Genomic DNA, 288358 nt, shown 5'->3' with positions numbered 1-288358 from the left:
CTGCCTGACCTGCTGAGTTCCTCCAGCAGTTTTTGTGTATTGCTCCAGATTTGCATCTGCAGAATTCCTTGTGTCTCTGTGGTGCTACATTTGGGACAGCTTCTGTGTTACGATTTATATTGTAGTCTGATACAGCTATTGTTTGTATAAGTTTGAGTAAAAAAATGTGAAATAATCTCCAGGAATTTGACAGTATCTGATGGTACCACTAGGTGGGGCTAATGCAAACCAGATCAATGGATGGAGACACATGAGACGCCAGATGCTGGAATCTGGAGCAACACACAAAACGCTGGAGGAACTCAGTGGGTCAGGCAGCATCAATGGAGGGAAGTGTACAGCTGAAGCGTCGACTGTCCATTTCTCTCTACGGATGCTGCCTGACCCGCTGAGTTCCTTCAGCATCTTGTTCAGCTGGGAGGATATTTTGTCTACCTGAGCTGATTCACCCAGAGCCTCTACAGCTCATTCCCTCAGACCATCAGTTTCTTACATTTGCGTATTCCGAACTCCACCTCACACACTTTTTAGGAAAAAATTACTCTCACTGGTAGTAAATTTGCATTTTCCTCATTCGAAGCTGCACCCATTTCTTCCATTATCATTATTTATTATCATGGATGCTACAATGCCCGTTATCAAGACCAAGCAGTCCATTATCAGAATCTTTCTCTATAACTCAGCTTTCCTCTGTATCATTAACCCAACTTAAACCTCTTCTTTGTATCTCAGTGACCACCATTAGCAACAGTGCAGACTGACCTCTGACCAAAGTATTGCAACATTCCGTACCCTGCAACAGTCACAGAAGAGTGAGAGGTGATCCCATATGCAAAACAGCGCAGTGCTCGACAGATTGGGTGCAGAGATTTCATTGCCTTCCTCCTTGACAGAGAGCACCAGGGAGCAAGAGCATGTGGATTTTTGAGGAATACAGGTTTTCTGATGAAGCAGGTGTCAGATCCAGTTATTTTCAAATCTTCAGGTTCTTTCAGGAGTCCAAGAATGAGTTGAAAACAATCTGGTGCTTCACAAAGTTTTACTGGAAAAGTTTATAACAAAGAAACAGTCACAGAGCACATGGCACTAGCTTTACTACTAGGAGATGAGCCGAGACAAAAGGAACTAAAGATGATCTAGGGTTGGGGGTGGGGCGGGGGGTTGGGGGGAGAGCAAGAGAGAGATAGAGGGAAGATAAGCAAGAGAGAGATAGAGGCAAGAGAGCGATTAACAAAAAACAACACCTTTTATACCTGAGATAAGAGATACTCCTTAGCTAACAATAGTTCAATCAGGAAACCTATTAGATACCTGTGGCCAAACCAACCAATGAGAACATTGGTTGGACAAACCAACAAGCTAGGGAGCGGCCATTCCTTGTACAGCCACTTGAGGTGTATTAAACACTATACGTGTTAAAAAAACTAATTAAACCAGTCGAATCCAACACAGGGTGCTACTGACTGCACCTGTATTGCTTTGAGAGCACCGTATCTGAAACCTAAGACATTCAATTACCACATGTGAATTCACTCTATGAATGTGCAGTTAGGTTTGCAATAGCTACTGCCCAATATAAGAGCATTAGAATTAGGAACAGGAATAGGCCATTCAGCCCTTGAGTTTTCTCCACCATTCATCAAAATCATGGCTGATCTGCAACCTCAAAGCTATTTTCCCTCCTTTCCCTTAATATCCAGAATGTCTTCTCTTATGCATGCTTTGTGGTTGATGTCAAAGGCATCACAAACTTTCACTGAAGAATAAAAGAGGATTGACACTCAACAACTGCAAGACAGAGGTCCTCCACCAAACTGTCCCCACCACACCACACAGCAAGACCTTGGAAAATGTGTACCAATCCCCTTGCCTTTGCAGCCACCTCTCCACAATGATGAAATTCACCACCACCTTCAATGCAGCAGCACACTCTTTTGTGGATTGATGAAAAGGGTATTTGAAGATCAAGACTTCTGACCTGGCACAAAAGTTATAGTCAGCGGTATCCCTAACCCTCCTATTTGCTTCTAACACCCGGGGTATTTACAGCAGGCACCTCAAACTGCTGAAAAGATACCACTGACACTGCCTCTACAACATCCTTCAAATTCACTGTAAGGATAGGCAAACCAATGTTAGTGGCCTCTTTCAGTACTGAGGCCCTTCTTATGCTCAGTCACCTATATTGGGCAGACGACAATGTTTGCATACTCAAAATCCGACTCCCTAAACAGACACTCTATTCCACGCTCTGCCTGGGAAGAGATTACCAGGTGGACAGAGAAAAGGATTCAAGAATGTGCTCGAAGCCTCCTTGAAGAAATGCAACATCCCCACAGGCACCTGACTGTTCAAAGGGAAGAAGGAACATTCAGCATGTTATTGAGAAACTCAAAGTCATGCATCAGGAACACACAGAAAACCCATACAAATGTGGAAGGGGTACATCAGTTCACAAACTACCCACCTGAACACCTCATCAGGTACCTCCCAAACAATCTCATTAGCCATCTCGGATACAAAAGCAGAGTGAAAGGAAGTTATCCTTGATCCTGTGGAGCTACTTAAGAAGAAGAATGAAGATGCCATGACAGCAAACCCAGGAGCCCACTCTTGCCCATAACTATCTCTGGCTTACAGCAGAACACAAAGGTGTAAGGAGAGGCTTCCAGCACCAGTGTCACCTACAAAATACCTCCACTTTAGAGGTGTATGCTGGCTTTATTCGGCACTAGCTTGAATTGGTGCCAGCCACTTGAGAGGCTAGACTCCGTCTAATGCTGGACCCTGATCATTCCCATCCCCACTCTTGGCTGAAGCTCTGACCATCCTTATTTCTGTTTACTTGAATCGCAACACCCGCACCTTGACTCACAACTAACATGTGTTCCTTCTCTGGCACCACAATGATGGAAGAAAGGCCCATTTGCATGCTTAGTTGTGCAATGGGATATTGCTGGTAACGAGAGATGGATTAAGCTTTAATCCTGAATTGGTTCACTGGTTGAACCCAAGGATGTATTGTAGTTTAAATGGTTAGTGTAAATTACCCCTAAAATGGGTGACAGAAAAATCAGGAGGGTGTTGATGGGCATGTGAGAGAGACAAGGAAATCAGAAGGGAATTGATGGTTTTGCTCTGTTGGAGGCCAGTATGTACACAGTGGGCTGAATAACCTCCTTTTGTATCGTACTAAATAAGTCACCTGCCTTTTGAGAGACAGAAGGCCCTTGGATCTCAGGCAAGTAAATTCTGCTCTTGTTTTGTGTATCTTCTCAAATACACCTAAATCAAAGAGATCCTGCTCCAAAGGAAACATGCTGTAAAAGAGGCATACCGTAAAAGAAACAAGTGATGCAAGTCTCATGTCGCATATGCAATATGCTGAGATTAATGTCGTTTAGTGGTTGCACATTGCACTTTCCATACCCAGTATCTACTCCATAAATTCCTCTGCTACATTCAGTAGCTTTCAGGAGGGGCTACGACCAGATGTTCACCCAGATGCTTACCCAAGAGCATGTATGGTACCGTGGTCTCAGAAAATATTTGTGTAAATGTGGCCTTAGTCACACAGAGGCTTTACAGATATGTCCCAATGTGTATGTTTGACAGCTTTGTAAAATATATGAGTAGATATACACCAAAAAGCCTTAAACCTTAGAAATTGCTCCATGCATATAAACAAGGGACCCATAAGCTTTGTTTGAAACTGCAGGGAAACAAAATTCCGATGCATCTGACATGCATTAGAATCAAATAATGGAATTTCTGTACAAACTGCGCATTAGTCACAAACTCGTTTGAGAAGCAGAAACTTTGTCATTTGATTTTCTACCATGGATGAGAGCTGTTAAAATGATGTGTTCCAGTGGGCACTGTCCATTGAGATACAGGGCCCTTCTTGGAGCAAATTTGTCCTCAAGTGGCAGCTGGGTTATAGGGATGTGCACCATGGGGTTTCCACCATCCATCATCCAATTGGAGGTAAGGATCCAGGGTAGGGATCATCATCATTGGACTCTCCATCCAGAAGGACTTGGACAGATGGTCAACTTCAGGAACACCCATCAAGGTTGCAGGTTTCACCCCACTGCCAGACTCACTGACAATGACCCACATAGAAGCCACGGCCAAGAAAGCTCACCAGCGCCTCTACTTCCTCAGGAGACTAAAGAAATTTGGTTTGTCCCCTTTGACTCTCACCAACTTTTACCGATGCACCATAGAAAGCATCCTATCTGGATGTATCACGGCTTGGTATGGCAACTGCTCTGCCCAGGACCGCAAGAAACTGCAGAAACAGCCCAGCACATTACGGACACCAGCCTCCCCTCCTTGGATTCTGTCTTTACCTCTCGCTGTCTTGGTGAAGCAGCCAGCATAATCAAAGACCCCAGCCACCCGGGTCATCCTCTCTTCTCTCCTCTTCCATCAGGTAGAAGATACAGGAGTCTGAGGGCGCGTACCACCAGACTTAAGGACAGCTTCTACCCCACTGTGATAAGACTATTGAACAGTTCGCTTATACAATGAGATGGACTATGACCTCACGATCTACCTTGTTGTGACCTTGCACCTTATTGCACTGCACTTTCTCTGTAGCTGTGACACTTTACTCTGTACTGTTATTGTTTTTACCTGTACTACATCAATGCACTCTCTACTGACTCAATGCAACTGCACTGTGTAATGAATTGACCTGTACGTTTGTAAGACAAGCTTTTCACTGTACCTCGGTACAAGTGACAATAATAAACCAATACCAATACCAATACCAATACCAGTACCAGAGAGAATGATGCTTTTGGTTAAGGCCCATTCCATGTTGTGGGCCATGCTGTTCACAACGCACACATTCATTTTACAACATTCCAACAGCAATGCTTGTTCTGTGTTATATACAAATGGACGTCACTTTTATGGGTTCTATGCGCAGGGCCCGACTGTACTTCAGTTTCCTGGGAAACGGCAAGCACGCACAGAGTTGCTGATCACATTTAGAGTTCAGCTTTCTAATCAAAAACTGTTGCTGACCACATAAAAGTATTGCATTACTGATAGGATTTCTAGCTTAGCTACTTCATAAAATCTATATGTATATACATTCCATAATGAATAATGAAATCCACATGTGAACATACATGAACTTCAGAGGGCAATAAAAACATGAAGGAAATATTGCATTTCAAATATAAATTATTTCAATTTGTGGTAAATGTCCTTCACCTGAAACTAAAGTACAATGAAGTGTGGTTAGCGAGAACAAATTCTGGATGTATATAGGTGTTCTCAGGTGGATCTGACCAATCTGGATTTGCAATGCTATGGTTCTGCTCAGATATCTTGTGTTCAGCATTTTAATACAGATAACATGCTTGTGCCCAAAACAAAGCTATTTTGTCTCCATTGCACCTTGTTTTTGGTCATTGGTTCCTTAAAGCTACATAAGAGTTAAAAAAGTTAGTTCATGGAAATCATTTTCTGCTTCAGCACTAGTACAGTTGATCTCTAGACAGTTTGCTTCAGAGAGGAGCCAATCCGTTCAGTTCAAAGACAGCCGGACTATCTGCCTATTGGCAACCGTTTTTATTTCTAAGTTCTTTTCTTTTTAGTTCCTGAAGCTTCAGTTATTTTTTCAATTTTTTTCAGCCTGTGCTTTTCAAATCAGAAGACTTAATGTGGAACCTCCCCAGATTGCAAGTCCTGATAACAACTGGCTGAGGCAGGTAACTTCCACAGTTGGTAATATGATGACTACACGACTTTTTGCATTAGAATTTGTCATTGCCATCCAGGGCCATGTTCACTTCTACTCCCTTACTCTGGCAATCTGTCTGCTTCCATTGATCACAAGCCAAGTCACCTCCATACCTTCACCAGTATCCATTGTCATTTACGTTTCCTAACCTCTTCCAGGTCCTCTTCATACTGCACTTGTTCTAAAACACTTTCATGAATCTCTTAGATCTGGACCTTTAACCTCCTGGCTCTCCGGTCTTTGACCTTTCATTCACGAAGATACTTTTTCTGCTGCCAAACCACTTCCTCTGCTGATGATGTTGTCTGTAGTTAGTCAAAGTGGTTGGATCCTAATTGCTTTCTGAAGTAGCCTAGTGCTTCAGCTGCAAAAAAAGCATTCTCTTCACCACTAATGAGTTCAGTACTTCCACAACTTTCTCAGGAAACTTAAGGATGGGCAATGACACATCTCAAAGATAGAGCCATGGAGTCATAGGGAGATACAGCAAAGATACAGGCCCTTTGATCCATTGAGTCGGCACCGACCATCAACCACCCACTTACACTAATCCTACATCAATCTCATCCTTTTTTTGTCCTCCGCACATTTTCATCAACTCCCCCTAGATTCTGCCATTTGCCTACACACTAGGGGCAATCTCCACTGGCCATTTAATCTACCCACTCACACGTCTTTGGGGTGTGGGAGAATTCAGAGCACCTGAGAGGAAACTCATGCAGTCACAGTGAGAATGTGCGAACTCCATACAGACAAAACCTGAGGTCAGGATTGAACCTGGGTCCCTGGCACGGTGAGGCAGTGGCTCTACTAGCTCTGCCACCATGCCACCCTAATTTTTACAAATTGTCAAGATTTAAGTCTTTGGCTTCAGGCCCTGCCACAAATGCATCACATTCCCCATTGATGCTTTCCTTCTCCAGGGGTTTATCACAGTTTAAACCAGACTGCCGCAACTTCAGCAGAACCTTTTGTTTGTTCATTATGGGAGTTAGGTTTATTGTCCATCCCAAATAGCCCATGAGGAGGTGATGGTGAGTCGCTGCCTTGAACTGCTGCAGTCCTTTTGGTGAAGGTATTGCCATACTGCCATTGTTCCAGGATTTAGACCCAGAGATCATCAAGGACTGGTGATATGTTTCCAAGTCTGGATGGAGTGTGACTTGGAAAGGAACCTGCAAGTGGAGGTGTTCCCAGCCTTTCATCAGCCTTCCTTTCTTTCTTTAGGTGTCTGTAAAATCACTCTCTATCACCAAGATTTTGGTCGTTATTTTTTATATCTCCTTCTTTGACATACCATCCATTTTTGGCCTTACACTTCATGTTGTGAAAGGGATGATCTTTCAAATTATAGTGAAAGTTGTTGCTGTTTTGCTTTGGAATTATGTATTTCTCACAATCGACCACTTATCAATATAAATCAATTCTTAAATACAGTTGTTCATAAAATGTATTTAATAATGCAGATTTTTAAATGACATTGAATACTTGTGTTCTTTTCACAATGATTTTAGATGGTAATTAAAAAATCTCGCAAGCTTATCAAAACAGACAGCTTCAACTGATCAGGCAACAGTTCAGCAAACTCCAAGATGCAGAACAAGCAGAAAAAGCCCAGATCAGTTCATGTTTGTAGTCTTCAACCACATCTATGTAAATAATTTTTCACTTAGATCATTTCAAAAGCTACTCCTTTCATTCCAAGCTCTGGCGTCATCTGCCGAGCTAAGGCCAGTACAATGCATATGTTTGAGGTGCAGTTTCTTATGAATGAACATATTTTAAAATTATTTTTTTTCTCTTCCATTAAATTTGTTTGCTCTCCTCACTGAGTTCTTGCTGAGGTGTAATCCTGTGGCCTCTCTTTGGTACTATGGCACTTGCTCAATTACCCATTTTTCTTGTGTACAAGTAGGCAGTTAATGTCTGCAATATTTCATTACACAAGGACTCACTGCCAATTCCAATTGCTTTTCTCATCCAATATACACAGAGGCATTCATCCAGTAAAGTCCACTGGAATCAGTGGAAAACAGGCAGAGATACGAACAGGACTAGAGTCATTTATTTTTGGCCATTCCTACCCAGGCCACCTATCGTCCTCTGGCTAGATCAAATAACTCAGCACTGATAAAGGTCAAACTTGGGGCATACAAAGTTCAGCTGTTGAATTCACATCCACTGGATTGGCCTCACATTTTGTTTTGAACTTCTGGTGGCTAGTTAGTTAAATAAAAAACTGGGGTTAATTAACTCTGGCATCTCACCCATGGTAGCTAACCCACTACCCTTAACCTCTCCAACCACTTCTACAACCATACTTCACTGCATGTATTCTCTGAGGCAATGCTATTAACTACATTCACACTTTGTTCCTGCTCACTCTGCACTGCCGTAAACAATTGCACCTTCCGCCACTTTCCCAGACTCTAGGACTATCTCCCCCAGCACTACTACCTGGTTACCTACCCTTCTGGCTCTAACACTCTTCCTTAGACTGCTTTCAATGTGCTTTTGTGCATCTTTCACCCCATACACAGATGTGTAATGCAGACAGACACAAACTACACTCTTACCCTTTTCCTCCTTATGCTGTTGCTTGAATATTCACTCAGATATCTCTCCATACATGAAGGAAATTATAACTATTAAGGTTGATGTTTAGCCATTTGGCTTGCAGGAATTGAACACTGCCTTACTTTTTGTTTAGAAATTGGATATCTTCAAATTTCCAGTTTCTAATCGTTGCTCTTCCATATCCAATTTCACTTTGTTTGAAAGGACAGTTGAGGTGTATTTGAGAAGGTACACAGTTTTCCAGGATACATGGAAATTGCTAATGGTACGTTCAAGCCCTGATTTCCCAAGGTTCCACAGAGGGGCACTGCTGCACTGTGGACCAAGACAAATCATAAATTTGGATAAGGAAGCCCACACATTGGGAGCAAAGACACAAAGCATTTTGTAACAAAGTGGTTTAAATAAGTTTTAATCCACAGAGGGTCTATACTGGGAGACCGGCCTGAAGATGATTGAAATAGTCTAACTTGGGGTAACAAAATGAGGGTTTCAGCAGCAGCTGAGCTGAGGCAGAGGTGGAAAGAGGCACTGTTATGATGTTGAAAGCCACTGGAGAGGATATGGGCTCAGATGCTTAGCGCAGGATCAAATATTAAGATCAAGGCCACAAAGGTCTTGATCAGGCTCAGAGCCCAGGGAGAAGGCTGGAGTTTGTGGCACAATGATCCAAGAAAAGGGTTTGGGCTTCTCACTATTTATTTGGAGTCAGTTTTTATGCATCCAATGTTGGATGTCTTGTAAGTCGTTTCACCAAGGGGGGAATGCAAAGGCTAAGCAAGGTGGTGTCGAGATAAAGCTGAGTGGCACCACCATGGACGGGAAACCTGAAGAGCTTTCAGATGATATCACCCAGAGGCAGTGAGAAACTGAAGTAGGTTCTAGATGTAGAGAAACAAAGGACTGTAGAAAGCCTAGATTAAAAAGCAGTATGATGCTGGAGGAACTCAGCAGGCCAGGCAGCGTCTGTGGAGAAAAGCAGGCGGTCAACGTTTCGGGTCAGGACCCTTCTTCAGGACTGAAGATAGGAAAAGGGGAAGCCCAATATATAGGAGGGAAAAGCAGAGCAGTGACAGGTGGACAAAAGAGGGGAGGTGGGTTGGGCACTTCAACTTCCCCTCCCACACTATCACTAATAGGACAGTCCTCAGTCTCCCCCATAGCCAGGAGAATTCCAAGCGCAAACTGGAGGAACAGCACCTCATTTTCTGTATTGGAACCTTTCAGACTAATGACATGAATATTGAATTCTCCCACTTTAAGCAATCCCCACAACCCCCCCCCCCCCCCACCATGCCTCTTCTCTTCTTCCCTTTCCTAGCCTCTTTTTTCCTCTCTCTCCTTACCTTTGACCCATCCCCCTGTGGATCTGCTCTTCCCTCCCCCCCACACCTGCCTATCACTATCTCTTACCTGCATCTACCCATCACCTCCCTGAGCCCAACCTGCCTCCTCTCTTTTGTCCACCTATCACTGCTCTGCTTTTCCCTCCTATTATTGGGCTTCCCCTTTCCCTATCTTCAGTCCTGAGGAAGGGTCCTGACTCGAAACGTTGACCGCCTGCTTTTCTCCACAGATGCTGCCTGGCCTGCTGAGTTCCTCCAGCATCATCGTGATTTTCATCTAGGTTCTAGATGTAGGTTCTTTATTTCTTGGAATGCAGGAGACTGAGGGGTTAACATATAGAGATATATAAAATCATGAGGGACATAGATAGGGTGAATTCACACAGTCTTTTTCCCAGGGAAAGGGAACCAGAAACGAGAAGGCATAGGTTTAAGGTGAGAGGGGAAAGATATAAAAGGGACCTGAGGGGCAACTTCTTCACGCAGACGGTGGTGCATATATGGAATAAGCTGCTAGAGAAAGTGCTTGAGGCAGGTACAATAACAACATTTAAAAGTACATGGATAGGAAAGGTTTAGAGGGATATGAACCAAACATAGGCAAATGGAACTAGCTTAGGTGGGCAACTTGGTCAGCATGGACGAATTGGGCAGAAGGGCCTGTTTCATGTTGTATTAAGCTATGATGTAAGAATGCAGATGGGAAAATGAGCACTTCCAGATATTTCTCTGCCTATATTTGGCTGGAGGTGAATTATTAAACTACTTTCTTTTATAATGTAGACCAACGTTACTGGATTCACTTATCTTAAAACTCAGATAATCCAGCATTCTTGGGACTTTGGTAGTGCCAGGCAAGCAGACTTTCCACACTATTGGATGTTATTCCTATTAATACCCAAACAAACCTTTATTTCACTTTTTCTTTTATGTTACACAGTAATAAATTTTCCAGTGAACCTGGTGAGTTTAAAGGGAGAGGGAAACATACGAGCACCCTGGACCCAGGTTGTGGCCACATACCTGGCCCACAATCCAGACCCCAGCCTTGGCCGCAATCTCCACTTTCACTCTGAAGCCTTGGCTTACATTCCGGACTATTGAGTGAGCCAGATACCAAACTATCAGCATTTCCAAACAATCAGATATCACATTATTGAAGTTTTACAGTAATATCAATTTTTCAATATTATATTTTTCCACATTTCTATGTCAGAAGACCTGACTCAGAAAAACCTCTGACTACTCTCTATTGCATTTGAGCCTTCTAACCTGGATGCCTAATGGTTGATTCTATGTGCTGGATGGTTAAGGGCATGTGAAGCTATATTTAATTCCATTTCAGTTCATAAATTGCTCAAATGATCAGCTACTCAAAGTATTCTCACATATTTGCCTGGCTGCTGGTGCTTCCTGCATCTGTCTTGGTATTTCCAGTGCTATCAGAGGATAGCCATTCACTGCAGGCTGTAAAATATACATTGTGTTTTCTATATTTGTGTCATTGTTGTTGTAAGGCAATAAAACATAGAACAGGAACAGGCCCTTCAGCCCACCATGTCTGCACTGACCACGATGCCAATATAACTAATCCCAACTGTCTGCACATGGTCTGTATCTCTATACTCCTGTTCATGTGTCTGTCTAAATGCCTCATAAATGTTGCGATCATGTCTGCTTTTACCACCTATCCTGGCAATGCGTTCCAGGCACCCATCACTCTCTCTGTAAAAGACTTGCCTCACAAATCTCCTTTCAACTTATGCTCTCTCACCTTAAGCCTATGCCCTCTAGTATTTGATATTTCCACCCTGGGAGAAAGTCTCTGACAATCTACACTTTCCATGCCTCTCATAATTGTATATATTTCTATCAGGTTGCCCCTCAGCTTCCAGTGCTCCAGAGAAAACAATCCAAGTTAGTCCAACCTCACCTTATAGCCAATTATCTCCAATCAAGGCAACATCCTGGTAAACCTCTTCTGAACCCTCTCCAAAGCCACCACATCCTTCCTATGGTGGTGCAACCAGAAATGAACACAATACTCCAAAAAAATGTGACATCAGCAAAGTTTTATACAGCTGTAACATGACTTCCCAACTTTACACTCATGACCCAACCAATGAAGGCAAGCATGCCATACATCTTCTTTACTACCCCATCCACCTATGTTGCCACTTTCAGGGAGCTATGGACATGCACCCCAAGATCCCCCTGCACATCAATTTTCCTATGGGTCCTACCACTTACTGTATACTTCCCTCTTGCATTTGACCTCCAAAACTGCATCACCTCACACTCGTCAGGATTAAACTCCATTTGCCATTTTACCTCCCAAATTTCCAATAGATCTATATCCTGCTGTATCCTTTGACAACCTTCCTCACTATCCACAATTCCATCAATTTTCATGTTATCTGTAAACTTACTAATCAGGCCACCGACATTTTTATCCAAATCATTTATATATATATCTCACAAACAACAGAGGTGCCAGCACTGATCTTTGCGGAACACCACTGGTCACAGACCTGCAGTCAGAGAAACATCCCTCCATCACTACCCTTGTCTTCTTTGACCAAGCCAATTTTGTATCCAATTTACCAACTCACTGTGGATCCTATGTGACTTAATACTGTCAAATGCTATACTGAAGTCCATGTTTACAACATCCACTGCCCTACCCTCATCAATCATTTTCATCACCTCCTCAAAAATCTGATCAAATTTGTGAAATAGGACCTCCCCAACACAAAGCCATGCTGACTACCCCTATTAGGTCCATGTTTTTCCAAATGTGGGTAATTTCTCCAATAATTTCCCTACCATTGATGAAAATTTCAGTGGCCTATAATTTTCTGGATTATCCCTGTTGCCCTTCTTAAACTAAGGAACATCATTGGCTTGAGAAGACACCTGCTGTGGTGTTTGTTTGGATCTTGATATTCAATGTCATATCATATTGGGATGGAATTCAGCCCATCCGTGTATTCTCAAGGCCATGTTTGTGGGATTTGTGCACTTGGATTCAGGAGTGGCTGACAAAGGTCTGCGTTTGGTGACTAAAGTGGATTGAACTGCTGGAAATTTGTGATCCTAAAATGTTTGCCAATATCTTTTTTCAATGCACCTTTATCTTTTGAGCCAGTCTTTTCCCAATATTGTCAATCTGTTTGCATTGTCAGGTACAGTGACTTTTTGACCATTATGAGAAACTATACCTCACATATGCCCTGGGGTTTTCAGTGGCATATTGGAATGTGTCTTCAAATTTGCATGCTTTTGCTAATGGCACTTTGTTGAACATTATGATGTTCATATTCCTGCTCAGTCCCAGGCTATATTGATAATGAAATGTAAACTGTTTAAGATTTGCCCCTCAGGCTGCTCAGCCAGTCTAAGTGTTGTACATATCTCTAGAAATTTCCTGCAGTCAGTGTTTTCCTTGCTTTGAGAACTTGCAACTGACATCCCTATGGCTTGCTATCCTGGATCTAACTTTGCAAACTGAAACTACGTGCCCTTTGTTCTTACAATTAAAACACTTCACTACTCTAAACTGGCAACCATGATGGGAAATCTTCAATACATTAATGGCACCTTTGGCCATAATGTTGGAGGTCTTGATTTTGTTATAGCTGCATACCCACTCACTTCATGAAAACTTAAGTTATGCACCAACTGAAATTCTTCAGCAATTTTAGAAACCATCTCCATCAATGTGTGCTCAATGTTAGATCTTGTGTATTCAATAACTTGGATTGAATCTGCTTATCTGTTAAGCAGTACACAAACATGTCCCAGGGTTGATGATTCAGGAAGGTACCTCAGTTACAATGTTGCTACAGGTTCTTCATAGCCATTTTGTCACTAATAATCTTTCATGACGTTTCTGGTCCCAAATTTTTAACTTTCCACTGTTTCTGAGGGCACTGGGTTAAAGTGATTTGGCAACGTCTTCATCCTCCCCATCAAACAAAATGTGTTTTGTTTTGTGCAGCATCAAAACCTTTGCTTTGGTGGCGTACTTATCTGAGCCATTCCTATCAGTAAGATTGCTTTCAAATATTTTCATCAGGCTTCATTTAAACCAGCACCGGTTTGCCTTTGACTTCAACAATATTATGCGCCTTAAAAAGCATCCCAATCAATTCTACATAAGAACTGAAGGGTTAGTGCACTTTATTTTGTAGTCCAAGGCTCCTGATATAGTCAAATTGGACCTCAGCTGCCATCTTGCACTTTTCCCATTTTAAAGTTAAAACATTTAATTTGGCAGTCCTACAAAATAGCCTTTAATGCATCTATGCTCATCTAAAGCCTGATACTATGTTTACTCTCTTTATTTTTGTGTAGTAACTTGTAAAGAATGCAGGTTAATATACAGGAAACCTGGAGAGCCTTAAAAGATGTGCCAGGTTTGTTCAAGGTTCTGACACTGAGAACATGTGCACAATGATACAAACATGGTCAAATACCCCACAAATGGCGTCACAATATTTACATTTACCATAACTGAGGTCCCAATACCTTTAGACACATTCCACCAACCGTAAGACCTGTAACCTCTAGATTTTTGTTTTCTGTCTGTCTTGAATTGTTTTGAATTGGCAGAATAGAAGTGGCCACAAAAGAACAGCTGGCAGCCCCACCCACAGAGTTCTTCTGCTCTTCAAGTTGTTTCTGTGTCAGACCCAAAGCGATAGTTACAGGGAATGGTCCCAGATTTTGTCCTCCTTTATGCACTACAGTTACTGTAGACTGCCACATGTGAAGGTGGTGTGGGAGTTTCCATCTGTGCCATTATGTGAAGCCAAAACACATGGGCCTAATTTTGTAATTATTGTGAAACTATTGCAGAGTGTTTTTTTATTGAATAATTCCATATATGTTTTGTTCTTAACTTGGCAATATTTTCTCCATTTCCCTCAGTATCAAGGATGGAAATTTTTTTGGTGACTGCAACAGAGGAGAACAGGAAGATGACAGTACTTTGTGTACATCACCAGTATGTCAGGATCCACATTTATATCCATGAGCCTGGACGAGTTGTCTCTGGATCAGAAGAGAGCCCGTCATGATTCGTGTCATTTGCACCTGCATCATGTTAGCTGTCTCTTCCTATTGAGCATTTCCTTCCAAGTGACTATTAGCAAACATCTGTGGGATTTGTTCATCAGGAAGGCACATCTAAATCAAGTAAATAACAAATGCTTTGTTTGTAAGCAGAAGTATCAACTGCAGAAACTTATACCAGATGACTGGTTCTCTAGAGCGCAGAGCAGAGCGGATGATTCCCAGGGACAACTCATGATTCTCAATACAGAAGATAGAACAGTACAGCATAGAAACAGGCCCTTCGGCCCATGACGTTGTGCCGAACTAATTAAGCTAGTGACACCTAATCCCTTCTGTCTACACATGGTCCATATCCCTCCATTCTCTGCATATGTCTCACTGAAACGTGGCTCACACCTGCCTCACCTGACTCTGCTATTCAACCTGAGGGCTTTTCAGTTCATCGAATGGACCGTACAGAGTCCTCAGGCAAAGTTAAAGGCGGAGGGGTCTGCTTCTTAATTAATAACTTGTGGTGCTCGGATGTGACAGTCCTGATGAGCTCCTGCTCACCCAGCCTGGAATATCTAACGGTGAAGTGTCGACCATTCTATCTGCCAAGGGAGTTCGCTTCAGCTATCCTGATGGCAGTCTACATCCCACCACAGACGGAAATGAAGCCTGCACTCAATAAGCTATACTCTGTGGTTAACAACCTTGAGACAGGATACCCTAAGGCCCTCTTCATCATCACAGGGGACTTCAATCAGGCCAACCTCAAGAGTGTGTTACCAAAATACTATCAGCACACCTCCTGCTCCACCAGGGGCGCCAACATCCTCGACCACTGCTATACAGCCATCAAAGATGCCTTCCGAGCCACCCCTCGTCCTCACTTTGGGAAATCAGACCACCAGGCTGTGCTCCTTCTCCCTGCATACAAACAGAAACTGAAACGGGAGGATCCGGTACAGAGAGTCATGCAGTGCTGGTCTGAGGAAGCAGATGAGCTCCTACATGACTGCTTTGAGACAGTGGACTGGTCTATGTTCAAAGACTCAGCTGCCAGCCTTGATGAGTATGCCACCACCATCAGACTTTATCAGCAAGTGTGTGGAGGACTGTGTACCAAAGAAGACAATACAGGTGTTCCCAAACAGGAAACCATGGATGAACCAGGAGATCCACTCCCTACTGAAGGAGAGGACCGCTGCACACAAATCTGGTGATCCTGATCTGTACAAGAAATCGAGGTACGACCTTTGAAAAGCTATCAGGGATGCCAAGAGGCAATACCGACTCAAAATAGAGTCCCTGACCAGCCGCCAGTTATGGCAGGGCTTACATGCCATAACAGGCTACAAGACGAAGTCGGGCTGCATAGCTAACAACAGCGCATCCCTTCCTGATGAACTTATTGCATTCTATGCGCATTTTGAACAAAAGGGAAGTGGAGTGTCACCATCCACCCTGACAGCCACTAACACAGCTGAACCTGTGATCACAGTGGAGGACATAAGATCAGTCTTCCGGAGAGTGAACACGAGGAAAGCACCTGGCCCAGATGGTGTCCCGGGCCGTGTGCTCAAATCTTGTGCTGATCAGCTGGCAGAAGTATTTGCGGACATATTCAACCTCTCCCTGCTTCAATCTCAGGTTCCCTCCTGTTTTAAGAAGGCCACTATCATCCCGGTACCAAAGAAAAGCAAGGTAACATGCCTCAATGACTACCGACCAGTGGCTCTGAATCCACTATCATGAAGTGCTTTGAGAGATTGGTCATGGCACACATCAACTCCAGCCTCCCAGACAACCTGGACCCATTGCAATTTGCCTATCGGTGAAACAGATCTACAGCAAATGCCATGTCCCTGGCCCTACACTCAGCTCTGGAGCATCTGGACAGTAAAGACACATATGTTAGACTATTGTTTATTGACTACAGCTCTTCTTCAATGCAATAACTCCAAGCAACCTTGTCACCAAACTCCAAGACCGAGGACTCAACACCTCCCTCTGTAACTGGATGCTTGACCTTCTAAACAAACAGACTGCAATCAGTGAGGATAGGCAGCAATACCTCCGGCACGATTATTCTCAACACTGGTGCCCCACAAGGCTGCGTCCTCAGTCCTCTACTGTACTCCCTATACACTCATGACTGTGTGGCCAGATTCTGCTCTAACTCCACCTACAAGTTTGCAGATGATACCACCGTTGTAGGCCATATCTCAAACAGCGATGAGTCGGAGTACAGAAAGGAGATAGAGAGCTTCGTGGAATGGTGTCATGACAACAACCTTTCCCTCGATGTCAACAAAACAAAAGAGCTGGTCATTGACTTCAGAAAAGGGGGCAGTGTACATGCACCTGTCTACATCAATGGTGCTGAGGTCGAGAGGGTTGAGAGCTTCAAGTTCCTGGGAGTGAACATCACCAACAGCCTGTCCTGGTCAAATCACGTAGAGGCCACGGCCAAGAAAGCTCACCAGCACCTCTACTTCCTCAGGAGGCTAAAGAAATTTGGTTTGTCCCCTTTGACTCTCACTAACTTTTACCGATGCACCATAGAAAGCATCCTATCTGGATGTATCACGGCTTGGTAGGGCAACTGCTCTGCCCAGGACCGCAAGAAGCTGCAGAGAGTTGTGGACACAGCCCAGCGCATCACCGACACCAGCCTCCCCTCCTTGGACTCTGTCTTTACCTCTCGTTGTCTTTCTTTTTCAATCTTTTTATTAGTTTCAAATTAATACAGATTTATATATAGCATCAATGTTTGTACATGTAATACAAAGAGATCAGGATAACAATCATGGCATAAATAATCATAAAGAACAATAAAATATAAAAAAATCTGTAGATCCAACGATCTCTTAGTAAATGAATATAATATAAAAGAAAGGAAAGAAAAAGATTTATTATATAAATTAAAAAAAGAAAGAAAAAAACAAATCAATAAGAAAAATTATAAACAATATAAACTAAACAGAAGAATTGCAAAAAAAAAACAAACAACAAAAAAAAGAAAAAAAAACTGGGCTAAAATTTCTCAGTAGAAACAGAGCAATATTATGTCATCAGCTCCATTCCTCCAAGTTAGAAAGTTATTGAAAGGGGATCTACATCATGTGAAAATATTGAATAAATGGACTCCAAATATCTTCAAATTTAAGCAAAGGATCGACAGTACCACTCCTAATTTTTTCCAAGTTTAAACATGATATAGTTTGAGAAAACCATTGAAAAGTAGTAGGGGGTATTGGATCCTTCCATTTAAGCAAAATGGATCGTTTGGCCATTAACATAACGAAAGCAATCATACGGATAGCAGAAGCAGATAAATGGCCAGACTCGATCCTTGGTAGTCCAAAAATTGCAGTAACGGGGTGAGATTGTAAATCAATCTTCAATACGTTTCAAATAATGTTAAAAATGTCTTTCCAATACTTTTCCAAAAGAGGACAGGACCAAAACATATGTGTCAAAGAAGCCACATTTGATTTGCATCTATCACATATAGGATTTATATGGTTATAAAAACGAGCTAGCTTATCTTTGGACACATGGGTCCTGTGAACTACCTTAAACTGTATCAACGAGTGTCTGGCACACATTGAAGATGTATTAACTAAATGAAGAATTTTCTTCCAAGTCTCTGTAGGTAAAGATGTCTGGAGTTCGTTTTCCCATTCATTCTTAAATTTGTCCAATGATTCTGGATGTATTTTCATAATTAAATCATAGATTATTGCTATCAAGCCCTTTTGATGAGGATTAAAACCTAAAATTTTTTCCGTAGTTTCAATTTTGTAAGGTGTCGGAAAAGAGGGTATAGTAGCTTTTAAAACATTTCTAATCTGCAAATATCGAAAAAAGTGTCATCTGGGCAAATTGTATTTGTTAGACAATTGTTCAAAAGATGAAAAACAGTTATCAATGAATAGATCGCGAAAACATACTATTCCCTTCCTTTTTCATATGGAAAGAGCTGAGTCAACTCTGGATGGATGAAAGAAAAAATTAGATTGAATGGGACTTGACAAGTTAATTTCATTCGATCCAAAAAATTTACGAAATTGAAACCATATTCGTATTGTACGTTTAACAACTGGGTTAGTCATATGTTTACTTAATTTGGTAAGTGCAAAAGGGAGTGAAGCTCCTAAAATAGAAACTAATGAAAATTCAAGGACTGATTGGTGCTCAAGGCGTACCCATTTGGGGCATTGAATTACATCTAAATCTTGTAACCAAAAAATTAAATATCTGATATTAATTGCCCAATAATATAATCTAAAGTTAGGCAAGGCCATACCACCATCCTTTTTTAGTTTTTGTAAATATTTCTTACTTAACCTTGGGTTTTTATTCTGCCAAATATATAAAAGAATTTTAGAATCAATAGTGTCAAAAAAAGATTTTGGGACAAAAGTTGGAATCGCTTGAAATAAATATAAAAATTTTGGTTAAATATTCATCTTAATTGCATTAATTCGGCCTACCAATGATAAAGACAGTGGAGACCACTTAGTAAATAATTGTTTAACATGGTCAATTAAAGGCAATAGATTAGCTTTAAATAAGTCTTTATGTCTCTTGGTAATTTTAACACCTAAATACATAAAGTAGTCAGTTACCAATCTAAAAGGTAATTGGCTATAAATTGGGGTTTGCATATTCAATGGAAATAGTTCGCTCTTAATAAGATTTAATCTATAGCCAGAAAAAACACTAAACTGATCTAGTAGTGATAGTATTGCGGGAATACATTCGTCCAGATTAGAAATATAAAGTAACAGGTCATCTGCGTAGAGAGACATCTTATGAATCTTCTGTCCGCGAGTAATGCCACATACATTTGAAGAGTCCCGGAGTGCAACAGCCAAGGGTTCTAAAGCAATATCAAATAATAAAGGGCTTAATGGGCTACCTTGTCTAGTACCTCAAAAAAAGGCGAAACAAAGGAGATCTTTGATTATTAGTAAGTATTGAAGCCATAGGTGTATAATAAATCATTTTAATCGCAGATATAAATTTAGGGCTAAAATTAAATTTTTGAAGTGTAGTGAATAGATATTCCCATTCGACTGTCAAACGCCTTTTCAGCATCTAGTGAAACAACACATTCTGGGATTTGGGATGAAGGAGTATATATAATATTCATTAATCTTCTAATATTAAAATGTAAATAACAGTTCTGAATAAATCCTGTCTGGTCTTCAGAGATAATTTGTGGGAGAACCTTTTCCAGTTTAAAGGCCAATATTTTGGAAAATATTTTTGAATCTACATTTAATAAAGAAATAGGTCTATAAGATGCACAATCAGTGGGATCTTTATCCTTTTTAAGAATTAAAGAAATAGTTGCTTCATAGAAAGATTTGTGGTAGTTTACCCACTGATAGGGCACCTTTAAAAATTTTGGCTAACCAGGGAACAAGAATATCAGAAAAGGATTTTAAAAATTCAGCTGTATATCCGTCAGAGCCAGGTGCTTTACCCGAGTTTATTGAAAATATTACTTTCTTTATTTCTTCCTCCAAAATGGGAGCATCTAATGTAGAACATTCATTTAAAGATAGTTGGGGAATCTTCAGATCTCTTAAAAATTCATACATTAATGTAGGATGCTCAAAGGATTCTGATTGGTATAAAGAAGAATAAAATTCTTGAAAGGATTTGTTGGTTTGAACATGATCTATCGTGTAGGTACCATCTGGTTTACGAATTTTGTTAATCTGACGTTTAGATAAAGTAGCTTTCGACTGGTTGGCCAATAATTTACCGGGTTTGTCACCATGTATATAAAATTGAGTTTTGTTTTTAAGTAGTGGATTTTCAATTGAAGATGTTAATAATAAACTATGTTGTAATTGGAGTTCTGTTCTCTTTTTAAAAAGCTCCAGATTCGGAGTATCAGAATATTTTTTATCAATTTCTTTAATCTTGTCAGCTAATATATGTATTTCATTATTAGTTTGTTTTTTCAAACCAGTGGAATATGAAATAATTTGACCACGGATATATGCTGTAAAAGCATCCCATATTATCCCACTGGAAATTTCTTCAGTAAAATTAGTTAAAAAGAAAAACGAAATCTGTTCTTTAATAAATTGGACGAAATCTGAGTCTTGTAATAGAGAAGGATTATATCGCCATTGTCTGACATCAAAGGATACATCTGGTACATTGATAAAGTCAATGGTGCATGATCAGAAATGGCAATTGCATCGTATTTACAGTCCATAGTAAGTGGAGCTAATCTAGCATCAATAAAAAAATAGTCAATCCTCGAGTAGTTATGGTAAACATGAGAAAAGAATGAAAATTCTTTATCATATGGGTGTAGAAATCTCCAAACATCTAAAATTCCGGATTAAACTAAAAAGGAATTAATAAAGACAGCAGATTTGTTTGGAAGTGCAGGATTTGACACTGATCTATCCATCAAAGGGTTTAGACAGCAGTTAAAATCTCTACCCATAATCACAGTGTATTCATTCAAATTAGGAAAAAATGCGAACAGGTGTTTAAAAAATTCAGGGTGATCTACACTGGCTGCATAAAGATTAACCATAAAAACTTTTTACTATGAAGCAGACCAGTAATTAATAAAAATCTACCATTTGGGTCTGATATTGTCTCATGATGGACAAACAAAATTGAGGAGTCTATAAAAATAGAAACTCCTTTCACCTTTGCTTGTGAATTTGAATGGAACTGTTGACCCCTCCAAAATCTAAAAAAACGTTGATTATCTTTCTTCCTGATGTGAGTCTCTTGAACGGAAATAATCTGAGCATTTAATCTATGAAAAACTTTTAAAATCTTCTTGCGTTTAAGCAGATTGTTTAAGCCGTTAACATTCCATGAAATAAAATTAATAGTCTTATCCATTTTAACAGATTAGAAAACATATGGTATGTAAAGGGTTAATCTTGGTACTTCCGAGTCTTACCAACAGGAAGAAGTAAAAAAAATATTCAAAGAGGAAACGGATGTGACAACAATTTAGAAAAATTTGTAGTTTAGCCCAGAAGAAAAAAAACATAAAAACAACCCCACCCCACCTCCCCCAACAGCCCAAAAACTGGCCAATAGGCAGCCAGAAAGCTACCTTCTAATTGAACTAACCCCAGTTCTATTGGTGACAGTAGTCCTAATTGAAAAAATATATAAACCACCCATGTTTTGTCTAAAAATGAACAACATAATACAAACAGAGATATTGAACTCATAACATAGTTGTGAGATTGAAACAGAGCCAAAGGGCGTTAACAGCCCACAATTAAAAAATATGGTTTAATAATTATTTCGAAAAGAAAGCAAACAATCAGTCATTTTGTTAAATTCTTAGTTGTTATTAAAACAAAACATTAAAAATATTAAAATAAGAAAAAAGAAAGGTTTAAATCTAAAAAATAATTAGATAATAAAACAGTAAATCAAAGGAAAAACTGTGTCTCTTCCACATTTCTTAGCCTCTAAAATTAAAAGCTAATTTAAAAGAAAATTCTCGGCTTCTTGAATGGATTTAAACCATTTGCGAGATTTATCAGGTAATGAAATTCTCAAACTTGCTGGGAATAATAATGCAGGATGATAGTTGCTTTGATAGAGACGAGCCATAATTGGTTTGTAGGTCAGCCTTTCTTTCATAACTTCTGGGGTGTAATCTTCAACTATTTGAAACTTCCATTGTTTAAATTGAATCATTCCACGTCTACGAGTGGTACGAATCAGGAGTTCCTTGACGCTGACATAATGGAATCTCAGTATTACTGGCCGAGGTTTTTGATCCGGAGCAGGTTTAGATCTTAATGCTCTGTGAGCCCTATCCAGAATGGGCTGAACAGGGAACATTTCAGGACCAAAAACATTGACCAAAAGATTAGAAAATAATTCCGTAGGGTTACCAGTCTCGGTGTTCTCTGGAAAATTGATGATCCTTAAATTTTTCCTTCTGCTGCGTCCTTCCAGGTCGATGATCCTCTGTTGTTGCTTTTCCAGATTTTGCTTGGTCGTAATTAAGACTTTTTCAAGTGAATGGAGTTTGGCATCTCTCTCTTTACCAGCTTGGTCGAGTTCAGCAATTAATTGCATTTGTTTGGCATTCTCCTGGATAAGAGTATTTTGGTTGTCTTCAAAGTCTTTTAAAATAGACTTCAATTTGGCAAAGCGCCGATCGAACTTTCTATCCAGATTAGAAATAGCTTCCAAGGTAGGTTGGTCTCCAATACCTTTACCATTAGCAGAGGCTTTAGATCTGGTGGTCATTTTAACAGTTAAAAATCAAGATTAAACTTGCGCCAATATTGTAAAAGACATTAAAAGGTGGTAAATAATAGATTGAAAAGTGCCTGGACCAAAGCCAAGTTATGACTTAGTCCATCAAGCGCCACCAACAGACTCCCCACCTCTCGTTGTCTTGGTGAAGCAGCCAGCATAATCAAAGACCCCACCCACCCGGGACATTCTCTCTTCTCTCCTCTTCCATTAGGTAGAAGATACAGGAGCCTGAGGGCACGTACCACCAGACTTAAGGACAGCTTCTACCTCACTGTGATAAGACTATTGAACAGTTCCCTTATACAACGAGATGGACTATGACCTCACGATCTACCTTGTTGTGACCTCGCACCTTATTGCACTGCACTTTCTCTGTAGCTGTGACACTTTACTCTGTACTGTTATTGTTTTTACCTGTACTACATCAATGCACTCTGTACTAACTCAATGTAACTGCACTGTGTAATGAATTGACCTGTACGATTGGTTTGTAAGACAAGCTTTTCACTGTACCTGGTAAAAGTGACAATAATAAACCAATACCAATACTCAGGTGCCTATTTAAGAGGCTCTTAAATGCCTCTATCGTATTTGCCTCCACCAACACCACTGGCAGTGCATTCCAGGCACCCACCTCTCTCTATGTAAAAAACTTCCCCTGCATATCTCCTTTGAACTTCTCTCCTCTCAAATGCATGCTCTCTTGTATCAGATATTTTGACCCTGGGAAGAGGATACCAGCTGTCTACTCTATCTATGCCTCTCATAATTTTATGATCTTCTATCAGGTCTTCCCTTAGCTGCTTCCATTTACATCATAGTTTAGTCACCAATATGAATCCAGTGGAGGAGGGTGGTTGAGTGAGGTGAGGGGGGGGAATGCACTGAACCATGGCCATTGTTAGAAGCTCCCACACCACCTTCATTAGTGGCAGTCTACAGTAACTGTAGTGCATAAAGGAGGACAAAAACTGGGACCATTCCCTCCAAGTTGTTGCATTGTACTGCTGCTGCAAAACAACAAATTTCACATCACTTAAGTCAGTGGTAATAAACCAGATTCTAATTCTCATTCTGAACTGTTGCTGTGGGTCTGAGAAACAAGCAACTTGAAGAGCAGAAGTGCTCCGTGGGTGGCTGCTAGCTGTCCTTTTGCAGCCTCTACTATTCTGCCAATTCAAGACAGACAGAAAACAAGTTATAGAAGTTTACAGGTCTTATGTTGGTGGAATGTTTCTAGAGGGGTGCATTGTATTGGGACCTCAGTTATGGTAAATGTAAATATTGTGACATAATTTGTGGGGTATTTGACCATGTTTATATCATTGTGCACATGTTCTCAGTGTCAGAACCTTGAACAAACCTGGCACATCTTTTAAGGCTCTCCAGGTTTCCTGCAATCCAAAGAGCAGAAGAGCTCCTTGGGTGGCTGCAAGCTGTTCTTTTGCATTCTCTTCCATTCTTCTGCCAATTCAAAACACCAGGAAAAGTTAAAGGAGGCAAAGATTTGAAATATTTTTTTATAATTCTGAGGACATATAAAAGAACTTGTGGAGTTTTAAAGACTCTGCCATGCAAATGTGGATTATCAACATGGATTTGTCAAGGATGAAGCGACAGAAAGGGTTGATGAGGGAAATACAATTGATATTGTAAATATGAATTCCCAAAAGGGATTTGATAAATTACCAAATAATTGGCTTAACATCAAGAATAAAGCCCTTATAGCAGCATGGATTTTAAAAAAATGGATAAATAGCAGTAAACAGAGGGTGGTAGTGATTTTTGTTTTGGATTTGAGAGAAGTGTTTAACAGTGTTCCCCTGGGTTTGGTACTAAGACTGATGTTTTCCTTAATGTACATTAATGTACGTTAGTGATTGGGCTGCGGGGGACACAATTTCTAGATTTGCAGACAACAGAAAACTTGGAGGTGAAGTAAACTGTGAGGAGGATAGTAAAAGACTTCAAAGATAATTGCTAATGAAATTTAATGCTGAGAAATGCAACGTGCTACATTTTAGTAGGAAGAATGAGAAGAGGCATTATAAACTGGAGGGCACAATTCTAAAAGGGGCACAAGAACAAAGTGATCTGGGAATATATGTGCATAGTTCATTGAAGATGGTAGGGCAAGTTGATAAAGTAGTTAAAAAAATCATACATGATCCAGTGTTTTATAAATAGAGGCACAGACTGCAAGAGCAAAAGGTCACGATGAACCTTTATAAAACGTTATTTCAGTGACAATTGGAGCATTTTGTCCAACTCTAGGCACCACACTTTAGACTTCAGAGAGGGAGATATACTAAAACAATTGCATGGCTGAACGATTTTAGTTGTGTGGACAGATAGAACATGGGTTGTTCAACTTGAAACAGAGAAAATAGTAAGAAGGTATGGTAGAAGATCATGAAAGTTGTAGACAGACTGTTCCCATTGGTGGAAGGGTCACGCTGCAGGTCACATAGAACAAAGGCAATTGGGAGAAAAGAAAACAGACAGGAGGAAAACCCTTTTTATGTGGTAGGGTTAGGTCTGGGACTAGGAATAGTAGTGGGGGCAGAATTATTTCTATTTATCAAAAGATAACTGCAGAAGTATCTGAAGGAAAAGAATTTGCAGGGATATGGGAAGGTGACAGGGGAATGGGACTTGCTGGATTCCTCTTGCATAGAGCTGGTAAATAGGGCCAAATGACTTCTTTCTATGCTGTAACCATTATGTAACTCTGATTCTGAGGTTCAAGAAAATAAGAGAACAATATGTTGGAGGATACTGAGAAGTATAGAGGAACTGAGGAACATTGGGATGTATGCCCACAGATCCTTGAATCACAGAACCATAGAATGGTTACAGCACAGAAGTAGGGCATTTGACTGTACTGCCTGCACTGGCTTTCTATCAGAGCAACTTACTAGGTCTACCCCAGGCGCCTCCTCTATGATTAGTAAGACAGGTAGATATGCTGGTTAAAAAGGTATTCATCAAACTTTTCTTTATTAGCCATGGCACAGAATTTAAGAGAAGGGAGAATATGCAAGCACTGTATACAACACTTGTTAGGCCACAGCTTGAATACTGTGTACAGTTCTGCTCACAATGATGTGATTGCACTGGAAACGGAATAGGGGAGATTTATGAGGATGTTACCGGGATGAGAATGATTGTGACATGACGAAAGATTGAAATGACTGGGGTTGTTCTCTCTGGAACAGAGAAGACTCAGGGCAGACTCAGTTGTGTATAAACTATGGGTCTGGATAGGGTAAATAGGAAGGAAAAACAACCCTTATGGAGGGGTCAAAAGTCAGGGAACATCAATTTAAATTATTGGTAGAAGAATTAAAGAGATGATGAGAAAACAATTTTTCTTCAGAGGATGGGAGAAGTCTGGAACTCACTGCCTGAAATTGTGCTTAAGAAACCCTTAGCACATTTTAAAAGTGCCTGGATGGATACTTAAAAGACTTGTGAACTGCAAGGACTGCAGACTACATGCTGATATCTGGGAGTAGGTCAGGGAGTTCTTTGTCAACCGGTTCAGATACAAAAGGACAAACAGTTCCTTGTAACTTTTCTGGGCTTCCATGACTGTGGAAAATGACAGAGAAATGGCACATTCTTGGTTCAATGCACCTGGGAGTGCCCAGTGATTGGAACTTGCAAACACTTCAAAACATGCATTAAACAGTTTTTATGCATGGTTTACTCATTAAAAAAAACCTGTCCAATTTCTAAGCATATTTCTATACCACTGTAAATGAGAAATTCCATGCCTTTTTCTCTGAAATTAAATTGAGGCACAGTTGTCTGGGTTTGAAGCCATTTCCATAAACTTTCTGCTGAAAGGGAAAAAAATTTTAAAAAGGAAGAAAAAAAGCAATTCCCACAGGATTTCTAAGCATGATTTGGTCCTAATTAAAACATATGTAGATCAGCACCTCGTATTCCTTTGCATTTTTCTAATAAGTATCCCTAAAGGGGAATTAAAAGAAGTACATAGGGGAGGCATAAATGCCGTGAATCAAGGATCTAAAGACCAGGAAAATACATAAGCACATTGGGATTTGGATTTTTTTTTAATTTTTAAAGCCTCTGAACCATCGCTCCGCATACTGGGAATACCAAAGCTGAAATCTGTTCCCATCATTAATCATAATTCCACCTGATTCAGATAATTAAATCAGATAAAGCAACTTGTTATCTGAGCCAGAAGTAACTGGCTTACTGGGCAAAATGTTTTGCATCTACTTTTGATATAGTGGGTAAGTTCAGATAGCCTCTGAGAAAAAGCATGGGGGTTACTGGCATCCCTTGCTCCTGATGCAGGCCGCTAACCATCTTCACACTGTCTGTTCCTATGTATAACAACCAGTAAGCAGCCAGTGTTAGCTTCACTATTGAGTGGCTGCATGCCTCAGTAGGGGTGTGAGCAATATTGTAAATGACCTATGCTGCCTAAAGTTTCCAAAACATTAACTTTTCTTCTTTCTCCACAGGTGCTCCCTAACCTGCTGAATATTTCTGGCACTTCTTGTTTTTGTTTTAAATTTCCAGCATCTGTAAGATTTTGCATTTGGACCACCTACAGTTAGCCTGTATCACTTCAAAGCAGTCTACACTCTTTGAAAGGGAGGTGCATTGTGACTGTAGCAAGTTGTGGAAGTCGACGTAGAAGTTATTCAGTAACCTGGAAAATGTGGCATAACACAAGAGAGAGTGGGCTTCAAGATTTTCCAACATAGCATCAGAGGCTCAGGTGGAGGCATGGTGAAGCTTTGCAGGGAATTCCCTTGAAAACTGATGTGAAGCAGTAGAACCTATAAAAACAAGAGACTAAAAAAGAATGTACTGAATGAAGAGTCATTTTAATGAAAGATTTTAACATACATATTTAGATGTAGATTAGGATGTGTCAGGAAAGCAATGATTTTCATGAGTGCATTTCAGTTAGTTTCTTTTTACGACAGCATGACCCAGGCCAACAAGGGCCCATGCCTTAGTAAACAGTGAATAATGAGCCGGATTTACTTAGGACCTAACTGACCCAGTCAGTGACTTCTGTGTTCCATGAACAAATAAACAGAAAATCTTACAGGGAGTTGAATTGAGTTGTTTAATCTTGAGTCAGTCTTGAGTTGGGAACCATTTGTTTGGATAGAGAGGTGAAAACCAAGGAATTGTAGAGTGGCTAACGTAACAGAGTGGTAAGGACATTACTGAAGTCTACCATTAAGGATAGAGTGACTGAGCAGCTTGTAAATTTTTCACTGGTCAGAGAAAGCAAGCTTGGATTTAGAAGGGGTGCATCATGCTTGACAAACATTCATAAATTCTTTGAAGTAGCAATAACATCAAGGACAGATGAATATGCAAAGTTGTGACAAATATAATTTAAGATATGCAACCTGGCCTAAATATTAAGCCAGGTCTTAAACAACACAGAAAATGCTGGAGTGAAGTTTGGAAGTGATTCTAGAATCATAGGGAGGTAAATCTGTAAAGCCCTTCTGCAAATAACAAGGAATCTAAGGCCATATGTTAACTTTCAATCTGTATCTACAGTCAGTGACGAGATCCTCAGCATTCCATGTATAAATTTCATCAGGAGGGACTTGACCTAAAAATGTTACTTTGCAGATGCCACATATCAGCTCTGAGATGTAGCACAACCAACACTGATTCCATAGAAATGGCAAATGATCATATGTTTAACTTTACTAGTTCACTGTTCCGTAGCTGGCTGAGGCAGGCCAAACCCCAGTCACAAAACTAGTGAACAGCTAAATCATGGCCCCTGGCTTGATCAGCTGACAAAATACTTGGATATTTCTGAAAAGCAAAAACACTCCATAATCATTGAAAATTAGTCAAACTACTCAAATAGATAAATTAAAATGTTTTAATAAAACTAAAACACAAAACATTTAAATATATGTAAATAACTCAAAATATTTAATTTAAATGAAATCAAGTAATTAAAAAGTATCTGATTTTCTAATCCCTCACAACTATTCCGTGGCTTTGAAGTCAATGCAGAAGAACTTCTTGAGTCAGATCTAACCTGATGCAGGTCTTCAGAAGAATATCTTGGAATAATGGCAGAGAATTGCTGCAGATCCAATCTTTACCACAGAACTCCATGAGGAGTAATAGCAACAAACTCACTTGGGAAGATGTCAGCCAAACAACAGTCAGTAAGTTTGAGACTTCTGCATTTGCATACACATACACAGAAAACCTGAAATTGCTAGTGCTTATCGAGGAAAATATTGGCAGTTACACTTGGAACTGCCATCATTCCCCACAAAGTCAGGCTCACTAAGTGATTTGTAGCATTGGATATGGAGCTAGTTCACAGATTGGCCATGATTTGATTAAGTGCTAGAACTTTGTCAAAGGGCTGGATGGGCAACTCATATCATGATATTCCTTTGTGTCTCAGTTGTGTATCTAGGCCATAATACAGTGTCTGATGACCAATTTCTCTTAACTACCTGCTATGCAAGCTCAGGCTGCTGCCATTGTGACTCTACCTAAAAGTACTCAAAGGGTTTGTTATGTTACAACAGTAGACCACAAATCTGTCCTTCAGCGCATTCTTGGAGTGGGTGAAACATTGGCAGGAAGTGGCTCCGTGGAGCTTGAATCTGTTGTATTTTTTCAGGATGGCAGCATTCCTGATGAAACTCCTGCACATCTAATGTTGCCTGTAAGGCCAACAGCTAGTTTACTGTTACCCACGCTGAAATGCTGCAGTGTAGAGCTAAGTCTTTGTGGCCCAGAGCTGTTCAAAGCTGCCCTTCAAGATATCAACAGTCTCCCCCACTGAAGGCAAACAGCCTCTACCAAATCTACTGTTGCCATTGGAGTGCACTGTGTAGCAGCAACCAGAGAGATAAAAGCAAATGGGTGAAGGGCAGAGCAAAGTTAAACATATGATCAGTTGATATTTCTGTAGAATCAATGTTGGTTATGCTTTCTTTCAGAGCTGGTGCTTGGCATCTGCAAAGCAACATGGAGGTTGAGTACCTTTTGCATCATAGGCAACCAAGCAAACTTTGCAAAGCCACTTGCTTGCTCCACCTCCACCATCTAGCAAGCAAGATCCCCCAGATCCTCTCTGGGGATCTTGACAGGGTGTATGTGGAGAAGACATTTTGTTCCTTTGGGAGAATTTAAACTAAGAGTCACTGATTAAAAGGAAGAGGTTGCCTATTTAAGACACCAAAGGGTCATGAGTCTTTGGAATTCTCATCCTCAAAGAGTAGAAGAAGCAGAATTTTTGTATATTTTGTGGTATCTAGGGCCAGCAGGTAATCTGTCTGGTGATTATCACATCCCACTAATAAATGGAATAATAGCTACTGTAAGAATGGTCAATGTTATTACCTTCACTTATATTATTTATCCAATTGAGAGAAATTTTTCAGTTGTTTTTTTTAATTTCTCCCAGTAGTTTCTCAGTAGTTTATTAGCTTGTATGGGGCTATATGGGGTTTATTGGCCTGTATGGGGCGTTATTAGCTATATCACTCTGAACCACACCATCAGTTGTCAGACATTCAGAGGTTGTGTGCATCCTTTGCACTGTGGACTCTCTGAATTTTCATACTGGAACTAATTCTTAATGCTTTCGCATTAGATGGTCCCAATGAAACAGGGCTCAAAGAGAAACCAATAACAAAATCAACATCAAAGTCAAGGTTAATATTATTTATTCAAGTACATGTAGCAAATGTTATTGGTTCTCTCAATTTTATGCTAAACATGTTGAGATGAATGTATGCTACTATTACCCAGTTACAGTTAACTGCAGACAAAAGGAAGTGCACAACTTTATCCAGATTTGTATGGGGAATACATCTTCATTAATCCAGCTTTCCTGATAATATGAAGAAAAGCAAATATCAGTTCTAAGTTGTGATTGTTTTCAGTAACCTAACTGTAAATTTTGAGATCAGCAAATAAGTTGTAAGAGCTTCTTGAAGGCACCAAGGTGTCTTGACTGGGTTTAACCCGAGTTAACAAGAGACTCACCTTGGCTGTTCCTGACCTGAATGTTTCATTCTTGTTACTGAATGAGATCAATGAATGCACATCTTAGTACATTCTGTTTACCATATAAAAATAATGGGCTGGACTTTGCTGATGCTGGCCTGCCATCTGCCCAGTCTCACCCCACACCCAACCTACCCAAGCTAGATGCAAATGACTAATATTAATAGCCCAAGGGCCTGTCAGTTCAATATTGACTTTCCTGTCTTTTAAAGCTGCCATGGCTTTTTAATGTTTATGAATGTCTCTAACTTTTAAATATTTAAACGTTAAAGAATATTTAAAACATTAAGTAAAAACAAATAATTTAGGAGATAGTTCCTTCCTTTCTTTCTTTCTCACAGTCTTAAGTCCCCATTGATAGCAACGATACTACCATTTATGCACCAGGATGAACCAATATAAATACTAGGAATCTCAGCAAATGCAGATCTGCTGCTAGGCTCCATGAGTAGCCAAGTGGTAGACCACACTGTAACATATGTCTCCAACTAACAGTGAGTATGTTTGACAATAAATGCTAGGAAGTTCTGAACATTTGCATTTACTAGTAAAGTCCAGGTTAATAATTCTAACCTTGTTATTTTATAGCCTATGGTGCAGCTAGCAGAGCTGCTGCAGCCCAGCTCCAGTGACCTGGGTTCATATCCTGACCTCCAATGCTGTCTGTGTGGAGTTTGCGTGTTCTATCTCTGACTGTGTGGTTTTCCTTCAGGTGGTCCAATACTCTTCCATATCCCAAAGGCATTCAGGTAGGTAGATTAACTGGCTGCTGTAAATTCCCCCTCATGTGCAGGGGACTGGCAGAATCAGGGGGAATGGATAGGGAAAATAAGATGGGAATAGTACAATATTACTGTCCATGATGTGTGGTGGGCAGCATGGATGTTTGGCAGAAGGGCCTGTTCTGTGCTTTATAACTCTATGACTCTAATTTCATTAAAAAAAAACTAGCATTTTCTCTAAATGTGAAATGTGTAAAGTGTTAACATTATCAACAAATGAAGTTTTGCATTTTCATGACAAAGATTGCCACTTGAACTTCTCTTTCTACTAACACGCACTACACAAATCTCATCTTAACTGGTATGTCAAGCATCCAGTTTATAAAATACTAAATTTTGGCAAGTTGCTAAAAATAGGGCAACATGCTAGCTTCGTTGTTTCCATCTCCTTTTCTATTTTCACAGGGAAAGTAAAGTGATCATCAGGAATAAAAACTGTGGACAACTTCTCCCTTCATATTAAATGAGGAGTGAAACAATCCGTAGCATCTCTCAAAATTTTCATCGCTGGTATTTTATAAAATCATTTTGGGAAGTGGATGTCACTGGTAAGACCAGTTGCTCATCCCTAGTTGCCACAGAGGTGATAGTTGTAAACCTTCTTCTTAAACCACTGTACATTGTGTGATGAAGGTACTCCTAATGCACTGTAAGGGAGACGGTTCCAGAATTTTTGACAGTATCCAAGGAAGAGAACTTGGAAATGATGATGTTCCTATAGCATCTGTGGCACTTCTACAGGATGGAAGGTGTGCTTAAAGAAGTCTTGACTCTTTATTACACAAGGTTTGAAGAAACAGATATTTAGATAGCCTATGGTTTCAGATTTCCATGGACTTTGTACTTTGTTTTGATCATTTTTTCCAAGAGTGCATATACCACGTATTGTTACACACATACAAAAATATAGACACAAAATAATAACTGATTCAGGTTCAGAAAAGAAATCTGCAAACACCAGTGTACTTAACATCAGCACGTTTCCCTTACTGATAATTCAGATCAACGTTCATCAATATCCTTTATAGCATCACTTCAGTGGTCAACACAACTTCATACGGTTGTATCTAAGTCAGTGTATTTTTTTCGTCTGTCTTCCCTTCAATGGGAGAGTGACAATTTTGCTTTGTTCCTTTGCAGCCCAGTGAGAAAAAAGACTGCCTGATGCAAAACCATACAGACCACAAGATTCAAACATTATCAGCACTACAATTGATATCAGCAACAATGTACTAAAGAGAAGAAAGGTCGAACTTGGTTCCCACCATAGTCTGTTCTGTTACCCATGGACCCATAAGCAAAGGAGATCTTTCATGCCTAAAGGTCTCAGGGTAAGAGACTGGCAGCGAAAATCTTGTTTTTGACATTTATTTTGTTTCTTTTGCAAGCATGACCAGTTTCTCCCCATCTTTATTTCCCTCACTGTTTATACAGCTATTTTTTAAACACACTTAGCTTTTTGGTTCTTTTTGCATGCATAACCAATGACATTTTAGACTGAGTTTTGCATAATCTCATCACCTTTTCATCAATATTGTGTTCTCTTTTCAACACTGTTAGTAAAGTAAGCCATGGGGTTTGATGTTTACCTAAACATTCAAAAGTACATTTATCACTCGTCAAATTATACATATCTTTTTGTAATTGTCAAAGGGAAAGAACTGATAGTTCTAAGAAACTGTCAGGTTTAAGAGACACGTGCAATTTCCCATACTACGGAAACTACAGTTGGACAAAGCATCAAAATATTCTGAATTTCATTTCAGAATCTCAGATAACAATGGCAAAAACTTCAACCTCTCATGGATAATTTGGAAGTTACTCATGTATGATCTTAAGAACAAAACTTCTGTACTTACGCCTCTGATTTGAATACTGCCAGGTGGATTTTATTGTCATGGGCACCTGCTGGCATCTTTGCAAAATCCTCTACTCCGAGAGTTTTCAAAGCTGAAATGATTCCAAGCAAAGAGTTAGGGCTGAGCTTCAAAGTTTTACAACAGTACAAATCATAGACAATGGGACATGGAAGCCATACCTTCTGTGTACTGCTTCAAAGTTATATATCCTTGTTTTGTAGTATCCAAAATCCCAAATACAGCATCCAAATTTGACTCATCAAACAAACAAGGGTAATTTGTTCGAGTCTTTTTGGCAGTCTTCAATTGCTCCAGTTGTTCAATTAAAAACTCCAAAGGCTTAGCTGCAAATATAAAAGCATATTTAACTAAACAATATGAATTGCAGTCCAACAACTGTTATTCATTTTCTTCAAATTGATAAAAATAAAAAAATATGAAAATAGGTTTATGAGAACTAGATCACAAATTTAATGGAAAAGAGAGAGTATATATTACAATACAATCCTAACTACTTTCTGTTGGTCAGCTGTATTTCTGCCTCCCTATTCAATCACAGAGTAGCATCACACTAATCAAACCTCATTTGATGAGGTTAATCCTTATTTGGTGAGGTTGGTGCATTTTGTTTTAAAGATGTAAACCATTTGTTTCATAAATTTTTTGAGAGCATTTTCCATACTCTTCCTCACTGTGAGAAGTTGCAGATTCTCCTCCAGAATTTGAAGGGCTCTACTTATTTGTAGCTGCTGATCTTTGGCTGTCTACTGTGGAGGTGCATGGGTGGGTCTAAGATCTTCCTGTCCTTCTACAGTGCTGGGTGCAGCCTGTCAGACTGATTGCTTTGGCAGCCTGCTTGTCTTCCATGTTAGTTATGAACAAGCAAATGATTTCCACCAGTACGTTTGTGTCCTGTCATAAGCTATGAGCACCAAGTGGACTGCACACCAGCAACATTAAAATTTGCTTATGATTTTGTTTCTAAAATGGGAGACTTTTGCTTAGTTTTGACTGCATACAAGTTTACCGAGAAAAAAGACATTTTTAATCTTTTCCAATTCTGACTGATCTGTGGGGATTTGTGGCCCACGTACCTATCCTCATTCACCATAAGGATTTTCCAGTTGTGGCGAAGAGGTTGCGCTCTGTGCTGGCTTTCATTAAACCTGGTCAAATGGGTTCAGTAAGCTCTGCAACATGGATTTTCCCTTTTCCAATGTGACTTGCTGTCTGGCATCTTCCGCTGGGGATCTGTGATGTTCAGTGATTCTGATGCCATCAAGTTGACTGAGCAGCTCGTCAGACAGAAGAAACCTCCCAGACAGCAAGCAGGGAAGTAAAAAAGCACTTACTTCACTTAAATGTTTAATTATCTTTCAGAAGGCAAGATAAAGTTTGAGATGTGTTAATGGGATTCGGCAAGAGCCTGAAATACACACAACCTTTCAAAAGAATTGTTTTTAAGACTATGAAACATTCAAATGTTACTCTAAGAGAATGGCAAACCTCAAGTATAATTTATCAGAGTGAGACAGATTGTTTAATAGCAAATATTGTGCTGGGATAGGTTGGATGTGGAAGGTGAGATGGGGTTTTAGGTTGCAGTGTTGAGGGCTTGATGCTAGGTTCTGGTGGGCAAAATGGAGTGTGGTGTTGAGTGGCTGATGCTGGGTGAGGTGGGTGAAATGGATGTTAGAGTGTGATGTTGACGGGATGAAGGTGAATTGGAAATTGGTAAGTTAGGTTAGGAGTGATGTTTAGGGTCTTACAGAGTGTGGTATTAAAGGGCTGATGTTGGAGTGGACTAGGTGAGGTGGGTGAGATGGGGTATGGCAGAGAGGGATTGATGCTGTGGTATGGGGGTAAAAGGAGATTTTAGCATGTGACATTGACAGGTTGGTGCTGGGGTAGGTGATATGGTGTTTTGTTGAGGGGTCCATGCTAAGACGTGGTGAGTGAGGTGGGCAAGACAGGGTTTGTTGAGGGGCCGCTGCTGGGCTGTGGTGGGTGACAGGGTGTGGAGTTGTTGATTCTGGTACAAGGTGGTTGAGATGATGTGTTATGGATTGGTTCTGGGTGTGGTGGGTGAGGTGAGTCAGAGAGGGTGTTCGGGTATGGGCTTGAGGGTTGATGCTTGGGTGGGATAGGTGCAGTGAATGAGATGGGGTGTTAGAGTGCTGTATTGGGAGATTGATGGTGGGATGAAGTGAGTTGGGACTGAGATAGGATGTGGTTTTAGAAGTTAATATTGGGTGTGGTGGATGAGGTGGATGAAATAAATTTTAGAGTGTGGCATTGAGAGATTACTGGGGTGAGATGGGTGTGGTGAGTGAGTTTGAAGTGGGATGGGTGCAGGAGGTGGGAATGAAATGGGGTGAGGTGGGGTGTTGAGACATGATGCTGGGGTGAGGTGGAGTGCGGTGGGATGATGAGGGTGAGGACGGATGTGGTGGGTGAGGAGGAGGAGGTGGGGTGATGTAGGGCGAGGTAGGATGGGGAGGGATGTGGAGAGATGGGGAGGGATGACGTAGGGTGAGAAGGATGAGGTGGGGAGGTGGGATGGGGTGAGGGGGATGAGGAGGGTGAGAAGGGATGAGGAAGGGAGGGGGTGAGGAGGGGATGAGGGGGGATGAGGGGGGATGAGGGGGTGAGAGGAGGGAGCAGAGGGTTGGGGAGGGATGAGGGGATGAGGGTGAGGGAGTAAGGAGGATGTGTTGGGATGAGGAGGGTGAGGGGGTAAGGATGATGCAGAGGGATTAGGAGGGTGAGGAGGGTGAGGGGGATGAGGGGATGGGGTGGGATGCGGGGATGAGGATGATGGGGGTGAGGATGAGGGGGTGAGGATAGTGGGGGAGGGGGAGGAGAGTGAGGGGGTAAGGAGGATGAGGTGGATAAGGAGGGATGAGGAGGGTGAGGGGGATGAGGGGATGGGGTAGGATGAGGGGATGAGGATGAGGAGGGTGATGGGGATGAGGGGGTGAGAAGGGATGAGGGGGTAAGGAGGATGCAGAGGGATGAGGGTGAGGGGGATGAGGGGGTGAGGAAGGTGAGGGGGATGAGGTGAGGAGGGTGTGAGGGGGATGGGGTAGGGTGAGGACGGATGAGGGGGTGAGGAGGATGTGGAGGGATGAGGAGGGATGAGGAGTGAGGAGGGTGGGGTAGGATGAGGAGGGTGAGGGGGGTGAGGCGGGATGAGGAGGGATGAGGGGGGTGAGGGTGAGGAGGGATGAGGGTGAGCTAGTCATTGCTGAGACCGCTCGTTTCCTCAGCCGAGCCCGCGAGTCGACGTGTCCCGACGCCCGAGGCCTCGGCCACGAGTGCCCACCTACCCGGCCGGCGGTACAGCAACATGCTGGTCAGGCCGTCGATCAGCTGCAGGATCTGGTGCTCCGCCAGGTACTCGAAGGCCTCCTGCTCCCGGGGAGACGCCATGCCGCCGTTGCTGGGTAACGGGTGCGAAGCTGAAGGGTGACGTAACTTCCGCTCACTGCCCTCCCCCTCGGTGAAGACCGGCCGCTTCCCTCACACCCGGCGGCTGGTCACTGCCCCATGGAGGTACCTCGGGGGCCGGCGCAGGTTGATCTTCTGAGGAGTGCGCTCTGAACGACCTGGGAGTCGATGCGAAGTCCCCGGGGGTAGCGGGCCGGCCGCCCGGCCTGGTTGTCGGAGCTCGTCACCGAGAGCTCTTCGGTCAGCCGAATGCAGCAGGCCTGGGGTTTGGAAAGCGAGGAAGGAGGCCACGGTGCAGCCAGTGGTCGAATGTTTGCCTGGTGCTCATGACCAAGGATGCATTTCTACCCCGCCAACTTCACTGGAAATGCTGCCTGTGATCGGAGGATGATGCCATACCGCCTGTTGCAGACCACCGCTCGGGAAGGGTTTTAATCCCGGTGGATTAAGGTGACCAGGACCACCGTGGCATCCAGTCACTCGTTTTAAGATCCAGCTTTCAATGGGTAAAGGATTACAGCGAGTGCATTGGAGACAGGTTTACCGACTGTACAAGGACAGGTGGCAAAGCAGGTTGCGAGGAGGAGAAAAATGTAGACTGGGCGAGTGGACAATAAAAATGACATGGAGTAGGATGTGGGGAAGGTGAGGTACGAAGTTAATGTATAGACAAATAATTGGGAACATAAATGGACATGTTGGCTTTTATTGCAAAGGGGATGGAGTATGAAATGTTGAAAGTCTTGCTACACCTGTATACAGCCTACAGTTTTGGTGTCTTTAATAAAAGGGACAAACTTGCATTGGAGGCAGTTCAGCGCAGTTTCGCTAGCTTGATGAATGGTCTGTAACCAAAATATTAACTCTGCTACTCTTTTGTATAGATGCTGCCTGACCTGCTGAATATTTCCAGCATTTCCATCTTTCTTTTATTATGTTGATTCCTGAGATGAAGGGGTTGACTTGTGAAGAAACATTGAGCACATTAGGCTTCTGCTCAGGGTTTAGTAGAAACAAAAGATTCCATGAGTGTTTGACGATACAGATCTTGAAATAATTGCCCTGATAGGGTATCTGAAACTAGGGGCTTATTTTCAGAATAAAAGAGGTCACCCATCTAATATGCAATGTAATAGGAGAAGGAATGTCTTTTCTGAAGGTCATAAATCTTTGGAATTCCCTACCTCAGGGAAATGTGGAGGCAAAATAAATGAAAGCTGAAGTTTTGCTCCACAGGTGTGAAAAGGGTTAAGGGAAACAGGAAAGTGGAACTGAAGCTAAGATTAGAGCAGTTATGATTTTATAGAATGCAGAGTAGGTTTGAGCAGAAGTGTGGCCTACTCTTGCTTATTATATTCTTGCCTCTTACCTTCCTGCCTTTGTTTTTAAAAAAAAGTTGTATCCTTGTTCACTGTTCCCTGATCTGCAGCTATTAAATGATGCAGAGTGATGGCAGAGGGCAATAGCCTTTATTATTAAGTGAGCTTTACTTCAGTGGCCTATCACTTTATACAAAGCCATAAGCAGTTATCTTACCCTAATTCTGGACCTGTTAATCATGAAGATTGCATTTATCCTTGATGTGATGCCAGATTTTGTTGTTGTTAAAATTAGATTAATCTTTTAGTATGGTTAAGTCTAGGAATTTTGACTCTTTTGGACTTTTTCTTCCTAGCCAGCTCTCAGGTATTGGTTTATTATTGTCACTTGTACCAAGGTACAGTGAAGAAGTTGTCTTGCAAACCAATCGTACAGGTCAATTCATTACACAGTGCAGTTACATTGAGTCAGTACAGAGTGCATAGATGTAGTACAGGTAATAACAGTACAGAGTAAAGTGTCACAGCTACAGAGTGCAGTGCAATAAGGTGCAAGGTCATGACGAGGTAGATCGTGAGGTCATAGTCGATCCCTTGTATAAGGGAACCGTTCAATAGTCTTATCACAGTGGGGTAGAAGCTGTCCTCAAGTCTGGTGGTACGTGCCCTCAGGCTCCTGTATCTTCTACCCAATGGAAGAGGAGAGAATGTCCCGGGTGGGTGGGGTCTTTGATTATGCTGGCTGCTTCACCAAGACAACGAGAGGTAAAGACAGAGGCCAAGGAGGGGAGGCTGGTGTCTGTGATGCACTGGGCTATGTCCACAACTCTCTGCAGTTTCTTGTAGTCCTGGGCAGAGCAGTTGCTGTACCAAGCCGTGATACATCCCGATGGGATGCTTTCTATGGTGCATCGGTAAAAGTTGGTGAGAATCAAAGGGGACAAACCAAATTTCTTTAGCCTCCTGAGGAAGTAGAGGCACTGGTGAGCTTTCTTGGCTGGTGCTGCAGAATGCCTGTCCATTTGGCTGCCCTCAAGCTGTATGTACTCTTGGGTCAATTCGTGGGATTCTAGCTCTGCTCTTCACCCGTTTTCAACATCTTATCTCTTTTTTTGCTATCATTTTGCTCTCTGTGACTCTGCTGTATCTACTCACTTGGTACCGTTTCCCCAGAAGCAGTTCTGGTATATTTCCCTCTGCTTTGTTTCCCTGCCATTTCTCCCACACATTCTTGCAATGTACTTCTGAATACCATCTTGCTCTTAAGGCATTCACTCAACTTTCATTCTTGCCTTTTTTGTATCTTATGTATTCAGCTTTATTATTATTGACTTTCCCACTCTGAGCCTTTTCTTGTGCTGCTTTTTCTTGCATATTACTGCATTCTACTGTCCTAACTTCCTGCATATCTCCTATTCCTGTGCTGTCTAAAGCTGCAGACCATCTGGCTCTCCCTCCCCCAACTTGCTGACTTAATTGATTCCTGAGAAGTCTTTCCATCCATGCTATGAGATGCATGTATCCTGCTAGCAGCTCAGAATCAACATCACATTGTGGCCTTGGAGGTGATCCATTGAGCTTTCACATACAAATCTGTTAACATCAAGTAAATGTAAAAGATAAAGTGCCTTTCAAAACTGTAAAATGTGCAATCATTTTAATTTATTTGAAAACAAAAAACTAAGTTATTTAGATGATATTTAAAATTGAGAAACTGTAGCCAACCATACAGATATTTCACCAGCTGCTCCCTAATCTTTCCTCTTTACATATCAGTCACCGTTTTCTGTTAACCTTGGCTTTGTAACAGGATAATTTGAATTTCCAATTTCTCTAAATTGGCAGTGATGCCATATACCAAATCAGATTAACATGTGGCATTCCCACATGGTAGTAGAAATAGAGGGTTTGGGAGGTGGTGACAAAGACAACTTCATGAGTTGTTGTAGTGCATTTTATAGAAGGGACATAGAGCAGCCACAGTGTGCTGGTAATGGAGGGAGTGAATGTATAACTAGACCTATCAGGGAAGGAAGTTGATACCACACCACTTAAGTAGGACACTGTAACTGCAGAGCCATATGTGGTTTGTAAAGTGCTCAGGAATTTCCTGACCATTTAAAATACTTCTACCTGTGATTGTTTCATTTTAAAGACTGGGAATGGAGATCTGCATATTACTGAAGCACTCCTGGATCTGAGTTCCAATCACAGCCAGGTGGATTAAATAAAGGACAGTCAGTTGCAAATTAATAGTCTGGCAATTTGTGAGCAGTATTCACAGTGCAAATATAGCCTTAAGCATCACATTTTTTGGAATGATTGTAAATGGTTTTTTCCCCTCTACATAAAAATATTTATCATCAGTTTAGGACTTTTGTTTTGTGTTAATGCAGAAAAGTCTGCTGGGAATATTTCAGGGAAAAATGAGCTGGTGAGCAGAGTGCTCCATCCAGTGGCATAACAGAAGAGAGTTTGCAAATTGCTCAAAGGTCAGTGATGGCTGATGGTAGTATAAACATTTTAGAGGACTTTGACACTTGATTTTAATAAAATGGCAGGGAGTGTGAAGAACAAAGTCTTTAGCAGAAAGCAATAATTAACAAGTAGTGAAGAAATCAGAATAACAAGCTTGTCTTTCATTTTCTTACTTTACAATTTGACACTTAAGAGCTTTAGAGCCATAGTTGTACAGCATAGAACCAGGCCTTTTGCCCACTACGTCTATGCTAACTGTATGCCCATCTGTATTAATCCCACTTGCTGTATTAATTCCACAATGCTGTGAAGATGCCTCTTAAATATTGTTACTGTTCCTTCCTGTACCCCCTCTGGTAGCTAATTCTGGATACCAATAACTCTGTGAGAAGTGCCTGTTTTTCTGTGGATAAAGGATTGTATCTCAAAGAAATTTCAGAATTACATTTGTAAAAAAAGCTTAAGTTACAATTTTAACATTTCTTTAAGTGAAAAACAGTGTTGTTCTGGAAAGTCTGACAAGATTGACACTTGATCAGAAATGGCAGCCTGAGAATTCAGAAGCTATACCAGTCCGATTAATTTACTCGTTCATAACCTTGCTTTGATAAATGTACTATATTGCAATATGCTATAAGCAACTAAGTGGCTTGTTAAAATCTCTTACTTTCAGGATGTTGATTGATGCTCAAGCGGTGATATGGAAACACTAATGAAAATTAACAAAAAATAAACTGAAACTGGTGTCAAAATGCTGGAATATAAACACAGTTGGTTTGTAGATAATTCAAAATCCTGGAATTGCCAACTTGTCAGCACTATTGGAGTGCCTTCCCTGCACATATGGATAATCATGAATGCCACATTCCATGAATAAAAGAATGATGTAAAAATAAGCCTCTGGGGGAAAAACAGAAAAAATAAATGATTTGAAATACACCACACTGGATCTCTATTAGTATCTGTGAAGGAAAAAAGATGGGTTAATGTTTTGGTACGTGGCCATCTTTATAATTTAATCTTGAATTTGTACTGTCTTTAATAGAACAGAACAAAATAAGTGGGTAACTGAAATGAAGTAATCAATCTGAACGTTCAATACTTGAAAATATAACCCTGTTTCTTTTTCTCACTTTTTTTAGTTCCATTAAACACCTCGCATCTTTTGGCAACAATAGTCAATAGCCACAACGTTTATGTGTTTTTCCTCTTTGCAGATTCCAATGAATTTGATCAGAATATCCAGCAATTTATAATTTTGTTTATAGTGAATAAAGTCAACCTGTGGGTCTTTTGTGTGTATCAGCAAGTGGGCAGCTTGCCAAAGGACACACAACATTGAAGGATCATTGCAGATGGAAAATTATTTCCATGACCTGCATCATGCTTTGTGGCAATAATTTGATTGGCTAAGCTGCCTTGTTCAACCTCTTTGCAAAAGGAAGCAGTTGCCAAGTGGAGTTCCTTTAAGGCTTTTCCTCCATCTCAGGAAATGTTTCCAGTGGTATGTCAAACTTGAGTTCAATGACAGTTTTACTGCCTTCATTCTCTTTATTCTCTAGCTTTTGTTGAAAATTTGTATGGTCCTTTCTGAGATGCTCATTAATATTCATTAAGCATACCATGTGTTGAAAGGTGTTTCTAATTAAATACTGTACTAGAATTCTCAGCTCAAATCTAAATGTTCCCAACCCAACAGTTGATGGTGAGAACGTTTAGTAAACATTTAAAGGGTGTCCTGGTAATTTATAACTATCATTAAATAAGCCTGTTCTTTATAAATTCCTTCACTTTTTTTAATGGCAAAAAGCAATCTTCACTCCTGCTCACAATCATTTTGTCTCCAGACCACCTGTTGACTGCTATTCTTCCATGGCCTTGCCCTTTTTGACTTTCCACAGCTGTTTTCCAATTGCATAGGAAACCTCAATCTGATTTTTAAAATCAAACTCCTAATTAGTGAATTGCTTAATGTTGCCAGTCTTCATTCTGTTTTGAACTGTGAAAATCTTGGGGATGTAGCGGCTGCTGACGAGCTCCCCATAATTTTAAAAAAAAGTCTGTGGTTAGGATTAGGACTGCAGTGGTGATTTAATACCTAGTTCTGTTGTGAAAAAGCTTCTGTTTGAAGTAACTCTACATCACACCAGATTTGCTGTAGCTGGAGTAAAGGTTCTATTTTAATGACAGGTGGGTTATAGCATTGATACCAATAAATAAATATTTACCAAGGCCTGTACATCTTGATTTCTGACTTCCATTAGCCAGAAACCTCAATACAGCCAAAGACTGCCAATGAAAAAGAAATCTGTGCATTGACAGTATAATCTTGATGAGTTTCTGAACCTGTCAATTTGACTGCAGAGCTGCTGAACAGAAACAAGAGCAGCAGCTTGGAACACTAAAGTGGTAGTGTGAGCAATTGGGGCAGGGGTTGGGAACCTGTAAATCCCACACCTAGCCCACTTATTCACACTGACAGTGGGGAAACAAATCATTCAGCCTGTTCACTGAGTGTTGGAAGGCAAACTTTATCACTACCCCCCAAGGCAAAATGGACTGTTAACACCATAGAGGTTCACCTGTGAATAATAAGTACTTCATTGATGGGTCTTTGCAAACACAATTTTGAGCAAGTGATTTATATTGGCTAGCTAAGCTGTTGGAGACATTACTTAACTCTAAGGTTAACCAAGAATAAAATATCAGGAATTCTAATAGATGAAATTTCCTGATTCGTAGCTGAACAGATGTTTGCTTTGGTATACCTATTGGGAAAACTGCTACTAAAATATTTCACCAAGATTGCCATGGTCTTTCATGAGACTGCCAGGTTAACTCCATTCAATCAGACTGTTAAGGCAGTGGAATACTAATTGCCATCGTGATTCTGATTTTAATTGAGTTAAAACAATAGAACAGCACTTTACCAATGGTCAAGCAAAATCAACAATAAAAATAGTATACAGTGGCATTCAAAAGTTTGGGCACCCCTGGTCAAAATTTCTGGTATTGTGAATAGCTAAGTGAGTAAAAGATAAGCTGATTTCCAAAAGGTATAAAGTTAAAGATGACACCTTTCTTTAATAAATTAAGCAAGATTAATTTTACAGTTTCAAAATAACAAAAAAGGAAAAGGGCCCGAAGCACAAGTTTGGGCACCCTGCATGGTCAGTACTTAGTAACACCCCCTCTGGCAAGTATCACAGCTTGTAAACGCTTTCTTTTTTCAATCTTTTTATTAGTTTTCAAATTAATACAGATTGATATATAGCATCAGTATTTATAAATGTAATACAAAGAGATCAGGATAACAATCATAGCATAGATAATCATAAAGAAGAATAAATATTAAAAAAATCTGTAGATCCAATGATCTCTTAGTAAATTAATATAATATAAAAGAAAGGAAAGAAAAAGTTATTATATAAATTAAAAAACCCAAATCAATAAGAAAAATTGTAAACAATATAAACTAAACAACAAAAAACTGGTCTAAAATTTCTCAGTAGAAACAGAGCAATATTATGTCGTCGGCTCCGTTCCTCCAAGTTAGAAAGTTATTGAAAGGGGATCTACATCATGTGAAAATATTGAATAAATGGACTCCAAATATCTTCAAATTTAAGCAAAGGATCGACAGTACCACTCCTAATTTTTTCCAAGTTTAAACGTGATATAGTTTGAGAGAACCATTGAAAAGTAGTAGGGGGTATTGGATCCTTCCATTTAAGCAAAATGGATTGTTTGGCCATTAATGTAACGAAAGCAATCATACGGTCAGCGGAAGCAGATAGATGGCCAGACTCGATCCTTGGTAATCCAAAAATTGCAGTAATGGGGTGAGGTTGTAAATCAATCTTCAATACGTTTGAAATAATGTTAAAAATGTCTTTCCAATATTTTTCCAGAAGAGGACAGGACCAAAACATGTGTCAAAGAAGCCACATTCGATTTACATCTATCACATATAGGATTTGTATGGTTATAAAAACAAGCTAACTTATCTTTGGACACATGGGTCCTGTGAACTACCTTAAACTGTATCAACGAGTGTCTGGCACACATTGAAGATGTATTAACTAAATGAAGAATTTTCTTCCAAGTCTCTGTAGGTAAAGATGTCTGGAGTTCGTTTTCCCATTCATTCTTAATTTTGTCCAATGATTCTGGATGTATTTTCATAATTAAATCATAGATTATCGCTATCAAGCCCTTCTGATAAGGATTAAGACCTAAAATTTTTTCCCTAGTTTCAATTTTGTAAGGTGTCGGAAAAGAGGGTATAGTAGTTTTTAAAAAATTTCTAATCTGCAAATATCGAAAAAAGTGTGATCTAGGCAAATTATATTTATTAGACAATCGTTCAAAAGATGAAAAACAGTTATCAATGAATAGATCACGAAAACATACTATTCCCTTCCTTTTCCATATGGAAAAAGCTGAGTCAACTCTGGATGGATGAAAGAAAAAATTAGACTGAATGGGACTTGACAAGTTAAATTCATTCAATCCAAAAAATTTACAAAACTGAAACCATATTCGTATTGTACGTTTAACAACTGGGTTAGTCATATGTTTACTTAATTTGGTAAGTGCAAAAGGGAGTGAAGCACCTAAAATAGAAACTAATGAAAATTCAAGAACTGATTGGTGCTCAAGACGTATCCATTTGGGGCATTGAATTACATCTAAATCTTGTATCCAAAAAATTAAATATCTGATATTAATTGCCCAATGATATAATCTAAAGTTAGGCAAGGCCATACCACCATCCTCTTTTAGTTTTTGTAAATATTTCTTACTTAACCTTGGGTTTTTATTCTGCCAAATATATGAAAGAATTTTAGAATCAAAAGTGTCAAAGAAAAAAGATTTTGGGACAAAAGTTGGAATCGCTTGAAATATAAAAATGTTGGTAAAATATTCATCTTAATCACATTAATTCGGCCTACCAATGATAAAGACAGTGGAGACCACTTAGTAAATAATTGTTTAACATGGTCAATTAAAGGCAATAGATTAGCTTTAAATAAGTCTTTATGTTTCTTGGTAATTTTAACACCTAAATACATAAAATAGTCAGTTACCAATCTGAAAGGTAATTGGCTATAAATTGGGGTTTGCATATTCAGTGGAAAAAGTTCGCTCTTATTAAGATTTAATCTGTAGCCAGAAAAAAACACTAATCTGATCTAGTAGTGATAGTACTGCAGGGATAGGTTCATCCAGATTAGAAATATAAAGTAACAGGTCATCTGTGTAGAGAGAGATTTTATGAATCATCTCTCTGCGAGTAATGCCGCATACATTTGAAGAGTCCCGAATGTAAATGCTTTCTGTAGCCAGCTAAGAGTCTCTCAATTCTTCTTTGGGGGATTTTCGCCCATTCTTCCTTGCAAAAAGCTTCTAGTTCTGTGAGATTCTTGGGCCGTCTTGCATGCACTGCTCTTTTGAGGTCTATCCACAGATTTTCAATGATGTTTAGGTCGGGGGACTGAGGGCCATGGCAAAACCTTCAGCTTGTGCCTCTTGAGGTAGTCCATTGTGGATTTTGAGGTGTGTTTAGGATTGTTATCCTGTTGTAGAAGCCATCCTCTTCATCTTCAGCTTTTTTTTTTACAGACAGTGTGATGTTTGCTTCCCTGTGCCACTGGCTGCAACACAAGCCCAAAGCATGATCGATCCACCCCCGTGCTTAACAGTTGGAGAGGTGCTCTTTTCATGAAATTCTGCACCCTTTTTTCTCCAAACATACCTTTGCTCATTGCAGCCAAAAAGTTCTATTTTAAATTCATCAGTCCACAGGACTTGTTTCCAAAATGAATCAGACTTGTTTAGATGTTCCTATGCAAACTTTTGACGCTGAATTTTGTTGTGAGGATGCAGGAAAGGTTTTCTTCTGATGACTCTTCCATGAAGGTCATATTTGTGCAGGTGTCGCTGCACAGTAGAGCAGTGCACCACCACTCCAGAGTCTGCTAAATCTTCCTGAAGGTCTTTTGCAGTCAAACGGGGGTTTTGATTTGCCTTTCTAGCAATCCTATGAGCAGTTCTCTCGGAAAGTTTTCTTGGTCTTCCAGACCTCAACTTGACCTCCACCGTTCCTGTTAACTGCCATTTCTTAATTATGAACTGAGGAAATGGCCACCTGAAAACGCTTTGCTATCTTATAGCCTTCTCCTGCTTTGTGGGCATCATTTATTTAAATTTTCAGAGTGCTAGGCAGCTGCTTAGAGGAGCCCATGGCTGCTGATTGTTGGGACAAGGTTTGAGGAGTCGGTATTTATAAAGCTTTGAAATTTGCATTACCTGGCCTTTCCTAACAATGAGTGTGAACAAGCCATAGTCCTAACAAGCTAATGAAGGTCTGAGACCTTGGTCAAAGTTATCGGAGAGCTCAAATCTCTTGGGGTGCCCAAACTTTTGCATGCCACTTAATCAGACTGTTAAGGCAGTGGAATACAAATTGCCATCGAGATTCTGATTTTAATTGAGTTAAAACAATAGAACAGCACTTTACCAATGGTCAAGCAAAATCAACAATAAAAACAGTATAGGTACACGGGCATAACTACAGGCCATGCCCTGCAAATCCATTATGTAGCACAATAAAAAGTTAATGTACTTTTAGTCGTATTATCTGTTATTCCAGATAAGAGGAAGCATCAATTTCCCCTCTTTAATAATGCACTTAAGTGTAATATTTGGACATGAAAAGATACAGTATGTTTGACCTATCCTAACTCTTGTGGTAAAGTTAACTGGTTAGTCTCGCTTTCCTGCATTGTTGCCCCCTTTTCAATTTTCTTCAAGTTACAATTGACCCTGGTTCGAGTCTTTTCAGGCAGTGCATTCTAGATCACTAACTTGCTGCAGAATGTTTGCTTCTATGCATCATCTGTGGTTCCTATGTCAAACAGTTTAAACCTGTACCAGCTGTTCACCAACCAATATAACTTTCATGATATGGGGCCATAGAGCTTTTTTAAAAAAAAACTAATTTTTTAAAAAAGAAATGCATGCAGCTGTGTAATAACATGCACTGTGGTGTCTGGCACTAAGATGTGGAAACCAGAATCCCAGAATGAGTCATTTGTTTGTGTCGAGTTGGTGCTACAGAAATGCTATAATTGGTCTTGATGGCCTTAGAAAGAGATAGAAAGGCAAGAGAAATTGCTAGGTAGTTGTTAGAAATGCATTTTCATAAATCAAGATCAACTGGTATCTCTTCCTAAGTGTGAGTATAGAGTAACTAGCAAAGATCTCAATTGAATAAATGGAGATTATTTGAAATTCTTCAAGTTAGCGAGCATCTGAGGAGCTGTACTTGTGCTGGAGCCGTGGAAGGAGAATATGACTAACAAAAGAAACTCCTTGGACTAATGTCAAAACAGTAACTTATTTTGATGTTCAGAAGTTTTAAGAGCTTGTTTTATTTCATCATCTAGCATTGACGTGGGATTAGAAGTAAATGCTGCACAGTGGGGCAGCAGTTTGTGCTGCATTTCATGGCTCCAGTTTCAGTCCAGACCTCAGGTGCTGTGTCGAGTTCACACTTCCCATCTGACCACATGGGTTTCCTCCCACACTATCAAAGATGAGCTGGTCGGTTAATTTGCTGCTGTAAATTACCCTTTAATGTACATTAATGGAAAAAACATCAGAGGGGATTTAATGGGCATGTGTGAGAAAGAACAAGTGCAGTGTGCAAGGAAATAGAGGGGAATGGGACTGATGAGATTGCTCCCCTGGGAGCCAGCATGGACTGATGGCTTCTGTGTCCTAAGGTGCAATGCTACATTCACACACCCCAACCAATTTTACAGTCCATTGAAATCGGAAACCAGGAAATGGTCAAAAATAATCCACAGGACATGTAGTGTCTAATGGAGAGAGGAATAGAGTTACTATTTAAGATCAAACAAGGCTTTGTCTTTTTTTAATGTGAGCATACTGGAATCTGCAATCACAATGGATTCAAAACAAATTTCTTCCAGGTTTCACATATCCAAGCTGCACAGTGCTCATGATGCACACCTGCAAGACAATCTCAGCTGCAGTTAAAGGGAACGTACAAATGGAAACTTAATGAGTTAGTGTCCCACTTATCCATCAACCTTCTACCAGTCTTGACTGGCTTCCTTTTTGCTTAGGCATCAATTACAAAATATTTGCACTTGTTCCCTCTAACCTCAAACCTCTACCTTTGATCTATATTCCTATCAATGCCCTTAATAGGAATATGACTCTTCTCTCCTTTGCACCTCTTCCTCATTTGTGTCCTCTTTGGCCCCTTGTTTGAACATTCACAACTACCTGCCTTGCAATAAACTTTATGGTTTAGGCACTACCCCAACTCTGGAATTTTTTTTAACCTTTTTCAAACACTCCACAAAATCTGTTTTGGGTATACTGAATAATTTGAGTATTCAACAAAAGGGAAGTAGTCATTATAGTTTGGGACTATGGATCACAATATTGCACGGCAAATTCTTCATATAACATGAAATAACTTCAATAAGGGCTTTGATTTCGATAAAACTTTTGACGGGAGCCTAAGATACAAAGCCTACTAAAATGTATTTCTTTGGTGTGGAATTGACACTTGAATTTGCATGTCTGTATATTGGTTTACTTTGAAAAAAGGTACTAATAAACTGTAGAAAACAGGTTCTATAAAGATCTTAACTTGTGGTTTGATTCATTCTTAAGAATTGTAAGAATTATTTTTTTTCTTTAAAACTTTGCATTGCAGTCTCTCTTTTTCACAGATACACACAATAGTATTGTTGTAGCTGAATGTAGGTTTTTTAGGTGGTGTGCTTTGCAGTGTTGATAAGAGCATGTGGCAAGTTTCCCATGTGATTCTCGGGGCAACTATCAAAATTAAGGTAATTACTATTCATCAAGGCGTATTATTCAGTCTTGGCCTTCATAGTGATGCAGGGGAACTTTAGTACATGTAAAGAAACTTATTTTTGCATATAATGTAAAAGTTTCCTATGCCAGTCATTTGTAGATTATATCCACTCAGGTTATAGGAAGATAATCAAAGTACAACTAATTTCTGGACTTCATTCTTCTAAATTTACCTGGGGAAAGTGTTCAAAGTTAAATTGATGCAGTTAATTGATTAATATTACTATGCCTAAAACATAAAAAAATACAGATCTGAAAACAGTATCAAATACTAAATAAGCTACTTGGAAAAAAAGTGGTTGTTGTATGAATATTGGTTCCAAAAATTATACTTGAACTTAAATCTGCCAAAGAGTTCCATCTATTAGTTGGAAACATTACAGTGCTCACTCACCTGGATTATCTTCATCATCAGCCTGTGTCCTATTCCCACTTGGTTAGCAAATTGATAATATAGATTTCCTTACACAATTCTGGTCTATTGAGAGTAGAACAACCTACAGGAATCAATATGATGGCATAACATGCTATTTACAAGGGGTGTGTAATTTCTTCTGCAAATTGAAACATTGATGCTACATTGAGCAGCACCTCAGGAACTGGTCCAATCACTAAAGCTCATTGTGCATTGACATCCATATAACATTCATGAATGAAGAATGAACACCAGTAACCTTTTCAGCTTCATCAAAGTCCAGGAGTAAGGTGAATTGAATAGTCCCAAAATTGAGATGCAAGTCACGCAAGTTGGAAAGAAAGTAGGTCACATCTATAACGTGGTTCCACGTAAATTTGTATATAACTTACACCTATATATATATATATATATATATATATATATATATATATATAGGGAGAAATGCTGGAAGTTGTTTTACACTCGACCTAGAATAGCTTTTATTTTTTCTTAGCTGGAAATGATTTATCATGCAAGAATTTCCCTGACCATAACAGTTCACAAAAGGTTCTAATTTGTAAAATGACCATGAATACACTTCATATGTAACTTAAATCTAAAGAAAAATTTTGCATCCATTTGCCATTTTCTGCTTTAAAATCCATGATTGTGAAAAACAGAATCTTAAAACTATTAACTAAGCATAGCTACAGATTAAAAATATCATGCAGTAATGACCATTAGAATAATATACTGCCAGAGAGTGAGAGAATTTCCCTCCAGTGTAATACAATAAAATGGACTGGTTTATCACAGTGAAATGCAGCTGAGGGTTTTGGAGCTGACTCGATGTCAGTGAATTAACTACTGAACTATATATTAAACTATAAAAGGCCTGCCCTGAAAGCTTTCAAAGTGGAAAACAATATTATGTCTAATGAATGTCACCGGATATTATCATCAGGATTGTTTTCCAAACCCTGGTCATTTCAGTTCAGAAATCTAAGTTTAGCATACTTATCAACAGGTTTAGTTGTTACAGAGTATAAGATATCAGGATGGAGACTTATTACAATGATCTGGAGTTTCCTCTTGCTAAAGATAGATTGCAGAATGGCCCAGATGTCAATGCGCAATGAGCTTCAGATTATTACCTGCTTATTGTTGTGGAGCTGACAGACACACACTGCGCTATCAACTTTGTTTGCTTTATGGTTAGATCAAAATTAGTTCTACTCAAGACTAGCTCTGAACTCTATTCAATAACATCTGTAGCCATTTAAGTTTTAATGTTGAAACATTGACCACTAACACACCTATTAACATTCAGAAAGAACCACTGGGGAAAATGTGGGAGCACAAGCTTGCCTTTGCACCTTCTTTAGACATCTTGTGAATGAAGTGGAACTGAAACCATACGAGGTCACTTCCTGGAAATGGCATTACGACAGGTGTGTAAATTTGATTTTCACATCCAAATTCCACAACAATGAACTGATGCAAAACTAAAACCACATTTCACTAGCCTCAGTTGCTGACTTGATCTTCACTTAAATGGCCGAGGAAACATTTTGTCACCCGGTTTCAAAAATAAATTCACTAACAACTGAAGGAAGTCTATAAATTGTAGTAAAGATGCAACAGGAAAGTGTACTTCTTAGAAACATATAAATTATTTTTTTTATTTACAAAGCCTGTTACAAAACAAAACAAAAAAACATCCCTCACTAGAGAATCTCTCCAAGCTGGGTGTTGAACCATGGCAGTGTCAATCAGAAACAAAGTTTGTTCAATTTATACGCCATTGAATTAACTATTTACAGCTATTCTAGACACCATTCTGTTAACAATACCACAAAGATGAAGGTCGGCATGGAATGAACACAATCGTACTGCTGGAGGGTAGGTGGTGGGTGGAAAAGATGGAAAGGTGCACAAAGCAAATTGAAAATATGTAGTGTATAAAATTCATTTACAGAAAAGGAACAGTTACAGTATGGCACAGATGATTTTTACATGCTTTTGATATCTTTGAATGGGAAAGGGGTAGAATTTAAATCTGCAGTAGGAAAGCACAATGAGGCAGGTGCAAATTCTTATCTGTGCAACAGCAGTATTAACACACCCATGACTGACCAGCAATGCAAAACCCACAGAGTTTTGTCAAAATGCCATGGGTCAACAGTGTAACAAAAAAATAAGGTGTAAATAGAAAAACTTCTTTTCCCCAAGAATTCACTGAGATTCAGCAATAATATAATAATGCTGTATAAACTATTTTCTACAAATTTTTGATCAGCTTTATATACAATTGTTACATCAATACAAAAGAAGGCATACAGTAATCTGCTGTCTCTTTATGGCTGACAGGTTTATGCATTGTGTCCATGATTTGTACTGGTACAATATACAATACCAAGGCCCACAACGTGGGCAACTACTGACACTTGTTATAATTACCAAGCTGTCCCCTTCAGTCATGGACTTGTCTTGCATCTCACTACCCAGTAGCAGTTCCTGACAAACACAGTTAGTTTTAAAAGGAAAGTTTGTAATTGTGACAGACTTCAGCATTATTTTTGATATACATGTGTATGTGTGTGTATATATATATATATATTTATATATGTAACACACACACACACACACACACACACACACACACATATACACACACACACACACACACACACACACACACACACATAAATTATTCTAATTACTGGGAATTCATTTCCCACCCCCTGTAGTTTTATAACAACCCACAATAAATTAGAAAAATTAAAATACTTAAAAGCTCCTAAGCTAATCATGACAAACATTTGTGCAAAAATAACAACAGATATGTACACAATTTTCAGTCTAACAAAATGTACATAGGAAAAAATTCAATCCAAATTTATTTAAAAAATATATAAACACACAACTTTTGACATTCCTAAATTCTATTTCTGAACCTATCCTGGCCAGTTAGAGCATTAATAAAATGATAAATCATAAATTAATGAAAATTAACACTAACAATTAAAGGAACAACCTCTTTAACTGTGTGGATGGTGATTAGCTTAAGAAAAAATAGTTCTCTGTGCTGCAACTTCATTTTAACAGTCTCTGCACACCAGCTTTAGTTTATTACACAGAACAGCCTTCGCTTTTAATATACCACTATTAAAACCATAAAAATCCATTCTTATTACAGGAAAATCCTTGTTTACTATAATCCCTGCCTGTTCTTTTCTAATTGGGAAGATTCCGTCACAAAATAAGTGCACTTTTAACACTGAAATATAAGACATCATTAACACTTCCTATGCTTTTGTTCTCCACTATCTCTCAATAGTCCCTCTGCAACTTCACTCATTACATTATCATGCTGGAAAACTCCACCATTTTATAACACCTTCTGATACAAAGCTGGTGACAATCCAGTTTCTGTCACTTGCTTAAAAAGATACTCTCTCAAATTTCCACCTCCACCAATTAATGAAACAAATTTTGCCATTAGGAAAGAAAAATTGCATTTGAAAAGTTTTTTTTGTATTCTGGTAGCTAATGTCTCTATACAGACATGGAATTATAAATGGAACAGTAAAGCATGAGAGCCAGTAGAACCAAGATGAGATTATTTTTTTCAACACCCCACACTGCGAAAATCTACCATGTCGCAAAACAACATTTTGATGAAAGCATATATCATTTATATAAAAACTATAGGGATACAAATCAGTGTAATCATGTGGGATTCCATAAATCCTGCCAATTGTCAAGAATTTAAAAAATTCCAGGTAAAAATATGCTTTGATACGTTTAATCTTTGTGTACATGTCAAGTCAATTTAGATCATGATTAACATTAATTATCTTTTGTGGAAGGGGAGGGGGTAATCATGATTATCCTGGCTTTTATAGAATCTGGTGTATTGCATTACTGGACAGCCCTAAACCACCACCAAAAGGACAAGTGATACTGGGCTTTCTCTAATTCGAAACTCATCACATGCTCATTCAGCCAGCATTGCCAGAAGAATGGGGGTAAAGGCCGCTCAGAGGTATTGGCTAAGATGGAGGCTTCTTCACATCTTCAGAGCAGAGGTTCTTGTCTTATCGGTGCAGTCCATTATGCAGTCGAAGGTGAGTACCAGAGCCACTTTCAACTATTGAATCTTTTCAAAACTACTATCCCATGAAAATAGTTTTCACTGCTGGATTTTTGGCTGCAAAAAGAAGAAAAATAGAATTAAGCTATATAAAACTAAATGAAAAAACACCGCACTAATAGCCTATAGCAGGAGCAGCCTTAAAAGGAAATATTAACAAAAAGGGGCTTTAGCTATAATGCGTTTCACTTTAGTCATCAGTAGTTAACAAGATATTCCTGACTGCTCTAACACGAAGATGAAATTTAAGGATGTTTTTTCAGAAACTGTAAAACAAAATAAAAATAAAATTTTAGCATTTTAAATGTATTTTTTCAATGAGAACACAGATTATCATTCTCTTTCTTCAAAACAAAAGGAAAATTTGGTCAGAAGAAGAGAGGGCAGCAAGATTAAGATGAAATAACAATTGATCAGGTCTCAAAAATTAACGAGCTACATCCTTAACAGAAAACAATCTGAACTGCAGCACATCCAGTCTGTGGCTCCCCTCACATGAAGCAACATATACAGCACTTTGCAGTCAAATTACAAGAATTTGCAATAATTTTTGAAGAGAGTGGGTTGAACAACGTTCCAGTTGTTCATCAATATGTTCATTATTATCACTGGTACCTTTTAAGTTCTTGTGCTGTACTGTTCTAAGTAAATAGTACAATAAATATGACCCATGTCTCTTCTTCATACCCCACTTCTCTCATTGCACCTGAAGTCCAACTCTTTCAAATGGATATGTCTGCAACTCATGTAACCATTTTTATTCTGTTACTGCTTCATTATACTTCTAGGAAATGTGCTTCATCAATAGCTACTCCAACTTGCTCATGCTATGCTTTGCAACTTTAATACTGAGAATGAATCGGGGTAGAGAAATCATGCCCTCCCTAAATCTATAGAAACCCATTGTTCTGGGGCAAGATGGAATACTGGTGATTAACTAAATGGAAATTCAAACGTGAGCTTGGAGTTGAGCAGATTCCCAATTACAGTAGATCAGATAAAATTCAACAGGTTTTTTTTGTCCAGGATTAATTCATCACAAATAGGTCAACAATTCCAGTCCCATGGTTAGTTTCATAACCTCTAACCTTCTGATCATCGCTATGGCTTTCTGCTGAAATGCACGACTGAGACACTTTGCAGCTGTGCTCCAGAAGACCAGGAGAGATCATTCACCTTGGGGTAACACACAGATCTTGTCAAGAGCATAAAATTATTTCCCCCAAATTCTGAAGCTTTGGTTGCATTAAGATTCCTTGAACTTGATTACAGAAAGTTACAAAAAAAATTTCAAATGAATATTCTAGAATGTTTTTTGCTGAAGTTTTCAACGAGATATATCTCAAAGGAAGTGATAAAGATCACTGAGGCTAAGTTCAAATTGAATGAATTATCTAACTAAAATTCAATGTTCACTTTTGTGGAATTCAAACCACAGACAGCAGGGACAGCTTGGTGTTTGATGTCTTTGATTCAGTGATTGATTTGCTTGAACATGTTCTATCTCCCAGAAACAGCAGCAGTGGACTCTCAAACTGGTTTCCTCATCTAACAATCTCTATTAATCACAACGCCTACTTTGCATCTGCATCATCACTTTGACAGACTTGCAACGACTTCAACACTCAAATCCACATTCATAGTTTGCATACACTGTCTGTTATTCAAACTTCAGTAGGCACATCATGCTGATACACTGCTGCACACTCACTAATACACATCACTCTTGTGCGACAAGCTGCCACAGAATTGCCACCAGCTACAGCAGCCTGGTGGCACTCTCCTTTGAGGATGACTTCTACTCCAGTGCATTGGGTTCTGAGAAGGCTGATGAGGCCAACGTGGGAACCACAGACCGTCACAGGATGGGCAGATAGGTAGATTGGGAGGTTGGCACTCCATCCACTATTTATGCTGGGCTTCTTTCTGCTTCTAATGCATGGACTTAAAGTTGTCAATGTCATCCCAAACACTCCTCCTCTATTTTGACTAGTCATGGGTGTCTATTTGAGGAGTCTGGTGTTGGACATGCCAACAATATGGCCTGTCCACTAGAGCAGACTTGGTGTGATCAGGGCCAATGCTGGATATTCTGGCCTGGGAAAGGCCTGGCACTCAATACCATGTCCATCAGCTCAGCATCCTGGGGAGGGGAGAGAGTACTGGCTGTTACCACCGAGTCCTTGGGCAGTGGTAAAAAGATTGTAAAATATGACGGAATGCTCATATCAAATTTTCCTACTCTCATTTCCCCTCATCCCACAACCTTCTTATTTACACCTCATTCTTGCCTTGTCCCCTTTCCTTCTGCCTCTCCTTTACAGACAGCCAAAGATCCTCACTTACTCAGGCCCAGCTGCTGAGAAAACGCCACCCCTTCATTCCATCTGAGACCTGCAAACTCTGTGTATGACACAGGTTAGTTTCGAGCAGAGTCTTCACAAAGTATGTCCTGGGCGTGAGAGACCAGCAACAGGGGTGAAAGGCTGCACAGGTGCCAGGTCCCCAAAGGACAAAGTAGCAGACAAGTCCAACTTTACAGGACTCTGGATTCTGAGAGGCAACCTACAGAAGACTGATAGCCATGCACATCGAGATGGCTTGGGGACACTGACAAGGGCTGCTTGAGTGAAGTGCATTGGAAAACAGGGGAATCCAGATCCACCTTGCAAACAGAGCTGGAGCTCTCCTTTCCCCACAGAAGTGGTGGCTAGTTGCATTTCAACACTTGAAGCCTCCGATAGCAGAGATCTCAGCTTTACTGCAGTACCCCAGAATCCAATCCATATAAGTGGAATACAATGAAAGTGCAGATTTCCATCATGAGAATTATTGTCATTGTGGTTCTGTATTACAATGTTTAAAGGGGCTTTCAGATAGTCTTCGCACTGCAGCTAACTATCATCTAGCAGGTTACCAGAACTGGCGAAGCCCTCACCCTGGGCTGTGACAGCAGCTCCATACAGCATAAATTCTCAGAATGACAGTATTCAAAATCCCACCACTGCCAATCCACTACTGCCCCGACAGCTACCTGTGGGAAAACTATCAGTATACAATCTAGTTTTTTAGGCCACTGTCTTTTCCTTTTTAGAATTACAGACTTGCTTAAAAGTTGTAAATTCAGATATCTGTGTAAGTGTATGTTCATATAGTTCTGCAATCAATACAACATTCTCACTATTACTGTTAACAGATCACTTGTAGACTCCAGATCAGCTAGGACGCAATCTGCACTTTAAGCTTTGAGGCAGTTGTAATGTATATGATTTTTAAAATTTATTTTGTCATAAAACAGCATTTTCCACACAAATGAGTTTTTGTACCACAGTGGTTTTCATAAGAACTGTCTATCCTTCACAAGTATATATAACAAGATGAGGAATGTCAGCTTTGCACTTAACTGGACTAAGCTCTTTGATTCCACTGTTATCTTTATAATCCTCCTTTCCTGGAAGCCAAAGTTTTAAGGAGATTAAGCTCTTTAAAGTTTGAGGAAATTTCTATCATCTACCAGCTTCCTAATTTTTGAAAGCAAGATACTTGGCTGAATAAGAATTTCAACCACTTTCTTTTATCTGGTTTCTATTTCTCTTCTGGTACAGTTTGAACTGGGTGAAAACACAATTGTTTAAGAAGTACCAATATGGTCTTTGTTAATTTGTTAAGAACTAATAGAGTCCATATGTCAATTGTGCATGTTCAAAAAACACAAAATAGACTTGACGTGAGTTAAAACTGCTTTCACTTTGCTGGTGAACAGGATTTGGATTGAAAATAAAACTGCTTGCTCCCAGCGACTACACTCAGAGTCAATTACAAAACAATCCTGCCATCAAAAGGTCACTCAAATGAACTGCAACTCTGCAGGAGTCATTGAAAGTGATACAGATAGTCTGTTACCTACTTGTCTGTTACCATGTGCAGGGCTTGTTGTGGTTGAAGGACTGGATTGTGATAAAGATATACTGCTGCTTTTCCCTATCTGTATGAAAGAAACAATAAAGGTTAAAAGAAAATTAGAATCACACAACATGAACATTTCAACAGTAAGTTACTCGGTGGCAGGATGATATCCATCATTCTGAAAATATAAACTTCTAGTAACAAATCATTCTGATCGTGGGAACACTTATCTTTCCAAAATAATTATCCAAATGACAATGATAGTTTCTGTAAGCATCATCACAATAACATCATACACTTTAAATGTCAGACTTTATTACATTTTGGGGTCAAATCCATTTTCAACAATGCCTTAGAAGGAGGCACACTGCTAATGACCAAGCTAAGTAAACAAGTAGTTGTCAAATTACTGCCTTCATTGCAACATTTTGACCTAGAAACCCATACATTGTACAGTGATTTTTGAGAAACAATTGCTTTTCTGCTTAAATACAATTTTAATCTATTTACTATTTAAGGTTCAGTGAAAAGGATTGTAAATACTGTCACACCTCCACAGATATGGACAGAGAAAAATGCTGCAGTTGGTTCATCTTGCACAGACAGGCAAAACGTTAAAAACTAAAACAGAACACTAGAAGAACTCAGAGGGTCCAGCAGCATCTATGGATCGAAAAGGCATACGTTGACATTTCGGGTTGAAATCCTGATGGCTGAGGGTAGGCTGACTTGGGGATGGAAATTAATTAGATTTGTCCTGCTCTTTACGAACTTGGCATATCCTGGTTATTTTCTACTTGAATGAATGCTGGTGTTGCAGCTGTACTAGAGCAACTTGGCTGGAGGTTCAGCTAATTCTGGAGTGCTAATAACTGAAATACTGTTTGGTCCAAAAGTTTTTGCTTTATCCAATTCTTTCAGCAGCTTCTTGAAATCGTATGGAGTGAACTGATTTGTCTGCAGTCTGGTCTCTAATAGTGGGGACCTAAGGCAAAGGCCAATACTGATGTTTGGACATAAATATCAAAAGTCATGCTTCACAAACTATCCGCAATTCTCCAGAGATGAAAATAAAACTAGAGGTTAGAACCAGCACAGAAAACAGGCCATTCGGCCCTTCTAGTCTGTGCCAAAACGGTATTCCGCTAGTCTCATTTACCTGCACCCAGTCCATAACCCTCCAGACCTCTCCCGTCAATGTATCTATCCAAGTTATTCTTAAAACTCAAGAGTGAGCCCACATTTACTACATCAGATGGCAGCCCGTTCCACACTCCCACCACTCTTTGAGTGAAAAAGTTCCCCCTAATGTTCCCCCTAAACTTTTCCCCTTCCACCCTAATCTAGGTGGAAAGAGCCTACTCGCATTAACTCTGTCTATACCCCTCATAATTTTGTAAACCTTTATCAAATCTCTCCTCATTCTTCTGCGCTCCAAGGAATAAAGTCCTAACCTGTTCAATCTTTCCCTGTAACTCAACTCCTGAAGACTCGGCAACATTCTAGTAAATTTTTGTTATTTTGTTAAGATTTCTGCTTGTGGAAGTCTTAAAGAACATGGAAATAACAGCACACCGGGCCAATTCCAAATCTGCTTGGCACGGAAAAGCAGCAGATAACAATTTCTTGCTTTAGAAATGGACTTGTGGAGTTCTTTAGTGATCTGTTTGTGGAATTGTACTGTGCAGCCAGGGGACTTCTCTGAACTCATAAAATATAAAACTTATAGTAAAATAAACATGCAGGAATATCATGAAGTCTTGAAAGACCCTCCACAAATCTATGATTTTTCTTTCCAAAATTTGTATCTTCAGAAAAGCACAGGGTCCAAAAAGGAGCAATGAATGTTGCACTTGAGTGACCAAAAGCTATTTATACAATTTATTTTCACTGAAGAGGGGACTGAAGGGGGAGATGGTCAGATAGTGACAATACCTTTCGAGTATCCTCGAATGGATCAGACAATCAATTTGGTGCAATGTTGCACAATAAATCCTGTGAATTTCTTGATACATGAGAGAAGAATTCATGCAGATGTTGTGTGGATTCATTCATTGTGGTAAAGTGATCAAGGACTGAGGGGTTTAGGACTACTAATGAACCAAATGGAACACAATGGCTCTTTGTGCTACAACAACTTGCATTTATTTAGCAATCATTTAAGTATCACCTGTGGATTGTGATTGTAAATCATTAGATTAAAATATTGCCATTTTGCTAATTACCTTGAAGAATCAAAGAAATATTTTATTGACCCTCATCTTCTTATAGCTTTTATGCGTGTTTGGCACCTCCCTAGGAGATTAAATAAACTGGATTGTACTCTTGGTCAGGGTCAGACACTTTTACATGATCTCTGAAAAGAACAAACTTAAAGAGCTATATGATCTTTCCTCGATCCACTCATTTAAAAAAAATTCTCTGAATTTTAGGTGCAAGAGAAAAAAACGTCCATGTAAGCATGAAATACGTTAACACCTTCATATCATGATAAGAAGAAATGAGTTTCAGTGCTGTTCCTGTTTACTCTAACTCTTGCCCAGCTCAAACCTCTGCATTCTTGCATGGCACCAGCCCACGGCACCAAAACCGATCTGATCCAAAATATCACAACATTCTTTTAGATGGTGACCATGCCTATGCTACAGTGTTCAACACCACCTTTCCCTGTGGTTCACTTGCTTCCAATCATACAGGTTCCGCCAAAGCCAGTTCATCTCAAGCCATGCACTTTTTCTTCTGCACCCCAGCATTCGACTTTGGAAGACACACTATTCCATTCCCGATTAAACGATGTTTATGCTTTCTTCTCACTAACGTCATCCATAGGTATGAGTCCAGCTGATAGCATCAATCAATACCTTTTTGCCACCAGATTGACTCGCAAACCAATGTTGTTCTTCTTAGGTTGTTGTCAATGGCAGATTATGAATTGGATAAAATATTTCCCAATATTAAATGGCAAGAAATCCAATTTCAGACCAACCAAAATTTGTTTCCTGAGCTCACTGAACCATTTTAACTTCTATTTCTTCATCACGTGAGGTACTTTTACCTCATCCCCACTTTCCCCCTTGATCTCTACTTCTGTTATCTCCATACTGGCCTTCCCAGTATCCTGCTACCTTAACTATAACTTGTTAAAAACTCTTCTAGCTGCGTATCATCCCTTTATTGCTCACTAAGTTACCGCACCATTGGCTCTTTGTCGCCAAATGCACTGAATTCAAGACCCTCACTTACAAGTGTTTTATATTCTTTCCACATTCTTTGCCCTCCCTCTAAATTTTAAACTTTGATCTTTTTTAACCCTCTCTGTCAAAAACTTGAATCGCCAAGACATTGTTGGCTCCAAAGTATGTGCTGGTTTACAGAAATAGTACAGAGATATTTGACAGTTGGACAAAGGACCTGTATCTGTGTTGTTTGACTCTATGAATTTCCTCAGAACCTATTTCATCGGCTATGCTTTTGGCCAGTTCCCTGACTTTAATGCTTGCTATTTCTCCTCTGTTAAATGACTTGTGGTCTTAACAGTTTTAGAACGTCTCAGTTGAACAGCTTGCGATTTTGGCAAAAAAAATAATCACAGCCACAAATTCACATAATGTCTCAAATGTACCACATATTTGTGGCTGGGGCAATCACGTTACATCCATTCTAGTTATTGTTCTATATTGAAAGGCTATTTTAAAAATTAAGACTCTTCATTCACAGCTCAGTATAGTGACAGGACAGGATACTTCACTGTCTGTATTTAGTTGTCCTACACAGTGCCTGGTGTTATAGGCCTACTGTTACAGGCCAGGCATAATTTAGATAGCTCCAAAATGAGGCAGCATATCATTGTTCCCTGCAAAGCATATTAATCATGTTTCTGGAAATGAAATTCATGTAGAGCCAGCTAAACTATTGCTCATTTCTTGTCAACATACTGATCTGACTCTTGGAAAGGGTGAGAGAGAGCAAGGGAGGGGGAGAGCGAGGGCAGGGGGAAGATAGAGAGGGCAGGACAGTGAGCGAGAATGGGACAGCGAGGGCGCAAGGGTGCGGGCGAGGGGGAGAGATGAAGTATGAAACAAAAGAATGAGCATGTATCGCCCACTTTCCCAAGAGGGCCTCATTAGAGCCATGGTAAAGCAGATGGCAGCACGATTGAACCTCAGTCCCAACTATGCAACAGGTGGAATGTGATAATCAAGAGAAGATAAGAAAATAGGTACAGGAAGTAGCCCATTCTGGCCCAAGAGCCTGCTCCACCATTCAGTATGATCATGGCAAGATTTGCCCCAGGCCTCATCTCCTCTTCTGTGCCAGTTCCCCATACTCCATGGGTGCTCCTCGATGGAGATGCATGCTGGCAACAGAAGGATGACACTGAAAGTATTGGGGCATTAAGTACAGTGTTCTGCAAGAAGGATTAACTATTACAGCTGTTATTATCCTTTCAGATTTTAACATTTAAAACATATATCCTTACTCATAGTGAGAAACCACAGGAAACGACAGTAGAAAGGTTACAGAGTATTTTTTTTAAGCTAAGAAACATTGTTTGCCAGCCCACAGAGATGTGCCTCTGTTGCTAAGTCAGGCAGCCAGCCCAGTTGAGAACCTTTCTTCATGGTCCCCCATGAGCAATGCACAGAAGTGCTGGACTACCCTGGACCTTACTTCATCGTCTTTCCAATCAGTGTCGCCCTAGTTCAGAACTAAGCACAGCTGAAGATATTTCCATAACTTCTGATGGCATAGGAGACAGCCACTTGGCCCATCGAGTCTAGGCTGGCTCACAGAGCCATCCCATTCCCCACTAATTTTCCGTTACCTATTCTCCCCACATTCCCATCAATTTTACCACTCACTTACACTAGTGGCAATCAAAAGTAGCCAACTAACCTACCAACCTTCACACCTTTGCGAGGTGGGAGGAAACCGGAGCATCCAGAGGAAACCCACATGGTCACTGAGCAAATGTGCAAACCCCGCACACTACCGAAGTCAGGGTTGAACCTGAGTCACTGGAACTATGAGGAAGCAGTTCTCAAGATCAAAATCTCATCATTCACCTTGCATCAATGCAACTAAAATTTGATATTAATATTCTGACAAGACCTCTGTTAAAATACAATCACTTATTGCAGAAGAGAATTAAGGCTTCCCTTGTATATGGAAATATATCAGAACTTTCTTTATCCAAGAAGACTCAAGTAGGCATGAATTTAAATAAATGGAAACATACTCCCCTTTACTGTAATTATCAAGTGAGAGACAAGACTCAAGCTGTTTTCAAAAGGCAGTGATCTAATATAGTGGAAAACTTAACTGCTTTATCCACTTAAGAGATTCAGAATAATGAAGTGGTTTGAGCTTATTTAAAGTTGCCACATACATGCTTGACCAGTTAAGGACTTTTATTACTGTCACATTATACCCTTATATTCTCTATAGTATTTTGTGCAGCAAAATAACTGAAAAAGGAATCAAAATAAAGAATTAAAGTCTTGGTAAATTACAGTTCAAAAAAAAACTACTCAAGTCTCTCTAGAGCAACATGCAGTCAATAAAAAAAAACTTCCAAGTATTCATGGGGTTTGATTTATGCAACATTATAAATAACAGCATTGATTATTTTTTTCCAAGATCACTTTGCATTTAAATAGTTTTGTACAGAAGAACTAACCATTATGTGGAAAGACTGGAGAAGCTGGGGACAGCAGAAAAGGTCAAGAAGAAATTTGATGAAGGTGTTCAAAAATAATGAATGGCTTTAATAGAATATTGAGCAATTTTTTTCAAATGGCAAAAGATCAGTAAACAAAGGACACTGAGTTAAAAACAGAAAATACTGGAATTACTCAGCAAGTCAGGCAGTATCCATGGAGAGAGAACTGCAGAGCCCTGATCTGCTGAGTATTTGTGTTTATTTCAGATTTCCCTGAAGATTATTGGTTTAAAGTTTACAGATATAAAGTGACTGGCTAAAAGAACCAAAAGCAATGCAGGGGAATAAACACTTAGACAGCAAATTGTTGTAATCTGGTACTCACAGCTTGAAAAAGTACTAGAAGCAAATTCAATAATAATTTTCAAATGGAGATTGAACACGAAGGGAAATAAATGTGATAGGACCAGTACTCACAGGTGCAAATATCAAGATAATATGCACAAAAAATAATTTAAATAACTCAAAGCTAGGACTAGATGGTCTCTTCACACATACCCACACACACAATGAAACAACTGTGTCAGGGATTGGTATCTTGTAAAAGAAAAAACAAAACAGCAGAATTACTGAACATTGAAGAGGTGAACATTGAGAGCAATGACACAGTGCTAAACAAAAACAAGAAAGATGGAAACTCAATATGCATGTTTTCAAATTAAATCACAGACAATAATTTCAATACAAATTTAAATAAGTAACTATTTTCAAAGTCTTGTTCTGCTTTTGCCATGTACAGAATGGTAAAAGCTTTCTGTTACATTTGAACACTTCATTGACATCACAAAGTGAAGATGAGAGAACCATTCAATAGCAATACCATTGCTGGTTTGCTTACAGGTTGTGCCAAGTTCTTCAGTAAAGTGCACAATAAAGCAATGCTCGGCAAGAATTGCCATTATGGTAAATGGAGTCAAAGGACCCAAATCAAACTCAAGTCAACAAGTCCACAAACAATGACCTCACCACTCCACCTTCCCACCAATGGGAGCCTGTGTGGAAAGGAAACAATCAATCTGAACTCTCAAATGTCTTTCAATAGGTTCCTCTTCAACCTGTAACCTGCACCACCTATACGAACATCGGCACCACATGGCTGGAAACTCCTCTTCCTACTTCCATTCACCTTCAAACCACACACAATCCTGACTTGCAGATACATTGCCATGGGCTCAAATTTATGGCCCTCCATACCGAAAAGCAATTGTGGAGACTACCTTGAACACACAGAGTTCAGGGAGTAAATTTTGTTACCTGTCCTCTGTTGCCCTTGCATCTGCCCTAGAAGTTGGTTTAAGACTTTCTATGACTGATTTTATAGCAGGATTCTTCCAGCTATTCTATCAAAGAACATGCAAGGACTTGGAGAAAGTAGGAGATATGGTGTATTATCTCAGTTCATCTTAATTCTGTTATTTTTATATTTTAATGGGGTCAAGTAAAGGTTCTGAAAAAGAGTGCATCAGAAGATGTTGGCTTGGAAGACAGAATTGGCTTAAATCAAACACTTACATGTTGAGCTATTCATTTCCTGCCAATCACATCCCACATTGAAATTACTTCCTCCGTCACTGTTTTTTGCTAAAATTATGCATATTAATCTTACCCATGCACCACACCATCTCAACAACGCAAAACGACAAATTGCTGAATTATAAAGGAACAGAATGTCATAAATTGGGTATCAAAACCGTCACCTGCAGTCTGTTCCATAAATTCCAGACAACCTGTGCAGTTGCATGTATACTACTTAGAAATTTAAGTAGTGCTAAATTGGAACATCAAGATTTGCCAGTATTAGCATTTGAGAGAGGTACAAAATCGCACAAACTAGCAAGAACATTGATTAAATTTCACATATGGATAAGGCCCTACTTTATTTCTGGTTTTGTGGCAATTGTGGATCCATAAAATTAGATCTCTGCTGCAATTTTTTAAAACCACAGGCCAAGTGCTGAGTACTGCCCTGCTCACTCCCTGACACATCAACTCCCTCCCAATCGACTCTCTCTGTTCTGATGCTCCACCCAGAAAGTAATGAGAAGGTGGAGAGAGTGCAGCAATGGCACGAGAGGGGAGAACATGGGTCTGCATCAGCAACTGTCAGATAGCGGGAAATTCCATGGGTCTGGAAGACTGCAGAGATTTTGAGGAGGGAACTCATCCCACTAGTGAGCAGACCAGTGGGACCTAATCCTGGGGCAGGATTAGGCACAGTATTGGGGCCACATTCTCCACTAGCCCCCGTGTGATGCAGCCCTTCCAATCCAAGCCAGCAGTGCCAAAGACCACCCTGCTCACTTCCCAATCCTTGCTAAAGAATAATGCCTAATGAAGTAAGACAGTGGCTGGTTCTCAGCAGGAGTCACAAAACATCATTATTGCAGATATGAAATATTTTTTAAAAATATAAAAAGCCTTCAGGCAATTAATCCCATTTTGCTCCCCAGAAACAAATGCGTCTACTGCCTTTTCAAATTGAGAATGTAATGAATATAAAGTCAATACTACATTCCTGCAATTTTGTCTCTCCCCTCCACAACTCAGTTCCAAATTTTTGAAGCTCTTCCGATAGTTGGGGGTTTACATATGCCCTCTAATCTCCACTGAATATAAAGAGACTTTCACTTCTATAATGCCTTCCGTGGTCTCAGCACGTCCGAAGCGGTTAACCAATTAAATGCATCCTGTGTTGTCAATGCTCCAATGCAGAAATCATTTAGTGTACAGGATGATCCCATAAAGACCACTGAGATAAATGATGCAATAATCTGTTTTTTTTCAGTAATACATTCAAATAGTGTAAAGAAAAAAAAGTCTGGCATTCCCAGAATAGAGTAAGTTTTCTGAAAGAAGGAATCAGAAGTCCTTACCTGGCGGGAGACAGAACTGTTTGAAGCTTCCGAGACTGAAGATATGACATTGGCAGCACTTCGTTTGTGAACACTGTTCATACCAGGCATTTTGGTTATTTTACTGGATTTACTGCTGGAACTAGAGCTTTTACGCTTTTTGCCTTCTGACTTGTCAAAAGGAAGGGGCAGCGAAGACATAGCATTATGTGCTACTAGTGCATGGTCCCCTGGGTGATGCACCAGGGAGGAAACAGAGAGAGTGGGGTCAATACTGCTTACCACCATGCTCATGTGTTTAATAGAGTCAGTCGAGCTGCCAGGCAAAGTAGTCCGTCCTGAGGGGTCTATTTTGGCACTGAGTGCGTTGGTTCCATTGTTCGTATTGTGCACAGACATTGCGCTGTAGGAAGATGTGGCTGGAAATGAGTTCAATGCAGTGCCAGGGTTCAGTATGCAGTTCCTTTTGTGCGACCCTGAAAATGATGAAGTTGAAGCTGAGCTCTGTAACGTTGAAGGAAATGGGGAGGAGACAGGAGGTGGAGGTTTCTTCCTCTTATTACACGAGCCCCTATCGCTGCGGGAAGGAAGGTCCTTAACTTTGGACGATCTGCTGGTTTTCGTTTTCGGCGGTTTACTGAGTGACGGGGAAGGTACGACAGCAGGTACTGGCGACAATAATGATGGGGCCTTGAACGCAGAATCCATCAAACTAAATGCAGTGGCTGCATGTGGAAAGGCAGCATTGTACGACATGATGGGATTGGTGTCTGTTGTGGTCACAAACCCCGCTGATGACAACATGGGGGCTGTCATTACGTAAGAAGGAGTCATTGCTGAGCTTGAAGATAGATAAACTGCAGAAGGGCTGCTCAGAGGCTGCAGCACTGATGTGGAAAAGGTTGTGGGCGATGGCATAGGGCTGTCTGCTGCAGGAGGAATTTTCCTAGAATTGTTTGGGTAAGAGACAAAGAGAAATATGTTAGAATCAATATTTCAGTGTAAGACCCATACTTATAAAAATGACATTAAAGACAGAGGAAAGCCATTCTAATTTCACTTTCCTCATGAAACAGGACAGGTCTGAGGGAAGATTCTTTCTGTAATGTGCCGCAAAATCACGAACATCTTATTTTAAATTTTGCAGCAAATTACATATTGAAGTCTTTTCCTCTGGCTCAATGCAGCCCTGTGGCAAACCTATTTCTGAAGTTCCTTTGATGATAAAGGAAGGGAAGACTTTCTGAGGAGAATAACACTAAATATGAGCGTGGACTTCAATCAAGCACTGATGAAAACACGAAGAGGAAAGGATAAGCATCCAGGTTACTTGCTGCTCAACTGGCCTTGAAGTGTATGTCCAAAAGTTTAGTAACCATAGATTATGTATTTAACTTTTATTGTTTTTTTTCCTGTTTGCTCAACTGACGCAGGGATAGAGAGAAAATCTCACATGAGAATTCCAGAATCAGCTTACTGATACCAACATTCACACGTGAGATTTTCACAGCAGCATAGCTGTGATGTGCTTATCAATGGGGGCTAAGATGAACCCACAGATTCACTTGATGGTGCAAGGTCATATGATGTTCACAACATGTAGAAACAAAACAGCCTTTTGCTATCATATTAGCGTCATGGTTAAATCTTAACAACATCCATGCTACTGTCCTCTTTTGATTCCTCATGATCTCCAAAAATGCATCAATTGCACCTTGAATATACTCAAAGACTGAGTATCCCCAGCCCTCTGCTGGAGAATTCAAAAGATTCACAGCTCTCTATGAAGAAACTTCTCCTAATCTCGACCATAAATGACTAATGCTCTAACCTGAGACTATGGTACCTAATTCTAGCTTTTGCAGCTGGAGGAAACAGCCTCTGAAGATCTACCTTCCCTCTGAAAATCTCAAAAGTTTCAGTCAGTAAATTTCAAGGAAGCATCAGCCTGTCCTACTCAATCTCTTATCAAAGGGCACTGGCCTCATTCCAGGGATCACTGCACCTTGTCAAAGTACTTCTTCTGTAAGCAGTCCAAATTGTACATGGTACTCCAGATGTTGTTTCAATTTTTCAGCTGCAGCAAACCTCTTTATTCTTGTACTTCAAATTCTGAGCAATAAAAACCATAAACTACTGCATTCTTATTCAATCTAATTATTATATCAGCACTGAACTTCCCAGATCTCACGCACCAGAAATCCCAGATCCCTTTGTACATTAATGTTTACTAGTTTCTCACATTTGAAATATATTGTTTTACTCATCTTCTTAACAAAATAAATAACCTCATTTTCCCATATTTTGCACCATCTGATATCTTATTGCCCACTCATTCAACGTCCTCTATTCCTCTGTACACTTTGTTCCTCCTAGCTTTGTATGGTCAGCAACTTAGAATTTTTACATCTGTTGTAGTCATGGGGTCACACAGCAGGGAAACAGGCCATTCCACCCACCACATCCACGCCGACCAGTGGCAACCCATCCGTAATTAATCCCATCTTCCTGCACCCTGCCCGTAGCTTCCTGTGCCTAGGCGATTCAAGTGCTCGTCTAGACACTGATTAAATGCTGTCAGTGATTCTGCTTCCATCACTTCCTCCGGCAGTGCATTCCAGATAATCACCACTCCCAGGGTGAAAAATGTCCTCCTCAGATCCCCTGTAAATCATTTCCCCCCCCCATTACCCTAAAACTACATCCTCTCGTTTTATTCTCCTCTGACATGGGGAATAGTTTCCTGCAGTCAACCCTATTTATACCTCTTATAATTTTATAGACCTCAATCATGTCCTCTCTTACCCTCCTCTGCTCTGGGGAGAACAAACCTAGTCTCTCCAGTCTCTCCTCACAACTGAAACACTCCATCCCAAGCAACATCCTGGTGAATCTCCTGTGCATCCTCTCCAGCGCTATCACATCTCACCTATAGCGTGGTGACCAGAAGTGCATGCAATCCTCCAGCTGAGGTCTGAATAATGTTTTATAAAGTTGGGGCATAACCTCCCTGCTCTTATATTCAACGCCCTGACTAATGCAGGCCAGCATCCCATATGCCTTCTTAATCACATTATCTACTTGCATTGCCACCTTCAAGGACCTTTGGACTCGCACACCAAGGTTCCCAATTCTCGAGGACATTACCTCTGTTCTCAGTACTCCCCAGGACATTATCATTCATGGTGCATATCCTGGCCTCATTCATACTCCCAAGATGCAGCACTTCACATTTATGAGGATTAAACTCCATCTGCCATTTCCAGCCCATTTCACCACATCATTATCACCCTGTAATCTAAGACTATCCTCCAGACCGTCTACACGAATCTTAGTGTCATTAGCAAACCTACTGATCATGCCACCTACATCCTCATCCAAATTACTCACATATATTACAGAGAGTAAGGGTCCCAGCACCAATCTTTGTGGCACGCCACTAGTCACAGGCATCCAATCAAAAAACCAACCCTCTACCATCACTCTCTGACTTCTACTGGCAAGCCAATTTTTGAATCCAATTTACCAACTTGCCCTGGATCCCATGGGCTCTAGCTTTTTGGACCAGTCTCCCATGTGGGACCTTGTTGAAGGCCTTACCTTACTGAAGTCCATGTAAACCACATCTACTGCACTCTGATTCTCTGCTACCTCAAAAAATTCAATCAGATTGGTCAGACAAGATTTGCTCTTAACAAAGCCATGCCGACTGTCTTTGCCTAGTCTCTGCCTTTCCAATGAATCATTATTCCTGTCCTTCAGAATTATTTCCAATAATTTCCCTGTGACTGATGTTATGTTCACAGGTTTGTGATTGCCAGGCTTCCATGGTAGCGTAGCGGTTAGCATAACGCTATTACAGCACCAGCGACCCGGGTTCAATTCTGGCCGATGTCTGTAAGGAGTTTGTACGTTCTCCCCGTGTCTGCGTGGGTTTCCTCCGGGTGCTCTGGTTTCCTCCCACATTCCAAAGACGTATGGGTTAGGAAGTTGTGGGCATGTTATGTTGGCGCCGGAAGCGTGACGACATTTGTGGGCTGCTCCAGAACACTCCACGCAAAAGATGCATTTCACTGTGTGTTTCGATGTACAGGTGACTAATAAAGATATCTTGTCTCCCTGCTGCCCCTCTTGAAAGGAGGTCCACATTTGCCAACCTCCAGTCATCTGTTCTTTTATCCAAATCTTTTATTAAAAGTTATATATAGCTTTGGGCCTAGAACCGATCCTTGTAGCTCCCCGCTAATTATTAGTGAACAGTAAAGTCAAAACAAGCAAACCTCTATTCTTCAATAACTTGCACAGTTCCTCGTTACTGAATACAGCAATGAGCAGATTCAAATTGTTTTACTTAAAAATTATAAGAGAATTTTATTGTCCATGTATTTTTCATTAACATTTAAGTATTTGTTGACCATAAGATTTTTTAAAAATTGGTTGTCACTCCTCCATTTCCCCCATTCTTGCAATTCGCTGATCAAAAAGTCTTGTGGACAACCTGGCTCGTAAGAACACAAGAGCACACCTTATGTCCACTTTGTAGATATCACTATAAACCTTAATTCCCTTAGTCCAAAATCCTATTGATCTTGGCCTTAAATGTACTCAACAACCGAGTATCCACAGATATCTGAGGTAGAGAATTCTGAAGACTTACTACCACCTGTGAAAATAAATTTCTCTTTCTCCCAGTTCTAAGCATCTAAATCTTATTCCTGAGACGGCACTCATTCACTTAATACACACCCAGTCATCCCCTCATTGCATCCATTATTTTTAGAATGACCGCAAGACTATTTTTCTCTACCACACCATCAAGATCTCCATTCCACCAGTTGATCATTCTTGAGCAAGGAGCTTCTTGACATTAATTTTAAATTTGTTTTCAATTATAGTATGAACCAGTATTTTTTTAAATCTGTATGTCACCTCAGTCATTTCCTCTTAAACCAGATTAATGTAGATTAGAGGTCAGCTTTATGGGAGGCAGGGCAATCAGCTTTCTTGCCATCTCTTGAGCTTCCTTGTTACACTGGTAGTTGACACTTTTGCTCTAATCACATTTTCCATTAGTTTTTGTCCAAATTTTTCCCACCATTATCCATCTCCAATTAGCTTTACACTGAGAACCAGGATTCAAGGCAAATGTCAGATTCCCAAAGAGGGCACGTGTAGTTGAAAGGCAAGTGTGCTTAAAGAAATGATGAAGAATAATGTAGGTTTGGGTTGTCTTTATTACTCTGTCCTGTGAGAGGAGGGATGAGGCTCTCAGCTCAACTGCTTCTGGTTACCATTAACTAGATGAGTAGTGAAGTCCAGTATCTGAACTCCAGCTCCACTGCAACACCTCAGATCGACAACAGTAATGCAACATTATGCATGCCATAATTTGCAGCAAGAGTTTCTCCCTCTGCTGCAAATGAAAATAACCAAGAATAGACAAAGTGCATCCCAATTCAAGGGGACTGATTCAGCAATAAGGAAAACAATTTCCAGCAGACCAAAAAGGTGCCTCATTACCATTATTATTCTGCCATCCATCTCACAAGTTTGATAAAACTTACACTCTTGTCAGGCTGAAGTGGAAACACACCTGTTATAAAAGTGCTTTTCAAAACACTCAGCAGGTGTTTATTAGGGGCTGAAATATAACCTTCATGTTCAAACTGTTCTCATGTTAATCTCATAAACTAGGGTGGGCAATGGACTCACTTCCACATCTGTGAATTTAGGTGCTTTTCTACCATTGAATTAAGTGCCAGTCGAAAACGGTTCCATCTTCTGTCAAAGACATAGAAACCTCTGCCCATCAGGCGACTTCCAAAAGTGCAATACTATAAAACAATGCAAAGTGATTATTTCAAACCACATATATTGAGGTTAAAAAAAAATCCACAAATCTCAAGTGTTGAAAGGAAACAAAAGAGCCACAAGTAAAATAAACCGCATACTCCTAGTGGCTTTGGGTGGTGCCCAGAATAATGACAGTCCAGTTTTTCAGTTTCCTCTGAGCCATCCACTTCTCCTTCATCACTGGACATTCGGCTTGCTAAGTCTCCAATTATGGACAATGGCAATTCCAATACTGTTGCACTGTTAGATGCAGTAGCCGTGTTATTTATGCTGTTGGTGGCTGAAACCCTGCTGAAAGCAAAACATAAATACTCAATTAACATCAAGTGTTAAATACTGAACTTCTGGGGGAGGACGAAAGGCTCAAGGAACATTGTATGAATATTACAATAAAAACAGATAATGCAACCCGACCCATCCACTGTCATTTTTATCGCAGATGTGATGTGCAAATTCCATGTCGCTGTATTGTTTTCAAATGTCTTTCTTCTTCTTTCCTTCAGCAAGCCATCTAAACTGCTCTTAAAAGTCTCTGGTTCAATCACTAGCTCTGGTAGTCTATACCACAATCTCATAACGCTGCGTAAAAGGTTTCTCCTGTCCCATGCCCTAAATTTCTCACACTTGCCCCTTCATTCAAGAGTCAGTTCTTGCTTTCAGTCCGTTTCTATCTGTTCTGTTCCATCACATCTTTCAACACATCAAATCAATCCAATCCTTTATTCAAACATCAGTACCTCTAAGTTTTCAATTTTTCACCATATTTGTATTTTCTTATACTCCCAGCACACCAGTGAATCTGTGCTGATCTTCTCTATTTCTTTCTTTTGCTACCTAGAATGTTGAGTCCAAAACAGCACAAAATACTCCAAAACGTTGTCTTAAACTTCTTTAAACATAAATTCTATATTCTATATTTCCTGTTATTGAACAATTTGTCCAGTAGATATTCAGCCTTAAGTTTGCACACACATCCAATGTAAACAAGTACCACACCACTTCACAAGAGAGATAACCTAAATAACATAAATACTGAATACTGAAGTTGCAAGAAATCTGAAATAGAAACAGAAAATGTTGGAACTCAGCAGGTCAGACAGCAGCTGTGGAATGAGAAATGAGCTTTCTTTTACTTTACAAAGTTTATATTCTGCGAGAGCCGGTGCTATTTTCTCTCATGTGAACCGCAGGACCAAATGTCAACAGGCCATTTGACCACAAGCTGATGCATGTTCAACTTTAATTTTACCCTCAGCCGAGGTCTGTACTTGAATACTTCAACAAGAGTTTTTTTTGTTTTGGGGGCAGGGGAAGGAGAGGTTTAAATGGTCGATTATGCTCTCTCTGGAGAGCTTGTAATGATAAGACAAAAATACACAGCACGACTATGGTGCAGATGCGGGTTTTTGTGTACGTGATAAGCCAATGTGCACAAACACGCTGATAGGACAGTCATTTCAACAAGGTGATTGTGAGGGGGCAGCCAAGAGTTTGCAGACCAGGGAGATTCAGGCCTTCCTCAGCTATGCCTGCTGCTTGGGCAAGGCTGCCCGAATGCCCAGAAGAAGAATCTTCTCCTGTTGACTTCCTGGACATTATGTTGCATCTCCATCCCCTCCCACCCTGAGCTCACCTGTTGGCTGCACAGTGCAGGAAGCAGCAGACAACAAAAGTACGAGACACAAGAGATGTGGAAATCTGGATCAACACACAAAGGAGCCAGAGGAACTCAGCGGGTCAGGTAGCATCTATGGAGGGAAATGGACAGTCGATGTTTCAGGTCGACACCCTTCATCTGCACACTCCAGCTCCTTTGTGCGTTGATCAAAAAGTATGAGACAATCCATTAAGTGCTGGGTGGTGTCTCCGGAGTGCTGTTGCTGCCAGAAACTGATGCCATATTTCATCTTTCCCCTGCTGGCCCTATGGCTTTTATTAAAATGTAGATGGAAGAGGGACAGAAGCCAGGACCCAAATGCTGAGCTCTGGGTCCTGAATTCTACCTAAACCTGGAGGAAGTCTGCAGTGCTGGCAAATCTTTGTGCCTTCTGCAGAAGAAAAATCACAGCAGAGAGAATCATTGAACAGCAAATCGAAAGGGACGGCATAGATCAGCTGCTGCTGCTTGGGATGGTGTGGAGGATAAAAACTTAGGGTGACGGAATTTGACCTCCATCTGCAGAGCAGTTTAGGGACAGCTCAACCAAAGTTTATAAAAGATCAGAGATCTTTCTCTCAGCTAACTTCACAAACAGCCTCTGAAAACATTACTCCTCAGAGAAACCGGCGTGTGGGTCCCAGCAGAGAGTGGATAGCACCTGCACTCCTCCTCCTGGGCTCCTGCTAGCCCTAGCATCTGACCTACAGCTTCAGCTCGAGCAATAAACCGGTGGGACTTCCACAGAAGCATCAGTGGTAAAAGAGGAGATAGCAGTGAACCTCACCCAAAGTCTCAATGGTCAACATGAGTGCATTTCAGAATCAGCAGCCAACTTCCAGACTGTTCTGTGGTGGAGTGCATAAATTTGCACAGAACATATGAGCAGCACTTTAAAATCAAGCTGCTGTTTCGGAAATAAGCGTCGTAATTGAGCAACAATTTGGAACAATGCGATTTAATTTATCCTGGAATTGCTTTAAACTTCTGACAAATGCTTCCTGAGGAAAACAGGTCTTTGTGCAAGCATGAATTGCAGTGTAATATGGTTGGTCGAATGGCTAGAGTGATGTGATTCAGATAAGAAAAATGCATTATTGCCTTCTGTTCTCTAAAGTATTCACCTTCCAATAGACATTGCTAGAAAAGTCAGGATTATGCTGAAAAACTTTTCAGCACCTTTATCAACCAGTTAATGAAGGTAGATTTGTCTTAAAAATGATTTGGCTTTTAATGAATTATAATTTAAACAAGACATCTACTAATTTAGTTTTGTAAACACTAATTCCTCCAATCATTATTCAAAATGAAACTTAATTTGAAAGAAGACTTCTTCACCTTTAGCGCAGAAGTATTTCACATCTTTCTTCCTCCTCCATTATGATAATTTTCACCACAGAAAATGACAAAACATTGTTTGCAATCATTTCTTTGGAGCATCAGTGTGGCACCCAATATGAACAGAATACACATCAGAATGTACTCTTTCACTATAAAGTACTACAATCTAAGTTCTCAACCTCAGGTGTACAACAGACGTTTGCTCCTTTACAGAAGAAAATTATATCAAGGATGTTGTCATCTTTGCCATCAACAGCACAAGGTAAATTTCAGTTTTTGGTTAGGATGGGATCCTTTTCAAGATTTCCCTTTGGTTGATGATCAGTAGCCAAAAGTCAAATATTTATGAAAATAAAGGCAGTGCCACTCTCCACAACAATATTTATAATAAGTGTTCTTGGTTAGAATACATCTCCAAAAAAAAAACGCCTATTCTGAGTAAATGGAACTCCATAAAGTGGACACATTAGCATGCATTAAAAGGACAGGTGGATAGGATAACAATTCCATGATAGAACTGTCATGAAAAGATCCCATGATGGAATACAATTACAATCAAAATATCAATTACAATTTCCACCAGCCACCAGGAAACATCCTTCTGTAATTTACACCAAATCCATAAACTAAAGAAGTGAACATATTGCATCTACTTTTAAATCCCCTGATGGTGCAATAAAATGACAGCATATTATGCGGAAAACCTCTGCTATATTCATGAATAGAGAACTGAAGAAAGAGGCTTGAGGCTAATATATAGACAGCAAGAGCACAGTGGTATGGATGTGGATCATAAGTCACCATCTAAGATGAAGGAGAATTCACATAGCCTCCCACCTGAGTTTTGCAATTTAACAATTATTTCCCATTGTATGCTCAAAACAATTAACGAAAATAGCTTGTTCAGGTACAATTAACTCTTGAACAAAGCCAAAACAGAATTCTTTAGAATGTTTTAAAATTATTGTTGTAAAGGATTACTGCAAAATTTACAAAAGCGTTCCACAAATAAGATATCCATTTAATTTTATTACTACAATAGTGCAACTGGCAAGATTCTCCCAGCATTGCTAACCAGGATTCAGAGCAGGAAAGCAGTAATGTATTGACGTCTTATACGATAAAGATGAACTCTGGATCTACCTCGTCATGGACTTTGCACCATAATTATCTACCTGCACTGCACCTTCTCTGTAACTGTGACACTATACTCTGTATTCTGTTGTCTTTTTTTGTACTACCTCGAATGTATTTATGTTTGGAATGATCTTTTTAGATGATATGCAAACCAAAGCTTTTTACTGTATCTCAATACACATGACAATAATAAAGCAATTCTCAAAATTCTCTCAATTCCCATTTTCATTATATGGTGATGATTTCATAAATTACTTTTGTTTGTATCCGTCTTACACTACCCTCACTGTACAGGCCACAATTTTCATTGTTTATTATGTTTTTTTTCATGAAGAAACTAAGTATTTTGAATGATGTGGTGCATGCAGGATAAGGCAGCATCTGTGGAAAGAGAAACAGAATTAACTTTCCAAATCAAAGACCTTACATCAGAACCGAAGAAGAAATGAAATGTTACTTATAGTGCAGAGAGAATGGTGAAGGGATGAATAGGACACGAGGAATATTTCTGATAGGGAAAGGTTGCAGAGTTCATCATGGGTTAATGAGGGCAGTTAGAGAGAGAGAAAATGAACAAAAGCTATGAAAAATAGAGCAGTTGAAGAGTGAGAGGACAAAGGAACATAAAGATTACGAAATGCAGGGCTGTGGGACATGCCCAGCAGGCCTAGTTGTACTAATGGAAAGAAAAATGGAGTCAATGTCATAGATGGATCATTTGCAGAAAAACTGGCTAGTTCTGATACAGACAGAGAAAGCAAGTTAACTGAAGTTGTAGAATTTGATATTGAGTCTGGAAGGCTGTTACCTGCCTGGATGAAAGACAAGATTCTATTTCTCAAGCTTACATTGGGCTTCTATTCAAGAAAAAAGTACAAGGGCCTGAGACTAGCTTGATATGAGATGGATGTGTAGACAGCTTGTATGTCCATGGTAATGTGCGCCAGTTGGGACTAGGGAATTGGAAAGTTACAAAGTAGCCCTCTGGATCCCTGTTGCATGCCATTTTATCTCCATCCCAATCTGACCTATCTTGTCTGTGACCTTCTGCACTGATGTAACAAGGCTCAAAGTAAGCTTGAGGAACAGTGCCTTATCTTCTGTCTAATGCACAAAATCCACAATAGTGTACAGAAGACATACAGTGATTAGGAATTTGAAGTACGTGGTTCCAGGCTTGAATAATGTTGCATCAGATCCAGTATAATAGCTGGTGCCAACAGAGTGTAAAACACTAATGTCACGTACTGAAACTGCTCCATCCATTTGGCAGCGCGAGTTTACTTATGTTGTACCTAGGCCAACAGACTCACGCTGATGGATGAATAGACCCTATAATTTCCTTGGCAATTCAGAATGCTGCTTTAAGCAGCATGAACATATTCATGATGCAGCTTGAAATCACTTGATAAGGTTCTTAAACTGGTCCATTAATTTTCAGAACAGTGTTGACAACTACATACAAAAGAAAAATCAGTGTGTAACTCACCTAGCAAGAACAGTGTTCAATGGTCTAGATTTTGCTGGCGATGTAACTTTAGTCTCCAAACCAGTGTTTGTTAAAGATCCTGTAACCTGCTCTTGTGTAGGCATTGACTGGCTCTGAAGAGTTTCCTTTGACATCTGAGGGTGTTCCTTGTCTTTCACAGTTTCTTTCTCCCTTGAGCGAGCTTTGTGTTCAGCAAGAAGAATGTCAAACTGTTTCCTTCGACCTGGCACAGCTCTCCGATGGTTAAGTGAATGGGTCTGTGGAGAGGCCAGAAGAAAAATTATGGAAGGAATACCACATACTAAATCTTAGGTGAAATGATGCTTGCAATCATAAGGTAATTTTAAAAAGATTACCCAAGTTATAAATAGTAAGCCTTACTGCATTGTTGATATGATTCAAATAATTTTGATACAAGATAGCTGCCATTCATTTTATAATACATTTAAGATTAAATTCTCAAGTAAATGCTTTAACATAAATGTGTTACTTTATGCATGTACGATGACTGGCTGCAAATTAAACTCCCTTCTCAAAATTCCAACACGGGTATTACAAAATAAGTCAACCAATCATTCTGAGCAAAAGGAATACCTTGCAGGTAAGTGACCTTGTACATGGCTTCTTTGTCTCAGGATCCATAACACCACAATGTCTGTTGGGATCAAATTCCCTCTCTGTTGAAATGAAAATAAGCACTTCAATATGCTAACCATCTACCAAGATCAGACATATTAAGATTTTCCTGTGATAGCTATGGCTTGTAAAACAAACAGAATTCCAAAACTGCGTTATGAGTCAGCTGAGGCAAATTTTGGGAAATTGCAGGCCTGCACCTCTCACATGGCTTGGAACGTTCTTGTCTGTTCGCATTTGTGTGGAAATCCCAAGCTTCTTAATACTTACAGACAGAAATACCAGTAGTTCCACGCAGAACTGCTGAGAGAAATTCAGGCCACTGTGTCCCAGGCTTCTGAGAAAGCAAAAGCTTTCAAATAAAGGTTTTACTGGAAACATCAAAAGACATAAACCTTCAAAAATGTCACGTGGAATATGCAGTCTTAAAATTTTATTCATTCACAAGAGCAATGGAAATATGATAGAGAAGTTAAGTTGTACAAACGGACTACTTATGCAAACCTAAGGGTTTTGATATGACTTTGACTTATGTTAATCAAACTCAAGAAGGACATACCATAATTCTTACTCTATGTTCTATTTTACCAAAGTTAAGCATTTACTATTGTAAACTGTTGCAGCAACATTTCTCATTTGACTTTATTACCTCAACCTGAACATTCTTAAGAGGGAGAGTGAGCAGCCAGAGGTCACTGATGAGGTGTGCAAAAAGAATAGAAATTTGAGAAGTGGAACCTCAAGGGTTGTAATCGCTGAAGGACTCCCTGTGCTAATGCACTAATGAGGGTAAGAATAAGAGGATAAGACAAATTAATGTGTGGCTGAAGTGCTGGTTCAGGTGGGAAGGTTTCAGTTTCTTGGAATCTCTTCCAGGCCAGAGGTGACCTGTACAAGAGAGAGAGGTTGAACCAGAGGGGGAGCCAACATCCTAGCGGGGAGATTTGTTCAAGTTACTTAAACTAGACTGGCAGGGCTGTGGGTCTCAAAGCAGAACTGTATCAGATGAGAAAGATGAAACAAATATGGAGAGGTTAAAGTGAGCAAGTCCAGTAGGCAGGCCAGGCAGGGCAGCACAGGGAGTGAGGGAGGTCTGATAGGCTAAACTGTACTTATTTTAATGCAAGAAGCCTGACGGGTAAGACAGATGAACTTGGAACATTACAGCACAGTACATGCCCTTCAGCCCACGATGTAATGCCGACATTTTATCCTGCTCTAATATCTATCTAACCCTTTCCTCCCATATAGCCCTCCATTTCTCTATCATTCATGTGGCTATCTAAGAGTCTCTTAAACGTCCCTAATGTATCTGCCCCCACAACCTCTGTCAGCAGTGTGTTCCATGCACCCACCACTCTCTGTGTAAAAAAAAACTTACCTCTGACGCCCCCCTTATACCTTCCTCCAATCACCTTAAAATTATGCTCCCTCGTATTAGCCATTTTCGCCCTGGGAAAAAGTCTCTGACTGTCCACTCGATCCATGCCTCTTATCATCTTGTACACCTCTATCAAGTGACCTCTCATCCCCCGCCCCTCCAAAGAGAAAGGGTACGGATTGGTATGAGATTGTGATATTATACCCATTACGGAAACATGGTTGAGGGATGGGCAGGACTGGCAAATTAACCATAAGTTCCCAGAAGTTTCGGGATATGGATGCTACAGGTGTGACAGATGTGGAGGTAAGAGAGGAGGGGGAGTTGCACTATTGACAAGGGAGAATATCACAGCAGTACTTAGAGAGGATACCCTTGGGGGTGGTGGTGGGGGGTGGGGGGAGGGTGTCCAGCAAGGTCATAATGGTAGAATAAGGGTAGAACTCAGACATAAGAAAGGGGGGATTGGTTTGAAGAAATTATACTATAGGCCTGTAGGAATAATAGGGTTGTAACTGTGGGTAATTTTAACTTCCCTCAGGGATTAGAAAGGGGAAAATTTGTTAAGCGTGTCCAGGAAAGTTCTCTGAAGCAATATGTAGATGGCCCCACTAGAGAAGGGGCTACACTTGACCTCTTTTTAGGAAACAAGACGACGCTGCTATGTCCATGGGCATTTTGGCACCAGTGACCATAATTCTATTAGTTTCACAATAATTATGGAGAGATAGGTCTGGTCCACAGTTGAAGTCCTAAATTTGGGCAAGGCTAATTTTAATGGCATTAGACAAGAACTCACAAAGGTTGATTGGGAGAGGCTTTTAATAGGTAAAGAGACGTCTGGCAAGTGGAAGGCTTTTGAAAATGAGATAGGAAGCATGTTCCTGTTAGAATGAAGGGCAAGGTTGGTAGGATTAGGGAACCCTGGTTGACAAGGAATATTGAGGGTTTGGTTTGGAAAAAGGAGGCATAGGTCAGGTATAGGCAGCTGGGATCAAGCAACTCCCTTTAAGAGTATAAGGGATGTAGCAGCACACTTAAGTCAGGAGGGTAAAAGAGAGACATGAGGTATCCCTTGCAGATAAGGTAAAGGAGAATCCTCAAATATTCTATGTTTACTAAAAGCAAAAGGGTAACTAGGGAGAGAGTAGGTCCCCTTAAGGATCAGTGTGGTAACCTCCACGTGGAACCGCAGGACAGGGGCGAGATCTTAAATGAATACTTCTCCTCTGTATATACCATGGGGAAGGATATGGAAGTTAGCGAGTTCAGGAAAGTAAATAGTGACATCATGAAGCATATTGATATTATGAAGGAGGTGTTACCAGTCGTGAAGTACATAAAGGTGGGTAAATCTCTGGGGCACCTCAGGATGTTATGGGAAGCACGGAAAGAAATTGCTGGGGCCCCAGCAGAGATTTTTGTATTTTTATTAGCCACGAGTAAGTTACTGGAAGACTGGAGGATGGCTAACATTGTGTCTTTATTTAAGAAGGGCTGCAAGGACAAGTCAGGGAACTACAGGCCAGTGAGCCTTACATCAGTGGTGGGGGAGTTACTGGGAGGGATTCTGAGGGGTAGGATTTAATTGCATTTGGAAAGGCAAGTGGCTCTGGGGAGTGTTAGTGAACAGTGAGACCTTGGCGTACAAGGACATAGTTCCCTAAAAGTGTTGACACAAGTAGACAGGGTGGTGACGAAGACATATGGTATGTTTGCCTTCATTAGTTGAGGCAATAAGTACAGGTGTAGGGATGTCATGTTACAGTTGTACAAATCATTGTTTAGGCTGCACTTGGAGTATGGGGTGTTATTCCAGCCGTTATATTATAGAAAGGATGTGATTAAGCTTGAGAGGGTGCAGAAAAGATTCACAAGGATGTTGCCGGGACTGGAGGGCTTGAGTTGCAAGGAGAGATTGGATAGGCTGGGACAGTTTTCCCTTGAACGTAGGAGGCTGAGGGGTAACCTTATTGAGGTTGATAAAATCATGAGGGGCTTAGATAGGGAAGATAGCCACAGTCTTTTTCCCAGGGTAGGAGAGTCTAAAACTAGAAGGCATAAGTTTAAGGTAAGAAGGAAAAGATTTAAAGGGTATCTGAAGGGCAAATTTTTCCACATAGGGGGTGGTGGGCATATAGAATGAGCTGCCAAAGGAGGTGGTAGAGGCAGGTACAATAACAACATTTAAAAGACATTTGGACAGATACGCAAACAGGAGAGGCTTAGACAGATGTGGGCCAAATGCAGGCAAATGGGATTAGCATAGGTAGGCATCTTAATCAGCATGGACAAGTTAGGCTGAAGGGCCTGTTTCCATGCTGTATAACTCTATAAATCTCCATGAAATCGCCATGAAGTGTTTTTAATTTTGAGACTCTAAATTCCTCTGTAGCACAAGCTTATGAAATTTATCCTCCAACTTTATTCATATCTACCAACATATTAATTAAATGACACTATAGTGAACCTTGCCGTATTATACATAAAGATATATCCAAGTTCTCTGTGGCACTATCTCAGTCAGTTAGACTTCACAACAATGAGCATTCTATTATGGTAAGTGCATCCATTTAAAATCATAAAACAAAAATTTTGTTCCATAAAGGGCTTCAGTTAATCAATACATATTTGCTGTTTATCTGGAAAGTTAGAAAATTATAATCTATTTGGCAACATCAGGCTGCAGAATAGATTCCAAAAGTTCTGATGGAAGCTCATTGACCTGATCTGTTAACTTTCTGATCTTCGCAGGTGCTACCTGACCTGCTGAGTATTCCCAGCATTTTCTGTTTTTAGTTCAGCATTTTAGGATGTTTTATATCCAAAATAAATAAAGGAATTTTCACTGTAGACATACCAATTTTAATCTACTAAAGCATGCAGCCAGGAAAAGACATTGTACATATGTTCGGGAAGTATTGATTCACGATAGAAAAAATGTATTCCCTTTTAAATCTGCAAATATTCCTGTATGCACTCTGTGCTTCCATTTATCTACACAATGCACAAGGTAGACTCAGCTTTTATAACATGGCATTCTGGCTTGAGTACTGAAGGCTAAGGGATCACAAATGACAAACTTGTAAAAACAGCTTATGTTCAGCTATCACTCTTCTCTTCCAGTTGTTATGACATTCACTGAAGCTGGCGTACATTTTAAGCACCAGGGTACGTCAGCCAAGTGGGATTTTCCAATGTGCATGCCCAGAGGGTAATTGCCGACATGTTCTTTAATCATGTGGGCTTCTCTGTTGACCCTGTTCCTCTTTTCATCCAAAATTTAAATATTTCAAGATGAGGTGATGCCTTGATAGCTAATTGTTCTCCTAAAATGCTGGGGCTATTTTAAGGTAACATACCCAGAAGACGTTAGCTAACAGCACCAACTTCACAACATACACGTTAACCATGTTCAATTATTAATCCAACATTTCAAAGCTTTAGATAACTTTTTGATGTTTATTCAGCTCTGCACACAATGACCGTTTCTACTTTTTAAAAAAATCTGTCACAAAGAACATTAAATGATGTCGCATTGACTTACAGTTGGACAGGAAATGAAACTAGATGTTTCAGGACACATTTCAAAACCATTTCCTGTTGATATGCCTTTGGATAAAATTGCTACTTTTCAAAATATGCCTTAAATCTGGTTTATGATATTTGAAGCACAGGTCATTTCAATGTTAAAGCTTTTCTTCTAAGATTTATGGCATATTCACAGTGGCAACACCTTATTGGTAGCAAATGCATCTTCAATTTCAAGTATCAACAAAACACCTTGAACATATCATGTATTGGACTGTTTATCATAACGAATTGCAAATGAGAGCATTATTGGTTGGAAAACGACTTCACGTGTAGTATAAAAAACAGTAAATGCTGGAAACACTTTCTTCCCACTGCAATGGAACCACTTTAAATGAAAAGCAGACAATTGCAGATTCTGGAATTGTCATAAAAGAGAATGCTGGAAATACTCAGTGGATCACACATCAATGGCAAACAGAGAGAAATCTGTTGTAGAGAAGAGGTAGGGTGAGCAGTTCAACCTAAAACATTAACTGCTTCCCTCCAGATGCTGTCTGATCAGTCAAGTACTTCCAACATTCCTTTTCTTTCTGAATCCCTCGAATGCTGGTTCTATGATTAACTTGTTCTCTTGTTCTGAGTTTAAACAGCCTGAAGGGAGAGGCCCCAAGAGCTTATTTTCTACATTTCTAAGTGTCTCCAGCTTCAGCAGTTGAACTCTGAGCCCTTCCTGCAGTTGGAGTCACTGTATTCTAACTGTGAGGCTGAGAACATTGTGGAGAGCATGCACAGAGAGGTGGTCACACTGCAGCTTAAATGTGCGTAGGCAAAGAGGGAATGGGTGACTTCCAGGCAAATGAGGAGGAAGGTAGCGCAGGAATATCTTCCCTTTTGCTGGTGAGGGTGATGGTTCCTCAGGGGAGTGCAGCCAGACGAAGGGACATGGTACCTCTGGTGGCTCAGCTGCACAGGAGGGGAGGAAGAAAAATAATAGAGCTATCACTCTTGGGAAATCAACAGATCGAGGGACAAAGAAGCATTTCTCTGGAAGTGGACATCACCCCAGGATGGTATGTTGCCTTCCTGGTGCCAGGATCGTAGATGTCACTGAACATCCTGAAAAGGGAGAGAGCTAAGAGCTAGAGATCATGGTTGGCTATCTATACCAACTGCAAAGAGGTGAAAGAAGGATGAAGCTCTGCCAGCAGAGTTCAGGGAGCTAGAAGGTGTAAAATGCAAGACCTCTCTTTTTCGTGAGGACAGAAATAGGGAAATAAAGCAGATGAACATGTGGCTGGAGAGGCGGTACAGGAGGGAAAGCTTTCAATTCCCAAGGAATTGGGATGGTATCGAAGCAAATTGGAGCTCCACAGGGTGGATGGGTTACACCTCAACAGAAATGGGACTGAAATCCTTGGGAGACAGGAGACATTAGTGTTGTTGCCGAGGCCGGTGTGGGGGGTGGTAATTTGAGTGTAGAATCAGAAGGGAGAAAAACTAAAAACTGGAAAAAGAAGGTATAGAGGTATTTCAGAATGCAAAGAGATAGGAAAAAGTTATCGTGCAGGGCAGTGGCAGAGGAAACAACAATCAGTGTGTATCAGGAAGCAGCAGAGTGTACTAACATACAAATGCATCAGTAAATAGAGCCAGAACAAGGCTCAATGAAAAGATAAAATTAAAGGCAAAAATGGGAATAGTTCAAATGAGATTAGGTTAGCATAAAACTGTACTGGGGGTCAGTGAAAATAGTAATGAAATAACTAAATTTGATTTATCGTTCATGTATGTGAATGTGTGGAGTGTGGCAAATCCAGCTGGTGAACTGCATGCACAGAGTGTCATGAGGGAATATGATGTGGCAGTGATAACAGAAACTTGGCTCAAAAAGGGGCAGGATTGGGCATTAAATATTCTTACAAATGAAATATAAATGAAAGACAGAAAAGAAAGGAGCAGGGGTAGAGGTGTTGATTAAACAGAACATTACCGGAGAGAGAGTATGTCACTAAAGGGTTCAGAATCTGTTTGGTTTGAGCTAAGATACAGCAGAGGGAACATTACATTTCTGTGTGTATTCAACAGCTCATTTCCAAGTTGGAGAGATACAGAGGAGATAATACGTGGAAAGTAATTACAGAGAACTGAAAGAAGAACTGCAGCATAGATTTAATGAAGGGCTTCAATTATCCAAATGTAAACTGGGATAGTAACCGTGCTAAGGCAGAGAGGATGAAAGAGTTTCTACAATGATAACCTTCAAGAGCAGTGTGCTGAGGGTACCACTGAACTACTAAGTGGGTACTTTGCATCTGTCTTCACAAGGAAAGTGGGTGCTTCCAAAGTAACGTTGAAGGAGGTGACAGCTAAGGTACTAGATGCATTAAAAATTTATCGCATGGTATTATTAGAAAAGCTGGTTAAACTTAAAGCAGGTAAGTCACCAGAACCAGATGGGATGCATCCTAAGATTTTGAGGGAAGTATGGGATGAAATGGCAGGGGACTGACTGTAATCTTTCAATGCTCTTTGGATACAAGGGTGGTGCCAGATAACTGCAGAGTACCAAAGGTTACTCCATTTTCAAAAAAGGGAGGAAGGGTAAGCACAGCAACTATAGTCCAGTCAGTTTAACCTTGGTGGTGGGAAAGCTTTGAAAAACATTGATGTGGGACAGTATTAATAGTCTTCTGGAGCAAAATGAATTAATTAAGGCAAGCCACCACAGATTTGTTCAGGGCAAATTGTATTTAACCAATTTAAGAGGTTTGATTTGATAAGGTAACAGGTAGAGCGGTTGAAAGGAATACAAACGATGTGGTGTACATGGACATCCAGAAGGTCTTTGATGAGGTGCCATATAGCAGGCCTTTAAATTGAAGTCTGTGGCATAAAAGGGGCATTGATTGCATTTTAGACAAAGTTAGCTGAGTAATTAACAAAAGATCATGGTGAAAGATTGTTTTTCAGATTGGTAGGTGGTGAATTGTGGCAATCACCAGGGATTGGAATTAAGGACCTCAATTTTTAAGCCATAATTTCTCAATTTGTGAATGTCATTAAACTTGGCAACATTTGCACCGTGGAGAGGATAATGACAACTTGCAGCAGGATATAAACAGACCGGTGGAACGGCAGACACACTGCAGATGAAGTTTAATGCACAAAAATGTTAGATGATGTATTTTGGGAGGAAGAATAGGGAAAGACAACACAGAATAAGGACATTGTTCTTAAAGGGGTGCAAGAGCAGAGGGACCTCAGGGTACATGTGCATAAATCATTGAAAGAGGCAAGACAGGCTGAGATAGCAGCTAATAGGGCATGCACAATGCTGGCTTTAACAGTAAAAGGATAGAGTGTAGAAGCAGGGAAGTCAATATGAACTTTTATAAAACATTGGTCTGGCTTCAACTGGAGTATTGTGTTCAATTCTAGTCACCTCATTAAAGGGAAGATGTGAAGGTGTTACAAACGGTACAGAAAAGATTTATGAGAATGGTTCCTGGGATGAGGAACTACAATTACAAGGATAGATTGGAGGGGCTGGGATTGTTTTCTTTGGAGTAGAGAAAACTGAGGGGAGATTTGACAGAAGTACCTAAAATGATGAGGGGTGTGGACAGAATGGATAGTGGGAGGCTTTTCCCTTTGGTGGAGTGGTTGAGCTTTAATGGATCTGGGTACAAAATAAAGGGAAAGAGAATCAAGGATGACATGAAGGGAAGTGTGTGGTTAGAATCTGGAATGCGTTTTCTGCAGATGTGGAGGAGAGAGGTCCCATTGTGACTAAGAGAGAATTGGATAAATGCATGATGGAGAAACATTTGGAAGGCTATGGAGGAAAGGTCTTTTGTGCTGTAACCATTCGGTGATTTCCTGCATGTCTTATAGTAACTGCTTCCTGAATAATTTTTGTCTTCAAAATTAATCAAGCTTAAACAATGCAAATATCAGAACCTCCATGCCACCTGTTAAAGCTGTCATCACTGTTGAAGACAATCCTCTATTTCCTATAAATTGAGCAATTATTAATCAATAATACAAAGTTGTACAGAATTTCCCTTGGGGTTTAATTAAACTTGGGAGAAACATTTTTAAATATTCTCCAAAACTAATATATAAATTTGCATTCCCATCAGTGTAGACCATTTCTCATAACATTTTCAAAGCTCCTTTAGATATAACTTACTTTTCTGAAATCACCATTTTGTAATTGTCATCTCTCTCAATCAATATTCTTGAATTGCTTCCTTTGTGACAGAACTTAGAATGTTATGCAACAAGTTGAATCCAAAAGAGGAATCTCTAAGAACTGAACATGAGTGTTGCTTAACAGAACAGCTAAAATTTTGTACAAGGTACCACTATGGAATTCTGCAAATGAGCCATTTAATAGGGGTTCCAAACTCATTGATATTAAACTTTAAATAATATTTAGTTTCAACAATGCACCTTACGTAATCTTGAGATCATCCAAACACTGATACCTACATCATAACTCACACTTCATATTCACGGATCACACCTGCACACTTGCTGATAACATGCTGGCTGCCATCCTGCAATGTTTTGATTTTAAATTTATTATTCTTTTACTTACTCTGTGGTTTGCTCCTACCTATGTGTTTTGCCCTGTATCTCTGCAAGCTCACCCCCATCCCTCCTAAAGTTCTGTGCTTCTCCAATTTTTCCTTCTTGGATACCCCTAATTTAATATTTCTCCTTGCTTCTATTGCAAGAACACGGAGTACTGCCTCTTGACATGACCGGGAAGTTAACCTGTGTCCAGATATCTCAGATGGTTGGGCATGCACATTACTCTTTCTGTGGAAATGCTCTCTGCTGTTGTGATAGTTATGGCCATCACAGGAAAGCAGACCTCCTATAACAGGGTTAACCAGTGTGTGGGTAGATTTTTAAAATTTTGGACTAGTTAGAGATTCAAATGAATCGAACACTACCTCGACAAACTGCAGAAGCACCCATCACACTTTGCCACAATTACCCAATCACCAAATGAAGAAATGCTAAATGGGAAAAATAAGGATATTACCACACATTACACATGAAGTTGAACAGATATTACATTGCTATATACAGTTCTGAAAATCCCCCTTAAGTTATGTGTGTGTGTGTTCCAAAGGGCGTTAGTGAAACCACATGAGAAGACCCGCATACAGTTCTGGTCTCCTTATGAAAGGAGAGATGTACTTGCACTACTCCCAGTTCAAAGGTGGTTTATTGGGTTGATTCCTGGAATGAAGGGGATGTCTTATGAGAAAAGGTCGAGCAGGTTGGGCCAATGCTCATCAGTTTAGAAGAATAAGAAGCGAGGAACTTGGCAAGGCAGATGCTGAGAGGGTGCTTTCACTTTTGGGGACGAAAGCATAGTTTTAGAATAAGGGGTTGCTCACTTAACACATGATGAAGAGGAATTTATTTTATCAGAAAATTGTGTATCTTAGGAATTCTCTACCACACAGAGCTGAGGAGGTTGAGTTATTGAATTTATTCAAGGTAGAGGCAGACAGATTTTTGGTCAAGGAAGTCAAGTCAAGAGAGAGGAGCTGAGGCCAAGATCAGATCAGCCATGATCTTATTGAGCAGGCAAAGTAGAGTCGAGAGGTCATCGGGTCTATTCCTGCTTCTTTCTTTGTTCTTAATTTTTATATTCGCAGGTACATGGTTAGTTCTTTATTACACCATAAATAGACTGCAAATCATTAGTTTATTTCTAGGAATCTGAGAAACCTACTATTTACTGCATTTCCTGAATTCTGAATCATTGTTTTGAAGCTACAAGTATATAGAGAATGACATCTATAACAGGGATACTCTTCTAAAAGTTGCAAAGGGTATTTAAATGGCTTTTCGCAAAGGTGATTATGCTCCCATTCTTGCTTCACGATGCAAAATTCAATCTTGCAAACTAAAAAAAAGGGATTTTTATTCCTTCTGTGTAGGAATTATCCTTAGAATATCTTGTGGATTGAATTTTAATGTTGAAGTACTAATACGTTTCTCCATTATTGTTTTTCATTTTTGGCACATTAATTATTCCTTCTCCAAGTAGTGAAATCAACATTTGCTACCACAGAATAAAGCAATTTATGCCCTTGCCTTATGGTTATACCAGTGGTGTTCAAGGTTCATGTTACAAAAGACCCTCATCTGGAACATCCTTTCTGAAAATAGTATTTATTTTTCAATGCCATGTATTAGATATTAAGTATATTCCTTTCAAGATAAAAGATCACAAAACATTGTATACATAATTAAACTAATAGTATTGTTCCTTCTCTTTATTTACATAAGATGCTTCTACTGTAATCTCTTCAATTGTCTTGTGCAAGAATTCTCCTCAAGGTTTTAAATATCCAGAGTTATGAGTAGATTCAAACTGCAAATGCTCTTCAGCAAATGCACAAGACAATGCAAGATAAAACAGCTCTGCATTAAACATACATAAGATATGATAACACAGAAAGTACTAAGGTACACTCCATCGATAAATATACCAAAAGAACATGTGATGACGTACTCACTGACTTTAATTTATCTGAATGTGCACTAGATCTTAGTGACCCAGTTGTCTCTGTGCAATCAGTGCCCACAATCCCCAAACTCACTTGCCTTGATACAGAGGACTCTTCTTCCTGGTCAAAAGTATCCCAGACTCCTGAAGCACGATTAGGATGGTGACAAGGTTCTAGTCATACATCTAGGAAGCCCTGGCTTCCACATGTCCCTGAAAGCTTTGCTGGGTTTAGGTGGTGCAAGGGTGATTTAACAGTTTTAAAATGCTTTCAATATTCAGAAACATTTACAAATTGGAATAAAAACTAAAAACATTAGAATGAAATAATAGGAAAAAGAATTTAGCAGCCCTGCCACCCCACTAAAATCAAGGAGTTCTTGGATCCCACATCAGGTTTGACCTGACGGGTACAGGATCCAAGAGGCAATTCTCCTCAGTAAATGCTGAAGAATCAGCAATACTGGGCTTGGCTCCTGGAGTGTCCTGCAGCAGAGTGAAATTACCAAAATTTGTCCGTAAGCTTGGAAGTTCAGAATTGACATCACATTTACAAAAATTTCAGACTTTCTGGTCTTTCTTTGGCTAAAATGCAGGCAACTATATTTGTAACTTCTAGCAACAGCCAGCAAGATCCAGCCCAAAGTCTCTCCTCAGTTCACTGTAATTACAGTGGCACATGATTCAAGTCCAGTATTGCATGTTCTGTGAATGCAGGAGGACTGTCAATGAGACCTTGAAATACAAACTTTATCAGTTCACCCATAAATTACAAGTCAGCAGTGCCCTACTGACAGCGGACTGACAGTCAGTTACATTTATCTCAACTGCAACAAATTCCACAAGTTTCTCATCCATGACAACATTTGGGAAAGGATTCTGAACTTGTTCATCTCTTAAAAATAAATAGTGGGATCTTTCAACAAACTCCCGATTTGTGTTTGTATCTGAAATTAATTGTGGGGGGAAATTTCAAATGTCTATTGATCGACATAATTTCTTCTAGCTCCTTATTTGCTCTATACCTATAATATTCACTATTTTCAGGATGTTTCAGTGTTTCTTCTGAAGGTAGACACAAAATATTTATTTAATTTCTCTGCCACTTCCTATTCCCCAGTATAATTTCTCCTGCCTCGGTCTGTGAGGGACGCTCACCAGCCAATCTTTTCCTTGTTATGTATCTAAGGAAGCTGTTCATTTTAATGTTTTGTGCTGGTACGCTCTGGTATTCTTCCTTCCCCTTCCCTTTTTTTTTAGTGCCTCTGTCTTCCTTTGCTGAATTCTGAAATTTTCCCAATCTTCAGACTTAGTTTTTATTTGATTGGGAACATTGCGAGAATTTTCTAATATAATGCTACTGTTAATTTCTCTTCATAGCAGGGACTAGCTCAGCAAAGCAATTTGGTTGGCATGGACGAGTTGGGCCGAAGGGCCTGTTTCCGTGCTATGTAGCTCTATGACTCTATGACATACAGCATCTATGCAGGTGTAACCACTGGAGAGAAGAGCCATAATAAACTATTCTCCATATGAGTAAATGGTTACCACAGCAACAATGCTGAAGGATGCTTTCAGGCAGAACTGTGCTGGATAGATCTTGGGGCAGAGGTAGGCAGTAGTTTGCACATTTATTGTGCCTTGCTACTTAGTCTGTTCAAGTAAAGAGACTGCCCAGTGTACTGCAAAGCCACACACATCAGAATTATGCCTTTGTGAGGTTGGCAGAAGGGTACCAATCTCTGTAGTTGCCTTAATGCCCTCCCTAATTTACAACAAAGCTCCACCTTCGAATGTTATCAACACATGATCGCATTTTCACTTGAGCAGTCAGTGCAGAATTGATGGTGGAAGCCCACAATGGAGAAAGGATAATGGTGATTGACCAAAGCAAGAGCACAATGGAGCACTAGAAACGAGCAAGGCTAAGTGCAGTTGGAGAAGAATCGGTAAAGTAACACCACAGTACAATGAGAAGTGGTGGGTGGGGAGAGTTACAACTCAATATTCATCTCAATCAACCTGCATGTCAAACAGGATCAATGTATTCAGCGAAAAAAACGTAAAAGTTGCCGGTTAAATTCAAAACTTCCAGTTAGTAACATAATCAAAACTGGTGTAAATAGTGATGGTTGTATAGGTGATGTGTTACAACAGCTGCCAACAGGGAGCTTCTGATTTCACCGCAAACCCATCAATCTGCTGTTTCTGCAATTTGAGTCCGGTGTGCTGGGTTTCTGGAGTATCAGAGGGAGATTAAAGGCCGGATGTGGATGGTGGGAAATGGAACAAGGCGTTGCTTGGACCCTTTGGAGACGAAGTGTTAAGGACTTGCTGATGATCAAGGACAGGGGCATGTGAATGCAAGGGTAAGGTATAGGCACCCTCATTGCTGTATTAGAGGAGCCTCAGCCTTTGCCCACATGCAAAAGGTACGAGGTTGCCTGCAGAGATGGGTCAGAGTCTGCAAGACAGATGAGCACTCTCACCATGGGGCCATGGTAGAAAAGGCAACTAAGCTACAGAATCGCAATGGAAGAAGTCTTGTATCACTCCCAAAACATATGCAAATTACAAACAGATTAGATGATTAACTGCGAGACCGGAAGAATGGTAAGAGTCAAGAGTTTCAATTCATGCAACACTGACACCCAGCAATGTCAAAAGAGGGAGCTATTCCACTAGGACAACCCCACTGAAACCAGACTGGGACCAGTCCTTTGACAAATCAAGAAGTGGTATGTAGGATTTCAAAATGACTGAAGGGATGTGGTGGGAGGGAAAAGACAGGGTGGGAGGGAAGGGACATGGTGGCGATATATTTGGAAACAGGAAAGGTACATTCAAAAGCCCCATGAGTAATGTCAAAACTGCATATCAGTAATGATTTGACCAAAAATGAATAAGGCAGGAAGGAGTTTTTTTGTAGGTGTAACTAACAGGATGGTGTAAATGGATGTACAATATTTAGATTTTCAAAAACCATTCAATGAAGTACCATTCAAAAGGATGTTACACAAGATTATACCTTAGAGAACAGAAGGTAATATATTAGCCTGGTTTCAGGATTAGTTAACAATCTGAAAATAAGAGTTGGAACAAGCAGCTTATTGAGAGATAGCCAGATTGTAATAGGTACTATAAGGATCATACTGGGGGCTCAGCTGTCTATAGCAATGACTTAGATGAGGGTTTAAGTGTAACGCATCCAAATTTGCTGACAATACAAAGTTACAGGGAAAGCACAATGTGAAAATTTTTAAAAATTATTGAAAATATATTTCACAGGAAGCAATCATTCAGTCTATCATGTCTGTGCTGATCACAAGGGAGCCTAATCCCTTCTTCCAACATTAGGCTGGGTCCCTACAATGGCACAACTCTTCAGGCACACATGCAAGTACTTTGTAAATTTTATGAGGCTTTCTGCTTCCAATTCCCCTTCAGGCAGTGAGTTCCAAACCCCCACCACCTGAAAACTTTTTTCCTCATCTTCCTGCAAAAGCTTTTTTGACCAATGACTGTAAATTTATGTTTCCTAGTTTTCAACCTTTCAGCTAAGGTATATAGGCCCATACCTGGGCCCCTCAATTAAGATCTCCCTTAGCCTCTTCTGCACCAGAGAAAAACAAGCCCAGCTGATCCAATCTTCCCTCGAAGCTACAACTTCCCAGTCCTGGCAATATTTTCTTAAATCTTCTCTGCACCTTATCACATGATTCTTGTAATGTGGTGACCAGAACTGTATGCTGTACTCAAGCTCTGGTCTAACTAGTACTGCATATAGTTCCACAATAACCTCCCAGCTCTTACAGTTCATGCCTCAGCTAAAGAAAAGCATCCTGTATGCCTTTTAATCACCTTCTTGTCATGTCCTGCTACCTTCAAGGACAGTGGACAAATTTCCAAAGTTGCTCTGTGTCTCTCAGTATCCTCCCCTTCATCATAAATTTCCTGGTCTCGTTGCACCTTGCACTTCACAGGATTAAATTTCTGCCCAACTGAGTTGACCATCAATATCTTCCTTGGTCTAAGGCTTTCCCTTTTCATGTCAACCATATACAAAAACTGACTGCACCTTCAAACGTCTTTATCATGCTCCCTACATTTTAGTGTAAATTATTAATTTATACTGCAAAAACATCGATTGAGTATTAAGCCCTGTAGGACAGCCTTCCAATCATAAGAACAGTCATCAACCATTATCCTTTGCTTCCTGCCAATTTTGGATCGTATTTCCCACTCTCTCTTTACTTTTCTGACCAGCCTATCATGTGTAACTTTGTCAAAAGCCTTACTAATATCCATGAAGGTTCTGTCAAATACATTGTCTTTGTTGAATTTTAGGAAGAGATAGCAAGGATGGTCAATCAAGTTCGTCAGACAGAACCTTCACTTAACAAATCCACGTCGATTATCCTTGATTTATATGTCCTTTCCAAAAGAAGATTTATGCTATGCTTTAGTATGGATTTCAATAACTTTCCTTCCAAAGTTAAACTTATTGATCTATGATTAACTTATTGATCCCTTCCTGCTTTTCTAAGCAATGGTACAATGTTATTAATCTGCAATTTCCACCCTTATTTTTGTAAACAGCCCAGGTAAGAGGCTAAAATTCCCTCTAACTTAGGCCTCCTACACTGTCCCAACAAAGTCCAATGTAAACTCTATAGCATCTCATCTTTCATCTAGACACACATTTATTTGTGCTCCTCCATGTTGAACACTTGGAAGAAGCACTGAAAGTAGCAAGAGGACAGAATGTGGTGAAAGCAGACGACATTTTGGCCTTCAGTGCTTTGTTGGAATGGGGTTGGAGTTTAAAAATAGGGAGATCCTGTTGCAATTGTACAGGAAGATGCCACACCTGGAACGTTGCATACAGTTTTGGTGCCAATACCTAAATCAAAATGTAGTAACATTGGAGGCACTCCAAAAGAGATTCACCAGCCTAATTCCTAGGATAAGGGAGCTGTTGTCCTACCAAGAGACACAAACTAGTTTGGGGCTGTATTCCTAGGAATTTAGAAGAAAGAAAGGTGACCTTATTCAAATACATAAAATCCTAAGGGGGCTTGACAGGGTAGATGTTGGAATGTTTTCACTAGTTGGAGAGTCTCGAACAAGCGGTTATAACTATAAGGGGCCAATCATTTAAAGCTGAGGTACGTAGAAATTTCTTCTTGCACAGGGTGGAAATCTCTGGAATTCTCTGCCCCGGTGGGTGATGGAAGCTGGATAATTATAAGTGTGGAGAAATGACACAGAAGAGGAGTTGAGGCCGGCATAGATCAGCCATGATCATAATAAATGGCTGAGCAGGGTTGAAGTGCTCCTCTGTTCTAGTCTATTCTGGGTGGGAGACTTCAAAATCCATCACCAAGTGGCATGGAAACACCAACACTGAAGCATGAAGAGGATGGAAAAGTAATTTGAATGACATGTTAAGTTAACGGAGAAAAAAATGTGGCCGAAGTAATGTAACGTGGAGAAATATAAAGTTATTTACTGCAGTAGAAAAAATAGAAAAGTAGGGCATCTATGTAATGAAAAACCAGGAGCTTTTTGTATTTATTGATGTAAACAAATCACTAAAAATTAATATGCAGGCACAACAAACAATTAAGAAAGAAAATAGTAAAGGTGTGGACTGTTTCATTTGCAAATAGAATTGAATATGGTGCAATCATTAATGAACATCCTGATTTCTGACCTTCTGATGGAAGGAACATCATTGATGAAGAAACTGAAGATGGTTAAGCCCAAGGCGCTGTCCTGGGGAACTTCTACACTGATGTTCTGGGGGTGGGATGATTTGACATTCAACAAACATAACCATCTTCCTTTGTGTGAAATCTGACTCTATCCATTGGACTACTTTCCCTTTGACACCCAGTGACCTTACTTTCATCAGGGCATCTTGATGTCACACTCAGTCAAATGCTGCCTCGATATCTAGGGCAGTCACTCTGGAATTCAAATCTTGGAATACGTCCAGACGAAGGCTGTGCGGGTCTGGAGCTGAGTTGTCCTCCTGGTGAAACCCAAACTATACATTGGGGGGTAGATTGTTGGTGAATAAATGCTGTTTAATAGCACACTACACCTCCAGAATAGACCCACTGGTTCTATCCTGCTTTTCCTGAACACAACTCATCTGGGCAATTTTCCACATTGTACAGTAGGTGCCAGTGTTATAAGTGTACTGGAATGTCGTAGCTAGAAGTGCAGCTAGTTCTGAAGCACACGTCTGGTCTCATGGACTTTTCAGTATTCAGTGTTCTCAGCCAATTCTTGATATCATGTAAAGTGATTTGAAATCTGCTCTTAATTTCCTCATACAACAATTACTTCATTCCAGGAATCAGCCTACTGAACCTCTGAATTGTCTCCAGTATATACCCCTCATTAAATAAGGAGTTCAAATGAGTATTAAAGACTCTACTTTGGTCTCACCAAAGCCTTGTGCAGTAGTCGCAACACGTTACTACTTTTCTACTCCATCCATTAAATGAATGCTATGGTGTCCATGAAACTATCAGGTGGTTATAAGAAAATGTTCCACAAAGGCTCTTCAGGGAAGGAAATATGCCTGTCTCACCTGGTCTGACCTTTATGTAACTCCAGACACATCAATGTAGTTTCCTCTATTTTTTTTCTTTGAAATGTTCAAAGAGTAATTAGGTACATACAATAAATGCTGGCCTTGGCAACAAACATACACATCCCGTTTAAGAATTTATAAAAATACAGATTTCTTAACTCTACCCATAAAGCCTATACAGCCTGCTTACCATTTGTTATATTTCCAGAAATCACTGAAGTTATTTCATCCTCAATCATACAGACTACTCTTTGTCCTCCACTATTTTCCAGGTCAACTTTATATCTTGCCGTACTTGGTTTTAGTTCTTCACAGTTTTGAGTTTGGACCTGTAATTCATTCATTTGCTGCTGACACTCCATGTAGTTGTGTAAAGAACGTTATTCTAGTCACATAACCTAATGCTTCCTTCTCTAGTACTTGCATATTTCTTACTTTCTTTTCTTTCATTTTAGTAAGATAACACTTTTCAGATTTATTTTTACCCTGTACTGCCTGAAGTACAACTTCTGACAACCACTATTATTTCTTCTTTTCCTTTAGAACTCTTACCCTTCCTCTCCCTCCTATTTACCAGATTAACATTTGATCAAAGCCTTGGCAATTTTCCTGTGTGGTGTCCAAAGTTGAGAAGAATGTTGCAGTTGAGACTTATCAGTGACTAATGTTTGTCATAAAGTTTTTCCTTTTATACTTTTTGACTCCATTTACGGAGTTAAGAATCCCATTTTTAAACAGCTTTATTAACAGCCACTTCCCCAAGATTTGTGTTGAAAAGTTCAAGGGCCTTTCTATTCCCATGTCCCTTGAAGGTTGTACCATTCAGTTTACATCATCTTTCCTTCTAAAAGTACCATTTCACATTTTTCTGCATTCAGTTTCATCTGCCACCCATCTAACAATTTATTGCCTGTGTTGTCAATTTCTCCTCCCTCTTTACTACTTGTCTTTATTACACTGAGAACTTCGTATTCATTTATATCGAAAAAAATCTCACCCTAATAACGACACACAAGGGGCACAACTGCTTCCCCTCAATTCTGAAAAATAACTTTACATCAAAGCCCTCCTGCCTATTGGCCAACTTTGTACCCACTGTGCTACTGCTTCTTCTGTGGCACAAGTTTCCTTTGCTGAAAGCATTAACATGTTCGTTATCCAATGGCAACAGGAAAGCTCTGGTACAATACCTAGCTCAAGTCACCAGTCTTCATATCAGAATCAAGGCAGTCAACGTCAACGTGGTTTGGCGAAAGATGATTGTGCGGCTGAGCAATGTGTCCTCTCTGAAGATCCAGTAATGCACATTCCAGAAGTCACCCTGACTACCAATCATAACAGCAACTCAGGCTAATTTGTTCCCTCCTCAGCCCATGGACACCAAAGCATATTTTCTCAGAATCCCCAAATGTTCATTTGAGCACACAAGTGCACACACACTATATACATCAATATTTATTTTAAAAAATGTTAAATTATGTTAATTGTTCAAAACCTATTTTGCACAGTTTTATTCTTCCCCATCCCCCCAAAATGGCAATGACTACGAATGTGAGCTCTGGATTACATCCACTGGCATGACAGAATGCAATGTGCAACTTCTTCCAAGAACTCATGATATATTGCCTTAAATTTCAATTTCAACATGCATATCATATCAGTGTACAAACTGGCTTTCTAAAACTCCACAGATTATCAGTTTCCCTTCTGTCGATTTCCTGCTCATGATTATTGTAAACAATGACAAACGGTAACTTTATGACAGAAGAAAGCAGACAGAAATGCTCACCAGAAAGTCTTTTGTGAGACTTATTACTGCTTTTAGTACCATTCTGATGTTTCTTGTCTATCACAGGTGGTACTATTGCTTTCCCATTCAAAATTTTTTCAGGTGAAGGTGGCACAGACTTCGATGTTGTTGATGTCAAACCAGACTTAACCAAACTTGCAGAAGATGTGGAGGATGAAGAGGAAGAAGAGGTGGTAGAGGTGGTAGCAGTGGTGGAACTCATTTTAACATTGGCACCATCCGTTTTCACCAGGTTCGGGATCTTCTCAAGGCTGACTACTGGGACAGGAACACTGCAAGAAAAAAAGTCCCACTAATTAGAAATGGCTCACGTATTCTTTTTGTGTGTTAACCCTTTCACTGGCACAAATGGAAAACTAAATTTAGAAGTGAATAAACTACCCCAGGCAATATTTGCTCAACATCTTTGGTACTGTGCCTGCACTTTTTAAATCTTATGATAGAGGTTCATAATATGGGATCCTCTGCGAATGAAATGGATGCATTCAGTGCTTAAGCAAAACAGGGACACAGCCAATTTCTAATTTGTAATGAGCAATAGAAAATATTCAGCAGGTCCATAACTTTTGCACTTCTGAGTTCAACTACACAAGGCTAGAATAGCAAATGAAAAGAGCTAAGTGGACAATAAATGATTTGATGCTATTAGGTTTGATTTCAAAACTTAATTCAATCAATAATTAACACACTTTTTATAAATACAGCCACACATCAGTTTTGTTGACTAGCCACGACCTTTCAAAAATAATGGTAGGACAAAATGTTCAGAAATGATGGAATATCCAAATTGCATTGTTACACCAAGCAACGTTAGTGAGATTGTTTTTGCTAAAACAGCTAGTATCTGCCTTCGTTCATTGGAGTTTAATTACCCTCACCATACTTGGCTGGGATAAGGAATGGAGAGATGATAAGAATCACTGATTGGAGTTCCAGTTCCTGATCTTGGTAACTCCTGTAATAGCTATGTATCACAGGATCCAGTTTAGCTGTACTGGCTTTTATAATCCAACAGCCTTCTGGCACTCACTGACCAGGTTTGGCAAGAGCATTACCACAAACAATGTAAACATAATCCAACATTACTTTCTACAATCAAAGCCCCAAAAAAATTAAAGGAGATGGAAGTGGAAGGAAAGAACAAAAATCTAGCTTTTGTGGAAAAGATGAATTTTCTGTAAATGTGGAAAAGCGGTGTTCATCTTTTTGTGTACAAAATTACCAATTAACATCTTAGAAAGGCAGTAAAGTGATGTTACAACAAAATGAAATTTGCAAACTGCAAATGGTGCGAAATTCCTGCAATGACACACCATTAAAACTTCAGCACATTTAATGATGGCATAAGTATGGAACATTTTAATGATAATGAGGACGCATATCACCATTGTCCATTGTTGAAAACAAAATACAGATATTACATTATCTGGCAGTGAAGGCATTGAAAAAGCTTGCTGGAATGTCACGAGTGCAAAATGTTGGTCACTGATGCCAAAGTAAATATTCAATCTGAACAGAGGTTGAGGAAGCAAACAAGCAAAATAAGATCTGACGATTGGTTGGAAGTTAAACTGACCTGATATTGTATAATAATGGTAAAGCTGCTGGTGCCAGCAGAACTTACAGGGGATGATTTACAGCTTGTCCTTGAGCATCACTGAAATAACTACGCAAATAACAATGGTGCAAACTATAGTTGATGTTACTTTTCTGGATACAGAACTTCTCTGACTAACAGGATCCAAACAGAACAAAAGTAGGATTATAGATCAGATGAAAACAGCTCCTCCACCAAAAAAATGGCAGCCATTGGTATCCTGCATCATGGAGCTACCTCTCCTGCTCTACAGATCATTTTGTGAAAGTTGACTCCAAAAGGCATCAATCCAATGTTTTTGTTTACTCACAAAGTTTCAGCAAAAGTTGGTGTATCATATAATTTCCACTAAGTGGCAAGTTACAAACTGGTACTGGGTCCAGGGCAAGGCTGCTAACCATTGGATTGGGAAATAATGGTTATGATGGGGACCTTAATAAAGGACAAAGCTGAAATACATTCCAAACCCAGCATAGCATATTCACTTCTCCACTCCCATTAAAAACATACCTAGGCAAACATTTAAAAAGCTAAAAAAAAACTGATAAGCAAATATTAAGAAGAATCTTTATGGTAATTTTCACAATTTCATGACATCCTGAATTGCTTTATATATCAATTAAATCCATTTGAAGTGCAGTGTAACAGAAGCAGCAGCCTACTTGTGCACCACAATGTCTCATCTATAGCAATCGCGTATCAACCAAATAACCAGATTTTAGAGACAATGGCTGAAGAATAAATATTCCCCAGCTCGTATTTTCAAAGAGTTACTTCAGTACAGATGATGCTATTGGGCCCATCAAATCCATGCTGGCTCTTGGTCCCATTCCCCGTTCTGTCCCCCGACCCTGTCAGTTTATTTCTCTCCAATGCCTATTCAATTTCTTTCTCATTTTCTACTTTTTTTAAAATCTTTTTTTTAAATTCTCAGTTTCTACCATCCTCATAGGGAGCAAATTGTAGATATCTGAAAAGAGTTCTTCCCCACAATGCTGTGTCTCTTGCCCCGAACTTTAAATATACAACCCCTTGTCATTGTAGCATCAGCTAATAGAAACTGCATTTCTAAACCTGTCATAATGTTCTACAAGTCTATAAAACTTCCCTTCAGCCTCCTTTAATTCAAGGAGAACAACCACAGCTTTTCCAATGTACCCTTGTAGATAAAATCCCTCATCCCTGGAACCATTCTGTTAGCTCAACTCTCATCCTCAACGACCAGCACATCCACCAAACTGTGGTGACCAGAACTGGACACAATGCTCCAGCTGTAGCTTTAGCAGAGTTTGACAAAGGTTTGGCAAAACTTCCTTGCTTCTGTACACAATTTACTTCAATTTATAAAGCCCACGATCCCAAATACTTTGCTAACACTCTCTCAACATGGCTATCAACGTCAAAGATTCATGCAAATGAACCCTCGCATCCCTCAGCTGTAGCAAACTCTTTAGAATGGTCATCGTCTTTTTTGCCTCCCCCATCCCTCTGCTTCTCTGCAATAAATTCCATCTGACCACTGTCTGCCCAATCTGCTTGCATAGCCATGTCCTGCCACAGTCAAGTGGTATCATCCCCACTGAATGCCACAACTCTAAGTTTGGCATCATGGAGAACTTTTGCATTTTTACTCTTTATTCCAATATCTAGGTCATTTATATTTAACCAAAAAAAGCAATGGTCCCAGTACCTACCCTCAAGGAAGACCACTGTCTCCTACTCCCCAGTCTGAAAAACAACCATATACCTCTCACTACTTGATCAGAAAATTCAATTAGATGAGTCACATCTATCCCAAATGCCTGTATTTTTTCCCTGATTATTACTAAAACCTTACCTATCACTGATGCTGAACTGACTGGCCTTTAATGGTATGGAACTTCCTTATACCCTTTCTTGAACGTTTGCCACTCACTAATTCTGTCATCTCTCCCACGACTAGGATTAGTCTTAGGCCTCCTGCCATCCCCAGCACCGCTTCCTCTATCAACCCAAGAGGCAAGCCATCTGGAGCAGGTGACCCACCCATGTGTTGCGCAGAAACCAGACATGGGATTTTTATATTCTCAATCGTCTATAGCTGACACCACACACATTATACAAGTGAGGAGGAAAAGCAATCCTGAGCAGAACAAAGGAAACAAGCAACACAAAAACCTTTGCGTAATATATTCTTTGACATACTAAGATAGAGTTTGATCTTCAGTGCCTTGGTAGTAAATGGGCAGAATGTAACCTCATTCCCTCATAAATTGTCAGGGCAAATCACCCCCCTTTTATCCAAAGTTCAAATTTCATTCCACTAATTTTGTTGAGGGAGATGATCTTGGTAGTGATGGTGATGGGTGCAAGGGAGGTGGGGGAAGCAATTTGCTTTGCTCCAAAAGAATGCTGCCAAGGCAGTGATTACAAAATTTAACCCACTTTGTGCAGCAGGTGAGGAGATTCATGAACTAACATGTTAAAGATGTTACATGTTTTTCTGCATTTAATAATTCCAGAAGTTAGACCTAGTTAAGGAGACAAACCTATCCGGAGATGCTTGGTACTTCCTTGTATAGCCTCAAACTGCCAAGTGCATGCAAATCAACAGAGGTATTTGATAAATAGTGAAAATATTTTGCGACTCCAGATAGTGTTGACTATTAGCAATTGGAGGGTTTCTAGTTTTAAACATAACTCTGCTGTTAGTGAAGAGTTATCATAGCACATTACATGTTATTACAGTCAGGTCATTAATATTTATCATAAGCAACACCACAGGAGACTTGCTTGCAATGAGAGCACAATTTTGTCAGGTTTATAACAGACATGATGCATTTGACTGATACATATTTCATATTTTTGACAGAGCAATAAGTTAGGGTGCATGGATAATAATCTGCTAATCGCGTGCTGATAAATAATTTATAAACTCATTTAATCAAGTAATAACTAGTAATGTTTTGGTAGCAATGGCGACTAAGGACAACAACGACAAGAAAGTTGGTCCAACTTTTTTATGTAATTTTGGATCCATAAAGCTGAAGAATCTACTGATTGAGCAGCGACCACTGTATATTTAGAACTTTCAGAATTTAAAACAAATACCGAACAGGTTGATAGACCAGTCCAAGTGTTATAGGACTTACGATGTATAAAACCTTTCTGTCTTCTGCTTTACGTTAAGGTCTGAAAACCGACATCCATCAAGAAACTTTTAATGAAGTTGCCAATTTTAATGTTAATTTGGAATTCTTTGCATGAAATCACCCACAGACAATTTTGGCTTCTTTTAAATACAAGGCAACTTTCATGGGAGTTCAATGCAAATGACTGACCAACTCAAGCATCCTTTCAATTAGTGAACACAGCATATTATGTGATCAATGAAACTGAAATGTAAAAAAAAATTTTAAGAATTGGATTTATTTTATTTGTTTTAGCAAAGCAGGTGGCAGTTTCTGAAAATATTAAAGAATATACTGCACAGAAATAGGTTTAGTCCACAGAACTAAATGTGCCCTTCAGCTTTGCCATTATTTGTGCTTAATACTCCAAAGGTATCCTATAGGAAGCAAAACACAAATTTGTTCAATATTTTCTTCAACTTTATATTCATCAATACTTCTGACAAGGAATTTTCTATGCACTCTCACCATGAAGAAAATACAGGATGTAACACAAAATATTAACGTTTAAAGATATACTTAGAAAAACTGAGCTCTGATTAGATTTGCAAGTGATAGTTTATATAATGTAGGTTCAAAAATATACTTCTGTGACTCTCTGGCAATTTGATTCTAGGTTAGTTTTGGAAAGACTGCCTTTTCCTGAGCAATATCTTAATCAAACCAAGTTGATTGCTCTGCCAAAACGATTGAGAGAGAATTTATAGACCATTCATTTACGACAAAGGTAAGACCAAACCTGAGAGGGTATCTTACCAAAGCAAGAAACAATCACCCATCGGAATTCAGTGGGTTGATTGTCAATTCCTCCCCCCTCCCCAACGGATGCTGCTCGACCCGATGAGTTCCTCCAGCAGATTGTTTGTTGCTCCAAATCCCAGCATCAGCAGTGTCTTGTGTCTCGGCAATCTTACTGAGGCGTTCAAGGCCTTAGACTGTTTGGTGATCTTAACCTAGATAAGTCCAGGTAAAGGCGGTCCAGTATTAACTGCCCAGAAAGCCAATTGTAACTATCATGCTGTGTATTCTAATGTTCACCCTGAACATCACAGTGAAATATTATAAACTATTTCTGTAGTTCTAGCAAATTTGCTGATCAACAGAAACAAGATGCCAAAAATTCAAAGCTTTTAAAAATAAATATTTCCCCCGTTCCTTACTTTTTTAAAATCAGTTGATATGCAAATTAGCACAACCTAATTTTTCCATGTCACATATTAAGTTCAAATTTAATTCAATCCGTTCTTTGCCATAACCAGATTATTTCAATTTAACACTTTTCATAATATTTCCTCTCTCAAAAATGATCATGAGCAGGTATACCAATGGGTTAAAACAAAACAAAAATTGCACACTGAAACAAAACAAGATCACAAAATGGCCTGAAAACTTAGCACAAGTCGCTACATTACAACTTTAATTTGGTGTCTATGTCACCCCATCCAACAACCTTCTGAGATTCCTGCCCTCCTGAGTTCTTGTCTCCAATTTTAATCTTTCTACTATTGACAGTTGTGCCCCAGTTGTCAAGGCCCCAAGCGCTGGAATTCTCTACTTAAACATCTCTGCATTGCTGCCTCCTTTTCCTTCTTTAAAACACTCCTTAAAACTCATCTCTCTGATCAGACTTCTGGTCTGTCTTAATTTCTTTCATGGCTTGGTGTCAGTTTTGTTTTTGGTAACGCTGCAGTGAGGTCCTTTAGGAAGTTTTGCTGCTGTTGGAGACTGAAGTGATCTGTGTACTATTGACCAAAATTAACAGTGCACATTCAAGAGCAGGAGCAGTAGGTTGCTCTGCATCTATTAGTGAAGTACACAAAGACATCACCCTAACAATATTATTACAACATTAAAAAGACATTTGGACAGGTTCATGGATTGGAAAGGTTTAGAGGAATATTGGCCAAATGCAGGCAAATGGGATTAGCATAGATACAGTGGCATGCAAGAGTTTGGGCACCCCTGGTCAAAATTTCTGTTACTGTGAATAGTTAAGTGAGTAGAAAATGAACAATTCTCCAAAAGTCATAAAGTTAAAGACGAAACGTTCTTTTCAACATTTTAAGCAAGATTAGTGTATTATTTTTGTTTTGTACAATTTTAGAGTGAAAAAAGGAAAGGAGCACCATGCAAAATTTTGGGCACCCCAAGAGATTTGAGCTCTCAGATAACTTTTACCAAGGTCTCAGACCTTCATTAGCTTGTTAGGGCTATGGCTTGTTCACAGTCATCGTTAGAAAAGCCCAGGTGATGCAAATTTCAAAGCTTTATAAATACCCTGACTCCTCAAACCTTGTCCCAACAATCAGCAGCCATGAGCTCCTCTAAGCAGCCGCCTAGCACTCTGAAAATTTAAATAAATGATGCCCACAAAGCAGGAGAAGGCTATAAGAAGACAGCAAAGCGTTTTCAGGTAGCCGTCTCCTCAGTTCGTTATGTAATTAGGAAATGGCAGTTAACAGGAACGGTGGAGGTCAAGATGAGGTCTGGAAGACCAAGAAAACGGCCGGAGAGAACTGCTCATAGGATTGCTAGAAAGGCAAATCAAAACCCCCGTTTGACTGCAAAAGACCTTCAGGAAGATTTAGCAGACTCTGGAGTGGTGGTGCACTGTTCTATTGTGCAGCGATACCTGCACAAATATGACCTTCATGGAAGAGTCACCAGAAGAAAACCTTTCCTGCATCCTCACCACAAAATTTAGCATCAGAAGTTTGCAAAGAAACATCTAAACAAGCCTGGTGCATTTTGGAAACAAGTCCTGTGGACTGATAAAGTTAAAATAGAACTTGTTGGCTGCAATGAGCAAAGGTACGTTTGGAGAAAAAAGGGTGCAGAATTTCATGAAAAGAACACCTCTCCAACTGTTAAGCACGGGGGTGGATCAATCATGCTTTGGGCTTGTGTTGCAGCCAGTGGCACAGGGAACATTTCACTGGTAGAGGGAAGAATGAATTCAATTAAATACCAGCAAATTCTGGAAGCAATAAAAAAGCTGCAGATGAAAAGAGGATGGCTTCTACAACAGGATAACGATCCTAAACACACCTCAAAATCCACAATGGACTACCTCAAGGGGCATAAGCTGAAGGGTTTGCCATGGCCCTGACCTAAACATCATCGAAAATCTGTGAATAGCCCTCAAAAGAACAGCGCCTGCAAGATGGCCCAAGAATCTCACAGATCTAGAAGCCTTTTGCAAGGAAGAATGGGCAAAAATCCCCCAAAGAAGAATTGAAAGACTCTTAGCTGGCTACAGAAAGCGTTTACAAGCTGTGATATTTGCCAAAGGGGGTGTTACTGAGTACTGACCATGCAGGGTGCCCAAACTTTTGCCTCAGGCCCTTTTCCTTTTTTGTTATTTTCAAACTGTAAAAGATGGAAATAAAAAAGTAATCTTGCTTAAAATATTAAAGAAATGTGTCATCTTTAACTTTATGCCTTTGAGAAATCAGGTCATCTTCTACTCGTTTAGCTAATCACAGTAACAGAAATTTTGACCAGGGGTGCCCAAACTTTTGCATGCCACTGTAGGCATCTTGGTCTGCATGGACAAGTTGGGCCGAAGGGCCTTTTTCCATGCTACATAATTCTGTGAATCTACAAAACATACATCAGGTAATCTTATTCTTAAAATGAATCTGATGGTCCCAGCTAAGGAACAAAGCAAATCAATACAGGACCAAATACCCAGGTCGATCCCTACATAAAGCCAGCTACAAAAGCAGGGCTCCGTTTATTTGGGTGCTTGATTTAGAGCTTTCTCTTTCATCTCGGATTTCTTGGCAGATTAGTAAGAACTGGAAGGCTGAAGCAGATTAAACATATGCAAGGAGGTTTCTCCAAAGGTGAGATGTTAGAACATAGAACATTTCAGCACAGTACAGGCCCTTCGGCCCACAATGTTGTGCCGAAATTTTATCCTGCTCTAAGATCTATCTAACCCTTCCCTCCCACATAGCCCTCCATTTCTCTATCATTCATATGTCTATCCATGTGTCTCTTAAATGTCCCTAACGTACCTGCCCCACAACCTTTGGCGGCAGTGCGTTGCACGCATCCATCACTCTCTGTGTAAAGAACTTACCCCTGACATCCCCCTTATATCTTCCTCCGATCACCTTAAAATTATGTCCCCTCGTGTTAGCCATGGTCGCCCTGGGAAAAAGTCTCTGACTGTCCACTCGATCTATGCCTCTTATCATCTTGTACACCTCTATCAAGTCACCTCTTATCCTCCTTCTCTCCAAAGAGAAAAGCCCTAGCTCACTCAACCTATCCTCATAAGATATGCTCTCCAATCCATTCAACATCCTGGTAAATCTCCTCTGCACCCTCTCTAAAGCTTCCACATCCTTTTTATAATGAGGCAACCAGAACTAGACACAATACTCCAAGTGTGGTCGAGCCACAGAACTAGACACAATACTCCAAGTGTGGTCGAGCCAGAGTTCTATAGGGCTGCAACATCACCTCGCGGTTCTTGAACTCAATACCCCAACTAATGAAGGCCAACACTCCATACGCCTTCTTAACGCCTTCTTATTGGTGGAAACCTGACAGAACAGAAACACCTGAAATGAAACAAGGCTCTAGGGAAAAGTAGACATTGGAAAAAGAGATCAGAACCGCTACAATTGATCTATGCTTGACAAGGCAGTCTTAAATGAAGTTTACTCATCATACTAGATCAAAAAAAAGAGAAGCCAATGATGCACTCCATGAATATGTACAACTGAGTGTAACTGGCACCATGGCTAAATTATTCCCATCTACATGATTAACTGCAATGTTATTGAGTCGTAGCTACATCTTGGTTGATTTCCCTTCCCTTTTGCTTTAACCTCTGGACAATTTCTGCCAAACATGCTGCTGTGTCCAGAGAAATTTCTTCTGGCTTCCAAATGTTTGGGGCTGCAAACAAGTGTCTCTTGGAACTCCACTAATGTCATTGTTTCCCCACAGAGCAGTACCCACAAGGAGCTGGTACCCAATGCAAGTGGTATGGTAGGCATGAGAACAAATGAATGTGCTGTCCGTCTGGGTGGCAGCTGCACATGTACCGAGTGTCCACATTTAACTAGTACTCAAGTTAGTTAAAAACATGCTACATTCCTTTCTTTGGACATAATCCAACAGCCATTGATAACAAAAAAAAGCCCATGTTGTTAGGGAGTCCAGCATTGGTGGAATCACTCGTTTCATTACCAAAATAATGAATATGGGGGAACTAAATCAATTACTAACTTACATTTATAAATCCATTTTAATAACATCCCTCATATTGTGGTGCATGAAAGATAAATTATACCTGTTGCAGTGACTTTGAGTTTTCACTCAGAAGACAGGAATAAATACAAGCACTTACCAAGTTGTACCTTGAATGTTGTCAGAGAGTTAGTGGGTTTGAGATTAAGCAGAAATTCTATAATCTGGTGGTGAGTAATTCAAAGTGACAGCTATCCTCTGTTCTAGGCTGACATCTAAACTGGGTGATATTCTTTTAATCATGTGACAAAATCCATTACGTGTTTTGTTTATTTTGTAGTACATCCTTGATTCCCCTGTGACTGTAACATGCTACTAAAAACTGCTACAGTGTTTCTTGACAATTGTTCTGCAAGGGAAAATTACAAGCATCAGAATACTGAAGGGATTTGTTAATGTTACTGTTACAGTTCTGGGATTTCCATTTTGGAAAGGTGTTTAAATCTCACCACAGGTAAAATTTCCTCTCTAGTTATTTCAGCCATTTTAAATGAAAGGACTGGTACTTATCAATGGCAGTGCAATCCATTCCTCCAACTTAGGGACTTGAAAGGCCCTTTTCTACAGTCAGTACAAAACTATACTCCCAATAAGAAATGTATTCAACAATATGCTCCACTCTCTCAATTGTTGAAGATGCACAGTATATCAAGTGATTGTTTCCTATGCTGTTGGGAAAACATCTTCCCCCTGACAAGTTTGCCAAAGACACATTCATTATATGATCAATAAGTCTGTCACAGGTTTACAATGGAGCAAAAGAATTTGATGATTTGGAAATGAAGCCAGTGGAGAATTTTCAAACAGGATCACAGAAAGTTTGAATGTAAAGGAGTGACATTAATATGTGCACGACAAAGAAAAAAATGCATACATTGTACTGTGCTGGGGTGTGGGAAATAAACTACGATGCAATGACGACACAGGAAAATGTGGAATCAGCAGCTGAAGCTTGGCTGCAAACTGGACAGCAGTAAAGACAGAACAGGATAAGGGCAGTGTCAATATCAAGGAGGAAATACATGCAGCAGAGGGAAATTGTGTGGATAAAAACAAGAATACAGAGTTAATACGTCAGTCAGATGTTTTACAAAAAAGGTATTGTTTCATTAGTGAGGCTGTACTGCAGAATCCTAAACTGTGGAAGGGAAACGGCCAAGAAGATTTGCATTCTCAGATGGAAGAACTTACAGCACAGAGATGGGTTATTTGGCCCAGTTGGTCTACACTGGTGATAATGCTACCATTCCACCTCAACTTATCCTTTCAGCACACCCTTCCACTGCCTTCTTCCTTATGCATTTGCCTAGTTTCCACAAAAATGACTTTGCTCTTCACCTCAACCTTTTCAAGTGGTAGTGAATTCCACATTCTAATCATTCTGGGAGTGATTCATGACCCTGACTTTTGGATACGCCATAAATACAAACATCTTCTTAATGCCTATCATCTCGAACTTTTTCATTTTTTGATGACCTCAGTTAAGTCCCTTAGGAAGCAGCACCAGCCTTGTTCAATCCTTACTGACTGCTAGTAAAATGAGTAGGAATAACAATATTACAGTTCTAGAAGACTGCAATTATCCATTCATTGATCACGACAGGGAGGTGATGGATTGGACTTCCTAAAATATATGCAGAACTCCTTCCTTAGTATCGTTACATACCTATAGAGAGAAAGGTATCGCCAGATCTAGATCTGATGAAATTTGACCAAACAAATTAAATGTGGGAGAGCACTTTGTCAGCATTTAATGATGTTTAAAGGCAAAATGTCAAGGACGTTAGGTTGAAAGAGGGCAAATTTTAAGGATGACTAGGTGAGGTGTTGTATGAAACACAGCTGCACAGGGTTGCAGATCAACAAAAGAATATTTACTTCCAAAACAAAGATTAGAAAATTGCAAATTACTTCTCTATTAAAAAAAACAGCTTTCAGAATTCCATGTATAATAAAAGATTGTACTTGAGGAGGAATAATATGAAGAAAGAATATGGAAAAATAATATGGGAAAAGAACAGATTAAGGGCGAGGAAAAGCAGGGACAAACTACGAGTACAAAATTTCAAAAGAATACTTTATTTGAATGTAAAAAGTATATCCTAATCAGAAAAATAGTGTGTGTCACACACGATTCAGAGGGGACAGGATTGTTAGTGGTAAAGGTTGATTAAAGGATAAACTCTGAGCCATCACTCCATAAATCGAAGGATCCTGAAGGAAATTAGGGGGAAAGAAGGGGACTATTGGAACTAGAAATCTATTATTGTAGTCATCAACTTAGATGTCTGGATAGTATCCATGCACTGCCTCGAAAACCTACTGCACCCAATTGGGTGTACTAATCTAGCATTGTAGCAGGACACTAATATATGTTACAGTAGAGAGCTCTTCTCTGCACATTTCAGTCAATCTGGACAGATTGGATCCCTTGGGTCGGTGGGGGTGGGAGCTGGTAGACATGAAAAGGTTTGGGAAGATAGGTGCTAGATTAGGGCCAAGGATCGCCTGAGCATCAGAGCCAAGCACTGAAGGAGACTGAAGTCTTTGAGTCAGTGAAGGATATGGTTAAAGGGAGGGGAACATTGATAATGTGATGCATGTGGAATCCTGGAAAACCTTTTTATAGTTTCCCCCATAAACCACTCCTGAGCAAGAAAACACAGGAAGAGTAAATAATTAAGTTCTAATCAGAAAGAATGATGCAGTAAACGGGGGTCAAGAACAGACTTTGAATGGCTGGAAAGAGAGAGCTATGTCTTACAAGGTTTGATTCCGGAATTGCTTTCATTTCAGTATACCTGAATGATTTGGACATTGGACCAGAGGGAGATGTAGCCCTCCAAAATATATATTATTTTCTTATAATTAGTAACAGCTCATTTGAATATTTAATAAATTCATGTTTAATTCATGGTCACAGAATTTGCTATAAATCTGAAAGCAACTAGCTTGCAAGCTTCTTACATTGACTTGACTTAAAAAAAACGAATACTGACCAGCATCAGTTTATAAAGGGAACACAGCAGTGAGCAGCTGCAGGCTTCCCCGGATTACGCATGCCTGATTTATGGACACCTTGTACATACGAATGAGCTCCCATAAGTATTATGAAATTCAAACAAGAAGCAGTCTTGCAAAAAAAACCATTTACATGTAACCTCCCCAGTAATCAGACACCATTGTCTCTTAAGAACATGGGCTTCCAGTTTCACCACGGGAGGCCACTAAAGGGAGTTGATTTGGTAATTGACAAGCAACCATTTCTAGTAGTTCTTGCACAATGATACCCTATTAAACAATGTACCATGGGCCATCCTGATTCTGCAGCACTCTCACTAGGTAAGGGAAGACAATAAATAAATGTTCATGTTAACTGCTCTTATTGATACCATTCATTACAATATTGAGGAGGTATAATTACCATACCAAGTGATTTTGTGCATTTTCCAACTTATGGACAAAATCTGTAAAAACGGAACCCATTCGAACCTGCATATCAAATCTCATGGAGGGAAGGTGGAAATTACATCAATATGTGAATGAATCACCCACTTGAACTAGATGAGTAATTAGTCCTAAAAAGACTGTTGATCAGATATATTGACTGAATAAACAAAATAAGGGATGAAAAGGATATCAGTGCAGGTGACGTGTCACAATTGTAGCATGTGGAATTTTATGGTTTGGACCACAATCCCAGAAGACACACAAATGCAGTAAATGTCTGCAACTTGAGGAACGCTGAGGCTTAGTTAATGAGCTGGTGTCTAAAGTGCAGAAAGGCCAAGGACACCAAGAAAATGTAGTTATCAAGAAACCTTAAACCAGGAAGCAGGTCAGGTTGTGAAACAAGTTGGATTTGTGGTCAAGGGGCGTGATTGCGAGCTAGGCAGGAAGGGATGCCCCTGGTGACGTGCTTGAGGAGACTCAACCTTTGCTCTTTACCAACAAGTATAGGATCCTTTCTGTCTATGTGAATGAAGGTAAAGTTGACAGGAGAGTGACAAAATTTAGCACAGCCCAATGATACAGGAAGACATTCAAGTGGTAAGAGTGCAGAAGAACTTTCTTGTTACATGGCAGGACAGTCAAAAGGAAAAATACTATTCTCTGCAGCCAAAGGTTCACAATATTAATGATAGATCCTCATGACTGAAGAAATGTGATGGGGAGGATCCAGTTATTGCAGTCCATGATAGAAGTAGAACCAGGAATGAATTTCTGCTGATGAGAGTTTTAAGGAGTTATGGTTACCATTAAACCACAGATGACTGCATGATTTAATCCCTGTATTGTAACCCAAGCCACGTGTCAATTTGCATTGGATAATAGATTCCAAGGATAAATGTGACTGAGAGAATGATGCAGGAAACAAGGGTTTTGATTCATAGAATAAAGACATCAGTACTGGGGGAGGAACGAGCTCTTCTACTGGGATAGGTGCTGCTGAAACTGGACTGGGACCAGTGTTCTGGTGAATTAGCCAACTGACAACTGACAGGACTTTAAACTAGCTGGGGAGGGAGTGATCTGGTAGAAGGACCAAGGAAAGGCAATATTCAGAAGCAGCAAGAAAAATGTCAAGGTGGTTGAGCATTGATTTGGATAAAAATAAGTAGATTGGGTCAAGAAAGGACATTGAGCTTAACACCACAGTGACTAAGCTGGCATCATAAAAACAAACTAGAAAGAGGTATTAATTTGAAGTGGACTAAACAATTACATCAAAATAAATGATAGCACAGCACAAATAGAAATGAATGGATTGACCTATTAGCTGTTATTGAGATCTATTTGGAGAGTGGCCAAATCTGGAATACTTGACTTTTAAAATAGGTAGTCAAAATGGAAAAGGAGAGTTGGGATACAAGTGGTACCCCTAATACTAAAGATGGGATAAAGGCCATAGAAAAAAAGGCGAAACTTGGAAAATTAAGATCTAGCATCAGAAAGGGTGGGGCAATGATGAAGCATGGGCTGAAAACATTGGTGAGAATAGTTTATAAACCACTTTAACAGTTGTAGTGTAGGGCAGAATATAAAATTTGAGGTGTGCGTAACAAGAGTAATCTTAGATAGTCCCTCAAATCGAGAATGTCTTGGTTCCACTCCGATTTTGTGGCTTCTGGTTTGAATGAGGTGGTGAAGTGGGACCTGCAGAACCCATAAGAGATGGGCAGGAGGTATTTAGGGTCATTAGAGGACAGAAACAGGCTCTTCAGCCCACCAAGTCCACTCTGGCCATCAAGCACCCATTCACATTAATCCTATCTTTCATCAACCGACCCCCCCCACCAGCCCCCCTTCCCCCGCATGTTCTAGTGCTCACCTACACACCAGGGTCAATTCATAGTGACCAATTAAACTAACAACCAACTTACCTTTGGGATATGGGAGGAAACTGGAGCATTCAGGGAAACCCATGTGGTCACAGGGAGAATGTGCAAACTCCACACAGATAACACTGGAGGTCAGGTCCTTGGAGCTGAGGCAACAGCTCTGCTATCTGCACTACTGTGCCGCACTTACTTGATCAGATGGATGGGTGGGCATTTTGTGAGGTGGTGCGCTCCTTCTAGCATTTATTCTGGGCTTCTGTGTGCTCCCGATTAATGGTCTCAAGGTCTCAGCGCCATTCCAAATGCTCGTTCTCTACTCTGAGGGGTCATGGTCGAGGTCTGCCCAGAAGTCAGTGGGAATATTGCATTTCTTTGAGGTAGCTTTGACCACATTGTTTTCCTCTGTCCACTTGATAATCTCTGAACAGAGTGCCCATTTCGGGAGTCTAGTTGGGCACGCAAACAAACTGAGGACATTTAGGACTTCAAGTGCTGGGACTATGAGCTGACCCTTACATTGGTTTGCTTATTTGGAGAATTCTGCTGAGACAGTATTGGTGCTATCTCTTCTGTGCCTTTAAGTTCCAAATATAGTTAGTTCATGTTTCAGAAGCATCTTGGAGGGATCACTGCTGCCCTGTGGACCATGATTTTTGTGCCAGGATTGAAGACTTCATCCTCAGATGGCAAAAAGACCGCCTTTGCACCTTGAAAGGAAGGGTGAATTTCACCACCCTCCTGACGTGGCTCCTGACATTGGGGATATGAGTCTCCAGGGTCTCGGTGAACCTTTATAGTCGGGCGGCAATATTGGAGCAGTGGGGACAGGTTGGTAAAGGAACTTCCTTCGTGGAAGTCGAGTGCGAGTTCCATGAGCTCAGCTCTAAATGTGCATAAAGTCATGCAGCACGGAAACAGGCCCTTCGGCTCAACTCGTCCATGCCAACCAAGTTGCCTACCTGAGCTAGTCCCATTTGTTTGCATTTGGTCCACATCCCACTAAATTTCTCAGTCTAAATATCTTTTAAACACTATAATTGTACCCACCTCTACAGCTTCCTCTGGCAGCTTGTTCCATGTACCCACCACCCTCTGTATGAAATAGTTGCCCTTCATGACCCATTTAAATCTTTCCTCCCTCACCTTAAATCGATGCCCTCTTGTTTCAGACTCCCTTACCCTGGGAAAATGACTGTGATCATTCACCTTATGTCCTTCATAAATGCAAACGTTGTCTGCATACTGCAGCTCAGCCACTGAGGTTCAGGTGACCTTGGTTCTAGAGTACAGGCGACATGGGTGGAACATTTTCCCATTGTATATTAGTTCTCCTCCACCCGGAATACAAACAGAAAATGCTGGAAGTACTCAGCATGTCAGGAAGCATCAGTGGAAAGGGAAACTGAGTTAATATTTCAGGTCTAAGACCCTTCATCAGGACTGATCAACTCTGATGCAACATTCATTCTGTTTCTCCTTCCAAAGATGATGCCTGATTTGCTGAACGTTTCCAGCATTTTCTCCTTTTGTTTAAGATTTCCAGCATCCCCAGCTTTTTGATTTTTTAACACCCCAGCAGGAAACTTGTTGGAGACAAGATGCAGAATTGTGGCGAGAAAGATTGAAACAAGCAGATCAGGGCAATGACATGGCTTTGCTGGACACTGGTCTGCACTGATTAGTACTGCACAGATACATTTGTGAGGATCATAACTTGCCTGCCACATGGATAGCACAGTAATCATGAAGCACTTCAACTTTCATACAGACGGCACAAAGCAAATTTCCAATAATAGTTTGGAGGAAACAGTTTTACGTGTATTTCAAAGAACCATGTTGAGAGCAGACCATTTTAGATCTAGATTTTATTGCACAATGCAATAAAAGGGAGTTAGTTAATATCCTTGTAGTACAAGAACCTCTGAGAAGAGTACTCATAGAGTGATATTGAGTTTGAGGTTGACTTAATTAAGTCTGAAAATAATCCTAAATTTCTACAAAACAAACTGCACAGGCATGAGATTCAAGTAAGGTAGATTACAATACGAGATTAAAAGATACGATGACAGGCAAGCAAAGGAAACACTTTAAGAACTAAATAATAATTTGCAACAAATATACATTTAAATAATTAAACATCCCACAGAAAAAGTAGCCCAAATGCAGCTACCAAGTTAAGTTACAGACAGCTGAAAAGGAAGAGGTTTATATTCCCAATTTGAGGATAAAGAGTATTTCAGAATTCAGCCAAGGGTTGCCACAAAATTGACAGAAAGGAAGAGCGAGAACAGACTCAGAGTAAACCATCAAGAGACATGTTAACACTTCGTAAAAGCATCCATAATGATGTAGAAAGAGGTTAGTAAAAGTAAACATGGACTCCTTAAGACAGAAACATAAGATATTACACTGATGTACAAGGAAATGGCAAAGCTATCAAAACATCAATTTTGTAATCACCTTTGTGGCAGTATACAAAAAAAATTATAAGTAGCATAAAACCAAAGATACAGTTAGAATGAGGGATAAAAAAACAATTGTTATCCATAAGGTAGAAATACTGAGCAAATCAAAAGACTAAAGCTGAGAAATTTCTTAGACTTGATGACCCACAATCTTGGATTTAAAAAGAGATGGGGGGAACTGGTTCTGATCTCCCGTTATTCTAAAGACTTCAGTATACCCACTGCAGGCAGATCAGCTTGATAAGAGCAATAGGGAAAATACTAGGGTCTCATTAAAACATGATAAAGGGCACTTAGTAAATTATAAAAGAGTTGGACAGGGTCACAAGGTTTTATGAAAGAATATTATATTTGACAAATTAGTTAAAAGGGTTTTGGTGTTGTAACCAGCAAGGAAGGTAAAGGGAACTCAGTGGATGGAGTGTATTTTGACTTTAAAAATACATTCAGAAAGGTACCACATAAAATATTATTACACAAAAATGGACTCCTAGCATTGGAATAGTACATTAGCTTTGATTGAACACTATTAACAGAGCACAGTACAGTTGTGCATTGAGACCCAGGTATTTACAATCTATGTCTATAGCAATAAATGTAAGGACTGAGTGTGATGCATCCAAGATTACTGGAAATCTGGAGCTGGGTGAGGGAATAAGGCAAACAGACTGCAAGCAGATGCAGACTGCTGAAGTGAATCTGCAAGAACATCACATATGAAATATAAATGTGCAGAAATGTGAACTTGTCAAGATTGGTAGGGAACACCAAAATCTGTTTTTTAAGTGGCAAAGGACACCATTCCAAAATGGTGAGAAAACATTGGTACACAGAGAGAACTACATATTCAAATATAACAAAGCAAGTTGGCAGGCACAGCAAGCAATTAGAAAAAACAAAGTATGTTCACCTTTAAAGCAGGAATGTTGGAATAATACATGAGTAAGTCTTACTGCAATTATGAAGAGCCATGGAGAGATTACATCTAAAGTACTGTGTCGCAGTCTGGTCTCCTAACCAAATGCAAGATACCCTTCTCCTTAAAAGCACAAACATGGTTCACTTGCCCAAATCCCAGGATGCAGAAATTGTCCAATGAGGAGTGATTGAGTGGACTAAGCCTACAGTATATCCTCCATTTAAATTTTTTAAGGAGCTTGAAAGAGTAGCAACAGAGATGATGCTTCCCCTTGCTGGGAGACTGACATCAGGACAGTCCGAGAATCAATAGTCTTGGTCTTTCATGACCTAGCTAAGGAGAAATTTCATCACAGATGTCTGTGCATTTTTGGATTTTTCTACTCCGTGTATCTTAACTCATTGAACATATTCAAGGCTGAGATCAATAGCGTTTTAGACACTAAGGAGATCAGTGGATGTGGAAGCAATAGGGGAAGGTGGAGTTCTGAAAAATCAGACATGATCTTAACAAAAGGTGGAGCAAATATGAGGTTTTAATGCCTTACCTCTGGTCCTTTTCCTTATGTTCCTAACCAAACCTCTGAGTGGAACTAAAATAGGAGGCATCATAAATAAGTTTGAGGACCAAAATAAGCTGTACAGAGGCAGAGATGAGAATGAGCAAAAAAGTGCCAAATGTCAATTAAGTGTAAATCGATAAATTTTGGTACTTCGAATGACAAAGAACTGGTGATGCGGAAAAGAATATGGTTTTGGTGGTTCTGGTTCACGAGACATTAAAGCAGCAGCTTAAGTGGATATGGTCATGATCTGCTAATAAAACACTGGGTTTTATGGCAAGAGGTATAGTACGCAAAATTAATGTGAAGTTGTCCACAGCTCTGTAAGGTGAAGTATTGTGCAACATTTTGGGCTCTATTTGACAACAAAGGTGCGAGGCCAAGGGAGGACATCAGGTAAATTCACTTGGATGCTGCTTGCCACTAATGCAAAGAAAGACTTGGAAAAATTAGGGCTGTTTTAATTACCAATGAAGAATTTCATAAGTGTTTAAAATAAGGGAGGGAATTGATAGAAATAGAGGAAGTCTTAACAAATGAGTGGCAGTGAGCTGAGGGACATATATACAAGATTGAATGCATGGTATTTGGGCCAAAGCATGAGAAACCATTTTAATGAAAGCATCACAATAATAGGGAATCCATTGTGATTGAAACAGATGAAAAACACCATGATGCTGGAGGAACTCAGCAGGCCAAGCAGCATCCGTGGAGAAAAGCAGGACAGTAGAAGGGTCCTGACCCGAAATATTGACTGCCTGCTTTTCTCCACGGATGCTGCCTGGCCTGCTGAGTTCCTCCAGCATCATAGTGTTTTTCATCTAGATTCCAGCATCTGCAGTCCTTTGTTCCTCTAGTGATTGAAACAGACCCCGTCAACATTTAAGCATTGGTTAAAGAATCGGTTGAAGGAAAGAATATAGAGACATGAGAACAAGGTGAGTATATGGGATTATTATTGCTTATGTACAATACAAGCACAGATTGATTGGGTCGAACGTGTAATAGTTTCTTGGTAATTCTATATCATGATGATGCAGGGTAATTTTGTCCATATTTTGGACTTCCAAATCTCAGTTGTGCTGCTGTGCCAAAGCATCAAGTAGAAGCCAAACAGCCCACTATAAGTGTTGGGTGGATTGAAAGAAAAAAAGTGATGGAGTTGCCAATAGGCTGCTATCAATGCCTGTGAACAGCCAGTTGAAGAATGGTATAGGTGGAGATGTTGGACCAGCTCACCTATCCTTCCTTATGACCGCAGCAGAAGGAGAAGCATGTTCTAGTGAGACCACAAGGGAACAAAGAGGATGATACACCTTTAAAAAATAAAGAGAAATTACGATTTTCTTCATGTAAAGTGAAAGACGGAAAAAGAATTTTTTTCACTGTTTCCCCACATCATTTTTTAATTGCTCCTCACTCATGGAATAGTCATAAATTGAGATTCTCTGTCAATCTAGAAAATATGCGTTTTATCCAAACTGAATAATCTGGAAGTAGGCATGGAGTTCCCTGCTCATCATTGATCTAAAGAACATCACGGAGCATTGAACAGATTTAGAGAAGGTCAATGCATTACAGAGCTCTTCATGAGTCTGTAACAGTCAGCGCATACCCAGAACAGATTATCAAAGGAAGCATTAAAACATTGCCGTAAAATGTTAACAAACTGATTAAACAAAAGTCAACGACGATGAGTTGGTATATTCTCTAGGTCCTCCTGGTTTTAGACAGGTACTGAATTCAATGAATATTCCATAGTGGCAAATGGTATTTAACCAATAATTTAGAGCACTTTGTCTAGAGGTAAGGCATTCAATTGGTGGGCATGAATTTGATTCTGATCTCCAAATGTTATAAGCTTTGCTGGCTCAAGCTCAAACAAGGCTAGGGTCAATAAAAAACTTGCAAAATGAAGCTACTGTATAAAGACCCAACTCAAATCACAAAATCATGCTCATAGCAGCTGTAAGTAAGTCTGACAAGTCACCCTCTTGCTGCAGGAGTGTATTTAACCATGATAGAATCCAGTAAGAAAATTAAATTTATTGACCTATTCATATTCCTTATCTGCTAACAGTGGAAGCATTCTTAGTTTGCTAACTTCCATCCCATATATACAGTGGATGGGATTTGACAAGATCATGATGACTGCATATGAATAAATGTTGACACCTCAGCAGTCACATGAGGAATAAATGATGAATAGGACAGCTGCTGTCACTTCATGAGCCGTTCTCTCTCTCTGGAGATACCTATGCTGTGATAAGATTCAATTTCATAAAATCAGAATCATACAACATAAAGGCAGACCTTTCGGCCTAACCATGCACCAGCCATTAGGCATCCATTGACACTAATCCTACTTTACTCTCCCCATATTCCCAACAACTTCTCCCCACCCCCCACCCCGATACTACCACTCACCTACACACTAGGCACAATTTGCTGTGGCCAATTAATCTATTAACCCGCATCTTTGGGATGCAGGTGGAAACATCAGCACCCGGAGGAAACACTTTTTTTAAAAATTGTGTTGTCTTAATCCATGTTGTTATTTTGTATATCTCATTGAATCATTTGAACAATGCAAGAAACACTATCATTTACATGCTCTCCAATGATATATCAAGATTGAAAAAAAATCAACCTGATGTCAAAACCATTCGGTTATGTCCTTCAATAGCTTTACCTGCCTTTGATTCTCTGATAATGAAATAAACAAAATCTTTTCCAGGTTGTAAATAATATTGCACATGATGGCAAGTACCATTCTAGTTCCTCTATTTCAAAATAGAAATGATCCAGCGTCACTGTAATTTCAATCTTAAACCAGGTTCAAACTGGCCTCACCATAATCCGAATTTGAAACCAGAAATGCATTGGTTTCATTGGAATGTTGAAGTTAAACAGCAAAGGACAGAATTCTCGACACTTTTAAACTGGGAATCTTATAAATAATAAAAAGGGATTGGGACAAATTATTACGCAAAATGGTGGCAAGTGGAATTATAATCTGGGGAAATACAAACATATCTACTTTCATTGGATGAACAGCAAAGCATACTTGTTTTCATAAAAAAGGGGGTGGACTAGTAAATCTTGGTATGCAGAGGGACTTGAAGCCCCTTGAACATTAGTTAAAGAAAATTAACATGTAGGTTCAGCAAACAGAAAGGAAAATCAAACACCGGTTATTTTTCCAAGTAGTTTAGAATAGAGAAATAAGGAAGTCTTGCTGCAATTACATAGAATTTTGTGAGATTGTGCTTAGAGCCTCAGTTGAGGCTGCAATGAAGGTTTGCTGGATCGATTCCTACGGTAAGGTGGTTTGCCTTCAGTTCATACTGAGGAGAATGCATCTCTATTCTGCATGTTAAAGAATGAAAGGTGACCTTACTGAAATGTACAAAATTCTTGAGGGCTGGTTGACATCCCACATCAAGGATCACAATATCAGCCATTTAGGACTGGGATGAATTTCATTCACAACGTTATGAATCTTTGGAATTCTCTGTGCAGAGGGTGATGGATGGTCAGTTACCGAGTTTATGACTGAGAAGTTCATTCCACTGAAGGCTATTTTGGAACTAAAAAAAAACTGAATCAGATATTTAACAACAGAAATACACACTTCTCTTGACCTTGTAAGATTTCTGCATCTATAATCCAGTTCTGTCTCCCCATATTTTTATTTATCACAATACTTGCTTCAATCATTTGTCCATAACTACAGTAAAACAATAATCCCACATCCTCAGGATTTGTGGTACTGGATTGGCCAGATTTTCTGGACCATTGGATGTTATCCCTATTAATACTCCTATACACATTTAATACACATTTTGTTTTAAGATGTTACATGGTAGAATAAGTTTTCCAACAAACCAGAAGAGTTCAAAGAGAGCAATGGAAACAGAGCCCTGGTGAGTTCAAAGTGAGTGTGGGAAACGGATTTCCAAACAGTGGCATAGCCAATTATCAGAGTCGTTCTGTAAAATCAATGAATTTCCTCTAGTATCGAAGATTGAGGGGTAATCTAATTGTCTAGTTGGAGATGATTAAGAGATTCAATAAAGTCACAGAATTATTACAGCACAAAAGCAAGCCACTTGGTCCATCAAGCCAATACCAGTTCCTCGCGGAGCATTCTAATTAATCAGCCTTATTACCCAAAGCCTTGCACATTATTGTCCCTCAAGATAACACTGCAAAATGGCACATCTGTTTAGTGTCTCTTGTCCTCTAGTTGGGAATCTTAGAACATGGGGACAAGAGAGACTAAAAAGCCATGCCATTTTGGGGTGGATTCAGGAACCATTCCCTGCCCCCCCCAAAAAAAAGGCTGTGGAAATTCAGAACCCTTCTCCCAAAACTGAGCTAGTTTATTTCAAGATTTCATAACTGAAACAAAGATTTAGAGACTTAATGACTAAATTAAGCTTGTCAAACCAATGTGGTTAAATAGAATTAGGATACAGTTCAATCCTGATCTGGACACTGGAATGTACTTTAAGAGCCAAATGGCTTAATAAAGCTCTTAACTTATAAATCATTCCCAAATAAATACATACATAAATACAAGGTATTTATTCCCAAATACTTTAAATGGAAAAAAACAATTTTATTCACTTTATCATAAGATATGGTTATCAGTAGAATATCAGAATTTATAGTCTAATCCTAGGCAGAGGCAGTTAAGAGTCAAGCAGATTGGCAGGTCTGGGGTCATAATATACCATATTGGGAAAGGGCATGAGTGAACGAGATGAGTTTCCAATACTGATAGTAACATTTAAAATTCCAGATTTATTTAACACGACTTAAATTCCCAGGTTGCCATATCGGGATTTGAACCTGTGCCTGGATCAATGATGGAGAAGTTACCCACTGCTGGCCAGTAACTTAACCATGACCCTACTGTGCCCCTGATTTTCATATTTCACTTAGTCAGTATTTCCAAACCATGACAATACATGACAATGCCACACTTATAGATTGCACAGCAAATGTTGTGCAGGCATCAGTGCCAGAACTATATTTGGTGTTACAGAATTGTGAACAAAAATATCTCAGCAGCATAGGCAACATTTGCCTTCATTTCCAAAACAAATTACAAGGCTGGATGGCCAATTTTTTTCAAGTTTCCAGTTGTGCATTCCACAAGAACTCCCCTGCCTCAATGTCCCGCAGAGGTAACAATGAAAGACTTATGAAAGTAAACCATGACAAAATAGACTGGAAAACAGTATCCGTTCCTAGTTTAGAAAAAAGCATTGATGCAGAAGGGTTCACTTCTAAATACTTTAATTGCAGGTGGTAGAGTTAATAAAATCATTACAATGACCTTGCAACCAAGAAATCCCCGGGCCTGAGTTGTACTTATTTATACTGGACTAATGACATTGCAACTGTAATTCATTTCAACAATAAAGTGCATTGAAATTCAGGGACTTCTGTTAGATAATTTTCCTTACAGATCATCTGCCAATACTCATTATCTAGCCTCACATGTGAAACATTGTTCTCAGGTGAAAATTTGAAGGGCAACCGATTCTGTAGAACCAGAAATGGAATTAGCTTCTGAAGTCAGACTAGGAAGATAGCGGAGAGGGTAATATATTAAAGCGGCTTTCACAAATACACTCAGAGGTTGGATTTGTCACACCACAATGAGCTGCAGGCTTGTTCACAACATAAAGAGGAGCAGTTCTTTTTTCTTTAGTTTGCTGGCATAAGAGGGATTGCAAAGTAGGCAAGCGTGTTCTGGGTTTCCGAAGTACTTAGAAACAGACCTTCTGAATGGCCCATTTCCCCTTCTAAACAAATTAGAACATAGAAACATAGAACATAGAAAAACTACAGCACAATTCAGGCCCTTCAGCCCACAAAGCTGTGCCAAACATGTCCCTACCCTAGAAATTACTAGGCTTACCCGTAGCCCTCTATTTTTCTCAGCTCCATATACATATCCAATAGTCTCTTCAAAGACCCTATCGTATCAGCCTCCACCACCGTTGCCGGCAGCCCATTCCACGCACTCACCACTCTCTGAGTAAAAAACTTACCCCTGACATCTCCTCTATACCTACTCCCCAGCACCTTAAACCTATGTCCTCTTGTGGCCACCAATTCAGCCCTGGGGAAAAGCCCCTGACTATCTACCCTATCAATACCTCTCATCGTCTTATACACCTCAATCAGGTCCCCCCTCATCCTCCGTCTCTCCAAGGAGAAAAGGCCGAGCTCCTTCAACCTGCTTTCATAAGGCATGTTCCGCATTCCAGGTAGCATCCTTGTAAATCTCCTCTGCACCCTCTCTATGGCTTCCACATCTTTCCTGTAGTGAGGCGACCAGAACTGAGCACAATACTCCAAATGGGGTCTGACAAGGGACCTATATAGCTGCAACAATACCTCACGGCTCCTAAATTCAATTCCCCAAGTGATGAAGGACAATATACCATATGCCCTCTTAACCACAGAGTCAACCTGCACAGCCGCTTTGAGCGTCCTATGGACTCGGACCCCAAGATCCCTCTGATCCTCCACACTGCCAAGAGTCCTACCATTAAGACTATATTCCGCCAACATATTTGACCTACCAAGATAAACCACTTTATACTTATCTGGGTTGAACTGCATCTGCCACTTCTCAGCCCAACTCTGCATCCTATCTATGTCCCTCTGTAACCTCTGACAGCCCTCCAAACTATCCACAATACCCCCAACCTTCATGTCATCCGCAAACTTACTAACCCACCCCTCCACTTCCTCATCCAGGTCGTTTATAAAAATCACAAATAGTAAGGGTCCCAGTACAGATCCCTGAGGTACACCACTGGTCACTGACCTCCACCCAGAATACGACCCTTCAACAACCACTCTTTGCCTTCTGTGGGCCAGCCGGTTCTGGATCCACACTGCAATGCCCCCTTGGATCCCATGTCTCCTCACCTTCTCCATAAGCCTCGCATGGGGTACCTTATCAAGCGCCTTGCTGAAATCCATATACACTACATCTACTGCTCTCCCTTCATCGATGTGCTTAGTCACATCCTCAAAAAATTCAATCAGGCTCGTAAGGCAGGACCTGCCCTTGACAAAGCCATGCTGACTATTCCTAATCATATTATACCTCTCCAAATGTTCATAAATCCTGCCTCTCAGGATCTTCTCCATCAGCTTACCAACCACTGAGGTGAGACTCACCAGTCTATAGTTTCCTGGGCTATCCCTACACCCCTTCTTGAATAAGGGAACAACATCCGCAACCCTCCAATCTTCCGGAACCTCTCCCGTCTCCATGGATGACACAAAGATCATCGTCAGACGCTCCGCAATCTCCTCCCTCGCCTCCCACAGCAACCTGGGGTACATCTCATCCGGTCTGGGTGACTTATCTAACTTGATGCTTTCCAAAAGTTTCAGCACCACCTCTTTTCTAATATCTACATGCTCAAGCTTTTCAGGCCACTGCAAGTCCCCACTACAATCCCCCAGATCTTTTCCGTGGTAAATACTGACGTAAAGTATGCATTAAGTACCTCCGCTATTTCTTCCGGATCCATACACACTTTCCCACTGCTGCACTTGATAGGCCCTATCCTTTCGCATTTCATCCTCTTACCCTTCACGTAGTTGTAGAACGCCTTGGGGTTTTCCTTAATCCTGCCCGCCATGAAATTAATCTCATGAAAACTAGAAACTTAGCTCCATCAAGGACAGATTTCTTCAGTAGATGTTCCAGTACATTGCACTTCCAAATTAGCAACAGGAAATATTGTTGAAAGAAAGGCATTAATGGAAAAATAGATTAACTTTCCTTTTGCAATAAAAAACATCTTTATGAACTCATGTAAATATAGTCAATTTAAACATCATTTGTTCAGCTTAAGGACAGCCTATTCACAAAGCATTTTTTTAAATCACCGAGCTACTATGTGATTCATAACAGATTCAAACTGCACTTGCTCATTCGGCATTTCAACTCAAATTATTGACGATGATTTCAGACTAATTAAATAGTAAAACTGTTAAGAGTGCTCTGAAAAATCCATTATACCTCAGGTGAACAAAATTGAGAAATATAATTTTAACGACCTTTTTAAAAGCAATAACCAAAAGACCATCATAAATGTAATCAAACTATAGATACTCACCATGATTTATCTCTTGTTACTTTGGAAGGAAAGACTGCCTGGTGCTGCTTATTATTGGAGGTATGTAGATTGTCTTTTGGTGGCTTGAATGGCTTGGAGTTGCTACCAATTGCGGTATGGCTACTGCAGGCTTTGGATTTCATTGGGATTGGTGACGTCGTGGAATTGGAGGTTGATGAAGCTGGTGAGAGGGTCGCCTTACACGAAGAACCATGTCTTCTTTCTGAAAATACAGAGAACAGTGATTAGACAATGACACAACTGCAAAAATATTTTTCATTTAATATTTCTGTAAAACTTGACAGCATGAACAAATCAAAAACGAATGCATTGAGGTACAAAAATTGTAGACTCAATTTTCCACACTTTTATTGAAAAAAAATGAGTTGTTCTTGTGGATGAGCCATTCTGTATGCCCACGACTAAATCAGTTGTTTGGTCCTATGGGCGTAGGCTTATAAAGCATGATGGTATCATGAACAATTGGCATTTCACTATAGGCTATATACATGAATTATTAAAATAAAAAAAACTGCAGATGCTGGAAATCTAAAGTAAAATCAGAAAATGCTGGAAATAGTCAGCAGGTCAGGCCACATCTGTGGGAAGAGAAACAGAGTTAACATTACAGGCTGATTAAACTGCAGGAAGCGGTGCATGAAATATTACATTCGTCCTGTTACTGACAATCAGCTGAGCAGTAGTTCTGAATTTCCACCTTTGTTAAGGAGTGATGAACTTCAACCCAGTTATATTTGTAGAATTCAACATTTCTAAGTGGAACTTTCAGGTTGAAAGGTCGAGGCCACCCAGTGGTTCTTGTTAGCTTCACTTATGTATTAGGTGTCAGCTTGGTGGTCACACATTTTTGGCTCTGAATAAGAAGTCTGAAAATCAAGACTCTTTCCAGATATCTGAACTCGCCTGACACTATCTGGCCTGACACTTATACGACACTGAAGGAAAGGTGCAGTTTGCTGCGCAATTTTTCAGATGAGATGTTAAACTGAGGGTTCTCTCAGGTATACACAGAACGTCTTCTGACACCTGCGTACTTCTCAAACAGCCTTGCTAAGAACAGATGATATGGCCTGTACTTTGTTTCTGCTTTTGGGAACTTGCTGTGAACAAATTGGTAGTAACATTTTCCAGTTGACTACATTCAATGAAATATGTTCTCAATCCAAAGCATGTTGGGAATTTCTGAGACTATGAAGGATGTGATGTGAATCCAAGTCTTTCTGAAATTCTCTCTTTGAATTCAAAAACTAGTTGAAATACTGCTTCCTGCCTTATTGCTTGTGGGGGCCATGTTCACCTCTCCTTCCTGCTTGCCCCTCTCCCCATTCTGAAGAGAATATGTTTCTGTCACCACCACTGCCAGGAAACCTCCTGCAGCCAAGGCCCTGTTCCAGGAATGGGCTTTTCATTTTTACTCTCTTAGAGACCAAGAGTAAAATCAAATGTAAATTAAAAAACAGGTAGGAAAAAGGTGAATGTGCAATTCTTTCGAGAGTAAATATTACATTGCAATGGTTTCTCAGGACTCAAACAAGTAAAATTCAAGTGTTTTGCTTACCATATGAAGGGAACAATTACCACATAAGTGCTCTGAACAATTAAACAGACTGCACGGCAAGGTGCTGGTAAAATACCTCTGGAATACTTGTCCAGAAAAAGGAAGAGAGGTGGGACGAGGTTTGCAGCTGTTACTTTTCTTTAATATTTCCTATAACATAACTATTTGACACACTGTGCTAGAAACATCAAAGTGTCAATCTTACAAAATAATAATTTCAAATGTTATCACCCAGAATTATCCCAGCCCATGGCACTTCCTCCCTCACGATTCTAGAATCCATTTCCACAGTTGTTACACCTGGGAGGAATTTTTTTAGTTAAGCCAAATCCTTCCATGCAACACCGTTACTCTCTCAACTCAATTCATGGACCCACCATGAATTTTTAAATGTTTGTAGAGCTAAAGGCCATTTAAATGTTCCCAACCAATCCACAGCATCGCTACCAAACCTTATCTTCACCGACAAACTTCCTTCCCATTGTGAACACCCCAAGGTTCCTCCCTCAATATTTCAACCACCAAACTATAATACTTTTCCCAAAGCTTCCTCCAACTATTCCTAAACTTGGATCCTTCCTCTAACTTTTCCCAGCACACCTTAAACTTCCTCTAATTGTTTTCAAATCTCCCTTCAGCTGTTTCCAACCACCCCAAACTGCTCTATTGTTGTTCCCAAATCTGCTTATTTCCTCCAAATCCTTCTCATATTTTTCTCAACACCAACAAAGCTGCCTGTCCTGCAGACTAATCCCATCAAACCCCATAATGGCACTTAGTTGTTCAGTATATCAACGAATTTTTTAACATTAAGGACGTCAGGGAAAATGGAAAACACTTTCCCATCTGTAACAATCCTGCTCTTATAAAACCATTTCTTGGCTGCTTTAAATGTGATGAATGACACTGAAGAACTTATGCCCCTCCCCCACCCCACCTCAGTGTCCACTCATTTTCTCCTACTATTGTACATAGTGTCTGTTGCAGAACAACAGGGTGCTGCAAAAGGATCATAACCAATAAAGGCTCAAGTGATCAGTCCTGCGTCAAAACAGATTTCGCTCACAATCATCCCTCAGCTTGTTGACCACAATGGTTCCTTCATGAGCTTAATTTAAAAATTCTTATCCTTGGGTTCAACTCCTTTTATGGACTCTGCCAAGAACTACTCTGCTACAGTTTCGCCCATGTCCCTTTTCCTCCTTCCGCCATGGGCAGTCACGCATTCTGTGCCAAACTCCTGGAATTTTCTCTTCAAATCCCTGCTTCTGTACCTCACATCCATCCCTTACAATACTCCTTAAAATCCATCCATTCCTGCCTTCATATCAACTTCTAAATGATTATGCCCCTGTGAAGTCCTTGCAACATTTTAGCACACTAAAGGTGCTTTGCAGGTTATTGCAAATTTTTTTTAATTTATCGATTTTCAGGACACAGGTATCACTAGCAAGGCCCGCATTTATTGCCCATCCCTAATTACCCTTGAGAAGGTGATGACAAGCTGCTTTCTGAACCACTGCATTACTTCTGGGGAAGGTACTCCCACACTGCTGGAGTGTCTGGATTTGGACCGAGTGACAATGAAAGTATGGCAATGTATTTCCAAATCAGGACGGTGTGCAACTTGGAAGGGAACCAGTAGGTGGTGACGTACAAATGCACCTGTTGCCCTTTATCCTTCTTGTTGGTGGAAGTCGCTGGTCTGGGAGGTGCTGTCGAGAGTAGCCCAGTCTAGTAACTGCAGTGCATTTTGTAGATGCTGCTAATGGTAGAAGGAATGAACACTTAGAGTGATAGATGGGATGCCAATCAAGCAAGCCACTTTTTATTTGCTGATGTCAAAGAATCAGTGATGGAATTTCCTCGTCCAACCTGCTTCCAGTACTGTCCCACTAAAAACTCTTGATACTACCACTTAAATAGAAAATATTTCAGAATTAAGATGACATAAAACGTAAATTTAAACACACATACCTCGTAGTTCGAATGTTTTAAAAGGCCTACATAACACTGCTCACAGCAGCTTATACCAATGCTGTTCTGTAGCAACAGAAACATTGTGCCATGCAACTGAAAACCTATTATTCCACAGCTACGGTGAAGCTTATGTTTAGGCTGAGCTGTCATTTAAATACAACAATGCCTAGCTGCTGTTAACAGGAACACCATGTAATAATTATGTTAATTGCTGGTGACAGTCGTTTCCAGATATCAGTGCTTTAAAAACTTAAACCACTGATTAGCAAGCTACCAGAATGGCATGGCTCCCTTTTGCATCTTTGACATTTTGACTTCTGGTGGGTGAGAAGTGCTCTCGACAATTTAGACAATAGATATGTGGTGAATGAGGTGGGCAAGAGGAAAATACTTCAGTGAGAGAACATTTTGGAAAAAGTGGTCACAATAACATTAGACTTAGAATGGTAATGGAAAATGTCTGGAATGTTCAAAGGTGACAATATTCCACTGGGAGTGGGTTGATTTCAGTCAGGTGACTGGAGGTCTGACACAAGTGGAGTGAAAGACGGCAGAAAAATGGCAGATGGAGTTCAATCCGGAGAAGTGTGAGGTGGTACACTTTGGAAGGACAAAATCCAAGGCAGAGTACAAGGTAAATGGCAGGATTCTGGGCAGTGTAGAGGAGCGGAGGGATCTGGGGGTTCATGTTCACAGATCACTGAAAGTTGCCACACAGGTGGATAAGGTAGTTCAGGAAGCTTATGGGATTGAGTTTAAGAATCGCGAAGTGATGATGCAGCTTTACAAAACTCTGGTTAGACCACACAGTTCTGGTCGCTTCATTATAGGAAGGATGTGGAAGCGTTGGAGAGGGTGCAGAGGAGATTTACCAGGATGCTGCCTGGATTAGAAAGTATGGATTATGAGGAGAGACTAAAGGAGCTGGGGCTTTACTCATTGGAGAGAAGGAGGATGAGGGGCGACATGATAGAGGTGTACAAAATATTAAGAGGAATAGATAGAGTGGACAGCCAGCGCCTCTTTCCCAGGGCACCGATGCTCAACACAAGAGGGCATGGCTTTAAGGTAATGGGTGGGAAGTTCAAGGGAGACGTCAGAGGGAGGTCTTTCACCCAGAGAGTGGTTGGTGCATGGAATGCGCTGCCTGGGGTGGTGGTGGAGGCAGGTACGTTGGTCAAGTTCAAGAGATTGTTAGATAAGCATATGGAGGAATTTAAGATAGAGGGATATGTGGGAGGAGGGGGTTAGATAGTCTTAGGAGTGGTTTGAAGGTCAGCACAACATGGTGGGCCGAAGGGCCTGTATTGTGCTGTATTGTCCGATGGTGAAACAAAAATTGGCAGGTTAACTGCTAAGTGAGCGAAGATAATTTGGAAGCACGCAGGCATATTACAATGAAAGGGAAAGGGGCATCCAAAGCTGGTTAAATAGCTAAAAGATTAAAATGAAACAGAAAAGGACAGCATGTAATAAATGTCAGGTGCATAATAAAAATGCATGCAGAATAAAGAAACTACAGAGCAAGAATTGTATTGAAAACATACTCAAGCATTTGGACTGAAAGGTGAATCCACAACATTTTGATGCAAAGGCAAGAATGCTACCACTGAACCAGGGAGTGTAGTCTGAGAGGGTTCCTGGAGCCTCCCCACTAGTAAAGGATACTTCGTAGTCTAAACATTCTCAGGATGAAAGTATTCAATGTAAAATACTAATATAATTGTGAAACACCAAACTGTTCAAATACATGCTTAATTTATCAGTATATGACCAGAAAGGAGCATAAGTAAATAGAAACAGCATTTAAAAATGCACAATTTAAAATGGTATGCAATAAGTATTGTATGGCTACATAAAACATCTAAGGCATATTATGCTTCAATGGACACTTTGGGGAGGACACTTATGTTGTCTGTGTACATTTTAGATCTTCCACAGATAGCACTGTTGATACTTCTCCACTGCCTTAAGGCACCTCCAGCGCACTGTCCATATTCCAATTCGGCAGAATAGGGAGGGGACCATATATCTGAATAAACACAGGTCAGTCCTTTATTCTTTTTGTATTATATAAGTTGGACTTGAATAGTTGAGGTAATGATAAAGAAATGTGTAGTGGATGCAAAAATTAATCATTTGTTTGGCTGTAAGAAGAAACGCTTTGGACTATGGTCCGGTCAGTTGCGTAAGAAAATGGGCATTGCTATTTAATCCAGAGAAGTGAAATAACGCATCTGGGGAAGCACAGTTATTGAATATACAATAAGTGGCAGGATATTGAGTGATGTGGAGGAACAAAGGGACCCTGGACTGTACATTCATAGATCCTTAAAGATGGCAGGACAGGTCAATAAGGTGATTAAAAAGGCATAAGGAAGGTTTCCTTTATTGGTCAAGAAGCAGCATGTAAGCAAGGAGGTTCTGTTAGAACTGCATACAACTCTAGTTAGGCACAGCTTCAATATTGCATACCATACTGTTCTCGTCACTACATTACAGGAAAGACTGTGGAAGGTGCAAAGGAAGTTTACAAAGTTCTAAATAGGACTGGAGAAATGTATCTATGAGGAGAACCAAGGTCCTCTCCTTTGGAACAGAGGGGGCTAACAAAACTTAACTGAGCCAAAAAAAAATTATACAGTGCTTAAATGAAATAAATAGAAAAAATCTACTTCCCTGAGCAGAGGGGATGAAAACCATCAGGAACAGATTTACAGTAATTGATATACAGGAGATGAAAAGGTCATTCACTGATCATTCACTGAGATCATTCACTGCCTGACATGATAGAAGAGGCAGAAACATTCATCAAATTTATAAAGCATTTGGAAGAGCCATAACATGCATGGTTACAGGCCAAATGCTGGATGGTTAAATTAGCCCCTTTACGACCAGCACAAACAAAATGGCCAACTGGCCTCCTTACATGTTGTAAATTTTCTTTGACTCCATGATGAACCACGAGCCTGGTTCTGAATCTAATATTGTGATCATCAAATTCCAGTTTCCTCAAGCAACCAATGAAAGCATTTGCACACATGGGTTGGTTTCTTAGTCGACGTCAGTCATTTCTTAGACGTCTTCCGAGGTGTGGGAGGTGCTTAGTGCTCTCCAGGGATTCCACACAAACCGGAATTACCACAGCTGGGGATTGCTAATTGGGAGCTTTCTGGCAGAGGATCTCCGAGTCTTAAGCAAAAAATCGCATTTTACCATATACCTTGGCAAACACATCAACATGACAATGCTACAATCATCTTCACAGGGCTTGCCACGTCATATTGACAGAGCTCCAGATCCCAAAGCAAGCCTTCTTCTCTGGTTTCAGTCCTGGCAGACAGTTCAACAGAAAGGCAGAGGAAGCATTCCAAAGATGTCTTCAGGACAAACATGAAGAACTCAACATTACCACCAAATCATACAAGATTATCACTCAGTGAGAACCCATTTCAAAGAACTCTAGCTAAAACTACACAGCAGTGACAGCAAATGGAAAAGTTAAATTGACAGGAAGCTTGTGTTGTGGACCAGATCAACAACGCAAGCTTACCCTATCACAGCTGGAAATGAATGCCGAAGTGGCAACAGAGCATGCTAATCTTTGACTGGCCTCATCGGCCATCTTCAGATCTACAAGGCTGAAGCCACAACTATTTTTTTTTAAATTGATTTTGTAACTTAGATCAAGAGACCTACTGTGTCGTAGCTGAATTTGCTGATGATACAAAGTCAGGCAGGGCTGGAAAACAAGTTGTGAGGAGAACGCACAGACACCACAAAGGATATAGGTAGGTTAAGCGAATGGGCAACAATCAGGCAGATGAAATAAAATATGGAGAAATAAGAGGTTATCCACTTTAGTAGGAATATGGAAACTTCCATATTTTAGTATGAAGTAAAGTATGGAAGTTTAAATGGAAAGAGATTAAAGGATACTACTGTACAGTAATCTGGGTGTCATTGTACATGATACACAGAAAGTTAGCAATACAGACATAAGTAATTAAGAAGGCAAATGGAATGTTGATTATGATTGCAAAACGGATGGAGCACAACCATTTTTGAAACTGTAGAGAGCTTTAATGAGACCAAATTTACAATATTGTGTACAGTTTAGTCTCTATACCTGCAATGGAGGCAATTCAGACAGGGTTCACTAGACTGGTTACTGGGGTGAAGGGATCATGTGGGTGAAGGTTGAGTAAGATGGGCCTATATTCAAAAAGGAGAGGCAATCTTATTGAAACCCCAAGGTCCTGAGGGGTCTTGACAAGGACCATGCTGAGAGGACCTTTCCGCTGATGAAGGATTATAGAACCTCATAATAAGGGACACCCACTTAGGCGAGAAATGAAGAGGAATCTCTTCTCTCAGAAGTTTGTGTACCTTTGCAATTCTCTCACCCAGGAAGGCTGAATCACTTACTACGTTCTAAGTCAAGACAGGCATGTTTTATTGGAAAATCAAGGGTTATGGGAAACAGGCAGGAAAATGTTGAGGTCAGATCAGCTACAACCTTGCTGAATGGCACAGCAGGTTGGAGGGACCTGCTCGTATTTTGTTTACATCCTTGAAATATTCTACAAAAAACAATCGTGCCTGTCTACTAGGAACTGCAAATGAATGATGTACGTACTCCGAATTATAGGACTGACTATACAGGTCTGTACCTGTGCACTAAGTAAATATTCAGTGAGGTGGCTGCAGAGTCCAGCATCTTCCACAGTGATGGTCTGAATATTCTACAGGAATACTGGTAGCATTGCATGGGAATGCTGACATTTTTGCAGAGCCCCTAAACTAAATCTACAACTCTGGATAAACACAAGAGTCCTAAATTTCCCCACATGATTGTGAAGGTTTACTGATTGCCCTGTGGTGTTAGACTCCTCAGGGTTTACAGTGACGGTGCATAAGTGCCTGCAGTTTCCCAGCACTTATGCTTCAAATCTACCTGTTGAACCTACGTCAGTTTAGACAAGGCACAGGAACAGAGAACCCATTCATTTGAATTGAGAGGGCTAGCTGTGACCGAGAAGGAATACATATTTCCGATTGAACTGTTAATTTAAATCTAATACTTTCTGGAGTTTTTGAAGTGTTTTAATATATTGTACTTCAACATTTTATGAAAATTTGATAGTACTTACTCTTTAAATACTTTTTCAACTTTTATTTTAAAGCATTTGTGTATGCCAGAGATATCCATAAACACTTCCGCTCTTTGAAAGCTGGCTCAGCCTGGGGCTATGTATAACAAGTTATATTTATGCATAGCCCCCAGATATGCAAGTCTGCATATTTCACACCAAATATGTGAGTCTGCTTCATGAGAGACAGCCATATGCCATAGCTGGTGGTGTGGAAGGAAACTTAATCAAGACAGAGTATCTGAATACAGAAGAAGAGATTCACATTGCACAATAGTTCCAGTGGAACTGCAAAAGTGTGCCAAATAAATATATTTATAACTTAAGCAAGAAACAGTGCTCAGAGGAAATCTTGCTTTAATAGTTATAAGAATCACTAACACAGTGGGAAATTTCTGGCAGCTGCTGAGATTACAATATCACTAGCACAAGATGATACCAGAAACCAACCCACTATGATTAGAATATCATTAAAATGCTGTGACCAGTGGACACCCTCAAGATTTTAATACAATATCATTAACACGTATCAACCAGGGATATACTCATGCATTGGATAGAATAGCACCAACACGCAGAAACCAGTGCAAATTCTCATGCTTCATTTACAATACTGCAAACGCACAGGAAACAGAGCAAACACTTGCACTTTGCTCATTTCGTTAGCACATATGAGAAGCCTTCCCTCATGCACTCTTCCAGAAATGTATCATTTTATTTTAACCGTCAATAGGATTAGAAGTTAAGTAAGACAACTTTAAATCAGAGTACAAATAAGCAAATTATATTGCTTACTTTTAGGAGCTGAATTGGTGAAAGACTGTTTGATCTGAATGGCAGGTTTCACAAAGCTTGTTTACTACTATATTCGCTCTTGATCTACTTCAATTTCTTTTTAAGTCCAGGAATTACAAGAAAATAATTTTAATTGCTAACAGAGAGTCCGTGGGACATCAAGCAAGGAATTCAGTTTTTCTCAAACCAATACATTATGCACCAAGAGCCAACAAAAAAAGAATGCTTTCCTCACATCTGCTTATTTGCTCACGTTCAATACTGAGACTTGTACCAGGGTTCAAATGGATTGGAAATGAGGTCAGAGTTATAAAGTTAGGCTGTCAGGCCAAGAACTATGTGATCATGAAGAAACCCAGAACGAGAAATAAAAACAGCTGACAGAATCATCTGATCTAGCTTCTCAACTACTCAATCCCAACTACCACAAACCATATTCATGCCACAGTATACTTTGTCTTTTCTGCAATGAAAAATGCAGCACAACACAACACGTTAGTCAACTAAACTCTGCAAGGCTGTTGACACCCACTCATTGGGTGAAAAATGTGTGAAATGTGTAAATTCATTAACCATCGACAGTAGCTAAAAAAGACAAACATTTCCATTCCATAACAAATATTTTAATAATCTACACAACTGTGAAGTGGGGAGCTTGGAGATAAAAGCAGGTTGTGACTCTTTTAAATTCCATTTTAAAATTGACAGTTTAAGACTTGGTTCTACCTTAAAACAGTGGTTGTAACACATTGTGGAACATGTCAGGATGGTGAAAAATGCTACGGAAGAGCAATTTTAAAAAAAGTTTCTAATACAACTATTTGTCCCTGTTGGTATAAGCAGATACAGTCATGAGTCAAGCACAGGTAAATACTGTGATTTTATAGACATTATGATACTAGCACACTGTTCAACAGAATTTAACATTTCCGGAAGACTGAAGATTGAATCAGTTTTGCTGTTCCAGGGAACTCCATTTCTTGGTGCACTGATTTTCTATAATTATTATTGGCACAACTACAGTCACAAAATACAGTGACACATTTATATCCTGTGGAAAAGAAGTTCTCCGAATTTTTATTTTTGGACCAATGGTACAAATTAAGCACTTGCAGCCTGAAAGGCGTTAGAATCAAATGAAACCTGTATTTCCGCAGCCGAGCAGCACAGTGCTCCCTTTTTAAGAAATCTGATCACCAGGGGTCTCTGAAGCACTCACAAGTCAATGCATTTAGCAGCACAAGCCAAACGTTATCAGGTTCAATCCCAAGTCAGTGAGGGATGTGCTAACTTCACCAATGGCAGCAGTTGAACGCTACAAGAATGTTAGCACTCTATCCTCCAAGTCAGACATTAAAAAGAGGAGCCAGCTGGCCTCTCAAATGGCCGCAAAAGATCCCATGGCGTTATTCTAAGACGATCAAGAACCTTCTTTCCTCAGGGTACTGGCCAATATTTGTGCCTCAACTAACACTTAAAACAATTTATTTGATGTCTGTGGGAGAGTGATGTAAATAATATTGTCACCCTTCATAACCGTATACTTTAAATGTCATTGGATACAAAATACTTCAGGACACCCTGAAGTTGTTAAAAACACTACATGCAAGCAATTTCTTTATTTCTTTTACAATCAACCTTAGCATCTCTTAGATTAGGCAGATGGTAAGCCAGCAATTTTTGCTCCCAATTTATAGCCAGTACTGTTATTGTGGATGTTATATAAAGAGCCAAAGACTGGACTGTTAGGCCACCTTTGGACAAATAACCTGCCAGTAATTAGTTTCCAGGCTCCAACAGGAAAAGGAACCAGGAATGCACTGGAGCCAATGAGAAAGTTGCCCAATCATGACATGGACCTTCAGGAAAAGTGGGGATGAAGATGATAATGCTGGGGGGGAGGGGGAAGAGAAGGGAAAGGGGGAGAAATCTGACTGCCTTAAATGAGCAAGTTCAACATTTTAAAAAATCACAATGATACAGAACAGATAGGAGTCATATGTCTCAATGTGCTTATACTAGTTCTTTGAAAGAGCCTTGGCAATTCTTTGGCAAAGTACCCAAGCCATGTATTTTAAGGAAAATAAGACTACATATCAATGGGGGAGCTAAGCGGGAGCAAGGAACAGTCAGGAAATAAATGGCACAGTTCATTTGCCCACTACAAGCGTGTCCCATCAATTAAAAGCTCATAGTTAATAATTAACAGCTCAGTGGTGGATTAGTATGTACATGTCCCCAACCCATACACAGGCAAGCATGTGCAACTCCCCTCCCACAACTAGGTAGCCAGGAATCAGGTGAATTCCCCCAGAGGGAGGGAGTGAGAGAAACTGAAAGTTACTGAATGAGTCAGCTCAAGGCTGCTCTCACACACCACCCAGTAACTGGTTCAAGAGCAGCAGTGGCAAAGGCCTGGGAGCACATCACCTACCTTGCCCTTTTGGCCGGGGAATGGTGTGTGGCATGGGGAGACCTAAAAAGAGGGGGAGAAGAAAAAAAATTCATTAAAAATGTGAGGGTGAGAAAAAACAAAGGTTTAAACACACTTTTTTGACCCACACACTCAGGCCAAAAAAGCAACAAAAAAAATCAAAGAATGACTTGCTAATTTACTTCAGTTTTATTATAGAGTAAAAATAAGCTTTATAAAACAACAAATAAATTCCATTTACAGATGGCACACACAATTTCTGACATGAAACAACATAAAGTCCTTGTCCCATTGCAGAGTGAGATTCTCAGTCATTACTGACTCCAAGCAGTAGAAGCATTGCAATAGTGGGGAAGAGCAATGAAAAAGACACAACCCAACAATTGTAACAATTTAACAAGTGGAGCAGACCACAAAGCTGATAGATCAAAGGGACTATCTGGATTCAAGTACGACTCTCAAACAGAGAAACAATTTAATTTGCAAACTTAATTAACTTACAATATTTATTCAGAAAAGATAAAGAGTGACTAAATAAATCCAGGTTTTTAATCATCTGTATACACTAACATCCTTTAGGAGGTGCAAAGGGTTAGCGTACCATCTTTTTAGTTGTGTGAGGTGGCCACAATTCAAAAGACATAGCGTCTTTCTCAGGACATCGCAAAGCGTTTTACAGTCAAACCGTAATTGAGAAGCTGTGGTCACTGTGGTAATGTGGATGACTCAGGAGTCAAATTATACACAGCAAGTCCTCTCAACCCAAACAGTAATGAGATAACGACTAGATCATCTGTTCGGAGTGACGGTTGAGAGATAAGTATTACGTACAACACCATGGTCAATTCCACGCACTTCTTCAACTTGTGCTGTGGGATCTTTCACATCCATTCAAGAGGGTAGATGAATCCTTGATTTAACACATCATCTGAAGGACAGCACCTCTGAAAGTGCAGCACTTCCCTCACTACAGCACTGGAGCATTCGTCTGGATTATCCGCTCAAATCTCTGGAGTATGATTTGATCACATGATGTTCCAACTCACAGGCAAGGGTGCTATCGCTGAGACACAACTCCAGGCTGAAAAACGAGATAAAAACCACCGACCTCTGACAGTTGTGATGTTCTGAGTGGAATTAGGAAAGTGGGTTTTATGCAGCTGGAGATCTCCACCAATTTCATTCCACTTTTCTCATTTTTTAAATCCAGTGTTGTTCCCCATCAGATTTCAGACACAAATGGAGCACTTGAATCTGGCAGTGATGCACCAGACCTGAGAGTTCCTCCTTGTGTTGGAACAATGTGAACTGGTTTGCATGACAACTGCTGCTTTACAGTGTATAATCACTGTCAAAATGAAATGAAGGCTCACATTAATAAAGTGCATCACAGAACATTGTGAAGAACGTTGTAACCAACAAAGTACTTCTGCAGTGAAGCAGGAGGTTCTGTTTACACAGAAATGTTAGATGCACAGGGAATTTTAAGAGAGCATGAAAAAGGATCAGTGTTCGTAAAAATACAAATTTAATGTTAAAAGGGACAGCTGATATCCTATTCATTATCACCCAACCTTTTTACAGTATATTAGGAGCAGATAGTGAGGCACGTACAAGTCCTCTGGGCTTGGAGTAAGCTTAACAGTGAAAATAGGTGTCAAGCCTCTGGCACCAGAAATGAGGCTGTTGGCAATCTGGGCATTGTCTCATTGGACCAGTGAGCAGGACTGTTTGTGGGTTAGAAAACTAATGGCTGCTCTCTCAATCACCCACTGCACTGCCCCAGTTCAACACATGGCCTCTACCTTGCAAAAGTAACCAATGTTAGAGCACTTCAAAATGCACGTTGTTTAAACACAGACAGTATGCTTTTTAAAAGTACACAACTTTAAAGGTTAAGATATTCTCAATGTAATAACCGTTGAGATAGAAGAAATACAGCGAATCTCCCACCAACATCAACAAAGTAAGCACTCTATTTTTGTGGTTAGATGGAAAATAAATACTGACCAGGATCACAGGGTAACTATGGTGCCCTTTAAATAGTTCAGTGGGCGCCCTGACAGGCTGCAAGGAGCCTCTGTATAATACTTCAACAAAAAGACAGCACCACAATCAGTGTAACTCTCCCTCAGTACTACCAAAGCAATACAAGCTTAAGCAGCAGCCTATACAGCATAGCACTGAGATACTGACATGTGCTGCCACAGTGAAGAAGAAGTGGCTTGCTGTTGAGATAGAGACAAACCCAATTTGTGCCCAATGATGAATGTACTCAATACAAAGCACAGATGCATTTTAAATAATGTTGAATCAGTGGTGATGTAGCAAATTGAAACAACAATATCCACCATCTCAGGTCTAGTCACTGGACTGCCAATTCCAGACATAGTATTGCGGTATGGTGTTAAGTGGCTGCTGGATGTGAAAATCACATATCTGGAATATTTAAAAGGAGTTACTTTAAGAAATGGAAGAATTTCTAAACATAGCAATGGCTTCTAAAAGAAGCAAACTGACACAGTGACATGACTACTGGCCACAGTCAAACAAGGTTATGCTCTGCAGGAAGACTATTTCATCCAAGCATCAAGTTTTCAGCTGACAATGTCAAACATCATTGACACCAAACTTCAATCTGTTTATAATGGGAATCTGGTGGGCAACATAACGGGGGAAAGTCCTTGAACATATGAATAACAGTGGAATTTATTTTAAGAGTATAATTTCCAGATACAAAGTGTTAACATTTAGTTTCCCTCCTTAAGAAAAGCCACAACAAAATTTACTTGTAGGAAATAATAAGATTGACAAGAGCTTGCCAGTTGAATATGAAAGAGCTGCAATAGATCAATAGAACTTACTTTATATCACATGTCAGCTCAGCTCTGAGATCTCAACCAGGGGAAAGAATAACGTTATCTTGAGAATACAATCGGCTCCAAGTTACACACAATCCCGATGATCTTTTATTGTTACTGGATCAAAATCCTGGAAGTCCCATTTATTCTAGTCACGGGAGCACCATCTATAACAAACACTGCAGTGGTTCAAGAAGGTTTCCATCATGTTTCAGTGCAATCTGAGGTGGGTCAATTTATGTAGCCTGGATAACGTACCCATTGCTAATAAATAATAGCAAAATGCAGAAGGCAGGCAGGAAAAAAGAAACAATGAACAACTGCAGACACAAGAATTACTTCTGTCTTCCTTTCCTCCTCCTCCCAGAGTGTAGGTGGGCAGTTGGAGAATTAGGGTAGAGCTGATGGGCATGTAAGAGAGTAGAGGTTACAGGGAAAATAAGTGGGGAAATGAGATTGATCTGGGAACTGGCACAGACTTGACGGGCCAAATGGCCATCTTCTATGTCGTGACAATAATAATAATAATAATAATACAGGAGAAAACCAGAACACATTCATCCGAATACAATTTTCCAGTCCTGTTTTCAAGTTGCTGCACCCATCTTCACTTAAATACCAACGTTCTGACTTCGTAATGCTTGCAAACTTACTCCACTACTGAAAAACACATGCTGCATCAGACTTTGAGAGCAACCTTGATGTCAGGGACACTCTAGCTCCAGATAAATGGTCTTCATGTACTATGATATAATCTGAAAAACATGCAGCATGAACAGAAATATAGGACCTGTATCAAATGCTAAGTTGTTTTAAGAGATTGATCACTTTCTTGCTTTGAGAAAGAAAAAAAATTGCAGTGGAAAGAAGAGTTGGACCTTCTCTACAACCTGAGTAACCTTTTTGCAGTATGAATGTCACAGTACCCTAGATGTAAATTATTCAAGGTTGTAAAGGTTTACAATAAATTTTCTAATTTTCAGTTCTATCCCTCAGGCAAAGGACCAGCGCTTTGTTTACTTCATTGATATTTTAAACCTGTGTGATTTTTGTGCATTTCTACCCCAAATAAACATTTACTCTCCAAAGTCAATCTGGCCCTTTCAATTTCCAATCAAAATAAAGCATCATACACTTGTTATAATTGAAGTTCATTTGCCATCAACATGATAATTTGTCACTCCTCCTCCTTATAAATCATAACTTATCTGTTATCCCTTGCAAATTTTGAAGTTGTGTGTCTGCTTTCCAAATCCAAATCACTGATTTAAATGGTGAACAGTGCTCACTGCATTGATCCTTGTCAAACATCATTTCCTATCTTTTATCAGGCTGAATAGAACATAATAAACCCTGACTCTCTTGTTTGTAGTCAACTTAATATCCATCCCTCTTCAAGGCTGCCACCTGATCTGCTGAGCACTTTCAACCTGATTTTTCAGGTTTTTAGCATCTGTGTACTTCATTTTCTGATGATATATATTCTACTCCTTTTGTCCCAAGTGAGCTTAGCCATGAGACAACTAACACATTTTCAAAGGCCTTTCAAAAATATTAAAACATTACCTTCATTGCATTTATCTCATCTTAGAACACAGAAACAGGCCCTTCGGCCTAGGATGTGCTGAACTAATTAAGCTAATGACACCTAATTGCTTCATGGACCAAGCAGATGGTCCATATCCCTCCATTCCCTGCAGATGGTCCATATCCCTCCATTCCCTGCATATTCATGTGCCTATCTAAGAGCCCCTATCATATCTGCCTCCACCACCACCCTTGACAGTGCATTCCAGCCATCCACCACTCTGTGTAAAAACAAAACTTGCCCCGCACATCTTTTTTGAACTTTCCCCCACTCACCTCAAATGCATGCCCTCTATTATTAGACATTTCGACCCTGGGAGAAAGATACCAGCTGTCTACTCTATTTTTCTCATCATTTTATAAACTTCTATCAGGAAGTTCTTATTGTTCTGGTATTTAGTAGACCAGGAAGCAGTACTTGACTTTTATCAAATCAACAAGAGTGACACTACAATTGACGCTGGTGCTCAGAGTTACAAAAGAAATATTTAATCTCAACCACAGCAGCGACAGACCTGAAAGTCGCTCTGATTTCACAGCTCAGGTACCAAGATGTTTTAACATTGATATTGCTGTTCTTGACAGCAAGCAGGAGCCAGCCAGCTCAAAGGACCAGGACAATGTGCCAACATGGCCTTCAACACTGGAGGAGAAGTGTGTGAAAATGAAGACCTCCAACCAGGTAAAAAAGCTCATGCTCAACTAAGCAGAAGTGATCCCTGCTTCAGGGATATGGACTATCTACAGCCAGCATATCAAAGGACTGGGGAGGTACTGCCAACACATTCTCTGCAATATCCCCCAAAAGTGATGGCAGGACTAATATTACCATAATCTGCCAGACCACCATCCCTACGTTCAAATTACATTTACCAGTGCCAATGGGGCAGGCTGCATTGTTTGCATGCCTGACACCAGATTCCCAATACAGCCTCTCTACATCGAGCTCTGTCATGGTAAAACACAATTAGAAAGACAGAAAATGCTTCAAGGTGTTCTCAAAACTTCTGGAAAAAACATGTAGCACCCTTACTGACAATGGAGAAGGAGTTTCCAGAAAGGCAATGAGAACCTCGAGCCCACAAAAGCCCAATAAAAACAGCGGAAGGAGTGCAGCACTTCCTATACTACCCACCACATACTCTTCAAGCACTACCTGCCCCCATTGTGGCAGAGTCTGTAGATCCAACATAGGCCTCAACAGCTATCTCAGTGAAAGCCAGACATCCTCAACCCCCAAGGGACTGCCAAAGCAGAAGATGGTGTCAAGATTAGGGTATTTTGGACCAGATCTTGTTGACTCAGTCCCCCCTCAAGAAGCACCACCAATGATCCACCCGTGTCAGACAATCATTCATGCAGGCTGGAAGCATGCAGGGCTTCAGTGCTGTGATGTTCGTGATGGCAGGGTCTTTGGAAATTCAGTGAGAAAACCCCATGATCAAAACACCACTGACATCTTTTAACACGAGGCAATCCCTAGAGTAAAAGACGTATTCAAAAAGCAAAACATTGCAGAGACTGGAAATCTAAAAAATAAAATAGGAAGTGCTAGGTGTACTCCGTTCTAATGAAAAGTCATCAATCTGAAATGTTTACTCTGACTCTCTCTCCACAGATGCTGCCTGATCACTTGATTATTTCCAGAACATTCTGTTTTATATTATATGAGGAATTTCTAATAGCACGCGAAAGCCTCTGACATTCAGAGACAATCAAAGACTATTAAAATTTTTAAAAAATCAAATTGTAAAAATTATTTAAAGCTTCTAAAAAACAAACTTAAAACACTAAAATAATTAAAAACATGAAATGAAAGCAAAACTACTTTTAAGTAATAAAAAACAGAAAATGTTGGAACAATTGCAGATCAGGCTGTATCCTTGGAAAGAGAATCCGATTAATGACTCCAGTCAGACCCTTGATCAGAACTAGGAAAGAGAGAAAACAAATTGGGTTCAAGTTGGAAAGGATGGATAGGACAAGGGGAATATCTCCAATACAGCGAGGCCAGGGTTGCAATGGGGATAAGCTGTATATGAGCTCATACGGTCAATGATACATTGGAGGCAGGGTGGAGGGGAGAGAGATGTGAGAGTGAGAGAGCGAGAGAGAGATTGTAAACAAAGAAACAGAAAAGCCATGCAATGAGGACAGTTCAAGAGTGACGATACAAACAAAGGAGAATAGAAGTTACAAAATGCAAGGCTGTAGGGCTAGCGCAGCAGATCAAATGGTGCTAATGGAGAGAGAAAAATTGAACCAATAATCACCGATATGCTGGTCAGTTCTGATACAGACAGAAAAAGTGAGTTACTTTAAGTTATAGAATTCGATATTCAGTCCAAAAGACTGCAATGTGCCCAGAAGGATGAAGTTCTGTTCCTTATGTTGGGCCTCATTATAATAGTGCAGGAGGCCACAGACAAATAGGTCAGAGTGACAGTGGGAGGGAAAGTGGGAGTGCAACGGGAAGCTCAAGGTCCCCCCTGCCAACTAGGCATCAGTGCTCCAGAAAGCTGTCACTTAATCTGTGTTTGGTTTCTCAAGTTTAGAGGAAGCCACACTATGAACATTGAAGGCAACACACTAGTTTGGAATCACTGCTCCATTTGGAAGGACTCTTAGGGTCGCTGGAATGTGGGAAGAAATAAAAATTGCATCCCCTGCAGCTGCTTAGAAAAGAGCCATGACTAAAGGAGTAATTAGGGGAGATGAAACAACGACCAGGGACTTATGAAGGGAACGTATCTGGTGGTGGAATCTTGTTGGAGAGGCGCAAATTGCGAGGGATGATCCACTGATACACCGTGGTTCAGAAAGAAGGAAAGCATCTCAGATACATCTGTGTGGAAACTGTATGAAAGCAATGAAGATGGGGGAACTGGGAACGCAAAGTAACAAACCTTTCCACTTGCCTCCTAATCCACAGCTTTACAATACCCACTGAAATCAATACGGTCTTGGATCCCACACCTGCTCTCACTGGAAAACCTTTAGAAGACTGAACCGAGTGAACTGGCAGATTTAGCCTTCTGAATCTGTCAATAAACCTGGGCAATGCACAGGATGGTGCAGTGGCGATGTGGGTGTGGAGTTTATACTTTGTCCCTGTGATCATGTGGGTTTTCTCCAGCTGCCCTGGCTTCCTCCCACATCGCAAAGACATGCTGGTAATTCTCTACTGTAAACTCCCCAGAATAAGTGAGCATTTGTTAACGAAAGCAAATTGGTTACAAGGAACTAAGTGGGGAACAGGAGAGCCAGCAGAGACTGAATGGGCTGAATGGATTCCTTCTCTGTCATCAAGAAATACAAGAACATAAGTGGACGTATGAGTCAGTCCCAGATTTAACAGTCACCGTTGAAACAGAGATCCTGACCTTTTATTTTCTGGTCTGGGTGAGTCTTTATTTTTGAGGAATTGTCCTTTAAATTTATGGAGCTGCTGTAAACTTTGAACCAATGCTCATTTAACTCAGATAGCATTTGATTTAATTTGAGAGTATAAAGTAAAAAGGCTTTCCTCTTCAAGTAAACGTAGTGCTTCACTTGGGATATTGTCTAACAGGCCAGGAACACCAGTTCCAAATAGCATGCTGTGGTATTTGATATCAGCTAAGTCAAGCAGGTACAATTGTCCTCCACATGACTCAGCCCAAAAGTGAACACAAAACAACGAATATTTCTTCTGCTGGTTCACAAAGGCTAAAACGTTGTGCTGGTACAGGGAAAGTGAATGGGAGCTGGAGTTGGGAATGTGGGCCAGGTATGCAGCCGGAGTTGGGGGTCGGGAACTTGGGTAAGTGTGCGGGCAGAGCAGGGTGCCAGGAACAGGTCCTGCATCTAGCCTGACTGGGGTGTTGGTGACTGGGTAAGAAGCGAGGGAACAAATGGGCAAAGGCTCCTGTGCCTGAGCCTGCGTGTGTGCATGCATGTGTGTGATGGCATGTATTGGATAGCGGCTACACATGTGCCCACCTTCATGTGTGACCATTAGCACCCACACAGCAGAGCCCAGCTTCCATTTGCCTTGTTCCCCCTTGCCAATGGATAAAGACCTTGCTCCATTTGGCCTGTGTGGTGGCTTCCTGACATTAAATAAAACCACGCACAGATATCTTCACAACATGAAATTCAGAACCTGAAATGTCAGCACCCTCATGGACAACCCCAAAAGTGACAGACCTGAACACTGCTCTATTGTAGGTCAGGAAGTAGGATGCTTTGAGTTCATAGAAGCAACGGAAGGAGCACACCACCTCACAAACTACCGCTGTCCACCCTGGCAGCCACCATCTGTACAAGAGTCCACTGTTCCCACATTGCTCTCATTAGCCACCTCAGAACCCACAGAATCTGAGTGGAACCAAATCACCCTTAGTTCAGAGCAACTGCGTAAGAGAAAGTTAAAATCACAGAATGTAATCCCTCAAAGACCAGTAACAATCCCACACAATAAATTTGGAATTTACTTCTTCAGCTGCAACTACATTTAACCATCAGTCACTTGATTATAAAATGGGCAGAAGGTCAGAATTTAATCTGCTGAAACACTGACAAAAAAGAGATCCAATATAACTAAAACAAAAGATAGGATTCATTTAAAGCATAGTAAAGTAGAACCCCAAGCATATGCTCTTCAGTGACTTGGCTGACAGGTTGGAATATAGAGAAGTACAGCTTTGGACTTCTCCAAGAGGCCTGCAATGGTGAAACATCCTCAAGGTACTCAACTCAGTTTTCAGAGATATATAAAAAATGATTCTAACATCCTGTGCACTTGTAGCAATGGGAGATTTGAAATCAAATGTGTGAGCAAACAAATGTCTAATATAGGTCAAACTTTCTGGTAAGTTTCAATTGTCTAGTAACCTACCAAAATTGGCGGGGAGGCAATCTGCATTATGTGCCAATAAAAACAGAACATGTTTGTGCACTAACTTAAGAAACCCATGTTTGCAGGCTCTTGTAGCAAGGAGGCATCACAGTGGTATACAAACTTATTCCCATCCAGTAATTTTCCCAGTATGTTGTTCATGCATAGGCCAAGATATTAAAACTTTGATTTCTCTATAATGGTTATCGATTGGAAATCTGAAATAAAAACAGAAAATCTTGGAAACACTCAGCAGGTCAGGGAAAGAGAAACAGAGTTAATGATTCAGATCGGAGACCCCTTGCTCGAACAGTTCTGATGTTCTGTTTTTATTTCAGATTTCCAGCATCTGCTGCTTCTTTTTCCCCATTTTTATTTATTGCATTCTGTGGTATAAGGCTATAACCACTTTCTAACCATTGTAGAGAATACTTTGGCCTATGCATGAACAATGTACAGGGTACATTTCTGGATGGGGTTAAGTTTAGACACTCCTGTGATACTTCTACACCATCTTGCCTGCCAACATGCATTTCTTAAATCCATGCACGAAGAATGAAAACTTGGGTAGCTTGCAAAAGGCAGATCGCCCACAGAGAACTAGACCTCAGGTGATATCCATACCTTCAATACGTAAGACATTTCCCAGAGCAAAATTGAGACAGCAACACAACAGAGAAGTTGAAATATTTGCATGTGTTCAAGTTTCACTACTTGTCACAATCTTCAATCTTACTGCTGCAGAATGAACACAATGTCATCTTACAGACTCTGCTTAAAGCTAGTTATTTTTTTCAGAGCAGCGACACTTACTATATCAACAAAAACAATCATTTAGCTCATTGCTGTTTGTGGAATGTTGCTATGAGATAAATGATCAGTTAATCTGCTCTTGTTGGTTTTGATCAAGGGAGGTATGTAGGCTGAAACACATGCTGGACTCTCTGCTCTTCCTTGAATAACAACATGGGAGATTTCATCGATATTTGAATAACTGGAATGGACAGTTAAGGCTCTGACTTATCATTTCAGCACACCCTCACTGTGCTGAATTATCACCGCAGGTTACGTGCTCAAGGTATCCAAGCAAACAACTAAAACTCAATCCTCAAACAAACTGGTTTTTAAATATCAGTGAGAACACTTTGTTTTGATATATCAAGTGGCATAACACAAAGGTAGCCAGGCAACTAAAATAAGGAAAAATATCCAACAGCATTGAGGCTGGTAGATTCTAGGAGCCAAACTGAAAATCCATCCACTCTGCATTGAAAGCAATCAGGTGTTGCTGCTCTGATAAATAATGAACAATACAATATCTTATGGGGCCTTTTGTTTTCGAGAAGGGAATGTTCATGTCTTTGGCGTGAAGTTTTTGCTTTAATGAGAAGCAGAAGATAGGAGCAGGTTCTCTGAAGCTCTGCTGGCTGTCACCGCCAGCGGCACTTCAAGGCCTTTCTGCTTGGAGGGCGAGCACTCCAGCTTAGTCGCATCCAAACCACTGTACTTCAGTCCTGTTCCTGTGCCACACTGGTGAGTTCCCCAATGAACGTGATGTTCCAGCACTGACTCATCTGTCTTCTGGCCTGTGTTTGTGGGGAGCAGGTGAAATCTAGAAGGCAAGATTTCAGCTACACATGCATTTGGCCAATGAATTCACACAGCAAGAAATCTTGGAAATTCTGTGCGACTTCACAGATTAACTACTGGATCCCAGGTGGGGCAGACTTCGCACGTTTTGGTTACAGCTATACCAATCCCCGCTGTAACAGAATTCTTGGAAATATGTGTCATCGGAGGCAAGGCGAGTCATATTTCTACTTCCCTTTTCAATCTTGCCCGTGAGAAGCTCAGACCAACAGGGCACATTCTCTTAACAAGCTCCTGATGACAAAAATCTAATCCACCCACACTCACAGCTAAACACCACTGAAGCAGGGCTGTCATAAGAAGAGATCAAATAGGGTATGTTTATTCTCACTGGAACGTAGGACGGTGAGGGATGCAGTTATAGAGATTTACAAAATTATGAGGGGCACAGAGGTACATAGTCAGAATCCTTTTCCCAGGGCAGAGTGTCTAGAATTGGAGGGCACAGGTTTAAAGTGAGAGGGGAGGATTTTAAAGGAGATCTATGGGGTAGATTTTTTTAATATTAAGGCGAATATTTGAAATGGGCTGACAGAGGGGGTGGTGGAGGCAGATACAATTACAATGTTTAGAAGGCATTTAGACAGGTAATTGGATAGGAAGGGAGTAGAGGGATATGGGTCTAATGTAGACAAAAAGGATTACCATAGAGAGGCATCTCGGTCGGCATGGACAAAGTGGACCGTAAGGGCCCATTTCTGTACTGTACGTTTCTGTGATTCCATGACCTTGCAACATTCAATTCTACAGCAAGTGCCTCCTTTCCACAGTACTCCTTAATCTTGTTGGTGGTTTGGGAAAAACAAGGAAGGTACAATTCAAAGGGTATTAGAAATGGACAACAATATTAACTAATTCAGTTATGAGTAAGAGAAATAAAAACAGAAAATGCTGCAAAATGCTTAACAGATCAGACAGCCTCTGTAGAAAAAAACTGAGGTGATATTTCAGGTTGTTGACTTACATCAGAACTATGAAAAGTTAGAGGAAAGAAAGCATCTTTTATGTTGCAGAGAAGTGGGTTAGTAACTGATGAAAGAAAGAAATACTAAAGGGGAAACATCAATAAATTGACAGCAGTTACAAAATAAAAGTTCTCTGTTTCCAACACTCTTCCTCATCTTAGAATTTCCAGATATTTCTGGTGCACTGAAAGTTGTTAAAAGGAACAGCGAGCTTCCATAATACAGTCAGCCTGCGAGCCTGGGGAAGAGGAGGTGCAGGGGTGGTGGTGCTTCACTGGTTTGAAGGGTGGGTATTCAGGAGAGGAGCCAACCATTTACAGTGGGAAAGGCTCTGCAGTCTGCAAAGCCTTGATCAGCTTGGAGCAGGACTCTAGCAGATGACCGAGCCCAGGACCACATTGCAAGAGACTGCCTAGTCTAAAGATGCACAACTGGGGAGCTCAGGTGACATTCCAGTCACCAGAAGAAATTTCCCCACTGCCGTGTTCATACTGGTGAGTTCCCAAGCCAGGAATCGGTTTCAACTTCAATCTCTCTTCAAGTGTGGAGGTAGAAGCATGACCAAGCATTTGCATATAAATTGTTGTTTTGGCTACAATAACACAAAATCAGGAGCTCTGGACTGCAGCCTGCTGCCTGGTAGGTCACTTCTGCTACAGCCCTGGACTCCTCTGCTTCACAGCTAATAATGCCAAAATACTGAAAATACATGAGAGGCCTGAAGGAAAATAAATAGTTAATCATTTAGGTGTAATTCTTCTTCAGAATTGAATACAAAGATTCTCAAGAAGGCTTGAACTTGGGTCTTTCCCTTTAGGGATATCCAATATCCATGACCAGGATTTTCTGCTTTTAATTCAACTTATCATTTACATCTTTTCCTTGCTAAGTTTAACATTAAAAACATTGGTGCAACCAGTAAAAGCAGCCACCCATCAGTAACCTGAAAGAAATGTTTTGTGGAGCAATATTCCAGCACTCAGTCAATATTTCAGATAGGGAGCAAAGAAAACATCGTAAATCAAAAACTGAGGAGGTGTCAGTGATGCTTGCTACACATTGTTGATTTGAGAGCCTTGTGATTATTGCAAGCATGGAAGTCTTATGATGCAAGTCAGAAAACAATGCAATTTTAACATTCTGTTGTGCAAGCCTCAAACTGTTTCAAAGGATCCGGATGGCCAATGGGACAAATGATAGCAGCAGCTTAAGTCGCATGGAGAAATATGGGCAAGATTATTTCAAAAACAATGCAACTTTTAAACATATTTTTATCTCATATACACACAGATTTTTTCTTGTGGTTTCCTTCTGGTACAGAAGTGCACCGCTGGGCACAATAGGCCTCCCTTCATCATCTTGTCTGTTCCTGATGCAACTCCAGCAGAAAATGCATTGGAGTACTGTAGGATAAAAACAGACTCGTTGGAGAAGACACCAGAATGATGCTGTTACTTGTGGTTCATACCTGGCCTACATTCATGTGGTCAGTAAAAGAGGAGGAACAAGAAAACATAGAGTGGACCCACAAAGACAAACATTGTCACTTAAACCACAAATCTTTCACCAGCAAAATAATTTCGAGCATTTGGACAGCTAGATGCCAGAACACTAATATCTCAGCAGGCATTTTGTGGTAAGACAGTTGACCAGCAGTTCTAAACCTTTTTGAATGAGAGGCCAACGTGTATTTGGTCAATAAACACTCTTGATGACTGTCATGAGTCAATCCTTTTAAGGAAATGTGTACTGGTAGCACACTAACTGCCAGATCAGGCAACATGCCAAGTATATTTTTTTAAAAATTGAGTGAATTTTCTTACTAAATTAGCTCTTTTTTTTAATAAAACTTTGCAAAACCCTTTTAATCTTTGCCCTCCCCTGCCAACAAGCAGTTTGCATGACCTGTGTTGGGAATCATTGCTGTGGCCCCTCAAAACATGATGCAGCACTAACATCTCAGCCTTGGCTCAGTGGTTCTTTAAGGCAGAAGGTGAGGAGGTTGAAGCACCAGTGGCGAGATGTGACCATATTATTTGAACAGACATTTCAGTGCTGAATGCTATGTTAAAGCAGGATCCTGTGAGCTGCTCAAGCTGGGCATAAGAAAATCCCATGGTAACATTCTCAGATAGATTTCAAGCACTCACTTATAGCATAACTAAAGCTAAAAAAAAAACCTGATATTTCAAACTCATCTTCATATTTACTGAGGCCAAATGAGCTGCCACTTTTGCCACACACTGCAATTATGACTGTGCTGCAGTACTCTATTGGCTGGGGTATTCTGAAACATCCTGCAGATGAGAACAACACTGTGTAAGTCAGAATTCTTCTTGGAAAAGCACTTCAACTCTGCTGTTTTCCAACTGTTGTTGTCTGAACAAGGCAACTCTCAAGTGCTCCCTACCAATTCACTTTTTTATTCTGTACATGCAACAGGCAGAAACCCAATTTTTTTTCTTAAACGGAGGTAAGCACCAAAACCAGCTCTCTCCCTTAACCTGGCTGCACATTTTAAAAAAACATGCTTGTGGATGCAACAACACTATGATTTTCCTCAATCAACTCACTTATAGTACAAAGGGCAAGTAGCCAAGGCATGTTTGATTGACTGCACTCCATATTATATGTTCAAATATTTTCTTATGTTCAGTGGCCTAAAAGATTGAAAAATAGCTACTGCTATCACTTTCAGAAAATCAGAGATCAAAACAAATTGATGTTAATCACAAAAAATATCAAAGTATAGAAAGTGAAACAGTCACAGAAACAGAGAGATGCAATCTTTTTAAATGTCATCTGAAGGCAACCACAGCAAACCAATGATGACTGAAGAACACATCGAAGTAAAGATAATGAGAAAGAAACAACTGAGCACACTCAGAAAAACATTTTTTTACCAGTCAAGTATGTGCAAAAATATTCTAAGCATTGTTAAACCAACATTGGATTCATAAAGTTATTTCAGATGAAATGTTAAAGCAAGGCCCCATCAGTCCTTTAGGGATGTAAAACGGTCTCATGACATTATTCAAAGAGCAGAGAATTCCAATGATACCCTGGCTAATACTTATCCTCTCAACCAAATGCATTAAAACAGATCAGCTGCCCATTTATCTTACTGCTGTCTGCTGTATTGGATTTGTTGTGTTCAGATGAGTTGCCAAAAATCCACAAAACCCAACACTTCAAATTATTGAGCTGCTAAAGATAAAAAAAAACACTTTGGGATGTCCTGATATCATGAAGAGTTCCAAATAAAAATCAACAATGTTAGTTATTTCTGGCCCCTCTGTAATATAAAGCGCTGAAATATTTTGAGTTTCAATCTGGATCTACTGGAAACTTCAATGTAAAATTGCAAAATCAAAATAGCATTTTTCTGGAGTTGCTCTGTTCAAAATCTGAAGAAACAATATAAAAATTAAAATATTTTATCAATCTTCAGGTGCAGAACTTTAAAAATTCAGTGATCAGTCTGGCTTCATTGGGTACACTAAATCTAGTGTGCACAAACCAACCACATTGGGTAAACACTCACGAGGCAATAACATGTGAAAGTCTGTCAACAAATCACCCTCTTACACATGCCAGTACCAGTGCAGTTCTCCGCTACTGATCAGGCATGGACAGTCATTTGTTAGGTGCAAAAAAAACAATAGCCTCACAGCAGAACAGCCAGAATGAACCCAGTTTAAGAATTCAAGACTCAACATAAGGTGACCCTTCAGATTAACCCAATCATCACCAATTCACGTTACTGATGATCAATATTATTATAAATCTGTCACATACATTTACCTGAACAAATTACAAAACTGCAATGCTGCTCTAAGGACTTTGAGAGTTAAACCTGAAGATACCCGAGAGCAAAACCAGGTGTATTGCTGCCAGACTGAGCAGCACTTAAAGAGGCATTGCTCCTGGAATGAAAAAGCGGTAGCAGGTTGAACTATCATTTCCATAGCAATGGCATGGTGTGGAACCAGGTATGAATACATTTTGATGCCTCTGACAGGGGTTTGTTAAAATTTGCTAAAGAAGTCACAAAAAGAGCTTCTTTAAAATCGCTGTTAATCTTTACGTGGGAATGTGCATGTGACAATCAGAAAGAGAGTAAAGGAGGGAGTGGGAGAGGGGAAGAGATGCAAATGAAAAGGTAAAAAGCTGTGTCTGAAATTAGCCAGTTAGCACTAGAAATATACAATTGGTCTGTCAGCATCTGAAGTGGATAAAGTGCATTTATCAGAACTGGAAGAACAGAGAATATTGGAAAGACATAGAAGTTCAACCAGCATCCATGGAAAGAGAAATAGACAATACTTGAGGTCAAAAACCTTGCATCAATCCTGATGAAACATCATTGACCTGAAACAACAGGCCAGAACTTGCTGCCAGTGGCCCGCCACCCACATGTCGAAACTGGAGTAAGGAACAGATCCAAAATGGCAAGGCCCTGGTGGTGGAACAGCTTTGCATAACATAACAAGGTCTATTTCCTGATGCCCTGAAGTCACCATCCACCTGCCCCTGGTTGCACTTTTTGTTCCTCAGTGGCCCCGAGGTACAAACTCTGCAGGAAGCCCAGCTCCCCACACTTCAGTGTGATCCTGTGCAGCACCAACAGAATGGCTTTAACAGCCAGTGAGACCCCAGCCCCAGGCTCACCAGTGCTCAAAGACACTTAGTTACACATAAGTCTTGTTAAAAAATTAATAATATTGAAATGTTCAACTTTTAGTCCGGTAGCGTAGCCGTTAGCGTGACGTTGTTACAGTGCCAGTGATCGGGGTTCAATTCCCGTCACTGTCTGTGAGGAGTTTGTACATTCTCCCCGTGCCTGCGTGGGTTTCCTCCGGGTGCTCTGGTTTCCTCCCACATTCCAAAAACGTATGGGTAGGTCAACATGGGGGGAGGAGCGGCGCAGACTCGTTGGGCCATAAGGGTCTGTTACCGTGCCGTATAAATAGTTTTCTAATGGACTAAAATCATTCAAATACTAAACAACAATTAGAAATTTTAAGAGTAACAGATAAATAATGAAAGCTGACTCATTCACCTTTCTCCTGGAAGTCAATGCTTCCCATTCATTTTACTGGGAACTGCCATGCTCGTTGTAGTTTTAACCTTGCCAGCCTCCACATGCATGCTTCCCAGCTGAGAGTTACGAAGTGTGCGGAAGTTCATGCTTCCTCATGGGACTCAGTTAAGTCCTATCATCAGCATGGTTGTTGGGATAGAGGTTCCAGGCTAATACCCTTACACTGGTGGACTAGAACAAGCCCTCCCCACAAATCTCTAACAGCTGACAACTCAGCTTTGCCAGGTGTCATTATCCATCAAGGACTCTGAGTGCATCCGAATGTTTCCGCTGTTCAGATATATTAAGGAACAATAAATACAAAAATCAATCATAAAACGCAACTTTAAACAATCAAAAACATTAAATAAAAGAATCTTTAAAAATAGAATCTGCGTATATACTTCTCTAACAGCTGTTCATCTGCACTGAGATGCTTGGGCTTCTTGTGCTAAGTTCAATTAAATTTTAAAAAATAATAATTTAATGTAATTTAATTTATTTTAATTCTGCACGTTTATGCTGTGCCACTGAACCTGTGAGGCATTTAACACCAAGATACAACCAGAAAGTCACCAGAAGAGGCTGACCATCAATTTCAGCACAACCACATTTTGCAGAGGGGCTCCTGAGCTTCTTGAACTCACAAGGGATAAACGCTGGTAGTTCCCAGCAAATTCCAGCTGTAAATTCTCTTTCCATTTCTCTTTCCACAGCTACTGCCCAACTTCCTAATCACTGCCAGAACTTTTTCTCGTATCCAATTTGCTGAAATTCAGTAATTGCAGTATTTTGGTTTAATCATTAGAACCACAGGATGGAAGAAAAGTGAGCCCTTAAATTAATATTGAGCAAAATGCAGCAGAAAAGTAGAACTATACTGAATACCAACAGCTGTCTCAATAGCAATCAATGTGTTTAGTTGTATAGCAAGATAGGGGTGCAAACTGTACAAAGGTACGAAAATTATCTGATTAGGTTAATAAAAAGGGCAAGATAGAACACAAACGAAATAGCAAAGTGAGGCAGTGAATTGGCATGGACAGAATACATAACAAGAGTCCAAGACTTCCATAAGGCAGGCAACAAACTAGGGAAACTAAGAGAAATGCAAACGGTGGGATAATGAGAAGACAATGAAAATATCAAGCTTTCTCTTACACAGATCTACAGGTGCAGATTTTGTGCCAGAACTACCCTTAGATGAAATGCGTAGCCCCAAAACATGAATTTCCCTCTCTTTTCCCACGTATCAATCGATATAGCATGCATCTCTCATAGCCTTCCTGTTCCATGGAAATACAGTAAAGCTCTAATAATCCAGTAACTGATTTTTCAGAAATCCCAATGGTCCGACACCGAGTTCACTCATTAGTCTTCAGAGTGAGTGGGAACCAGATTCCAGAACACCAAGTATCAGGAATGTGGGGTACATTTGCAGCTGAAGCAGGGGTCCAAAGTGCTTTTATGTCTCATCTTTTTTTTGACAAGCCAAAACATGCAAGTTGGAACCCATCAGGCCCTTTTTCCTACTCACCTTAAACCCACTGGATTCACAGAAAAATTATACTCTTGCAATAACATGTTATAAAAAGTGAAATAAAAGTGTTTTGGAGGATTAGTAGAAGTAACATCCAATCATCTGCAAGCTCTGTTAACCTGGTGCCAAAGTCCCAAAAATGCAGATTATCAGTGTTTTAATGTACATTGTTAAAGTCCAAAGTTTCTAAGTTCCAGTCAAAAGATCAAGGGAATGAGGTACCATTCCTAAGGATTACTTGGACAATAGAGGCCAGAAGACAGAATGGGAATGAAAAATTTGGGTGGGGGGGGGCGGAGGGGGGAGTGGCGTCACTGGAAACTGACAGGAGAGAGGGGGACGCTTGAAAAGAGGTGAGTCTCTGTGCCTGAGCTGGTAAGATTCACCTTGCAAGAGTCTAAACGAGACACATCTGCAAATTGTTACCTGCTGATGGGCTTATCCACAGCAGAAAATAAAGGTTAAAGCAAGTATAAGTGGAGCAGCCATTGTGAGGGTGGGCTAGTGTTTTGGGGGTGGGGGAAGCTGAGGCTCGGGCGGCTTCTGAGAAGAAGTGATGGTAAGTGTCTTTCTTTGATTTGGTGTCCCCTGTAGTGCAGAGTAGTGAGTGGTGTGTTCAGCTTGTGAGATATGGGAGTTCTGGGAGACATCCCATCTCCTTGATAACTGAGGTACATCCAGCTGTAGCTCCTTACAGACTGTTAGGGAAATGGAGCTGCAGCTAGATGACCTTTGGCTCCTATGGGATACTGAGGAGTACATAGACAAGAGCTACAGGGAGGCAGTCACTCCAAGGCTGCAGGAGGCAGGTAGCTGGGTGACTGTCAGGAGGACTCAGAATAGGCAGACAGTGCAGAATACCCATGTGGCTGTTCCCCTCAATAACAGGTATACTGCTTTAGATACTATTGGGGGGGTGGGGTTGCCTACCAGAGGAAAGCTGCAGTGACCAGGTCTCTGGCACTGAGCTTGGTTGTGTGGTGCAGAAGAGAAAGGGGGGGGGGGGGGGTGAAGAGGAGAGTGGTAGTGATAGATGATTCCATAGTAAGGGGGGGGGGGGATGGACAGGAGATTCTGTGGATGTGAAAGAGACTCCTGGATGGTATGTTGCCTCCTTGGTGCCAGGGTCAGTTGTGTCTCAGATTGGGCCTGCAGCATTCAGAAGGGGGAGGGTGAACAGTCAGAGGTCATGGTACATATTGGTACCAATGACATGGGTAGGAAAAGAGATGAGATTCTGAAGAGGAATATAGGGAGTTGGGTTGGAAACTGAAAAGCAGGACCTCAAGGGCAGTAATCTCTGGATTGCTGCCTGTGCCATGTGCCAGTGAGGGTAAGAATAAGATAATTTGGCAGATGAATGTGTGGCTGAGAAACTGGTGTAGGGGGCAGGGTTTTGGATTTATTGATCATTGGGATCTCTTGTACAAGTCATACCTTCCCCAGAAAAGGGATGGGTTACACCTGAACTGGAGGGGGACCAATATTCTTGCGGGCAGGTTTGCTAGAACTGTTGGAGGGTTTAAACTAGTTTGGCGGGGATGGGAACCAGAGTGATAGGTCAGAGCTTTGTTCACTTACTGTACAAGTAGATGCAGAGTATAGAAAGACTGAGGAAGGATAGGCAGTTGAAAGGGCAAAATTGCAGTCAGTTGGATGGGCTGAAGTGTGCCTAATGCAAGAAGTATCAGGAACAAGGCTGATGAATTTGGAGTGTGGGTAAGTATGTGCAACTATGATGTGGTGGCCATTAGAGACTTGCCTGTCACAAAGGCAGGAATGGCTGTTGGGTATTCCAGGGTTTAGACGTTTCATAAGGGATAGAGGTGGGGAGTGGCTTTGCTGATCAGGGACAGTGTCACAGCTGTAGAAAGGGAGGAACTGTCCACTGAGTCAGTGTGGGTGGAAGTCAGAAACAGAAAGGGAGTGATCACTCTATTGGGAGTATTCTACAGACCACCCCCCCCCCCCCCCCCCCCCCCCCACCCTGCAAAATAGCAGCAGAGATGCTGAGGAGCAGATCGGGAGGCAGATTTTGGAGTGGTGCAAAAATGAGTTGTTGTCATGGGTGATTTCAACTTCCCTAATATTGATTGGCACCTCCTTGGTGTAAAGGGGATGGGACTGAGTTTGCTTTGTGTGTACAGGAAGGATTCCTGATGCAATATGTGGACAGGCTGACCAGAGGAGAGGCCATACTGGACCTGGTACTAGACAATGAACCTGATCAGGATTCAGATCCCTACAAGAGAGCATTTTGGAGATAATGACCATAACTCCTCCTTTACCAAAGCCTTGGAGAGGAATAGGAGCAGACGATATGGGAAAGTATTTAACTGGGGGGGGGGGGGGGGGTTGGAAATTATGATGCTATTAGGCAGGAACTTGAGAGTGTAAATTGGGAACAGGTGTTCTTGGGGAAGTGCACAGTGGAAATGTGGAGGTTGTTTAAGGAATACTTGCATGGGGCTCTGGATAAGTTTGTCCCACTGAGGCAGGGTAAGGATGTTAGAGTGAAGGAACAGTGGTTGACACAAGACCTAGCCTACCTATGCTTTAGAAAGCATGGTTCAGACAGGGCTCTGGAGAGTTACAAGCTAACCAGGAGGGAGCTTAAGAATGGACTTGGGAGAGCTGGAAGGGGGCGTGAGAAGTCCTTGGTGAGTAGGATCAAGGAAAACACCAAGGTGTTCTACACGTATGTGAAGAATAAGAGGATGACTAGAATGAGGGTAAGACTGATCAGGGATAAAAGAAGAAACATTTACCTGGGGTTGGAAGCGGTAGGGGAGGTCCTTAATGAATACTTTGCTTCAGTATTCACCAGAGAGAGAGACCTTGACATTTGTGAGGATGGCATACAACAGACTGATCTGCTAGGGCATGTTGATGTGAGGGAAAAAGGATGTGCTGGAACTAAAAGACATTAGGATAGATAAGTCACCAGGGCTGAATGGGATAGATCCAAGGTTATTACAGTAAGCTAGGGAAGAGATTGCTGCACCCTTGGTGATTATCTTTGCCTCCTCACTGGCCACATGAGTAGTGCTGGATGATTGGAGGGTGGCAAATGTTGTTCCTTCCTTTAAGAAAGGAAGTAGGTGATAACCCTGGGAATTACAGACCAGTGAGTCTTACTTCAGTGGTGGGCAAATTACTGGAGAAGATTTTTAAAGACAGAATTTATGAGCATTTGGCGAAGCATAAGCTGATTAGGGACAGTCAGCATGACTTTGAGGGGCAGGTCATGCCTCACTAGCCTAATTGACTTCTTTGAGGATGTGACAAAGCACATTGAAGAAGGTAGAGCAGTGAATGTGATGTAAATGGATTTTAGTAAGGTGTTTGATAAGGTTCCTCATGGAAGGCTTATTCAGAAAGTCGGGAGGTATGGAATCCAGGGAAACTTAGCTGTGTGGATTTGGAATTGGCTCGCCCATAGAAGGCAAAGGGTGGTTGTAGATAGACCGTATTCTGCCTGGAGGTCGGTGACCAGTGGTGTTCCACAGGGATCTGTTCTGGGACCCCTGCTCTTCGTGATTTTTATAAATGACTTGGATGAGGGTGTGGAAGGGTGGATTAGTAAATTTGCTAATGATACAAAGGTGGATGGTGTTGTGGATAGTGTAGAAGGTTGCTGTAGATTACACAGGATATTGATAGAATGCAGAGCTGGGCTGAGAAGTGGCAGATGGTGTTCAACCCAGGTAAGTGTGAAGTGATACATCTTGGGAGATTGAATTTGAAGGCAGAATACAAGATTAATGGCAGGACTCTTAGCAGTGTGGAGGAACAGAGGGATCTTGGGGTCCATGTCCATAGATCCCTCAAGGTTGCCATGCATGTTGATGGGGTGGTTAAGAGGGAGTATGGAGTGTTGGCCTTCATTAGTTGGGGTATTGAGTTCAAGAGCTGCAAGGTAATGTTGCTGCTCTATAGAACTCTGGTCAGACCACACTTGGAGTATTGTGTTCAGTTCTGGTTGCCTCCTTATAGAAAGGATGTGGAAGATTTAGAGAGGGTGCAGAGGAGATTTACCAGGATGTTGCCTGGATTGGAGAGCATGTCTTATGGGGATAGGTTAAGTGAGCTAGAGCTGCTTTGGAAAGAAGGAGGATGAGAGGGGACTTGATAGAGGTGTACAAGATAAGAGGCATAGATTGAGTGGACAGTCAGACTTTTTCCCCAGGGTGACAATGGCTAATGCAAGGGGGCATAACTTTAAGGTGATTGGAGGAAGGTATAAGGGGGATGTCAGGGGTAAGTTTTTTTTTTAGTGTTGGGTGCGTGGAACTCACTGCCAGCAGAGGTTGTGGGGGCAGACACATTAGGGATATTTAAGACTCTTAGACAGCCACATGAATGATGGAGAAATAGGGTGCTATGTGGGAGGGAAGGGATAGATCTTAGAGCAGGATAAAATGTCAGCACAACATTTGTGGGCTGAAGGGCCTGTAGTGTCCTATATGCAAGAAATCAGTATCCATCCTCTATTTCTTCTCCCAAATGAAAGAATTGGGAGATGTGGATACACAGGTACTGTCCATATTGGGGATAGTCCACATAAATTGCTAGGAATGAACGCTAGGCCTTCAACAAATCTTTCGTAAAGGGTGAAAGAATAAGTGAATTGTCTAAGAATGATAGAAAGATCGATGGTAGAAATGAATGAAAACATCCTGCAAAGCTTAATATTTCTGAAAATAGCATGGGACAGATTTAATAACAGAAATGACCACTACACAAATGAAGATTTTTTATAACAGTAAAGCAGCAAGAAATATTAAAGGATTAACAACAAAAAGGTAGGCCCTATTAGAGATAACAGGAATAAATTATTATGGACAATTAAAGTAGCCAATATATTAAACATTTTGTATGTCTTCAATGACAGTATGGAACTTAAAGGACTTTAAGAGCAAGTCCTGCAAAGATAAAGAGAACTGAAATTGGACAAAGCCTCTGGACTTCATAGCCAGAACCCCAAAGTTCTAAAAGGGATAATCTCCCAAAATTTCCTTCTGAAACAGATCAGAAGGTAGCAAATATAGCTGTATTACTTCATGGAAGGAGAGAAACAAAATGGGGAACCACAGATCAATTAGCCTGACCACCTATTGTCAGCAAAGTGCTGAAATTGATTAATAAGGAAATAATAATAAGGCACTTAAATCATAACAATCTTAATGATGGGAAAATGGGGTTTGACAATCTTAATAAGAAACTTTTTGTATAAAAAAAAATTAATCTAGTGGAGTAGATAATTGAAGCAGTCCATCTGGATTTCCATGAAGCATTTGATGGGGTACCACACAAAGTTGTTGCATAAAATAAAGGGCCACAAGGTTGGAGTAACACATTAGCATGAAATGTGGACTGGCAAAGGGTTTTTAAAAAAAAAAGTTGGAATAAGGAAGTGGACAAGAAGATAACAAATGGCATAGCACAGTAAATTTCAGTTCATGGGTTCAGGAAATAGAAAATCAACGTGCAGAAACTTGACTAATATATAGGTCTTTACTGTAAGGGGCTTGCTGCAATTTTGCAGTATTTTAGTAAATCCTTATCTGGAATAGTGTTCCATTTTGGACTCTGTAGCCAAAGAAGAATATTTACCCAGGAGTCAGTGCACATTAGATTCTCACAGCTGATATTTAAGATGAAAGGATAGTTCTATGGAGAGAGACAACTGGGGGGGGGGGGGGGGGGGGGTGGGAGTGGGAGGAGAAAGGCTTATTTGCTGGTTTGGAAGAATGGGAGGTGATTTCCATAAAATATACAAATTCTGAGAGGGATTGACAATCTAAATACCAAGAGGTTGTACCTCCTTTCTAGACAATCAGGATAAGGCCAAAGCCATTTAGCATTGAAATGAGGAGAGATTTCTTCATACAGAGTTGCAGGTCTTTGGAATTCTCTACCTCAGATGCTTAGTCATTTGGCATGTTCAAGGTTCAGATTAAATTCTGGGAAACCAAAAGGAATGAGTAGATCTGAGTACTGGGTGGCAAAGTGGACTGAGAAAATGAATGGCAGAACAGGTTTGGGGTTGTGTGGGTTGCTACTATTTCTTGTCTTGAGGATGGGATCAAGGATGTCCTGATATTAGTAGGATCACATTTGTTGCTATCTGAAATGGCAGTTGATGGTGGAACAAATGCAGAAGCTGGTGGGTTGGAAGGTAAGAAATCAGAGCTAAGTTGAGAGGGGCCTAAGAAATTGGATGGTCACTGTCCTCAGTCCTGCCAATCTGAGGAAAAAGCAAACTTCAAAAATACTAAAGCAATCATTAGAACAAAAATATACACAAAATGTGGCATTAAGCAGCAAAGGTCCTGGTAGGTTTAAGAGAATGTGGGCTTGTATTTGATGCCCACACAAAGTCCATTACCAGACTGAAACAAACAAGCGAAGAGGAGGAAAGATTCATAGATGGGGGTGGGGATAGATGAAAACTGAAAGTCAGTTGAATATACAAGATCAGCCTGAGCCAAAAAAAATGAAGCACAGACAGCATACAAGTTGATTTGGAATTTTTCTGTTTACAACAAACACTGGCAAACATAAGTACAGGTTATCATGCGGCCCTTTCTTTAAATCTGGAGAAGGTATGTGAAATTAAATGACTCTTAATTACTACTAAGTCTAACAAAAAAGAGAAAGGGAAAATGGAAGGAAATACAGCTGAATGGAAAGTCTCAATCTTGGTGACAAAGTACACGAGAGCAGCTGTTGAGAAATGTAAAGGTTGGGAGAAAAGTGATTTAAGGAGATGCTTGTAAGCGGAAACTAGAAACCAGGGTTCCTTTTGATTACTGGGATGACCTTGGGTAACTGGACATTTCTGAATAGGAAGGTGAGACTGAAGAGCACTTGTTGGGGATCAATCCAATATACTGATGGTCTGCTAAACCAGGTGAACATGAGATGAAACTCAAGGCTATACCCTTGGACTTAACATGTAAAGACAAGCAACAAGGATGAGAGAATAGTTTTTCAGACAAGAATACCAGATGGATGGAAAACAGTTGAGAAAACTGGCATCTGCAGAAATATCATGGTGAATGGGGAAAATTTGAAATTCACCCAGAAATCAATGCTAAAAGCAAATGAGCTTGGAATACACACCAGGATGTAACAGTAATCCATTGTGTCCCAAACCCTAAATAGCATTATCCTCCTGATCCCCAAATGGCTAAACGGGGGAAAAGATTCTGCAGAGTCTGTTTGAGGAAGGGCACAGCAGATTGACAAGCCTCGCTGCCCAGGACTGACCATTCACATTGAAAGCTAGCGCACAAGCTATGCAACTAAATAACTGAAACAAAGCTGACCTATCAGCAAGGTGCAACATCAGGGAATGAGTATGCAACTGATCACATGCCCAAATCCAGTAGACAATGTGAATAAAGAACAGGAGGTATAAACATCAGTACTGCATTCAGAGAAGATGACCGAGTCAATTGAACTCAAGAAAATACAATTAACCCAGAATGGCCATCTGAGGAACATGGGTCTGTATGGTAGGCTAGTCTGTAAAGGTAGATCTCATGGGATTTGGGCAGAGCTAGCTGACTGGATTCATAATTGGCTCAATGGTAGGAAGCAGGGGATGATGGTGGAAGGTTGTTCCTCAGACTAACAGTCTCAAAAATGGAACTTGTTTGTAACCTGGGGACTTCCTGTATAGGAGTTGGGGTGTTATATTGCAGTTATACAAGACAGTGGTGAGGCAACATTTGGAGTATTGGGTACAGTTTTGGTTGCCCTGTTAAAAGAAAGACATCATTAAGCTGGAAAAAGTGCAGAAAAGATTTACAAGAATGTTGCCAGGACTTGAGGGCCTGAGTTCTCAGGAGAGGTTAGGCAGTTGAGGACTTTATTCCTTGGAACATAGAAGACTGAGGGGAGTCCTTACAGAGGTGTATAAAATCATGAGGCACATAGGGTGAATGGATGCAGTCTTTTTCATTGGGAAAGGGAAATAAAAACTAGAAGGCACTAGTTTAAGGTGAGAGGGGAAAACTTGAAAAGGGATCTGAGGGGGCAACTTCTTCACGCAGAAGGTGGCATGTACATGGAATGAGCTGCCAGAGAAAGCAGTTGAGGCAGGTACAATAACAACATTTAAAAGATCTTTAGATAAGAGGTTGGATAGGAAAGGTTTAAAGAGATTTGGATCAAATGTGGGCAAATGAGACTAGCATATGGGAGCACCTTGATCGGCATGGACAAGTTGGACCAAAGGGCCCATTTCCATACTCTTTGACTCTGACTCTATAGCATTTGTTAGCTTAAACTGTATAAACCTGATCTGAAATAGCAGAGTAGTTCAAGAAATCTGTAATAGTAGTGAAAGTATTGATTGCATTTGAAGGATGTGTAGTACAAACTCAGTTATTTGATTGTAAAATCAGTTGCTGTCTTGTAAATAGTGAAGTTGACCTTCCTTAGACAGAGTTATTCAGACTTTGGTTCTACACACATGCCATTAATTTAGATCTTGGATGATTTATAGCTCAAATTTACTTTACTCACATGTCTTGATTCCACATTTCTCATCACACACCCAGAAAATACTTTTCAATCTGCTTTAAAATGTTTGACAATCCTACCTCAATAGTTTTTCATGGTTTTGGGGGGGGGGGGGGGGGGTTTGAGTGAGTGGGAGGATGCAGAGGAGGAAGGGGGGGGGGTAGTACTGCAACAGTTTTCTTGATGAATCTATTTACAACTGCAGCAGAACACCCACCACTTCATATTCAAGTCTCCTTGAAATAAAAGCTGATATTCTATTAGCTTTTTAAATTACATTCTGTAGCTATCCCTGATCTTTTAGTGGTTTCTGCACATGGACCCTTAAGTACCTCTGCTTCTCCACTTAGATCCAATTTGTACATCCCCACATTTTACTCCATGTCACAGGTTTCCCATTCACTGAGTACTGAACCCCTTTTGTAACTTTCTGCTTCAATCTACACTGTTTAAAAGTATTCAATCTACTATGTTGTGGTTCTATAGAGTTAGGGGTTTGTTGTGGTGAAGGATGTGAGGAATTTGTCTGAAGTGATTTAATCAATGGTTCAGATCATGGGAGGAGAGAAATGACGCATTTATGTGACAGGAGAGGCTGAAGGAGCACAGCAGAGCTTGAACTTAACGAGAATGAGGCCACAGCAGCACTATGATGTGACAAAGACAGAGTTCACTGTGGACAAGTGGCTGCTCCATTTAGGAGGAGGATATTTTAGCAGAAAGCTCAGGGCTAGTCAAGGAAGACTACGTGGCGAGGTGAAAACTGGAACAAGACAATGTTTGAAGGAAAACAAGGTACCAAAGTAATAGCAGAAATTTCCGAACCATGGCTCAGTGATACAGAGCTCATTGCTGCCAATGCAGTTTGGACAGGTGGTAGCATGAATGATTAAGTACATTTTCTTGTTTGCAGTACAGACATCAATTTTGTTTCCTTACATGGCTACTCAAATAAATTAACCTGTTTTTATAAACATGATTTGAATTCTCGGCATAATATAAATGGGCAATTACTTGGAAATTCTGCAAAATAAGGAAAAAAAATCACTTTGAAATTTGGCACTGCATAACATCCAAATTTCTGCACACATACCAGATCATAAAGAGCTCCTTGAAAATGAAAGTTCTGGATGCTCATTGCATGAAAAAAAACTTTAGCTCATCTTGTTTTTATAATCCTATGCACAATTTCCCTGATTAAAAATATAATCAAAAACTGTATACAACATAAATTCTTTACTCTGATATCAACTAATATGAACTTACAAAACCTTAAATACAACCATGCTATGGGGAAATGTTATATTTCTTATTTTCAGCCAAAAAATTATCTACATTGGGGGAAAAATAGGCTTATGCCTATTTCTTAATTTTATGTACCTTTGGCAGAGAAGGGAAAACGTTTTCTCGATGTATTATATTTTGTACTCTGAAAAGATTAACCAGCAGCACATTTCCAACTAATATTCACTTGCACTTTTATTTCAATTAAAATCAGTCAATGTGTCAAAGCAACCTTTCCATCAACTCAGTTTTATCACGTGAAACCACCACTCCCAAGCTACATTAAATTTTATTTCTGATTGTATGTTACATTAAGAGGGGCGGCACTTTCAAACTCCTGCATCAAAACATATTGTGGTGCCAACTGTGCCCAAAATTAAAACGTGGACAAAAACAGAACTTTTTTTCCCGCAAGGAGATGATAACATTCAAGGAAAACAAAACATTGACCAGCACTGAGGCCTGAGCATAGGAGCGCCTGCTTGCTACATAGGAGGCAGTAAAGGCGTCCAATATATGGGCCATTAACTGGAGTCCAAACAACTCACTCAATTATGTTGCATTCTGAACTATGCATACCGCCTACTTGTTGAATCCACCCATAGCAAAGAAATGCCGACATCATCACTTTCATGCTGTTACTACGTTTTGTTTTTACTCCACATCACAAAGCAAGGGGGGGGGGATGGGAAAGGGAAGAGGAAGGGGGCTGGAACCCAATAAACATATTCGAGAATTACAGGGGGGAGGGGGAGGGGGAGGGAGGCAGAGATAAATGACTGCGTGCACCGTCGACATTCCTCGCGGCTTTTATCGACATTAACCTACATTGTGTGTGCACGCACGCACACACCATAAAGCTGCTACAGAATGAAAACAGCAAACACTGCCCAGGAATCCGACTGCACGGAGCACGTCCAATAACACCAGATCAGATCTGCACAAGAACCTACTGTAGAGCAGAAATCCACGTACTGAGGACTGGGGCAGCAGCCTAATCTGATGACACAATGACTGTAAACATGCTGGACTTCTCAGAACTTGGAGCACTTAACATTGCCATGGATACTGCAAGCAAAATCCTGCCGCAAACCTTTCGGTAGAAACGAGAACCCGAGGGGTGGAAGGGGGCGTTGGTGCTGCAACGTAGCGTCGTCTTTAGGCGAAGTGATGATAACCCAAGACAGGAAATATCAGAACTGAGCCTGTGCAAAATGGTCGGTTTGACAGGCACTGGTAAAACACACACACACGAAAAAACTTTCAGGTCCTCCCAATCGGACATCGTGAGTTCAAAGCAAAACTTGAACCTCTGCCAAGATCAACAAGCACAAAATCCTGTGCAGCATTTCCCCCCTTGTTTACCAATCTCTGGGTCACAAGAGAACACACAACCAGTGAAGTCTCCCTAGAGCGACCGTCTCGGTCAAATAGATTTGGTTTTAAAACAGCTGGGAGTGCAGGAAAGCTTGAACCATCAGAAACCAGAAGCGATCACAGGCCTGAAGCAATTCTCCCCCACCTCCTCGCTTGCAAATCAACGCACTTTGCCAGCAAAGTAAAATGACATTTTAGAAAAAAACAAGAGCCAATATAATGTGTTGCCGGATCTAGTTTCGCTTTGCCAGGAACAGAAAGCAAATTCCCAACAAAACTAGAAACGTAGAAACCTAGAAATGAAGTGTTTTGAAAAACAAGCCAATAGTACTTTTCAATGTAAACAATATCAATTAATTTGCTGTTATAATATCAAGGGATACTGGCTCAAAGTTTACCAAATAAATGTCAGATTTGATTTTTAAAAATCCATAGCTTGGATAACTCTTAGTTTCTATTTCATTCTTTTAACTAATTTTTGCCAAACACTTTAGTGCAGCAATCTGTGACAAGGTAACATCTGAAAAGATATAAATTTAACTTTTGTTTTTAAAATGTGACATTCAGTAATATGACAACACTCATTGTTCATAGGTTAGCAGTGCCATCCTCATATTCATGCAATGAACCATATTAGTTTTATTTATTTGCATATGTTTCAGAATACTCCAGCTTGTTAACCTCGGCCTGTCGAACAGCATTCCAATCTCCCAACACTTCTTTCTTAATGCTGTTGATGAAAATGTTCAACAATCAAAAATAGTCTGTGAGTGTCCCTATCAACTACTGAAACTCATTTTGCACAAGAAACTCCAGCACTCCAGGTCAAAATGGTCAAAATTTGGCACAATGTCCAACTTTTTCCCCTCCCCAATGTTTAGTTTTCTCCTTGCTGCTAACAAAATGCTTGGCAGAGTACAGTGTGCAGATCACATGCATAGCAGGCACAACCATTACGCTCAAGTCACTTAAAATAGCCTTCAGTTAATGTGCCTGCACCTTGTAAGTGCTTCCTTTCTGGAATGGCAACAATTGATCATGGTCGGCCACAGTTCAGTGGTAGCGCTCATGCTTCTGATTCAACCCCCATCTCAGATACTTGTGCACCAGATGTAGGCCAATAGTCTGGTGCAGTGCTGAGGAAGTGGTGGACTGCATATTGGATGAGATCTTAAAATGGCATGTCCTGTCAAACTGGCAGTAAAGACACTTGACATTATGTCGAAGAAGAGAAAGGCATGTCTCCCTAGCTTTACTATCTATCTGTCGATTAAAATAACTGAAACAAATCATCCAGCCATTCTGTCATTGGTGTTTGTGGGATTTTACTATATGCAAATTGGCTGCTGTGCTTCCTTCATTATGGCAGTGCTGGGCATGATAGCACATGTTTAAACTGCTGGACTAGCCAGCAGAGTTCTGGACCATTGATTCAGAGATACAAGATCGAATGCCAACATGACAGCTGGGAAATTTAAATGCAAGTAATTTTTAAATCTGGAATTTCAGCAAAAGAACCTAGTCTCAATAAAGATAAACACAAAACTACTTGATTGTCTTCTGGAAAAGAAACCTGCTATCTATGACTGTCATGACCAAGTTGTGACTTCAGACACCTAGATTGCTCCACACTTATGGGACGAGAAATGCCAGTGTTGCCAAAGATTGCACACCCTATAAATGAATAAAAACCTTGACTGGTCTTCGGATAGCCTTATGTTGTGAAGGGTGATGTATAAATTCGAGTCTTTTTCATTATTAGTGCTTTGGAGGTTGGGGAAAGAAGGGGACAAGAGGCGAAGGTAAGAGGAAAAGAGCAAGCTGAGAAAAGGGTAGGAAAGGAAGGGAGGAAGGTGAGGAGGAGGCGCAAAGGCGACGGGGGGGGGGGAGGGGTTGAGACGGGTGGAGAGAGGGCATAAACTGTACATGCCAGGTAACCTGTTTTGGCTTTTGTGTTTTTACTGTACACGATTCGGAATCCAGGTATCACTAACCCTCAGTTCCCACATCTTTATTGGTAAATTGGTTTATTATTGTCACATGTACCAAGTCAATGTTATCGTACAAGAGGTCCATTTGATTGTCTTATAGCAGCTGTTTTTGATCCTGCTGGTGCGTGCTTTCAGGCTTTTGTATCTTCTGCCTGATAGGAGGGAGGAGAAGAGAGAATGTCCAGGGTGGGAAGAGCCTTTGATTATGTTGTCTGCTTTACTGAGGCAGCAAGAATCCCTTGTGTCTTCCACCATCTAGCCAACCTATTTTTTCTATAAGACACAAGAGACTGCAGATGCTGGAATCTGGAGCAAAAGAAAAGGAATGCTGGTAGAACAGCAGGTCAAGCAGCATCTGTGGAGACAAAAGGTGTAAGTCGACATTTCTGGTCGAGATCCTGCATCAGGACTGAGAGGGAAAAGGAAAGATTCCAGTAGATAGCAGTATAAGGGAGGAGTGGGATAGAGGATGGCAGGTGTTAGAACATAGAACAGTATAGCACAGGAACAGGCCCTTCGGCCCATGATGTCTGTGCTGACCATGATGCCAATCCAAACTAATCCCATCTGCCTGCACATGGTCTATGTCCCTCCATTCCATGCATGTTCATGCGCCTGTCTAAATGCCTCTTAAATGTTGCCTTCATATTTGCTTCCACCACCTCCCCTGGCACCTACCACTCTCTATGTAAAAAAAAACTTTCCCCCTCTCACCTTAAAGCTACACCCTCTAGTATTTGACATTTCCATCCTGGGAAAAGACTCTGACTATCCACCTTATCAACGACTCTCATAATTTTATATACTTCTATCAGGTTGCTCCTCAGGCTCTGAAGCTCCAGGAAAAATAATCCAAGTTTTGTCCAACTTCTCCTCATAGCTAATAAATACTCTCTAACATCCTGCTGAATCTCTTGTGCACCCTCTCCAAAGCCTCCACATTCTTGCTGTAATGCAGCAACCAGAACTGCACACAATACTCCAAATGTGGCCTAACCAAAATTTTACATAGCTGCAACATGACTTGCCAACTTTTATACTCAACACCCTGATCAATGAAGGAAAGCATGCTGCACGCCTTCTTTACCACCCTATCTACTTGTGTTGCCACTTTTAGTGAGCTATGGACTTGCACCCCAAGATCCCCCTATACATCAATGCTCCTAAGGGTCCTGCCGTTTACTGTATACTTTCCCCTTACATTTGACCTCCCAAAGTGCAACACCTCACACTTGCCCGGATTAATCTCCAACTGCCACTTCTCTGCCCACATTTCCAACTGGCCAATATCCTGCTGTATTTTCTGACAACTTTCCTCACAATTACAATCTAGCAATTATTGTGTTGTTTGCAATATTACGAATCAGCTCACCTATATTTTCATCCAAATCGTTTATATATGTCATAAACAATAAAGATCCCAGCACTGATCCTTGCAGAACACCACTGGTCACAGACCTCCAGTCAGAATAACACCCCTCCATCTCTACCCTCTGTCTTCTATAACCAAGCCAATTTTGAATCCAATCTACTAAGTCTCCATGTATCCCATGTGCCATAATCTTCTGGATCAGCCTACCATGAGGGACCTTGTCAAAAGCTTTACCAAAGTCCATGTTTACAACATCCACTGCCCTACCCCATCAATCATCTTCATCACCTCCTCAAAAAAAAAACTCAATCAAGTTTGTAAGACATGACCTAACAGTGGTGTGACCAGATGAGGAGGGGATGATGGAACCAGGATGTGGGGGGTGGGGGGGGGGGGCGCGGGAAATGTGAGAGGTGAACAAAAGGAGAAGAAAACTAGGTTGACAGATGAGTGTGTGTTGGAGAACACTGGGGGTTTGGGTTACCTGAAATTGGAAAATTTAAATGTTCCCCATCCCCCGGTGTTCTCCTTCCACACACATTACTGGTCTGCTGAGTTTAATTTGCTCACCTTTCCCATCCCCCACTCTCCCCACCTGGTTCCATCTGCCCATCACCCCCTCCCCATCTTATCACCTACCAGCCACTATCCCACCTCCCTCATACTGTTATACACTGGTAAACTTTCCTCTTACCTCTCAGTCCTGATGCAAGGTCTTGACCCAAAACATCAACTTACACCTTTTGCCTCCACAGCTGCTGCCTGACCTGCTGAGTTCACCCAGCGTTATATTATTTTGTTAATACAAACATTGTCTCTGCTTCATTCACTAATTCTGTATCAGCATTCCACAGCCTCACAACCCTCCTTATAAAAGTTTCTTCTTCTCTTTATCCAATATCCACTGGATCTTAGATTTCCATTTGTTCACTCTAAGCTCTGCAATCTCTGAAAGCAGTTTATTTCTATCTTTTACCTCCTTAAATTTTTTACAACTCTATTAAGTAACCCCATATTTTCAGTCCAAGAAAAACTGCTAAGAGATATAATTAATAATCAGAGTTGAACAGACTTGAAAAATTAACACTTTTTGGAAAAGGTTAACCTTAAAGAGATCATCAAGAATATAATAAGTTAAACAGCAAGAAGCTGTTCCTATTAATTGGCAAGCTCGTACTGCACTATATAATTTATGTAATGTTCACAAAAAAGGCAAGGTTATATAAAAGTGATGGGAATGCAAAATTCTCTGCTACAAATCATCATTGAAACAATGTCCATCCATTATCCCAGGATTGAAATGTCTAGTACTGAGGGCATGTGTTTAAGGTGAGAGGGGGAAAATACAAAGAAGATGTGCAAGGCAAGTTTATTTACACAGAGAGTGGTGGGGGCCTGGAATGCACTCCCAGGGATGGTGCTGGAGGCAGATAGCATAGGAGCGTTTAAGAGACTCTTAGATGGGCACATGAATACACAGAGAAAGGAGGGATATGGTCAATGTGCGGGGAAGAGGGATTAGATTAATTAAAATTCATCAGTTTAATTAGTCTAGCACAATGTCATGGGCCGAAGGGACTGTCCTGTATGTTCTATGACTTGATACACGTATGAAAAAGGAATACTGAAGGACACAACTAGTAAACAGGAAAGTGGAGTTAGACTAGGTGGCTCATGTGAGAAAAACACTGGCACACTGAATGACCTATTTTAGTGCTGGAACGTTCTATTATGCATGATTTTTAGGAGAGGAAGGGAGAAACCAGAGACAAATACAAAAAATAAAGTTGATGCCAAGATCTGTTTAGTTAAATCTGAATAGGCAATAGTCAAGTATTCCTTTGATGGTTTTCACAGATTGAAGCTTGTTAACCCACAGTCCTGAATTAGATCAGAACCTATTGGAAAGCAGTTAATATTTTAACACTTGCTAATCAGACGGCCCAGCTCCACTTGCACTGTTGTGTTTACTATGTCACAGTTTGCAGGTAAGATTTATTTTCTCCATGACCTCGAATATCTTTTCTTCTCATTGGCCTTGCATCACATCCTTAAATTCACCTTTTTTTGTTTTTAGCTTGTCTATCCTCTTTGTTTTACCCACTAAAACACCAGCCTTGAGACCCTTGGGTCCTGTGTTTTCAACTAATCCGTAACATTTATCCCATTGAATTCAATTGCTTACCACAGCCTAAAATGATGTCCTGGGTCTGACATTATCAGCCCAGAGATGGCCTTCAAATCCTGGAGATGTCAAGGGGCTCCTGTACACCTTTTGATGTACATCTCTCTCGGATGCACCTTCTTTCCAAAGCCGTGAACTTGTGCTCTCCCTCAAAGCCCTCCATGAATTAACAATTCTAGAACTCCTCCACTCTTCCAACATACGTTGGGAAGTTGCTGTCTTCCATGGTTTCTAAAATACATCTGAAACAGTGGAGAATTCTAAAGGTGGCCGAGGGAAAGACTGTGGTTTGGGAGAGAAAGTTTTACTAAACATTTGGAAGCACAGAGGAATCTGCTGGATTCCTGCTTGAGAGAGAGGTACACAGGGAGAGTTTCTCCAAAACAAAAATATCCACTTCCCTCAACAAACTTCAATTCAATGCCAAAAATAATTTCCATTTGCAACACGTTACAATCTATAATTCATCTTCGTATAGCTTATCCTGCAATTCATCAGGAGCAGTCATGAACAACACTTATTTCAAAGAAAAAGGAAAAAAAATTATATCCTCCCTTCATCAGCATGCTCTTCCCATAAATCAAATTACCACAGTCATAGAGAGATACAGGACAGTAACAGGTCCTCCAGTCTACCAAGCCCACACCATCCACTCTGACCATCAACCACCCATTTACACTAATCCTACATTAATCCCATTTTCTTTATTCTCCCACATTCTCATCAATTGCCATGCAGGTTCTACCGCCCACCTATACACTGGGAGCAGTTTACAGCAGCCAATTAACCCACACAACTTTGGGATGTGGGAAGAAACCAGAGCACCCAGAGGAAACTCAGGCAGACACAGGGAGAAGGTGCAGACTCCACACAGGCGGCACCCGAGGTCAGGATTGAGCCCGGGTCTCCGGCACTGCAAGGCAACTGCACTGCTAGCTGCACTACTGTGTTGCTTAATAAAATTGAGCTTGTCCAGTCTATTCAACAAGCCTATCAACTGCAGCAATTGAAGTGTACTGATAGGCATGAAGACACCAGGGAAAAAATTATCCTGGTGTTTGCATATAGAATAATTTGATTCGTATAGAAAGCATTTACAATTCCACTGGAAATATAGTTTAGAGAAAACCTTTCTCCGATGATTCTGAACAACAGCATAAAAGTTTTATTGTGTATCTTAATGCTTTTACGTGCTGCACAAAAAAAATTAAATCACAAACCCAATGGCTAAATGGGGTCAGGTACTTTGAGCACTTGTAATGCAGTTCCGAATATTCCAGCGCAGTCCTCTGTGTGTAGGCATGTCATAAGCATAGAGGGGGCCAGGCAAACATAGCAACATCAAGTGGCATAAAAGTCTGAAGTGTCGCCTCTTGCACAAAATTCCACCTTTAAACTTTCATCATCACTGATTTCATCCTTCCCTCCACCCACTGCCAATATCCCAAAAGTCCCTCAGAACCCTCTCTAAATCAGTGGCCACCTTTAAAAAATACATAGAGGTGAGGATAATATTTTGGGCAGGACTTGTTTTGCTCCAACCCAAATTAAAGTTCAGGTAGTCATGTTACACCATGGCCAGGTTTCAAATGTTGTTCTGAAACGGGCTCCTGTAGCTTGGGCAGCAGGTAGTCATTCCAAGTGCTACCCAAAATTACCAGCCTGGCACTGCAGCACAGAAACAAAAGAGACAAGGCCCTCACAGTGAGGGAAGCAAGCCTGGACTGCAGGGTTTGTGATGATTCCATGATCTCCACTCCCGCTGTTGTTGCCTCTGCTCAATCCGTGCCACGTCCAGCCCCACTGCCACTCTGACATGCCAACTCTCAATCCATACAGTCTGGAAAGCCCCATCATTTTGGGCAAGCGCTCGTCCTTTAATAGGGTCTCAGAGCATATAATTAAAATGTCCTCTAGAGCTACTCTCTGTCCAAACACATTGGCTCCATAAATCCCTCCAAAAGAGACTTTCTCACTTTAACTGCAATCCCACCTGGTCTAATATTCTGCCTTTAACATCCCGCATCTCAAATCACACCCCCCCCCCCCCCCCCAATGATTGTGGGATGACTGAACAGCACCTCCAGTAGACAGTACCATGCATCCCTCTCCAGGATTTTGATCCTCCTGCAATTACCTCTGGTTCCTACACCAACCCCCACCCCCAAATCCCTGTCTGCGCAGTTGCCTCTGTTGTGTTGCATGGAAGGAAAATGACTCCAAGGACTCACAGGGTCAACAGTGTTCTGCAGTCATGCAGCGCAGGACTTGAACTTGAATCTTGAAGCTCAGGACCGACCTGTATAAGTAGGGAAGGATGGTCACCTGATCCTGATGCCCCTTCCAAAATTCAGGTTGTTTGAACATTCTAAAGGAAAGTCATTAACCCAAAATCTTAACACTGTTTCTCTGTCTACAGATACTGCCTGATCTGCTGAGTATTTCAGCATTCTGTTTTTATTTCAGATTTCCAGCATCTACAGTATTGTGCTGATGAAGTAAAATTAGAGACACCTACTGAGCTTCAAGAACTTAAATTTCTTAAATACACCCACACAGACTGGCAGATTAGTATTCTAAAACTTTTACGGCCTTTGCTAAGGAACTGAGCTTACAGATCAGTCCTGCAATTGGACCTGAATTATTTTTAACCTAGTGGGACAACTAGCCCAAATAATGTATTGGAAAACACTGTAGCATTGCGCAGTTACAATTATGCAGACGAAACACTAAGACGAGGGTGAAGTGGCGTATTATTTGAGCTTGTATAATATCGTGGTCAGAGGAAGAGAGCTGTTCAACACACACATACAAAGGCAGTAAAAGATTAAATACATTACAGGTTATTTTGTTAAATGTATGTACACACATATATTAGTTAATAATTAATACTTTTCTGAAAAAAATAGGATTATAGTATGTAGAACAGGTTACCTGCATGGTGGTGTAACAAGAAACTTTAATAGTTCCAAGATAAAAAAAACTATTCAGTGTAGTCAGGATTGTAGAACTGCACCAAAGTAAGTGTGACTGATGGGTTCAATGGATAAAGGGTGTTGTCCTCACTGACAATGTCATCATATTATAGAACAAGCAAAAAAATCTTTTAGATGCCTTAAAAAACATGTCAATATTAATAAAACACTTCTTAAGTTGCAGTTAAGGAAGTCATGTACACTTTGTCTGTCTTTTTCTTGTCTTTCTATGCACACCTGTTCCCGTGTATTCTTACAGGAACTCATTCTGTAGTGTATAGAATAAAGGAGGGGGAGAGTCCAGGCATTAACAGTGCACATAGCACATTGTATGTGTAATTGGTCTACAGGCCAGTGCATATCGAAATGCCTTAGTCTAAAAAAAACAAGTTGCTCTATCACTGTGTCAAACCAAACCAAATAAATGTGAGGACGAGTGCATTATTATCCGCAAATTTGTTAATTTTCCCAGTGTTTTTGCAAAGGAAGACACTTTACTTTATCTCTTTAAACTAAGTATCTGATTTCATTTGTGGCCTCTTTAATGACTCCGAAGTGAGAGAGCGAATTATGTGTACCTGCTTGCCCTGATTTCAAAATGGTTCTGTGGCAACACCTCACACGTGGAATTCCTCAGTTCAATCACAAAATCATGGAAATAATCATATAAAACTCATGCTACTTGTGACTATTTGACTTGTTGTGTCTGTGCCAGTCAAAAAGTTACCAACTTAAACCCAACTTCCAGCGCTATGTGCGTTGTCCTGTGGGTCACAGCACTACAAGTACCCTTCAAAATCCATGTGCTGTTTAAACATGACGTGGGTTTCTGCCTCCACAACCCAATGACGGAATGAGTAGCAGGCCCCTACCACCATTTGGGTGAATAGAGTATCTCCGCTCTCATCCTTCCATCTATGTCCTCCAATATAGGACCACATAGTTAAGGGAAATATGTCTTTCCTATCTGCTTTGTCCAAGCCTTCATGGTTTTATGCATCTCAATTAAGTCCTCCCTCAGCCTGCTCTGTTCCAAAGAATACAACACCATCATTAAATCCTTCATCACAGCTCAATCAGCCCACATTCCAAAGACGTATGGGTTAGTTGCTGTGGGCATGCTATGCTGGCGCCAGAAGAGTGGCGACACTTGCGGGCTGTCCCCCAGCACATTCTCAGTAACGCAAACTGTGTGTTTCGATGTACATGTGACTAATAAATAAATATCTACCTATCTATCTTCTGGACCAGGCAACATCCTCATAAATCTCCCCTGCTGCCTCTCCAGTACACTTTCTCCAGTATTGTACAGAGTCTTCTTCTTAACTTGTCTCTCAGGGTCGTGGGTGACTTGCTTCCACTCCAGTTCTGAGGAGTGGAAGATGCCTCTGTGTGAGTTCTTTTAATGTGGGTTTGCTGTCGCACATCAGCTGCCACATAACCTTAAAAGAGGGAGATTGTGGTCCAGTGACAAGGTGGTCCAAAATGATAGGAGACCAGGCTTTGCTGCAGAGACTTACACATACATGGACACACATACACAGACATTCCAAGCACAAACAGGCACATTCTACCCACACACAATCTTGCCTACACCCTTTTTTTTGCAGCCCACCCATTCTTATCCTGTTCCCCTTTAGTCCCCCTTCCTCCAGTCTCCATACCCAAGTCCCCTTTCCCCTCACTGCCCCGCTTAGTCTCCTTCCCTTTTCCTTTCACACTTAATTTCCCCACTTTCTCTTGGAGTGAAGCCAATGCACTGACCTCTGCTGCTCACCTGGGCCATCCCCAACTGCCAATCGCCCGTCCCATTCCCCACAACCACCTGTTCCAGGAGGGTGAAGCCTGCAAACCAGCCCTGATGGTATTCTACCTCTCCCTCCCACCCTGGGCCTTGCCCAGAAAATCTCAGGAGTGTATGCAGTACTATTACCAGCGGCTGAATGAGTGTCACTTACAGCTCGAGCATAATCTTCCTGCTTAGATTCAATGCCTTGGCTAAGAAAGGAAAGTCTTCCATACGCCTACTTAATCACTTCATTAACCTGTCCTGCTACCTTTAAGGATCTGTGGATGCACACTCCAAGTCTACTGTGATTCTCCATATTACCCAATATCCTGCCATCTATTGTATATTCCCCCCCCCCCCCCCCCCCCCATCCAGGGTATTACCTCACATATCTCTGGATTAAACTCCATTTTTCACTATCTGTCTAGCTGTTCAGACCATCTATAACTTCATGCAGTCTGAGTCATTCTTCCTTGCTTTTACCCACAACGCTAGTTTAGTTTCATCGGCAAACTTGTTTATCATGTCCCTTACAACCATTAACATATATGCCAAAAGCAATAACATATATTACAATCATTCAAAAACTCTTAAAATTAGAGAATAGTGAATATACCTAGGAGAGAATCTGAGCAACAAGTGTTTTTCAGAAACATTAGAAATAATGCCATGACATTTCCTCAAATTTACTGTCATTCAGTTAGTTCATGACAGATTTATCTCAACTCCATTATTTAGCCTCTGCTCCATACCCCATGATAATTCTGCTTAAGAAAAACCTATCAATCTCAGTCTTGAAAACTCTCATTATTCCAGCATCCAAAGGCTTATAGAAAAGAGATTTATAAACTTCTGCTACCTTTCATGTGAAAAAGAACTTTCCGAGTACTGAAAGTTGAACAGGCTGTTGTGATTGAAGCCAAAAATAACTTACAGTAAAAAAAACCGTGTACAGTTCATGTTTCAACATACCCTTAAAGAAACCTCATCATGCATCACTGAAGTAAATTGCCATTGCTACATATAGCTTTCATCATTTTAGTTGGATGACAACATAAAAAATAGATTATCCTGGGTACAAAAAAAACTGTCAAACTGAGGTTGTGATTCTGAGCTAATCCCTTTATGTTTGACACATGAAGTGTTCTTCAGTGCAAAAATAAAATTATGAGTGTATAGGGACTTTCCTCATACCAATGAGTAATACCACAGGGAGATGGAATTCCCTATAAGAACGGAAATAGGAGCGGAATAGCTCCTGTTAGGTCTGCAATTGTCTTATAACAAATACAATTATATTGTAGAAAGTTGCTTGCTTTATAAATAGGTTAAAAAAAACCTTCGTGAATGGTCCAAGTTTCAAGCGGGCCTTCCCAACTACTGCTGGCTAATATGTGGCATATTCACATGGAAATGGGTATTTGATTCAAGTTTGCAAACTCTGGGGAAACTGGTGCAATTTACTGATTAACTTGTTTCATCTAGTACCACCACTAACCAAAATAAAACCTGAAATTGAAAGAAATGGAGGTTTCTATCTGTCTTCCTTAAGATACCAGAAATGCATTTGCTCTAGGCCTTAGTAACAAAAATAGTATCAACTACCAGCTGCAAACAAAGCAGCAACCTAAGTGAAAGTCATACCTGATGAACACTTCCAATCTTTCCAGACGACAACAAATGGAAATGTGGATCATAAGAAACACTGCGTGGGCCCAGTTCAACAGAAATACAGTTTCTGACTTCCAGGTCTGCAGATGGTGCTGTACATTAGGTCAAGCATTTTTTGCACATTTAGTACTATCTTGTCGTGTAACGTTCTGAAAGCACAGCACCATCTACAGGGCTGGAGCAAGAAAGCAGAAACAAATATCAATATTGCAAGTTTGACATTTTTTTAAAGGGGCAATTTTGCTCAGTCTCAAGCACTAAGAAAGAGAAACTTGTTCAGTTGTTAGTGAAAGGTTTTGATAAAAACAGGCCAACTTCAGTACAAATTGATTTCCAAGCTGTTCATTTTATTAATGGTAACTTTTAATACATAAAATAACTAAATACTGTGTTCAACAGTTTTCCAGTTCTGTGTGAAGGTACATTGTTACAATACTGTTCAAAGTTACTGATTTTCTTCACTAATTCACATCCTCATTCTGCTTCATGCCAAACAGACATTCAGTGAAGTCTTAAGTGCTGCCATGTATTTATTCACCATATAAAACAACATGAAGTACTTGCTAACTATATTAAGGTCTCTTTTCACCAATATTGACACAATACTGTTAAAAACCATGAGAAATTGAATCATTAAATCCTTAATGATTAACAGAAATATTTATACTGACAGTGGAGTTTACTGCTTTCAGATTAAGCATTATACACACGGGTGAAGACTGATTCAAACAATTACTGAAGGATTCTGCCACCCACCAGAATTTTAGCAGAAATCCCTTAACTTTCCTTTCTCATGCAGCTAATGGCAGCACCTCAACTGCTTCAATGGTTGAGCTCTGTAAACAATAGCTACCATTTAACCAACTCAAAAGGTGTTTAACAGCAATTTGCACTTACAATGTCAAGGCACCTTCTTACAGAGTGATTTGAATAAAATAATGGTCACAATTTAACAAATAAACTTCCACAGAGTACACCAGTGTTCAGTTCTAGACTCCACACTGGCAAGGGCATGATCACTTTGGTGTCAGCCCAGCAGAGGTTTTAACCAGCAGGATTCTAAGGTAAGGCCTTTTGCAAGAGGGATACACTAGAAAAACTGAGGTTGTTTTCCTAAAAGTGAAAACAAGGAGGTGATGAAGTGCTTAAAATCATGAAGGATTTGAATAGGGAAAATAGTTTCCAGAGGCTAAATGGTCGATAATCAGAGGGTACAGATTCAAGGTAAAAAAAAACACTATGATGCTGGAGGAACTCAGCAGGCCAGGCAGCATCTGTGGAGAAAAGCAGGCGGTCAACGTTTCGGGTCAGGACCCTTCTTCAGGAGGTAGAAACAGATTCAAAACTTGTTTTCTAAAGCAAACTGGATAAACACTTGAATGACAGCTATGGCATCACTGGGAGTACATAATAAAAATTAAATCCCACAATTTATCTCATAGTTTAAGGCTGTGGTCCCTTAATTAAAATTTGTCACAACCTTCTTATTCCACCAAAGCAATGTGGAACTAGAAATTCCATTTCAACCTTTTAACTGAATTAAGACAACATTGTGGGTCACACCTAATGCTGTTGAAAGAAGATCTTCAATTGCAAGGTTCACAGAACAGCAATGTTGGACTTCAGCATGATGCTCTCTACTGATAAGTTGCATGTTCCCATAGCTGCTGAGTTACCATAGCAGGTGCAATCTCTGAATTCAGTTCTTAAAGAGACATACCACAATACAAGAAACATTCTTCCAGTTTAAAGGGAGTGTTGCCATTGAATGGATGGTATAATAATTGAAGGGGGGTAGCAGTGCACCCAGGGTGTCAGAGAGAACTGAACAGACCAGTGATGAACAGTAATAAAAGGTCATCGAGCTGAAACATTAACTCTCTCCGCAGATGCTGCCAGAGGTGCTGCGTACTACCAACTTTTTTCTGTTGCTGTTTCAGATTTCCAGCATCTGCAGGTTTTTGCATTTAGATTACTAGTGCTCACTGGAGGCACAAAGATGCTCCAGGGCTACAGGCACTCCTAGCGGGAGGTTTCCACAGAGGACTCTGTAAGATCATGAGGGTATGAATGCTTGCACTTTGGGGAAGCCTGTAATAAAGCAAGTATGTGAGACCATCTACCTGTTCCTGTGGGTTGAAGGGAAAGTAGATTGTCACCTTTCCCTGAGACAGGGTGACCTCCCTTATGCAACAGTGAGCAGCAAACTGAGATGTGGCAGAGATCAGTAGCAGCAGCCAGGAAGGAACCTGAGGCTGGGAAGCTGACATTGCCCATGAACCCGACCTCCTTGGGCAAGGCAGACAAGGCACACTCAAGGTTAAAGGAAGTCACAGATATGAATAAATGGGAAGAATGCAGCTTGAATGTTAGCCCTTTAAATTGGATGGTTTCAGGGACAAAAAGGTTAGCAAAATGTGGCTGTACCATGATTAAAAATGGATTGTTATTTTGACACCAACAAAGTTTAAAATCTCACTGCAGGTAAATTTTGCATATTGCACGACTGTTGACTTTGTAAAGGGGATTTTTTTTCCCCACCAGAAAAAGGTGCCAAGGCAAATAAAGTCTCATTGAAAATTCAGCACTCAAATTTCCCAATGAGTACATTCTATTCTGGGTTAACTCTGAGTGTTCAACTACATTGTTCATTTTTTGGAAATGCATGAATGAATATCTGGGGATCCAACATCACTCCCAAAGTTCCTCTGTGTCTCCTCTGATAAGCCATGCCATTGGCAAGGTCAGGGGGTTTCTATCCAAACCAAGGAACCATTTCCTGCTCATGGCACAATTTCTCCTGAATGGTTCACTGCTTCATCTGACAGTCAACAGGACCCAGGAGCGCCGGACTCACTGTACTGCCAGTCATCTTGGATTCTTGCACAAACAGCAAGCAAATGACGTGCACTGTGCTGGGATTGTGCCCTTGGTGTCTGGTCTACAATCAGCATCCTTATTGAAGTCCCACTGGAATTTTAATACACTTCAGAAAGAAATACAGGGGAATTCCAAATAAATTAGAAGAGTGGTAATTTTTGTTTTGTTTACCAAGAGCTCCATCTGCAGGAGTTACAATATACTGTAACAGGTTTGATCAAGTCAACAATAACTAAAGAAACTACCAAAGTTGGGCAAAAGAAAATTTGGATTAAAACTAAAAGTGCAATATATGTATTGTTATTGCATCAAGTCATTTTTGTCATGTTTCTTTATCCAACCAGAGAAATATGATAAATGTGAATAATTGAAAATAGCTGGCAATCCAAAATAGAAACAGAAAAAGTGTTGGGCATGCACAGCAGGTAGGCACTATATTTGTATAGCAAACACTGCAGAGTTAACATTTCAGGTCAACATTAACTCAATTTCTCTCTCTACAGATATTGCCTGACCTGTTGAATCATTTTCTGGTTTTATTTTAGCTAAATGAATAACCTGTGAGATTTTATTAAGGGTTGTTCTTCCAAGTGTGTCTCAAACATGATTGACTGTAAAGAACTGTTAATTAATTATGAACCGAGTCAGGGGAGGTGGCGGTAAATAAAGTGTATTAGTATTTATTCCAAACTAGATGAGTCAGCCACTGAAAAGAGGAAGGAAGGCATGGCGTTCATGGGTGATAATGACAACATCGATGATTTTTTGATTGTTATTTAAGGGTTTAGAATATTAAATTTGATGCTGGTAGAGATACACAGACAGGTAGACATAGACATGCAATAAGAAATATTTCGCAACTCAAACATAGTAAGGAAAGAGGAGAGGCAGAAACAATGGAATAAACTAGATTGCTCTTTGAAAGAACTGCTGCATACTTGATAGACCAAATGGCCATTTCCTGCAGACTGAACTACCTTATCAATTACAAAGCAGGAGCACAGCTTCTTTTAGAAGAGAATGCACTGTAACGTTTCAGAAACATCTGGTACAATTTAGGTCCTATATTTTATTAATACATTTTATCCTTTTGTTTAAAAGTATGATTATTTTCAATTCCTGCATCCAAATTCCAATAGAAATTGGTTATGGAAACTTGTTACACTGTAATTACTCCTTCTGATGAATGGTGACACCTCCACTGGGAGGTCAGTTTAATTACGTAGGACAAATACTGTAAATATGAATGCAGGAAGGTACAATGGGGAAAGTTATCAGAAAATACACACAGAATTTTTTTTCATAAAATGGATTGCACAATGATTTCCATACAATTAATGACTTTACATGTTCGCTGTTAGACTTCAAACATCCCTTAAAATTTAGGAAGTGATCCCACCTTAGAAGTATGTTCCAAACTGGAAGAAACCCACCTGTGCCCAATCCAAAGTGCGATGGTTGGTAAGAATATGAGGGAGGTCACGTGACTACCTTATAGTCACTATCCATGGAAACCCAAACAAGTATACTGGAGGAAAGCATCCATTTGCCATTCCATAACATAGAATCGTACTATTCTTTGCTCTGCCCAAGATCTCATAATATTTCGTAAGTAACTAATGAGACTTCATGAAGGATTCAAATGGATGAACAAAATACAAAGCCCTCTGTGCACACCAGTGCAGTAAAATCTTCAGATATTTCATTAAGAGAATGAAATCAAACTCTCATCCAACTGAAACATGACTTTCTTAGAAAAAAACAATGGTGAATTCAAGAACATTATCCTTATACAATTCATATCCCACAAATTTTGCAGGCTAAAACTAACTTAGTAGCTAATTAATTCCAAATCACATGTTCAAAGAATTTAAAATAATGAGCCTACTACTCATTAACAACAAAATTACAATCCAATCAGGAATTGAGGGCCATCTATTTACAAGCATTTACCATACAACTTGCATTAAATATGAGACAAAATGATTGAAACCAATTTGCACTTGATGCTAATGGTTCATGAAATGCTTTGATCGAGGCTAAGTATTACAAAATAGAACTAGCTCATAGGAAGGATATGATTGCACAAGAGGAGGTGCTGAAAAGATTTACGAGGATATAGTCACCACTAGTGTCTCCCAGGATGGAGTTATAAAAGCACATGCAAAGCAAAGACAGTAAATGGGGAAACAATATACAGGAAAGTACCCAAACATGCACAGAGTTTGAACTAACCCACTGGAGACCTGTGCTGACTTTGAAAATAAGTTTCTTTTGATTTTCATGCCCTATTGGAAAAATGGTTAATTGGCTAGGCTGGAAATAATGACCCAGAATTCCCATTTAGCAATGAGCTGCATACAGTCATTGCTCCGTACCTGCTCAATCTGTGCTTACCTGAAGCGGACCTTCAAGCAGCAGCTACCTCACTGAAGTCAGCTCTAACCTAGATGGCAAGGCCCTGCATAGTCCAATCGCAACTGACATCATGTAGTGGGACCTGAATTAGCTCCATACACAGGAATGCCTTGATAGCTGCTTGAGCCATATCCCAAGGCTTAACCAGTCATCGAAGCTGATAAGCTATATAACAGTTGTGAATATCTGACAATAACAATTTTTTTTAAAAATTGAAAATAAAACGCTCTAGAAAAGAAAGCAATTAAATTAAACTAAGTTCTTAATTAATTGAAATCTGTAAATTACCCCAAAATTACCCCTTGCTGCCATTCCTCTCCATCAAAATGAATGGAATCACTGAACCTGTGAGCAAGATCTCTATCTTGACGTGGATTCAGCAGGCACACTCTCCTGCACAGCTACTGGGGAATTGCAGGAAGTCGGTGCTCTGCCAATAGACTCCACTTTCAATTCAAGGTTGGAGTGCAGTTGAAAAATTGTCAATGGGTGCCTCTCAAATCTCTTGGGTGCTTTGCGCGTGTGCACACTTCCTCAGGAATTCCGTGTCTCTTCATGCTTCTGCATGAAACTGCTAGCATTTTTCACAATGATCTAGGCCTATAATTCTGTGTAAATGTCCTATGCCTTTAAAACCACAAACCACAACCACATAAGGCTGAAAACTGATCCATATATTCAGCTTCTCCCATAGGAAGAAAAAAAGCCAACATGAACAAATAAATGCTGGTACAATTTTATGTTGATTCTCTGGCTAAACAATGGGTTTCAAGCTTGAAGAACAAACTTTCCACCAGACCTGTTAAATGGAGCTGATCCAGTAGATGATTTATGGACTATATTGACAGATATCTTTAAGAACCACAAAGAAGTTGAATATTTCAACCAGAATAAGCTATCTGGAAGACTGGAAGGTTTTAGAATTTTCCTTTCATTTTAGCCACACAATTCTCTAAGTTCAACACATCAGAACCTGTGCAAGGAAATTTGACCAATTGAGGAAATAAAATTCTTATATTACTCTTCAAAAGCTAAAGTGAACTACGGCATGTTTGCCTGGTTTAAAATCTTTGGATCATGACCAACTACATCTGTTTTGGGAGAGTGCCCAGAATGGAGTAAGTGTGGAAACTGATCCAGTCTGCCTCTCTCTCAATAACTGTGTTATGTAGGCAGAACTAGGAATGACCAGTCCCCATAAAATATAGAGTTGTTTTGTTAGGTTTATTTTATTGAATCCTTCACCAGGAATGCTCAGTACAGATGTCTGAAGATTCTATAATATTGTGCAATTGGCAGGGTGTGAGGAAGCTTCTTGCTTCATCAGAATTTGTTTGTTGCTGGGCTATAATGCCAAAACAAATATCTTCGCTACATTTTTTAATTTCGATTGTGCGAATAAGGAACAAAAAAATGGTGTATTTAACTTTCCTGCTGTAATAATCTCCCACCAATAGACTCTCTATCCCTCCCTAAAACAAAATATTGAAAGCACTTTAATGCACAATGCTGAAGTACTAACCTTTGTATTTCAGAGGGAAAACCACACTTTCTAAGCATTTATTTTCAAAAGAAAGAACTATTTCAATCAAAGATCTCTACTGAAACATCTAAAAAAATTGTATTTATTTATAATTATTGTTTATCAAGGAAAAAGGATTCTGACAAAATGTAAAGAACAGTTGCCTAGAAATTCCAATGCATCTTAAAGAGTGTGTTGGAGTGGCATTAATGCAGTGGAACAATGACTGTTTTGGACAAAGTTCCACTGCACCAAAATTTACTTGAGATTGAGGCCCAAGGTCTTAATGGCCACTAACACTGCACATATTTGTGCTTGAAAATGTGTAGGACAGTTTTCCTCTCCTGAGGCTGTTTAAGCCCAAATTGTGAATTGCACAGTGTGAAGAGTTTAGTAATCATCAACGGCATGGGCTCTGGGAACTGCCACACAGCTTTTCAGATTTTATGCAAGGCTGGATGGTGTGGGTGAGGGGGAGGAGAGGGACTAAAAGGCAGCCATCCTGGTTCTACATTGACATATAATAATCTGCAGTTTCTGCATTCAGTAAAGATTAGAATGATGGGAATGTCTGAAATATTGGATGAGACTTTATCTTTACAAATGTTGGTTTGCTGTGCAGGGTAGGACAATCTGGTTGCACGGTTTTTCTAATGGTTTTGTCACACCATCTTTTATCTGCAGCTGTCTCCAATCACACAACCTTTCCTGCCATCTCCAACTATAACTAATAAATGAAAATCTTCAAAACAGTGGAAGGCATTTTTAACGCCTCTACGATTGTTTTCCCCCCTGAGGTTGCCTGCAGCAGTAGCTGAGATTAATTTGGGGATTTTCTAGGACAATCCTGGGGATTTGTTTATTTCTGTTTATTAAGAGTGTTTTTAAGATTCAGTTCAAGTTTAGTATGTCACAGAGAAAATATTAAAGAACACAAAAAAAATTACAATAAGAAAAAGAGTCAATAAATTCTGTATTGATGCTGTGAAATTCGCCTTTGGAACCAATTCCACTTAATATGATTAATCATATTTAAGTGCATCAATGATAAATACCTACCACTGGTTTGTCAGTGTCCTGGAATAAATTCACAACCTACCATGTTTCATGAATTATGTCAATTATGCCCTTGGTGTTGATAGAACACTTTGACATGATGTGAATCAAACACAACCATAAAGCAAACTTAGTATGGTATAGATTGCATGCCACACGATACGGTAGTGTGTCTGAGCTCCAACTTCAATGAAAATCTTCCAACCTCCAGGGCATACCAGATTTTGTTTGGAGTAACAGTGCCAATTAAGCCCATGTATTAAGTGATTCTGCAATAGGGCTCAACTTATTGAATCTTTGAGAATTTCTTTGCCAATGATTTTAAATCTTATTTTCTTCCTCCACAAAATCTCAGAAGCCTCTCTAAAAACATGGCTAACTGTGGCAAAGAAACCCATCCACATCAATGGTAAATGACAACTCCACTTTGTTAAACAAAAATGAGCACCCACAGAAGACAATCCTGGGAACAGTTTAAAATGTCTTAAATTAAGCCAAGAACGAAATAATAATTGTTTTACTTGGAAGGAAATGAATGCACATAATTAGTAAGATCAGTTATCATTTTAACTGCCTGAAAGAGAAACACTCATGTAGTACTCACTTTAGCCTGTTCCTAACATTCAGTCAAAATGCAAAATAAATCAGAACCAAATAAATATGCTATTGCTAAATTAGAGTTTAACATGGTTTCTGAACTCCTGAAATCTGTTAATTATTTATTAAAGCTGTACCAATCTAACAACAGAATTTTCCCTGAAGACCCTGCAGTAATTTAGCTTTAATGCTTTTGACAACCTATACATTTAACAACTAAAATTCCTCTAGAAGTTACTAAAGTCTGCATTGTTATTTTGTTAGACCTTTACAATGGCAAAATGACAAATGACCAGAGGACTTGCTTTTCATGTTTGCAGGCATGTTGGTAAATATTACGTAAACATTTGATAGTGGGAGAACAGAATATAACTACCACTAATTGCATATGTTGCAGTGTTATTTATTTTATTTGTATTTGTCAAATAAATATACTTTGCCAAAAGCATCAAGTCACACCTGCTTGGTTGGAGATGGGAGTAATGGTTGGATTTTTGTAAAGAATAAGCAAATAGCATTTACATTGTGGGGAACCAAATGCATTCATTGAGGCAACACGCACTCTATTTTACTAATCCTGTACTTCTTCATGCTGGTTGAACTGGCAAGCAGCTCTGATAATTCCAATTTCTCCTTTAATTGAAAAAGAGTATTTTGTCAGTAAAATCACATGTTATTCGTAAAACTGGATATTATTCATCCAACATCCATCATTGAATTCACAATTTTGGTGAATGTATTTACAGCAATTTGATGATTGGAATTTCCAGTCCAATAGGCTTGGTGATGAACAGACTGCCTTTGTCCTCATTTAAAGTAGAAAGGTAACCGTCCTACAAGTTCTCTGTTGCCTCTATACAACACAGCCTCTGAAGCAGATGGGACAGGGATAAGCGCAAAAGGATGCCTGAATGGAGTGGATTATTTTTAAATTAACTAGAGAACCCAAATCCAGGGAAGCAGAAGAAAATTCTCAGTAACATTCATTGGTAGCCAACTGAACAATGATATTTATAGAGCGCAGCACAAGTTTGTCATAAACATGAGAGAAGATTCTACACAACCCAGCAGGTACAGTGGCCACACATACACAACAAGCAATATGGGCCCAATGGTCACATATTCAATTTCCAAATCATTCAGGGTTAGTCAATCTCAGTCATGTCAGATTTAGTGTCACTGAACAAGACTCCACGACAATTATTAATTCTTAATCATTATTGGTCATTTCTAGATGGATGTTTCTTGCTTATAGACACCAGGCAAGATCAGGAAGAGGCTATACTTGGTTTGGCACTCAGCAGCTGGCCAGATTTAAATGAAGACAAGGACTTTAAATAGGAGGGGTCTGTTCACTATCTCAGTGACCATCAATCCACATACTGGCTGGTTGTCAAAAATTCAAAGTGAACCTCATTCATCTTTGGAAAGGGTTAAAGAACACAGATGATGTTAAAGAGAAACACATTATTTCAAAATAAAAAAAAAGTTAGTAAAAGGGCATCTGGCCTACTATTGACTCCCTTTGAGTTCTATCCAATGTAATGTTACTCAGCCAAACAGGATTCTTTCTATTACTGGTATTCATATGGTCCAAACACAACTGAGTCATGGAATACCAAGTGTCTGGAACTCCTGCTGTGCAGTGGCAGCCTCTCAGATGTTCTTCTGCACAAGTGCTTAACTCCTTTTCCTGATCGAATATCTGGTCATAAACAGGAACATGCAAATGGCTCAAGTGGTTATTTTAATTTTCCATGTTCTTAACGGGCTCCAAGCTACTTAGACATTCCAGAATCACCAGTTTGATAAATAATGTTACCTGCCTATAAAAGTTTTTGAACAACTCCAAAGGAGCAATGAAAGTATTTAATAACTACCTAAGTGGTCATCTAACTCTAATAAAATAAGATTATATGTCCACATGTGCTAACATTTCAAGATGATTCATCTCGTAATACTCTTACCTCCTAGGTCAAAAGGTTATGTGCTTGAACCTCACTTTGAGTGTATGACCTACCTAAATTGCCACTTGAAGATAATACTGAAATGGTAATGCATTACTTGTTTGTGATACTCCTGGGAGATATTAAACCAATGATTTGCATTTCAATGTAGAAGAAAATCAAAGATCCAAGTTCACAAAAAGACGTGCAAACATGGAAGCTGGAGTAGGTCATTCAGCCATCAAGCATGCTCTGCCATTCAATATGACAAAAGGTGACCCTCCGCCTCAAATTCATATTCACACTCTCTCCCTACACCCCTTGATGACTTTTGTGACTCGAAGTTTCTCTCTTGAATATATTCAGCACTTGGCTTCCATAGCCTTCTGTGGTGGAGAATTTCATAGTTTCTTTGAGTGAAGAAATCTCTCCTTACCTCAATGCAACCAAGGAAAACATCCTCCCTGCAGCCACCCTGTTGAACCATGTCCAATTTTGTATCTTTCAATGAGATCTCCTCTTATTCTTCTAAGCTCTAGTGGCAACAAGCCAACCCAATCTCTCCACATGTGGTAGTACCACCACCAATCAATCTGGTGAGCCTTCAGTGGCAAATACATTCTTCCCTGGGTAAGAAGACCTAAACTGCACATCATACTTCAGGTATGGTCTCACCAAGGCCCTATATAATTGTAGCAAGATATCCTCTCACAATGAATGCTAATATACTACCTGCTTTCAGTGAGTAGGGCATAAAGACACTTAGATCCCTTTTTACATCACATTGCCAATCAAATCACCATTTTAAGTAAATTCTTGCCTTTCAATTTTTTCCTACTGAAGTGAATAACTTCACATTTACCCAGGTTATATTGCATCTGCCATGTATTTGCCCAGTGAGTCAACTTGTCTAAATTTCCTTGAAACCTCTTTGCATCCTTATCACAACTCACAATCCCACGCGAGTTCTCAGGCAGCAAAAGATGCCTGCAGCCCCACAGCAGCTGGCAAATCCTTCCCTCTGGTCTCCAAAACACCCGTTCATACATATAGGCTGTACATAAGTCAGGCTTTCATAATCTGGGGAGGATCTGTACTGGTACTTTGATTGGGGTTTTCTCCATAAGGCTATCCCTTGACAAAGGGATATTATTTGCCATTTTTATAAGGAAAGCAGGTTGACAATGACTAGGAATCTAATAGATATTTTTTCATTATTTCATATTATCTTCCAACTTAGGAGGCAATTCACTCATGTTGGCTGTTGGAGATTCCCATCAGTCTCATTCCCCCAGTTATTTCCCTGCAACTTATTCTCTCTCACATGCTCATCACTGCCCCCCCACCCTGATTTTCATGACACTCACCTACACTAGGGGAAATTTATAGTAGCCAATAAACCTACCAACCAGCACTTCTTTGGTTTGTGGGAAGACACTGAAGCACCAGAGGGTGGGAAAACATGCAGTTGCAGAGAGAATGTGCAAACTCCACACAGATAGCGCCCGTGGTCAGGATCCAACCTGGGTCGCTGGAGCTGTACAGTTGCAGAACTATCTGTGGTCCCACTATGCCACACACAGATACATTTCCATTACTGCTAGTTCCCAAGATCAGTGATATCTGTGACAGTGACCAACTAGAATGAAGGTGATTGAATTTTTGAAAGGGGATCTTTTGAATGGTGAGATGGCTGAGAGTTCTGTCAATGAGACACGAGAGAATGGATAATAGGAAGTATTGTCAAAATAATTTCTATGTATTTCCTATGATACCAAAGTGACAATGCTTAAATCCAACTAGAATTGTTGCAAGTCATCTGATTCAACTCTCTGAAACAGGCTTTCACATGGGAGATTTTAATAAAACTGTGCCAGGTTACTAACCTTATATATAATCAAGAAATATTTTGTAAATGCATGTGAAAAACAAATTATATTCTAAAAATAGATGCTGGGATACTGATTCCCTGGGCTGGAAAGTCACAGCCTCTAAGTTACTTGAAAAGGTGTAAATAACATACAAACTTTGCAAATTATCATCCATTCAAAAATATTTATAAAAACATGTCAGATAAAATGTAGAAATAAGCATCAAATATACACCACAAGGTTATTCTGGGATGAAAAATGGAACTCAATAACACAAGGAAACAAGTTGTATTGCAATTTTCAGGATCTAAATCTGTCTTTATTTTAATTATAAAAAAATCATATTGTACAGTGGCACCTAGAAGTTTTGCAACAATATTAATTTGCACACTCTAATGAAACATTCTGTTGAACTTGATTTAACAAATCCAGCTCTGAAAGATCTCACAAGCACACTCGTACAGACTTAAAGAAACGTGTTGAAAAACATTATTAAATTCCATCAATATGCTTATTTTATGCTTATTTTCTAACACAAATAATTCCATCTACCTGCACTTTTTCAACTAAATACAGAAATATAAGTAGATAAATGTTATATACACTTAATAAATTATCCACTGAGAGAATTAAGACTGGAACTACAAAAGTCTTTCATTAAACCAATGCTTATCTCATGTGTAAAAATTAATGAATGATATGGTTAAATTAAATAATCAATTCTTTTTGGGCAATAATATCTACAATGGAAACTTCAAAAAAAAAATCAACAGGATCAATGCTATGCTTCCAAACAGAAAAGCTAAACTGGCTACTAACAAGTTTGAAATCTCAATCATTATTCTGGTATCCTGCAAGATCCTACCTGTACTAAAAGCAATATTTAAGCCTTAGATGGACTTGGCCTCACTGAGCATGGTAATGGAAGCCAAGTCATTTGATGCAGATTGAGCAATACAGGTATTACATTTGAGAAGAACATGAGAGAAGCAAGAGTCAACCATTCGCCCCTTGCACCTACTCCACCTTTCAGTAAGGCCATGCACCACTTTTCCACACTGGCAAAGAGAAATTCTTCTATATGTCTGTTTCAACCCAACCTGATTAATTTCTCCTCACATATCTCCTAATCCCATGAATCAACTTGGTAAACCTTTGTTACAGTCCTATGCCAAGCCTTTCTTTCCTCTGGAAGGGAGGCCAAACCTGCATGTAAAACCCCCTACATCAGCTCACACTTCCTATATAACTGCAGTAAAACATCCTTCTTCTTGTTCTCAATCTTCTGCCAATAAAAAAAACATTTTTCTTCCTAACTGCTTGCTGTACCTGCAAGTTAACTTTCAGTGATTCATGTACAAAAATACTCAAGTCCTTCTTGTGTAATGGGAAAGGGACAAAAACGCTTGTCCTCCTTGTGTAAAGGGAAAGGGTAGTCAACACTTTTCAATATCTAATCATTTGAAAATATTCTGCCTTTCTATTTTTTCTACCCAAGTAGATAAACTCATATCTTCTACACTGTATTCCATATGGCAGTGTGAACCCTCTCTCCATCTTCCTCATGAACCACATTGCCACCCAGCTTTATAATATCAGCAAACTTGAATATATTACACTGGATTGCCTCATTCAAATCATTTAGAATATACTGTCAACAGCTGAGGCCCTGGCACCAATTCCTTTTGAACCTCACTGGCCAGAGTCTTCCAATCTGAAAATGACCTGTTTGTTCCTACTCACCATTTTCTGTCCATTCCCAGTCTTCAATCCATGCCAATAAATTATTACCAATGCTACCATTTTGTTTCATCTTGTATGGCATCTTATCAAAAGTCTTCTGAAAGTCAAACTACACCACATCCACTGGTTCTCCCTTATCTATTCTGCCAGTCACAGACTCAAAAATCTAACAGATTTTTAAAAAACTATTTCCCATGCATAAATCCACATTGATCCTATCCAATCCTATTCCTTTTTTACATGCCCTGCTATCAACTTGGTTAATAACAAATTCTAGTATTCTCCTCCAGACTACCAACTGATCAGGCTAACTGGTCTAGGTGCTCATTTTCTCTCCCTCCTTTTTTAAAATAGTAAAGTTACATTTGTTACCTTTCAATCTATGGAAGATGTTCCAAAGTCTGTGGAATTTTGGAAAATGACACCGAGTGCACTATCTCCATACCCACCCCCTTCAAAAGCTTGGGATAAGATCATCACATCAAGGGGATTTATCAGCTTTCAGACCCATTCATTTCACCATTTTTTTTTTACCTCTGGGCTAATTTCTTTAAGGTCCTCATTCATCTAGTTCAAGGCTGTTTTCTGCATTGCATATTTCTTTAACTTCTCTGCCATTTCCTTATTTCCCAATATAATTTCTCCAGTTAGGGACCCACCTTAACTTTTGCCAATCCCTCCCTTTTTATTTATCTGTAGAAGTTCTAACAATCTGCTTTTTACCTTTCCTGCAGAATTACTCTCTTATTCTACATTCCTTTTCCTTACCAATTTCTTATTCCTTACCAATTTCTTATTCCTTCCTCTGTTAGAATCTGAAGCTTCCCAGTCCTCAATCTTACTGCTTGTTTTGGCAACATGATAAGCCATTTGCTTTGATCTAATACTACCTTTCTCTTGTTAGCCATGGCTGGGCAACTCTTGCTGTTATGTTATTTTGCCTTGAAGGTTTACATATTTGCTGTAAACCATATATTAATTTGGTAAATGCGAGCCATTGGTCATTTACCTTCATACCTGTTAATGTAGTTTTCCAATATGTACACCAAAGTCAACTCACACCTCTTACCTTTGTAATTTTAGATTTTAGATCCATGCTTCAGACTGAAGTACATCACTTGTAACCTTTATATAAAGTTCTATCATATTACGACCACTCTTCCTTACAGATCCCTTAACTACGAGATTATTAATTATCCATTTTCCATGACACAATTCTAGATGTAAAATAGCCCATTTCCTCATTGATATAGAAAGGCATCTCTCAAGTGCACCGTAAATTTATATTCCACTCTACTGCTGCTAATTTTGTTTGACCCATATAAACATACAATCTAGGAGCAGGTGTAGGCCACTCAGCCCCTCAAAGCTGCTCTGTCATTTAATAAAATCATTGCTTATCTGACTGTAACCTCAATCTGTATATTCCCGTTTACATGTGGTAATGTTTCACCCTTTCAAGTAACTGCCTGTGTCTACCTTAAAAATATTCAAAGATTCTGCTTCCATCACCCATTGAGCACTATTCCAAAGACTCATGACCCTCTGTCAGGAAAAAAATTGACCTCACCTCTGTCTTTAAACAGTGATCCCTGGTTCTAGATTCTTCCACAAGAGGAAGCATCCTATCCACATTCCCTCTCTAAACTCCACCAGCTATTAGCCTAGTCTATCAAACCTTTCCTCACAAGACAATTCCAGGTATAATCTAATAAACCTTTTCTGAACTGCTTGCACTATCCTTTATAAAATGAGACCCATAGTGTACACAGTACTCCAGATGTCTCCTCACCTGTATAACTTCTGTACTACTGTATTAAATTCCCCCAGCAATAAATAACATTGTTAGCTTTCCTAATTACCTGCTGTATCTACATACCAGCCTTTTACAAATTATATACTATGACATCCAGATTCCTCTGTATCTTAGATCTCTGCAATCCCACACCATTTAGATGATAGGCTTCTTTTTCATTTTTCCTACCAAAATGGACAACTTCATACTTTCCCCCCATTATACTCCACTTGCCAGGTCGCCCCCTTATGTCCTCTTCACAACTTCCTTTCCTACCACCTGTACGTAGATTGAAGCTCCGCCTGATTATTGTATTCCCCTCACTACATGCATCTTTAACTTCCTGATCTATGTTATGCTTTACATTACCATTACTGTTTGGGGGCCAATAAACAACTCCCACCAGTGCTTGCTGCTCTTTGTGTTTTTCTCAGCTCTACCCAAAGTGATTCTATTTCTTGATTTTGCAGCCTAGGTTACTTCCCCTACAACCTTTACCCCTATTGTCATGGCTATTGGTCTTCCATTTCTATTTAGACTATCTTTTGTAAAAGGTTAAGTAGAATACTTAATTCCCAGTCTTGATCACTTTGCATCCACATCTGTAAGGGCTATTAGTTCAAAGCATTTACTTTCTATTTGTGCCATTAATTCGTCCATTGTCTCATGGATGCTGTTGATGCAAGGGAATTAACGGTAAGTGGGGGGATATTAAGTGGAGCAATTGAGAGGCCTTGGTCCGTTTGCCCATCGATCCCTTAAAAGGTAGCATGACAGATAGATGAGGTGACTTAAAAGGCAAAAGGGGATGCGTTCCTTTATTAGCCAAGGCACAGAATACAAGGGCAGAGAGGTTATGCCGGAACTGTATACAAAATTAATTAGGCCACAGCATCACTATTGTTTACAGTTGTGGTCACCATATTACAGGAAAGACTGCAGAGGTTGTAGAGGAGATTTGCAAGATGTTGTCATGACTGTAAAATTATAACTGACGGAAGACTGGATAAGCTGGATTTGTTTCATTTAGAACGGAGGATACTGAGGAGAGACCTAACTGAGGGGTCTAAGTAGAGTGAATAGGAAATATCTCTCCCTCTTTCTGCTGTAGGATCAAAAACCAGGGAGCAGAGATTTAAAATAACAGAATGTGCGATTAGTGGGGAGATGAGGAAAGCTTTTTTCACCTGTGAGGTTTGGAATTCGCTGCAGAGTTAAAAATCCCAAAGTATTGAACAGTCCTGACCTGCAAGTCTGTGGACCTAGTGATGGAAGGTTATGATTAGGTTGTGTATAATTTCTCAACTGGCTTTGGAAGCCTCCAATGTTCGTAAATTCTCAATGATTCTATGATTCAAAAGGAGCAAAAGAAGAGATTTGAGAACACAGAACAAAGAAATAATACCCTAGATTTCACAGCTGTACCAATACCAATCTATCATTATTCCTGCTATTACACTGTAAAACTGACAACAATTTGGGGATTTCTGTGAACGCAAAGATTAACATAAAAATCGTCAAGTTACTGTCAGTGATTCAGCTCTCTTCCACAGCCTGCATTGAGATGAAGGTTTTTTCATTGGAATTCAGAGTCATTAAATGAATTGGTGAAAACTTGAGTTTTCACAACTCATGTCATTACAAAATACTCTGAAACTGTCATACATCATTGCCTTTGAGGTCTTTGTAAGTTTTTAATAATTAGTCAAACTATAATCACAGCTCAAAAAATTCTCCAGTGCTAAAAAGTAATTCTGAATGTGGACTGCAATTTCCTTAGGACAATATTGCAAAATCATAATGGATTTTGAAGTTTTGTTTTCATAATATATCAGCCTCTACCTTAGTTATGTGTACATTCCAATCTTAATCTAGTGCTCTATAAAATGTTTAAAATATTACCAAAATAACTGTATTACAGCAAAATTCAGGACTTTGGTCCAGACCATAAAATGTTATTAATACCCCATCGCACTTTTAACTCACCTTATGTTTATAAGTTACTTACTAATATAATAAATTTTCTGGTGAACCCAGTGAGTTTCAAGGAAGTGCAGGAAATAGGGCCTAGTGAGTTTAAAGGGAGCAGAGGGAACAGGGCCCCAAAGTGTTTAAAGCAGCGCAAGGAACAGGGCTCAGCGAGTTTAAAGAGAGCATAGGCAACAGCCTGGTGAATTTAAAGGGGGTGCAGGAAACATTTTTTTTGTGAGTTTAAAGGGAGCACAGAAACATCACCTGGATTTCTGAATAATTCAGAGTTTTACTGTAAACCTTTTCTGGTTTCCTGTGATTGGTCGCTCAGTCAGCCTGATGACAACCCAGCTGCTAGATGACAGGATTCCTGCTTTGAGTTGATGCCTAACAGCAACATTAAGGGGAAGTCTACACTGCAGAGATTCTGATCACGTGTGTGCAAATGGAACTCAGCTCAGCCTACAGAACCTCCATTCCCAGGCTATTGGTACCCAAAGTCAAATATATGGAATGACATAATACCTTTAAACAAAGGAGTAGTCCATGCAATTCAGAGCCCTTTCCATGATTCAGAAAGACCACAGCTGGTCCTCTACCACTTCCACGTTCCTATACAATTCCCATGTTCCTCAATTCTCTTTGTACCCAAAAAATCTATTATCCATCCTTGAATATACTCAATAACTGAACTTACTTAGCCCTCTCAAGGAGTAAATTCCAAAGATTCACAACCCTCTTAGTCTCATCTTGATCCAAAATCAACAATCCTTTATCCTGAGACAATGCCCCATAGTCTGGACCCTTCAACAAGAGGAATACGCTTCTTGGTGTCTACCTTGTCAATCTCTCTCAAACGTTTATAGGTTTCAATGAAATCACCCCCCTCCTCTAAAATCTAGTGAATATTGGCCAATCCTACTAACTACCCTGACAGGACAATGCCTTTGTTAGTGTAGATGGGAAAAAAGGTCAGCATGGATGTGGTGGGCTGAAGGGCCTGTTTCTGTGTTGTAAGACTCGATTCCAAGAATGAATCTGGTCGATCTACACTGCACTACTTCCTTTCTTTGCTATAGAGACCAGAACTACACAGAGTATTCCAGGAATCATCACCACAGTCTCATACAAATGAAGCAAGTCTTCCTCAACCTCATACTGTATAAATTTCCAGTGAAGAATTGCACTCTCTGATTGTTCCACATACAACTAATGCAGATCCCTTGGATTGAAAAGCCTCCTTCTATGCATTAACAATTCTATACTCCAAACCCTGTGCAACTCAGGATATCATAACATTTACCTTCCCAACTACATGTTAAATCTGAGTTATGCAAATACGTTGTTTGATCAGTCTGAAATTTCAATCTTTTGAATGAGCATCAAAGTAAATATGAAGCAAATCATCAGTTTGCAAGACTAGCTGATGTCATCCAAATAAAATACAGTGCACAGATAATCCAAATGTTGTTCAACTGGTAGCTTGTTAAATGATATAACTGGATGAGAAACATTTTTGTGCAATATTCAAGGACCTCAATTTACTTAAGCAGCAAATGGCCAAATTAACTTTTTTCCCCCACAATCAAGATCCAAACATCTATAAGTTTCTAACAAAAAGTAACTAAGCATGCCTGATTTTGAACTAATGGATATGACTCATTTACACAACTTTGAGGGAGGGAAGGAAAGAAAAAAAACATGGTCCTAATAAAATTTCATTTGAGGAAATTTTGGGAAATATGTGGGATCAATCTTTGAAGATCAGTGATTTATCATTCTCCAGTACACGAAGGAACTTTTGTTTGTTCCATGATCTCAGCAACTTTCCATTTGAAGTAATGTACTGAGGAACTGTTATGAATTCATCTCAATTTTCCTATTGGGGCGAATAGCCAAAAATTGTCTGGTTGACAAGTGAGACCTCTAGTGGCCATAGTAATTAACCCAGAAAACAGTTGGTCATGGTGCCAAAACCAAACATTGGATCAGTTTAATCGTTCAGTAATAAACATTCAAGTGCACCAAAAAACCTACTAGAACAACAAGGACTTGATAACATCAAAAAGGAACAAACCACCTTGAAAACATGCTGCAATTCTCAATATGTCCATTTACTCACCTGTTATTTAACAAAAATAACAGGTGAGTAATGCATTTATTTATTCAAAGCACTGGCTATACATGAAGACACTGCCAATAGATCAAGCTCCCAGTAAAAATATGCAGGATATGTTGTTTGCTATACAATTCCAATCAGGTAAACATTGTCCATTGTTTATACTACACCTATAAATGGGTAATGTTTTCTTTCACATTTTCTCATTTATAGTAACCCTAAATATATATAAATGACTAAGTACTTGCTTTTTGGACAAAAAACTAATTCATTCAATCTTCTTTGTTACAAAACTTCAATCATTTGGCCTGACTGGGATCAAATCAGAAGTTTTCATTACTTTCCTCCTCTTCACAGATGCAGTACAAGCAAGAAAGTGAGGAAAGGTATTAATTCAAAAAGACCCAAAACTCAACTCAGCTCATCATACACATGATGTCTTGATTAGGCTGTGAACTTCCAGCAAGATGTACCTCTGCAAAGATCATTTGCATAGAACTATTCTGTAGCTTACCGCAGTGCCCATTGAAAGCTTGTGGCTTGACTACCTGGTTGCAGTGACTGCACACAACTAGGTAAAATTCATCATGAGCTGGACAGTGGCCAAACAAGTGCATATCTGTAACAGAAAGAATCTGTGTCATTGTGCTGCAGAGTTGTACATTCCAAAAATACTGAGCATGCACAGTGGAAGACACATTCAAATGGCCTTCTGATCCAAAATGTTTTTTGCAGAACTTTCAGTGTCTAATATGTACAATGGTAACCAAAGTTATTGTGGAACCACGTTTGACAGATTAAAAGATAGCTGTGAGTTGTCAGAGGAGATGAAGCACCAAAATATAATAAATGATGACCTTGCAATTACCATAGCTGAAATAGAGCTATTCCCACAGGCAGCAGAAGTATTTGACAGTGTTGGCATCCATAACACACTATCCTCTTATCTATTCTTCTTCCTATCATTGCAGACAACTTTTGCTTCATTACTATTATAATATTTTTTCTATAACCATATATCTTTCTATTTCTGATAATATGATAGGAAGTATGAAAGCCACCCACGTGCAAAAAAGAAAATGGCCTTATTACAACAAGGAGAGAAAATTTTACTTGTGTTTTCTATCAGCAACTATTATGTGTATTGTAATTTGTTTCTTTCCAAAGGAGACAGGTTACTTGGGAATGTGAAGTGCCTCAAAGAAAGACTTGTAACTGTAGAAGTAAAAGTAAACATTGTAAATGTTTTTGTTTTACAAATAGTGGATGGGATGGCACTTTGGGTTGGCACACATATCCTACCAGCTGAAACTGAGACCTAAAAGACAAATGTAACTGGAATTGATTTAATCAGTCTAAATCAAGTTCTCCAAGTACATCCTGAAGCGTAAAATTGCCTTCAACTAAGTGAACCTCCAATTTTTCCATCCCAACACCATCACCACAAAGAAGAAAAATCTAAATTTTTAAGTTTCATGTGTTGGGGTCAAATTAATAAAAACTACATCAAGCCTAATTTCAACCTTAAGCTGACTTTTACACTCATCATCCTTTCCATTGTCTCCATGATTTCCATCATTGCTACAAGATTTTCAAATTGTCTCCCTGCCGGCTTGCAGTCATCAACGTTCCGAAAAATGTGTCAAATTCTGCCACAAAAGTCCCGTCCTACATTTGGTCCACTCACCTCTCTATTAACTTAAGGGTTTTCTAACCTCCAATGCATTAATTTTGCTCTCATTATTAAACTCTTCCACTGTGTTGCCCACTCTTCGATGCAATCTTCTCCAGACCTTTATCTATAAGTCCTTTCCTCAGACCTGTCCGCTATCCACGCCCCTCTCTCCCTTCTAGCCACAACTAATGGCACAATTCCTTTGTGTTATGCTTTGGACATCCTTGGGTTAAACCCACTGCAGAACAGCTCACAATTATAATACAGAAAATGCTTAGCAGAAGGCAAAAATCAAAGGATGTATGATAAATCAAAGATGGAAAAAGGATTTGAAGAGATAAGACAAAGCTTAATAACAAAAAAAAGGATTTAAAGGAGGGTCAGAGGAGGTCAGGGAATTGACTAGTTAAAGGAGTTTAGTGCAGGGAGTTCCAGATTTTGAAACCAAGAAGAGATAGGATCTAAGTGGCTGGAGTCAGAAGAACAGATTTTAGAGGTGAGGGTTTGGTGGGGAGATGGGCGGTGCAGAACAGAGAAAAACAACAATTCAAATTCAGAAGGATCATACGGACAAGAGAAATGCTAATCTTTTTAAAAAAAAAGCCCAAATTTTTACCAGTGTGTCCAGTTCACTTTTTGTTTCAGCTTACATCCACTTGTAATATTCCTGGGAATGAACTTAAGAGTAAAAGTTGTAAAGCCATAATGGACTCAATCTTAGTACAGATAGTGTTAAGCAAGGCTGCATCAACCCCCAACACCTTTCTCAATCTTTCTTGCTGCAGTGCAGTGTCACACCTCCAGCAAGCTTCCTGCTGCAATGAAGCTATCTACAAGACAAACGGACAACTGGTCAACCCACAATGCCCCTCCAGACCCTAGGGTACCCAACTTTAGTCTTCGAGCTACAATACACATACGCACATGTTTGGAGGTTATGCTCCAATTCACAGTCCATTCATTCACTGAAACATCCAAGAGGGTGGCTTTTACACTAAACATTCACAAAGCTATGGTCCTCTACCAATCTGTCCCTCTGACAATAACAGCCTACCATGAGACCCCAATAAACCATGGACCACTTCCCATAACCTGATGGCCACCTGTCAATTAAGGCAGACATCAATCATGACATTCACCATTGACTTCACTTTGCCAACACAATCTTGGCAAACTAAGGAAAAGTGTGTTTGAAGATCAAAACCACAAACCTGGCATAAAGCTCATGCTCCAACAGGCACAGTGACCACTGGCCTCCTCTATGTTTCTGAGATGTGGACTACCTACAGCATCCATCTCAAAACAACAAAGAGATACCACCAATGCTCTCTGCAAACTCCTCCAAATTCTCATATAAGTACGAGAGGACATGGCTTTAGGGTGAGAGGGGAAAGGTTTAGGGGGAACATCAGAGTGAACTTCTTCACTCAAAGAGTGGTGGGAGTGTGGAATGGGCTGCCATCTGATGTGGTAAATGCGGGCTCACTCTTAACTTTTAAGAGTAAATTGGATAGATACATGGATGAGAGAGGTCTGGAGGGGTATGGGCTGGGGGCAGGTAAATGGGACTAGCCGAATAATTTCGGCACAGACTAGAAGGGCTGAATGGCCTGTTTTCTGTGCTGTAGTTTTTCTATGGTTCTATTAGCAGTTTAAGCAAACCAATGTCAATGCCACCTCCTAGACTAAAACCCCCAATTACAGTTGGTATAGGACCCAATCTTTGTGAATGTCTAGTTCAGTAATTTCACATACCCAACACCAGTCTCCAAAAACAGACACACTATTCCAAGCTCTGTCCCAGCAAGAAATTAACAGGTGAACTGATGAAAAGATTCAAGGACGAGCCCAAAATCCTCTCTGAAAGAGTGCAATGCCCCATTACATCATGGGAATCCAAGGCTCTTGACCACTCAAAATGGAGGAGGAGTTTTCAGGATGACACTGAGAAACTCGGGTTCATTCACTGGAAGTACACAGACCCCACACATTAATGGCAGAAGGACCACACCACTTTCTACTTGCCCTCCCCTCAACCTTGTGACGGGGTTTGTGAATCCCATAATGGACTTCACAACCACCTCAGGATCTACAGAACTGGAGTAAAAGCAAGTCATCCTCAATCCCGAGGGCCGACATAGTGAAAGATTTAAAAGTCGAAGGTTCGCCTTCAAGTTTTCTTTCCAGCGACGAGAGAGCGGAGATTGCCGGAAAATAACGAGGTTTTTTTTTTCTCTTTCTAGCGTTCGGGACAGCGGCGAGTGACTGCGCAGGCGCGTGACGTCACCCGGAAGCGCGCGGGCGATTTAAAAAGCAGACGAGCATATCTAGCGGGCAGCGTCGGAGCGGGCAGCTGAGTGTGAGGGAGCAGAGTGGGTTGGGCTTTGGCTCAACGGGCTTCGGCGAGAGCGGGTAAGAGGCGAGATTATAGAGAGGGGTGAGTTATTAGTTTAGTTTAGTGTTGAGCTCAGTGATATTCAGCAGTATGCATCTGGGATTAGTATTGTGTTTGGAGTGTCAGATGTGGGGCCCCTGGGAGACGACCAGACTCCCTGATAACTACATCTGCGCAAAGTGCACCGAGATGCGGCTCCTCAAGGAACGGATTGAGAGTCTGGAGCAGCAGCTGGATGACCTTCGGTTGGTTAGGGAGAGCGAGCAGGAGATAGACAGGAGTTATAAAGATTATGTAGACAGCACCTCAGTGGCAGTCCCCCTCAAAAACCGATATCTCATTTTAGATTCGGTTGGAGAGGATGACTTCATAGAGGAAGACCTCAGCAGCCAGGACCTTGGCACCGTGTCTGATACTGTGGTCCAGCAGAGGAAGAGACATGCAGTGGTCCAGCAGAGGAAGAGACATGCAGTGGTTATTGGGGATTCGATAGTAAGGGGTACGGATAGCAGATTCTGCGATAGCGATAATGAGTCTCGGATGGTGTGTTGCCTCCCTGGTGCCAGGGTACGGGATATCACAGACCGTGTCGAGAATATTCTGAGGGGGGAGGGTGAGCAGCCAGAAATCTTGGTACATGTAGGTACCAATGATGTAGGTAGGAAAAGAGAAGAGGTCCTGAAGGAGGAATACAAGGCATTAGGGAGAAGGTTGAAAAGTAGGACCTCAAGGGTAGTAATCTCAGGACTACTACCCGTGTCGCGTATCAATGACAGGAAGAATAGAAAGCTCTGGCAGTTAAATGCGTGGCTGAGTGACTGGTGCAAGGGGCAGGGCTTCAGATTCTTGGATACCTGGGACCTTTTTTGGGGGAGGCAAGACCTATTTGCTAAGGATGGGTTGCATCTAAACTCCAAAGGGTCCAATATCCTGGCGGGAATGTTTAATTTAGTTGTAGGGGAGGGTTTAAACTGATCTGGCAGGGGGATGGTAACCAGGATGCTAGGTTACAAGATGCTAAGGTGAGGGAGAAAGTGTATAGAAACGAATCCATTGAGGATGGCAAGAATGACAGGCAGGTGATAAGTCAGGATAATTTACTGAATAATAGAAGTACAACAAATCCGGATGTTAGGATACAGAATGTTAGGATCGGGGATGAGGATGTTCGGATACCGAATGTTAGGATAGGGGATGAGGTCTACACGAACATGTCTAAGATAGTAGGTAGCGAAGATAGTAAGAAGGATGGACAGGTAGAAAGTCAGGATAATCTGCTGATCAATAGAGGTACAATAAAATCAATAGCAGATACCAGTCTAAACATACTATATTTAAATGCACGTAGCATCAGGAATAAAGTAGATGACCTAGTGGCACAACTACAGGTTAATAAATATGACATCGTTGCAATCACTGAGTCGTGGCTTCATGATGGATGTGATTGGGAACTGAATGTCAAGGGGTATACAGTATATAGGAAGGATAGGAGGGTAGGCAGAGGGGGAGGTGTGGCCATGATGGTTAGTAGCGATATAAAATCAATAGAAAGGAAGGACATTGGGTCAGAGGAGGTGGAATCCTTATGGGTGGAGCTGAGAAATAGCAAGGGTAAAAGAACAATAATAGCAGTCATATATAGGCCCCCGAACAGCAGTCAGGAAGTGGACCATAAGTTGCAGATTGAGATAGAAAAAGCATGTCAGAGTGACAATGTGAAGATAATTATGGGGGATTTTAACATGAAGGTGGACTGGGAAATGCAGCAAGGCGGTAGTACTCAGGAGAGTGAGTTTGTGGAATGTCTAAGGGATGTTTTTCTGGAGCAACTTATTGAGGAGCCCACCAGGGGATCGGCTGTTTTGGATTGGGTGCTGTGTAGTGAACCCGAGGTGATTAGGGAACTAAAGGTAAAGGAACCACTGGGAACAAGTGATCACAATATGATTGAGTTTAGTTTCAAGTTTGAGAAGGAGAAGCTGATAACTGGTGTATCGATATTTCAGTGGAATAAGGGAAATTACAAAGGTATGAGAGATGAGTTGGCCCAAATTGATTGGAGGAGTAAGTTAGCTGGAGGGACGGCAGAGGAAAAATGGAAGAAATTTCTACAGGAAATAAGGACAATGCAGGACAGATATATTCCAAGAAAAAAGAAGGTTTTGAATGGAAAAAAGGCACAGATGTGGATAACGAGGGAGGTGAAGGATAAAATAAAAGCAAAAGGGGCGGCGTACAAAGTAGCAAAAATTAGTGGGAAAACAGAAGATTGGAACGATTTTAAAAATCTGCAGAGAGAAACTAAGAAGGTCATTAGGAAAGCAAAGATGAGTTACGAAAGGAAGCTGGCGGACAACATTCGGAAGGATTCTAAGAGTTTTTTTAAATACATAAGGAATAAAAGAGAGACACGGGTTGACATAGGACCAATTGATAACGGTGCAGGAGGTATTATAATGGATGATAGTGAGATGGCAAGGGAATTGAATGAATATTTTGCATCGGTCTTCACCGTGGAGGACATAAGCAATGTGCCCATTAGTCAGGAGTCTCACGAATTGGAGCTGAGTTCAATTGAGATTAATAGGGAGAAGGTGCTTGGAAAACTAAAGGGGCTTAAGGCTGATAAGTCTCCCGGACCGGATGAGGTGCATCCCCGGGTTCTGAAGGAGGTGGCTGTGGAGATAGCGGAGGCGTTGGCGATTATTTTTCAGGAATCGATAGATTCTGGCATGGTTCCGGAGGACTGGAGGGTAGCGAATGTAGTTCCGTTATATAAGAAAGGTGGGAGGCAGCACAAAGGCAATTACAGACCTATTAGTCTGACGTCAGTGGTGGGAAAATTATTGGAGTCTATCCTCAAGGAGGAGGTTACCGAATACCTAGAGGCGCAAGGCAAGATAGGACCTAGTCAACATGGTTTTGTGAAGGGGAGGTCCTGTCTGACCAACCTATTGGAGTTTTTTGAAGAAATCACAGGTAGGGTGGATAAGGGAGAGGCGGTAGATGTTGTGTATTTAGACTTTCAAAAGGCCTTTGATAAGGTGCCTCACAAGAGACTGATTAATAAGATGAGAGGTCATGGAATTATGGGCAGGGTAGCAAAATGGGTGGAGAATTGGCTGGTTGGCAGGAAGCAAAGGGTGGAAATAAAAGGATCTCGTTCTGGTTGGTTACCGGTTACTAGTGGTGTGCCGCAAGGGTCGGTGTTGGGGCCTCTCCTTTTTACCTTGTACATCAATGATTTGGATGATGGAATAAATGGTTGTGTGGCTAAGTTTGCGGATGACACCAAGATAAGTGGAGGAGTAGGGAGCATAGAGGAAATAGAAAGAATGCAGAGGGACCTAGACAGTTTAGGAGAATGGGCAAGAAAATGGCAGATGAGATTCAATGTTGAGAAATGTGCAGTTGTACACTTTGGAAGTAGAAATAAGCGGGTAGATTATTATCTAGAAGGAGAGAAGATTGATAGTGCGGTAGTACAAAGGGACTTGGGGGTACTTATACAAGATACCTTAAAAGTTAACCACCAGGTTGGATCGGTGGTTAAGAAAGCGAATGCTATGTTGGCATTCATCTCGAGAGGTATAGTGTATAAAAGTAAGGAAGTGTTGATGAGGCTCTACGGGGCGCTAGTGAGGCCTCATTTGGAATACTGTGCGCAGTTTTGGGCCCCGCATCTTAGGAAGGATGTGCTGACGTTGGAGAGGGTTCAGAGGAGATTTACGAGAATGATTCCAGGAATGAAAGGGCTTAAGTACGATGAGCGTTTGTCGGCTCTTGGACTGTACTCGCTGGAGTACAGAAGGATGAGAGGGGACCTCGTAGCGACATTTAAAATGTTGACAGGTAAGGATAGAGTAGATGTGGCTAGGCTGTTTCCCTTGGTGGGCGTGTCCAGGACCAGAGGGCACAATCTTAGAATTAGAGGGTACAGTTTCAAGACAGAGATGAGGAGAAGTTTCTTTACCCAGAGGGTGGTGAAATTGTGGAACTCCTTGCCACGCACAGCAGTGGAGGCCAGATCAGTGGGGGTGTTCAAGGAGGAGATAGACAGATATCTAAATAGTCAGGGTATCAAGGGATATGGGGATAAGGCTGGCAAATGGGATTAGAATAGTTTTTTTTTCTCTCTCTTTTTTTCCCACCCCATTTCTTTTTCCCTTTTCCTTGGAGCAGACTCGATGGGCCGAATGGCCTGCTTCTGCTCCCTTATCTTGTGATCTTGTGATCTTGTGAAAGAAATAATAGTAGCAGAAATAGTAGTAGTAGTAGTAGTAGCAGCACAGTAAAGCTATAAATGAAAGACTCTGTTGTACTTGGCTGTGGTGTTTGACACGAACACTAAAATTCCAGAATAGGAGAGTCTCAAACAGCATAGTATTGATATTCCTGTATGAATGGGAGGCTAAAAAGCAGCATGCTTAGAACTCTGGGAGATTGGAATTTTTCAAAGGCCTGAAGCCCAGATTCTATTAAGCACAAGACTTTCTTCCCTTATGCTGCTGCAGGCAAACATTAAAATCAACAAGGATGATGTCTTATGCCACCATCAGCCAACACTCCACACTTCCCATCCTCCAGCCACAAAATACAGTTTAACTTTAAAAAAAGGCCTTTAATCAAAAGTCGATGACCAAAATCTAAGGGTCAGACACATTTGTGGGAAGCTCGAAAATTATATTTATGAAATCAGTTTATCGTAAATCTCAATCTTCGGTGATCTTCAATGAAGAGGAACTGAATTCAATCAACATACCAGCAGCAGTGTTATCTATGATATGCAGTATTGCATTTGATTCCACGCAAAATATCTTAGGCAATACATGGGTAATGAGATTTACCATTTCAAAAGCAATCAAAAACCACTGATTTAATTAAAAAATACCCACACCGGTTACTTTTCCACAAATTCATTAAGGAATAAAAACAAACTAATGCTCTTAACAGTGGAGAAATATAGTTGGGTATTTACACCTGTTATGATTTTAAATATGATTCACAACTGTAACAATCATAAACGACTTCAGAACAACTCATGATGTAGCCTTGTCTACATTGGAGAAACCAAATGGAGATTGGTAAAGTGCATTCAGAAACCTGTCCATTTAGCCTGCAGGCAGGACCCCAAGCTTCCAGATGCCCATTACTTACATTCTCCACCCCACTCTGACCCCTCTGTCTTCAGCCTCCTGCACTGTACCAACTAAGCTTAACATTAGATTCAAGGAATAACATCTCTGGGCACATTACAGCCTTCCAGACTCAACAATAAGTTCAATTTCAAGTCATTATCATTTCAAGCTACTGCATTTCAAATCTGCAGCAATCGTTTTTTTGTAATTTCAGGCAATTATTCTGTTTTTCTCATTAATACTTACTTCGGACCAACCTTTTATTATTTGCTACTTCCCTGCGCCATTTCCCTATCTATCAGTTAATTTCTCCTGCCTTCCACCCCAGCACAGACCTTTCCTTCTCCTCCCCACTGCCTTTTCTCTGCATTGTTTTACTTATAACATTTCCAGGTCCAATGAAAGCACATTAACCTGAACAATTCACTCTGTTTCTCTCCATAGATCCTGCCTGGCCTTATAAATTTTGTGTTTGTTTTCAGTTTTGCTTTTATTAATTCAAGGGATGCGGGCTTCAGAGTCTAAGACAGCATTTAAATGCCCATCCCTAATTGCCCTTGAGAAGATGATGGTGAGCTGCCTTCTTGAACCGCTGCAGTCCTTGAGGTGTGGGTATACATTCAACGCTGTTAGGGAGGGAGCTCCAGGATTTTGACCCACCAACAGTGAACGAACGACAATATATTTCCAAGTCAGGATGGTGTGTGGCATGAGAGCAACTTCTAGGTGGTGGTGTTCCCATGCTTTTGCTGTCCTTGTACCTTCTAGCTAGGAGAAGCTGTGGGTTTGGAAGGTGCTCTCTAAGAAATCTTTCCATAATCTATGGTATTTTGTTTTTCAATAATGAAGAAGGTGTTGCTGCACCAAAGGGGTGCAGAAAATCAATTGAAGTGGCTTGCTTACAGTCCTCTGAAAGCAATAGAAACTTCATTTTTTTTATTATGTAACTAATCCCATGCTTAGGCTGACAGCACCTATAATTATTTTTCAATTGCACTCTGGTAAGCATGGAGTATTCCTGATACACGCTGTATCCCAAATGCTGATGCTAAATTTCATGCATTTGGGTTGTGTCATTTATCCCTACATCACTTAAAAGTCTAAAATGATATAGAGTTTTGATTCCTGAATGTCAAACTTGTCTCATAGGTTGTAACTGTTCCTCCAGTTGAAAAATAAACGCAATGCTTGTGGCCCTGCATGTATCACCGACATTTCTGCATCAGTTTCCAACAGCAAAGTTCAAATTACTTAAAAGAGGGAGAACAGCACTGAAAATGTCAGAAAAATAGCAACGGCCAGCAGAGGGATGAGTCACACTGTCATTGCAATTTCTACTGTAAAGACTCCATAAGAGAAATTATGCTTTTTTTGCCCACATAAAAAGTTATATGCATTTAATGGCTCAAAGGAGATTTTCTTAAAAATAAACAAATCTGATCTCTGATATATTGACGCTAAAAAGATCTGGAACACACTGTCAGATAATCTACAGTAATAATTTGTGTCTCTAACATAATGAAACACCTCTAAAGTTGCTCAACCGGAGCAAAGTTTGACTAAATTGTTACTGAACCTTACAAAGAAATATTCAGTAAGATGACAAAATATTTGACAAAAAAAGAATATAAGGAACATCTTAAAAAGAAGAGCAAAAGATGGAGGGCCAGGTACCTTTAAAGAAATCACTCTAGGGCTTCAGAACAAGACAGCGAATGGTGAAGCAACTAATATTAGGAATATGGAAAAGATTAGAAAGTACTGCAAAGAGCTAAAAACTGCTGGGGTTAGAAAATTTTGGGAAAACATTTCAGAGACATTGGGGAAGAGGAAATTGAGAGAATCAGAAACAGGATGAGGCCATGGTCATGAGAACAAGAATGAGGATTTTACAGCTGAGTCTTCGTTAGAGCAGGAACAAATGTGGACCAACAAACAAGGCAAGAAGCAAGATACAGGCAGTGGAATTTTGGATGAGCACAGCTTTCTACAGGGTGGAAGGTGGCAGGCTAGTCAGGAGACCATTACGACAGTCATAGACTCATAGAAAATCAAAGAGAGAGACAGCATGGAAGCAGACCCTTCACACCAACCATCGTACCCATTTTCACACTAATCCCACCTTAACCCATTTTATTTTCCCCACATTCCCATCAACTCCCCCAAGATTCTACCACTTATTTACATACAAGGGGTAAATGACCAATTAAGCAACCAGCCATTGAGTTTCTTGGAATGTGGGAGGAAAATCGAGTACCCAGAGGAACCCATGTGGTCACAGAGGAAACGTGCAAGCTCTGCACAGGCAGCACCAGAGGTCAGAATTGAAGCCAGATCATTGGAGCTGTGAGGTAGCAACTCTACTTGCTGTGACACTGCGTCATCATTCGGAGATAACAAAAGGCATGAATAATAGCTTCAGCAGCAAAGAAGATGAGGTATGACCAGAGCTCAGTGATGTTAAGGAGATGCAAACAGCTTTCTTTAGCAATGGAGTGTGTATGTAGACAAACTCAACTACGACAACTGCACCAACAAGGTTAAGAAATGTCTGGCTTAGCTTCAGACAACATCCTACAGTAAGACTGGTAACCAGGGAATGGAGCTGATCAAGGAAAATGCAGTGGCTTCAATCTTCACCACATTTACTTGCAGGCAATTTTTGCTCCTCTCATACACATCAGACAGGTAGTGCAGAGTGTCTTCAGCACACATGCATATTCTGATGTTGTGTATTCAAATGATGTTGTCAAGAGGTAGCATATGGGAAGGGCCCAAAGTTGGACAGATCCTTCACAAAATTCCAGGAAATAACTGTGTGGAAGTGTGAAAAGAAATATATTTGCAATGTGTGGAAAAGCTTGGCAATTTATGGTCCATATTCTTTATATATTATATAGTATTCAGCCAAGAGTGTACAAATAAGCGCAGCCAGTATACTTTTATACACATCCTACACCTAGGGCACAGAAAATTCTAGACTGGATGGCAAAATGCCGCAATACTTCATTAAGAAAGGCAATTAGTAAAGTATAGACTGAAGGGAAAATGGTGTTTGATTAAGATGTATTGGAATGCACCTAGCAATGCAGACAAGGGAGAATCAGAGGATGCAGTATATCAGGATTTTCAAAAGAAATCTGATAAGTAACCACATATACAATTGCTACATAAAATAAGTCTTCACAAGGTAAGAATAATAGTATGGATAGAGGATTGGTCGAAGGACAGAAAACAAGGTAGGAGTAAATGGTTCATTTTCAGGTTGGCATACGTTACCAAGGATCAGCAATCGATGCTCAGCAACTCACAATTTATATTAATTAGTTTAAATAAAGACACAGGAACATATTCAAGTTTGTAGATGACCTAAAATTGGGTGGAAACGTGAACTGTGCAGAGGATGATGGAAAGACCCTGGGAAGGGCTACAAAGGTTAAGCGAATGGTGAAGAAGGTGGGAAATGGAGTACAATGTGGAAAAACGTGAGATAACTCACTTTAGTACAAAGAACAAGAAAAATAATTAAAGCAGTTAGAAACTTGAGATACTGTATCTACTTGTGCTCATTTATGAGACACAGAAATAAACATGCACATATAACAAGCAGTATAGCCTTCTTTGCAAAGGGGTTAGAGATGAAAATTAAGGAAGTCTTGCTGAGATTGCGCAGGATTTCAGTATGACAAGGTTTAGAGGTTAGTATGTTGTTTTGTTCCTATACCTTAAAATGGATATATCCTCCCCAGGTTGTGAAGACCCGACTTATGGGCACCCCATACAAACAAACGAGAGCTTAGGAGCCTGGTGGGATAGATTTGCTGGCTGCTGCATGTATCTTCTGTCAGGTGGGAACAGATCATTTCCATCTGCCTTCTCTCCCCAGCCCTGCCCTTCAAGCTGCAACAATCAGGGACTGGGTCAGACCAAGCAGAACTGGGAGCATTAAGCAGACTTGCTCACTCACCGAGTCACTGTGGTCTGCTGGCAGCCATTGGTCCCGCACCTGCTCACTCTCCCATCACAGCTGTTTCTGTGATCCTCTCCCACACACTGCTTTTGCTCACTTCCAACCTACAAACAGTTCAGGTTACAAACACTTCTCAGAAATGGAACCCTGTCGTAACCTGGGGACTGCCTGTACTTCTTTGTAGTTTACATACAGGTATTGTCTTAAGATAAGGGGTTAGCATTAGATGAAATGAGGGGAATTTTTTTTTAAATTCCGAATACTCACGATGTGTTATCCGAGTATTCTTTATTCAGATAATACATCAGAGGTAGTAAATCCCAAATTCTGTAATTTAAATGACGGATGCTCAGTATGTTAAGTAGCAATGTTTTGATATCTTGTTCAACATAATCTGCAGAAATTATTAAAATGACAAAAATTTATGTACTGTGACACTTTTACTCTGTACTGTTATTGTTTTTACCTGTACTACCTCAATGCACTCTGTACTAACTCAATGTAACTGCACTGTGTAATGAATTGACCTGTACGATCGGTATGAGAGACAAGTTTTTCACTGTACCTCGGTACAAGTGACAATAATAAACCAATACCAATATTTTTGAAATCCCTAAAATATTGTGCTGTCTCGAAGAAGGAACTAAGTTTTTAAATGGTGTATCAATAAATAACTAACAGCTTCTGTTGTCCTAAGAAAAATGTACTTTCTACGTGTAGCGTTTTATTCATTCAACTGATTATTTCAAAATTCAACTTTTGTTTATTTTGTAAGTTTTTGATATTTCAACAGCTACCTTAATCTCATGTTCACGTTTCAATCTTTATTTCACACTCTGTACAGTTAATGGGATTGGTTGTTTCCCCAGTAGATGACATCGATGTTGTTGGACCCAGGGATTCCATGCAACCCTCTTCCAACAACTAGCATCAAGAGAGGAAAAACCCATGTGAGATAGTGCAAGATCTTCTAGGTCAGTGATGGGTGCTAGTGCTTCCCTATCAACTGCAAAGTCCTGGCCATAGATTTGCATATTGGTTCATCGGAACACAAGAAAGTAGGAGCAGAAGTAGGCCGCTCAGCTCCTCAGTCCTGCCCAACTATTCAAATATGATCATGGCACTGTGCTGTAGATCTCATCTCTACTCTGCCAGTTCCCTGTGGCCCTCAATTCCCTGATCTTTCAAAAATTTATCTGCTTCCTCTTTTAATACCCCTAATTATAGAGCCTCCATAACCCTCCAGGGTGGAGAATTCCAGAGATTCACCAGGCTCTGAGGGAAGTAGTTCCTACACACCTCACTTTTAAATGACCACCTGTTAATCTTGTACTCAAGTCCCATTCCACTAATGAAAACGGTTCAAATGATTAGCCCATTTGAATCAACAGCCAATCCTCTTCCTCTTATATATAAATGAAACCCTGATGCAGGGTTTCAACCAGAAATATCAACAAATTCCTCCCCTCACTTCCCACCCCACACACATTCTGCTCGACCTGTTGCTCCAGATTCCAGGATCTGCAGTCTCGTGTCTTTAAATGGTGGTTACGTTTTTTTTATAAACTGTTTTAAGTGAAGTACTTCTTGATATGTTTGAAACCCACAGTTGAGGTGGATCCCTCAATTAAAGAGTTCATTGGTCACTTGATCTGGGCCTCACTAAAGACATTACATCAACGAATTACACTTTGAACACTGAATTGGAGTTTTCCAGCGCAATTTGATGAATAAGCTGAAGGTGATTTTAATTTAGGGTTTCTGGTACAATATTTACTTTAGTACTACCATTATGGGCACATCTCACTTTCTTACTGGTAAACATATTTTGCACTTCAAACAGTGTATAAAGGGCTTGCTACAGCAACTGCAAACTTTTTTCCCCCAGTCATTTTCATTGCCCGCACATAATATGCACCACTTTTGGCAATGTTTGAGAAGAAAGAGTAGTCAGTGATATACAGACAATTTATTGTAAATTAAGCAACTAGAAGGTACATTTTCTGTGGTTCTTAATACAAAAAAAGTTCTTTGTTTTTAAACATACATGATAAATACACACCTTCAAGTTCATTGTCATAAGATCAATGCAATGTTTCTCTGCCTTCATTCAATCTTTGTATCAGTTTTCACTTTCAATGCTATGATTAATGCGCTCTGTAAGTTGCTTTACAGACCCCAGGCACCGAAACAGCAATAGGTTGGCAAGTAGCAAGACTGAACAAGATAAATCACAATTACAGAACCAGCAGAGTACTGATACCTTTTCCACAAATTCCCACAATTGAATTTTGTCCAAGCTATACAATTTTTCATATCAAAACCACTGCCATTTACTCAAAGAAATGTATTTCCAGCAAAGGAGGAACTTATTTGGCCCAGTTTAGTTGTGCCACTGTTTGAAAGAGCTAATTATTTAGAATCATACAACATAGAAATGGGTCCCTCAGCCCACATATCTACACCAATCCCATTTGCCTGCATGAGATCTGTATCTTTCTACGCCTTGCCTACTTAAGGGTCTGTCTAAATGCCTCTTAAACATAGCGACTGTATCTGATTCCACCACTTCCTCTGGCAATATTCCAGATAGCAACCACTTTCTGTGCAAAAATAAATTACCCCTCAGATCCCCTTTTAAACTCCTTCCTCTCACCTTAAATCTATGTCCTCTTGTTTTCAACACCCCTACCATGAGAAAAAAAACATTTTGACCATCTGCCCTGTGCCTCATAATCATGTATACTTCTATCAGGTCACCCCTCAGACTCCTTTGCTCCAGGGAAAACAAACCCAGCATATCCAATCTCTCCCCATACGTAGTTCTCCAATTCAGGCAACATCCTGGTAAAACGCCACTGCACTCTTTCTCCACCTCAACTAAAACAATCCTTCCTATAGTGTGGTGACCAGAACTGCACACAATACTCCAAGTGAAGCCTAACCATTAAACCAGCCAACATAATCAAGGACCCCTCCCTCCCCAGTCATTCTCTCTTCTCCCCTCTCCTGTCAGGCAAGAGACACAAAAGCCTGAGAGCACGCACCACCAGGCTCAAGGACACCTTGTATCCTGCTGTTATCAGATTCTCGTACGCTAAACAATGAACACTTGATCTCCCAATCTACCTTGTTGTGACTCTTACATTTTATTTGTCTACCTGCACTGCAGTTTCTCTGTAACTGTAACACTATATTCTGCATTCTGTTTTCTTTTTTACTACCTTGATGTACTTATATCTGGAATGATCTGTCTGATGGCATGCAAGCAAAAGCTTTTCAAATGTATTTCGGTAGATGTAACAATAATAAACCAATACCAATAACCAATTCTTTTGTAAAGCTGCAACATAATCCTGATTTCCCTCCATTTCCTATTTCATGTTTCCCCCCTCACTTTCCTTTTCACACACGCCTTCAATTTTCCATTGAAATTTAATACAGAATCGTTTCCCCATTTCAAGCTGTACATTTCACATCATTAACCACCTCACCAAGCAAACCCATCCCCCCATCACCCAGATCCTTTTACCAATTTTCTTTAATCTCTTCCCTCCAGTGAGTAACTCGCCTGACACTAGAAACAATTTGTTCTAATTATCTTTTAAAACCATTATTAAATCTCTTCTAAATTTTCCATTCTTAAAAAGGAAAAATTATGGATCCGAAGTTTTTTCCCTCAACTGTACTTAGAATGTTTACAGCATTTCTATTCTAATCCCAGCTTTTCTAGCATCTCTGCATAACTAGTCACTAATAATTGCTATCATTCTTCTCTGCAGCCTCCATAGTGACTTATTTGCCTAAGTGTGCTGAACTGACCATAGTGCTCCAGCTCAGACCTAGCAAATGATTTCGAAAGGTTTAGCAATATCTTCCTTGTTTTATTTGCACTCAGATGTATGTCAACTGTTCCTATTTCTCCATCCAAAGGATTCCATTCTGAATCACTTTTCTATTGATTAAATGCTGAGCTTTCCATGGCTCTCAGAAATCGAAATAAGTGACAAGTAGATGAACAAATTCTTGCCATATGTAGCTTCTATTTACTGTGCACATTAGTCATTTGTAAACTGGACAACCCAAAGTGATGTCTGAATGTTATCATGATACCACAATAGGAGGCATAGTGAATGATTTTAAAAGATTAAAGGAAAGTATAAGTAGCTCGTGATACGATGGAGAATGGGCAAAAAGCAGCAAGTAGAATTAAAGTCAAAATAATGGATAGAATACAGTTCAGATTCTTAAAGATACCCATGGGGAGGGAATACAAATACAAAGACTTAAATTGGAGTGGCTTTTGAAGCTATAAGTTTACGTGATGTTTAAAATTATTTTTAAAATAAAATGAAGGGCAAAGGCAGAATTTGAAACATAGGAATTGCTAAATAGGGAAAAAAACAAGCCTCATCTCCAATACATTGAACTATTCTTGTAATCTATTATCGACTCAATTAGTTGGTCCACAATGGACACAGCAATGGCACAAAGAAAATGCTGGTACTGGGTTGTTTGGGAATTGTAGTTCCAATGTAATCTTTGGTTTCCTAAACACTACCAGAGGAGCATCTCCAATTATTCTGTTCAGTTTATAGTGATTGGTGGATCTAGACTAAGGAAAGAGACATAAGATTAAAGTAGCAGTTCAGAATGGAAACTAAACCTCCTACAGTCAATAAATTATAGGACTCTGAATTGCATTTCCAGAGTAAACTGAGATCATGTGAACATTTAGGAATAGGAAATTAGGGTAAATGAAAGCCATGGGATTAAAGGAACACAAGAACAAAACAGAGATAAGAGCTACACTCAGTCTCAAATCATCAGATGCTAGGGGTATGAACTTCAAGCATAACATTGGTACAGTTTACATGCTATCTTTAGTTCACAGTGATGATAAACATTGTGCACAATTTTTTTTGTGAACCAGAAGAAACAATCAGTTCTCACCAAATCATATCCCCCCATCCTCTTAATTTCTCTTCTGAATCACTTCTTAACCTGCTCAGGTTTAGTAAGCAGTAAAGTTCCCTAGTTTCTCTTACTGTATTACAGTATCCTTTCATCCCTGATTGCCTCCCGGTTTGTAACCTTTCACTTTTGTATATTTCCTAAAATGGTGTGCACAAAGCTCTACATGGTATCCCAACAAAAATCACATGCATCAGCACGGGCTTACATTGTTAAAGTTTTAATACACAAAAGTGATCTTAGTAATCTAACAAAAAGGAGTCAATCAAATAGGCCTGATGTTTGTGCAAATGTGCAGTAATATTCATTGAGAAAAATTTAATTACCAAAAAAATAAAATTAATATCTGTGCCAATACACAGCAACTGACAGTCTTAGTCGTGAGCACAATGCTATTGTAACGCCAGCAACCCGGGTTCAATTCCAGCCACTGTCTGTAAGGAGTTTGTACAGTCTCCCGATGTCTGCATGGGTTTCCTCCGGGTGCTCCGGTTTCCTCCTACATTCCAAAGACGTACAAGTTCGGAAGTTGTGAGCATGCTACGTTGGCGCCGGAAGCGTGGCGACACTTGCAGGCTGCCCCCAGAACACTCTACACAAGAGATGCATTTCACTGTGTGTTTCGATGTACATGTGACTAATAAAGATATCTTATCTTGAAAATGTATTCTGACTTTAAAGAGTATGAACAGAAAGTAATTCTAGAGCCAAATACTTCATACTTTTAAGACAAGGACAATGTTCAAACTCAAATCTGGCTGTCATTTCCTTTGCGGGTATCAGATTTGTACAGTTCAACAAGCTACCATTATGTAAAGCTCACAACAGTTTGCAAATATATCCAATGGGAACACAAAAGGTAAAAGATGTATACTAATGTTGGTTAATGGAAGATTAAGTTTGTAATTATGCAAATAAGTTCAGTTGGAAATGTAAACAATAACTTCTTTTTGGAAAATAGTACAACTTCAAGTACCTTTTGCATTCAATTTCTCTATTGTGTCCAAAACAGACAATCTATCCCTTGATGTTTGTTTTGGGCAATTTCCTTTTAAATATCAAATTTGCAGTATTTATAGTATGGTGTTCACATTAGAATCCTTTTAAAGTCAACTGCATAATTATATTCTGAACTTTTAGTGGCTTAGAACATTTTTTGATATTTGACTCAAAGTGCCTGGAATACTTAATTGTGTTCTTACACATGACAATTTTAGCACTAATGACAAAATATTAGGAGCTAAGTGCTGCTACACAATTGGATAATGCATTCTATGAAAGCTATTGCAGATGTGATTTATTTCAGGCCTGTGGAATCTTGATAGAGTTTTAAACTTAATAAAATAATCACTTGTTAACTTCTGTTGTTTATCTCAGTTTTGGTGCTGTGATGTTAAAGAAGTTTTGATTGCAGTAACTAAGGCATCAGTTGTTTTGACTCAGCACAAATTGGTAAATCCAATCTGGCCACCTCCTGTGCCACCCCCCTCTTCTTTAACAGATATTTGCCACACAACAATAACATTTGCTTTAATGCACCTTTAATCTATGACAATCAAGGGTTTCTAATTCATCTGTGAGTAGCGAGTTTGAAATCACAATAAGATGTATATAGATTCCCAGTCAATTTTATCCTGCAGCTGTCCACTTTTCCTGACATTTTCTTAATTCAGAACAGATTGACCTGCTAGCTGCTTGGAGACGTGGGATGCACAATAAAAACTTGGCTGATAACATATATGAGGAATCAAACTAGTAAGACCCAGGAGTGGTACAACATAAGCATGACAATCAGATTCATCGATGAACAAGTCATTGCAATGCTGAAGCTGTGCTTTGGGTTTCTTGGGCTAATATGGAGGCACCTTCTGTATGGACCAGCCAGCATTTTCACATGTAGGATATTATGCTTGCATAACACTGTGTGACAGTGAGGCTTGAACCAGCAGAAGGTACAAAGCACAATCATTTCAGATCATCTCAAAGAGATTGAAAAACAATAAACATAGTATGGTGCACCAACAGCAGATCTCAATGCTGGCTGGGAAGCCCAAGATACCTTCTTTATTGTGAAGTTCCATTTGGCTCCATCAGTACACCCATCTGACATTCAGATTAGGGCTGGCAAATAAGTAATCATTTGGCTGCAGCCCAATATAAGATTGTTTATATCCCAAGAACACATTTGAGATAAATATTCAACTAATTGAATTATATGCTCATTGATTGGAACACAGGGTCATAGCAATGTGCTAAAGTGGAACTAAAACTTACCTCACAACATTCAAAAATGTAAATTGCAGACATAATTTCAATTCCCAAGCGATCCCCAGTAGCTTTCCTGAAAAACCTAGGTGTACAATAATTCAGGACAATAATGGGCCAAGTTGTTAGTCTTTGCCTATCATCAAACAACTTGATTAACATTACTGCAAAGTTGAGGTATGAAGAGTTATTTTTATTTTGAATACTGCAAGGTGTTTTAAACCTTTCCCATTTCTTCAACAGCACCTCCATCATCTAATAGGACAAGGGTAGCTTGTACATGAAAATGTCACCATCTGCAAGTTCCCCTCCAACAGAAACATTATCCTGAATTGATAATTGGTATCATTGATGAAGGTACAGCAGTTGATGTTATCTACATGGATTTTAGCAAAGCATTTGACAAGGTCCCTCATGGTAGGCTCATGCAGATCTATGGGATCCAGGGTGACTTGGCTATTTGGATTCAGAATTGGCTTGCCTATAGAAGATAGAGGGTAGTGTTCAATGAATCTTACTCTGGATGGAGGTCCGTGACTAGTGGTGTTCCGCAGGGATTCGTACTGGGGCCTCTCCTGTTTGTGATTATTTATAAATGACTTGGATGAAAATGTGGATGGGTGGATTAGTAAATTCGCAGATAACACAAAGATTGGTGGCATTCTGGATAGTGTTGAAGATTGCCAAAGAATGTGGCAGGATATGGATCAGATGCAGAAATTGGCAGAGAAATAGCAGATGGAGTTTAATCCAGGCAAGTGTGAGGTGTTACATTTTGGGAGATCAAATGTAAAGGGACACAATTAATGGCAGGACCCTTAACAGTGTTGATGTACAGAGGTATCTTGGGGTCCAAGTACATAGCTCCCTGAAAGTGCATACCAGTTGACAGAGTGGTAAAGAAGGCGTATGGCATGCTTGCCTTTATTAATCAAGGCATTGATCAAGAGTCAGTAAGTTATGTTGCAACTTTTAAAAAAAAACTCTGGTTAGGCTGCATCTGGAGTCATGCATTCAATTCTGGTCACCCCATTATAGGAAGGATGTGGAGGCTTTGGAGAGGGTGCAGAAGAGGTTCACCAGGATGCTGCCTGGATTAGAGGGCAGGTGCTATAAGGAGAGGTTGGACAAACTTGGGTTGTTTTCTCTGGAGCAGCAGAAGCTGAGGGGAGACCTGTTAGAAGTTTATAAAATTACGAGAGGCATAGACAGAGTAGACAGATGGTATCTTTTCCCCAGGGTTGAAATGTCAAATACTACAGGGCATGTTTTTAAGGTGAGAGGGGGAAAAAAGTACAGAGGTGATGCGTGCGGGTCAAGTTACTTTTCAGAACAGAGAGCAGTGGGTGCCTGGAATGCGCTGCTAGGGGTGGTGGTGGTGGTGGTGGGCAGATATGACAGAGGTATTTAAGAGGGTCTTAGATAGGCACATGAATATGCAGGGAATGGAGGGGAATGGACCATGTGCAGCTTAATTAGTTTGGCACAGCATTGTGGGCCAAAGGGCCTGATCCTGCGCTGTACTATTCTATGTTCAATGTTGAATCAAAATACTGGAATGCTATTCAATACCATTTTTGGTGCATCTTCACTACACTGACTGCAATGGTTGAAGCAGACAGCTCACCTCCACCTCGACAAAAGCAGTAAGCAATGGGTAAATAATTGCTCGTCTTGCTAGCAAGACCCACATGTGATATATGTATTTTAGAAAACCATCACTGAATTTGGCACACAATAACATAAGCGATTAAAAGTAATGAATTCACTCTGTATCTTGTTTTGACATCGAGAACTGATGCAAAATTAGCAGGGGGTTTGTTTGCAGATACAAGAAAGATGAATAGTGTGTGAGCTGAATTATTAAATGGTCATGGACAAGAAGGAAGTAGCTCCCGCACAATATTATGTTCGGTTCCTCCTCAACGTCTCCATTAAATTATGGAAGGACCAAAGACATCAAAAGTTTGACGAACATTTGGCACAAGCCCAATGCACAATTTCCACTGCCACAGACTCTCCAAGGTATTTATAATCCGGTAGGAGGAGGAGAAGAATCCCAAGCGGACTATTACTCATCAAGTCAATGCATATTAAAATAATAAACGTCAAACATTTGTGCATGACTAAAAAATATTCATTGAAAAAATGAACAGCTTGATGTGATAACAATTTGGACGATGGCGTAAATGGTTTTGTGGCTAAGTTTGCGAATGACACCAAGATAGGTGGAGGAGTAGAGAGTATTGAGGAGACAGGAAGGTTGCAGAGAGACCTAGATAGTTTAGGAGAATGGGCAAGGAAATGGCAGATGAGATTCAATGTTGAGAAACGTGCAGTTGTACACTTTGGAAACAGAAATAAACAGGCAGATTATTATCCAGAAGGGGAGAAAATTCAAAGTACAGAAGTACAAAGGGACTTGGGGGTACTCGTGCAGGATATCTTAAAGGTTAACCACCAGGTCGGATCGGTGGTAAAGAAAGCGAATGTTATGTTGGCATTCATTTTGCGAGGTATAGTGTATAAAAGTAAGGAAGTGTTGATGAGGCTCTACAGGGCACTAGCGAGGCCTCATTTGGAATACTGTGTGCAGTTTTGGGCCCCATATCTTAGGGTTCAGAGGAGATTTACGAGGATGATTCCAGGAATGAAAGGGCTTACGTATGATGCGCGTTTGTCGGCTCTTGGACTGTACTCACTGGAGTACAGAAGAATGAGAGGGGACCTCATAGAGACATTTAAAATATTGAAAGGACTGGACAGAGTAGATGGGTCAAGCTGTTTCCCTTGGTGGGTGAGTCCAGGACCAGAGGGCACAATCTTAGAATTAGAGGGTACAGGTTTAAAACAGAGATGAGGAGAAATTTCTTTAGCCAGAGGGTGGTGAATTTGTGGAATTCCTTGCCACGTACAGCAGTGGAGGCCAGATCATTGGTGGCGTTTAAGGAAGAGATAGATAGATATCTAAATAGTCGGGGTATCAAGGGATATGGGGATAAGGCCGGAAATTGGGGTTAGGTTTATTTTGGCACCCCCCTCCCCGCCACAATTTCTCATTTCTTTTTCCCTTTTCTTTGGAGCAGACTCGATGGGCCGAATGGCCTACTTCTGCTCCCTTGTCTTGCGATCTTGAACTGATTGCTTGCTTAAAGCTTCCTGCCAATGTCAGTCATTAACAAAAATAAGCAAAACAATAAGTTTTATTATAATGGAACTGGAGCATGTCAGAGATTTGAGCATGTGCAGGTTAATAGTGACACCAGATTTATAACTTTTCTGCATTTTTTCAAAAGGACACTTACACGTTGGAGACATTTCCCAGAGCAGTGAGAATGATTCCAAGATCTGTAGTCTGAGCAGAGTTGAAGCATCACACTTAACTTTGTTAAAAATGTGCAACATAATGCAAGCACTCAGCCTTAAAAATACGGAAGTACATTGCTTTATGTTGCGATCTCAGAACCGTTTCCTCAGAGACACAGAAAAAAAATTAGAAAATTTGTTTAGAGTTTTTGAAGGTAGTATTCCCTTTCCTCTTCATATTAGTTCTCCTGCCCAAATGAATAAATCGTGGCCTTGAAAAATTACAATTAGGTCAAGAAATGCTTAGTTGTACTATTTTGATATTTCAATGCCAGCACAGAACTAAATATAGAATAGAGGCTATTACCTGCTTCCGCCATCAATTCTATCTGCTGCAGTTTACAGTGCAGGAAAATATAGTACAAGAAAGTTTAGTGGAAGCAAGTCACAAAAACATCCATAAGCACATGTACCAAAAGTGTTAAGTTGCTTCTAGGTATGAAGACAGGCACTGTTAATTTAGTTGGAAGTGCCTTTACTGCAAAAAAAAATCAATCATTAACTGTCTCTGAACTATTTAAGATGTCTCAATAATTTTCTGAGGGACAGATATAAGGCTAGAAATTCCTTTAGTTCCTTGGCTAGAGCCCAAGGCTCAGATATTTCAATCCCCACAACAATAAAAATATAACCTCACACAGTCATTTCTTCTGTTATCACCACCAAGGAGCTTGGTGGTGATAAGAAAGATTGTTGGGGAGTAGATCTGAGTTGTTTGGGGTGGGGGGGGGGGGTGGAAGCAAATGCAGAGGTGGAGATAAGAGGGAGGGCAGAAGAACGACGAGGACTAAGAAAGTGGTCAGGGATAAGTTCAGGGAGGCCATCAGAAAGATTAAGAGTCAAATAGAACACTCAGCAAGCCAGGGACATACAGGTATTGGCTGGGGAGAGACTCAAGGTAGCAGAAAGTGGAAACCAATCTGAGGTAGGGGAGGAAGGACAATTTCTAAGGATATGAATATAAAAATTAACCCACCTTAAATGAAGAACAATACTTCAGACTCCTTGGCAGCAGCCCAGGTAGGGACTTGAAGCTCAACCTCTGGTTCAGATGTGCTCTAGTGGATCAAGACCTGTGCTATTTGCAAGCTACAAGTAGAATTTCTTGTAAGTGCTACCAATCGTGCACTGTACAGCAAACAACATCACTGGGCAGCAGACTTTGGCATTTGTACGTCATATGAAAGGGGTGCATGAATGCATTTAGCAATAAGGTTCTGGATAATATTCACGCTATTAGCACATAAAAATGAAGCTCCACCTTAGAAAATTTGTAGGGCGGATTGTCCTTTTAATAATCTATCAATTGCCACTTTCCTAGCTGACAGATTCACTTGAAATGTATTCCATTTATGTAGCAATTTTAATTATATTTCTAGATAAATAATCTCTTAGGAATTCTGAATCCAAAGACTAGAAATATCAGGAGATCAAACATATCTTTCAAACATCTTTTCGAAGCTTATTGTCTTTGTCTGTGAGACATGGATATCACTGGCAAGGTCAGCACTTATCATGCTTCTCCAGTGTCCCCTAGGCCATTCAGAGAACAGTTAACCGTCAAACACATTCTGTGGTCTGGTGTCACTTGCAGGCCAGACTGAGCCATGTCAGCAGTAATTGCACCATAGCTCAGAACTGTTTTTTCTCCTTTTTGCTATCTGTGAGAATTTTGCAATGTGATCAGCTGTTTAGCTGCTTGATGATATCCCAGGAGCTGGATGCCAAAAATCCCTTGAAGTGATGGCAAATTACACTAGAAAAGAAAAATTTCTTGCCATATGAAACACTAAATCTTTAGTCAGTGTATTCATGGAAGGAGCAGTGGGTTCATTATTGACTGCAGATATTTCTGGTTCTACCCCACACATCAACTTCCAACAATTTGATTGTTGGAAAGTTAAAAGTAGTTAAAAATACAATGTATTTTTCTATCACAAAGCCTATACAATAAATAAGTGATAAAAGTTATGTGATTAAAATATCAAAGGAATATTTTCCTATAAAGTCGTAAGTAAATGATGTGTTCTCTTTTTTAAATGCACTGTAGAGCTATTTTTGACCTTTACTAATGAATGATCTGAGTGCCAATTCTGTTTTTTTAATTGGTAAAACAAAATCTAAACCGATAGTTAGTTTTACATGATTCTCCAATTAAAGGCAAATGGCTTCCAAGTTACACTCAACATAATAAGAAGCAGCTGGAGAGCATTTTACTCAATTTGAAATTGCATCTTTGAGAGCAACACACATGCTTTTGTCATTTTTTGAGATAAAACAAAGTTGAGTAGATGTGTTTACTTCGAGCTTTAAACCGGCTGCTTAAAACAAATGATTTTTGTACCACACATGCGTGGCATGAGGATCTGAACTTAGGTATCGCTTCAGTTTTGTGGTCAACAGTGTCTTCTTGAAATCTGTAAGCTTACAAGTAGTGTTTTGGCAACTTAAAACATTAATTTCAATGTTTCCTTGTAACACCAAAAACTGACACCCCAACTGCTTATATTCAGCAATATAAATGTTTCCAATTGCTTATTTTACAAAATTAACAGTGCAGAAATATTCATGCCAGAATATTTCTTTCCTATTTGTTACCTCATTAAAGAACATTTACAGAACAGTACACATGATTGGCTGTTCAACCTCTTGTTACCATCACAGTTGCTGGACTTGAGGGATCCCTGGTGAGAAATTCTTCCACCCAAAACATCAACTCTGCTTCTTTCTCCAAAGACATCACCTGACCCATTGAGTTCTTCCAGCAATATCTGTTTTAATTTAGTTTTTCCAGTATCTGTAGTTTTTTCGCTCACCTCTGCATGGAACAGGCAAAGTAACAGCACACCTTTAATAATGCCACAGCAATGTCCATATACCAAAAAGGGACCTTTGAAGATATTTTTCCCACCAGTCATCCTTACTGTTTTTCCTAGTAGGATTGTCAATTCTACACAATTACGCTTTCCCTTTAGGATTGAAACCACAAAGAATAACTTGTTAAATCTACTGTGTGCAAGCTCTTTAAAAGATACCAAAAAAGTGTGGTAACTTTTTTTTTATTATCTTTCATTGCTTCTACGTTCTCTTTTCCACTCTTAATGATGTTGACCCTTATTGAGGCAATGATTCATTAGTGCAAGGACCATCTAGTGACTCAGTTGGCTGCAAATCCTTCTTTGACTACTGAATGCTCCCTCTCTCATTATTTCTGGACTTAAAAAGGCTACACCCAATCTGTCTGTAATCTCGACAAAGATCTGACCTACATGCCTTTCCTATCTAAAATTTCTAACCACAACATCTACATTCAATGTGTCCACCCCTTCCCATACTGGCAATTCTCATGTCTTCAACCAATAGCAGAAAAGCCATTTGCCCACACTTCCTAGGTGAGTAACCACTGTTTAGTAACCCAGGCTTTTCAAAATCCTTCTTAAAACTTAATGCACTCTATTGGATGAAGTTGTTGAGTGGAATAATTTATTTTGGGGATTCAACTCTACCTTCACTTGACATTCACATACAACTGCTTTGTAATTATGGTGGGAAGCAATCACAAGATAAGGTTTTTCTTTCTCCTTTCTAGATAGTAATACTGGAGATGGAACAAGAACTGTAATGCTAACTGGCTGCAATTGGTTGAGTTTGCACATATCTGCAAACAATATCAAATTCTGCGCAACTTCTGCAAAATGTATCTGATAGGTCATCAGAAGGACATGGGAATTGTTACAAGAATAATTTCTTGCAAACAGTATCGAGTTTCCTTCATCACTTTCTCTGAGCATGTTCTGTCTCCTCCTCAGGAGTTATATTAACATCTTGCATTCATATGAAGTAAAATCTGATAATCCAGCATCTGATAGTTCAGAAATCCTCTTGGTTCGGCATCTGGCTCACCCATTAGTTTGGAATGTGAGCTGGGTATCCAGTGTGCAAGCGGAGTGTGCCACAATCCAGACTCAGGGCCAGATGTGCAGCTGGAGACAGGGTTGAGGTCCGAAACACCAGGAGACAGGACCATGCGTACGTGGTCCTGTGGCTGGAGCTGGGGTCTGGAGAGCTTGTATATTTCCTGCTCCTTTTAAAATTACTGGAAAATTAGATATTTATTGGATAATGTATTAATATTAACCTTGCAAGGTTTTTTAGCTTCCTCGTACATGTACAAAAACAGATGTCAAACTTGCAAAAATAAAAAAAAAGAAAATTCATTGAGTTGGTGCCAGTCCATGTTGTTTTTCAATTCTCCCATAGTTGTGAACAGGAACATTCTGTGCTCACACCTTCTTGTATTAGAGATCATCATCTAGTCTGAGTAATGGAAATGCTGAAATTAAACAGAAAAATTATTGTACTACTGTGTAACATGTAAAAAAAAGTGAAATGAAAGTGTTTGGGTATTAACAGGAGTAACATCCAATAATAATTTGGAAAAGCTGCTGGTCCGACACCACCAACATCCCAAGGGCGCTGGATTATCTGTACTATTGTGCCTCCAACATAACAAAACATTCCAAAGCACTTTGCAAGAGTGAAAACAGCATAAATCTGACACCAAACCACTTAAGGACCAGAAGTTTGGTCAAAGAAGTAGCCTTCAAAGGAGAATCTTAACAAAATAGCAAGGGAGAAAGGTAGACCGGTTTAGGGAGGGAAATCCAAAGCGGAGGTCCCTGGCAGATGAAGGCATAAATATTTATGGTGCAATGATTATATGTGGGAATGATTATGAAGCTGGATGTAGAGTGGCCTAGAATACTGAAAAATATTGCAGTTGAGGTAATACAAAGCTATGGAGGAGACAGAAAAACAATGGTGGGCAATTGTATTGTGGAGGGCCGGGGCCGTCACGTGACAGCACTGCCCAGTACCTGGTCGAAAGACACACCACTGTCAATCAAGGCCTGGCTCCACCCCACCCATCAGTGCACAGCTGACCATTGGCCCCTTTAAGCACCTTTGTACCTGCCCTCGGGCCATTGGTCTCTGGTGATCGTTTAGTCCTCGCTGGCACCAGGCCATTGGCCCTTTTGAACTACCTGGGCTGGACCCCCCCCCCCCCCCCACCCCCAGACCTCCCGCACTATAAAGAGTGCCCCATGTGCTGGATCCGATCTCTTTGTTGCCCCGGAGGAATCGTGAAACGATGCTGGAGAGACCGCTAGAAAGCTGTGCACTTCGACAGGGTTAGGAGCATCTTAAGTTAGTATTCCCGGTGGTGTGGAGCTGTGCCTGCACTGAGCCAAGGGGTGGCAGGTAGCGTATTGCTTTTCCATGATTGTTTGTACCCAGTTTGTTTTGTGTGTGTGTGTGTGTGTGTGTGTGTGTGTGTGTGTGTGTGTGTGTGTGTGTGTGTGTGTGTGGCCCCCGTTACTTTTTTTCAGAGCCCTTGTCCTTCAAGACCTCGAACTTGTTTCACAACAGCAATTTAAAAGCAAGGAATTGCTTAACCTGGTATCAGTGTAGGTCAGGAATTGGTGATAAATAAAAGGAACTGTGAACTTAAGGCATGGACACAAGAATTTTAACTATCTCAAGTTTATGTAGGGTAGAACTAGGGAGGCCAGCCAGGAATGCATTGGAATAGTCAAGTCTTGAGGTAATAGAGGCATTAATGAGGGTTCTTTACAGAAGAGTGGCATACTGACACAGAGGTGATGTGGCCCTGGAAGTTTTCAAAATTGACTACGTACAATCTTTTTTTGAGGTCAGACATAACCAAGGACAATTCCTTGTCGATATCCATTATGGCCCTCAAATAACAAGTTAGAACACTTCTACGTTAATCACTTTTGTAGGAAACCTCGAGGTTAAAAGTCACAAAATTAATGGTTGTTAATCCTTTTCCCAAACCAAGAAGACTGATTCATGAAGAACTTAACTGCTAAGATGGGCCTCTGTCATGTTGCGAAAAGACTAACAGGAGGTAAAGAAATGTATGCTTAACTTCATGATACAACTGGCCGAAGTGGCCATTATGTTATCTGTGAAAATAAACGGTCTTGCCTTCATAACCAGGATATTGTATGGCATAGAATTATCATCATACCAAGGAGGATAGAGTACAGTCAGGTCTAATAGCCCAAAACTGCACTGTACACCAGCAACAAAGGGAAGATATGTGCTCCCATTCTCAACAGCATGACATTATGGAACACAAGCAAACTAAGGTCAGTGGAGGTTTCATATTTCTGGATTTTTGATCACAAGATCACAAGACAAAGGAGCAGAAGTAGGCCATTCGGCCCATCGAGTCTGCTCCGCCACTTCACCATGAACTAAACTATTCTCCCATCTAGCCCCAATTCCTGGCCTTTTCCCCATATCCCTTGATACCCTGACTAATTAGATACCTATCAACCTCCTCCTTAAACACCCCCAATGATCGGGCCTCCACACCTGTATTTGGCAACGAATTCCATAAATCCACGACCCTCTGGCTTAAGAAATTTCTCCTCATCTCTGTTCTAAATGGGTACCCTCTAATTCTAAGATGGTGCTCTCTTGTTCTGGACTCACCCACCAAGGGATCAGGATAGCGTATTTCACAATGGGCATTCTAAGTCATCTTCCTGAATATGACACTCCATGATCAATCCTACTCATTTTTAATGTGACACTTCAATTCAGTTGAATTCAGGAGAGATCATGACCAGCCAGGAAACATTCCCTCTTTCAGCAGGGAGGAATAACCAGCTTGAACAGAAAGCTAACGTCCAGATCCAGCTTTGCAAAAAAGGATAGTCAGGCAGACTGGAAACGGCCATGAGAATATGGAAAACACTGGTGACTAAATCAGGGTAGCTTGTATTCATTATTTTCACACTGCAATGTCAAACCGAACTGACAACTCAGATCACGTTTATTATATTCTATAGTTTTCACTTAACACTTATCTAGTGTTAACAGTCTTCCTTCCGAGAAATTCAAGAAAAGCATGTGCAAAAGACACAAATATTCATTTCAAGTAACAGTGGAATTCTGTTGCATTCCTCTTCAGAATAGTGAGCAGGATGACAACTCCAATTAAATCAGAGAAAACATCAAAGGCAAATGCTAATTTTTAGGAGTGGGTCAATGGGAAAACCCTCCAATATTTGGGTCTTATCTGACACAAGGAAGATTATCATAGTTGTAGAATGCTGCTCATTATAAAGATTAAGGCTTTGGCACCATCTTGGCTTAGGCTGCCAAATGGTAGGCAACGGTGTAACCAAGAAAGTCAAGCCACAACTGTCTCCATCCAGGAAAGACCAAAGCACTTTATCTGAATTTTTGCAGTACAACCATCACTGGTGCTCTGCTATCAACATTCAAGAAACATGCACAGCTTAATCCGGCCTGACCGCTTTACCAATATGAATATTCCTGAACATAGCAATTTAAACTAGGTAATACTACTTTAAAGCCAAAATAATAGAACTTCCTTCAAATATTTTTACTGCATACTGAACACAATAGCAATGAAGTTCCAGAACTATTTAATTATTTACACTCCAAACTATTGACACATATCTTCAATCCGATTTCCTATCAAATAATTATCTAATTTCAATACAAAGGAATTTAAGAAGTTAGCATTGAGTGTTTGGACCTCTGTCAGTCATTGCGATAAATGCAGCAGAATCCTCATCTGATGTATAAAGCACACATCCACTTCGTACTTGATATGGCTAAAAATTAGAGGAATTTTGCAAATAGAGTCAGAGTCAGAGTCATACAGCATGGAAACAGGTCCTTTGGCCCAGCTGGTCCATGCCGACCAAGGTTCCCATCCAAGCTGGTCCCATTTGTATTTGTTTTCTTCCATAATTTCAGAAATAATCAAACTACAAAAAGAAACAAGAAGTTTATAATGTTATTGCCTGGTTATGAATTAACAAAGAGGAGAAGGGGAGTGGTGAGAAGGGAGTCCGAGGTAAGTGGGAGATTAGCAGGAACACAAAGGCTACCAGTACTAGACTCTGAAATGTAAAGAAGGTGAATGGCAGCTGGAACCAGCACAGGTGTCAATGTGTTCCTGCTTACCTCTCCAGCAGCTGTCTCTAATCTTCACACTCCCCACCCCTCATCTTGCGCCATCTGTTTTATTCCCCCTCTCTCTCTGTTTGCCTCCATCTATCATTCACCCGCCACTGTCTCCCAACTCTACCCCCGCTTCCCTCCCCTACTGGCACAATCTGCCTGTCATCTTAAACCCCTCCAACAATCACCTCAGACTCCTGTCTCACCACTCTCCTTCCCCTCTTTATACTGGCCATCTCGCTTCTCCACTCTCAATCCTGAGGCTGGGTTTCAACCTAAAACGTCGACAATTCCGCTCCAGATTCCAGCATCTGCAGTCTCTTGTGTCTCCAGTAAATCCTTCTACTTGCTTGCTCCTTGCAAGGTTTTCCAGCTTCCCCATATGTGCACAAAAACATACAAACTTACAAAAATCAAGGAGAGGAAGTGAAAGATCAATAAGTTGATGTCAGTCCATGTTGTTTTCCAATTCCGCTGTATTTATTCACAGGAACATTCTGTGCTCACAGCAACTTGTAGTAAGGATCATCATCTAGTCCGAGTAATGGAAATTACTCAGTAGCTGGTAAGGTTGATAAAAATTAAGACTTATAGCATACAAGGCTCAGTCAGTCAGCTCATTTAACAATTTCAGATATTGATATGCATGGCCCTACCAACATTGTGATATTGCAGTTTCTACAATAATCCAGCCTCAACCACAATGAGCCAAATCATCTGATTGGCTCCAGCTTTCACAATGTCTGGCCTCCACCTTGCCTTTTCCTTTCCCAGGGCCTCTGGCCTCTCTCTCAGCCACTCCTGAGGCTTGCTGTCCATGCAGACCCCGGATTCATCCATTTCTGCAGCACACCCAACACCATGTGCCTGGATTGAAACAATGAACTGTAATGCGCCTCAAAAATAAAACAGTTATGAAGGAAAAACACTCCACATGGACTGACATGATGTAATAGAACAACTTAAATATTTCATGTGTAAGGAATGTTTAATAACTGATTTCCCCCTGAAATGAATATGCATACCAACATTATGAAATTACTGCAATCAACAAAGGTAATTATTATTTTTCCACAATTATTTTTCCACAATTTTGTCTGTTATATACTTGTCTGCAACTTAACCTCAATTTTTTGAAGTTCATCCATAATTCAGTAGGGGCTCAATGATAAAAGAATTAAAAAATATATTGGAGCTAGGACTCAACACCTCCCTCTGTAACTGGATCCTTGACTTTCTAACCAACGGACCGCAATCAGTGAGGATAGGCAGCAATACCTCCGGCACGATTATTCTCAACACTGGTGCCCCACAAGGCTGCGTCCTCAGCCCTCTACTCTACTCCCTATACACTCAAGACTGTGTGGCCAGATTCTGCTCTAACTCCATCTATAAGTTTGCAGATGATACCACTGTTGTAGGCCGTATCTCAAACAGCGATGAGTCGGAGTACAGAAAGGAGATAGAGAGCTTAGCGGAATGGTGTCATGCCAACAACCTGTCCCTCAATGTCAACAAAAGAGCTGGTCATTGACTTCAGGAAAGGGGGCGGTGTTAATGCACCTGTCTACATCAATGGTGCTGAGGTAGAGAGGGTTGAGAGCTTCAAGTTCCTGGGAGTGAACATCACCAACAGCCTGTCCTGGTCAAATCACATAGCTGCCACAGCCAAGAAAGCTCACCAGCGCCTCTACTTCCTCAGGAGGCCAAAGAAATTTGGTTTGTCCCCTTTGACTCTCACCAACTTTTACCGATGCACCATAGAAAGCATCCTTTCTGGAAGTATCACAGCTTGGTATGGCAACTGCTCTGCCCAGGACCGCAAGAAGCTGCAGAGAGTTGTGGACACAGCCCAGTGCATCACGGACACCAGCCTCCCCTCCTTGGACTCTATCTTTACCTCTCGTTGTCTTGGTGAAGCAACCAGCATAGTCAAAGACCCCACCCACCTGGGTCAGTTTCTCTTCTCTCCTCTTCCATCGGGTAGAAGATACAGGAACCTGAGGGCATGTACCACCAGACTTAAGGACAGCATCTACCCCACTGTGATAAGACTATTGAACGGTTCCCTTGTACAACGAGATGGACTATGACATCACGATCTACCTTGTTGTGACCGTGCACCTTATTGAACTGCACTTTCTCTGTAGCTGTGACACTTTACTCTGTACTGTTATTGTTTTTGCCTGTACTACATCAATGCACTCTGTACTTACTCAATGTAACTGCACTGTGTAATGAATTGACCTGTACAATCGGTATGCAAGACAAGTTTTTCACTGTACCTCGGTACAAGTGACAATAATAAACCAATACCAATACTGAGCTCAAGGTGTTACCACAAATAACTAAGGGCAGTGTGAACAGATAATCTTCTGCAAGGCAGGTTCCATAGTCACATTAAAGACAGTAAGCCATGCACTGTCTGACTAGACATCCATCCCAATAACTTACAGCCTCAATCTACACTGCTCACTATTCAATAAAAAGCCTGCTGAACACCTGTCAATATTAATATTGATAATGCCAAGGAAAGAGAGCAGCAAAGCTCTAATCCATTAATGCTCTGTGGTTCGTTTGTGCTGGCTAAGTGTGCCAGGCAATTTGGACCACCAATGTACCACTTTCTGTCACTCATTCAAAGTCCCTGTTCTCAATTGCCCCCTACATCTTCTGGTTTGAATATTAGAGGTGTGAATGCCTGATGAGGACAAAATTTGGCCCAGATCTGAAGGCTCTGCAAGTATATAACCTACCAATATTAATCAACTCCACAAGTGATAAACACCCTTCAGATGGAAAACTCTAAAGACTACTGAAACAGTAATGTGGGGGTACAGCTGGTACCTTGCTGAACTTGTACTCCAGAGGGCTGGGCTAATAACAATACAAATTCCACCATGGCCATTTCAAAGTTTGAACTCAGTTTTCAAAATCTGGAATTTTAAAAAGAAAATTAGTATCAATAAAAATGATCATGAAGCTATCAATGACAAACGTAGTTAGTGGGTGGCTACAGAGAGCAGCCAAGATTCAACCACTACAAGTATAACCAAAGTAGTTGTCGAATCATAAGGAACCATGCCATTCATGCCTAGTTTGTCCTTATGTGGCTCAAGTCCTATCCCAGCATGGTTGGCTCTTACCTCTAAAGTACATAGAAACATAAGAATCAAATGCAAGAGTAGGCTACATGGCCCCTTATGTCTGCCCCAACATTCAATAACATCATGTTCATCTTTCATCTCAACACTACTTTCCTGCACTATTTCCATGTCTCTTGAAAAACCTAAAGATCAGTTTCTAGCTTGAAAATATTCAGCAACTGAGCCTCCAGATTTGGTCGAGAGCTCCAAAGATTGTCTGGTCTCTGGATGTAGAAATTTGTTCTCATCTCTTTCCAGGATGGAAAACAACTTATTTCAGACTGTGAGCTCTAACTCTGGACATACTAGTTCCGGGAAAACCTCACCATGCTACTCTGTCAAACCTCTTAGGAATTTTTTGTTTCAATGAAATCATCCCTCAGTTATCTAAACTCCAGATAGCACAGATCCCATCTGCTGAATCTCTGCTCATGTGACAAACCTGCCACCCCAGGAATTAATGTGTGAACCTTCACAGCTCTCCCTTTCCTGCAAGTATATCCTTCCAAAGACAGTGAAACAAGATCAGTACACAATATTTCAGGAACTGTCTCACCAGTTACATATAATACAAGTCATTAAGTGCTAACTAAATACTATGTAAATACTTTTGCCAACCTGGGGTTACTATATATTAAGCCATCGTTGACTAATTTAGCTAATTCCCACTCTCCAAGGCTAAAACTATTCACCATCCAAAAGCAGAGATGACCTTCATTTTCTCTCCCACCTCCCCAACCATCTTAAACCATTTTCTGAAACCCATTTTGCTGCTTTCTTCACCACACCAGTAAATACAGGAAGCTCAATGACTTCTTTGTCACTCATATTCAAATCCTCCTTAAATAAAGACCAACACACTGTTATCTTCCTGGTTGCTTGTTGTACCTGCATGTTAACTTTCAGTGATTCATGTACAAGGACACCCAGGTCTCTCTGAACATTAACACCTTTCAATCATTCACTAAAACATAGACACTTTTCCATTGTTCTACCAAAGTAGATGACTATATTTTTTTCACATTATATTCCACTGCCATGGCCTTGCCCATTCACTTAGTTTGTCTATCACACTTTGAAGTCTCTCTGCTGACACCTCACAGACCATGATACCATTTTGTATCATCAATTTATTCAGCATAGATTGAGAACAGCTGGGGGCCCAGCACCAATACCTATGGCACCCCACTAGTCACCTCTCAACTCAAAAAATGACCCATTTATTACCACCCTGTTTTCTGTCTGTTAACCAATTTCCAATTCATGGCAGTATATTACCCCCCAATTTTGTTTAATGTGTGCACCTAATTGAAGACCTTCTGAAAGTCTAGATACACTTCAATTGTTCTACCCTGATATCTTCTGCTAGTTCTAACCTAAGAATACACTTACAAATTTAATTTCCTTTTCATTAATTCACATTGATTTTGCCCAATCTTAATATTATTTTCTGAGTACCCCATCACCACTTCCTTAGTAATAGATTTCAGTATTTTTCCTACTACTGATGTCAGACTAATTGGTATACAATTCCTGTTTTAGGTTCTTTCCTACCTTTCTTAATTAATTGGAATTTTTTTCTATCTTTCATTCTGAGGGAACGATATCAAAACCTATGGAATTCTGGAAGATAACTACCAGTGCATATGCTTTCTCCATAGCCACATCCTTCAAAATCCTCAGTTCCTGGGGATTTTTGCCTTTCTGTCCATTAATTTCGGCAATGCTAATTTTTCAATAATGTTAATTTCATTGAGTTCCTCATTCACTCTAAACCTGTTCTTCTCCACTATTTCCAAGAGGTTTTCTGTAAAGGCAGACACAAAATATCTGTTAACTTTTCTGTCATTTCCTTTTCCCCAAGATAAATTCTCCTGTCTCAATCTGTAAGAGAGCCAAGTTAATTTTAGCTATATTTTTCTTTTTACATATTCAGAAAATCTTTTTCAGTTTCTCATAAAACTATTCTCATATCCTACATTCCCTTTGGTGACCTAGTAAACTTTGTACAAGTGACCCTTGTGTTATGGCAGTTTGCACAATGCAAAAATTGTCCTTACGGAGTTCACAAATCACAACCAAAAATAAGGGATACAGAATTAAAATTCACTCTTCAGAAATCTGAGTGAAAAAAAATATATAAATAAACATTTTTTCCCCAACTCACATTGCAGAATAATCACAATACGGACCGCTTTCTGGGTATGCAACCCCCCCACCCCCATTCCCCAAGCCACAACAAAAAAAGTATCGCTGACTGACCTGACAGAAACAGGCGATGAGGGGGCATAGATCTGTTCTCACAGATCCAACCAGATGCACATAATCTATGTCACCATGGTTCTTATGGAGAACAAAGGACACAACATTTGATACTGTACATCTCATGGTCATTTTTACTGATAATAGTGCTTCTTGTTTTATAAATTCAAATTTTTGAAAATTAAATTTAGATTCTCCAACAGTCCCTTTAGGATTCAAACTCACATTCAGAATACTAGTCCAGTAAAACAGAGTTCAAGAGGCAAGGGCCATGGTAAGTAAATCCTACCTTTGCAATGAGAACCTACTTTAACACATTGTGTGTCATGACACAAAAATGAGCATCACTGAAGTTCAAAACTATATTCCATATCTTGGACTGAAATTCCTCTCTTTCCCACACAAGTCAATTGGGTAATGAAGAGAACAGAAGATCATATTAAGACCAGCACTAGGTGTATCTAAAGATGAGTTACCAAACTGGTCAAGCAAAAGACAGCAATGCATAGATGCACAAGCAGCATGCACATGGGATCACACAACTAATTGATCAGGTGATTTGAAAATGAAGCAACAAACAGGAGAGTTTATAAACATTTTGATGATCAATTGACACTAAACTTTGGAACACAGAACAGTACAGCACAGGAACAGGTCCTTCAGCCCATAATGTTGTGCCAAACTAATTAAACTAGTAAATAAACACCTAACTAAACTAATCACTTCTGCCTACGCAATGTCCATACACCTCCATTCTCTGCATATTCACGAGCCAATCTAAGAGCCTCTTAAAGGCCTCTCTCAAATTTGCCTCCACTACCACCCCCGGTAGTGCATTCCAGGCACCTACCACTCTGTGTTAAAACAAAACTTGCCCCGCACATCTCCTTTGAACTTACCCCCTCTCACCTTAAATGCATGCCCTCTAGAATTAGACATTTCGACCCAAGGAAAAAGATACAGGCTGCCTACTCTATCTATGCCCCTCATAATTTTATAAACTTCCATTAGGTCTCCCCTCAGCCTCTGCTGCTCCAGAGAAAACAACCCAAGTTTGAACAACCTCTCCTTATAACACATGCCCTCTAATCCAGGGAGCATCCTGATAAATCTCTTCTGCACCCTCTCCAAAGTCTCCACATCCTTCCTACAATGGGACAACCAGAATTGAATGCAATACTCCAGATGCGGCCTAACCAGGATTTTATCAAGCTGCAAAGTAATTAGAATCAGATTTATTATCACTGACTTGTATGTCGAGAAATTTGTTGTTTTGCAATAGCAGTACAATGCAAAGACATAACATTACCATAAATTACAAAAATAGTGCAACAAACAAAGGAATGAGGGACTCTTCAGATATCTGATGACGGAGGGGAAGAAGCTGTTCCTGAAATGTTGTGTGTGGGTCTTCAGGCTCCTTTACTTCCTCCCCGATGGAGTAACAAGAAGAGGGCATGTCCCAGATGGTGAGAGTGATGGATGCTGCCTTCTTGAGGCACTGCCTCTTGAAGATGTCCTTGATGGTGGGGAACGTTGTGTCCGTGATGGTGCTGGCTGAGTCTACAACCCTCTGCAGCCTCTTGCGATACTGTGCATTAGAGCCTCCATACCAGGCTGCGATGCAACCGGTCAGAATGCTCTCCACCGTACATCTGCAGAAATTTGCAAGAGTCTTTGGTGACATACCAAATCTCCTCAAACTCCGAACAAAATAGAGCCACAGGCGTGGCTTCTTCATGATTGCATCAATGTGTTGGGCCCAGGATAGATCTTCCGAGATGTTGACACCCAGGAACTTGAAGCTGCTCACCCTTTCCACCAGTGACCCCTCAATGAGGATTGGTGTGTGTTTCACACCCCCCTGACTTCTCCTTCCTGAAGTCCACAATCAGTTCCTGACAAACTTCCTGACTCTTGAACTCAGTGCCTTGACTAATAAAGGCTCACATGCCATACGCTTTCTTTATCACCCTATCAACCTGTGCAGCCACTTTCAGGGAGTTATGGACTTGGACCTCTCGATCCCTCTGTACATCAAAAGCCCTCTGTACATCATTTCCTTGAGGACTTTGTTTTCTTGAGGATTACCGTTTCCAAATGTGGAAAGAAAACTTGCAATTCCCCCTCCTTTGAATGCACATTCGCTGGAGTGAAGTTTCGTACATTCCAACAGATGCCTTTGGCAAGAATCTGAACATTAAGTGAACGCAGGCTACTCCACAATGGAAAATATAACAGCCGAGTGCAATCCTCAGCTTGGACCAAGATCCCAGAGTGATTGTTCCTATCCAAAGCCTAGGGGTACAAAATTCAATTTTGGCCTCACAACCTACATGCCCGCCCAGATCAGCTAAATTAATACAGACCATAGCAGACATCAAACCTGTGACTTTCTGATCTCTACATATAATGAAGCAACTTTTATATGGCTTTAATTATTTATGCACCTGTTATTCTCCCCAAATCATCCACATACCGTGTATTACTTTGAAGTTTTGAGAAGAAGTAATGTAGAAAAATATAGCAGTCATTTACATCTAGCAAGACTCTGCAAGTAGATTGAATCTATTCTAAGGTGTTGGGTGATTAAGTGATTAGAGCAAATACCTGTAGAATGCATTCCTCATTTCTGAATACTATAATAGGATCTTTATCCAGCAGGTGAACTTAATAATGGTTGATTAACAAAGCACTCAACTTTGTAATAAATTGAGGGATAGTTACTCGTACAATTAACACATCAGATGTCATTAAGAGGGTTTCATTTCTCAAAACAAAAAGTTCGGGGTGGGGAAAGGGAGAAAAGAGTCTTAAATGAGAAGGTGCCAGACTATGGTGGCCTGAGTGCATCATTGGGAATGAATATCACTAGTGACACTGACAGAGGGAGAAAGCATTCATTCACACCCCAAGCTTAACTGTATCTGAGGTTTCCCAGATTAATCCACCCCAGTTTTGATCCTAAACTGATTTCTTGTCCAGCAAGTACCATTTTATCAATCTTGTCCCTTGCCTTTTGTCTTGTCATCTACTATTTGTTCAGTAATTAACGGATGAGAGCAAATCACTTTCCAAATTTACCAGTAATTCCATTCATAATACTATAATATGGTACAACCATAATACTTCATCAAAACATGTTAACATTTACAGATATTTTGCAAGATATTTGGACTACAATCTTTTAATCTGACTATAAAACCAGGAGATTAAAATGCCTACACAAACTTTCTCAGAGGACTGACATAAAACAGAAAATGCTGGAAAAGGTCAGGTCAGACAGCATTTGTGGAAAGAGAACCGGTTAAGAGACTATTCAATGAAGATCTGGGACACTTCATCTGAAATCAACCAATCAAATATATTCCCTTTGTTCCACCCATCCCTCTCTCTCACATCATCTGCCACCTACAAATAGTTTGTGTTTTTCTCTTTCACAGTTCTGATTAAGGATCCCGGACCTGAAAATTTAATGGTGTTCTCTTTCCACAGTTGCTGTCTGACCTGTTGAGTTTTTCTAGTATTTTCTGTTTTTATTTCAGATTTCCAGCATCTGCAGTTCTTTTTTGATTTTCCTTCTAAGGGACAATGTTGAGTTTTAGAAATGTTTATTCAGAGAATCAAAGGCAATTCAAATGATCTGATTTTTATAACCACAAGTTCCTACTCTGTGCTTTATAATATTTAGTTCATCTTATTGAAAAAGTGAACTCTTAATTATGAGGAAGATTTAACATTCATGAACCAAATAATTGGACATTGGTGCAGAAATCTGCATTCCATTCAGCATCTTATAAAATGGCACAGAAATAAAGAACCCCAAATATTAACTCAAAATTAAGTACAAAACAATTGCAATGTTTGCTCCAACTCTGGTATTTAATTGCTATTGTAATTTTGAACAGCTCTGAAGTAGCAAAGAGCTTCAGGATGACAACTCTTCATACCCAAACATACACATAGTTGCATGTCAAAAAAAGGACAGAATTTTTCACAGTAACAGGCTACAACTCATTTTTGCTGCACTTTTTCAGCACTAGTGGGGAGTGGCATGAGGCTTCTTATGGAAGTTCAGAATAAGAAATAATACATCTCAAAGTTTCCCAACTCCAAAACTTCCAGTATACCCCCAGTAAATATCTGAAAACAAATGGATCTAAAATTGTAAATGATGTTACTACCATGTAGAATCTAGTGTTAAATTGATGAATTCTGTCCATCTAAAGCAAAAAAGGTGAAAATCTAATTTAGCTCCAAGACTGCATAGGATTACAGATAAAATCAAATTACACTTCAACACTGTTCACTCCTCGATAATCAGCACTTCTGATTAAGATCCTCCACTGTTAGACCAAAGTAAATACTGGCAGCTAACTAATCCATGAAATAACATTGCTTAGCACAGTGAGCGAGATTTAAGGCCCAGGGCAGAAGGTCTGGACAATAAAAGTAAATGGACAAAGGGACGGGCAGAAGATTTGTAAGATGCTGTCAAGCAACAAATGAAGAGCAACAGGGAGGTATGGATGATCCACTAAGCAGGCTGGGTAGAACCAACACTGCAGATACAGTACTATTGTATACTCTTCACAATCATATTATGCAGTCCTACCAATACTTTGGATACCAAAGGCAAACAGATAGTTGCACCTGCTAATAACATAAGGTAAGTAGAAATTGAAATGTTCACACAATTTGGATAAAATGTTCATCCATAGCTTCTTTTTCCCCTCAAGTTAATTCATGAGAATTTTAAACTATTCTTAATGGTCAATCGTAAAAGGATTATCTGATTTTCCCCAAGTACAATGTATTACATGGATCAGTAGTTATCTCATTAATCAATTAAAATATTAAGAGTTTGCAAAGGTATCATGTCTGTCAGTATTGTCAGTTATTAATCAATCCTTTGAATAGTGATTGTAAGCAAATGCCACCAAGTAGTCACATCACATATTACACTGATTAATTCTGTCAACACTTTACATTTTTACAGGCTAAATAAATCACTACTTCACTGTATCTTTAATCACATGCCATAAAACTAATTAAACCACATCTGTGATTTCCTGAACAATAGAATTTGCTCAGTTGGACATTTAGTGGCAGGGGAGTAATGCTCATGATTTGCATGACCCAAGGTCACCACATAACAAGAGCATCATTTTAACTATCACCAATCCTTGTGACCATGTTGTTTAAATAAATTATCTGGTTTAGGATCAACAGAATAGGGAACAATAATGCCAATTTATCACGTCATGAACCAGATAAACTGCATGTCCTTCACATCATGAGTCATGTAATAATACTTGAGTTGCATGGAATTATATCATGCAATCAATTAATAAGATGAATTAATCATTAGCAGCTGCACAAGTAAAGTTCCTTCTTCAAATCATAGACATTCAAGATGTTGGCATTCCAGTACTGAACTTTCAGAACTACCACCTTTTGAATGTAATGTTAAATTTCTGTCTTCCATGGCACAATTCTGAAAAAGAACACAAGAATTGTGTGTGTCCTGGCTAATATTTACCTCTCAACCAGCATCATTAGAACTAATTATCCAGTCATTATTGCAGCAAATCAATGAGGGTTGTCACAGTAAAGGATTCCCTCAATGGCTCCATCATCAGTGAGAGCTCTACTCTAAACTTACTGACACTCGCCAATCAAAAGCAATAGTAGCTATAAAAAGGATCTGTTCCTTTTTCCTGCCCAGCAATCCCAAAGAAGTGCACATTCAGGATTCTCCTCAACTTTGATGCCATGAAAGTGTCAACCTCACTTCCTGAGTTCAAGAAATCTGCAGTCAGAGTGTCCAGGCTCACCCTTGAAAATGCCTTGACAAGGGTCTGCCAAACTCTACTCAAAGACAGTGCCTTCAGAAAGTGGCAGAAAATCAGCCAGAAAAAGATAAATTTCAGCTCTGACAAGTAGACTATCCTTATTTAGGATAGAAAGAGCCCATTTCCCTTAGATGAGGGGTCAAAAACCAGAAAGCATTGAATTAAAGTAACTGGTAGAAAGAATAGAGGGAAGATTAAGGAACAATTTTCACTCAGAGAATGGTAACTAATTGCGTGAAAGGGTGCAGGCAGCAGACACCCAACACACATTTAAACAATACTTGGATGTGCACTTGGATGACCGTGACTTACAATGCCACAGACCCAATGCTGGAAGGCTGGATTAGTAAGAGAGCTCTTTTTCCAATCAGCCCTAACGCAGTGGGCCAAAAGGTCTCCACCTGCATCTTAAATTTTCTATTACATTACGTAAAACAAATCATTCAAAAAAGCAAATGAAGTCTAATATCAGAAAATTAAATTCATACTTACTTAATACAAAACAGAACACTGAGAAAATTAAGTACAGTACTCATGTCAACCCTTCCCAAACTGAATGAATACACCTACAGCTCATTTCCTGACGACGAACGGGTTCTGCTTTTACAGACGTCCATAAATCGATTTCGTCCATAAGTCAGAAAAATACACAAAATCACTCCATAAGGTAATCACACCACCACAGTATTGTAATAAATGGCATTAAATGCGCAGAAGACTGATAAGAAAGAATAATTACTGAAAGTGGAGAGAGATAGAGAAAACTGGATCTGCCATTTTTAAGAATGAATGTATGCACGTATGTCAGACTTCTGAATTTAATTGTATTATGGGAGCTCCTTCGTATGTGTGGGTGTCCATAAGTTTGGCTGTAGTGGATAAACATTTTAACTAGTGTCACTGAAACAAACAGCATATCCAAGCATTTATCGTGACCCACATCCATTTCTATGCTATAGGATTCTAAATCAGCCATGATATCATTAAGTGGCAGAACATGGTCAAATGTTTCAATGGCCTCTTCCTATGCTCGTGTTCTTTTCCTGCTAATCAATTTGTACATATACATATGTGAGATATGAGATAACTTTAGCACCAGGCTCACGGTTCTTGCCAAACAAAAATATAACTAATGTAAAAATTTTTATAGCGTAACTACAACAAGAAGCTGTACACATTTTGCATTTTTCCAACCTAACTTCAACTTTGGACCTCTCTCAATGGTCAGGATAGGAAGGGTGTGAGGTGGTAAAGTGGGCAGAGAAGGCAAGAGGATGCTCGCTATATTTCATTGATTCATTCTGTCCAAATGTCCCAGATTTTATGAGAAAATGCCAGCAGGTTCAGGACTTCCAGATTTTTGCACAAATATCAGTGTCCTAAATTTACTGGCAGCTGCTCACTGACAATTTCCTTACAACTCCTCAACAACGGACACCTCAGAATACAGCAGCAGAGCAAAGATGCAGCAAATATGCAGGGGAAACTGCTCAAGAAACCTACACCAGACTAGTTTTTGCTCCCCCGTGAATTTCATTAGCAATGTTTGATTCCCCCCACTGCCGCCACCCAACAATGCAATATAAATATGAGATGTAAACCTGACTATAGCGTTAGTTTTGTCACTGAGATTGGAGAAGACACTTTCAAAGTGTTCTCAACAGAGGACACGAACAAGCAAAGTGCAACCTTTATTCATGGGTTAACAGCAAGCATGGGTGGCTTGCCAGTAACAGTAAAGACTGGGCCAACATAGTCTATGATATTGCTGTATAAGGGATTTTTTTCTATTGTCTGTACCATAAATTAATTCTTTGTTTGCTCTGCTCTAAATGGCAAAATGTATTGAAATGTTTATTTTGCATAATGTTTAAACTATGTACCAAATTTTTTTATAACCCATACTTTCATGTACCCAAGTATTCCAATAAAGTGCTTACAAACTACATTTCCCTTTGTTGTATGAAGGGAGCTCACTTTCCATCTCTTCCACATTCTTCTGTACATTGGGATATGCAGAGTGCTTTTCCCATAATACTCACTTTGATCTTCTGCCAACCTGCATTTGTTGCACAAACTTGGGGAAATTGAATGCTGCAAAAATTGTTTGTTTCTCACCAACATTTACCTAATATCTCTCCCAGAGTGTACAGCAGAGAAGGATGCCCTGCTAGCTCAGCTCAATTCAGTCCACTCCAATGATGTTTATGCTCCACATGAGCCTCCTCTCACTCAACTTCATTTAATTCCATCAGCATAATCTTCTTTTCATTTTGCCCTCTGATTGAACCAAATGTTCTCTTAGATGCATCAACTCGTCCTTGTAATTGTGAATTCCACATTTGAACCATGCTCCAGCCAGAGGTTTCTCCTAAGTTCCCTGTTGGATTTTTCATCATGCTCTTCATATTTCTCTCTAGTTTTGGTATCACTCACAGGTGAAACATCTTCACAACATCTACTCAATTAAAATCTTTCATTATCTCTTCTTTGTAAGGAGATCTTGAGATTATCATCCAATTCCACCCACTCTATATTCTTCAACTCCCCTCAAATCACATACCATTAAAGCGCGGCACAGTAGCGTAGTGGTTAGCGCGACGCTATTACAGCGCCAACGATCGGGGTTCGATTCCCGTCGCTGTCTGTAAGGAGCTTGTATGTTCTCCCCATGTCTGCAGGGGTTTCCTCCGGGTGCTCCAGTTTCCTCCCACATTCCAAAGACGTACGGGTAGGTTAATTTGGGTTTAAAATGGGCGGTGCGGATTTGTTGGGCCGGAAGGGTCTGTTACCACCCTGTAAATAAAATTTTTTTAAAAAGCATACATTCTCCAATATATCACTTGTAGTGGCTGAATCAATACATTTCACTTCATTTCTGTTGATTAATACATCTTCCTTGTCTTTCCCCAATGTAACCTGTTTTCTACCTCTATTCTACTAACACTTATTCTTCCTTCCTCTTAAGTGACAAATACTCCATATGATTGTTCTTCTCCTTCCTGACATCTGTGCTGTGATACATTGGCCAGATTTTGTAGTCAGTGGATATTGCTTCTTGCTCATTAAGTTTATATGTGTGGACTTCTTGGCAACAACTTCCAGACATTAGGAGCGGTGCGGTACACCCAACAGGGGCTCTTGGCACCTATGAACAAGGCATTCCACAAATCTGAATTTAAGTAACATCCAGAGTCTAAACCAAGATATACAAGTCAAGACAGAATACAAGAGATAGATAACAATGACAAAGAAGAAGATACTTCTTTAAAAAATCTGAAGGAGTATGCATGACCTCACAACTAGAAAAAAAAGCAAATTCACATTTGACTGGACTTGCCCCAGATTTTTTGGCATGGTTAGTATGTACCTGGTGAATATGCTCAGCAATTTCATAATCTTCACATTTAGATCCCAAATCTCTCGACAAGGTGAACAAAACTTATAGAGAAACAAGGCATGTCAGACAGCAACACCCTGATTTCTGTTTGTTACTACTAAAGTGCCACAACCAGAAAATGTTATCCAACTTACTCTTCAATAATACTGAACTGATACCCTCGCCATTATTGTTACTTCAAAATCCCTGCCATTATCTTCCATTCCATCTTATTTTCCGGAACATCTCTCTGCATAAAATCATCAGGCTTTTGAAATTTAGCTTGGACCATTAAATTATTTTGATTGTATCTACCAAACAATCTTCTCTGCTGTTTTCAATTTTGGTGGTATTTTGCATTCAGCATGATGATCCTTTCTTAGTTTCTCAAAGTAAAAGTAACTGGTTAAAATGCTACATTCTAAATAGATAAATCCCACCTTTTTTGTTATTTCATTCTCATTTACAATATTGACACCAATATTATTAATGGTCCTCAATAGCTTTTCTCATGAAATTATGGGTTCTCTTTACAAACTTTCTTTGCCCCATTATTGTGAATCCAATGTACACTACACTTCCTCCTTGCATAGCGGATTCCAAACAACGCTCTGACCCTATCAAACCCCATTACTCAGCAGTTTCAACAGTTGTTAAAATGTTGAGAATAGATTTTTTTTTCCTTTTCTTATTAGTTTAACAATAGACTAAATGTTGGAATTATTTTCCTATTGAACAAAATGGGAGTTAAAGTCTGAATAATTTATTGCAAGACAAGAAAGAAATAACTTTATAAAAACTATTTATAAAGTTAATAACTTTGTTCCAAAATAAAACAGCAGGATACCTACAAGTGTTAACAATTACAACTTAAACAACACAAATCTGTCACGATAAAAAGAAAGTAAATCTATTGATAAAAGAGATAAAGTATATTTTATTTGTATTTCACAAAGAAACAAAGATTATTCAACTCATTTATAAACTGCAAAGTTGTTTATTATGACAAATTTTAAAACAGTAAATTCCCATTGTTTAATATACAACTGTTAGAAAGACATGTAAATTTTATTGAAATTATTGAGGCTTACAGCAGCAAAAGACCAATTGATCCATTCAGTCTATGCCAACTGTTTATTACAATCGTCCAAAACTAATCACATGGGTTTGATTTCTCCCATGTACCTTATTCTGCTTCATTTTAATCCAATTTTCCCTTAAAAATGTAACAGTTCAATCTCTCCCTGCCAAAAGAAAAATTACATCCTCCATTGTTCTGTGCAAAATTATTACACAAACTTTCCTTGTTATTGTAGTGGATTTGAATCTGTGTCTGCCCAACACTGACTTCCAAGTCTTTTCTTCTACACACTTAATTTTTAAATTCCATTAACCACTTTGGATCCAGTGAAAAAGGTCTGACTACTAATAACTTTTCCACCACAGGCATGATTTTGGTAGCAATGGGTTAAATAGTCCCTATTGTTTTAATGTCAATCTACAATCAGATGCCTAAAATGACAGACAGTACTATGACTGTGGAGTAACGAAGGCTTTGTATAAATTTGTCTTAATAAACTTTATGCCTCTATTTATAAAACTGCCTTTTATTTAAATGGTTTTATCCAAGTACCTCAAGTACAACAACGTTACTCAAGATTACAATGGTAATCTCAAGTACCAGAATAACATTTTGACCCCCGAGATCTATGTCCATCTGCACTCGAGTGCACAGTACCCATGTTTGTAGAGTTTTCCCTCAAAAGATACCTAACAAATTATCTCCAGTTTGTTGCCTCTAACACCTGAGTGATTCTCTCCCAACTTGTTGTTATCCTTTCCCATACACCTTACAGCCCTCAATTATGTTAAAATGCCTACTCCTGTGCCATCAGTGAAGGCCAAGATTGCATTCCCTATACTCAAATGCAAATTAATTGTTAATTTCATGATCAAAAGCAGAACAAGTATTGGTCCATTAATAAAAACAACTGTAAAGACCTTCTCCAAATACAGCTACATCCATTTACCTCAGCACTCAGTTTCCAGGTCATTGCCCAATTTTGCACCCATGCTGACACCATTTCCTTAAATAATCCCCCAATAAACTGGTTGTGTGACAAAGGGCTTTCAAAAGCACATGGGATTTATTTTCAGCTGGACAGCGGAGTGAAAAAGGCATTTGGTACGCTTGCCTTCATAAGCTGAGGCACTGAGTACAAAAGTTGGAATGTCACGCTGCTGTTGGGAGTACCATGTACAGTCCTGGTTGCCACATTACAGGAAGGATATGGTAGCTACAGAGGGAGTGCAAAAGAGATTCACCACGATTTTCCCTGAAATTAAGGGCTGTAGAACATAGAACAATTACAGCACAATTCAGGCCCTTTGGCCCACAAAGCTGTGCCAAACATGTCCCTACCCTAGAAATTACTAGGCTTACCCATAGCTCTCTATTTTACTCAGCTCCATATACCGATCTAACAGTCTCTTGAAAGACCCTATCGTATCAGCCTCCACCACCGTTTCCGGCAGCCCATTCCACGCACTCACCGCTCTCTGAGTAAAAAAACTTACCCCTGACATCTCCTCTATATCTACTCCCCAGCACCTTAAACCTATGCCCTCTTGTGGCCACCAATTCAGCCCTGGAGAAAAGCCTCTGACTATCTACCCTATCAATACCTCTTATCATCTTATACACCTCTATCAGGTCCCTCCTCATCCTCCCTCTCTCCAAGGAGAAAAGGTCGAGTTCCCTCAACCTGCTTTCATAAGGCATGCTCTGCATTCCAGGCAGCATCCTTGTAAATCTCCTCTGCACCCTCTCTATGGCTTCCACATCTTTCCTGTAGTGAGGCGACCAGAACTGAGCACAATACTCCAAGTGGGGTCTGACCAGGGACCTATATAGCTGCAACAATACCTCACGGCTCCTAAATTCAATTCCCCGATTGGTGAAGGACAATACACCATATGCCTTCTTAACCACAGAGTCAACCTGCACAGCCGCTTTGAGCGTCCTATGGACTCGGACCCCAAGATCCCTCTGATCCTCCACACTGCCAAGAGTCCTACCATTAAGACTATATTCCGCCAACATATTTGACCTACCAAAATGAACCACTTCACACCTATCTGGGTTGAACTGCATCTGCCACTTCTCAGCCCAACTCTGCATCCTATCTATGCCCCTCTGTAACCTCTGACAGCCCTCCAAACTATCCACAACACCCCTAACCTTCGTGTCATCTGCAAACTTACTAACCCACCCCTCCACTTCCTCATCCAGGTCATTTATAAAAATCACAAATAGTAAGGGTCCCAGTACAGATCCCTGAGGTACACCACTGGTCACCGACCTCCACTCAGAATACGACCCTTCAACAATCACTCTTTGCCTTCTGTGGGCCAGCCGGTTCTGGATCCACACTGCAATGTCCCCTTAGATCCCATGTCTCCTCACCTTCTCCATAAGCCTTGCATGGGGTACCTTATCAAACGCCTTGCTGAAATCCATATACACTACATCTACTGCTCTCCCTTCATCGATGTGCTTAGTCACATCCTCAAAAAATTCTATCAGGCTCGTAAGGCAGGACCTGCCCTTAACAAAGCTATGCTGACTATTCCTAGTCATATTATACCTCTCCAAGTGTTCATAAATCCTGCCTCTCAGGATCTTCTCCATCAGCTTACCAACCACTGAGGTAAGACTCACCGGTCTATAATTTCCTGGGCTATCCCTACTCCCCTTCTTGAATAAGGGAACAACATCCGCAATCCTCCAATCTTCCGGAACCTCTCCCGTCTCCATGGACGACACAAAGATCATCATCAGAGGCTCCGCAATCTCCTCCCTCGCCTCCCACAGAAACCTGGGGTACATCTCATCCGGTCTGGGTAACTTATCTAACTAGATGCTTTCCAAAAGTTTCAGCACCATCTCTTTTCTAACATCTACATGCTCAAGCTTTTCAGGCCACTGCAAATCCCCACTACAATCCCCCAGATCTTTTTCCATAGTGAATACTGACGTAAAGTATTCATTAAGTACCTCCACTATTTCTTCCGGATCCATACTCACTTTCCCACTGCTGCACTTGATAGGCACTATCCTTTAGCATTTCATCCTCTTACTCTTCACATACTTGTAGAACGCCTTGGGGTTTTCCTTAATCCTGCTCGCCAAGGCCTTCTCATGTCCCCTTCTGGCTCTCCTAATCTCTTTCTTAAGTTCCTTCCTTTTAGCCTTGTACTCCTCCAGATCTCTAACATTACCTAGATCTCTGTACCTTTTGTATGCTTTTCCTTTTGACTAGATTTATTATAGCCTTCGTACACCACGGTTCCTGTATCCTATCATGACTCCCCTGTCTCATCGGAACATGTCTGTGCAGAGCTCCACACAAATATCCCCTGAATATTGGCCACATATCTTCCGTACTTTTCCCAAAGAACATCTGTTCGCAATTTAATCTTCCAATTTCCTGCCTGAAAGCCTCATAGTTCCCTTTACTCCAAGTAAACACCTTTCTAGCCTGTCTGTTCCTATCCCTCTCCAGTGCTAACATAAAGGAGATAGAATTATGATCACTATCACCAAAATGTTCACCCACTGAGAGATCTGACACCTGACCACGTTCATTACCCAATATCAAATCAAGCACAGCCTCTCCTCTTGTATATCTATCTACATACTGTGTCAAGAACCCTTCCTGAACACACCTAACAAACTCCACCCCATCTAATCCCCTCACTGTCTGGAGATGCCAATCGATGTTTGGGAAATTAAAATCCCCCATCACAACAACTCTGTCATTCTCACACCTTTCTAGGATCTGCTTCCCTATCTGCTCCTCAATAACCCTGTCACTATTGGGCGACCTATAAAAAACACCCAGCACCGTTATCGACCCCTTCCTGTTCCTAACCTCCACCCACAGAGACTCCGTAGACAATCCCTCCACAACGTCCACCTTTTCCGCAGCCACCTTTTCCGCAGCCGTGACACTATCTCTGATCAACAGTGCCACTCCCCCACCTCTCTTGCCTCCCTCCCTGTCCTTCATGAAACATCTAAAACCCGGCACTTGAATCAACCTTTCCAGCCCCGGAGCCATCCAAGTCTCTGTAATGGCCACCACATCATAGCTCCAAGTATCGATCTCAAGCCTGTCTGAACACATCCCTTCTCTATCACCTGCCTATGGTACTTACTCCTAGCCTCCTCTATTTGAAAGCCAAACACATCTTCCCCAGTCTCTCCAGTATGGATCCCACCCCCAACAATTCTAGTTTAAACTCTCCCCAGTAGCCTTAGCAAACCTCCCTGCCAGTATGTTGGTCCCCCTGGGATTCAAGTGCAACCCGTCCTCTTTGAACAGGTCATACCTGCCCCAAAAGAGGCCCCAATGATCTAGAAAGCTGAATCCCTGCTCCTTACTCCAATCACGCATTTAACCTCCTCCTCATTCTGTTCCTATACCCACTGTCACTTAGATCAGATCAGAAGGAGAGATCAGATATGCTGGGTTTATTCTCACTGAACATTGGAGGCTACGGGGTAACATTATAGTGGTTTACAAAATTATGAAGGGCATTGATGGGATAGATAGTCAGAATCTTTTGATGAAAAACATGATGACGCTGGAGGAACTCAGCAGGCCAGGCAGCATCCGTGGAGAAAAGCAGGCGGTCGACATTTCAGGTCAGGACCCTTCTTCAGGACTGAAGATAGGAAAAAGAAGAAGCCCAATATATAGAAGGGAAAAGCAGAGCAGTGACAGGTGGACAAAAGAGGGGTGGTGGGGTGGACACAAGAGATGCAGGTAAGAGATAGTGATAGGCAGGTGCAGGGGAGGAGGGGCAAACAGATCCACTGGGGATGGGTCAAAAGTAAGGAGGATAAAAGGGGGGGGGGTCGAAGAAAGAGAGGCTAGGAAAGGGAAGAAAAGAAGGAGCATGGATGGGGTTGGTGGTGGGGATGACTTAAAGTGGGAGAATTCAATGTTCATGTCATTAGGCTGCAAGGTTCCAAGACGGAAAATGAGATGCTGTTCCTCCAGTTTGCGCTTAGAATTCTCCTGGCAGTGGAGGAGACCAAGAACTAACATATCTGTGATAGTGTGGGAGGGGGAGTTGAAGTGACTGGCAGCGGGGAGATGCAGATCGCGGTTACGGACAGAGCGCAGGTGTTCTGAGAAATGGTCACCTAGTCTGCTTTTGGTTTTGCCAATGTAGAGGAGGCTACACTTGGAGCACCGAATGCAGTAGATGATATTAAGGGAGGTGCAGGTGAATCTCTAAGGGAGGTGCAGGTGAATCTCTGTCTCACCTGAAAGGACTGTTTGGGTCCCTGGATGGAGGTGATGTAGGGGCAGGTGTTGCATCTATGGCGGGGGCAGTGTAAAGTTCCCAGGGTGGGGGGGGGGGGGGGGGGGGGGGGAGGGGAGGAGTGAAGGAGTGAACTAGGGAGTCGTAGAGAGAGCAGTCCCTGCCAAAGGCAGAAAGGGGTGAGGAGGGGAAGATATGCTTGGTAGTGGGGTCCCGTTGGAGATGGCAGAAGTGGCAGAGAATGATGTGTCGGATACGTAGGCTGGTAGGATGAAATGCAAGGACAAGGGGCACCCTGTCCCTGTTGGGTCTGGGAGGGGTGGGGGTGAGAGCAGAGGTGTGGGAAATGGCAGAGATACGGGTACGAGCTCTCTTGACCACAGTAGGGGGGGGCAGCCACAGTTAGTAAAGAAGTTGGCCATCTTGTATGTCCTGGAGTGGAAAGCCTCATCATGGAAGCGGATGCGGCAGAGGTGGAGAAATTCAGAAAAAGCAATAGCGTCCTTGCAAGAGACAGGGTGGGAGGAGCTGTAACCGAGTACTTAATTGAGAATCTTTTTCCCAGGACAGCAGAGTCGAGAAATAGAGGGCACAAGTTTAAGGTGAGATGGGAGAAACTTAAAGGAGATCTGAGGGGTAAGTTCTTCACACAGAGGACAATGATTATCTGGAACAAAGTGCCAGGGAAGTGGTGGAGGCAGCTACAATTACAACTTTTAAGAGGAATTTGGCAGGTACTTGGAAAATAATGTAGAGGGATATGGGTCTAATTCAAGCAAATGGGATTAGCGAAGATCGGCACCACAATCTGCATGGACTAAGTGAACCATAAAGGTCCCATTCCTGTGCAGTGTATTGCTACAATTCTATGACTTCTAACCAGTCCATTTTTTTTACTGAATATAGAACCCATGGTAATTTTCAGCCAGTCAATGTGTTGGAAGTATGTCGAGGGCAAAAACTCAGCCAATTTGTTTGTGAATGATTTCTCCCAAAACTTTCTTAAATTTTTGGCTATAAATATGATGGGGAAACTTAACTACATATCTTTCATAAAGTTTTAATTCCAGAATTTTTAAAAGAAGCAGTACCTCCTAACCCAACTGAATTTCATTAAATAGAATGACTCCTTCATCATTTAAGCTGCGGAACTTCAATGAGTACGATTGTCAAAAAGACTCACTCACCATAACTACACCCAAATAAAATTAATAATAAAAGAATATGTAAAACTAAACAATAAGGCAAAAACATATAGTGTATAAATAAAATTTATTTAAGCTATGAAACAGAAGATCGCTCAAACTTATGGTTCTTTTCTCTTTTAGTACTACCATTTGCCAAAAGCTAACCATCAGAAGATATGGTGATAACACACATCAAAGTGAAACTGACAGAATTTTCATTTCTAAAACTGATCCATGAGTGTGAACATTCACTGTACAATAAAAATGTTTTAAAATACAAAGGATAAAGAAAATAGTTCACACAATTAAATTGTGTAATTTTATGGTTTAGTGCAGAAATAAAGTAATTCATTGGTGACGGAAAATTCTATTAACTCTTACGAAAGAGTAAAAGACACTCTGATGTAGATGCCAAGGAGTTGTGAGACTGATCATCACCTAAAGATAACCTCCAGATGCATAAAATGCATAATACATTGAACTTAATACTTTAAAGTAACATCAGTGCCATAAAATACCCACACTTCATTTATTTATCACAACTCCATTATCACTTATCACAACTATCAAAGGACACAACATTTAAAAGTATGACCATCACTGAGACATCTTCATTAACTCCTTTAAAAATTATAATTATAGCAAAAATGAAAATTTCAGCATTAAAACCGAAAACCACTTTATCATGGACCAAATACAAAAACATCTGCTGTAATTCAGCATTTTGGTGGTAAACAACATCAGACTGTTCTCCTTTGGAAAATGCGATTTTTCTAGCTGATCCTGATACTCAGCCTGCCAGGAGTCAATGCTCCCCTTAATCTATTGACACAATACATATCAGCAGGACCATGAGCCAGAAGAACAAATCCCTGCTGATATGTTTGTTACATTAGCAATTAAATGGAATTCATCCAATGTTCAGATTTCTTAAAGCCTTTCGCACACTCATTGCATTGAAGTGCAGTGTTCAAAACTTCAGAATAACAAAATTCCCAAATGTAAACAAACCTATGATGAAACAGGTTTACATCATTAAAAATGCATCTGCATTAATATAGTTTCCAAAACATAAGTAGTTGTCAAGATTAATTGAGATTCACAAACTGCTGAAAATCAAACTTGACTTTGAATTATAAAAGATAATTATGTTGCGTGCAATGCAAAGTATCAAATACCTTTGTATTTCCATGGCTTGTGAGTAATACTGTGACACATACAATGAATGTAAACATTGTGCAATCAGTGTCAGAAGTATGTCATTCATTCATTCGTCCATTCATTTCAATACCTGTCAAAGATTGGCGGCAGGTAACAGAGGAAGATATATAGCATCTTGTATTTACTGGATAACGTTGCGATGTTGCTTTCAGCATCAATGCCACCCTTACCTTCTTTATTAAGCCTCATCACCTCTCTGTTCTTTCCACCCTCTTTTCCAGTGTCTTCTGCGTCTGTATCTGCACATGAGTAAAGGCAAACAAAAAAAAGAGAAATAAAAAGAAGAAATAAAGCAAACATGGCAGTGATGTTCAATCAGTGACACCTCGTTGGGCAGAGCAGCAATTCGATTGCCAGTGTTTATCTATCTACCTGGGCCACATGGGGGGAACGACCACTCTTTCATCCTTTCTCTCTCACACACACACAGCCACTGTGTTCTGCTCTCACAATGAGAGGAGGCCGGGAGGGGGGTCTGGCAAAGGGCCCAGGCAGTGTCCGGCTGGCAGGGCAGGGCCAGGCTCGGTTACCCCGGCAGCCGGTGTGCCTGTGCCCCAGTCTCTATCACTGGCCATCACACACAGCGGAAGCATGGAGGAGACCGGGCCCCGCAGCACCGGCAGGCGCGCCCGCCCAACCGCCGCCACAAACACCTCGCGGGAGAAAGAAGGAGGCCGCTTACTGTCCGGGCATTGCACTTTAGCAGCATCGATCCAGCAGGACCAGGGCTTGCCCAGAAATGCCTCGGGACTGGGCACTTTGCGTTCCAGCGTCGCCATTGCTCTTCCTTCTTGTTGCTGTGCTGCCTTCGCCAGCGGGTGACGTCACCTTCGGCTCTTTCCGCCATCTTCAACCGATTGGAGGGGAGGGGAGGAGAAGGTGGACGGAGGAGGAGGGAGGGAGAGGAGGAGGGGGAGAGGCGGGAGAGGAGGAGGAGGAGGAGGGGGAGAGGAAGAGGGGGGGAGAGGAGAGGGGGGGAGGAGGGGGGAGGAGGGGAGGGGGAGAGGGGGAGGGGGGGAGGGGAGGGGGAGAGGGGGAGGGGGGGAGGGGGAGAGGGGAGGGGGGAGAGGGGGGAGGGGGGGGAGAGGGGGGAGGGGGGAGGGGGGGGGAGGGAGGGGAGGAGGGGAGGGGGAGAGGGGGAGAGGGGAGGGGGGAGAGAGGGGAGGGAGGGGGGGAGAGGGGAGGGAGGGGGGGAGAGGGGGGAGGGAGGGGGAGGGAGGGGGGAGAGGGAGGGAGGGAGGGGAGAGGGAGGGAGGGAGGGGGGAGGGAGGGGGGAGAGGGGGGGAGGGAGGAGGGGAGAGGGGGGGAGGGAGGGGGGAGAGGGGGGGAGGGAGGGGGGAGAGGGGGGGAGGGAGGGGGGAGAGGGGGGGAGGGGGGAGGGAGGGGGGAGAGGGGGGGAGGGGGGAGGGAGGGGGGGGGAGGGGGGAGGGAGGGGGGGGGAGGGGGGGAGGGAGGGGGGAGGGGGGGGGGGAGGGAGGGGGGGAGGGGGGAGGGAGGGGGGAGGGGGGAGGGAGGGGGGAGAGGGGGGAGGGGGGAGGGAGGGGGGAGGGAGGGGGGAGAGGGGGGAGGGAGGGGGGAGAGGGGGGGGGAGGAGGGAGGGAGGGAGGAGGGAGGGAGGGGGGGAGGAGGGAGGGGAGGGGGGGGGGGGGGGGGAGGGGGGGGGGGAGGGGGGGGGGGGGGAGGGGGGGGGGGGGGGGGGGGGGGGGGGGTGGGGGGGGGGAGGGGGGGGGGGGGGGGGGGGGGGGGGGGGGGAGGGAGGGGGGGGGGGGGGAGGGGGGGGGGGGGGGTCTGGGGTGGGAGGGGGGGGGGGGGCGCGTCGGGGGGGAGGGGGGGGGGGGGGGAGGGGGGGCGGGTGGGGGGGGTACTGGGGGGGAGGGGGGGGGGGGGGAGGGGGGTGGGGGGAGGGGGAGGGGGGGGGGGGGGGGGGAGGGGGAGGGGGGGGGGGGGGAGGGGGGGGGGGGGGGGGGGTGGGAGGGGGGTAGGGGGGGAGGGGGGGGGGGGGGGGGAGGGGGGGGGGGGGGGGGGGGGGGGGGGGAGGGGGGGGGGGGGGGGGGGGGGGGGGAGGGGGGGGGGGAGGGGGGGGGGGGGGGGGGAGGGGGGGGGGGGGGGGGGGGGGGGGGGGGGGTGGGGGGGGGGGGGGGGGGGGGGGTGGGGGGGGGGGGGGGGGGGGGGGGGGGGGGGGGGGGGGGGGGGGGGGAGGGGGGGGGGGGGGGGGGGGGGGGGGGGGGGAGGGGGGGGGGGGGGGGGGGGGGGGGGGGGGGGGAGGGGGGGGGGGGGGGGGGGGGGGGGGGGGGGGGGGAGGGGGGGGGGGGGGGGGGGGGGGGGGGGGAGGGGTGGGGGGGGGGGGGGGGGGGGGGTGGGGGGGGGGGGGGGGGGGGGGGGGGGGGGGGGGGGGGGGGGGGGGGGGGGGAGGGGGGGGGGGGGGGGGGGGGGGGGGGGGGGGGGGGGGGGGGGGGGGGGGGGGGGGGGGGGGGGGGGGGGGGGGGGGAGGGGGGGGGGGGGGGGGGGGGGGGGGGGGGGGGGGGGGGGGGGGGGGGGGGGGGGGGGGGGGGGGGGGGGGTGGGGGGGGGGGGGGAGGGGGGGGGGGGGGGGGGGAGGGGGGGTGGGGGGGGGGAGGGGGGGGGGGGGGGGGGGGGGGGAGGGGGGGGGGGGGGGGGGGGGGGGGGGGGGGGGGGGGGGGGGGGGGGGGGGGGGGGGGGGGGGGGGGGGGGGGGGGGGGGGGGGGGGGGGGGGGGGGGGGGGGGGGGGGGGGGGGGGGGGGGGGGGGAGGGGGGGGGGAGGGGGGGGGGGGGGGGGGGGAGGGGGTGGGGGGGTGGGGGGGGGGGGGGGGGGGGGGGGGGGGGGGGGGGGGGGGGGGGGGGGGGGGGGGGGGGAGGGGGGGGGGGGGGGAGGGGGGGGGGGGGGGGGGGGGGGGGGGGGGGGGGGGGGGGGGGGGGGGGGGGGGGAGGGGGGGGGAGGGGGGGGGGGTGGGGGGGAGGGGGGGGGGGGGGGGAGGGGGGGGGGGAGGGGGGGGGGGGGAGGGGGGGGGGGGGGGGGAGAGGGGAGGGAGGGGGGAGGGGGGGAGAGGGGAGGGGGGAGAGGGGGGGGGAGGGGAGGGAAGGAGGAGGGAGGGGAGGAGGGGGAGAGAGGGAGGGGGAGGAGGGGGAGAGAGGGAGGGGAGGGAGGGAAGGGGAGGGAGGGGAAGGGGAGGGAGAGGAGTGGGGAAGGGGGGACGGAGGGAGGTGGGGAGGGATAGGGAGGTGGAGGGGGAGGTGAGGAATGAGGGGGAGGGGATGAGGAGGGGAGGGATGAGAGCGTGGGAGGGGAATAGGGGAGGGAGTGGGAGTGTGGAGGGGTAGCGAGGGAGTGGGAGAGTGGAGGGAGGGGTGAGGAGGCAGTGGGAGAGGGGTGGGGGGGAGGGGGAGGTGGATGAGGGGGGAGCGGTGGGGAGAGTGGGGAGGGAGGTGGAGGGGAGGGGGGAGTGGGAGAGGGAAGAGCTTCTGAAACAGATTTTATGTAGCTACCTGCACTACCAAGGAGAGCAGATGCTCCGAGATTTCTGCAGCTTCACTATGCCTCACTGGATATCATCATGAGGACAGATTAGGCATAAAGGGAGATCATCTTCTCTGGGGATAAGACAAAGAAACCTATAGCTGTGACGTCAATTATGAGACTGGAGGTAGCTGGAAGGAAGGAGTGTTTCCTTCTTTTCCTGGATTCAAAGCTGTGATGGCCTCATCAGATTAGGAGAAATGGGACATTTGCCTTCATCTAGATATGTGTATCACAGTCCCAGAATGAGACATCAATCTTTCATGACAGAGCATGAGAAAAAAAAATCCCTCATCCAGAGCATAGTGAATCTCTGCTGGGGACTGAGGAAGCTGAGTATGTTGAAGAGAAAGATCAATAGATCTTTAACTATTTAGGGAATAAAATGACATAGGAAGTCATGAAAGGATAAAAAGAAATCAGCCATGGTCTTAATGAATGGTGGAGCAGGTACAAAAGCCTTCTATTTCTTTTGGTTACCACCAACAACTACTTTTTTTTCCATCCATTCACACAACAGATCGCATTACTCTCACTCATTGATTCGTTCTTTCCTTACAAAAAACAACAGATGAGACAGATAACTGGGAATGAGCAATTGATTAACATGCATAACATTATTATAATTATGCACAAATGAGAATGTGCAGCGCCTAAAAAAGAGTTATGTGATGGAATTTCCGGAGCGCTTTCTCAACCTGATATGTATTTTGAAAGAGCAATTCATTCATCTTCAGACATATTCTGTGAAATCATGGCTTCAAACATCAGAGGAGGTGGTGATCTGGCTCATTGTGCCCGTGCTAGTTCTCTTGCCCCAGTGCCACCTGTTTAAAATTATTAATCCAGTTCCCCTTTTAAAAGTTATCGTTGTATCTGCTTTCACCAACATTTGAAGCAGCACATTCCAGATCACACCTTGCTGCGTTGGGAAGAAAAAGTTCCTCACTTCTTCTCTACCAATCTTAAATCCACATCCTCTCTTTTCATTGGATGGAGGGTCAACTGCAGTCTTCCTCATCCTGTCCCTATGGAAGATGACCTCCCTTTGAGTCCAGTCTGCTCTACTGTAACGTGCAGTGAGGTATCAGAGGAAGTGTGAGAGATAGAGAATGTGAGTGTGTGAGGAAGTAAATGATAATGATGTTGTGAAGTCTGGAGTCAGGCAGGGCTGCCCTCTCTCTCCTGTCATGTTCATGTGCTGCATAGAACCCTTTGCTGAATCCATCAGGAAGGACGAGAGCATCAGAGGGGTGACATTGCCAAGCAGTGAAGGCACCCAGGTGAAAACCTCCCTGTACGTGGATGATGTTGCAGGGCGATCAACATCTGCGATCAGTTTGAGTTGGCATCGGGGACCAGAGTTAACCACACGAAGAGCGAGGCAATGCTCTTCGGCAACTGGCCCGACCGAACCAATGTCCCCTTCACCGTCAGGCCTGACTACCCGAAGGTGCTGGGGATCTGGTTTAGAGGAGCTGGGGTGTGCAACAAAAATTGTAAGGAGTGGATTGGGGAGGTGAAGCAGAGACTGGGACAGTGGGAACAGCGCTCCCTCTCAATAACTGGGAAGAACTCAGTCATCAGGTGTGAGGCGCTCTCAGGGCTGCTATACTTGGCGCAGGTGTGGTCTGTTCCTCGCTCCTCTGGCACGAAAATCACCCGTGCCGTCTTCCGGTTCATCTGGGGATCCAAGATGGAGAGGGTCCAATGGGTCGCCATGCACAAGTCCCTGGACAATGGGGGCAAAAGCGTCCCCAATGTCACCCTAATCGTGATGACCACCTTTGTCTGTGGCTGCATCAGGCTGTGTGTGGAACCAAAGTACGTAGGCACCAAGTGTCACTACGTGCTGAGGTTCTACCTGTCCCTGATGTTGTGAAGGATGGGCCTGGCCCCATTGCCACACAATGCCCCAGTCAGCTGGATGTTGCCACACTACCTGTCCTTCGTGGAAAAGTTCTTCCAGACCAACACCAACATCAGGCAGTGGTCAGCACAGAACATCCTGCAGACACTGCAGGAGAAGGACTCAATGGATACTGTGGGGTGGTTCCCTGAGCAGACTGTCCAGACCATCTGGCAGAATGCCTCATCGCCAGAACTCACCAACAAGCACCAAGACCTCGCTTGGCTGGCGGTGAGAGGGGCCCTCCCAGTCAGATCCTTCCTGCATGGTCGGAACATCACTCCCAGTGCGCGCTGCCCCCGGGAGGACTGTGCTGGGGATGAGACAGTCGCCCACCTCTTTGCGGGCTGTGGGTTTGCAAGGAGGGTGTGGCAAAAGATGCAAGGGTCCTTGTCACGGTTCATCCCAGCAGCTGCGTAACGGAGGATTCTCTGATCTACGGGCTGTTCCTGGGGACACACACAGAGACGGACATCAAATGCTGCTGGAAGGTCATCAACTCGGTGAAAGACGCCCTTTGGTCTGCCCGAAACTTGTTGGTCTTCCAGCACTGCGAGATGTCCGTAGGGGAATGCTGCCGACTGGCACATTCCAGGCTGCAGGAGTACGTGCTGAGGGACGCACTGAAGCTGGGTGCAGCCAACGCAAGGGCTCAGCGGGGAAGGACTACAGTTTAGGGTTCTTCTGCCACTGGAGAGGGAGGGGTGGGTCAGGCGAGAAAGCCCCTTAAATATTGTAAATACAGGACTGGGTAGCCCCCAGGAAGCCACACGAGTGGCATCGGTGCTGTTTTTTATATAAAAAGGTAACACTAATGATTGATCTGTACAAGTATGTAAAGGCTTGCACTATTTTATTATTGTATATAGTTTCTCTTTTATTATGAATAAAGTTTATTTTGGAATAAAAAAAGAGAAAGATAATGAGAATGTGAGAGAGGTCGATAAATTGAGAGTGAGAAAGAGAGTTGTACTCCATTGGTGAAATTTGGTTCCATTGAATAAATTCAACTGCTTCTAAATTGGGCATTCAACACAAGTACCCAAGGATAAATTTTCGCCTGAGTGCAAAAGTGAGAATGTGAATGAAGGAGAGGGAAAATAAATCAAAAGGCACATTTCTGGCATTTGTAAAACAATTCAACACAGCTATCTATATACATGTAAGAACACTGCATAACTCACCTCACTTTTTCATGCCTATGAATTTGAATTGCAATCTTAACCTCTACATACTTCATATCCTCTCAATAAATATACTTATCTTTACTTTACCATCATAAACCCTCTGTTAGTAATGTTATACCATTCCACTAAATTATCTTTCTCTTCCAGAACCTCATCATGATTCCAGTATTTATGAATATCCCAAGTCAACACATTGATTGTAGGGTTCAGGTCAAACAGCACTTATAAAACATAAATGTCTGCATTGAAGTGTAATATCAAAATAACGGTTAAATACGAAAAGGGGTAGACAAATTGTGGAACTTGAGGCCATAATCCAGTCAAACTGTCCAGGTGAGAAATGTGAATGCTGAGCCTCATGCTGGTAGTTCACAGCATAATTTTCTTAGTGCTCCTCGATTCTGACCGTAATTGAAAGCAAGCAATGAATGAAAACCAGTTAGACTCAAGCTTTCTTCAATTATATGTTGCAGTAAAAATGAATATGTTCATAACTGATGGTGCTAGAAATTTATTTTAACAGATCAGAATTCTCAGCTCCTACCGATATCAGAAATAATTTAACTTTAGGGTGTTTATGTTCCATAAATACAACCATCGGTGTCTACACACAAAATGCCACATTTTTTATTCATTTATTTCAAATAAAACTTGACCCTGATGATTTCTGTCTTTTAAATCGTTTTGCTTCCACGTTGTTTCTGGTTTCTCATGTTTATGATTTATTGGCTTCTTCTGGGCTTTTATCCTTTATCTGTATTCAGTTGTTATCCAAATCATTCTACTGTAGCCGAACGCGACGCGTTCACGAAAGGAAAACTCAGAGACGTTGTGGCTGAATCGGAGCACACTTTACTGTGTGAAGCAAAACGCGTGTGCACAAAGATACCCGAGAGCCTCTCCGGCGGACGTGACGTCAGGATCCCGCTGGAAGGCCCGCCCCACGGTTAGCTCACAACACGCTGCCGTGCGTCCGCCTGCAGCCGCCGATGGCGGTTCGAGTCCCATAAATACGGGTCGCCACACTACCTTATTTTCATATTTTTAACACATCTTTAGTTTCCTTAGTAGACATCCGAATGCATTCCAAAAGCGTACGGGTTAGGAAGTTGTGGGTATGCTATGTTGGTGCTGGAAGTGTTGGCGACACTTGCAGGCTGACCCCAGAACACTACGCAAAAGATGCATTTCACTGTGTGTTTCGATGTACATATGACTGTAATCTCTTTTAACGATGCACTTTCTTTCTTTATTTATTCTTTATTAAAGATAAAATGAATGTCTGCTACATTCATTAGAATCTGCTATAATAGTATCCATTTCACCCAGATTTTGATCCAAAATTATGTAACTTGACAAAGAGTGATCAAATGGAGCAATTTCAGTTTGACCATGCCAACTCAGCACCAGAGGTCATGATCGAACCTCAGTCTCTGGAGCTGTGAAGTGGCAGTTCTACTAGCTGCACCACTGTGCTTGGCAGGTGAGATAGGAACCTACCACAACTGTAGATGGAGCACTCATGTAAAAATGTGAAGGCTTTTCAGTGTGGGATTGGGTGAGGGTGGTGAAACAGGCTTGGAACCTCACTGTGGAAGAGAAGCTGAAGTTGAAATCATACCCATTGTTCTGACCAAGCATGACATTTCCTCAGATAAAGACCTTTTTTTTAATCCAGACTGCTGACAATTCCAACCTGACAGGTAACATTTTCTAGCTGAAGTTTTGCATTTCTTGATTATAGCTGAGAGAACTGAGACTCACGAAGTGAAAGGGTTAACTTAAAGGAAGAAACTGTACCATCATTTGGCAAACATGGAGAACTGTCTAAAGCATCCTTAAATTGAGTTGGTACATCAGAAAAAGGTACATATACAAAATGAATCCATTTTCCACAACAGATTGGTGAGAATTGAAAGCCTGCTTGTTTTGAGTTTTGAGACATAGATATATTAAGTTTTGAGAAATAGATATATTCAGAGGATGGAATAAAAGTTCTTTTTGAACTATGTAACTAATACCATCAAAGACCAGTAACATATCCCATCATTTTATTGCTAAAGTGTGGTTAGCTTTAGAGAAATTGTGGAACATGGGCAAGGACAGGTAATCCTGATATTCTGATGACCTTTGTATATAAGATATAAAGGAGGATAATACCTTCCACCCACTGAAGTATATTTTAGTGTAAAGGAATAATAGAAAATAAAAATGATTGTTTTTCATTTGGAACATTTTACATCTCTTCCAGCAAACATCCATCACACTCCTCCCTCCAGCATGGGTGGGGATGTACCTTGCTGCTGTTGGATGTCAGGTTTCTGATGCATTGGCTGGGTCATTGAGGACCAGTTTCCCAGGGCTTGCATCAAATCATCACTGGTCGATGATTTACAACAACAGCTGTTTAAGTGGTTAGCATAACGCTATTACAGCGCCAGCGACCTGGGTTCAATTCCACCACTGTCTATAAGGAGTTTGTACATTCTCCCCATGACGGTGTGGGTTTCCTCCAGGTGCTTCAGTTTCCTCCCACATTCCAAAAGACGTCCGGGTTAGGAAGCTGTGGGCATGCTATGTTGGTGCCGGAAATGTGGCGACACTTGCGGGCTGCCCCCAGCACATTCTCAGACTGTGTTAGTTAACGCAAAAAGACGCATTTCACTGTGTGTTTCGATGTACATGTGACTAATAAATAAATATATTATTTCTGACAGATGAATACAATACACACACTACCACATTTCCCAACTTGCCAAAAAACACAACTTGCACTATGAATATGATTTGCATTCAAACTTGTAACCAAAGTGACATCTGTTACTCAGGAGAAGAAGGATTACATAGCCCAATTTCACAGTCACAGTTTCAATAATAAATGGGACATGAAGAAAGAGCAAAAGAAAGCAAGAAAAATGTTGATGTCTGCAGGGAAATCCTGTTTTTTTAATCTAATCAAAGGAAGGTTAACTTTATGTTGGGTCGGCACAGTAGTATAGCGGTTAGCGTAACGCTATTACAGCGCCAGCGACCCGGGTTCAATTCTACGCAATGGGCATGCTACACTGACACCAGAAGTGTGGCGACACTTGCGGGCTGCCCCCAGAACACTCTACGCAAAAGATGCATTTCACTGTGTGTTTCGATGTACATGTGACTAATAAAGATATCCTATCTTATAATCTTTAGCTGGAAACATAGGCACTGATAGCTTTGCGATTCCCAGCCTAAGTTCAGCCCACCAACAGAGATAAGCAACATACTTTTCCATTTTCTATCGCACAAGGCACAACACAAACTATATTTATTTCGCAGTTGATTTTTCTCAACAGTGTTTTTCAATGCATTGTCCAAGAGATGAATTAAATGTATGTGTCTACTTGTGTATAATTGCAATATACAGTATACCTCATAAGAGGTGTTATTTTCATCCTGAGTCACTTCATACTCTGTATCAGAGGTACACTCCCAGGAATTACTGCAGATCTGCAGATAGAAGTTGACAGATGACGTGGCATTTGATTAAAACTGATATTCCCAGCACCATCACTTATTCCTATTATTCTTTTCAAATTAAACCAGTTTTATTTGAAGAATTACTAACTCCTAATAAGTTGCCTGAAAACATTTAAGGAGAAAAAGATCACAGTAGTCAAAAAAGTTGGAAACACTGACTAAAAAAAGGTTTTCCTGAACTTCTGGAAGTAATCAGGGAAGAGATTTTGTGAGGGAATTGCAGAGGATGGGACCAAAATAGTTGCAATCTCTGGCACCAAGTGGATTCGGAGCAAACAGCAGAGGATTAAATTCCATGCTCCAGAACACAGAGGCCAAAAGACTGCTGAGAAAAAGTTCAGCGAGGCCACAGTGTGGGTTGTAAATCAGCAAGAATATACATGTAAGGAACAAATGGAGGTCAGTGAGTGAAAAACTTAGCAGAACACAAATGTAGGAGGTACAGTGTGGACAATTTTGAGTGTATTGAGAGGAGTTTTGTATCGGCAGTATCTATAGGAGGTGCTGCCTCAAGGAGGCAACCTCTATCATCAGAGATCCCCACCATCCGGGCCATGCCATCTTCTCGCAGCTACCATTGGGCAGGAGGTACAGAAGCCTGAAGTCCCACAATACCAGGTTCAAGAATAGCCACCTCCCTTCAACCATTTGGTTCTTGAACCAAACTTCACAACCCTAATCACTACCTCAGTATAGCAACACTATGACAACTTTGCAGTAAAATGAACTTTGTCTTTTTTCTGGGTTTTTTTGGAAAAATTGTGTATAATTTATGTTTAACTTATGTTTTTCTTGTGAATGTTGTGACTCTGATGTTATGTGCCTGTGATGCTGCTGCAAGCAAGTTTTTCGTTGTTTGTATACACGTACCTGTGCAGATGACAATAAACTCGACTTTGATTTTGAGCGATGGGGAGTGGGATATTTAAATTTTATTTAAATTAGCTTCAGAGTTTAATAGCAGTTAATCATTTGCAACTTCAAGGCTACAATTTTTTTTTAAATTGTATACTCTTTTGCGCTCCGATGACTTTAAGTATTGTGACCAGGTGGGCCAAGCCTTAATATTATTACCGGTGCAAACCCCTTCCCCATTTGGGGTGGGGGTGGGTCTGAACCTCTGCGTCTGGAATGAATGCAAGAAGCGGGTCCGGCCATCAGTCGGGAGTCCGTGCCCCAGGGCAGTTACTGATACCGTGAGACTAGCACAGCAGCAGTGGCCCTGGATGGTCAGTGCCGTGCTCTTTATCCCTGGCTTGTGTGGAGTTTCAGGGGGTTTCCAGAAAGGATCAGCCCGAAGGCAACAACAGCATGATGCCGAGCCTAAGGAATGAACTGTTCACACCGAGAAATGCGCCGTATCTTCACCTGCCGTCCGGGAGCGGGGTTTGAATGGCCCAGGGAAGAGCAGTTAACGCTGGAGCTCCGCTCTCAACGCCCACCTAAGCGCAGAACTTGGGGAAATACTGGAAGCGTAACCACCAGTGCAGACACCGGCAAGGCGTTAGAAAGCACCCTCCAGCGCCTTTACCGTGACATTTTAGCTCTCCCCACTTGACCTCATCAGCACGAACTTTTGAAGATTCGGTCAATCAACTTGGTGGGTCAAAGGGTCTGTTTCCGTGCTGTATCTCTCCCTGACTCATCCCAAGATCCCCACCATCACAGAAGGCAATTTTCAGCCATAGTATTAGTTAACATGTTAAGAAAATAACAAATGTTGATTAGTTGCAGTCTACGTTCCAGACAACACCAGCTTATAAACAGATGGTTGTAATCAACGAGGAAGATTTTTTAATGCAGATAATAGTACCTAGGGTCAGGGATACAGGAAACAGTACCTCCGGCCCAACTCAACCATGCTGACCAAGATGCCCACCAAAGCAAGACCCATTTGCCCGCATTTGGCCGATATCCCTCTAAACCTCTTCTATCCATGTACCTGCTCAACTGCCTTTTAAATGTTGTTACTGTTCCTACCCCAACCTCTTCCTCTGGTAGCTCATTCCATATACACACCACCCTCTGCGTGAAGATGTTACCCCTCATGGTCCCTTTTAAATCCTTCCCCTCTCACCTTAAACCTATGTCCCCTAGTTTTTGATTGCCTTTCCCTGGAGAAAAGACAGGGTGCATTAACCCTACCTATGCCCCTCATGATTTTATACCTCTCTATAAGGTCACCCCTCCTACACTCCAAGGATCCTCAAGGAGCAATGTCTCAAGAAGGCAGCATCCACCATTAAGGACCCTTACCACCCGGACATGCCCTCTTCACGTTACCACCATCGGGGAGGAGGTACAGGAGCCTGAAGACCCACACTCAATATTTCAGGAACAGCTTCTTCCCCTCCACCATCAGATTTCTGAACAGTCCATAAACCCATGGACACTACCTTGTTATTCCTCTTTTGCACTAATTATTTTTGTAACTTATGGTAATTTTTATGTCTTTATGTCTTTGCACTGTAATGCTGCCGCAAATTTCATGGCCTATGTCAGTAATAATGAACCTGATTCTGACACTGATTCTGATTCAAGGAATAAAATCCTAGCCTGCCCAATCCCTCCCTATAACTCAGGCCCTCGAGTCCTGGCAACATTCCCATAAATCTTCTTTGCACTTGTTCGAGCTTAACGATGTCTTTCCTATAACAGGGTGACCAAAACCATACACAATACTCCAGGTACGGCCTCACTAACCTCCTGTACCTTTAAGACAGAAGTATATCCCAAGGCACTTCACAAGATCATTATCATACAAGATTTACCATTCATCTGCATAGGAAGATATTAGTACAGATCACCAAAGTTGTTCAAGGAGATAAGTTGTGAGGGTTTTTGAAGGACAGAGAGGTGGAGAGAATTGGAGAGGAATTTCCAAAGCTCAAGTCCATACTTGCCGATGATATCGCCATCACTGGTGAAGCAATCAAATTCAAGGATGATCAAGATGCTGATACAAATGGAGTGCTGATATCACAGAGGAAGAGATCACAGATACAGGAAGGGAGGAAGCCATGGAGAGATTTGGAATTAAGGTGTTGTTAATTGGAAAGTAATGTAGATCTGAGAGCAGGTGGATAGTAGGACATAGAACGGCACAGGAACTGGCCCTTCAGGCCACAATGTCTGTGCCGAACACAATGCCAAATTAAGCTAAGTCTCCTCTGCCTGTATATGATCCATTTCCCTCCATTCCCAGGGTGGTACGGTAGCATAGCGGTTAGTGCAACGCTATTACAGCACCAGCGACCCGGGTTCAATTCCCGCTGCTGCCTGTAAGGAGCTTATACATTCTCCCCATGTCTGCATGGATTTCCTCCGGGTTCTCCGGTTTCATCCCACATTCCAAAGATGTACGGGTCAGGAAGTTGTGGGCGTGCTATGTTGGCGCTGGAAGAGTGGCGACACTTGTGGGCTGCCCCCAGCACATTCTTAGCAATGCAAAAAGATGTATTTCACTGTGTGTTTTGATGTACATGTGACTAATAAATAAATATCTTATACAGTATATCTATCTTCCCTGCATATTCATGTGCACCATTACCCCGGCAGCCTGTTTCAGGAACCTACCACTCTCTGTGTAAAAAACTTGCCCCACACATCCCTTCTAAGCTTTCCCCCCTCACCTTAAGCGCACGTCCTCCGGTATTTGATGGGTGAACCAAAGCTGGACAACTGAGTTCTTGGCTGATAGAACTTACAGAGAGCATATTGAAATAACTCAGCGAGGACTGTGTTGAATTAGTTTAGGCTAAACTATATACAATGGTGTGTATGAGGGTTTCAGACTCAGGTGAGTGCAAATGGAGTGGTGAAGTGATGTTGTGGCGGATGCAGGCAGTCTTAGTGATAGTACGGCTGTGTTGTCCAAAGGTCACCCTGGGTTAAGTATGGCAACAGTGATTCAACCTCACAAAGAATGGAGTCTTTGCAAAGGGAAAAATCATATGGGATGCCATTAGGGACTTTTATAAGAGCCATTTTGGTACTGTGATAATGGCCTGAGCAGATGGACTCAAGCAGAAGGATATAAGGATGATCCACAAAGCTGGAAAGGTATATAACATGTTCAAGGACTTGGAGAGGAAAGGAAGGTTTGAAGTGGGGCTGCGGGTGTTCAGTTGTATCAAAGTGTCATACTTGTCTGGATATTTTGGTTCAGCTGGCATGCTTGTTACGAAGAATGAATTGCACTGACAAATCTGGAATGTAGCTGGAGGTTAACTTTCTATGCAGAAAGTGTCTGGGTTGAAATGTTGCCTGAAGGTCAAAAATTACATTCCGTCAAGCAGGTCTTAGTTACAGCTGGCAGGTCTGGGAAATCAAAAAAGAAACGTGTTTGCTATTAGTGTAAAACTCCGCAGGTGTCACTAAAAGCAGAGCAGGGTACAGTGACATGGAAAAGCAGAGTCCAAGCAGATCATGTTGATGCCCGGACCTGCCAGGAGTAGGACCACAGACAGTGCTGTGGCTCCCACTGGAGGTTCTGCGCCGAGTGTCTTGGGGAACTCAGAACCACAACAAAGGACCGGCTCCGTCGGTGTGCAGCAAATAGGAAAATTGTGCATCTCCACTGAGCTGCTCACCTAATCACAGGAGAAGCCAGTGGGTTATGACCATCATCACCAGAACCGTCACCGGCTCATCAGAAAATCCAGCCCTCTGAGTTTGTGCTAACTGTTTACATGGATAACAGTGAATCAGCAGCCCATTTTAATCCTGGCTGCCAACTCACTACCCTTCAGATACTGGTTTGTTATAAGTGATTTATTTCCCTGAATAGGCTCACCAAATATTGGCACAGTACATAGAAACTTTACTGATTTAAGCTCAAAGAATAAAGGATTACAATCAATCTTTTAGTTATGTCCATTATCAATGCACCCAGGTTGCTGACTCTAACCAGAACTTTACTTGGCCCAGTGACTGTGAAGCCAGAGCATGCAGGGACAGGTCTGCGGTCTGTTGCTGGACTAGTATCTAACCAACATGTTGTGTGAATAAATGAGTTCATTGTATTCATTGCATGGAAAGAGAAGTAGCTTGATTTGTTTATAAATTTGTATCATGGATATTTGGATGGTTTTGAATAGAGAGAATGGAGAAATAATGTTTGCCAAAGTCAATATGTAAATATTACAGAACTAAACTACAATAAAGAGTGGAGATAATTATTGGAAGTGGATTATGGAGGAAGAAAGGGGAGGATAATTGCCCTGCTATTAGAAGGCAATGCAAAATCAAGCTACAGCCTACAACGACCATATACTGGAAGAAAAGATGAGGATTAGTAAGGCAGAGCCAGATATGTTGAGTTCTAGTGCAGTATCGACTGATGTCCTCATAGTGACTGCAAGTATGTCATAAGAATACTTTGAAAATTAGGCTGAAAAATATGGGCTTTAACAGACAGTTGAATTTTGGGTTTTACCCTCTTTTTACCTTCTTTTTCATTTCTCACTTATTTTCCTCTCTCATTCACTGCTTACTTGTCATTCATTTTTGTTTGGTTTCATTTGCATTCCTCTTTTCCTCATTCATTAATCTTCCCTCTGCCCCTCACCGTAGGGCCTTGAGTCCCCTCTTCACTCTATCGCTCACATTCCCTTTCCTGAATTGTACCTGTTCATTTTCGAATAATTCTTTCATTGACTTACTCTTTACCCTTTGCTCATTCCACTCATTCCTTTAACCTTCCATCTCTCCTTGTTTCCTGTCCCTTGGTATCCCTCGCCTCATTCAGTTTCCCCCTTTTTATTCAGTCTGTGATGTTTTCATTAACCATAGAACCATAGAACAATACAACACAATACAGGCCCTTCGGCCCACCATGTTCTGCTGAACTTTAAACCAGGCCTAAGACTATCTAACCCTTTCCTCCCACATATCCCCCTATTTTAAATTCCTCCGTATGCTTATCTAACAATCTCCTGAACTTGACCAACGTACCTGCCTCCACCACCACCCCAGGCAGTGCATTCCATGCATGTACCACTCTCTGCGTTAAAAACCTCCCTCTGATATCTCCCTTAAACTTCCCACCCATTACCTTAAAGCCATGCCCTCTTGTATTGAGCATTGGTGCCCTGGGAAAGAGGCGCTGGCTGTCTACTCTATCTATTCCTCTTAATATTTTGTACACCTCTATCATGTCTCCCCTCATCCTCCTTCTCCCCAAAGAGTAAAGCCCTAGTTCCCTGAGTCTCTCTTCATAATCCATACTCTCCAAACCAGGCAGCATCCTGGTAAATCATCTCTGCATCCTTTCCAACGTTTCCACATCCTTCCTATAAAGAGGCGACCAGAACTGGACACAGTACTCTAAGTGTGGTCTAACCAGAGTTTTGTAGAGCTGTATCATTACCTAGTGGCTCCTAAACTCAATCCCACGATTTATGAAAGCTAACATCCCATAAGCTTTCTTAACTACCCTATCCACTTGCAAGGCAACTTTCAGTGATTTGTGGATATGAATCCCCATATCCCTCTGCTCCTCTACACTACCCAGAATCCTGCCATTAACCTTGTGCTCCGCCTTGGAGTTTGTCCTTCCAAAGTGTACCACCTCACACTTCTCCAGATTGAACTCCATCTGCCACTTCTCAGCCCAGCTCTGCATCCTATCAATATCCCTCTGCAATCTTCGACAGTCCTCCACACTATTCACGACACCACCGACCTTTGTGTCATCTGCAAACTTGCTAACCCATCCTTGTACCCCCTCATCCAAGTCATTAATAAATATTACGAAAAGTAGAGGTCCCAGAACTGATCCTTGTGGGACACCACGAGTCACAGCCCTCCAATCTGAATGCACTCCCTCCACCACAACCCTCTGCTTTCTACAGGCAAGTCAATTCTGAATGCACATGGCCAAGCTTCCCTGGATCCCATGCCCTCTAACCTTCTGAAGAAGCCTACCATGTGGAACCTTGTCAAACGTCTTGCTAAAATCCATGTAGACCACAACTACTGCACCACCCTCATCAATCTGCCTGGTCACCTCCTCAAAGAATCCTATAAGGCTTGTGAGACATGATCTTCCTTTCACAAAGTCTTGCTGGCTGTCCCTAATCAGTCCATGATTCTCTAAATGCTCATAGGTCCTATCTCTAAGAATCCTTTCCAACAACTTGCCCACAACAGACATAAGGCTCTCTGGTCTGTATTTCCCTGGACTATCCCTACTACCTTTTTAGAATAAGGGGACAACATTCGCCACCCTCCAATCCTCTGGTACCATCCCCGTGGACAACGAGGACTCAAAGATCCTAGCCAACGGTTCAGCAATCTCCTCCCTTGCCTCGTGGAGCAGTCTGGGGAACATTCCATCAGGCCTTGGGGACTTATCTGTCCTAATATTTTCTAACAGCTCCAACACATCCTCCCTCTTGATATCTACATGCTCTAGAGCATTAACCTTACCAACACTGTCCTCAGCGTCATCTAGGCCCCTCTCCTTGGTGAATAGTGAAGAGAAGTATTCATCGAGAACCCCACCCACTTCCACAGCTTCCAGGCACATCTTCAGACCTTTGTCTCTAATTGGTCCTACCTTTACTCTCATCATCCTTCTGCTCATTACATAAGTGAAGAAAGCCTTGGGATTTTCCTTAACCCTACACAACAAGGCCTTTTCAAGTCCCCTTCTTGCTCTCCTCAGCCCCTTCTTAAGTTCCTTCCTTGCCACCCTATATTCCTCATGAGCCCTATCTGATCCTTGCTGCCTACACCTTATGTATGCTGCCTTCTTCCTCCTAACTAGTTGTTCCACCTCTCTTGTCACCAATGGTTCCTTCACCCTGCCATTCTTTCTCTGCCTCACCGGGACAAATTTATCCCTAACATCCTGCAAGAGATCCCTGAACAACGACCACATCCCCATAGTACATTTCCCTTCAAAAATGTCGTCCCAATTCACTTCCGCATGTTCTAGCCTTATAGCTTCATAATTTGCCCTTCCTCAATTAAATATCTTCCCATACTCTCTGCTCCTATCCTTGTCCATGACAATGCTAAAGGTTATGGAATGGTGGTCACTGTCCCCTAAATGCTCACCCTCAGAGATATCTGTCACCTGACCTGGTTCATTACCTAATACTAGATCTAATATGGCATTCCCTCTAGTCGGCCTGTCAACATACTGTGACAGGAATCCATCCTGGACACACTTAATAAACTCTGCCCAGTCTAAATCTAAGCAGGTGCCAATGAATATTTGGGAAGTTGAAGTCTCCCATGATAACAACCCTGTTATTCTTGCACCTTTCCAAAACCTGCCTCCCAATCCGCACCTCAGTATCCCTGCTTCTACCTGGGGGCCTATAGAATACTCCTTTCTTGTTCCTAACTTCCACCCATACTGACTCTAGAGAGGATCCTTCTACAGTATCCACCCTTTCTGCAGCTGTAATAGTGTCCCTGACCAGTATCGCCACCCCTCCTCCTCTTTCTCCCCCTTCCCTATCCCTTTTAAAACACTGAAATCCAGGAATATTCAATATCCATTCCTGTCCTGGTGACAGCCAAGTCTCTGCAAGAGCCACAATATCATAGTCCCATGTACTTATCCAAGCTCTCAGCTCATCACCCTTATTCCTGATACTTCTTGCATTTAAGTAAGTGCACTTTAGCCAATCCACCTTTCTACTTTTATAGCTTGTACTCTGCTTCTCCTTCCTCAAAGCCTCTCTACATGTTAGATCTGACTTTTCCCCATCCACTTCTTCCTCTGACCTACACCTCTGGTTCCCATCCCCCTCGCAAACTAGTTTAAACCCTCCCGAACCACCCAAGCAAACCTGCCTGCAAGGATATTGGCCCCCCTTGGGTTCAGGTGTAACCCGTCCTCTCTGTACAGGTCCCACCTTCCCTAGAAGAGATCCCAATGATCCGAAAATCTAAAACCTTGCCCCCTGCACCAACTCCTCAGCCATGCATTCATCTGCCATCTCCTCCTTTTCTTACCTTCACTATCACGTGGCACTGGCAGCAATCCTGAGATTGCTACCCTTGATGTCCTGTTCTTCAGCCTTCTGCCTAGCTCCCTAAACTCACTTTTCAGGACCTCATCCCTCTTCCTACCTATGTCGTTGGTACCAACATGTACCACGACTTCTGGCTGTTCTCCCTCCCCCTCAAGAATGCTGTGGACCCGATCAGAGACATCCCGGACCCTGGCACCTGGGAGGCAACATACCATCCGGGATTCATGCTCACTGCCACAGAACCTCCTATCTGTTTCCCTGACTATCGAGTCCCCTATCACTACTGCCCTCTGCTTCTCCTCCATTCCCTTCTGAGCAGCAGGACTGGTCCCAGTGCCAGAGACCTGGCTACTGCTGCTTGATCCCTGCAGGTCATCCCCCCCAGCAGCTTCCAAAGCGGAAAACCTGTTACTGAGGGGAACAGCCTCCGGGGTCCTCTGCACTGTCTGCCTGTTCCCTTTCTTTTTCTTTTTCTCTCCCCTGACAGTCACCTGCTTCCTGGACCCTTGAAGTACCTGCTCTAAAGGGGGGGGGGGGGGGTGACTGTCTCCCGATGCACAGCATCTACATAACTCTCTCCCTCCCTGGTGCTTTGCAGTGTTTGAAGCTGTGACTGCAGCTCATCAATTCTGAGCCGAAGTTCCTCCAGCCTCCAGCACTTACTGCAGAAGTGGTCACTGTGCACCCCAGCAGGGTCCACTAGCTCCACATCATGCAGCTGCAGCACATTGCCATGCCCTCCATCTGAACTATTCTTTCCCTACCTAGCTTTAATCTACTTAAAATTTATAACAGTAACAGTTAAACCTTACCTTTACTTACCAGCTACTCACCCGCCTCGCCCGTTACCGTCTAAGCCCGTTGAGCCAAAGCCCAATCACTCTGCTCCCTCTCACTCCGCTGCCCGCTCCGACGCTGGCCACTGATTATGGCAGTCTTCTTTTTAAACTGCTCGCCTGCTACCCGCTTACGTCACGTGCCCGCACAGTCCTGCCCCACTATTCCCGATTAGAGAAAAAAAAACAAGTCATTAACTAGTCATTCTTCAGTGAGGGATATAGGTAACCAATGAAGAGGAGAGGTCTAGAGTAAGCTTCCAAGAAGTTGAATCTTTCATTCTCTCCCAGTTATGCTTTTCTCCACTGGTAGCTGCACACCCTAGGACACAGGCAAGTGCCGAGTAATCACCTGCTTCATTCTACTGAAAAACTGTGCTGCAGTGAAGGATCTCACGATGAACTGACAATGGTCACTTCACATTATCAGCTGCCTTGCTTTCTGCTGCAGTTCTGGGTTCTTGAAAAGCATAAGGAATAGAAGCAGGAGTAGACCATCAGGTCCCTGATGGTCTATCCCCTGATGTTCTGCCAGACGTTCTACTCAAAAGATGCATTTCACTGTGTGTTTCGATGTATATGTGACCAATAAAGATATCCTATCTTTTTTTTTTCACCTCAGTTCCATTTTGCCCCATTAATCCCATGTCCCCCAAATCCCTTAATGTCATATAATCTATCAGTCTCTCTCTGAAATATATTTAACTTCCGAGCCTCCACAGCTCATTTCAAGTTCGAGTTTATTGTCATGTGCACAAGTACTGCGAGGTACAGGTACAATGAAAAACTTGCTTTCAGCAGCATCACAGGCATGTAGGTACAGACTACACAGAATATAAATTATATTAAAATATAAATTATATCATAATATGGCACCAGGGAGGGCGACATTATGCAAGCAGCAGGCAGTAGAACACTTTTATATTCACATTATGAACTTTAAGGCTCATTTGGGTGGAGAATTCCGAAGATCCACTACCCTCTGGGTGAAGAAGTATTTTAACTCTTTAGTTCTAAGTGACTGACTCCTGGTTCTGAACAGCCGAGCCAATGGAAACATTATATCTGCATCTACAGTACTAGATCTGATATGGCCTGTTCTCTGTCTGATTCCTCAGCATACCAATCAAGAAAACAACCTTGTATGCACTCCATGAATGTGTCCTCCTTGCTTTTATTCCCAATTTAATTTGCCAAGTCCATTTGTAGGTTAAGATCTTCCTTGATTATTGTCTTACCCACATTACATTGTTCAGGAAATCTAAGAGAAAAACTAAATTAAACAAATAATTACTTAAAATGATATCACCCCCTTAGGCACCAAATCTGCACTTTGAAGATACTTCAAACACATGTGGTGTAGGGGAACCCACAGACTTATATTCCCAGGCACCTAGGTTCTGAGCCAGCTGACAATAACTTCAATACACAAATTCTAACTTGAATATGTGAAAATCAGAGTGTCATTTATTACAGACTACTCATTTGGCAGGATGAGCAAAGAACCACACTTCAGCCACAAGATGAGCAACGAGAAGATTGCAAAGGAGAATTGCATTCTATAAAAAATGTATGAGGAACTTCTTAAATCATTTATATTCTGAGGACATCATGTGTCACAGAGCTAGTGGATTGTAAGGTATGGCTGTAGGTTGCACAGCATTGTGAGGGAAGCCAAAGCAATGTAAGAGACCCTGAAGCTGATTCCACTGGCTTTACATCCAAGTAACCTGACTCAGATAAGTTCAAAATTGCTTTATATCAGCACAAACAATGATTTAGCACGTCTTTCTTTGGCATTGGAATGTGGAATGCAGTGGTGATTAGGGAAGGATGAAGGGTCTCGATCCGAAATGCCGACTGTTTTATTTCTCTCTAATAGATGCTGCCTGACCTGCTGAGTTCCTCCAGAATTTTGTGTGGTTGCTCCAGATTCTAGCATCTGCAGAATCTCTCGTGTCTCCGTTTTGCTAAACATTTACAAATGTTTCCAAAGATTTGAAAATCAAAGACACTGAAATCTACGTCATTTGAGTACGTTTAAAGGGTGCCTTCTGGAATGTATGGTCTGAAGCACAATGAACATTGTCAGATTGGAGACCTTCTGTTCCTGATCTGCATGAAGCTTAGAACATCTTTCCTGGAGCTAATTTCTCCAAGTCCCATCAAATTATTAGAGGCACTTAAGAGAAGTGCAAATTGGGTTTCTTAACTTAGAGGGCAGGGTGACAATGAATGATTGGTTGCCAACACTGCAAATCTACTTTTATAAAGTAAAGCAGGACCCCTAGTCATGTCTTTAACAAGTTATGAAGAAATTACCCTCCAGGAAAGTTCTCCTTTCAAAAAGCAGTAAGTTGTATAAATTACCAGGGCATTGAGAGAAAACAAGAAATGATGACAGCCAATAGCAATGTGGAATATAAATCATGAGAGAGTCTTTAAATACCCCATGAGTTCCTATATTCAACAGAAAAAAGAAATGTTCTGAATAATCATACACATATTGACTCAGCTGTGTCTCATTTATGACCCTCTTGTCTCTGAATCAAAAGGTTGCATGTTCCACCTACGAATGGCAGACACATTCAGCTTAATACGGAAAGCATGCTGCATTTATCAGAGGTCCCCTTTTTCAGACGAGACTACCTGCACCTTCTCACTTATGTGTAAAAGATCCCATAGTAGAATTTGAAGAACATCAGGGAGGTTCTCCAACATGCCTTGACTGATGTTTATTCGTCAACCGAGATAACTGAAGCAGATTCATTTATCATTATCACATTACCATTTGTGATATCTAGGGTGGGAATTGGCTGTCATATTTCTCACATAACACTGCCTACAATTCAAATTGCTTGTAAAACATTTTAGGGCATCCTGAGATCATGAAAGGCACTCAACAAATCCTTTAAATGGGATTCATGTTAGTTTGTGATGTGGCAGTGCAGCAGAACTTTTCTCCTGTCTTTTGGTTGCAGAGTCACTTTACAGAAAGCCAGTATCATCTGCAACATTTTTGTCATAGATCCCACTTTCAGGTCTAAAATATTAGCATGCATAATAAAAAAATGGGGGAGAGTACTGAGCCCTGTAGAACCCTTCTGTCATAAAAACATTGTCAGCCTTGACTACCACTGAGCCAAATTTGGACCTAATTTGTCACTCTCCCTTGGATCCAATTTGTCACTCACCCTTAGATTGCACGGGCTTTGATTTTTATGAACAACCTGCCATGTGGGACTTTGTTAAAAGTCTTCTTAATATCCACATAGACAATATCAAACTCCAATCAATCTTCCTCAAAAGTTCAATCATTAGTCAAATATGGCCTTCCCTTAACTATTCAATGCTGATTTTCCCTAATTAATATGTCCTTTTAAAATGAAACTTATACCATCCCTTAGAAAAGATTCCAATAATATGATCATCACAAAGGTAAACTAACTGGCCTGTATTTAGTTTATCCCTTTCTCCCTTTTTAAACAATGGTACAATTTTAGCAATTCTCCAATCCTCTGGCACCACTTGCTGCCAGAGAGGATTTGAAAATTAGTGACTTTGCAATTTCTGACCTTGCTTCTTTTAGTGGTTTGGGATATATTTTAGCCAGACTTGACAATTTATTTATCTTAAAAAATGATAAACCTCTTGATACCTCCTCTTTTAAAATGTTCATAACACTCAACATCTCACACCCATCAGCATTACCCCCCTTTTTGTTTTGAAGACAGTCACAAGTTCATGAAGAACCTTACCCATTACCACACATGGGTTTCCTTTCTGGTCCTTAAAAGGCCCTATTTATTCCTCACTTATCCTTGCATTTTTTATGTTTTGATAAGACATCGGGTTTGCTTTGACTTTACTTGCCAATATTATTTTATACTCTCTTTATTTTCCTAATTTCCTTTTTAATTTTACTCCTCCACTTTCTATACTCTCCCAGGCTTCCTGATGTGTTGTGCTCTTGATGTGTGAAATAAGCTTTTTTTTGCCTTATTCAGTGACTCTGTACAAAGGCAAGATCAGTAAAGACGTATCCCAAGAGCTGGACCCCATTATTGAACTGTTCCACCACATCATTGTATCACTAAAACAATCACTAAAATTCATGTGCCCCATAGCACAGTTGCCACTGTTCTTATGCTAACACCCACATCTCACAGGTTAGATACACTCCCAGGCTGCTGCCATTAAAGTACTGTGTACCTGTATTGGTGGATGTTGTGATTCCATTGTTATTAACTCCCTCTATCAGGTGATGACACAAAATACAAATAACTTTGCACAGAGAAGCCCATGGTTAAAGCTGCTGAACAGTGAGTGTTGTTTTGACGATGTTTTCCACACATTTAGTGTCACTGTGATAACTGGCAACAAAGATGAAAAATGTTAAAAGATAGTTGGAGGAGTAAGTGACAAGAGTTTTGCATGCCTTTCATGGTATTTTTCTTTCTCTGTAGTGGTAGAATGGCATGTTTTTCTGAGCCAAAGCTGGATTTCACTCCTGCAGTCTTTTGCTCTTGCATCAGTTGCATCAAGCCTTAGACAGGATGATCACAGCAAGGACTTTGGTCCACAAAAGACCACCTTTCAATAGTTCCATCAAATCGTGGATTGAATATATAGAAAGGATGAACATTTAATGGCTGCAAAATGACATTGCAGGGGGAAATCAGACATCCATTTTGCTTGTGGCTGTTGATTAAAAACTTTGATGTCTCCAGCCAGATCAAGAGAGAAGGTATTGAAAGATTTGGCCACACTGATTGAACAACATGAGGTCCCCAACAAGGCCATAGTCCTATGGTGCAATGCTATCAGTTTTACAGTCAGAATCAGCATTCAGATGAAACTGTTGCAGATTTAAACTGAATTGCCAAATACTGTGACTTTGGAGGAGACAGTGTGGAATGACACAGCTTTTGGAATCCAAGGAGTGTGTATTACAAGGAGGCTGCTCATTGAGGGGAAAGTAAATCTCAAGCAGACCTTTGATATTGTCCAGGCAATGGATGCAGCTACCAAGCAAGCACAGCACTTGCAAAACCACCTACCGAAGGTTCAGCAGGTTGACAGTTTGTGCCTCAGCTCTTTGTTCCTTTTGAGAATAAGGAAGAACGATCTGAAGGGGAGATATTATTGATGTGACATTGTACAATATTATGAGTGCCAAATCAGTAACACTAAAAGACATCTGTCAACAGTCTGCTTGAATATAAGACTGTGGCAAACTCAGGTAATCAAGGAGTGTGAAGCCTATGAGGAAGAATAGTAAAAGGCACTGTATATATAAGCTAATTGAAGAAGATGGTCACCGAGATGGATGCATCCTTCCCTTATTTTCTCTGCAACTTAAAACTACCTTGAGTTCTCTTTTTTCCCTGTTCTGGTGGTCTTTGACCCTAAACATTAACTCTTTTGCTCCTTCCACAGATGTTGAGTTTTCAGTTTTTATTTCAGATTTTCAGCACCTGCAGTTTATTTTATTTTCATCCACAGTTTGACATCCTGTCCAATAGATGGCATCTCTAAGTATCCAGCTCCCTTTCTGGACTAAGGTGGCATACCAAATATTTCACTTCAGGTCCGGGAGTGGGATCTCAACATGCAGTCTTCTCACTTGGAGGTGAAAACTCATATGTTCCCATCAATATCTGTGGTTCATTGATGAGGGACATCCCTCTTTTAAGCTATAGTCTTCATGAGCACATTTTATATGGCTCCTGACAGAACTGTTTATGGCATTTCCAAAGCTTTTCATACCTATTTGGATGTGGTGGTTTGAAGGGCCTGTTTCTGTGCTGTATGACTGTGACTCTAATTCAACTGGAGGCACTTCTCCCAACCTCTACACTTTTTTCAATAGCAGAGACCTTGAAATGTTTACCATTTGTGCAACCACATTACAAATTCTTCCAGATTTTCTAAGAATAGAAACAAAGCATGCTATTTCAACAATTATTTACAAGGTAAATGTTCATTCGTTGTACCAATATTTATTCAAAGCCTGAATGCTGCCATTCTGAAAGACCTGGTGAAATGTATCTCTTTGGCAAAGCCACATTATAACCTAGTCAACAATACAGTAGTACAATACAGGGAGGTACAAGAAATATGAAGTAATTTGGTCTTTGACCTGAAATATTAGCTCTCCACAGATGCAGTGCAGCCTGACTTGATATTTCCAACATCTTCTGTTTTTATTTGAGATCCCCAGAATTATCTTTCATGATAACAGTGAGGAAAAAAAAGTAGTGGGAGAATAGTGACGTCTTAAAAGTAGCCTTTTAACAAAGTGATAATCATAGATGCTAATCAAGATCTCTGGCCTACAAAGAGAACAAGAAGCCATTCTGTCTTATTTTTGCATGTACCTTCACATTTAAAAAATGCTATTCTAAGTTAATATGTTTTTCTTTTTGTTCTTTTCTCTATCTTAATTTATTCTCTTAATCTACTCTATAATTCCTACATTTCATTTCTCCTCTGTACCTGATGTTATTCTAAATCACCTTGTTCTGTCATGAAGAACCACGTTCAGAAATCATTGTTGAATGACCCAGCACATATTAGAAACACTTGTTCTTGACTCTATTGGCAGAGGAATTAGTTTCTCTTCATATATCGTCAAATCCTTTAATGACCTTACGCATGAATTAGAAGGCCCGTTAATCTTTTATATTCAAGACAAGTTTATATAGAACTTGCAATCTGTTCTAATGACATAATACTTATAGTCATAATATAATTCCAGTAATTTGACCTGCATCCACTCCAATACAAATACATTTTACATTATTCTCCTTACAAATCAATTGTATACCCCTGTCCCAGATTTGAATGCAATAGTCAAGATAGGATAATAACAGGTTTAATGTATTTTGAATTCCCCTCCTCCAAGGCTAACATTCAATTCACCTTTAAAATGATGTTTTGCACCTATTACCGTATAATGAATTGTGTAATTGGATCCCTCAATCTCCTTGCCCACCTGTGGCTTCTCACCATTTAAAAAATGTTCTATGTTCCTTTATTCCAAATATTTCTTTGTAGGTCAGAAATAGATAACTCTACATCTGTTAACAATTTGTTTGGCTCCACGTGATACTAAGGAACAGCTGAAAATATGGATACAGCAAAGGCTAGCTGACCTGATTTGTGTACAGTTCTGGTGGCCATACTGTAGGAAGGATATGGTAGCAAGAGAGAGAGTGCAGAAGAGATTCACTAGGGTGCTGCCTGGAATGGAGAACTGTAGTTATAAAGAGAGATTGGATAGGCTGGGTTTATTTTCACTGGAATGTAGGAGGCTGAGGAGTGACCTTATAGAGGTTTATAAAATTATAAGGGGCATAGATAGTATAGATAGTCAGATTATTTTTTCCCAGGGCAGGGGAGTCTAGAACTAGAGGACATAAGTTTAAGGGGAGAGGGGAGAAATTTAAAGGCAATCTGAGGTGGAGGATGGTGGTTATCTGGAATGAGATGCCAGAGGCAGATACAATTACAACATTTAAAAGGCATTTAGACGGGTACTTGGATAGGAAAGGTGTAGAGGTATACAAGCCTAATGTGGGCAAATGGGACTAATGTAGATACGTATCACGGTGAGGGTGGGCGAGGTGGGCTGTGAGGATCAGTTTCTGTGCTATTTGATTCCATGATTCATTCTCCTTGAAATGCTGAAGACATACTCCACAATCAGCTGCTCCTCTAGCCAAGGTGTTCTCGTACCTTTCTCATGCTGGGATCTACCTTACAACGTGGAAAATTGCCTTGGTATCTCTTGGCCACAAAAACAGGAGAAATCCAATCCAGTTAGTTACTGTCCCTATCAGTCTACCCTCAGGCAACAGGAAAGTGATGGGAGGTGTTGTGGCCATGCTAAGAAGGGGCATTTACTCACCTGTTTGCTGATCCTCAGTCTGGGGTTTTACCAACACTATTTGGTTCAGACCTCATTAAAAACATGGACAATAGAGTTGAATTCCAGAGATAAGATGACAGTAACTGCCTTGATGTCAAGAGAAAACTGACTGGCTGTGGCTTTCAAGAGCCTGAGTAAAATTTGGAGCCAATGAGAATCAGAGGAAAAATTCTCTGGTCGGAGTTGCATTGGAGGCTACAAGACGAAGTCGGGCTGCATAGCTAACAACAGTGCATCCCTTCCGGATGAACTTAACACATTCTATGTGCGTTTTGAACAGAAGGGAAGTGGATTGTCACCATCCACCCTGACAGCCGCTGCTGCAGCTGAACCTGTGATCACAGTGGAGGACGTAAGATCAGTCTTCCAGAGAGTGAACACGAGGAAACACCTGGCCCAGATGGTGTCCCCAGCTGTGTGCTCAGATCTTGTGCTGATCAGCTGGCAGAAGTATTTGCAGACATATTCAACCTCTCCCTGCTTCAATATCAGGTTCCCTCCTGTTTTAAGAAGACCACTATCATCTCGGTACCAAAGAAAAACAAGGGAACATGCCTCAATGACTACCAACCAATGGCTCTGACATCCACCATCATGAAGTGCTTTGAGAGGTTGGTCATGGCACGCATCAACTCCAGCCTCCCAGACAACCTGGACCCACTGAAATTCACCTATAGGCAAAACAGATCTACAATGGATGCCGTGTTCCTGGCCCTACACTCAGCTCTGGAGCACCTGGACAGTAAAGACACCTACGTTGGACTATTGTTTATTGATTACAGCTCTGCCTTCAATACAATAATCCCAAGCAAGCTTGTCACCAAACTGCGAGACCTAGGACTCAGCACGTCCCTCTGTAACTGGATCCTTGACTTTCTAACAAACAGACTGCAATCAGTGAGGATAGGCAGCAATACCTCCGGCACGATTATTCTCAACACTGGTGCCCCACAAGCCTGCATCCTCAGACCTCTACTCTACTCCCTATACACTCATGACTGTGTGGCCATTCTGCTCTAGCTCCATCTACAAGTTTGCGGATGATACCACCATTGTAGACTGTATCTCAAACAGCAATGAGTCAGAGTACAGGAAGGAGATAGAGAGCTTAGTGGAATGGAGTCATGACAACAACTTTTCCCTCAATTTCAACAAAACTAAAGAGCTGGTCATTGACTTCAGGAAAGGGGGGGGTATACATGTACCTGTCTACATCAATGGTGCTGAGGTAGAGAGGGTTGAGAGCTTCAAGTTCCTGGGAGTGAACATGGTCAAATCACGTAGAAGCCACAGCCAAGAAAGCTCACCAGCACCTCTACTTCCTCAGGAGGCTAAAGAAATTTGGTTTGTCCCCTTTGACTCTCACCAACTTTTACCGATGCACCATAGAAAGCATCCTATCTGGATATATCATGGCTTGGTACGGCAACTGCTCTGCCCAGGACTGCAAGAAACTGCAGAGAGTTGTGGACACAGCCCAGCACATCACGGACACCAGCCTCCCCTCCTTGGACTCTGTCTTTACCTCTGGTTGTCTTGGTGAAGCAGCCAGCATAATCAAAGACCCCACCCACCTGGGACATTCTCTCTTCTCTCCTCTTCCATCGGGTAGAAGATACAGGAGCCTGAAGGCACGTACCACCAGACTTAAGGACAGCTTCTACCCCACTGTGATAAGACTATTGAATAGTTCCCTTATACAATGAGATGGACTATGACCTCATGATCTATGTTGTTGTGACCTTGCACCTTATTACACTGCACTTTCTCTGTAGCTGTGACACTTTACTCTGTACTGTTATTGTTTTTACCTGTACTACATCAATGCACTCTGTACTGACTCAATGTAACTGCACTGTGTAATGAACTGACCTGTACAATTGGTTTGCAAGACAAGCTTTTCACTGTACCTCGGTACAAGTGACAATAATAAACTAATACCAATACCAATACCAAACTCAAGAAGGTTGTGGTTGTTGCAGATCAATCACCTCAGTCATCCCAACTCCAAGACATTACTGCTGGTGTTCTTAAGGTCAGTGTCCCGGGCCCAACCACCTCCAGGTATCTTATCAATGCCTTTCTCTTCCTTGTAAGACCTGAAGTGGGAATATCACTGTAGGTTGTACAATGATGATGTCACGCCTGCATTCAAAACCTAGACAGCATTCAGCATGAACTGATTTAATGGCAAGTGACATTTATGCTGCACAAGCGTAAGCCAATAACCATCTCCAATAAGAGAGAGTCTAACCATCTGATCTTGACATTCGCTGTAGATGTCCCCAAGCACCAACATCCTGGAGTTACCATTCACTAAATCCTCGGTTGGATCAGCTGCATAGTGTGATTACATCAGCAAGCTAAAGACTGGGGCCTAGAAATAATTATACATCATTAAGGGTGGTTCGTGGCAGGCTAATGCATGCTTCCTGCTTGGGCCTGTGGCTACAAAATTCTATTGAGCACAATGTCCAAGGCAGTTTAACAAATGTATTTCCTCCCTCATTCAGCCGTTGCAGTGGAGTTTTGTATGGCAGAACCACATCAGCAACACATTACACAGCCGCTTGACCCCCCCACCACACATCTTTCCTTTTGCTCTGCCACATTTTGCTGCAACCGAGACTAAGTTATTTTTCCCTTTCTCAGGTATGATGTAGGGATCCTCATCTGAAACGATACCTGTTTCTCTTTCCATGGATGCTGCCTAACCTGCTTAGTTTTTCCATCATTTTCCATTTTCTCTCTTTATATCTTGTTGGCTCAGTTTTTCTTATTCTATTCATATAGATCTAGCCTGCTCGGCAGGTTCCCACCACCTTACACAGATCTAGCAATTTGTGTGCTGATAACTACTGCCATTAAGCCATTTCGATTCATCTTATCACACACATTCCCTCTGTTCTACACATCCCTCCCCCACCTTCTCCCATACTGAGAACTAATCAGCATCTCTCTCTTTCCCAACTCCGATGAAGGGTCTCAGACCCAAAATATTGACTGCTTTTCCTCCAACAGAAGTTGCCTGACCTGCTGAGTTTTTTCCAGCACCGTCTGTCTTTTTCCCCCCAGTGGGGGAAGACGGTTTGATTATGGATAGAGGGCATGGTTTGGTGATGGCAAGGTGTAAATTGACCTGGAGAGATTGGGCATTTGTTGGAGAGGAACTGGAACTTCAGGAGATGGGCTGCTGGTTGCAATTGATTCCTCATTGGGACTGGGTGGGGTGATGTTGTGTTATGGTTGGAGCCATGAGATGGTGGTGCATGGAGCCTGAGGAAGACTCGGAGTGAAGAGTAAGTTATTAAATGGAACCAATCTGCAAATGGTCAAAAGTGCCAAGCTTCATTGCTGGGATCTGGAAAGGAACTCCCATTAAAGTTCTCACAAGTCCTGGTTCTGTGTGATGGCCTGTGTCATCTGTGGATCTCATACAAGTCATGGACTTTTAAGGAACAGGCATCCAGGTGTGTAATGTGGACTTGAGAGCAAATTCATAAATTTAGGATTAGACTTTAAGTACCATATTGCTCTCAGCAGTTAGTTTTCTGATAAAATCCAGATGGTTTTATGAAAGGGTAATCATGTTTGATAAAGTTTTTTGAGGCTGTAACAAACAGGGTCGATGAAGGAAAACCATTAGATGTAGTGTGCACTTCCAGAAGACTTCCATAAGAAGTCACATAAAAGGTTACTGCAAAGGATAAGAATGCACAGGGCTGGCACAGGTAGGAGATCGGCCAACTAACAGAAAACAAAGCATCTCAATAAATGTAAAATCTTCAGATTGGCAGTCAGTAACGAGTGGGATGCCACAGGAATCAGTGCCGGGGCCTCATCTATTTGCAGCCTATGTTAACGATTTGAAGGAAGAAGCTGATGTATTGCAGCCAAATTTGTTGATGATAAAAAGTGACCAAACAAGATCTGCGATCATTACCACTGGATCTAAATATTGGAATTCCTAAGGGAAAAAACAGCACTGTGGGAGTACCTTCGTCACACCGACTGCAGGGGTTCAAGAAGGAAGCATATCACCACTTTCTCAAGGGAAATGAGAATTGTGAAGTCCTTTGTCTTCTTTATTTAAGCAAAGGTTGCCAGGAATAGGAGAGAAGCATTATGCATTGGAGGGTGGCGCAGGGAGGGCAGCATCTGGTGATGGGCAGAGGGGCCACAGGCCCATAGACAACTGGGAGATGTGGAGAGATGTGAAACTTGCCCGCTAAGTGCTTCAATATTTCATTCTGGTGACAACCTCCTTGCTGACTTCCCCAGAGGTGCACCACCTCACTGACACCTGTGGTGCTGAATCAACATAAAGTCATTAGTCCTCCTGTTTTGCCTTTGCAGGGTATTGATGGAAGTCTGAGATACCCCCCCCCCCACCAGAAGAGGAAGAACAAATGGACAAATGGCACAGAGGGTGTTGGAGGAGATACTGGAGAGAGGGGATAACCAGCAGGAGGCAAAGATGAAGGTTTGCAAACCGTACCATTGTGCTCGATGCTCCACAGCACCAGGTCAGATATTGGGCCCAGGAGGGAAGAATGTATTAGTTTAGAGGGACATGTCAATCAAACAGCAGGCCACAGTATGGCATGAGGCACAGGGAATCTAGCATGGGGTCTGGTCAGAGGGGAGATCCAAGCACCTGCAGAGCCACAATTGGGATAATTTTTAACAAGACCAATGAGAATGTGTCAAGAAATGCCTGACCGATTGCAGGAGATGATGAGGATCAGCGGAGAATCTCGCTCTCACAACAGGTTGTGTTCCTCTGGAGGCCTTGAGTACTTGCTTGGCATGGGCTCAGGGTTAACCCCATTCACTCTGCAATTATGGGCATGATATTATCTGCAGCGGAGGCAGCACAAAGTCTGAAGAATCCTCAGATGAAGACATGCAAAGGGATACAGATGGGGTTAAGTAATTAAGAAGTTGGCAGATGGAGTATAATGCGGGAAAATGTGAAATTATCCACTTTGGAAAGAAGAACGAGAAAGTGAGTCTACACAACTTTGTGGCACAGGGGGTCTGGGTATCCTCGTACATGAAAGACAAAAGTTAGCATTCACATTCAACAACCTCTTAGCAAGGCTTTATTGCAAGGGGTATGGAGTATAAAAGTAGGGATGCTTTGAAGTAACTCTACAGGTTGCTGGTGAAATCGCACCTGGAGTCCTGTGGACAGGTTTGGAATGATATCATGTATTGGAGGCAGTGCAGAGAAGA

The 288358-nt window shown here is 41.0% G+C and overlaps 2 protein-coding genes across 13 annotated transcripts; both read right to left on the bottom strand.

The window, feature by feature from the left end:
* Positions 1-30738: 30738 nt before the first annotated feature.
* On the bottom strand, positions 30739-37230 carry si:dkey-42p14.3 (EF-hand calcium-binding domain-containing protein 10). The gene is made up of 4 exons (XM_052029976.1): positions 37069-37230; positions 33919-34083; positions 33740-33830; positions 30739-30922 (listed from the first exon to the last, which is right to left on the bottom strand). Exons 1-4 carry the CDS (start codon positions 37169-37171, stop codon positions 30877-30879), a joined length of 405 nt encoding a protein of 134 aa, XP_051885936.1. The 5' UTR covers positions 37172-37230; the 3' UTR covers positions 30739-30876.
* Positions 37231-51965: 14735 nt separating this feature from the next.
* On the bottom strand, positions 51966-256018 carry LOC127578216 (ataxin-7-like protein 1). Of its 12 annotated transcripts, XM_052029948.1 has the most exons (13): positions 255895-256018; positions 255383-255451; positions 200527-200631; positions 138351-138392; positions 126410-126632; positions 98904-99196; positions 79013-79095; positions 78419-78675; positions 72893-73082; positions 72654-72775; positions 66963-67887; positions 58369-58446; positions 51966-54518 (listed from the first exon to the last, which is right to left on the bottom strand). In XM_052029948.1, exons 1-13 carry the CDS (start codon positions 255989-255991, stop codon positions 54501-54503), a joined length of 2502 nt encoding a protein of 833 aa, XP_051885908.1. In that variant the 5' UTR covers positions 255992-256018; the 3' UTR covers positions 51966-54500. The 12 variants fall into 12 exon arrangements, with proteins under 12 accessions (XP_051885908.1, XP_051885909.1, XP_051885910.1 ...); XM_052029949.1 differs by lacking the exon at positions 138351-138392 and having other exon boundaries at positions 72893-73085; XM_052029950.1 differs by lacking the exon at positions 200527-200631 and having other exon boundaries at positions 72893-73085.
* Positions 256019-288358: the final 32340 nt, after the last annotated feature.

Source organism: Pristis pectinata, chromosome 15 (genome assembly GCF_009764475.1).
Source record: "Pristis pectinata isolate sPriPec2 chromosome 15, sPriPec2.1.pri, whole genome shotgun sequence".
Taxonomy (NCBI): Eukaryota; Metazoa; Chordata; class Chondrichthyes; order Rhinopristiformes; family Pristidae; genus Pristis; species Pristis pectinata.
Note: the sequence above shows the minus strand (reverse complement) of the source record. Positions and strands in the feature narration are given on the sequence as shown.

Coding starts and splice junctions, on each gene's coding strand:
- LOC127578216 (XM_052029948.1), bottom strand. CDS start 255,991: ATGGCGACGCTGGAACGCAAAGTGCCCAGTCCCGAGGCATTTCTGGGC. Junction 126,633..138,350: donor TCCCCGGCCAAAAGGGCAAG/GTAGGTGATGTG, acceptor CTGTATTTTCAG/AAAGAAGACATGGTTCTTCG. Junction 99,197..126,409: donor GTAACAAGAGATAAATCATG/GTGAGTATCTAT, acceptor TTTTTCTTGCAG/TGTTCCTGTCCCAGTAGTCA.
- si:dkey-42p14.3 (XM_052029976.1), bottom strand. CDS start 37,171: ATGGCGTCTCCCCGGGAGCAGGAGGCCTTCGAGTACCTGGCGGAGCAC. Junction 33,831..33,918: donor TTTGAAGCAGTACACAGAAG/GTATGGCTTCCA, acceptor GAATCATTTCAG/CTTTGAAAACTCTCGGAGTA. Junction 30,923..33,739: donor GCAGTATTCAAATCAGAGGC/GTAAGTACAGAA, acceptor TCATATTATCAG/GAAAGCTGGATTAATGAAGA.